This window comes from Cygnus olor, chromosome 8, assembly GCF_009769625.2.
Source record: "Cygnus olor isolate bCygOlo1 chromosome 8, bCygOlo1.pri.v2, whole genome shotgun sequence".
Classification (NCBI taxonomy): Eukaryota; Metazoa; Chordata; class Aves; order Anseriformes; family Anatidae; genus Cygnus; species Cygnus olor.
Window position 1 is genome coordinate 17,485,442 of NC_049176.1, and position 204,885 is coordinate 17,690,326.

General features: G+C 39.6%; 2 protein-coding genes across 3 annotated transcripts; both read left to right on the forward strand.

Annotated features, from left to right (window-relative positions):
• The first annotated feature begins 29,778 nt into the window (after positions 1–29,778).
• On the forward strand, positions 29,779–163,999 carry COL24A1 (collagen type XXIV alpha 1 chain). Of its 2 annotated transcripts, none has more exons than XM_040565499.1 (60): positions 29,779–29,968; positions 36,549–36,613; positions 41,112–42,397; positions 50,086–50,139; positions 53,177–53,230; positions 57,000–57,053; positions 58,081–58,134; positions 64,039–64,083; positions 66,110–66,163; positions 67,336–67,380; positions 69,504–69,557; positions 70,167–70,211; positions 73,537–73,590; positions 75,638–75,682; positions 79,768–79,821; positions 79,913–79,957; positions 80,328–80,381; positions 80,984–81,037; positions 82,580–82,633; positions 91,181–91,234; positions 95,319–95,372; positions 96,720–96,764; positions 101,843–101,896; positions 102,952–102,996; positions 111,997–112,050; positions 113,850–113,903; positions 115,653–115,706; positions 116,414–116,467; positions 122,198–122,251; positions 122,558–122,602; positions 122,719–122,763; positions 124,040–124,093; positions 127,155–127,208; positions 128,210–128,263; positions 128,473–128,526; positions 129,842–129,895; positions 130,544–130,651; positions 134,242–134,295; positions 134,824–134,931; positions 135,895–135,948; positions 136,701–136,754; positions 138,033–138,089; positions 139,503–139,556; positions 140,595–140,648; positions 140,759–140,812; positions 143,691–143,744; positions 145,362–145,469; positions 147,355–147,462; positions 148,611–148,718; positions 148,804–148,857; positions 149,155–149,217; positions 149,507–149,560; positions 151,004–151,039; positions 156,783–156,818; positions 156,922–156,948; positions 157,665–157,730; positions 158,485–158,653; positions 159,994–160,103; positions 161,239–161,454; positions 162,275–163,999. In XM_040565499.1, exons 1-60 carry the CDS (start codon positions 29,913–29,915, stop codon positions 162,419–162,421), a joined length of 5,061 nt encoding a protein of 1,686 aa, XP_040421433.1. In that variant the 5' UTR covers positions 29,779–29,912; the 3' UTR covers positions 162,422–163,999. The 2 variants fall into 2 exon arrangements, with proteins under 2 accessions (XP_040421433.1, XP_040421434.1); XM_040565500.1 differs by having other exon boundaries at positions 41,115–42,397.
• A 771-nt stretch (positions 164,000–164,770) lies between these two features.
• On the forward strand, positions 164,771–197,312 carry ZNHIT6 (zinc finger HIT-type containing 6). The gene is made up of 11 exons (XM_040565526.1): positions 164,771–164,911; positions 166,089–166,154; positions 166,235–166,341; positions 166,429–166,514; positions 167,841–167,944; positions 176,702–176,770; positions 177,559–177,639; positions 178,132–178,212; positions 192,764–192,888; positions 193,831–193,907; positions 193,993–197,312. The coding sequence occupies exons 1-11, from the start codon at positions 164,844–164,846 to the stop codon at positions 194,011–194,013; spliced, it is 885 nt and encodes a 294-aa protein (XP_040421460.1). The 5' UTR covers positions 164,771–164,843; the 3' UTR covers positions 194,014–197,312.
• The last annotated feature ends 7,573 nt before the right edge of the window (positions 197,313–204,885 follow it).

Consider the following 204,885-nt stretch of genomic DNA (forward strand, 5'->3'; position numbering starts at 1 on the left):
ACAGAAATATCTTAGAACTGCTTGGTTTTGTTCTTCTTCTTCCCCTTCCTTCCTTCTTTAAAAATAAAATTTGCGTACAGTTTCCTGGGGAAAGAAACTCACAAATTTGTGAGCTTCATTATCTCTACTTGGAAGTTGTACACAGCTTTTTTCATGCAACTTCAGGCATGCTTTTGTTCTTAGTTGAGAAGAAACAAAGGTCACTGTCCCTGGGGGTGTTTAAGGAAAGGTTGGACGTGGTGCTCAGGGGCATAGTTTAGTGGGTGATATTGGTGGTAGGGGGATGTTTGAAGCAGATGATCTTGGAGGTCTTTTGCAGCCTTTATGATTCTATGAAAGGCAAAAAAAAAAAAAGTTTTAATTCAGACAATGTGTTACATTACATTGAGCAACTCCTGCTCTTACACTTAGCATCTCCCTAATACATTATTTGCTATTCTAGATCTAATAGTACTTGTTAGAGCCAACAGCAGTGGTTTTATTAAAAATCTATGGGAATTTCTCTAGTGACAAGAACAAGGCCAGGACCTTGTCATATACTTTCCTACTCAGTGTACATGAAGTAAATGTCTATTCAGACCTATAGAGAACTGTGGACTGTTTCAACCTGGCCATAAACAAGCACGGTACTATTTTAGGTGGTGATCCTGTTCCAGATCCTTAGCTTGCCCTCTTGAAAATATCTCTATTAAGTGCTCACAGAGTCTAGCCCATAGGAGAAAAATAACTTCCACACAATTGACCACTTAAATCTGTCAAATGTGAGAAATTATTTTACACAACGTATTTTAACTTTTGAATTTGGCAATTTCAGTGACATATTGCACCACAAATCATGTTTCTTAAATATGTCCATAATGATGTAAAATTCATAGCATAACGCACCTGGTAACCATCTGACAGTGTCAAGGCATTTGATTTTAATTTTAGACCTCTTATTCCACTGTGTAAAACTTAGCATTACCATCATCTTATTTAATGTGCATATGTGCTGGCAAATGCAAAATTTATATTTTGAACTGCACACCTGTTTGTGGGTGACTATTGACCGTGACCATATTTTTGAGATTAGAAACAACAGACTTCGTGTGCATATGAACGCCTCTCAGAAGAACATATTGCTGACAGCTGCTTATTCACTAGGTACTAAAACATTAAAAGAAGCTATATTTAGATTCGTTTAGATACATATTCAGGGGTTTTGTAATTCTTAGTATAACCTTAATCTCTGCAAAACCAAATGATAACTTGGGGTTGACTCTCTGGAGCATCTCCTCAAGAAAGGATGTAGAAGAGTCTTTCAATTTTACTGATCTCATTAACTAAAACCTTCTTCTTAATTAACACCTTGATCATATAAAAGAAAGGAGATAATGATTGAGCTTGGTAAAATTAGATGAAAATTTGATTTACACTTTGAACAGTAAAACTTTACATATAGCACCAAAGGAATTCCAGACTCATGGCGAATGCCCTGGTAGAAATTACTTCTTCGTTGTTCTACCTTATTTTTCCTGAATACTCACTGTGCCTTGGACTTTGCTCATTTGCCTCAATTTGCTTTGAAAAGTTTGCTTTCTCCAGTAGCACTTACCATCTTCATCAAGAGCTATAAAGTTTATGGAACTACCTACGGAATGTGGTACCTCCTAACATTAATCTGAGTTGAATAGTTTCTGGCTTTTGTAAACTCCAGTTCAACTCGTCCTAGCATAACAAATCACTTTGAATAGACAATTTCCTTCTCTTCTTTACAGCTGAGCTCTTGTGAGTTGCTGCAGCCAACTATTTGGGCAGTTAGCAACCTGTATATGCATGTACATCTACCAGATTTTTACTTAATCTTAACATTATTATGTTTAACGAATATTCACATTCAAATTTAGTGTTGTATTTAAGACTTGCTAAGTTCAAATTGCGTGCCTCTAGCTTGATGTTTTACAGCCCAACTGGTTTTGAATTATTCCAACAAGTTTTAAGGTAAATATTTCAGGAAACAGGTGTTATATGGGAAAATATTTTTACCATTATTAACTTTATTGTTTATAGATAGATTTTGTTCAGAGTGACGCTGTCCCAATCCCATGGGAAAGCACAGCATAACACAGTTTCTACACTGGCTTACGACTGGAGCAGTAAAAGAGGGAGAGCATGATCAGATCATTTCCATTGTGTTTAATTTCCATAGTCCATATTACAGAAATTGTGGGGGGAAAAGAAGTTAAGGGACTGCCAAATCCATTGCTGACCTGTGTAAAACTTGGAGCTATCTTTAAAATGTACCATTAGTCATCCAGAATTAGAAATACAGTAGGAAAGTACAGCAGAAAGACTAGGAATGAAACTCTAAATCTTCTTCTTCCAGGTTCGTTGTTCTTGGGGAAATACTAGCATGTGCAGAGTCATTTTAGATGTGTTAATAGCATATGTTCATAGTAGGAATAATGAAAAAAAAAACAACTTTGCCATGGACATATGACAGCAAAATACCTCAGAAAGGAAATTATTTGATTCAGTTTTAGGAAAGCATTTATTATGTCTTCAGTCTGCATAATTTTCATTTTTCTGTGCAATGTAAGGGTTTACAACGTGGTGATACTGAGAATATTATATTTTGGTGGCTTATGCAGGAATATTCTTAGTAGTACTGCAGTACTGCTAGCACTGGAAATAGGAAAGGAAATTAAATGAAGCATGGTATTATTTCTGTCGTTTATCTGTATGAACTCTCAGATCAGTTTGATTCTGTTCAAATGGATAAATAGTTGCCTTCCTGTGGGTATCATGATAAAATTCACTAGGCTGCTGTATCATAGTATCCAATGAAATGAACTACGGTACCAAATTATCAGTAGTTTGTGATAATAGTGGTATAAAAAATGATCATAACTGAGTGCTCTTGTCATGAAGGTGTGTAAATGAGCTTTCTAAATACATTCTTTGTTGTGGAGAGTTTGGAAGCTGTAACGTCCACAGAAAATTCTCAGAGAAGATGGATGAAAGCTTGGTTATTTTCCATTCTGCATATAGACTGTGTATCAACACCCTTTCTAAAGTAAGTTAAAGCTGATGCAGGCTAGATGTGATTTTTGTCATCTTCATTTATAGCAAAGGTTAAAAAAAATGCTTACTTGATAACAAGAGGTTCTTGTAGACTTCCTTTACCCGTCATATGCAATTACATGTACTTACATATGTATGTCCAGAGACCATTCACATTTCCCAACACAAAACAACGAATGTATTGGTATGAAAAAAATCCTCCCAAGAAGTCCAGAAAATACAAACGTATTAAGCAGTTCCCAGAGAATTTGTAGGCTCTCCATTTATGATTATTATTGAAAGCAAGTGCTCACATGAGAGCATGTCATAGTCTTAAAAGCTTCTACATGTTTCCTGCTCCAAGCCTTGTAGGTGTTTGCAGCAGTGCTTGGTACTGACTGCTGTGCAGGGGCTGCACAGGCTTTGCCATGCCCAGCATGACTGGGAACGCAGAGAAGCAGAATTTCAGGAACCTGTGAAACTTCAGTGTCAAAAAGTGACGGACATAGACACTGTCAGCATCCGCAGGACCAGATGGCACCCAGGCAGAGGTCGTCAGGCCCGAAATCTAGTCCAAGTTTCTGAACTTTGTCTCAGCAGCTGCCTCCAGCCCCTGAGGTACTATATGGGCAGAGAGCTTGTGCAAGACTATGTCATCCAGCAAAGCCAAGGGCTATTCTGGGAGGGTGGTAAGTGCAAGAAGCAGAATTTGCTCAGCAGTTGAAATAGTGATGCCTGATAATGATATTTGTGTTCACATATGCATTTTAATACTTTATTTTTAACATAACAGCATGTACTATGTAATTCCATTTGTGGATTTTCTATTTTACAGTAATTTTAACACAACCAAGAGGGTCATCCTGATGACAGTGTGTGAGAAAAACATTGTTGTCTGCTCTTCCTCTGATAGGGTTTTGCTATAGGGAGTGATTTGGGGCATCTGTTACTGCAGGGCAAGGAAGTTAAAGGAAGCAGGAGAAGTTGCTCAGCAGTGTGCGACCAGCCTCCATGCTTTTCCAAACTGAGCCCTGAATTCAGTGTGCAGTCCCATGGATGTGTTTTCCTTTGAAAACTACAGGAGTGTGTCTCAGAAACATAAGGGTTGAATTAGCTTTCTTTTTCTCTTTCTAGTGGGTAACACCACAAGAGAAAATAAATGTGATCAAACCATATCGAATGGGAACAATTAAATACATTCAGCTTATTAATCACAAAGAGAGATTCCAACATTAGGGGCCACCTCAGCATTGCTTTTTTTTTTTCTTTTTTTTTTTCTCTGTAGAGACAAACGAAGTGAAGCAGATCCTAAGTCAGAGGGAAGAAAAAAAACCTGAAGAGGAGCCTGAAGTACTGGGAGAATTTTCTGCAAGTCCGAGTTGCATTAGAACAGGCAAATGCCTGGAATCACATTTGTTCAACTTTCAGGAAAAGTTCTCACAACATGTGACCGGGAGTTAATTAGAGGAGAAATATGGTGATTAGAGACCTAAAACATGAAATAGACCCGGAAGCAGTCTGACCGGTGGAGCAGCAGGCCCTGGGCAGTGAGGGCTGCTCACATCTGGCTGTCCTGGAGCCCTGCTGTGCACAAGCGGCCTTGTCTCCTGTCAGCTTCTGCAGAGGTGTTTGGCTGGAAATGTGGTCAGGCATGGGCTCCTGCTGCTCAGAGCCTTCATCCCCTGCCCATACAGGTAGGTCTCTGACTGGAAACCGGCCCTGGCGCCCATGCTGTGGCTGTGCTGTGGGTACAGGTCCCCGAGCACCACAGGGCCGCGGGGAGGTGATGGCGTGTAGGCTGCGACTGGCAGGCCTGCAGCCAAACCGGGCACCCGTGACCAGCCTATGGGGAAAATTGTTTCCCTCTAATCTCCACCATAAAATCATGTCTCGAGTTAAGTGGTCAAAATGGAGCTTTTACTGTTCTAGCTTTCCACCTGTGAACAATCTCTCTCTAAACTAGAGCCACATCCTTGGTCCTTCGGAACCAGTGTTGGGAACAGTTGCGTATGAGATGCACAATGTCCCCAGTGTCTTGCTTCTTATTTTGTTTTAGCACCTCATGGTAAATTGTTGATTCTTATTCCCACAGGTAGTAATGATGCTCCTACATAAGCCTAAACTTTTATGTGATTATGTACGATTACCATACTTGCAGTTTTTATTCATGGATGGGCTTTTCCAGAACTTATCACAACCAATAACTATACCTGAGTGAATCACAGATACTTAATCAAGTGGTTACAACCAATTTCTGTTAGTGTTAACTTTGAACTTCTGTCAGTCTATAAAACATAATGAAGCATTTGTGATCTCATTATGGTGGGGAAAAATTCCAGATCAAAAGAAGTTCTTTTAAGCTTCCTTCATTTTATTATCTACAGTTTTATTTCTAAAGGCTATTATGGTCCACCAGATGAAAACGCTTAATTAACAGTTAGTGAGCTACATTGATTCCAGTGAAATCATTAAAGAACTTACTTCAAAGATGCCAGATGAATTATGCTTACAGCTAAATTAGCATTCTTGATCTATTTTTGGTGAAGATCCTTTAAAAATATACAAACATTTGCAACAGGGAGCTTAAACTGAGCAACAATTGCTCCCCCCGTGCCAAGGAGTGGGAGGTGAGGACGGACCAGTGCTACTCCAATATAACCACAGCTACACTTAGGTGGGACCTCTCCCAGGTTTCAGCCCACAGGGATCCTCCCGCAGATCCCCACAGACCGAAATTCAGTACTAAAACTTTTTAAAACAAACAAAATGAAAATAAAGTCACAGAAATATGCTTTCCTCAGGGCTGTGTTGTTTCAGGTTGCATGCCCTGTAACAAGGGCAAGATTGACAGAGGTGGTAAGGCTGAGGTTACAGCAAAGCTGAAATATGAGGGAAATAAGCATAAACCTAACACCCAGGGACTATTGCCATTGTATATATTCTTTTACCACTAAACAATGAAAAGAGACCATACAAAGCACTTTGAGACCGTCTTTTTTCTTGTTTTTATCTTTTGTTTTTCACTTTTGTGTTGACCCAAGCCTACCAATGCGTTTCATTTTTTATTAGCTCACAAGCATTGCTCTCAAGAACAAGAGGAAGAAAAAAAAAATATTTCTTTTACAACAAAGCAAAGCCCTTCACTGTCTGGAAAACTGAAAACTCTGGACAATGTCAGTACAAACATCCATTTCTTTCCTGAATGAGAATGATACAGAGGAAGCATGCTCTGCATAAAGACACTGATGTATAAATAGCAATGATAAGTTCAGCAGAAATGTAAGCAGAGAACACAAACCAAACATTTTAAGTCTGGCAATTACAAATTCAGTTTCTTTGCTTGATGGATGAAAGACCACCATCAGGTACAGTGGGAAGAGCAGGCACTTTATTTGTCTTTTTGCCCTTGTGATTCTGCTGGAACAATAGGCTGTGAGCCTGTGAAGGTGGAAGAGGCAGTAATTTGTCTGTTCTTGGTGCACCTAACAGTGGGGTTTGACCTTGAACACAAGCACCATCAGGAGGGATGGACATGAACAAGCACGGGTGGATGTGAAACATCTCCAGAGTGGTTAGGGGGAAAAATGCTGGAACAAAAGATGCAGCAAAAAAGAAATCCCAGCTTTGTATTTGCCTGGACCAGGGCAGACAGAAGGGGGCACAGCTGCCTCCCTCTGCCACCTCTCTCAGAGGGTGGCACCGTCATCTGCACACATGAAACTTCTCTACCTCCAACAGGAATATTTCTGCCAGCAGAGTAAGGATTTTCCAAAATGGTCACGCCAACAGGCTAGGAAAATTACTTATAAATCTGCCCTGGGACTAACTAAATTCAGCTTTTCAAAAAATAAAAAAAAAGGCAGAAAAAATGTGAAGGACTTTCTTTTCCTCCAGGCAGCAGCAGCGTGTGCATGGCCCCCACATGCATGTAATGAAACGTGGGTGTGCTCACAGCAGAGGCACCAAAAGCTTGTAATTGCTGTCAAGTGATGGGCCTGAAGCTGCACATGACCGCTTGCCACCGAGCATCTGATCAACACTTACTGTGGAGGCAGCCTGAAGGACAACTTGGAAAAATACCAGAAATTTTCCTTGTTTATTGGGTCTGAATTGCATGTCAAATTTCCTCAATGCTGACTTTTCAAAGCTAAGTACTGGGCTATCGTTCCTTCCAGAGAACCAAAGGCTTCCCCCTTTGCTGCATGTGATTAAAAAAACCCTTCTGAATTGTTACTAAAATTTCAACTGATGTAAAACCTAGTTCAGTTCCCGTAGTTGTTTGTGCTGCATGGATACTGCTTGGTACCACAATAACCGACAGAAAGGGCTGGAGAAATAGACTCCTGCCAGTAAAGGAAAAGCCTCTCCTTTTCTGAAGCAAGAAGCATTCTGAAGTATTTGCTGTATCACAGGACTGGAATCTCATTCAGAAATGGAGCAAAAGCTGTTCCTCAAAAATCTGACATCTCAGCCATTTTAGATCTTCTCTTCCCTGTGTCTTTGTAGCTTCTGCTTGTATTTTCCACTGTTATGCTGAAATATCAACACTTGGTCCCTTCAGAGGGGATAGAAGAAACGTACAAATACTTCTGTGGTGGCTGGCAACTTTGGCCCTTTGCTTCAGACAGTTTATGACAATGTATGCTCATCAATTTACTATTGCTGTTGCGACCTCAGTATGATTAATAACAAGATTTGCTTCTTTCTGTTAAAAGATTCACCCCAGAGCATCCTGGGCTACCAAGAACTGGAAATGACCTCCGAAGGAAGTTTTCTCCAGGGATGAATACAGAAGGTCATCAGAAAACCAAATTAATGTTCCATATAACATGTGTGCTCCGTTCTGTCAGATCGGGTTTCAGTAAATCAGGCTCATCAACTGCAACTTCTGTCTACTGCCAGAGACCAGATAAAAAAAATTGAAGGAACATGTTATTACCAATTGCTATAGAAAGGAAATGAAGGGGTATGTTATGGGGGAGAGTTACTGTTGTATGGAAAGTTCCTCATGCTCCACATCTAATAGAAAATTGTTTGCTTGGAGAACTGTAAATAAGAGGACACATGGCACAAATTATAGCATAAGTGCTAAACAAATCTTAAACTGTAAACATCCTCTTGAGTTAGGCCTTTTTTTTAGCCATCTTCTTCTGTCTCTGGCATAAGCTGAGGCCTCCAGCAAACATTATTTTACTGAAAGAGTTTATTTGATTTGGAAGTTTGATGCAAGAAAAGCGATTCCATCGCTGCGAGAGGCTGCTCAGCAGTGGCGCTACCTGCACGTCCCCACATGTAGGGAGGCAGCGAGCGCAGCCTCTGTCCTGCAAGGCTTTGAGCAAAGGGCTGCTTGTGCGACAGGAAATGCCTCAGCTCCTGCTCTGCTGAAAACAGTCAGAAGGAGCTTTTCTTCAAGATGGAGCTGCGTTTGTGAGTCAAATACGACTTTCTGTGGACATACATTATATCAGAGGAAGTTTCTCAAATCTTTTAAGCTGTTGCCAATTAACTGCAAATCTTACACGTGATACATCTTGAGTTCCCAGCTGGACTCAGTCAAATGAAGGAACTCTGATAATGTTTCTGGAGCACTTTTGATTAACTAAGTGCATCTTACAGTAAGCAGGGTCGTTACCTGCTCTGTGCTTTGTATTCTAAACACATGAGACTTTCAGCAAAATCATCATTAAAATTTACTAAGCTCGGGGAAATTTTTTCCGTGGAAATTTTGGTGAACATTCAGTATTAGTAACATCTGTCTAATAAACAGCACAAAACGGCTTCTGTTGGTGCTCTTGCTGTTTTGAGTAATTTAATCTTATGTCTAAAGCACTTTTTAAAAATTTGCTATTACTTATTGTGAATAAAAATCTCATGCATGGCACAATACCTTTATGTAACGTTGTGAAAATAAAAGGCATATGTTCCCTTTACAAAAAAACTTTACTGCAGAAGGATTCCCTTCAGATTTTTCTAGTCTCTAAAGATAAAAAGAAAAATCTTTTTAATTCTGAGGTGGAAAAAAAGAGCTTTTTTAATGCTAAAAACTAACCAACCAACAAACAACTAACACCTTTAGATACTTAAAAATTTGGTCCTCCAAACAAGACATCAATAACTGGAAACATGCTATGAGTTTTCTGTGAAGTAGAAAGCTTTTTTCATTATACAGATAGTGTCTAACTTCAGAAAGAAATGTGAGAATGGGAGAAAACAACTGAATTTCACATACTTTGCACTATCCACGAATAATTACTGACAACAGAATGATGTATGAAATTATCAGAAGTGTCTTGCCTTGAATCTGTCATGTCATTTGAAAAAAGTCATCCTCAGCTAACAAAGCTGTCAGATGTCTCAAATACCTCGAACAAGATGGGAACCCAGGAACTGGTGGAGAACCCCCTAAGCTGCTGAGAGAGCAAGAAAAATACAGCTTGCAACTGCTTTTGTTAGCTATGTGTACCCGATACACAAGAATACGCTCTCCAAGGGTGAGGGCTGCCTTCGTGGGGCACCTCCCCGAGGAAAGGCAATTGCTTCTGCCATGACAGGCACCTGTCCTGCATCCTCAGGAGCAGCTGGAAGCGTCAAGGCAGCCTCTGACGCCATTTTTCTCAGCCTGACAGGAGTTTATCCCTCCTTGCGCACATCTGGTGTGTATTTATGCACTGTGAAATGTGGAAAAGTAAAAGCTAAACACACAGATTTAACCCATTTCACCTAAAGAGGTGAAAAGTGGGTGTTTAGATATTATCAGGTCTGTCGCTGGCAGTCATATACACACTGTGTAAATCTCACGGCACCGCAGCTCCCAGGTGTGGAAAGGCATCCTAGGGCAGCGGCCTGCGGAGCCCAGCACATTTACCCTAATGGTCTCTCAGTACCCAAAAGATCCAGGAAAACAGCTCAGGTGCACTTTCTCTTGCACAGCATTTGTTCCTGGTCTCACTGAACGCTATGCAGCGGCCTGGCATAGACGGGTCTCCTCAGTAAATTACGGTTTGAGTAACGATGTCACTTTGAATGGGACAAACGTGGGTCACGCACCGATTTTCGTATTTTGGGCTCCCACACAAAGCCGGGGCTGGAGGGCAGGCAGCAGGAGCTTCTTTGCCATCAGCCCTGGCAGGGCAGTTTCCATGCAGCCAGGGAGGGGCAGAGGGGGAACACCTCACAACCACAGCCACAAAGCATTGTCTGGTGGCACGGCCTGGGGGATGCATCGTCCCTGCCCCTCTGCTGACTGAGGCCAGACAGGCTCATGCCCTGCCCTTGCTATTGCTCCTGTCCCGGCCAGGTGCTTTAAAACAAAAAAAACATCAGTGCCACAACATACATGACATTGGAAGATGCTGTGAAGATGCCCAACATCCGATACAATTCTTAACCTGCTTTGAAGTGTACCATTTACAGTGACCCCCATTCATCGGGGGCACAAGGTATATTTACGCTGTGGAGTGAGCCAGAGCTGCACCTGCTTCCACCGCTGTATTTATCCCTTTTTCTAAATAGCTGCCTTATTAGCAATTGTTGATTCTACTTTAAAAGGTGCTAACAGACAGATGGCTTCACCATATAAATCAGTTTAGCATAAAGATGGATGTGCTTTATGCAGAAGTGAAATTTGGGCCTTCTTCTCTTGCTTATTCGTATTAACAGGAATGTATGCAAATTTCCTATCTCCCAGCAGCTACAATAAATTGCTCTGGGGCACTTGAACCCCTTCCAGCTTGATTTAGAGGTTCAAAGGAAATGTAAATGTATCTTTTTTTTTTTCCCCTTTTTTTTTTTTTCAAAAGCTGAGAGAGGGGCGGTTGACAGGTTTTAACCCCACGTTACCAGATTTTGAAGGTGCTGAGGTTTTGGTACGATACCACCTCCTTACATGTGGGCTACTATTCAATAAGCAGCAAAAATGTAAATAGCACCGGTATGAATAGTCCCAACACCTAGTCCGATCACTAGAGATGCTATGGCCCTCTGTGTCAGAAACAGCCCTAACAGAGTGCCTGGGTAAAACCCAGGTGAGACCTATTGTCTCTGCTTGCCATGATCAGTCCCAAAGCATCAGCCTCTTTCCCTATAACCCCCCAGGCTTAGGCTGCCCCTGTTTGGCTGGGGTGAGGTGGCTGGGGCCCTCCTCTGCAGAGCCAGCTCTTTGTGCCTGGGTGAAGGGAGGCTGTACAGCTGGTGTGGGCCTTGCTGTGAGAAGCCTCGTGTAAGTAGGGTGGTTAGTACGTGTTGTGGTTGGAGCACTGGGCTTAGTAGGGCTCATATGTTTGAACTAAGTTGACTCGTTGCAGAATGGCAGTGGTTTTTTGTCCCTTGCTTTGTAGGGGATATGAGTGTGCTTTCTCCTACAGTTTTTGATGGCTGGTTGAATGCAGTTGCTAGTGCAGGCTCTGTGTCTGAGTAGAGGCTTTGAACCATTCTTTGGTTCTTCCCTGCTGCTTCCTTTTTCTGTTACCATGCTTACATGTGAGTGTACGGAAACCCCTTCAGGACCAGCTGTAGAGTTAAGTGGATATTTAGCTATATTGCTATGCTGCTACTGTGTGAGGCTGTAGCTGTTATATGTGTGAATATCACAAAGTGGCTGTGCACATATTTGTGACTGTAGGCCTGTGCTTGAACTTCTTCACCTCAGTGTTTCTCTGGTGGCGTTGGTGTGAAATAAGGGAAGCAAAACCATTATTGGCTTCTTGTAATACTTTGAAAAGTGCATGAAAGAATGCTCTGCTTATTTTGCATATACTGTATCACTGTCTGCAGGATGCACTAATTATTCGACCTTGTTAATTTTAGGATGCTTGTGAAAGCCATTCCAGGTATATCTTCAGTTTTTGTAGCTAGTAAAAAAAAAACAACAAACAAAAACTAAGAATACGGCCTAATAAATACAACATGCTGTAGTCAGCATCATTTCTAAGTCTTTCCCATTAACAATCTTGGCACATATCAAACTTCTATCAGATGCCAGGGAAGAACTCTTGCTGCCTGTTCTGGTGGTGTGCAGCTGTGTCCCCTGAGTTTCCACCATTAACATCAGGTGTGTCACACTATACATGAGGCCTTCAATTCTGAGTGATTTAGCGTTGTGCTAATAAGTAAAGCATTTGGACTTCTGCCGGCTGAAGTAAGCCCTCATTTTTCATATCCAACATGCCTTTGCCTCAACCTGCAGCACAGTGACATTTAGTTTCAGTAATTTAAAGCTTCCTCAGCTACCGTTTTGGGGTGCTGTGTAGATTGGGGGGACCTGAAAGCATTCTGCTAAACAAAATACCTTTTTTTACTGTGCTTAAAAATTGAAATATTTTCAAGGGCATACAGTACCACAAAAACCTATTCTTGTCTTTAAAGGCAGGATGTTCTTGGTTTGTTTCAGAAAGCTGACAGGCACTTGGGGTTGAATTGGCTGTGGAGGCACTCAGGAACAGCTGTTCTATCCAGTGTAGTCCTACCCTAGTGCAACCACAAACTTCATCCTGCAGACCATGCTCTCTGTGTTCAGATCAGAGGTTTAAAGGCCACATTTTTCTGATAGCTTGATAAGAAATGTTAATGAGTTTTTAGAACTCTCAGTAGAAAGTTAGCTCACTCAAGACTAAGAAACCTGTGCTCCAAGTTTGAATAAGGTACTGGTGTCCCCATTGCGTTACCCTCCATCACATGAATATGGAGATTTTGCTCATAACTCTAAGGTAATATTTGGATTTTTAGACCAGAAGCTGCCTTGAGAGCAGCTGTGAGTGTGTGGTGTGCTGCAGAGTATTCCTGTCTTGTGGAGAGGAAAACAGACCAACACTGTGGCCTGCTGAGGCACATCTTTAGCTTTCTGTTACACCATTGCAACAGAACAAGCAATGTTTGGTGGCAGGATGATCAGATTTGTCTGTCATCTGGGGCAGACGAGCCAAGACCTTGGTACCTAGGCCTGCTACAACACTCCTGGCACTGCTCACTGAACATCATTAGCTTCCACCCCTGCTTACCATTGGCAGTGTTTGCATCCACTGGGCTGGCAAGAAATATGTCTCCTGTGCTCTTGAGAACGTAGGGGAACGGTCAGTGAGGAGCTGCAGCACAACTGATCTGCTGGATCTGAGGAAGCAGCTCTTTTACCCTCTCTACAGGGAACAAAACAAGGATGAGTTTACCTCTTTCTGCTTTGAATTCATCACTCAGCAAGAAACTCTATTGTAGGAAAGCATTCCCACTGTTTTGGCATGGCAGCTGCATTGCTTGCTTGTCCTGGGAGTTTTATTTTGGTAACATAGGAAAGGAGGCGTGTGTTTTTTGGAGAAAGAAGAGCTCAGAGGGGAAGGGAGCAGTGTCGTATTTTGGTGAAAGGAGGTTTTGTCCTGGATGACAACTGGAATCATAACGTGTTTACTTTAGGACAGTCTGTTTGGTCAGCAATACATGCTGGTGACTTCCTTCCTGCGAAGGACTCCAAGCCTGCTGTGAACTTCTCCCCCATGGTGTGATGCATGGTGTGGGACTGGCCTGGAGTTACCTGTCTGAGCAGAGGGAGAAGTGAGCCTCGCACTGGGTTTTGGCCCTGCTCGGTGCCATATGCAGCTTGTGGATAGACTCCTGAAGCAGGAGCAGAAGTCAGATTCACAACAAATGGTTAACCTGTACACAGCTCCTCTTTCATCCAAACCAGTTTCCTTCAAACATTGCAGACTTCGGGACAGCTGCATAAAACAGGCTTTTAAGTAAAAAATTGCTGAAAGCTCTCAGCTTTGATGCTTTCCACTGGCCCTGTCAGCCTGCATTCAGATACCTGTGTGAAGGAGCAAAATGGCAAATACCTACAATTTTTACTCTGAGGTACTTGCCAGTCCTGGAGGTGTCAGAAGCAGCACTGCACATATGTTTTGTTTTTTTTGTAGCCGCATACAGGGACTGTAATGCAATGGGATTTCATTAAAAAACAGTGATGCAGTGGATGCCTTTGGGCCCTGGCAGGCAGGTGGGTGCTGAGCAGGACCACTCTGCAGATCACAGCCCCACTGCTGCACACCAAGGATCTGCTTACTCCTCGAGGATCCTCTGTTCTGCACGCTCCTATCCTGCAATGGAACAAGGCAATATGAACTAGTTTGTGTCACATCAAAATGTTTGTGAGAGTCATCCCCTCTTTCTTCCTCCTTAAACCGTTGCATGAACTCAAGTCTTGTAGTTGAGCCCAGACCCTTCCTGTGATCTCCCTGCTGTCCATAGGACTGTGGGAAGCTGCTTCAGCAGCACCCCTAAGTCCCTGATAACCCTAACTCAATGCAAGAGCTACTTCTTCTCGTACCCCAACCCTTGCTAAAGGCACCTGGGTGAGGGCAGGCTCCGGGAGAGGGCTGCAGGAGCAGGGAAATGTGCTCCTTCTGTACTGGGGCCCCTTGCAGGTGCGAGGCCATGGCTTGATCTGTGGGCAGATGTGCTGTGTCCCCTCCTTCTATAAATGGCTCTTCTTGATTATCGGTCTGTCTTGCAGCTTCCGTTTCACTAGCCTAACTTAGAGCAGGGCTATATATTTGCATCCCTACAGCCAGCTCCATGTCCTTAATTATATGTCTTCATATGCCTAAGGAAAATTTCAGGTTTGAAAAAGGGTGAAGAAAAGAAAGGATTCTATATTTGTAGGACTACGTGTTTTTTACCATGTAGTATTTCCCATAAAGACTTCTGAGGCTGATTGTCGTTTTATGGTAAGGCTGATTTACTCAAACACAAAAGGGAATTTGAAGCATGACTACTGGTGTTTTCTGCTAAAGCAGTGTGGGGGGACTGGCAGAAATGGGAACCTGTCAGAGTCCAGCTGTATGAGTGTGATAGCCCTCTTCTGATAGCCCTCTGCCCTTCCTGTATAGGATGCTCAGATGGGCTTTTCGTGGAAATTGTAACAGTCAAGGATACATCTTGGTTATCCTGATTTCAAGCAGATAAAAGGGGGACTCCTGAGCCCCCAGAACAGAAACCAATGTAAACTCCTTGCTGTGAAGAGTGTTTATTCACTGTCATTACAGTGTTAGTTACAAGGTTCCTATTGTACCTGGCCATTTGAGCTGTTTGACCATGCCAAATATTTCATATTAAGGTGTGGCTTAGTCTTGTCTACTGTCAAACATCTTACCATGTTCTTCTCAAACATACCATGTTTTCTGGGCTTATAGTACCTGCACGGATACTTTTTTCCTTTTATTTTTTTCCATAAATCTGTGCAAAAGTCACCAACCACAAACGCGTTCATTTTCAGAGCACCTGTAGCATTTGCTCGTTCTAGTAACTTTCCTACAAGAAAGTCAGAGTTCACTCTAATCTAGAGTGAAGAGGAAACATGACAAAGCTAACACAGATTTCTCTTTGTTTTTAATGTATGAACCACAGTCTTTTCCATTTCCTCTTCTAAAACAAGACTGGAAAACTCATCAAGAAGATGTATTCATTCATTTAAAAAGGTTGTTGAATCAGGAAATGAAATGGAAAAGTAATTTATGCTAGATGTTTTCTGGTGTTTTTCATTTAATGTTCTGGGAGACAGTTCCTTTGCTTTGTCACCAGTTCATTTCTGTCCAACTCCTGAAACAGATACCAATATTTAATGTGCTTTATAGATGTCAACTGGTTTTGTTGGATCACTTATTGCCCTTCTATTATGGACGTAGTGTTTTGGCAAATGATAAGAAATACCTGCTCAGTAAACCACAGTGCCAGATGCAAAGAATTTTCTTTCATTTACAAATGTATTGTAAAGAATGACATTATTTCCTTTTTTTGTCTTGTTAATGTCATTTGTTGGCTGCTGAAGGTTCCTCATTAAGCATGGGCCTACAAAGATGATAATCACCAGGGAATCCAGCAGGCCTGATTCTACTCTTCTCATTAGTACAAATCTAGAATATGGTCATGGAAACCAGTGCAGTGAGTAGAAAACAAATTCAAAGTGAGGACAGAATTAATTGAATGTATGTGATAAATATAAACAGCTGTATTGAATAGCGAGTGTACTTTTTGATTAAACTTGCTCTTGATTCCGTTTACCAATTACCCTTTGGAGCTAGCCCTTTGCTCCTGGCCCCAGCACTGGTGGCTGGGGAATGTGGCTGAGGGCAGCAGGGTTTGATCCCAGACATGTTCGCTCCTCTCTAGCTGCTGTCCCCTACGGATCAGAGGAGAGAGGCTCATTCCAGCTCTCCACTGCCATGAGTTATCTGCTCCGCACAGGCTGCAGAAGCCCTGCTGAAGCCTTCTTCCAAGGGTGGCTGCTCAGGCCCAGAGCAGGCACTTGGTGTCTGGGAGAAGGGCTGCAACAAAGCCCTGTTGCAGGGGAGTCCAGGCTGTGCTGGAGCTGGTGGGCAGCTGGAGAGAGTTGCTACCACGTATGCACCTGGGATCCCCTCTCACCAGAATGAAGAGGGTGGGACAGTGACCTGAAACAATCCTGAGTCTTACTCCTAGCTCTAGAATGTCTCACTTTTCTAGGGGTAGATGCTATTTCCATTTGACAATAATACTAACTAATCCTCTAAATTTCGCTGTGCAGTGATAAGGATCCTAGTGCAACTATACCAGAGGCATGTTCACCTGTAATGCAGCTGATTGAGCTGGCCCACACAGCAAGGCATGAAATGCAGTTCCCTGTTGAACCATCCACCCTACTTCCCTCTATGTTCACATCAGCATGGCTCGCTGCTTCTGTGTCAGGAGTGCTGTTGTACTACCCACGCACTTGCTCCATTGCCATGAGGTCAGAAACCAGTAATACCAATGTGCTTCAGCATGGCTGCATTGGTCAGGCTGAGCGAACTACAAATGTTGAAGACAACGTGGCCCTTCAGGCAGGACACGTGCCTCAACTTCGACAGCTGCTGTCCTGGCAGTGGCTTTAGGCTCAGGCAGACTTGTGTAAGCCTGAGGATGGCATTGTACCATGCTTTGTCTGCAGACTGAAAAAACCACCAAACTTGTTTCATCCAAAGCAGCCCACGATTCAGTGAGGTTCAACAGGCTGGTATCTCGCATTTTTCCCTTTCCACTGTTATGTCAGTCTGATATTAGTTCTGAATCTTTAAAGACTGAGGCATTTTGGTAACTGGTAGAGTTTTCTCTGTGTTCTTTCACACGTGCAGCTTCCATGTTTGTTGAAGGGAAAGTCCTGCATCAGAGACCAGAGGTTCAGACTCCAGGTGAGTAATGGGCAAAGGTCCTAGGAGTGAAAACAACTCAGTCCAGAGATTGCTGGCAGCGGAGGCCATCTGTCTCTGGATCTTCACATAAGGAAGCTGTAAAGCAGTCCTTACTGTAAGGTCTTGAAAGTAAAATGCCTGTGCTTCATTCTCCCTGAGAAAGCAAACAGTGTCAGGTTCAGGGTGAAAACCCCTTTTTCTTCCTAACTACATCTGACACTGCTAACTTCCAAGTTAGGCGTCTATCTTCTTCCAGATTTAAAAGGGGTTGAAATTGTTTGCATAAAGCTATGGAGTCTATAAACTAACCTTTCAAAAGGTTGGGGCAAACATACTCTTACAGTTTTTCTTCAGTTGTGTGACAGGTCTGGAAAAAAAAAACAACTTAAAGGTTATTCTAGTACAGAGTAATACCTCGCAGTGGAGTTAACTCCCCTCTAAAGCAGTCTCCTAACCTTAACGTATCCATAACATTTTATTTTTTAGTTCCTGAGAAATCAAAAGGAGAATTGTCTTTTCCAGTAAACCATTTTTATATGATCCGGTTTTGTGCTGGTTCTTCCTCGTGGTTTCTTAGGATATTTTTTCCTATTCTTGTCATGGGCACAAGTACTTCAACACAATTTTGTGAATCTTCTTGCTCTTGAATGCGTTCAGTTTGGGATGGTGTTACGTGGCTGTTGATAACAGTGGCAGCTATTGTTTAAAAAAAAAAAAAGGAAACAGATAATAGTTATGTCTGCTTGGTTTTGAGGCTAAATCCAAAACACAACAGTGAAATGTTGTGACCTATTGTTACACTTACAGGAAAGTGCTCTTTATTGTAAATATTTGTACATGAAACAGCAAAAGATCTGAGAGGTCTCTGAGGAAAATGAGTTAAAATCTGCCTCTCTGAAAAGTACATGGTATATGTGAAAGCACTGGGTATCTTTTTGCAGGTCAAAATGCCAGAGAAGAGAAGATGCTTGTTCAACTTGACTAAATGTTAGGTATGGTCTTAAATATGCTCCAGGGTAGCTGTTAACAAGCAGCTGGAGCTGCGAGTAGATCTGCAGCTTGCAGTGTTGTGCCATCAGCTTTGGATGCTGCAGTAGTGGATGCAGTCCCTTGACCTGCATCTCCTGGCTGAGCAGCTGTGGGGGTCTGCGATGGGTGGCACCATTTTGTGGGCAGGTGGTGGATGTGGAAGCACTGGGCAGCTGTCCTGGCTCCTTGCTCAGGGGTGGCTGGGCAGGGAGGAGCCCCTCGTGGTGCCTCTGGCTCCCCAGCACACCCAGGCCTCTCTCTGAGGCATGAGACATGTAGGCTCTGTTCTCCACTGCCTCTCCAAATTGATTTTGTAGTAGACTTTCCTCTAGAGTGTTTAAATGAACCAACTTGAATTTGATCTATCATCACTGAAACAAGGGATTTATGAATGTCATGTTTATTCAAAAATGAAGGAGTCTGAACCTCTCTCTGAAAAGAAGCCTTCTGAAGTATGAACTGTATTTCTGAGACACGTTCCACTCTATGGCCTGGCTTGCTTATTGACAAACTAAAGCCAATACCCTAAAACTTATTTGCAAGTACTTATTTTAATTCTTTAAGCATGAAATCCTGTCATCAGTAATACATGAAATGCCAGGTGGGATATTTGTAAGTGACTTGCTGTTCCTCTGAGTGAATTCCTAGGATGCAGGACTGCACAATTGCAAACTAAAATAAAACTGAAAAATATGTCAAAGGGCAGCAGACCAGAATAAACTCCTAGTTGTGGGGTGCCGTTACCTGTTGTTGGGGAAACAGTTGAAGATTTTCACACAATTGACTGTAGCGTTTCCTGATTTATATCCTGTCAACAAACAGCATAAAAGTAATTTAACAAGTGTCAGAATATTTTTTTGAGGGGAAAAAAAAAAACACAACAGAAAACACAGAAGGATCGAGGCAGGATGAAGCTTTTATATGGTCTGTCATTAGAACCAGTGAATGAAAAGAGATTTTTGAAAGCCTTTTTTGAAGAGCAGGCAGGCACAGTGCAAAGTCTGAGTTTGATGCAGTAGAAACGAGATGCATGAGGTTCCCAGTGGCAGTCAGGAGGTGCAGTCGACTTAAACAGGAAAACTAAATGACTTTCTATTCATTGGCTGTTTTTGGCTCTGTTTTAAAGTTGAGCAGGAAGATGATCAGGGTGCAGTATATTGCTGTCTGCAATCCTTTCAGATGCACAAGCTCAAGCAGACAATAGCAGCCTATGCTGTAGAGGCTAGTGTGGTAGTAGAAATGTCAATCCAAATAACTGAGTGCTAAAAAAGTTATCATAACACAGCTGGTATTGTTTGGGAGGATAATATCTTCAGACTTTAGGACTAAAGGACGTTTAAAAAAAGCAACGCAAATCCAAGTGCCAATATCAATCAAGCTTTTTGCATTTACAGCCCTTGGAATTATACAATAGCAAATAGGGATGGAAGCAATTGTGATAAAACTCCGTGCTGCAGCACTGTTGTAACGAGAGAATAAAGGTACTTGCAAGGTTACAAAGGGCCAGGCTCTGCTACAGTACAATTGTCTGATATTATCGCTGTGGAGAGCAGCTCCCGGGGGAGATGGGGAAGACACTGAATGAAATGAAACAAGACCGTGAGTCTTGCATCCCATGGAGAACCACAACATTAGCTGATGGTGTTTCATTTAAGTCAGCAGCTCAGGGGAGAGACTAGCAGCGCAGCCAGCACCTACCTCCAGCCACCAGTTTTACCTCAAGCTCTGCATGGACTACTGTGAAAAGTGCTCCCTGGCATCCCCCTGCACTGCGTGTGCTTCTGGTGCAGCCAAGCTGTTGTGTGCCTAAAGCTAGAAAACACTGGGCTGGTGGTAGCCCTCCATACATTTAGACCCTTAGAAGAATGATGATTTGAATGATACAATGCAGCAAAAAACCTTAATAACTATATTCTCCTGGGAAATGCAAGGTTGGAGAATTGGTTAATATTCTAGACTAGAAGAAAATCAACAGACAGATGTGTGTACACAGTAAGTTCAGAGCTGCTGTTCAGTCAACTTCAGTCGCATATCTTAGCACATGTATATCTGTCTCCCAAAATGGGGATTTAATCCTTAAGGGTTCCCTTGCTACACATTATTTCTCTAAACAAGAGACAAATATAATACAGTATTACCGAAGTCGATGATTCATTCTGATATGATACTTAAAACATGCCAAGGACGTTAGCTACATCCCAGCCAAACCTCACTGTCTGAAATAAACATTGATCTGATGGACTTCTGCATTAATTTTTAAAACATAACAGCAGGGGGCAAAGAGGTCCAGGGATTTTCACTGCTAACCAGCAGCTTCTACAAAGGGGATGAGGTATGCTTTCAGTGCTCGCTGCTCTTTGTCTAAATAAAAGCAGAATTTGCGTTGGTGGGTAAATTTTGAAGAATTCTAAGGTTTTTTAAGGATCTTTCAGAATAATTCCATTTTCAGTAAATACTCTGGAAAAAATGTATCCTGCCTTGCACATTGTACCTAAGATTGCAGAAATGTATTTTTAGGGCCATGAGCTAAATTAACATCTGGCTTGATTGATATTTCAGCTGTAGTGCACACACTTGGACTGAACGTAGCCCATGGCTTATTTTGTGCTCTCACATTATGGAGTGGCATTCATCATGTGTTCATATAGCACGCAACCTAGCCCCAATGGCTGAATTAGTCTTGCATTTTCAGCCATCTGACATACTTGCAAGTTCTCCACATTTTTTATTACTTTGCTTACAACTAATTACCCGGGCTATATCAGACTATTTATATGCTTTGTAAACACTCCCCCTTCCAAATGTTCTGCGGCATCATTTTCTTCAGTCTCTTCATGGAAGAGTGTCAAATGAGTGAAGCAGCTGAACGGGAGAGGCATAAAAAAGAATGGAAAATAAATTATGTAGTGTCAACAAGGAAGTGATAGTCGTTGTTAGCAAATATTTCTCTGATAGTTATGCTGTTTAATTACACATTTGGAGTAATATATTACCTGCTGCTATGCAAAATGAAGATTGGAGTTTTTCTTTCTGTCCAGCTGCCACGTGGAGTAACTTCAGCACAAATTGCCATAGTGCAGAACAAGCAGCTCTGGTGCCATTGGGATTCTTCCCACTCCTCAGTGATGGTCTGATGGCAGTGGTCAGTCTTCAGTGCCAGCATTTCCTCAGAAGTATCATTAAGATAAAACGATCTTTTTCCTAACAGATGCATGCCTTGATCCGTATGAATTACCAGTTGTATATGCAGAACTGGGGAAGGGCATGCTTGGCTGGCTGCTGCTAGCACATGCCTCATCTTCCCAGCAGTCAGTATGAAGCATGGAAGGATGTTTCCTATCACCAAGTTTGCTAAACCAAAGGCCTTCAAAATCTCTTCCATCCTCCAAAGTGCAGGAAATGGAGTGGAGTGAAGGCATCAAGTTGTGGCTGGCTGTCAGAGGCACGTCTGAAATACTTCTCTCTTCAACCAAGTTTCTAAAATCTGGACTTCTTCCACAAAACCCATGTCTGTGTTTGACAGTTACTGGGATTTTGCTAAGGTAAACTGGACTCGATAGACATGATATTGCCAAAAATGAGGGATCTGTACATGTCACTGAAGTATCTGGATGGATCTGAAAAGAGGATTTTATTTCTTGGAAAATATAGCCCTTTTTTGCTTGCCCCAGTTTCCTCTGGAGTCCGCTCTGACAAACGCGGTGTTCTAGGACCTGGGAATGCTCCACGGGACCTACCCTTTCACAGGAAGTCTGCTTATAATCAACTCATACTGCCTCAGCTACCCTGGCGAGCTGAAGACCCTTGCCTCCCTCCCACCACCAAAAAACAAAGAAACAACCAAAAAAAACACCACCCCAAAACTCAACCTATAAACTATTAAGCTTAGGGAAATCACTTTGTAAATAACGCTGCTTCAAGAATAATGCAAATCTTCTGGAAATATCTGAGGATATTCATCCAATTTTTAATGTGTATTTAAACTATAAAATACAGGCTACAATTCTTTGTAAAGGAATAAGATATTTAACTTTTTTATTAAAACCTGTTTCATTCAAATTCTCCAGCAGGCAAATAAGTGCTGTTTTATTACATATGTAACTCTAAAATCATTGTAAGTTAGCTATTACGGGGAAAATACTTCACTTTGGAAAAGAGCGGCTAGCTTACATGTGTTGGGCAATCAATTTAAAGTAAAGCTAAACATCTGATAACCATAAATGCCATATTTTTTGGTAAGCACATTCTAATGCCTTAAATACTTAGGGACAATAAAGTGCTCCCTGAACTATGAAGTAAAAAAAGAACAAACTATAGAATTTTTATGCATTTTTCTTCTTACTGGTTTTAGGGAGGTCTACATTTCAGTCTGCAGAGGTCTGTCTCAGCTGGATCGTTTCAGAAAGCTTTGTACTGCCCCAGCAGTTTCTGAAGGGAGATGAAAACCGTATTGTTTGATGATGAAAACCTATGTTTGAAAGTGGAGACTGAGTTAAGGTTTGGCATCTCCTGCTTCAGCAAAAATAGCTGAAGTCTGACAGTAAAATGGACCATTGTGCCAGTCTGATAGTTCTTGCCTTTCCACTAAAATTCAGGCAAGTTGTGAGCTTTGGAAATGTAGCAGTTCCCTTGTGTCCACAAGAGGCTTTGCAGCTTCCACCACTGCCCACCCTGGAAGTCGCAGAGTGCAATGCTGGTTGGTCTCGAGAGGAACCCGAGCACCAGAAGAAGCCGGAGCCCTGTGAAAAATCATCCACAATCCTGCAAGAACTCCAGTGTGCACTGCCAGGCTGCAGGCAATAGTTAATGCTGGTACTTCGACTTATAGTTGAGAAGTCCAAAGCTTGTAACAAGGATCGTTTACTAAACCTTTGTGTGAGTTTGGGTCAACGCAGTGCAGTTACGTGCATCATCTGTTGTTCAACTGTTTTGATGATTTTTAAGCCAACGCCATATAATTAAACCACCATGAGGTTTTACCACTGTCTAATAAGAATAATCCAGGCACATCTGGCTTAACAAATATTTTACATCCAAGCAAAAAATTCTCATCTTTCAGATGTATTCATCTCTTCTCTACTTTTTTTAAAATCAGTGCTTATTGTTTGGTTCAGTTTTATTCCAAGAATAGTCTCTACTGTGAGATGACTGGGAACAGAGGGAAAGGAGAAGAGTTGCTCTGAAATCGTGCTGTGCCCAGGGAAAGTCCCTTGCTGTAACAGTAGTTCTTGTCCGCATATCTAATCAATTTTAAATAACTGAAGAACAGGATTAAAACCTTCATCTCTAAAAATAAGGTGATGAAAATAGGCTATTAAAAATACCACACTATATTGGTGGTACAGCTGCAAAGGATTTACAAAAATTAATTATACTACTACTACAAAAATACCAGCATTGAAGTTGGTGCCAATGTATTTTGGTCTGAGACTCCACATATTCAGCTGTCTGGTATTTTCAGAAAAAGCGATCTACTTAAAGTCCCTTTCTGTATAGAAAAATTTCCTGCTATTATACATGCCTCATCTAGAATTCTCACTTTGGAAATTAAATATCCATGACGCAAAAATACCAAATCCTACTTAAAAATACTTTTGGCTTGCTTCTTTGATCCAGAGGTTCCAAGAAAGTAAGTCCCAATTTTTCCCTTTACTGGAAGCTAAAGAGTACAGGAGAAGTCTGATGCTGACATACCTGTACCAAAAAAAGTGGGAAATAGTGCAGTTTATATTGATAATGTTAATATCTACTGAGTCTAGAAACTCCTGTTTTAATGAACAGCATCAACAAATACTGTCCAGTTTATATTACTCCATTGCTCTGCATGATTTAGATAAGCTTTGTAATAAGAGACTCAAAAACCACTTAAGAGAATTGGTGAGAAGTTGGAGGAAACTTTTGGATGTATCAGATCAATGGGAGAGAATTGTGAGGTTTTCTAAAGTGAGAACAAGTTCCCTTTTTCCAAGGCAGAGATTTAATGTGGTTTTAACTACCACTCATCACGAGTAAGTGGAGGAGTAAATCTTCTGTAACCTGTCCTTGATGTTGCCAGAAGCTAATTTTGCAGAAACAGGCCAAAAGCATATTTCAGCCCTGTTCCTCTAGTGAGGGCTGGAAGCAAAGATGGACAAGACCTTTCTAGGACTAATGAACTGAGGAACGAAGCATCATCTGCAGTTGCTGAGAAAAGAATGGGAATGTCTTTGGAAAAGGACTGGCCTAACGCAGACTTCTTTGTGGCTTGGGAGCGAAATACTTCTCAGATGACTGCGCTGTTTCTTCCAGATGTGTGAGCAATTTTTAGTGCTGCTGAGATTTTGCTAGCAGGCTGCGAGAGCACTATCAGTGTGGGCACTTTCACTCCAAATGAGTTCCATTTTTATTCTTCTACAGAGAGTGGTTTTCAGGAAATAACTGCAGATTTTATCCTACAGAAAGATGTCCTATACAATGCTAGTTCTTTTGTCCCTTTCTTCCTATGCAGAAGGGTGCCAGTGAGCACTACCAAGGATGCCAAGCATCCTCGGGTGACACAAATGAGTTTCATATAGAACTATCAGAGCTTTCCTGTTGTTTATTTATTTATTTTCAAAAATAGGCTTTTACATCCCTTTATGGATGGAGATGGGGCAGGTTTCATACAGTGACAGAGGACTGGGACCCTTTGGGAAAGGCTTCTCCACGGGAAGGCTCCTGGAGACTTGCTGAGGAAGCCCTGTGGTGCAGGGGACCCCACCGAGGTTGCTGAAATCCTGTGGTGGGAGGTCACAGCCACCACCCCAGTGGGAGCACTGGTTAAATGCACCCGCTGAGGTCTGTCTTGCTCTCTGTCTCAGCACATGCCTGTAGAGTTTGTGATTTGGTCCTGGGCATACCGACTCTCAGCCATATTTACAGATGTCACCTACAAGTAGCTTTTCAGTTCAGTGAGTATCCCAGAAATACCTCACGTCAAACACATCTTTCTGCCCGTGAGAGTGGGTGTCTCCACTTCCTGCCTGGATCGCAAAACACTCCATCGATGATGGGACAAAGGTTAACTAAAAATGAAAATCATAGGGTTTTCTTTAACTCCTCTGGTTTTTCTTTCACTAGTTGCTCTTGGGCTTCAAAGCCTTTCTTTGGGATGGAAATTTACTGTGCTTCTCTCTTCGCAGTTTGGCCTGTTTGGTAATTGGAGTCTTCTTGTCTGGTGAGCCATTCCCATGGTTCCTATGTTGCACTCGTTCTTGCTCTTGTACTTTCCATTCACTTATTACTTTCAGAATAGCTGCTTCTCAGGCTTCTCTCTTCCTTTAATATTTTCTTGTGTGTTTGGCTAGGCTTCTCCGCATTCTTGGTATGGCATACGATGTGCCATCACTGGAACAACACGTCACAGATTTTCAGCTGCTGGGTGTGGGGTTGCTCCTCCAGCACGTTTTGCTTCAGTTGCACATTTCAGCTTTCTCTAAAAGGGTCTTTAACTCTATGTTAAGGTTGCTCTCTGCTATAGCTGTGGCTTATTAAAATGGATGATACCAGGTCTCACAAACGGTCACAAGTATCTTGGCTTCAGTGACACACCTTTCCCAGCTGGAGTCACTGGAGCCTTGTGGTCTGGAGCCTGTACTATGTCTTGCGGTTCACTGGGGCTCTCTTCTCTTTCTTGCTCCTGGCTGGATATGTTCCCTTGTTTGCTTTAACTAAGCATCTTGAAGGATCTCACTGGTCTGTATGGTCATTTGTGGCTTGGCATTTTTGTCAGTCCTGACTATTGCATGCTTTTATTTTATCTTAGTTTTATTTATTTATTTTGCTTTGTGTGCCAGGATCTCTGAACTTTAGTCCTCTGAACTCATGGCATCTTTTCTTCTCTTAGCCCCTTCCCCTCACAGGTTTTTGTGTTGGTCTTGTAAGGTAGAAAAATCCTCTCCACTCTGAATTCTTCGGAATGTAAATTTAATTATTTCTCCATAGCAGAAATTTTGCTAGTAGAAAATTAAAAGTGATAGAAGTAAGAAGTCATCAAGAACCATGTTCTTCAAAGGCATTTCCAGATTTTTGGCATATTCAGAACTGAAAAACATTGTTTCTCACTAATTCTTTCTATCAGAAGGTAATAGGCATAACTAGAGATAGAAGGCAGATACTGGTCATTACAATTTCTTTCACATTCTGCAAAGACAAATGGTTTCAGACCACTTTTCCTTTTTCTTTGATTTTAGGCATTTTTTGTCAAAGACATGCTGTAATCCTTTCCATTTCTTGTATTTCTTAATCACATTTGATAGCTTGGTAACTTTCTTTAACCAGAGCAATGTGTTAAACATTTTTTGGCTGCCACAGAGAGAATTCTAAATAAATATTTTGCTGAACTATGTTCCAACAGTTTTGGTATGTAGCCTAACACCATATATTGTGGTGTGCAGGGAAAATCGGTCGCCAGTGGTAACTCAATAGCGGTGTAGATCTTCTGCCAAAAAATCCTAATTCTGGGACTGGACCAGGAAACTTGTATGGGTCCCGTTCTGCTCCTACCAAAGTCAAAGGTAAAGCTCATTGAGTGCAATGGGATAAGACTCAGAGTCCAACTCCAAGCCCTTACATTCCCATTTCACACATTTTCCTTCAAATTCTTATTCCTTTATTTATTTTTAGGCTCTGGAAATGTACTTACTGTTTGTTTCTCCTGTACTTATTTTGGAAGGAGAATCCCAGATAGGAACCTTTTTCCTTGCCTCTTACACCGCTTAAGAACATGTGCTATGTGCCTCGCAGCGGGGCTGGAACTCAGCAGCTGTAATCTGGAGTGACAGATGAGCAAGTTAGTTCATGAAAGGAGGAAAAAACTGATGGAAAATGAGAAAACAAACAGAAGAGCTTGCAATCACGTTAGAAAGGCCAGAAGTGGTGCCTTGAAAGAACTAATTTGGTCTTTCAGTAATCTTACTCGGAGAGATAAGAGAAATCAGGGACAGGCTGTAGTCAAGCAGGAGAGAGCAGACACGGAAAAATGGGATCTCGGGACATTCACCATAGGAAACGAAACTCCAGCATCACTGTGTTGGAATGAGAGCTAACACATTTGGAGCTTGAATGTGTCTTTCAGTGTCTGTAAGTATACAGATGACTAAATATAGCTCTTCAAATAAACACAAGTAATCTGATAGCTTTAAACATGGTAGGTTTTGTGTATTAGGCTGTAAAAACACTTGGAAGAAGTGTAGGATTAAGACTGATGCTGACTTTTGGTGTGAAGCTTCGAAGAGAGCTGGCACAGATCTAACACGCAAGGTGATGGGCTATGAGGTGGGGACTGCTGGACTGTTTCCAGCAGTGCCACACACTCGTGGTCTGACCTCAGGCAAGCCATTTGTTTTCCTCATGCTTTTTGATTTGATTTCTTTGTCTCCATTCGATGGTGCTCATTGCTTCTGCTAGAAGCTTCAGAGGCTCTGAATGGTGTTAATGCCAAAGGAAAACAACTGAGCTGCAGAGTAGCATTAGTCACTTTACAGAAAGAGGCTCAAGACACGGGGTGGGGGCATAAGGACCTGCCCTCACGGGGCCCCAACCCGCTGGTGCACGCTTGGCTCTGCAGCGTGTGGGCTGCATGTGGCAGGGAAACGGGATGGCACAAGTAGCCCTGGCCCATGCCTCCCATGTCCTGATGGGCCCCTGGACTCAATGGGCCAGCCAAGGACCCTGCCCAAGTAGCCCGAAGGTAGGGCCCAAACCCACAGCACAGACTTTAACAAGGACATAAAGAAAAAAGCACCAAGCAGGAGTCAAGTGTCCTACTTGTGAACTTAATTTTGTCATTCTGAATATAGGAAACTGAACAACTGGTGTTAATTTTTAAACATTACACTGCTTTAAGTCACTGTATAGTCAGGGTCAGCAAGCTTTATTTATAGCCGGTACACATGGCTGGCGAGAAGCTCAAGTTGTGCCATCCTTGGCACAAGCACTGCAGGAAGGGGCGATCTCGGCACACGATGCCCTCACACCACCTCGCCTTGCGCTGCAGGATGGCTCTTAGACCTGTCAATGTGCACTGAAACGAGGGCAGGATTCACCCAGGAAGCCACTCAAGTATGGTCTAAACCAGAAAGAAATGCTGACAAAGACTTGATTACAGCAGCGTCTAATACATCTGGGCAGGAACAAAGTTCTCCTCAGTGAACAAATACATTTTCCTGTTCTGCTGTCACTTATTTTTAATGCAAGGTACATAGACAGGAAGGTAAAATGTCATCATTTTTTTTCATTCAGCTTTCAAAATGCAAAGGAAATAGGAAATCCCAGGGTAGTCAGTGAGACGATGAACGTTCTGGGTGATTCAAGTTGTTGAAAATGAATTTGTGTGAAACTAAACACTGAAACATTCAGGTCAATTCTCTGAGAGTAATTTATCTCCTGTAACTTTGTATTCTGCTATACTCAAGAAAAGTCACCAGTCTAGGTTTGCCCTTGGTTGCCTCACCTTTTTTTCCCCATTTTTATGCCTGTTCCCAGCTTCTTGGACCACGCAGAGGAGGCTTTTTCAGCTGAGTGGAGCATCCTCAGTGACAACATACAATCCTCATCTTGAGAGACCTTTCTTTGTGCTTTAGCAATTCTTTTCTGCACATTCAGTTTTATTTCATGTCACCTTTCTCCATCATACCTACAGCTTGAAGATCTTTGCTGCAGGTCTGATGTAAAATCTTTGTGAAATTACACCCAGATAGAGCCAAATACCACAATCCTAACTCGTGTAAAATTTCTGCTTAGGTCAATGGAAGTCAGCTTAAGTGAGGCTGCAGGATTTGACCGTGGGTTTGCAGCACGGTGTGTATTGCAACGTCTTGTATCGTCTAACTTTACCTTGTGTGTTTTCAGAGACAGCTTCCATCAAGATATCTTATCGGAAAAAGTTGTGCTAGACTGTTCCTGGGACGAGGTAGGAGAACTGCAGATGACAGTTAAGAAGACCTCTGTCTCTTTAGGAAGAGACAGCGAAGGGAGTCATATTTCTTCTGGCATCCCCATGCTACCAAATTACATCTGCTCTTCAAACATTCTCCAGAGGGAGGACTGCAGGTCCCCACTCCCCTTCCACCCGAGAAGCAGAAGGCTGCAGCACGCTCAGCTTTCCCCCTCACTCCGCTTCACCGCCCCCCTCCCCAGTCCCTGCGTTTTGACCCAACCTGCGCCTTCCAGCCCCGGTCCCCACCTGAAGCCCAGCGGGCAGCGCCCAGCGGCATCACCTGCCGGGGTTGTGGGGTTGGGGTTGGGGTTGGGGTTGGGGTTGGGGTTGGGGTTGGGGTTGGGGTTGGGGTTGGGGCCGGCCCGCCCCGGGGCCGCGTTTGCTGATGTAATCTCCCGGCAGCGGGCGGTGAAACCCAACACCGCGGCGGGTGCCGGGGCGGGCGGCAGCAGCGCCGGACTCCGGCAGCCGCGGGGCTCCCCCGCGCCCCCTGCACCGCCCCCGGCCCCGCCGCGCCCCCTCCGGCTCCCGGCCCCGTCCCGGCCCCCGCGCCCCCCCCCCCACGGGCCGTGCGCGGAGCTCGGCGGAGAGCTCGGGGCCGCCGGGGTTTGATGGGCAGGACCTGAGCCTCCGGCGGCGCGGCGCTCGGCTCCGGCTTTCCCTCGGACCTCCGCTGCCCGGACAAATGCATACAAATGCATTTGGGAGCCCAGAGGACAAGGCGAGGACGCATCTCTCCCGCGGCACCAACGTAAGCGGGAGCGCGGGCAGGAGATAGGGTGGAATGGGCTGGGATGGGCTGGGATGGGGGCTCGGCTCGGCTCCGCTCCTCACCCGGGGGCTTTCCCGAGCCGCCAGCCCTAACCCGACGAGGTGCTGGTTCCCTCCTCAGGGGGCTGTGGGGGTCCCGGTGCTCTGTAGCTCTCCCCTGTCCTGTCCTGAGGGGTGCGCGGTCGAGGTGCGGTGTCCCCCATCCCCAGGTTGGAGCGGGGTGCTTGGGGGACAGCGTGTCCCTGCACCCGCAGGTGACCTGGTTGCATGTCCCCCCTTACTGCACGTCTATTCAAGGGCAACAAGCAAAACCTGCAAGGCTTAACGCTTAACAGCTGAGGCTGCTCCCTCTGTAACGTGTATCACCAGGTGAGGTGCCCTGCATTTACGTGCTTTTGCAAGAGGCTTATGCATTTCTAGAGTACATCTGTGATGTGAAGGCAGAGCTCCTCTCTCCTCTGTGGTTTGCCTAAATGCAGACTAAGCAAGATGATCGTGAACTTTTGATGGTTGAAATGATATTATAGAGGTTACCAGTGTGTGTCTTCTTTATAAAGTGCTTATTTTATTCAGGCAGTGGCTGGAATGAGGTTTACTGTGAGCTCCGGGTGGGAACAGGAAGGATTTGTTCTGTGTTGTAGTGAGGATTGTGCTGCTGGTGTGTTACCTGGGTCTGCCTGAGCGGTGATCAGCAGCTACGTGGCTGCCTGAAGGTGGTCTGAGTGGCTGCGTCTGCGGGACTTCTGAGTGCAGGTTAAAAACAGCATTATTTTTTTTGGTATATGTGAGGGGGTATTGCTGATGCAGAAAAGCTGAATTATTGTAAAGTAACACAGATGCAGTTTACCTGAGTACAAAATCTGTATCGCTGAGATAGAATTATAGTAGATACAATATATGTTTTGGAGCTATACGGACAGTTTGTCTTGTTTACCTGATTCTCTTGAGAGAAGGCAACCCGGGTGCTTGCCTGTGTTAAGAAACCAGATTTTTTTTTTGCTAAAGGATCAGGTTTACTTAGCGTTTCTCAAACCAGTCAGTTCCTTGCAACCTAAACCACGTTTTTGTGGAAATGCTAGTAGGTCAGACCTGCTACCTCTATAGGATTGTCTCTGCAGGTTAAATACATAAAACTCCTAAAGCTGCGTGATGCCTAAGTCTGACAGTTTGCTGACAGAATATTTCATTTTAAAACATGAACAACCCTGTATTCCCCTTGTCTCTTGCAAGCAGTGAGCTGTAGGATCTTTGAAGAGTGATCTACAAAATGCACAGAGACAATCCTAGAAAGACAAGCGCGTTTCTCAGGACTGGGAATCCAAGCTGCGTACTTCTGCCTTGATACAGAGGGAAACTTAGTGTCCTCTGTCCAGACAAGAGCTAATGTGAGGAATCAAGTACATGCTCATAAAAACAGGTCTAAAATCATATTTTTTCATTCATTTTTCTGCTTTTAGAAATGCTAACGTGGTTGTTCTGGATGTGCTAGGTTGTCATCATAAGCTACATGCTGTCCGGAGAGCAACGGGACCACCAGACAGGGAGTTCCCTTCCTCCACACCACAACTCTGTTGTAGGACTCCTCTTAGGCCACTGCTCCTCAGGAGGGAAGAGCAATGCATTTTTTGATCCTATTCCTCTCACCTTATCTTCTGTCCCTTCCTTCTTCCCTTCTCTAAAGTTATGAGCCTGCTGCAAGGTTTTCAGGAGCCTCACCCTCGCTGTTTACCAGGCGCATGGTGAGCAAAGGGTGTGCGACGCTCACCAGGACCAGGCTGTGGAGGCCGCCATGTCCCCACCAGCCGCACTGGCTGCAGGTGTCAGAACCTGGAGCAGCATGGGCCCTGCCACCTTGTCTCGTGATAGTGGCAAAGGAAGACATCTGTCTTCTCAGATATTGAAATAGGTCGTTGAGAGGCATGGGGTGCCTCTGTCTAGAAGGTTCTATCGCCGTTCCCCAAAAAACCCTCAGGGTTTTACCTGAGTGCCTTATTTGCCTCCTGCTTTTGAGAGGCCAGAGAGGCTGTGCATGGCAGGAGCTCTGACACTCATTGCTCCTTTTCCTTGGTGTGGAGACAAGGCTCATAGGAAACTCTGAGAAAATCTGTGTGGGAGGCACGGGATGTTCTAGGGCTGCCTGGCTGAGGAAAGCAGTGTGAAAAACAGATATAGTGCTTCTAGGGTGGGAAAAAAATGGAAGAAAGGAAGGAAATTACACTAGTGCCCATCAGTGAGGGAGCTGTGACTGCACTTGCTGTGAGGTTTGACTTATAAAGTTATCTGTATGGATACCTAGACGCTCAGGTATGTCCAAGTATGAACGGCTTTGCCAGTGCTGATCCCTGTGGAGGGTTGTGCCATCAGGAGATAGAAGAGAACTGCAACACCAGCCTAAGCACTGCTGGAGCTGACAGAGACAGGGGTTGTGCTGCTTGGAGTTGTAGACTGCCAACAGCAGGCCCATCTGGAGAGGATAATCCAAATCTCCTGATATACTACTGTGTCCTGGGTCTTCTCAATGTTTAAACACTTGCCTAAGATTTCCAAGGAGGCTCTTGGTTTGAGTGGAATGAGGGGGTGCACAGTCTGTGTTTGCCCAGGTGGTTTAGGGGAAGGGTGTTATGGGGACAGCCGCTGGGAGGGAGGCTGCCTATGCAGCATACATTAGAAGATGTACATGACACTCTTTCAACTTCTGTGATGGACACAAACTGGGCTGTTGTCTTCAGAGGAGATCTAAAGCAGCAGTGCATGTGGGGTCACTGATGAATGCGGGGTTGAATGCAGCCCTCAGGTTTAGTATGTTCTGTGTCTGTGCTGGTAACGCTGGGATCAGGTTTTCTAGCCTTCTTTAGCAGCCAGCTAGTGGTCTTCCTTCCTTCAAATCTGAGGTTTAGGAAACTATCAGGGAATGAAGACGATACTGTTATGCTACACTGCCGTGCGCTGACCAAACCCAAGCTCTGTATGCTGCTGAGTAGTCTTCAAATGTGGAATTTTGCACTGTTGTTTGCCATGACTTGCTTTGAAGCTTATCAGTTTCCTCAGCTGTCTGTCATCCTGAATGGAAAAAAACACAGTCGCTGTCCACGCATAGGAAGAGACAAACAGCCACAAGATCTTAAAGATAAACAGAAAGATAAGCTCTATTTTAAGTGGTGGAATAGCTCAACCACATTTGGTAGTTCCTTCCTGCAAGCAATTATGTAGTTGCCATCAGCTCATGCTTCCATATAAAACAGGAGAGAGGATGCAAAGGTAGGAGAAGGGGAGGAAGCTCAAAAGATAATTGGACTCTAGGACAGGTCATTGCCAAGGGGCATTACTGCTCCAATACGGAACAGCTTCAGGCTCATTGTGTGTTGTTAAAAGGGGGAATACCGGCCAACATTTGAGTCAGCCAGAGAGATTGGTCTTCCTGCCATGCACTTCTGCATTTTTCTGTTGTCATGTCCCAACAGGGCAAGTCTCCCCAGGTGCTATGGCCTCTGCTAAGGCACATGGACTGAGGCTGAGCTTCTGTGCCTTGCACACTGCTCACTTCATTCCTGCAGCTATGGCAGAAGATGGATTCAGCCGTGTATGCATTATGCAGCAGGGAACCTGGTCTCTGTGTGTGAGGATAGGGTCTCGGAACTGGGTGCTTTGCTGCTTTTAATGCCAACAGTAGTGATCTTGACCAAGAAGGAAGGTTTTTAATGAACAGGTTCTCTTCAAAAAATAGAATTTCCTTTTTTCATCTTCCATCTTTGGCCATGGAGGAGGCTGCATTGGACAACTTCAATGTAGTTTGCACATGGTTTCATTTACAAAAATTTGTCCTTGTTGTGGAAAAAGGTAGAAGGAAGAATATCTTTTCCCATGCATTAGGGACCTCCAGACCTGTGGTTGTCTCTGGTCCCTGTTTTTTCTCTTAGCTGATCGCTCATCTGTTCTTAACATTAGCTGGAGCGCACTATGTAAGCCAGACATTTGTCTTTACCTCTCACTTAATGTTTCTGTATATCCAATTACATCTGTGTAATCTACAGCCCTGGGAGCATTTCAGAATTTCTTGCCTTCCTACAACATTTGCTGGGAGGTGACAGGGGCAGATACCTGACACTCAGCTTGTCCCTGGCTGACTTTGTGGAAGAGGTTGTTGTAATGTTAAGGAGTGATCTTTGCACTTTGGGCTCTGGGGTTCTCTGAGCACCCTGACTTTGGAGTTCAGTTAATTAAAATGTTTCATGTTATTTTTAATTGGGAGTCCATTTTGTGTCCATGAAAGATAGGAAAACAGAAGAAAAATTCAAAGAAAAAAAAAGTTCTGGCTGATACAGTGCAATACTTGGACTTCCTTGATAACACAGCTGTCTACTGTCCACCTCCAAGACTTTTTTTCACCGAGCTTCTTACTAGATCAAAAGATGAAACACTGTGTGACACAGAAACTGTTTACTCGTGAAATTACACCAGAACTTGAATTCTGGTCTTCGGAGTTGAAAAAAATAAAGTGTGAGCCCAGTAACTGACCTGCTGTCAGGATAACAGGCAATATTAACTCTTTTGCAGAAGCAGCAGAACTGCTGCAGTAGAAGTTTCATGACTGTAGCAGGAGAAGGACTGAAGAGAAGAATAGCTAGGGACTGCAGTGGTTAATTTTAAAGTGTGTCCTAACAAGCACATTGGGATTTGTGAGGCATAGGCTTTCCCCCACCCCTTCCGTGATCAGAACTAGAGCAGTGATGGCTATTGCCAAATACCTGTACAACCTGCAGAACGGATGGTGATGGAAAGCATGCTTCTTCCGATTGTCTTGTGAACCAGAGCACCTGTAAGGTGGTAACTGGTTGAGCCTGTAATGCTTCCTTTCTCCTTCCGGCATCTGCTGCAGGTGTTTCTCCTTGTAGCAGGAAGGGGGAACACTCCGCTGGTGGCTGGCGAGTGCCAGCAAGGGCTGGGGGCAGTGGTTGAGAGCTGCCTGCTGCTTGGGCTGGGGTGCAGGGGGTGTGCCAAGAGAGACTGGCTCTGAAAGCCTCACGGTAAAGCTGCCCAGGTGGAACAGGGTAAGTACGCAAACCCACCCTCTGCTAGGTCAATGAGGTTTGACTCTATTTCTCTGTGGAAACAATGAAAACAGATTTTTGCTCTGTGATTTCTGGAATGTTTGAATTGCAAACGCTTGAAAGAAATATTAAGAATTTCACTAAATATTGCTTTATATAGGTACATAGATATTTGTAAATCATAGCATGATTTATTTTCATTGAAGCATTACTTCCTGGCTTATGTGTATGTTATCCTCCGTGCTGAAGGTAACCTGGCAGCAAACACTTAGGGGAAGAAACTTGTCTGCCATTACTGTTTGAACTGTACACTCCTCTACAAAGACATGAGGATTTCTTCCTGCACTTTCTTGATGTGCAAACCTGACTAACTGGCAAGACTAATTCATACAAAGTTACAGGTGTTTAGTTGCGGTTTTATTACTTTCAAATGCTTTCTGTTTACTCCAGGTGCTCAAGTACTCTGGTGTGGTCCAGCAAACCCTTTCAGTGGATCTCATTCGTTGATTTTTCTTGATATTAAACATATGTTAGTGAGCAAGAGGGTTGAGCTGAGGGTTGAGCATGAGTTGACTGCTCAGCATCACTTTGTAGAAATATTTTTTCCTACTGCTAAATTGGTATATGTCGCTATCATTGTTACGTAAAATTGTGTCTGTGCCTGGATGTCTAACATTAACAGAAAATGTTTCTCGGTTATTACAAGATTTAGTCACTGGTAAGAAGATTGCGATTAGCTGCTAATCTGGCTAATTTGTGAATTAATTAACCATTGTTAAAAAAAACAGTCTATATTTTAAAATGTATTCCCAACCCACAGATTCAGCATTAATGGTGTCTTTGTTTAATGTGAATCTCAAGTTCGTTATATGTATTGATCTTATTTGCTTTTTTACCATCAGCGAGACCAAAGTATCCATTAAAATTCTATCAGATCATGAAGTTTTAAGTCAAAATGCGATGGGATTTTCTTACTTTGAAGAGCGTATTTTGTTTGTAATATGATAAAACTTTATCGTACAGGACGAAAAGTGACACAACACTTTAATTTATGGTACACGAAGTGATATGGTGACAAGACATTGTAGGTACACTGGGACAAAAGTATCTAGTAGGCATTAACTTGTCACTTGTTTTTTTAGTTTCTTTATGGTAACTTTTTTTTTCCAGGAAGAAATTTACTACGTAGCAGTGTTCATATTTGAGGGCTGCCACTAGAAAATATAAAACAGATGCAGTTACGTTATTAATAAAAGCCATTGTGAAATGTATGTGCTATATATGAGAGCATCCGTGGTCCTTGATATCTGTGCAAAATGCCTTCTCAGCATCAGTGGAAAGTTGTATGATGTGAAGGAGAGCTTGAAGGTTTTGATCCAGGACTTGCTGAACTCAGTGGTATCCTGACATTGGCTGTGGATGTTGAATCAAGTTTCTAATTCCTTCGAGTCTGAAACTTTGCATGCTTTCCTGAAACTTTGCATATTTTCTCACATGTTCTTTTCTTTTTAGGAAGCCCCTCCTCCTTTGTATTGCAATATGTATAACTGCGGGTGTTGCGCAAGCACCAAAACAAGGTGAGAACACTTTCATATACAAAGATGCTTAGATTCTTACTAGATCAAGAGAGTAAATGTCTACTAGTGACCCTAGGTTCAGTTCCTTATAGTGACTTAAATATCAGTAGCAGTATGATGAGAGCTAAAGTTTAAAGTAATCAGTTTGGAAAAGATGACCTTTTGAAAATTACTCAGACTTTCTGTCCATGAAATTGCTTACATATTTAAGCAGACTCTTCATAAAAGAGAAGTCTTGTACAGAGAAAAGGCTTTGATTGTGTCTTCACTGCAAGTGGGTGTCCTTGGGGGTGGCAAGCTATGACTGAGTTACCTTTGCACTTCTGAGGGCAAACAAGCAAACCACTGCATATAATAAGGGCTTAGTCTAGGCTGGCATCATTAAAGCAAAAAGTGAAATTGTGTATTCATTTGGTTTTGCATTCAGATGCAGATGTTAGTGAGGAAATAGGGTTGTCTTGTTTCTTGTTTCTTTTTGATCTGCCAGCTGTTACATCTGCACCAGATGTGCAGCCTGCACTAGGGACCGTTGTGGGAATGTTAGTGTCCCAGGGTGGTGAAGGTTGACGTGCCATTTATTCTCTTATTTGAAAGGAGAGTGGCAACGTCAGTTCTCTACCATATTCCTTCACCATACAGATGAAGCAAGAAGTAGCTTGTCCTTGGCTGATGATGTGTATGGTAACTGCAAATGCTCAGCTGAATACAAACAGCCGGGTCACGTGGTGAAGTCAGGGCACATTCCTGATAAGGTTTGCTAGAGCCCTGTGGGATGTCTCTGCAGCCTCCCACCATTACTCTCACCAATGCCTTTTTCCTTCTCATTATATAATAAGAGAGCTTTTTTTGTCATGGTTACTTTTTTTTTGGGGGGTGTGGGTGGGTTCCCCTTTCCCTTTGTACTTTTATCTTCCATCAGCTACTCATTGTTTGCCTGGTATGATTGTTTGCTGTTTTTTTCACATTCAGCTAAATGGGGGACGTGTGCTTTTGTGATGGGCTTTTCCCAGATTTTCTAGTCATTGAGCCAAGTTCTGCATCAGAGGAGGGGAAAAAAAAAAGCTTGCCTGACAAGGGCAGCACCCGCAGATGTGTGTGGCCTGCCCTGCTCCAGGCCTGCGTGGATGGGAGGGGAGAGGCTGGGGCAGGGAGGCAGTTTGCATCTTCCCAGTGGAGCTGGGGAGGGATGCCAGAGACAGGTCTGCAGCCATGGTTTGGGTTGTTCTCATTTCTCCATCCCACTCTCCTCTGCAAATAAATAAGCAATTTCTTTTGCTTCTCATGTTCTGCAGCCTTAGAAATGGTTTGTTGAAAAAGCATAAGGAGAGGGCTGTGAAGGCTGCTGGGCCACCAGCCCTGGGGATGCTCCAGCACCTTCTAGCTCTGTAGGATTTGTTTTCCTGCTGGTGGGGATGAGTGCAGAGGCCCCATCTTCCCTCTGAATCCCTGTATAAAGGACATACAAAAAGCGCGGCTCCTGAAAAGTAATTGAATAAGCACACCTGCCAAAAATCTTTCTTTAGGAAGTCTTGTAGTTGAACCATAGATCTGAAAATCATCAGAGAAGGGAAAGTAAGTGAATGAAGCCATTTTCTCTAGACAGCTTGTGCATCCTTTACCTGAGAAGCTCTTCCTTATGCATTTCAGTCGGGTGTTATAAATTGTGTTCAGTGAAATATATGTAAATATACAGCCTCAGGCTTTAGGAATAGTACTTTGACTTTGGCTTAAGGACACACAGAATCCATGTGTCGGGTTGTTTTTTCTGTGCCAGTATTCAACCTTGGTGTCTGGGAGAGCATCTGCTGCAACCAGGTGTCCTAACTTACCCAACTCCAGATGCAGCATCACCTAGAAAATGGGTGATGAGTAATCACCCGATGAGTAATTATCCTCTATTCTGGTGGAGCTGACTGAAGAATGATCCTTGCTGTTCCCTTACCAGTACCAGTAAAAGGAAAGTGAGTAATGTGTGTACTGGGATTGTTGAAAGGAAGAGAGCACCCCAAATATCCTGCCTTCAGAGAAGTCTTAAGTACGAAGGAATGTGGAAAATGAACAACAGAGACTGAACAGAATAGTGATGCAGAACACTACAACCGAGTAACAGCCTGATACCACCACCACCCCACCATTCTCTTTGGTATTATTTTATGCCACAAGAGGGTCAGAAGATTTTTCGCTGAAGGTCATGATACGTTTTTCCTCCCTTTATGATCTGGTTATGTTGTGAATTTTAAAAGTAATCCAAGGAGATGGAAGGAAAGCACTTCACACCAAAAACCCCAAATAGCTTTTCACTCAAGAAGCTGAGCCGTTGTAGTGCAGGGGACTAATGCATTCAATGAACAGTAAGCAAAGACAGATGTTGTGCAGACATGGGTAAACAAAGAAAACTGACTACTGATAGGTAAAGAAAGTTGTGGTTGTCAAGCTGGGAGGAAGAGTTAAGAGGGTTGCCTGCTCCCAAAACCCTATGTACTGCCAAGAGCTTCTGAAAGCTTAAAAAAAAGTTGGACCAGAAGTGAAATGACTGGCCAAAAAAGTCTGGAACAGCCTTTTGGCTTGACGGTGGGTTAACAGGCAGCAAGTCAGCAAGGAATAATTATCCGATATTTAATCTTTTGCTGTTATTTTTCATACAGCATTTCTCAGCATTGAGCCTTCTCAAGACCTGTCATTGTTAGCAAGGATCTGTTTGCAGGATGTGGAGAATGTTTTATTTCTCATTGTGCTCTAGGATCCTTTTTCTTTTTTAAAATAACTTTTAAATGATGTGCTGTTTTCAAATTGGAACTTTCAAAATTTGTAGTTTAAGGTTTAGGAATGATCCTCTAATATCACTTTAAAATTGGTTGTTTTCTGTCATGGAAGGCTGGATGCTTTATTCTGCAGTTTATAATGTTTTGGACAGAGATCATAGGTGCATTGCTAGTTTTAAATAGGACTATTTAGTTTCAAATATTTGCAAATACCTGTCGAATATCTCGGGTTAGAACTGTGATGTTTAGGTACAGCCTTAGATTAGACTGGCTTTCATGGTGCAGTGTATTCTCCCGCACGCAATCAGCTGGCTCAGCCAGCGCACAGAAGTACTGGAGCTATCTCTCCAGCCCTCAGGGAATTATTTGCCTGTGTAAGACCTCTGCATTGCCCAGAGCTCAGGCCCATGTTTCTTCTTCGCTTTCACAAGGGTAACACATGCACAGCTTTCTCCTGTGTAGCTATGTTCAGACCATGCAGGACTGGGGTCCTGGGAAAGTGTGTTGGTTCATTAGCAGAAGTATTCTGCTTCGAAGTTCTTCTATAACCTGACCTCTGTTATCAGTATGACAGATTAAAATATAGCCTAGTAAATTAATTGCTCTGAGGCAGAACATCTTGAGAAATTGGCGTACGCGTGACTTTCTGCAAAGATATGTTATCCCTGTACCTCTGGCTGGGCTGGCTGCCTGCCAGCATAATCTTGGCACGCCTGCACATCTCTAACATGGCTAGAAACACTACAAGGTGTGTAATTAATTTTCAAGATGCACAGTGCGTTCAGGTTGATGCTTTTGGTTCCAACTTATAAACCACTCTCAAGGAAGTCTCAGGCTCTTTTCATAATTTACTACTGAAACTAAGCCAACATCTGTCTGTCCTTAAAGTTTGCCGTGAATACAGTCAGTAAACAGAGGAAGGGAAGGCTGGGAAAGGAAACCTTTTTTCCACTAAACTATTGAACATCCATTTGTTTCAGTTGCTCTTTTCTCTTAAGAGAGCAGTGCATCCTTGGCTTCTGTTGATTACTCCCAGTTTTTGTTACGGCATTTGATAGCTTTATTTACTTAATATAAGCACAAATTGTGCAGTAAAAAAAAACAAACAAAAAAACAAAAAAAAAACCACCCTCAGCTAAATACTGTGGGAAGTACCAGTCTCTTCCTAGTTAGGCTTATGACATCAGTGCAACTGTTAAATACTAGTCATTTTTAATATAGTGTCTTTATATTCATCCTGAAGGAAGAAGGTGTTTAGGCACACCAACTCCAATGTGCCTGTATCTAATTTAGGCAATAGCAAATGAATTCATTCATCCTTGGCCATTTATTTCTCCTTTTGGAGGAAAGTGGCTTTAATTTCTTACTTCAAGTCAGAATGGAGAGGACCATTCTGAATTGCCTCAGACAACCGGTGTGCCACAACTGTGGTGTGGGACAGCACTAGGGATTTTTCAGTTTCATAAATGAATTAGTCTCCAATGGGCACTACATGAGTGTTTTATTTTCTTTTAGTTAAATTTTGTTCATCAGGAAAGCTGGCTTTAATTGTATTTGTCTGATTTATATGAAAGTTTGTTGTATGTTACTTTAGGGATTTGGAGGCCTTGCTGCATGCAGTATTTATGCTTTAGGAAGCACAGATTCGTTAAGATGTTCTGTGTACATTTGTTTACATGGATCTGAATTTGAGCTTGCAAACAAAATCAACAATATGCTTTTATTTCTTTTTACAGCAGTAGATGTTCTTCATCAGCTAGGCCTCGTGAGCAATGTTCAACAGCCTTCAGAGACAACAGTGCCCTCAGCATCGCCATTACCTCAGGGGGTTCGTCTGACCATAGCAGGAGTTGTACTGACTGGTGATGCACATGTTGAGTCCCCCATCGCTCAAGTCATACCAGCAAATCTAGGGCATCGTTTCACCATATTGGTTGGGTTGTACTCTTACAGAGTAAATAATGCTTTTCTTTTCGGTATTAGGAACAAAAACAGGCTGCAGTTTGGTGTCCAGTTGCTACCGAGAAAAGTAGTGGTGTTCACTGGAGGGAAGCAGCCCGTATACTTTGAATACAGTGTTCATAATGAACAATGGCATTCGTTTGCCATTGACATTAGAGACAAGACTGTCTCAATATTTGCTGAGTGTGGAAAGAAGTACTATAGCAAGGAAATACATTCTGAAGTGGAGATGTTTGTTTTGGATGGTTTATTTACCCTGGGAAGGATGAACTCTCACTCTGTCAGCTTTGAAGGAGTTATATGCCAGCTAGATATTATTCCTTCTGCAGAAGCCTCTGCAAACTATTGTAAATATGTGAAACAGCAGTGTCGTCAGGCTGAAACGTATCGATCTCAGTTAGGAGCTCCACATGTGTCAGATGGGCTGGGTGTTTTTTTAAAGAAAAATACGGGTGAGAAAAAACAGTCAGAAGACATACCTGCTTACAGAAGGAAAGGAGCATCAAACATTCCTGTTACTAAAATTGCTTGGATTCACTCTCTACCAGAGTACTTGGAATCACGAAATGTCTCGGCAGAGGCCAAACCTGTGCTGGAAGCATGGTCAGAAACAGAACTCCAGAAGCAGGTCAGTCTGCCCCTTCATCAGCAGGAACCAAGCAAAAGAAGAGGCATTACTGAAAAACCCATGGGTTCATATCCAAATACTTCACATAATGCCATAGAAGATGCAGACAGACAAAGTGAGCCTTCTCTGATCTCCCCTGTAAAAGAGAGTAAAATTAAAAGTGATGGAATGGACAAAGAACGACAGCATGTAGGTGAACCAACCAAAAAGCAGCAAATCTTCAACACAACCCTGTACGGTTTGACTGCTGACCTGTCTCTGGATAATCAACTCAGTCTAGGGGAAGAAGGCCCATTTGATGCTAATAAGTCTTATCACGTGGAAAACAGTTATGAAATTGATGTTGATAATTATGCTTATGGCTATGAAGATCGTGACAAAATATTTGAAATGGGAAGTATCAGAGGTTCAAAGGGGGAAACTGGACCTCCTGTAAGTTACCTTTACTACACTCTTTATTGTAATGAAGCAACATACCTTTAAGAGAGGCTTTAAAATAAGTGTTGCAAAGCATGCCATGCTGTGACTGCTATTTCTCCCAACTGTACTGTACAAATGTTTGTCTGCATTAAGTGTGTCTCTCACATGTAATTTTGGCCTAAGTGTTGTCTATTTTTGACTGGCAGAATACATAGGCATTTGCTTCTGGTGAAGTGATAGGCAAGCCAGACTTTTTTAAAATTTGAAATGCAGCCAGATGTTTGTAACTGCTAACTATGGAGACTGCTCACTTAACAAAATTACAGGATAAACTCATACTGTACACAGACATAGACACTGATCCATGAAAAGAACAGCCAGGCTGTTTGGAAGAATGACATGGTTTTCTCAGTTGAGCAATGCTATCAACATTTGTAATGGTAGAAGCAGACCAGTTGCAGAATCTAGACCAGTAAAACCATTCCTAACCCACAGTTGCAGGATCATGAAAGCTGGGTGCAAAAGAACGTTTAAACTCTTACATTACCCTGCAGCCTTTCTTCAATTAGTGGGTAAGCAATCTCTGAAATGATTCAAATGCACAGTAGTGCTTTTAATAGCACTAATTTGTCCTTTCTTCTGTGTGCATGAAAGCCATGTATTTTTTTAATACATAAAAATGGGAACAATCTATATGAAGCTGCAGGCAAGAAAGAACAGCAGTTTATGTTTAGCTTGGGAGATATGGTAGTTAATGCAGAAGTCTTTAATTTTTTTTTAAACTATAGCATGGGGAAGGTAATTCCACTTGCTCTTCTCTTGTGTGTGTTTATGTGAATATTACTGGAAAGTAATTTGGTAGATGTTAAGCAGCTCTTAACATTTGAATGTGTCCATAAATTTATGGCATGTATACTTTCAGCACTGAAAAATATTTTGTGTAGTCAGCAGCTGACAACTTATTTAAAAAATCAGTTTTTACTCTAACCAGAATCCTGATGCCAAGAGAGGTTGTTACACAATTGAGAAATGCACTAACAAGTAATTCACACTAGTTGAGGGGTCGTCTTGCTTAATCTTTTCTGAATGTGATGTCAATCTATCAATGTCTCTCTTACAGACGGGATGCAGAAGTTTCTTGTCTACAAGTTAGTGACAGCAGACCTTGCATTTGGCATAGTCTGTAGCAGTGAATATTGTGTGTTTGTGCTGGAGCGTTTTGCTGGGTCAGCATTTAACGTGTGCAAGGTCTTAAAAGTGATCTGTTGCAGAGCCAGGAGCTAGATCTAGACCTTTGTGGGCACAAGCTCAGCTGAAAGGGCCGGCAGCAGCCACTGAGCAAAGCTGAAGCATTGTGTCACCAAAGGGAGAAAAGACCTCTGTATGGCTTTTCCACACAAGATTTCTGTAATGTGCTTGGTGCGACTTGTGTGGCACAGCACCTGTCACTGTCCTTGGACTCGCAGAGATGCTTTTGGTTTCCTTTCTCAGTCTAGTACACCCATGGAGAGAAAACAGTGGTAAACCAGGTTTTATCTGCGTGGCTCTAACCCTTTAATACATACGTACCCACACAGTCTTATCAGTGAAGATCCTAAAAAAGCAACAGTGCAGGGGAAGAAAAAAAAGTTCTGATGAGGCATGAAGCCCCCTTTCTTCTTCTTTCATTATGTTGTGGTTGGTTTGAACCTTCTTTCAAGATTTCATCACCGAAATAATGTTCGTTCTATTGGAGTTGACAGGCAAGAACTAGCTTTTGTGGTTCTTAAACTCCTCAGCTTCACGTTAGCTTTTAATCATCTACCAGAACTGATTCTTGCCTTGTATAATTAGGCCCCTTGTGTTCCATGATCCTACAGCTGTGGAATTCACCCATCACTACAAAGCAGGGCTCCAGAATTCAGGCTTTCATTTATGGATAGCATATGGAAAAGGGCACCTAATTCTTCAAAAGTACTATGACTGATTAAAATCCTAGCAATTGCGATGACCAAAATCCCCTAAAAAAAATACGATGCAAGTTTAAAGTGAAACAGTGTGGTCTCCTAAACCACTAGTTTGGAGGGAAAGCTGCTCCATTTATCTGCTGAGCCACTCCTTTTTGTATTGCAAATGGTATTGGCAATGTGTAAAGGTTTTTTTAAAAAAAAAAAAGATTAAAAAAAAAGTGTGTTTTTAACGGTTTAACTTTCTAACTGATACTCTTCATTGCACAGTGCTAAGGCTGTTTGCAGTAGCATGATATATAGTTCCACATGTCTAGAAGGAAGGGTTAGTAAGAGCTGAAGAGCCAAGTTCGATTACTTACTGGCAGGTAACTGCATCAGCCTGCCTAGCTGCACAGGACTTGACTTCCCCTGAGAAACGAGCTAGGAATTAGTTTTCTGTGTTGGAAAAGCTTTCTGGGTTATGAAGACACTAATCTGGCAGGAGAAGTGATAGAAGACAAAATGTGGTGTTCCTTAGGTTATCTGGTTGGTAAGGACAAGTAGTCTGGAGATACTGTCAGGAGGAACTGGAAATGCAGTCCCTGCATTAGGAAGAATTGAGTCCTGGACGAGTTCCTCTTATTCCAGCCAAGAGGCGTGAGGCTGAGAACCCTCAAAGAGGGCAGGAGTTTAAGAATCCTAAATGTGGTGCTACATAGAAAAGCAGTAAGAATAGTCATCTGAGATCTCACTCTTAGCATATTTATCAGTTGAACAAAATTGCTTGCTGCAGCTCTCCCTAGCCACAGGGGATGTACTGGGCAGTTAATTACCTTCACATATCTTAGCTCTGCAGATAACCCTCACAGTTCCCTGCCCAGGCTGGGAAATCTTTATCTCAGTATCTGCTAATTCAGTTAAAAAGTTAAGCTACTGTTTTATTTTTGTTACTAGAAAAAAAAAAAAGTTTATCCTAATTATTTAAACATTTCTTTTACTTCACTTGAAGCTGATACATTTTTCCTATCTTCTTCACAGCAATCTTGAGAAGCTTTAATCTGTAACCCAAAGCCAGGTATATTCCTCTGATGTTAATGACATTGCTTTGGTTGCTGTAGGATTCTTTACAGAGAGACTTCAACAGCTGTACAGAAAGGAGGTTAATCCTACACAAGTGACTGCCTGCTCTAGGGCATTGGGGAAGATAAGTGTTTTTCATTTATCACTTCTAATGAAATTCAAATGAAGCAAGTGGAAAAAAATAGGTGGGCATTCATGTTTGGTAGAATCCTGGTTGCTCAAAAATTAATACTTAAAAAAGGTAGAGAGAGCATGCTAGATGTAGGTAGAAGAATTTTGAGTGACAGAATCTGAATTCTAGATGGCCCAAAACTGATGGGGTGACATTTAGTGCAATATTACAGAAATCAGAAGTACAAATAGTTGTTGGGGAATGATTGGTTAGGCAGTCAGATGAGGGTATTAGGGTGTTGTTACAGTACAACTAGAGAATGCATCAAGCATTACAGTGATAACCTGTATTCATTACTAGGAGTGATGAGCTTCGGCTATTTTTCTACTGGTTTGAGTATGCTGAGGCCACAGTTGAGAGAATTGTCCTCAATTTTCATGTGCTGAGCTCTGTCTTTAAATAAATTTAAAAAACAAAAACATACCAACAACAATTTGACAGACTGGAAGAACTGTACATGCATCCATAGAAAGGCTGGATTGAATATCCTAGGAAATCTGTGCAGGCTCACTACAACACTCATTGAGGACCTTTCAAAAGGTAGTGAAAATTACTGAAAGTGTGGGATCTACTCTTGTTTTTTCAGGATGAAGTCACAACTTGAGCTTCTCCCCTCAATTATATCAATGAAGTGCTCAGAATTCATAAGGATGATAAGTTGCAGCGTCTTTTTTAAAGAAGCTGCATACGATCTGTGTTGTGCAAGCTGATCCTATTAAAGAAGTGGATTTAAAGTTTGCATCTGTAATGTTTACCAAAGTAGGAATTTTTTGTTGGTGGTTAAAATGTCAAGTACAAAAAAGTTAACACTTTTAATTGCTTCAAGTTTGTTTAATTACTACTGTTGGCAACAGTTGGAGGAGAAACTATTCAAACAAATGACTAATTCCTTGGTTTAAGAGAGGCTGACTCACTTGCAGAAGTTGTCTTCAGGAGCTTAAGTGGATGCCTGAGAGGTCTCTCTCTACCGTATTCATAAATTGCTTCCTAGCTAGTATAGAAACAGTCATGCTGTCTTGAAGTTTGCTGTTCCTTAAACAAGTTGAAGAAGTGTATGGGGCGTAATAGCTTCTCACAATTAGCTGGAAGAACATTTCCAGGAAGACTGGTGTGTGGTGTACTAAGTCTGCTCTCAGATGAGAGGTTGCATAAGTTGAGGAATCTGAGCTGTGGGTTAAGGAGTAAGAAAGATGCTGTGGTCAAGGAGAGCCCTTGTTAATGCTTTAATCAATCACCTGGGAGGGGCAATAATGTTTCCTTGAAATGTGTTGCACCTATATAGCAAGTGAATGTTTTGAGAAGTGTTTAAGTACAGTTCTATGGCTGCTGTTCCCCAGAAAGTTAAAATATCCTTTTACAGATGGAAGATGGAGGCACAAGTCAATTGGGACGCCCTTTGTAGGACTACCCTTTGTAGAATAAGGTCACTAAGACATTTCCCACTGCATATTTTCTAAGTGGTAATGTTCTGCAGATGCATTCAGCAAGCTGGTTTGTTAGTCCTTGTGCACAGGTAGAATGGCAAATGGGCTTTCTGTGGAGAAAATAGTCTTGGAGAAAAAAATTAAGATGATGTCTTAAGGATGAAGGAAGGATTGCAGGAAGACTCAAGTCTTGAGAGATTGTTCAATTAACTTTAACTGTTAATTATTGTTAACCAAAGACTTCATCTACTACAACAGCTGACTTTGTTTTAGAAAGCCTGAGGAAAGCATTATTCACCCCTGGCTATACAGTTCAAATTATTTTGCTACTTCTTCTAGGGTTTGCTGAGAGCTTGGTTGTGAGAATAGAGTGTGTTTTCCTACTGTGTAGCTAAAAGTTTCTCCTCCATTAGTTTTGCTTCATTTTTGTGTTTTTAGGTGAAGAGAGGTAATTATTAATGAATTAGTGTAATCACAAAGCATTTTTTTGCGAAGGAAGCAGACTCTTAAAAAAAAAAAAAAAACTATCAAGAAAGGAGTCGAGTAAGGAAAATATTCCTGCAGCCCTCATTCAATAAATCAGCAGCAAAGGCTAGAGATGTCAATAAATACACATTAATATTTCTGCGAAGAAAAAGGTGGGATTTGATTATTATTTTTTTACAGAAATGTAGAGAGTGTCTGAAATAAGAGTAGAGAAGAACGTCTCACCACAAAAGATAGTTTTAACTAGTGCACAATTTTACTTAATGAAAAATGTGGCATGTTTTGTTTTGTAGCCACAGGATAATTTTCTAAACAAAGTGTATATCTCAATTTACAATTTGAGAGGAAAGATCAGAAAGCATTATTCCGGGAGCTCCCTGTGCTGTCTGAGGTGCGTTTTTGGAACTCTCCTGACAAAAATGCCAGGTGAAGAGCTTGCCACGTGTCTGCCTGCTAGGTTTTTACTCTTAAACACTATGAGGGTCTTTTAACTGTAGAAAAGTGCAAGGATGCTAGTGAGTGTTTATGCAGTCAGGGTGAATAGTGAATATCCTTAGCTTAAAATATGATGTTAGAGTTCAACACTATGACCAGGACTTCCTACCTGGGACAGTAACAGATCTAAATTACACCAGGATGGAAGTACAACCAGTATGTGGTTTGTGTCTGCATAACGTTATGCAGGATGGGCATACGTACGTTCCCAGCTATGAATAGGCAGCTGCACTGCAGTTAGGACGAATATTGCATTCAACAGTATTCAAAGTCTTGCTCAGTTACAATATCTCCTCGTGCAGAGCAAGACTTGCGTTGCTGTTTAGAGGTGCAGGTGTGGGCTAGGGCTACAGCAGAAGGGCCGCCTCTCTGCACTGTCCCTGCCTACCACTGAGCTTTCTTCCAACAGCTATCACGTCTATGACAGTAACTTTGGGGAAATGCTGCCAGTACTGCTCTTAAAGTTGGGTTGTAAAAGTCATTATACATAAGTCATTATAAGTCATTATTTTCACTGTGGGTGCCAACTGAACTTTCCGGCAGACGGAGCCCAGTGACAATAGCCGGTGCTCAGCACTTCAGAGAGTCCAGGCGTCTGCTCTTACTGCCAAAGCTGATGCCCAATTTCCCTGAGACTTTCACTGGCCATAATTGCCAGCCTGGGGAGGGGGGAAAAAAAAAGCCTATAATTTGTTTACAGAAGAATCCACATTTGTTGCGGGGACTAACTCCAAAACCAGATGTTTCCCAATTCTGATGGTTTTGGGGCAGTCAGCGAGGTTCCAGGATTCAGCTAGACACTTATTAATGCAAGACTTTATTTTTCCAATTTAAAATTCTCCCCTGTTTTCTTAGACCATTTAATTAATAGGGCTATAACTATCTGGAGATATCAGTGTGGCTCTAGCAGATTTTTTGTGAGTAAATGCAGTGGGATCTTACTGAGTCCAGAACACTGAAGCTCTGTCCTCTAATGTGGAAGATTGTATCACTTGAATTTTGTCCAGTTAAAAAAAAAAAAAAAAAGTCTCTGAAGATTACTATGATTAATTGGAGAGGAAAATCTTTTTTGTTGTTGTTCTTCCTCAGAATAAGATTTTTTTTTCCAGAACTGTGCAAAGTAGTCCATATTTTGGCTAAATGAAGGTAATTGGCTTGATATTTCCTAAAGCCTGTAATCAGCACTCTCTTCTCTGCCAGTGATGTTCTTTCCAAGGTAAAAGAAATGTCACTTCCCTAAAAAATTAGGTTTATAAAAAATACAGTTTTGCCTTAATAAAGTAATTTATTTGTTGTTACTAAAACCTCAAAGGTATTATTTTATAAATATATACATATTTATTTTATGAAAAACATGCTGGCTTTTCTTTTGAAAGCCTGCAAGTTGGCCATTTCATTTCAGTCACCATACTTGCCCTTTTGATTTTCTCTGGTATGCCTGCCAGCTTTCAGCAGTGTTGCTTGGGGGTGGGCAGGATGATATTCAAAGTGTTTCGCCTAGGCTTTCAGGTGAGAGGATGCAGAATCTGCAGAACACAGAAGCATGAGGAAGCCTGGGTGATTTATATTATATATGAGCAAATTATTTATATACAAGTGAAACTAAGGATGAACATGTTGCCAGTTATCCTTATCCCAAGCTTGTAATTGGGGAACCTGAACAATCATTTGTCTGTTTGTTTCTTTTTTTATGTCTGTCTTTTCTGTGCAGTGGTATCTCATTTTTCATGATTACTTATCTGACTTTTTAAAATGTTTGGCATGCCAGTGTGTTTATTAAAAAGGCTTAATTATCCTTTGTTCTTTGTTTTGAAATACACTAAACATGTTTCTAACTCTTGAGATCAGTTCTCCTTCCTTTGTAAATTTTGCTTAAGTGTATTTGTATTAATCTAGATTGTCTCCAATTCCTCAGGCATAAAATAATTTTTAAACATAATCTGATATTGAGCAAGACTAAAAACACACGTGCTTGCAGTTTGGGAATCAGTTTTTAAGTAGAGAAGGCTTTTACTAGCAAAAAGTCATCAGCAAGAAGAACCGGTCTGATTCAGACTTGTGGTACTGTCCTTGTGCTGAATTTTAGCCTTAATTGTTTTGATTTTCTGTCACCAGGGTCCTCCAGGTCCTCCAGGCTTACCTGGTCCATCAGGAAAGAGGGGTCCTCGGGTGAGTAAAAGCGTGTTCTTGTGTGGGTCTGCACAGGTCAACAATAATTAAACTGGAGTTGGAGTTTGCATCTTTTTGTTTTATTTTCAACCTTATTCATATACCTGTTGATTATGAAAGTATGTAATTCTTAACGTTTGGTAGATAGGTTAGAATAAGGCAAATTAATCAACTTTTTCTTCTGCTGTGACCCTTCAGCATAGTTAATTCTGTGTATGGGTGTGTACACGGGGCACTGTTACATCTGCGCCTAGCTTTTGTTGCTTGCAATACTAACTTTTTGTTTTTCCATGTTGCTCCCATTTGCTGCTTTGCAGTCTAAGATCACATTCATTTGTTTTTTGGAATGAGAGGGAGTGAGCAATGCATATCACTGCCACAGAGGAGCAGGCGGTTGATACAAAATTAACCACTGCAAGACAGAAAAAATAATTCCTAATGATCTGTTTTGGACTTGTGTGTTACAATAGCTTGATAAAAGGGGTGATAGGTAATTGTTATGTAGAAGATTTAGGGTCATGGTATTTGGGGATGTAAGTGGTTATGGCTGTAGCGCTTTAGGCTAGCTGAATGGCAAGTGGGAAGTAAGGGAGCAATTTATATGAAAATCTCAGCAGGTGTGTGGGAGTAGCGTTGAGTCAGCCTTTGAGGCACATTTAAACAAGTTGTCACACATAGTGTTGAATGTCCTTTCAAAACTTGGTGTGGTTGGGTAGGAAAGTACACTGGTCAAGGGGGCAGAATGACCTGGTGCTTTAGAGCAGCTGGAGGTAAGAGAGTGGATAAGACACGTTTGAAAGTATAAAATGAAAACAATTTCTTCAAATACATACCTTTTTGACTTAATTTCTTGGGTTCTTTTCTCAAATTATCCTGCTACATAAGAGCTGACAGTACCTACATCTCAGATTTTTATATTGCCAAACAATATTGCCTCTGAGGCCATTCCTGCCTCAGAGGCAGGATCCAACGTACCCAAGTCAACCCTCACAAGTGGAAGTTGCCTTTGTTTTGGAGGTTGTCCATGTGTCTAAAGCCATGCCTGTTGGTGAGATCTCTCTCTTGCTCTGTTCGTATTGCTGCAGATCCTCTTTATAGGTGTAAAGGACTTATGAGTATAGTGCTCTACTGTGTGAGTTTTCTGGATTAATTATTGAGTAGGGCATCCTTCCTGATGTAAGGAGACATCATTTATGGTAGGGTACCTGGAGAAGTAAAGAAATGGCCAAGGTGATTATTATTTACCAGCAATTCTGCCACAGAGTTTAAAATACATATTTATATGGGCCAAGAAAGCCTAGAAAAGTATTTGAGCAATGAAATAATTTTTTTTGGAAATGTTAGTGCTCTTTACTTTGCCTAATGCTGATAAATTCAAGCAAGTACAGGTAGTGAAAAGACATGGTATGTCAGAGTAGTTTGAGCCAAAAAGCATGTAAAACCCTGTTGATGCAAAGCTCATCTCCACATGTACAAATCTGCCCTGTGACTTTGTCTTCCATCGCCTGAGCTGCCATTTGAGATCTGAAAATGTGACTTGAGGTGTCAAAGGAAAGCAGCAGAGTGCAGAGCTGCATTGCCTGGGCCTTCTGCAAGGTCTCTTGGGTGCATGCCCAAGCCTGATTTTGACAAGTTCACAAGGGTTGAACAGTTTGGGCACAGTACCAATGTCTGATTAATGGTCAGAGATTACCATTAAAAACAGATTTTGATTTTTGTGTTTCTGTGGTAGAGAAGTCCACTGAAGGGTTTGGTTTTGTGTATATTTGTTTTTTTGGCTTGTTCCAAGTTTCTCAAGCGTGAACTTTCAGTGACTTCAGAATTAATCAACAATGAGATCAACTTCCCCTAATGCCTCCCATTCCACCAGGATACCTTTGCACCTCTGTGGTGCAACACATCTTCAGTTATGCTCCAACTTGCAAGTGACTCTTGCAAGCAGCAAAAGCTAGAAGCCACTTCAGCACTGGAGCTCCATTGGCACTTTCTATTTGTTTCCCTTCTCCTAAATCCCTGAGAGCGCCTCCAATGTTGCCAGCAGTCAAACTAATCCCACATGCTGTTCGAGAGATTAGTATTTCTATGGAGTTTTGTCAACATTGTCATTAGTAAGACAGAGCGCTTAAGAGAGAGAGCTTTCAGTGTTACTGCAAGGTATAATTGCTAAATTCAGAGTCATGTGAAGAAAAAAATAGAGGCTGAATTTATCTCCTTTAAGAATACTGAGAATATGAGAGAGATGAAACAGATTCTTATTATTTTGTTATTTGGATGAATTGTTTGGCTGAATTTTGGCCTTAGTAAATTCAGTGAAAGTTTCGCTGCTGACTTACCAGAGATAGATTTTCACCAGTTTGGTCCTCCAGTTATTGGATAAATAGCTGCTGACAGCCATTGCAAAAATATTTTCCCTAATGCACAGTTTGTCATGGACTGAGGATTACTCAGTGTATTGCAGGAATGGACGCTTGTCCTGGATGGTGTTTTAACTGGATATAGATAGTCCCGGTTAGCCATTCTGTTCCTGGAATGGTTTTAGTTAAATTATTTTGGCAACAAACCCATTTTCTACATTGGTTGTGGGAGAATCAGACAGGTTTCTATCTGTGATGATTTATTTAGAGGAGATGGAATACTCCTGTTTGAGTCGTCCCTTAAATCAGTGAGAACTACTACAATTCCTTCCTTTTGCAGTTTATAACTGGGTGCCTCTGAATGTGATCTTTCTGCTTTAATCCAATGCTTCCAAGTTTTGCAGTTGCATTGCAGTTGCAGAGCAACTTTGCAGTGACTGCGTGCCAAATACCTGTTAAGATTTGGGAAGATGATTTAAAAAAAAAATAAAAATGAGAGATTTAAAAGAAGGGGGAAGTACTTAATTTTTAGGAAGATGTGCACGTTTCTTGAGAATCCTTTGAAAGTCCCGAACAGTGCTTCTAAAAGCAACAATTATACAGTAAAATGATTCATGAAACTTTTCACAGTTGTTCAGTGATGTGCTGAGTAATTCCACTCTCTTTTTTGTTTGTTTTTATAGGGTATTCCAGGACCACATGGTAATCCAGGTTTGCCAGGACTACCAGGTCCAAAGGTGAGTTAATTTATCTATGTTGTCATGTGAATACGTGAGCTTCTTAATGACTTTTTGGAAGTCATAGCACTGGTTCCTTTAATTGAAGTAATTGGCCTTCTTTGGTTTACAGATGGAGACTGTTACTGTAAACAATTTTTAATTAAATATAATCAATCAAATCAAAACAAAATGGCAGTTTATTCAGGGAATAAAAAACTATGTGCAGAATGGTGGCTTGGAAACTGTTACCCGTGCAAGTAGTCTGTGCTTCCCAAAAGAGTTCCTGTAAATTAGCTCAGCCTCTTCAATAAGCTGGAATTTATGGAGAGTAAACGTTTAATTGCTGTAATCTTTTTGTCTTGATAGAAAAGAACAAGGGGGGGGAAAAAAAGACTGAGTCATTCTCTGTAAATTCCTCTTTTTTGTCAGTACCCAATCTTTCATATTTAAATACTCTGCTATTTCAAACATTATCACTTGATTAATATAGTAATTTTCTCTAGATGTGTGAATGTGATATTTAAAACCGAAGAAAAAATACAAGACCTGGAAGCTCAAATAAAAACCCTTCAAACCTGTGTAACATAAGGCCCTTTAAACAGTCTTGACAGATCTGTGCAATTGCAGAATGCCTTCAACTCATATTTAGTTTGAATGATTTGATAGATAAGTTAGGAAAAAAGAACAGCAACCATGATTTGTTTTAGTGCGATTCCTTGTGGCAGGAATCTGACCTGTCATGACAGGTGTTAGAAACTACTTGAGGACATAAAAAGAAATTAAATAAAGCTTTCAGTGTTAAACACTGTAAAACGAAGCAACTCTATTTGTTATGTTCTTTTGTTACTGTCTAGTTTTATAGGAACAGTTAGATTCATAGTTAATTGTCACAATATTTATGCTTGCTGTATAATAGAGTATATTGTTAGGAAAATAATTATAACCAATTACTCCTAGGTTTTCTTTGATAATGGATTTTCCCACTCCACTGAGTTATAATCCTGATCAGTCATGTAGCCATCTCCATGAATTTAAAACCAGAAGCAATTGTGTGGATATGCACATATCTATACACACACACAGACACAGATATATAGGTATGTATACACACACATTTCACTAGGTGGTTAGCGCTCTTCCTAGTCTGTTGGACTATAAATTACCCTTTCAGTACAAGTACCTTCTGAAACACTTTTATTTGAAAAGAAACTAACCGGGTGCTCACCAAGAATTCAACTATGAAGATCCAGTTGACCTACACTGATTATGGAAGTTGAAATGAAACACTTCTGTTTGATCTTAACACATTACAGATGAGTTGCAATAATTTTCTGGCAGAAATTGTATTTTTCCATGCAGAATTCTATTTTACCTATGAGATGCATGCATTTTCCCTTCTATGTTGAAACATTCCTTATGCAGTTGTTTGAAGCATGGAACAACGTTAGCTAATATCCTTCTCAGTGTTTCTACTGATCCTTTCAGATGGAGAGCCAGATTCTACCCTGAACATATGCTTAGCAGTTCTTACCGATAGCTAAGTGTCCTCAGCATTTAATTTCTGATAAACAGTTGATTGAGGGCGTTAAAGTCATTTAAAAGTACTTAAGAAGCTTTACTATGTTTCTGGCTCACAGGAAAAAGGGTTAGGTCAAGAAAATCAAGTTTGTGGATTTTGGCACTGTTCTAACTACACTCTAATGTTACATAGATTAAATAATGAGCTGCTTTATTTATCCTCGCATCTTGACCTGGTCATGTGTTCATCCAAATTTGAAAATGATGCATAACAATGGCTGGTTTGCTTTTTAGATTAAAAGTAATGAGGAATTATGTCTATAGGGGAAAGGAAAGGCTGTGAGTTAAGTTGTCAGAAGGCTTGTGTTATTTTTTTGTTGTTTTTTTGGGGGGAGCTGGCATGTTTGTGTTGACTTTGTTTTTTTTTTTTTTTTGTGTATGATTTTTCTTTTTGGTGGTGGTGGGTTTTTTCTTTTCTTTTTCTTTTTTTTTTGATTTGTGTGTATGTGTCCAGCTCTTTGCTAGTTTATATTTCCACTCTTAGTTTAATAAGCTTTCCTGCACTGGAAAATAGAAGCAGAAGACTGGATTTTTTCAAGGAATATTATAATCTACCTTCCAAAATGTAAGCCAGCTGCTGGTATATACTTAAAAAACTCTTACCATGCTGAAGAATTGTGTTCTATGTGACCTGACAAATTGACAGTAAAGATTCATTTTGCCTATATTTCTAGACTTTATTTTTAGTATTGAACAAGCTTAGTTTCTCCAGTGGCTTCACACATACAAATCCTAACTGTGGTGAGATAATTCTTGATCTGCAGTAATGTAAGCAAGAGGAGTATCAGGCCCAGTAGCATTTCATGTGCATAAAATTTATATATGAAATTCAAATATGTAAATTTTTAACTATTTTACAGGTCTTAACTGGCAGACTGTCAGGAAGCCTCACACTGCTCGTTTTGTACATCCGTATGAGAGGAGTGTTGGGTAGCTAGAGATCTCCAGCCATGGGTGGCAGGTCTTGTTGTACCTTGTCCCCAGGATGGCCTAAACTGTTTCTTTCAAAGGAAACAAAAGGTCTCAGTGACTTCCCTGTAAAGCTTGACCAAGGAGCCCAAGCAGATGATACACATTCTGTGCCATTTAGAGGAGTAACTGTGAAGATACACCAGTATCTTTGGTGCAGTGTCTGTGGCGTTGGCAGAGGTGCCTGTAGCTGAGAGCTCTGCAGGGCCAGGTGCCAGGCCCTCCTGCGGGGCCTGGTGGCAGGGTCTGGCACAAAGGGTTTGGAATAGCAGAGGTCAGTGGGGCAGAGTTCTTCCCTGATCTGTGGCCTAGTTTTAGATGCAGGCAGTAATTTCTGCCCAGGAATGATGAACTGTATAATCAGCTAGGAAATAATTTGTAAATGAACAGAGGCTTTCAGGCATGGTGACAGCTCTGTCCTTCCAGGATGTCTTCACTGGGTAGGGTAGGTGGTGAGCATGAGGAAGACCCAGACACATTTAAATCAGCGCAATAATATGGAGTGGTTATCTTGCATTGTACTGGGGAATACGTGGCATCCTGAAGTGGTGGGTCCTGAGGGAAAGCATTTTAGTTGGGGTGACTACTGTAATCTTGCTTAGCAGGACTGCTTCTCATGTGCCTTTTTAAAGGGTTAGTGCAGAAGTATATTAATCTTATGGACAGGCTAATGGGAATACCTGTGAGAATAAAAGTGGTTGCTGAAAGCACGTGGTCCTTTAAAGCAGCCTTTAACTCGGAGAAGAACACTGACACAGTTAAGTAAAGATAAGCATTTGAAGTAAATGAACAGCTTTAAACAGGCCTACTCTGGATTAAAGGATTTTAAAATATAGTTTCACAGAAATTGAAATAACAGCGTGCTCTACTGGTATCCATTTACTGTTTGATAAATAAGGCTTTAGAGGCAAAACAAATAACAGGTCATATATTCAGTTATAATTGTGAATACAGACACACTGACATCTATATTGCTAGACAAGTTACAAATAAAAGCTTTTTATTAAATGTTGTTGTGACATGAAATTTCAAAAACATAAATCTCCTTTCAGTGTGAATTACCATAATTTGTCATCATTCTTTTCAGATTTTTTTCCAAAACTTTTTCAGTAATAGTAAATACAGTTTATATATACATTCCCACTTCTCTTGCTGAAACAGTGAAAACGTTTGTTTCCACATACATAATTTAAAACTCTGTTGCCTGGTGATATTAATGAGCTTAATTTCTCTGCGATAGGGCCCTAAAGGAGACCCAGGATCCTCCCCAGGACCTGCAAAACGTGGGGAGAAGGTAACACCTTCTTAATTATAAAAAAAAAAAGTTCTATCTGTCGCATTCTTTTGTGGAAGTCTTGAGTATAGGTATTTAGAATGATTCTTCATGGAAATGTTATGTTTGAAAGCTTGTGGCTTATTCATTTTTAGATTGCGAATCATCTGATTACATATGAAACTTTAAAACCAATGATAATGCTAAAAATCTAATGGCATATTTACATTTTAATGTGTTAGGCTAGTTCTTAGAGTGACCTGTATTTGTGAAAAACTTTATTAGGAGCATTTGCTGTTAGTTCAGTTGCGGAGTGTTTGTGCTAAGTATAAAACAGGTAGGAGTCCAGGACTTATACTATCTATAATGAAATAAGCATTAACAAATAACTGTTGTCTACTAGCTGCTGATGTGAATGTAAAATAATATTTCTTTGTTAATGTGTAAATTTTGTTGAATCCTAACATTCACAAATACATATTTTCAATGTTAAAGAAATGCTGAGCAAAATTCAGAGAAGTTTCTATTGATGCACTGATAAGAAACTTAACTGCTGCTTTTGTAGAAATAACAACATTATTTTAAGCTAGCGAGCTTGTACTTTTGGCAATCTAACCAGTGTTATGAGCTATATACGGCCACTTGAAACTCAAAGTTTATTCTTTGGCAGGAGCCCAACCTATCACAGAAATATTGTTGAACAGTTTAAAGCTCACCCATGTATAAGTATTAGCTACACCTAGTTGTATGTAAAATGCCTCCATAATCCAAAAATATCAGATGGATAGGCATTTTTCTAGTTCTCTTTCTTTTGGGTTCTCAACTTTTCACCCAAGTCAAATTTCATCAGCCTAAGTACCAGGTGGTAGCATCTGGGGAAGTGTAGCCTATTCAATTTTTTTCCTCTAAGCAAAAAAATCTGTGCCTAATAAAATATTTACTTCTTCACACCAAATGTCCAAGAGTGCAAAGATATGAAGTCCTACATATTGATAGCCCTAGATCATGTTCCAGTGAAACAGTGATTCTGGATATTCTTCTTGTACAGGGTGATCCAGGCCCAATAGGCTTTCAAGGCCCACCTGGGATCAAAGGCCAGAAGGTAAGTTCCTATTTCCTTTTTCACACAGGCTTCCCTGCCTCAAATGTGCAGCCATCAGAAGTATATCTTGTGGTTAAGGGAACAGAAAGTGAACGAGCTTTATGCCTGCTGTTGGTACTGTTAAATGTATGAGGTTCCAGGGCCATCAGCGCAAAACTTTCTGTAAAAACTAAACAAACAGATTATGGCAGGCATGGCATGCCCCTTCTTGAACAGAATGGGAGTGTGGGTGTTGCCTGCAAGATACAGCCATTTAAAAATTGATTGTGTTCAATTTTCAGTAAGTCTCTTAATTTTGTTTATTGTGTACTTCATAGTTTCGAAAAAGTTCTTTGGGATCTTGTGCTCTTTCATTGAGTAGTAATTCTGGTGCTCAGTGTTTCAGTGCTGCGTTATTTACTACATCTCCAAATGTGTGCCAGAACTGCTAAAAATAGAAGCCAGGTGAAATAAGTTCCAATTTTGGGTCCTATATAATGGCGATGTTTTTCAGTATGAGAAACGTCAGGTGCTACACACTGCATTTAAGAAATACATCAAAACTATGGCAGGCCCACATATACAAGAAAGCACAAGACAAACAAGGAGATCTGGGGAGGGAAATTGAAGGATGTTAATAGAGGGAATGAAACAACCTGAAGAAAATGAGCAGAGTAGAGTGAGGGAGTGGGTATAGTTTGTGGAAAGATTATCTGACATGTCCAGTAGGCTGCTCCGGATTGTCAGTATTGTTAATAAAATGGCACAGTAGAAAAAATCATCAAGAAGGTTGGAGGGAAAGTAGTGTTAAATGCTGTCTTTTAAGAAGACAATTTTGTTTTGCAATTGTAATAAAAAAGATGGAGAAGAGATACCACAGTAAAATTTTGCAGTAGTAGCACTAAAAGCAGTTGTAAAGTGTTCCTCAAAAGAATTGAATGAACTGTTAGAAATATAGGCCCTGGAATTCGTGGTCTTCCTTTGATATATGAAGAAGGAATAATGATTGAAGGCTTGCCTGTTATTGACTTAAAGAAAAAACGGTATTGCTACAAAACTCATTCAGTGTTACATTTTAAAACATCTTTGTTCTATGTTGTCTTGATCTTGGTGTAAGACAATTTTTTAAACTATATATAAATAATCGTTCATTTCTAGAATTCACCAAAACAGTAAAAATGTGACCAGAAAAGGAAACTATCATTGATTAGCATCATGAGTAGCGTGAGTGTGGAAACTTGTGTTTGCCAAACACATGTGGTCCACAGTTCTGTGAACTGGGAAAATGTATAGCTGTAACAAGAATTTGCAACGCAACCGTTCTGTTGGGAGCTAACCTACATGTCGATAGCTTTTGTTACTCACTGAACTTGGGCCACCTTGAGATTCCCCACATATTGTGCTTTCTCATTTCATCAGGTTTATGCTTTTACTTAGAAAACAAAGTAGTTTTTGTTTTAAAGGTTTTTAGATGGGAAGCAGCTGTCACTTGTTCTGGATTATAAGACTGACGTTTGGGGGCAAGGAAATGAAAATCTCATGGCCATCAGGCTTTCTTCCTGCCACAAGAATTCACTCCTTATCTGAGGCTTAGAGACTCAGTGGAGAATTGTGATCACTTGATCACTGGAAACTTTACTCTCTATTTCCATGTTGTACACATCAGACACTAATTAGAACCACTTTTAAGTTAACTTCTGCCTGACCTACATTGCAAGAACACCAGATTTTGAACACACTACACCTGTAAACATTAAAAAGCATTTCATGCTTGCTTTTTTTAATGACAAGCTCACAATTCGTTGTTTTAAATAATTGATCATTATCACTTTTCAATATATATAAATTGGTAAATGCACTGTCAGACTAGTCCTTTTGCTGTTAGCTTATTGTGATCTTGGAAATTATTTACAAAGGAATGTAAGCACAAATAGCTGTGAAATAAACCAGATACAAGAATAAACTGCAGGAAAAAAAACAAGTACTTCAATTTTTGTTTTGTAGCCCAGTACTACTGGGTAATTGCCATAGTACAGAATAAATAACATATTTCTAATATTCTTTCTCTTCCACTTAAAAAGGAAGATAAGCAAATCTTATATATGAATTAATGGTGTCACAAATACTCTTTGATATTTGGTGGATGGCTTGTGTTAACTCAACAGTTTCTAAACCATGAGATATTTGATAGCAAATAAGCCTGAAGTTCTTACAGATATTCTTTTAATAGTGTAATACAAATCTATACTAGTTTCATGGCAGTTACATTTTTTCGTTGATTTTTGTCATTGTTTTCCTGAACGACTTATAAGTCTGAAGTTTTTCTTCAGCAAATTCAACATCAATTCTGCATTAACCATAATGGTGGTTGGTGGCATTGGAGAGCTGAGGTTTGGGTACGCTGCAATGCCTGCTGCCCTCCGCTGGGCATTAGCACACCTGCTCTAGGCCATCAGTAGCTGTGGCTGAAATTGTGTTCAAGTTTTCTCATCAGAATTTCCCTGCTTCTGGACTTTCTCTTGTTACTCACTGCTTATACAAAAACGTGTTTTGGAAATTTGAGGCCAACATCCATATTTTATTTTATTTTATTTTATTTTTTTATCTGAATGACTTCTGAGAAGCCATGTGATTTTATTTTTTTCTCCTGAATGTCTGAATTTAGCAAATCATATTAGGAAAGGTTCTTGGAAAGATTCTTTTTACAAAAAAAAAAAGAGAAGAAAAAAATTCTCAGTGCAGTACAACTACTGTTTTGTATTATAACTATAAAATGATGCGTCTCTTTTTATAAAGCTGAATACACGGAGGGGTTAGTTGTTTTTTTTTTATTTTTGTAAGATAGTAAAACAAAAGTATGTTAATAATCAGGACTCTGGAAACAGATTATTTTGATGGACCTTTTTCATTACACACCATGTGTTGGAGTATGTATCCTTGTGGCTACATATAAAATATGACATTTCTTTTGACTGTAACACGCACTATAAAAAGCCAAGCTTTGCTTGGTTCATGGTAGTTTTTTTTTTTGCCCTGGATAGTGTTCCAAATTTGTTCTAGCGTAAGAATAGAAAATTGCATGTTTATGAAGTGTTTAAAGGCTGTATTTTCAGGCATCTTTTGAAACAGAGAAATGATGGCTGGAAATTAATAATTAGGTTGAGGAGAATGCTGTTTCTAGAGCAGTTGCACAAATCTTTTATCTGGAGCTATCTTTGACAGTGCCACTTTAAAATCAGCACTTACAAAACTTTCGTTACAGCAGTGCAGAGACTTCACCAGGGTAGAAGCCCCCTTGTTCTTTCCTCCTCCCAAAAAGGGCCTACTTGACCTCTACAGACAGATGAGTAGTTGCCTCTGACAGGGTACTGGGGAATAGATTTGTCAGAAAGGACAGTACTCGTGTATACAGAATTCATTCAGCCTGGGTCCTGCTGCACTGGCCATATGGTAGACAGACACTTAAACTCTCTGTGAAGGCTTCTCTGATTGCCATTAGCTAGTGGTAAGGATCATTCTGTAATGTAGACCGAAATATTCTTGCAGCTTGCGGTGTTCTAGTTATGTGCTTGAAGTCTGTGTTGCTGTAGTTCAAAGCTTCAAACCTTTCACTTCCACACTGATCTTTTAAATCAAAGTGTTGATCTGCATTAGGATTTGGGAGGTATTTCATTTTCCGAACCAATACATATGAACTTGTATTCCTTCTGTTCATTTTCATCTTAGGTCAGAGCAAACTGGGACTTGTTTTTGTGGGTATGCTTAAGAATATGAACCTCGACTAATGAACAATCCAGAATTTTTAAATACTCGCTTTAGTGTTGTTTAGCTTTGTTCCCAACCAGCATCGAGTTGAAAATAAATTCGGACTGTGTTAAGTCTGAATAAGAGAACAGACATACTGCTCTAAAATTGAAGTTCATAATAGCAGTTTTCCTGTGGCAGAAGTAAGATGGTGTTATGTAGAAACATACATGTGGCAATTAGGCCTTCTATATCTCACAGTTCCTTGTGTGCTGCCTTTTGAGATTGTCCATGCAGCTGTCACTCAGATAAACTGACCCACTTTAAATTGTGACAAACTTCTCTTTTAGTCTTTGCGTGTATAACAGCACTTGCTTTCCTTTTTCCCTTGCACAGAAATAATAAACTACTGAGAGATTTCTTCTAGCAACACCTATTTTAGTTGATCATTTAATCATAGAGAGAGTGCAAACTTCTAAAATGTGCAAAACTCGTGAAACAGAGAGGACTGGAACCATAACAAATGTAGTGGCTTTTGAAGCACAGTTTGAAATCTGAAGATATGTTACTGGGTTATGCAGGCATCTTTAATTCTGCTTTAGCAATTTAATCATTTTTTTTTCTTTAAGCATGCATTAATATAGTAAATTAGAATATTTTGCATTAACTGGTTTATCCAAGATCGGATTAATTGTTTTACCCTGTATATCTCTTACAGTTTTTTTTTTCCACCACAGCAATGCAGAGCTGTTTTCTTAGATACAAGATAACATGTATAAGTTTGTTAGACTTATGTTATGGGAGAGGATTGAAACCAGAATAGATTATAATTTTGCAAAATGGCAGTGTCCTGTGTGTGATTAGCAAAATGAAAGGACACACCTGCTGTGTTGGGTTTTGAGAAAATGAGGCCTTTGGGCTGCTTAATGAGTACATCTCTTTTGGACCAAGATTCCTCAAGCAATCCTATAATAGTAAAACTGCCTAGCAGATGTCATTATCTTCCGTTACCTAAAATTATCACCAAGTCAAGTCATTCTGTCCTTTAATTTTGTATATGATAATTAATTCCATGCGGCAGTACTCTTTTTGTCCTGCAGAAACTTATCCAAAATGGGGGGATACCTAGCTTACTGAAATTGTTTCAGGATTCCTTATTACAATGGGTCTGTCATGTTACCCCCAATCTCTATTAATAAGCAACGCCGTACCCCAAGGCAGCCAGATGTTCCACATCAGCCAAGGCACTCCCGCTCCTCAGTCAATGTGTTTGAAGCCAATTTTGTGATAGATTTCTGTATGGAATGAGGATTGTTTTGGTCTTATCCCAAAGCTGCAGCTTGAAAGAAGCTTGTGTATTCCCGGTACCTCTGCAAGGGATGTGGAGACCAGACGCTTGGCCTCTGCATCAATCGTGCAACTGTTACAGTCTCTTTTTTTGGTCAGCTTGTTTGGATATTTTTGGGACAGTGTAAAGACATCTAAGAAGGTTTCCTTTTCAAGTGTACTGAGGCTGATAGCAGGTTCCAGGTGTATTTTTAATTCTTTTTTTTTAATCTTTAATACCTAAAATATGGTTGAAATTGTTGAAGTACAGAGAGTAAAGTTGGACTGTTTCATGATTCCAGCACTAGAGGAAAGATTTCTGAGATGAGGAACAGGCTATTCTCTCCACTGATATGAACTCCATAGTATAATAAGGGCTGGAATTTGTTACAGGTTAATTTTTAAAAAGTATTGTGTCCTGAAAGGTCTGTCTTCCTTAAGGTGTCCTAGAACAGTGTGGGTTGACTCCATATAGCTGTCCACGTTTCTGGTGTATGCAGAGAGGGCATTATGACAAGGATTGGGAGCAGAGTAATAAACTGGACCAAATCCAGTTCTGCAGTTTCAGCAGTCACAGGGGAAGGCATCCTATATACTCCTTTGTTTAAAAAAGCACAAGTCTGGAACTGTCTATAAGTATGCTGATATCCTGAAATCATCTACACTGCCGTGAAGATTTTTTACTCCTTTTCTCGAGGTTGGCTTCCATGAGAGCTGCTAAATGTAAACCACACTAATGCTGCAGGCAAACAAGTTTGAATATTTTTTTTCTTCATAAAGAGAGATTGGAGTGAGAAGAGAGAGTCTCTTTTGTGTTTAATTACATTTATTACGTGTCTGTTTCTCTACCTGCAGGGTCATAAGGGTTACCTAGGACTGCAAGGGCCACGGGGTGAGCAGGTAAGTGATGAAAACACGGTAGACTCTACTCTTTGGATGAGAACTTGAGAATAGAAGAATGAATAATCCAATATAAGACTTCAGTGCAATCAATCAGAGTAAATTACTGACTGCTTAAGGAAACACTTGATAGTTCTTGACCAAGAATCAGATTACATAGAGATCAGTGTGGTGAAAAAATGGTGTAGATGAAGTAGAAAAGACTAGTTTGTTTTTCTTCAACTACCGCGCTGGCTTGGCAGAGGCTGGTGTAAAATCCTTGTTAGAGGCACAGTTCAGATTCTCTCAAAACCTGTAATGTAATGCTTCTAATGCCTTTTTTTTCTTTAGTCTTTTAACATGTGGAAAGTGAAGTGGTTATACAGTGCGTTTTTTGCACTTCCATGTCAGTTCAAGAAGCAACCTCTTGGAGATATCCAACTGATGAATGCATCATGTTAGCATTAACAAGGCACCTAACAACAGGATAGGTGGAAACATGAGTGTCCTTTTGGACAATGTTGAAAGGGAAATGGTGATGATAATAGATGATAGACAGCAGAAGGGAGATGATAACTCATGAACATCATCCATAACTTAAATTATGTTTAGCCACCTTTAGCCATCTTTGCTGAATGAGTGGCGATTTTTATTAGGCCCAAAGGTATTTTTCTGTGATGACTGAGTTAACAGTGAGATTAACAGAACTGCTGTAAATAGTTTCCTTTATTATTGTTTAGAAAGTACTGACTTCACTTTTAAGAGAGCATTTTGGAGGACAGTGTTTTAATTTGCAAGTAGTTCTTACTGCTGGTATTTTCAGACCTGTCTGGAGAAGGTGATGAGTTATACCAGTTACTAGTCATCTGTAGCACCTATCCATGTCTGTAGTTTTTAGAAGCTTATACAGCAAAGACAGACATTCCTCTGCATTTGTCAATTGTTGAATTCCTTGAACAGCTAGTAACCAAAGCAGAATTTTAAAAGATAAGTTGTAAATACAATGATTCTACTGCTTTTTGAGCTTTTTTCATGCACACTTTCTTTTTTTTGAGTTCCATTTGAGCCAAAGTAGGAGAGCGCAGATCCCATTTCCGCAGCATAACATCTGTCAGAAGATGAATCACTGGCAGTTGAAATTAAGTGACAGAATTGCCTCAGTGACAGCTCACTGAAACAAAATATACAGCAACCCCTTTTTGCCTCTGCACTTTTGAGTTCTCCTTGCTATGGCTGCTGTTTGACCATAAATCAGCTGTGAATGGCTCGGAGAGGAAGTCCTGATCTATTGCTATAGTAACGCTGACATATGACAGTGAGGGGAAGGGTCAGTCTGGGAGACAGTGCAGTTTATGGACTTGGCTTTTATAAAATAAAGTGAACTGAACAGAAGTAGGTGGAGCTTCCTATGTCTTGGTGATGGCACCATAGCATATGGCACCACTTCAGAAAAGCACAGTTTTCTGAAAACAGTAGGGTGTGCAGATTTTAAGTGGTAAAACAGCAACATGATTGACTTTTGGATTTGATTACGAGGAAGAAGGTGGAGAGAAGCTGAATGCATTCATGACTAATACAGCGCTATATTGACCTGATTCTGGAGAACACAAAGAAATTTGACTTTGGAAGGACAGAAGAATTCTAATTTAATGAAACATTTAATGTATTTGTTCAAATATAGCTAAGACCAGTGCAGTTACTTTGCTATAAGGATCTGTCTCCTGAGTCCTCCTCAACTACTTTCATAAGTTGTTTCTGTGTTTTTATTATGGAAGTAGTACGCTTTTGTATTTCACAAAGTCTTACACTACTCTTGTAGTACCTTTTTAAGCATATGCAACTGATGGAATTACTTATATATGACAAGTAAGTTTTGGGTAGCTGCTGTGTAACTTTTTCAAAAAGCAATTTTTCGGTGAGCTTAAGCTGTTTTATATGACTAAGTGTTAAAAGAAAAATGATAAAACAATTGAACTCTAAACCTGACATTAAGCTTGTTTGCTGTTTCTGTATTTTCTTTCTTTTTTTCTCTTTTCCTTCCATTTAGGGAATTCCAGGACTGGCTGGCAGTACTGGGGCAGTGGGTTACCCTGGCAGGCAGGTGCAGTAACTTACTAATGTCTTGGTAGTTTTTTTTTCCTTGTTTGTTCTTTTCAAGAGTATCATATCTAACTCTTCTGGAACTAAGAGTATAAATGTATTGATCTATATCCTATAATCTATTCTTGAAACAAATCTCTTTCACAGGTAATGCCTTTAGGTAATGTTGAATCTTGTGGCCTTTTAAACTTGGATGGCCTCAATGCATAATGCTGTACCTTTCTGGTGCGCAAAAATCACGATACTGTAGTATTGAATGTCTAAGCACTGTATATTCCTGCATAAACCTCTTGTAGATCTGTGTTTTTTAACTGAATTTCAAGTTTAGAAGCAATAGGAAAATGCTTACTGTGGTATAGTTCCTCATGATTTGCCCCAGTGTATTTGCTTCACTGCTGAAACTATTTCTTCAGCCTTTTAGAGAAACAGAAAGAGTTTTTTCCACTCAGATAATTGAGGAGAACCAACAAAACCAGAAACCAGCTTTCTATAAACACAAGCACTTATATGAAAAAATAAACCAGTATTTATATAAGCTAACAGATACCTCAGTCCAGTAACACGAATAAAACGTAAAATAGAAATATTCATTGTTTTCCCTATATAAAGGTATGTGAGCCAAATTCAACTATTGACTTTGTGTTTTTATGTCTGCTTGAAGAGTGATTTTGCCCAGTACTTTAGCATTTTATTGGGTTAGGTTTGTAATGGTTATATATTTAAAAATTCCATTACAATATTTTATATAGTAATGGATGGTAACGTGTTTGTGTTGAATCATAAAATGTTTAGAGCATTTGGACTACATATACTATTCGGGCATTAGCTTGAAAATAAATGGAACTGTGTCCAAATATAAAAGCTTATGAAAAGCTCTGTGAAATTATGTCACCGTCATACGAGATCACTGAGTCTGGAAAAAATTTCCTCTGAGGAGAAATAATTTTAATGTAAAGGAAGTTTTGGTCATTGTCTAAGATTCAGCCATGAACTAATGGGAGACCTTTCTGAGAATGGTTCTAGGGCACTGCTTGATGGCAGACACCCTCTTCAATTTTAATCACTTTGAAGAACGTATTACCAGCTTGCAGTTAACAAATACTATAAACAAATATGCTCTGTTTGAAAGAACTGGAATTTAAAATTAAGTACAACTCATGTCTTTTTTAATAGGGCTTAGCTGGACCAGAAGGTAACCCAGGTCCTAAAGGTGCAAGAGTAAGTAAAGATTTTAAGCATTTTGGCATGCATGCCTATTTTCACATATAAGGTACCTAAGAAAGGGTATGGGGAGTTTCATGTATCCCTGGCAGTTGTATGCCCAGTGAACCACTATTTCTTTACAGAACCTGAAAGTGAGATCCTAGTACATATTCAAAATAAAAAGATAACTTTTTTTTTTTGCCATGGTGAGAGGCATAGAACAGTCTCATATTGATGCCCTTCCTCTCACTTGGAATGCATATAGGCAAGAAAAGTATAGCAGTAATGAATGTGGGAGTGTGAGATCTGGGAGTGTAAAGGAGTGGACATTTCCTGCCTGAAGCATTATTTCCATAACAGAAACTGCCAAGAAGGGGAGACGTATCTGCCATTTACAATCTGCAACAGATACAGAAGTTGATAAAGGGAAACAGTCTTGTCACATAAAAAACATAGAAGTGGTTGTCTTCTAGATTTCAGAATGGTTCAGTTCTAGTCACACACATCGCAGGGACTGAAGGCTCAAACTTTAACATTCTGTTGATTCAGGGTTTGCTCCTGATTGCTTTTAGAGGTAAAATAAGTAGTTTTTTTCTGTGTTTTGCCTGTTTGTTTGTTTTTAAATAGGCACATGTGCATGTATACATGTCTGTGTGTAAAAATTTTTTGAGCGTGACTCTCACCATCAGGCAGTACACATCGGTTTCCAGAAATTTTGATATCGCAGGTTGCATATAAAGGGTTTCAAGGGTCTTTTGCTAGCTGTTTTCAGGTCCTCAGCTCCACAGGTCTCATGTTGTAGAGTTTGCTGAGCAGTTTGCTGTGTTCTCAAGCATCTATTGAAATAATCTTATTGTGTTACTAGATTTGTTCTTGCCCCATTTTTAAAATGTAATTACTAAAAGCCTTTACCTGTAATATCTTCTTAAACTAAGTCTGTTTTTTTGGCGTGGGGATGTCTTTGATATCAGTTTTCATTACAGTGATGGGAAAAATGCGTTTGTTGGGATCAAGTGTCAACACATACTGCACCCTCAGGGATTATATCTCTTCTACATTTCTTCACTTTATTTTTGCGCAAATTCTGACTGCATTTTGTCTCATTCTCCTCTCCACCAACAAGGTATTAAGTGATCCCAGTTACTTCCTGAAAAGTTAGTACTTGTCTGTTGACACAAAGCTAAAAATGGCTAATGTTTAGAGGTAGAGTAATTTTGGAGAAAAATATCTGTCAGGTCTTAAGACTAAATCCTTTATATGACTTCTACAAGCAAATTGCAATAAAAATGATGACGTAGCCTGTTGAGTTATACAACTGTGAGGTACCATGGAGGTATGTAGCTACATGTTGTACAGTATCTTTAAAGATTTAAGTTTAGAACATCCCTGCAATAAAACTATAGTCTGCTTCTCAGCTGTTTAAGAAATCATTGAAAACAATAAAGTACCTTCCTTATCGTGGAAGAAATGAGTTTCTTTTAGAGAAATAGGTTTTTTTTAGAGAAATAGAAAAGCCAGGGATTTTTTTTTTTGTAACTAACAATAACTGTTCCAATCTTTTTTAATCTGTTAATGCAGAATCCATTATAAATTTTTTTTGTGAATTGTACTGTCATTTCAACAGCATGTTTCAATGTCCATGCAATTAATTATACAAGATCTATTTTTGACTTTCTGAGAGGAAAGTGGGAGAGAAATACATGGTGACTGCACTTCAAGGAGAACATTCTGCTTATGACAAGATAAAGTCATGGGGACACTCGTACATAACAATGGTCAGACAAAGTTATTAGAGATAAGGAACATCTTTTCTGATGCATTTTGTGAATAAGGTTAATATCAGCAGCTTTTTCAGATTTCATTTATTCAAATAAAGTCTCCGCCAATCTGACTTACTGAAACACTCACCTCACAGTTCTTTGTTAATTTATTTGGTATCTGTATAATAGGGAATTGTTTTTGCTGTTAGCTGGAGAATAAATCCTCGTCACATTTAAGTCAGTTAAATTTCACTGGTAATTTAAAATGAGCCTGGATTTAATCCCTGGATCTTGAACCCACAGCTAGAAAATACTAACGGGCAAGCAGTGATGGTAGGAAGCAGCCCTGTAAGTATTGAATTGTTCTTGTGTTTCCAGGGTTTCATTGGACCTCCGGGTGTAGCAGGACAAACAGGACCTGAAGGAGAAAGGGTAGGTTAATGAAATATCAACGAAACATTAATGTTTGGGTGGTAATATATGTTAGAATGGGGAAAAATGCACGTAACCATTCATTTGAGTCTTGGTCTAAAAGCAAAACTGATGTGGAAGAAATTACATGAATAGGTCACATCAAAATTGTCTAATTGATGAAATTAAATGGTATGAAAGGATTAGAGCCACAGAGATCTATAACGAGTGTTTTTTGTTGAAGCAATTTCAATCAATAAGTAATATTTGTCAGTTGCCACGTGATGTTTGCAATAAAAATCGTCATGGAAATCTTAATCTCTGTCACTGTGCTCAAATTCTTTCTTCTCTTGAGTACAGAGGATGCCTGGCCATGTACTTTAATGGAGGCACAATGTGGCCTTTCTTCGTGGTTCTGCTGATATGGATAAAGTAAAGACAAGCGCGGTTTGTGTTTCTGCCCCCCTGTTACAGGACATTTTCTCGCTGTTTCTTCACTCAACATATTTTTTTATTTTTAATGGTGGTACTTCTCAGGCTATCTTTTCTAATCAAAGGAAGGTTTAATTACTTGACTTTAAGATGATGAAGAAAAGAAAACCTAGTTATGATGGGTTTTTTCTTTCTCAGGGCATTCCAGGCTTCCGTGGAAAAAGAGGTCTTAAAGGGAGACAGGTAAAGCTGCTAACATTTGTTACAATTTCTACTGCCAATGTAAATGTACCTGTAATTTACTCTGCAACTTTAACCAGCTGAAAAATGTTAACTTTGCTTTCTTCACATATGTCTATTGTTTCCAGTTAGTACTTTGCAGTATTGCAAACTCCTTGCAGGGTATAACTAGTAGATATTTTGAAGTGAAGAATGCTCAACATGATGAGCCTTGTGGCTTGGTACTGATATCAGCTGCAGAGGGCTAAAAAATGACAGAAACACATAAATATATTCAATAAAATTAGTGTTAGCTCAAGGTACAGATATGATGCAAGTTTTATGAGGTCTGATTTTGGTGCTGGTTTGAATGCAAATCAGCGGCTTCTAATGTATGATATTTTTGGATGATGGTAAATTAAAGCTGTCTTCTACTTAAAATATATTTCTACAGCTGAGAATAAACACAAATCTGCCAAGTATACATTATCAAGGTTTACATATTTCCTGTGGTATATCCTTAATGCCAAGTCTTTTGTTTTCTGCTGCAACCTTATTATTTTAGGTCTTTGAAACTATCCAGGAGTTTCCAATTTTAACTCTCCTGTGGTCTGTGATTGGAAACTGAGATACCATTCTGCAGTCGTGCACTCAAGTTGTGCTTCAGATGACTTTCATTTACAATGTTGAACAAGCATGCTCGGCAGTAGTAGTGCGATTACTATCGTTTGGCCCTTGATGTACAGTATGAAAATTGTGGAGGATTCTGTTAATTAAGTTTTGTTTTCTGTGTGCTCTAATACCAGCCAAAAAAGGTCACTAGGCTTCAGTAGAGTTCCTTCTAGTGTAAAGAAAGTCATGCAGAGGAAAGTGTCATTAAGTTGATAGACTGCTCTTTCTGAAGCTGCCATCAAATTGATAAGGTATAAAATCAAAGTAAGATTCTGGGTTTTAATTATTCAGCTAGCAGGACTGGGTGCTTCTGTGCTTATTGACAGTATTGTAGTTTGCTTGTAATTTGAATCAAACGCTGCTTTGTACAGCTGAGTGCTGGGCAAGAGCTGTCTGTGCTGTCAGTGCATTGTGGTAGTCAGCAGTGCGTTGTGCCAGTGAGTCACGAGTGGCATTCAAGAAGAAAGTGAAGCTGGATGGAAGGTAGAGGCTTGTGCTCAGTGTGGAAGAGGAGGTGGCAGCAGGGTTCTCCAAAAACCTGCTTTTGCATTGTAATTTTATTCACTATGACAGGCTTCACTGAGGCTTTTGATTGCCTGTGTAGTAGTTTGTTTCACTCTTTGAAAGTTGGTTCTGTGCATGCTGTAGTAAGCAGTTTTTGTTTCATTTACAAAAGCACAGCTTCTATTAGTGCCAGGCTGTGCTCTGATGATGATTTCTAGTTATATAGATCAGTTAAGTGGTTTGACACGGGACAGGCACCAAAAGCACCTCTGCACAGTCTTTGTGATTATCTTCATTCAGTACTGATTTCTCTGCTATCTTGTCTTTTACTCAGTCCTAAGGTTCATTCTACATCCTTTCTATATAATCTTGTAAACTTTATTTGATTGAAGTCCTTTAATGTAGGGAACAAACCAGGAAAACACTTACTCGGGAGCCTGTCTTGAAGTACTTTGCTGGATCACAAATGTAGAGAATGTCAGTTATTTTAACCCTAGACAATGATAGTGGTGATGACAATGTCTTTTGCCACTGTGTCCCAGAGTTGACTACTCCAGTGCTCTGGGGCAGGGCTTTGTTTTAAATGAAAAAAGCATGGGAATTGCATAACATCAGAAGTCAGACACCTGACCTTCCCTAATGCTAGTGGAAAAAAATATTCTGACTGGTATAGTTCTTTCTAGAAAAAAAAAGTCCCAAATATGATTCTTATTTTTGGAAAGTGATATAAAGTAGAAGAAAAGACGAGACTGCAATCTTTCACTGGTAAATAAATCGTTTCATGTTCATTTAACATTTTGTAAGCATTGAAGACTACAGTAAGGACATGTTAAAAGGGCATAAACAGTTGCACTTGCTCCCATTTAGTTTATCACCTCGAGGAACTGATAGGTATCATGTTTGATATCCAAGAAAGGATCGTTCCCTTAAAATTCAATATACTACCACTTAGCAGGTTTATTAAATAATTATTCATATTTGTCATATCTTTGGCACAGTTGAAATTGAACAAAATCTCCAATTACCAAAGATTATAGTGGGAGAATTTGTTTGAATTTTGGATTGTACATACAATTGTTTTAAAGAAAATACTTCATAGCCAAAGCATATGTATCCCATTTCTTGCCGTTGTATGCTTGCTATATGAAATTTGGCTGACTCTTCAATATTTTTAATGCATTGTCAGTCCTGTTAGTATGATGTATAGTGCTTTTACGTACATAGTTTGACCACATTTAGGGAGAATGTTTTTACATAGTTTTCTTCTGTATGGAATTAGTTACAACCAGCTGTCAATATGACAGAACAGATGTTGTAAATTATACCAAGAATTTACTAGTCCTGTCCGTTATAACTATGCAAAACCAGTTTGTTTTATATTAAGAATAGGAATGGTTGTCCTTCATATGCTTTTTAATAATGTTAGATGATGATATTGATGTAATAAAACATTTGTTGCATAGTAGTAGTATTATATTACTTTCAATTTTAGGCTTATCTGTTTTCCTGTTGCATATTCAGTTCTTTTTCTACTTACTAGTGTAGTTTTATCAGCATCAGTTAGAAGATAATGGGGTTACGATGACTGGGTAATCTAGTGCGCTCATAATTTGTGCTATGCTGTGTTCCTGCTGTATATAAATAATCATCTGTGGCCTGCATCTGTGATCTGATGGCTGGCAAAACTCCCATTGTATTCTTCTTTTCACTTTATTTATAATTGATACTCCTGTGTGTCGTGGTAACTCTGCTTCTTCCAATGTCTACCTGCAGTAGACTATACAACCAAAATATGTTATTAAGAAAAGAATAGTAAATTAATCTCTGTCTATATCCTGTCAGCTGGTAACTTTTAACAACATAGACACTGTCAAATACACATTTTGTGTGTGAGAAATTTTATAGTACACTTTCAGTGCCTTGCAAAAATTTGGCCACTGGTGTACAGACTGAGAATCAGTTAAATCTGCTGTGTTGACCACTAACCTATGAACCTCTACTGATTAAATGATAAGACAGTAATGCTATGTACGTCACACCTTACAGTTACGGCAGTAGATTGTTGAGATCTGCCTGGCCATAGTACACTGATAAAAATTAATTTAAAACAAACAAAGCGCTTAGACCATCCTTTGTGTCTTGGATAAAGAAAACATTCTCTGTTCTGCTTCAGGGTTTTCCAGGTGACTTTGGAAATAGAGGCCCCCCAGGCCCAGATGGGAATCCTGTAAGTATTATATTATGTTTTGATAAACATAGTAAAATATGTAACACTCAATATTAACTCCTCTCCCAAACAGAAAGGAGAATTATGCCTGAAAAGCAAAGTATTGAAGTCCACAGGAAAATTTTGCACCGTTACTTTTATGTGGAAAGTGCTAGGGTAGTCCTGTAGTAAGCAGATGTATTAGAGAAGAGAACTGCACAGTTGCTGAGAGCACAGTTTCCACTTTTGCAGGTGCTGACTACCTTGAGAATCAGGTGTCTTACTGTCCTCATTGCATTGCTGATAAATGTCTTGTCTCCAAAACTTCTTGCACTAGATATGCTTTTGTATTTCTAATTTAAACCATTATTCTAGGATCATCTTAACAAATGGGATTCTGCCTCTGTGCCAAAACCCCAGCTTTCATATACTTATGCATTTGATAGTTGATTTTGTCCTTCAAACTGTTACTGAATACAATTATGTCATTTTGAATACAAGTATGTCATTTACTGCATTATAATCAGTATGATAACAGCTTTGGCTTTGGCATTGTGCAGACTTGAAGTGCTCTCGTGGTATGGTATTCAAACTGCAGCACAGTCAAGTTGCTTTACTGGCTACTGTCAAAGGAGCTTTGCTGTCTTGCTCTATTTGTAGGGAAATCTTGGCTGAAGACTCCAAACTCAAATTTCCTTTGATGTGGGAAAACAGTGAAAAGACAAATGACCAATCAGTGCTGGGCAAAAAAGCAACTGATTTGAATCAGCTCTTCTTGCTGGATGCTCCTTTGGAAAGTGCAGTCAGTTTGTCTCTCAAGGCTGTTCTGATATGGACCGGAGTCAGCAACTGGGCAGAGATGGCCTTTCTGAAGGCTTGTCCTTTCCAGACACCCTTATGAGGAATTTATTTTAGAAAAGGTTATGCAAATTTTGCTGCTATAGCTGTTATCCTCTGCTAGTGTTTTGGAGCATAAGGAAAAAAAATATTCTTCATTTCTTGTCACTGAGGCAAAGTTCCCCTTGTGGGAATGTCAGGTGATGCCAGCATGTAGCTTTTCATCCTCAAAGCACTCTGAGGGGTTATGTGACCTGCTGCTTGGCAGATGATATCAGAAGGTGAGTTCTTTCCTCCCTCTTTGTACTCCCAAGTATCCCTCATTTCCTGAGAAAGCAGAGATGCCCTTTCCACAAGATCTGAGGAAGAACAGTACTTTAACAGAATTAAACTCAGAAAGCCTGGATCTGAAATTAGACTTACCCATTACAAAGAAGCCTGTTTTAACACAAATATTTGCAGACAAGTTCCTTCTAATCTGTCAAGACAACTTCTGATCTTGCTGCCTTCTCAAACAGGCAGCAACACTTCTCCCTCCTCCCCCAAAACTCACCCTGCAGGGCTTGTTCAAGCAAGGGGCCAGAGCTGCAGCTGCAGGGGTCTGCAATGCTGATGGAATATTTACAGAGCCTTTTCCTGAGCTGCAGCAGAGACCAGAGGCTGCCTAGGAAGCCTGCGGTGGCAGGAGCTTGAAGGGAAGACTCTTCTTCCCATCTTCCCTGTGCTGGTGACATTTGTCACCATGCCTGATTTGTTCTGTTTAACGGAGTAATGCCATGCGCATCCCCAACAACCCCTCAGTTCCCTGAGCGTCAGTCTGCTCTGGAGGATTTTGCTAGAGCAAATTTTCCATAATTTTCCATAAAGAGTGTAGCCTTTAATTTGCAAAGGTCTTTCAATGAACTGTGCTGGTATTCTATTTATCTTCTAAGGAATCTATATAAATTTTCCAGGTGTTTGTTTTTTTCTCCACACAAAAATGTTTTCTTCTTCCCACTTGAAATACGAAGGTAACAATTCTGATATTCCTTGGTAATGCAGGAATGATTTCATGATGCAAATACTGTGAGATCCAACTCTGCAATCAGAGGTTTTAATAAGCATGTTCTCCTACAGAGTGAAAATCTGTCATTCTTGAGGAACTCGCTATATAAATCCCAATGTAATTGCTTTGCAGATCACTGAGAGTGAATACATGTTTATTATAATCTAAAATTCATGGTCTTTGTAGGGAATTGTTGGTGGTGTTGGTCCTCCTGGATTTCCAGGACTAAGAGTGAGTACACACAAACTTATTTTGATATGGCTTTGAATATTTGTTAGAATATTGTCTTGTATGTTTGTGAAATAATAAAAATAAATACAAGAATCCAGAAATTCTGACAGTTGTTTAAGCAGATTGGTTTAGATAGCTGTGATTTTAGTTAAAGTCACTACACAAAGTTGCTGTAATATTGCTGGGTATGAAGCACTTCTATATTTGGTTTGGGTTTTGTATGCTTCAGATGTGTCTGGGTTTTTCATTCGAAATAACCAGCTTTTTGAGTTTCTACTCCTAAATCCAGCATGACTTTTTGAAAATGTGCAATGCTTTCAAAACCCCTTTTTAATGTTCAAAGTCCTCATTAATTCCTGTATGTGGCTACCAAATTATAAGCAAAATTAATTCCTAAGCAAAATTACTTTTTATATGCAGTATCATGTCCGATTTTTTTAATGTTTTCAGAATTACGCGCTGCCTATTATGGACTGGCAACTGCAGTTGTATAAATGCAGTTGCACCAGAGAAACTCTGTGACATGAATGAGTTGTGTAGGAGTTAGAGATGGGATTGGCTGATACTTTTGTATCGTGTAGACTTCCTTAAGTAATTCAAGTGTATGCTGGTAGAGGACTTGGGTTTGATTCTTGATGTTGGCTCAGTCAAGGCCTGTCTATACAGCAGTGTTCATAACATGGGAGAAAATAGCATGTTTTCACTTCAGTTAAGAAAGCCATAATTGTGTCCAGTGTGAGTTGGGTTTTTTTGTTTGTTGGTGGGGTTTTCTTGATAGCTTGAGATCTAAAACATCCTTGATACATTTGTTAGTTTACGTTGATGGTCATCTAACTTTTCCTTTGAAGGTATGACAGTTGATCCTCTATTGTTATCATCCTCTTACCATCTGCTGATGCTTCCTTTGACTGAAAGGAATTAGAGACTTTTATGGACCAGAGAGCTCCTTTGATTCCTACACCTGTGTTTGTAGCTGAGGTGTATGTATGTATGCTGAAAACTCTAACGTTTTTAAAGGCAGAAATGATTTTGCAAATGAGCTTCTGGTCTTAAATGAGTGTATTGCTTGGGATGACAAATGTATGAATAAAAATATGTACAGACAAGTGCTTACGAAGTACAAATGCAGCACATTAAAGGTAGGGTCATTGTGCACCTTTCTGACAGCCTAATAGATCTTACGGATATCTTAGGGTGTTTTTGAAGGTGGTTGTTGTTGTTTTGTTGTTTGTTTTTTTATGTGCCCTTGAGCAGCATTTCTAACATGTCTTGGCTCAATGAGTCTCTGTGGTTGATAAGACCTTACTGGTACAGCAAGATTTTGCAGTCGAGGAAAATGGCACAGCAATGTTTTGCTCCAGATTTCTGAACAGCCTTTGGAAGCTTCCAAGGCATTGGAAAGCCTACCTGGAATTTTGAAATAAGTTCAAAATACAGCTAAAGAGAACTTCAGTATCTAATTGTCCTAATGATTCTTGTGTAGATGCTAACACAGTGTATAAGCGTGATCAGCAACATTTATTATTATGCACCATCTGTTCGTGTCTCTGTACTGCATCATACTGGTGCTCTGGTTCCCAGCTTCCCAGTCAGTAAGATAATTGGAAAAGCTCTGCTTTGTTTCAGAGTTTTTTTACAAGGGTTCGTTGTGCTCTTTAAACTGTAGCAGTTTCACGAAGAGGAATTTCAGGTGACCCTACCACCACCAAACACAATTTCTGTTGTGTAGCCCTGTTCCTATACTAAACCAAATGGTTTTGTGCACCTCTGGCCTCTGTTTTCACATGGCCCTTGCTCAGGCAAAGGCCAGTTGCCATTTAAAACTGAGTAAAGAGCTAGAGATCTCAACATTTGTCCTAAAAAACTTAGTGAATTATACAATAATACACATTACATCATTACAAGATACAGCGTTGAACATGAGATTGAATGTAATATTATTCTGGCAGAACCCAACATGAATTCAAATAGCTTGTCCAGCCCAGCTGTATGCATCGTCAAGAGCTAATTATATTTTTGTGTTTGTTCAGGAGAAGAATGGCAAAGCAAGCAGCATTGGCAAGCTGTGTCCAAGAATTCCTTCTTTCTATGACTTTTTAAATATACAAAACTGTTGCCAAGCTCAGAGTTTTGGCTTGCTCAGCAGTCAGTCTCAAGATTTGCAAGGCCAGGAGTTTTCGTAAGACAAGGATTTTGAGAAAAATTGCAAGTACGGTTATCAGAGCTAGCCTTTTTAAATGTTTTTTTCTTTTAAAAATAATGATAATAATAAAAAATCCTAATACTAGGAAACATATGTTTTCCTTTGCTGATATCCTGTCTTTTTGACAGGTAAAAGAAACTTGGTTTTAGTTTAACTTGTTGTATGCTTTTTGTAGCTGAAGTAATTTGTTTCCTTTCTACTAGCAGATTTTAAAACTGATCAATGTGTGCTAACATAAAGCAAGGCTGATATAGATAGAGGTCAATTTCAAAAATTGACAGACTTACTTATTCATCTCTTTTCTTATCAGTGACCTCAACTCTGCATCTTCATGTTAGGGTAGAAAATGTGACACAGTTTCCTTCCTTTTTTCTATGTGAACGCCAAGTGAAAGGAAAGGCTATCAAATTTAATAGAGGCAGAAGGTTTTCAGACCTTCCTCATGCCTGAAGTTCAACACAAGTGTGAAAGTTCGGAATAAGGTTGATGTCCTTTGAGACAGTTTCATTTTTGTGTAGTTCCATCTCTTTGCTGTTAATTAGGCCAGGCAGTATCTCTGGAGACTGGCAGGACTTTCATTAACCTGAATTTTGTTCCTGTTTTGGAATTCCTTCCCATTGCTTTTGTAAGCTAAATTTCCCAGCTCTGTGCTTTTTCAGTCAATGAAAGGTCTTGTTACTATAAGTACATATTTCAATGTATGATATCTTTAATACAGCAATGTCTTGCTGAACTAATATGTACAGCTCAAGTAAGAGACAATAGTATATTTGATTTATCTTGGCACGAGATAATGTGACAATATAGTCTATAAGCAGTTATTGAATTATGAAGCAATACAGAGTGGCAATCTTCCTAGGAGTTTTACCAAGCACCACTGGGAAGACAAGACATTGTTCTTCCTTTTCCTTCAGCAATCCATGAGGTTGATAATGGCTGCAGAAAAATGTTTGTGCTAACATTACATAAAGAACCTCCAGAGAATGATGTGTGCTGAACTGGGAATCAGTAGGTCCACCTCAGCTTTTTCATGTCACTTTCAGCAAGTGACTAAAGGTTTCTGTATTCATGTTTGTTGCTAAATTCTTGCATAGTCACAGAGGTGTAACATAGCCTTTTTTTTTTTTCTTCCAGAGATAGAATATGCAGAAAGTAGATTTCCTTTTCTCTCTGTAATACAGCTTTAGTTATTGCTGGATCATTTTTTATATTTAGTTCACAATCTTTAATATTATTGCTTGCTGTGTTGATCGTTTAAAATTCTTATTTTTTTTAATTTCTGGTTCGTTTTTCATTTGTCATGAAACTGTAGATTTAAATCCCACAAAGGAGGGAGGTAAGAACAGCTTGAAGGTACATAAGAACAGAAGAAGTTAGCATGCTCATCTTAGGTTAAGATTGAGCACTTAGTATTTGGGGAGAATCCCATCTCTTTTTTAGCTTAAAGAAGTAATGGAGAGATGAGAAATCCTAGAAAAAGTCACTTTTTATTCCATGTCATAATTGGCAGTAGAATAATTCCTTTAAGCCAAATTTGATGCTTACAGCATAGTGTTGTCATGTAACCCTCAGGACAGTGAATAGCCACTGAATGTGCAGCTGTAGTACAAAGGAAAGCTTCCTTATTCTACACTGCACAATGCAGCACTATCTTCTCTTGGATACGTCATCTGCAGGAAAAGAGGGAAGTTCGATTCCTGGTGTTTCTGTTCATGTACATGGGAGCTATAAGATGAAGGGTTTATAATATGAATGCTTTTTCCATGAGAAATTAGCCTGAAAACAATTTTGGTTTATCTATGTGGTACAGGAAATGCTACAATTACCAGTCTTTCCACTTCATCAAATGTTTAATGTAGCCACCTTTCTTCCTGTCTCTTAGGGTGACATTGGGCCAGCAGGACCAAGTGGACCATCAGGAATTCCAGGGCCTATGGTATGGTGTTGAACATTACCACAGCCAAGTGCCTATGCAGCTTTCCAAATTATTGGAATACATTGGATTTTTGTTTTCTTCATTTTAATAGGGTCTCCCAGGGAGTATGGGACAGCCCGGAATGAAAGGTGATAAGGTGATTTAAATATTTCCATTATCCCAGAGATGTAGTTCTTTCAAACCCCTGTCATCACATCTTGAAAATAACCTGCTTGACAAAGCCTTCTAGTTTTCCTTTTGATTTCTCTCTTTCAACTTGTATTTCTTAAAAATACTTCAGGATCTGATACTTTGAACAAGCATTTGGACAGAGCACTGGACATAAGAGTATCTCATTGCTATGTCTGTAGGGTTTCATGGAGAAGGTGCTTCAGTGCCACATACTGCATTGTCATTCAAAGATCCATGTTAGTTTTAAATATTAAATATTGAATTCATCTTTCTCCTTTTCTGAGAACTACTCTATTCTAAACCAGAAACATGTCTGTATAAAATATGTTGTTTAGGGTGAGCACGGCCTTGCAGGAGATGCAGGAGACCAGGGGTACCCAGGAGACAAGGTAACTTATAGTTGCATTGTTCTAAAAAATTGTCCCTTTTCAGACATTTCTTTAGGTTTGAGTATTACAATACAATAACTCAGCTGCGTAAAAGAAGAACGCAGTAGTTACTGGATGCCACTGAATTAACACTTTTTAAAGAAATGCTATGCTAATTAAAACTTACTTGGGGAAAGTAATGAGCGAAGACAAGTAAAGGGCATGGGCAGAATAATGGCTGTTGTCTGAGATGCATCAAACAAGAAAATAATTATGGTGTAATATGAAACCTGATAAGAAACTATTGTAAAAAATGCTTTCCCTTGAACCTTGCTGTTCATCTGCACCTCACCTGGATCAACTGTGGTTAGCAGCTGCACATGATCTGGTGTTCTCCTTCCTATGATGAAACAGTATCTTCTTTCCAATGTGATTAGTACATCAAAAGTCTCTGAAATAGCACATCCTGTGAGAACTCTTTTGTTAAGAGTTTAATGTTAGAAGTCACTTCTGATCCTACAGTTATTTTGAAGACTGTTTCAGGTGGCAAAGTGTAGCGATCTATTGCTTCTAATGTAACAACAATATATTTTCGTTTGCATTTAATGGCTTTCTTTTTTCAGGGTGCTCCTGGTTTACCAGGACCCCCAGGGATCAGAGGAAAACCAGGACCCCCAGTAAGTTTAGACATAAAGTTTTGCTTTCAATATATCACTACATATTATTATGTTTGATACTACTTTGTATCTTATGCTCACACTGCATCATCTGGAAGCTACCTACCTCAAAAAGCATGAAGAATAAGGTCTAAGCTGCTTTTATTTCTATTTAGAATGAGTCAGATCCTAGCATGTGTGAGACAATATCACGGAGTTTAGTATGTGTGTCAGATTTTAATATGGGACTTCTTATTACATTAGTTATTCTTTGACACTCATTTTGCTGGGGGTTGGGACATGTTGGTAACGTTTGAAACAAATCCAGCCGAGAGTTCTGGGAGCTGCCAAGATGACCATTAGGGCTAGGTGGATTTGGAGAGAGTGTGGGAAATCTCATTAATACTGGTCAGTCATTTCTCACAGGGATGGGAGTAGTCATGAATTCAAGTATTTACTGATTTGTAGCAACTTTAAAAGCATCTGTGTGGTGCTAGCATTTCTGCTAGGTTTATAAATGTTGAGGCATGAAAGGCTTACCTGGCTTTTTCCTCACCTCTTTTTAGCACTACTAGCAGCCTCTTTTCTTGTGTATAATTTAAAGCAGCCAATACCTAATGTTTTTAAAAGATTAATAACTCCAGTCTTAGTTTTTATCATGGTCCTTTAGACTCGATAGGAATAGCTTTTTGTCTCAGAGAACTTATAATATAAACTCTAATACTACAAAAAGACTTATGCAAGTTTACTTAAGCTTATGTGGGAAAGCTTGGCCTATTTGCACTTAAAGATAAACATGTGCATCAGCCTTTTCCTGATCAGGTGTAGATTTTAGGCACCAACTGAATGTGATCAGCATCTTGACTTCTGTTAAATTAAGATAAGAGACTTCAGTCCTTCAAGTAACATTGTAGAATGCATTCACATTACAATCATTTTCATAAAAAACGAAAAAAAGATTTGTCAAGGTTGAATTTAGCTCAGTGAACACACAGTGATGGCAGCAGCAGGAAATGTTCAAAAATGTGAAAGAAAAGGTAGACTTTTGAGAAAAATTTTGATCAGTTTTTAGGTGTGTAAATATTTGTATATAATGGAGTCACTATAACATGCAGGTAGGGCCCAATTTTGCTATTGGGCAAATTATAGTATTAATAATATTCGTATAATTAATAATATTTGCAACATTAATTGCAAAACTGCCAATAACTGTCTTGGACATGAATGAACAGTTAAGCTAGAGAGGTAGGTTTATAAAGCAATATCTATAAGACTTATTTCCTTAACTGTCAAACAATGTGTGGTTTTTATTATGAAAACAGCTATATATTTCAAGTTTTGCTTTATACAACTGTGTGGACCATTCCAAAGCCCCCAGTTTTATTTTTCTGAGGAAAAAAAAAATAAATATATATATATATATATATTATTGTGACTTCAATGAGATATGAAGAACTAGAATTTATATCCAAATAGAAGAAGGTATAAAATGTGTTTAAAATCTTAATAACAATCAGTTGTTTAAAAAATACATATATCACAAATCTGTTTTCCTTTTTTAAGGGGAAAATTGGAGATCCTGGATCCCATGGACCATTGGGTCCACCAGGTCCTGAGGTAAGAAGTTGCTTGATAGATATAAACTGAATGTTACTTAGTTCTGAATTACGGAAATCTGTGAAGCAAACACTTTTACCTCTAAGATTGTTGTCTTAATTGAATCGGAGAGCACTTCTTAATCAGTTATTTCCAGTGCTTGTGTTCTACTCCCTAAAGTACATAAGATTCTAAAATGTTTTTAATGCAAAATATTAATATGTGCAATTCTTGAATAAAACAAGTGCCTTATTCACTTATTTGATTGGGATTAGTTCTTATCTGAAACCAGGTGTTATGGCTTACACCTTAAATGGGGCTCATGTGATGTCTTGAACACATGAATTCTACAGGATGTTTAAAAATTGGATTCTTCAAGCCTGGTTGCATATTTCTCTCTTACAAAATAACTGTATTTGGAAGGAATGCAAAGAATAAACCCTGGTTACGTAGGAAGCATTGCCAAGCACTTTAATCTGTCTCAGCAGTTGCCCAAGAACAGGGCATAATAAATAGTATTATGGAAGCGTACATAGAAACTAATTCTGTCCCTGAATCATTCCATTTGGGTGCTCTTTGGCATTTATACCATGGGCTGTTGGAAAAAATGCTGCTGGACACCCACACACATACAATATATGCGTATCCGTGCTGGAGAGATAAAAGGAAAAAAATCAGATTTTTTTTTAATCAGGTGTATTTACTTTTTTTTTTTTCTTTTAATACATTTGGACTATGTTTTAGCAATAATGGTTGTCCTGCTTTACAAGATTTAACTCTAGGAGTGTATCTCCTCTGCCTTTCATAAGGGGGAATTGAAGGGTTCTGATCTTCACAGAACAAATTATTGGGTTTTATCACCTGATTTGCTATTATAGCTCCTCTAAGTCCTAGATAACACAGATTTTCTTGTTGGATGTGACCCCTCATTGAGAGAAAACTCACTGGGAAATGCGTGGTAGTAAAACAAGACAGTCTTTTCAGGCAACGCCAACACGTTTTAGTCAATGGCGAGAGATTATTTTCATGCCCTTCAGTTACAATGAAAAATGCACAAAGCCTGTGCATGCTGCCCAGAGTTGCCTCCTTCTGTGGCTCAGGATCTCATATTTCGTGATCCTCTTTGCTGTTAGCATAAGAGGTTCCTGCATTATCCTCTTTATATAGCTGGCAGCAAGGAAGACCTGCGACAGGTTAGTATCCAGCTGTTGGTCTTGAACCTTATTCCAACCCATGCATGCTATTCCTTTAGGCCTGGGGAGAAATTCATCACTCAGGGTTAGTACCCTCACGGCAGGTTGTATGGGAAATCTTCCTGTCTGACAATCTCACCTTTTCCTTTTGCTCAGGGGTGCAGAATTGCTTCAGCCATTAGAAGGCAAATAAAGTGCTTCATGTTAAGTAATCAAAGCATGTAATTAAAGCAGGTGTTTTCCTTTGAATATTTGTCTACAAAACATAAGGTTTAAAACTACAAAGCAGTGTTTCACTTGGTTTTAGTCACACAAGGCAGATCCATATAAAGTAAAAAAAAAAAAAAAAAAAAAAAAAATTGTTTGGCCTGTATTATGCCACACACAAAAAACATGGTCACCATATGGCAAAATAAAAGAAGTATAAGGGAGGTTGGACAGCAGTATACCAGGATCTTGAACAAACTGGAAATTTCAGAAGTTCTGTAATAATTTGGGTGTATGAAATAGGAGTGATGGGCGCAGGTTTTCCTACGAGAAAATCCTGCTGGCCAACAAGGACAGGCTAGATGGGGCTTTGAGCAGCCTGGTCTAGTGGGAGATGTCCCTGCCTGTGGCAAGGGGTCAGAACTAGATGGTCTTTAAGGTCCCTCCCAGCCTAACCCATTCTATGATCACTAATCCTGTTTCTTCCAAAAAACAGGCTGGTCAAACAGGGCTCCCGCATTAGCGGGAGCAAGCCTGGCAGGCTTTGCTCATTCTCCCAGGGTCTTGGCTTTTTATATGCAGGTCAGCAGTGAATTGCTTTCTAAATCTTTCCTCTGTAGCTGTTCAGCCTGGGTACACCAAGCTGACATTGAAATAAGCCACCCACTCATAGCTCTGTTTGGGAACTGCAGTGCTGACCAGTAGGAGCAAGTGGGGAAGGGACAGAGGTCTCTGCTCGCTCTTGGGGTGGCTGTAGGAGGTGGGGCTGCCAAGTGTAAGATTGCTGCAGCGTCAGGCAAAATTCTCTTCTGGGTATATTGCCACAGAGCTCAGTTTTGTTGTATGCCTGAATGCTTGCTGCTCACAAAGCACTGGATATCTTTAGTGAACGCTTGACAGAGTGTATTCTTCATCTGTGTTTGCATGTTTTCCTGCTTTGTTATTCATTAAAAAACAAAAGAAAAAAAAATGCCAAAATGCCAACTTTTGGAGAGCTTTTTTTTTTGTTTTGTTTGGTATAGCAACTAGAAGGTGCTGGTCTGACTTTAAACCCACAATTAGGCAAGGTTTTAACAGGCTTCTGTGTGTATTCAGAATATTTTTATTTATAGGTAAATTTTGCTCTATGAATCACATTGAATGTGGTTCACCCATGAACGGTGGTGATACTTTCCTTCAGATGTGTCTTCAGATGTGCTTTGAGTATTATAAATAGGTTTCATCTGGAGTGGAGGGAGCATTAGTCATTATCTTCAACAGAACTTTCTTCATCTGTGCATTGTTTTGATCTGAAGTTGTTAGCTTATTCTTTTGGGAAGGTGCTCATATGGGATTCAGCTGCTTTGCTTCATGCTGAAGGCAGTAGCTTACAAAGGAAAAGAATGCATTCAAATCATAGTAAACAGTCAAAAAGGCACATATTTTCTAAGTGAATCACTGGTTGCTTTGAGTTGTTCATTTCAAAAGAGGGAAGTTTATTTTTAATGCTTGTTTTATCTTATCACATGATGTTTTGAGTTGTGCGGGCAATGCCATGAATGCACTAATAACATAGTCTTCTCTTTCAATATTACATCAAACAAAATAAAGTGTAAATGACTTGGCAGGAATATAGAAATAAAGACAATTTTATAGGTGAATTAATTGCATGTCCCAGCATATGTCTGAAGAGCTGTTCTTACTGTAGAACTGTTTATATTTTATGCTTGCCTTTGCACAGAATCTTTAATGTGTCCTTTCATAAATTTACTTGACATAAGTACCTCTCTGTTCTTTTTTTTTTTTTAAGGTGTATTACTTTTGCAGAAATATTCAGTTTTCCTTGCCTTTTTAATGATATTGAACAACTTTTTTCCAGATGACCCTCCCGTGTTCTGTATTTTCGGAGTGAAACAGTCTCTGCCTGTTAGGTCCTAGGCTGTTTTTACAGACTTTCATAGGTGTTTTGCATTTGTCTTCTTGGAGACTTGCCTTTTTCAGGCAGGGCTGTCTTGAGACCCCCCTAGAAAGGAGGGTACATACAAATAAATCAAACTTGGTTTGTGCTGCTTTACCAGGGCAATATATTTGCTCTTCAAGTTCTGAATCTGCCTAGTAAGGCAAGCAAATATATAAATGTTTTTATTTGATTTTTAAACACCTGTACTGCTTTGCATCTTGGGTTTTGCTGTTGATCTTAGAAGAAATAAATTTGAAATTTCTTCCTTTGGGGGTGGGGAGGGGCCTGGGTCTAGCTGTGGTCTGATCTGTGTGGGCATGCAGTTGACAGCATAGACACAACCTACAGCATGCAGCACCACTGTACCTAACATCTCTGCTGATGAGTTAATTTTGGCAGATCCCAGGATTGAATCTCCCATTAAGGATTCCAGGCCATCTATTGGAACTGTCTTGCTCAGCTCAAGTCTCTTCTCTCGCATGAGGATTATTTCACCAACCATTAGTTAGTTACTATTCCTTCTAAGCTTTAAAGTTAATCGATTTTAAAAATGCACGGATTTGTTCCTGGTGACCTTCCTCTGCACTTAGGCTTTGCATAACCATGCCATCACATCATTAGAAGCATGCCTGAATGAAGACCCATTCCTCATATCTTTAGATTTTTAACTGTTATTGGAGGACCTGTAACACAAAAATGAGCCTGGATATTTTAAAAGTAGTATGTAAACTGATATTTGTTCCTTAAGAAATTCTCACACTTGGTGTTTGTTTTCACCATCTGTCAGAAGAAAATGTAAAAGCATACATCTACCCGCTTAGCGTTGTTCTGTGTACTGGAAAGCTTCATAAAAGTAGCTGTCCAGCTCCGTCTGGAAGTCCTGTCTGACCCTCAGGGTAGGTTTGCACTGAAGTTCTTGCCAAAGCTCTTTCCTTTTTGTGCTGTAAATTTACAGAATGCATTAAGATTTCACCTTTAATATGCTGATCAGAGGCAGGTGCTGCTGTGCTGTCAGTCAGGTCACTTGCCAGCCACTTGGTTATAAAGCAGCCAACCAGGTCTGTGGAAGACATGTATTTGGAAGTGCTGCTCTAGTGTCTGCTCATGCTATGAAGCAGAATACACTAGATACGTTACACTTCGTGTCTCACAAGAAAAGCAGTCTTGCTGAGCATGACTGAATGGATCTGCTATGTGCAATTAGCAAATGCACAAGCCAGGAGCATCACTCTGCTGACATCTCAGTAACAGTGAATTGTGAATCTTGCCTGCAATATTTACTGTAATCCACGATTGCTGTTTTTTCTGTTCTCTGACAAATTGCAATCGTGTGGTTTTAATTTATACTGTTAGATTCCTTCCTTCACCCTTTACAAAATCAGGATTGAAGGTTTGTAGGAAAAAAAATAAGGTTTTGTCTCTGCCCTTTAAAAATGCTGGCATTAAGCTTTGGCTGGAATGGTACACACAAAGAAAAGCTCATTTCAAATCTTTTTTTTTTCCTTACTACTTTACTATTTGTACTTGGCACATTATTGACATTGTCACACAGTTGTACAAATGTCAGAGAGCAAAGTCCTGTAACTGTGTGAATAGTGACATTTCTAAAATCGTGTGGAGAAAAAAGCAGATTATTTGGATTGAATTGTCTCTCTGGATAGCCTGTCCTTTCAGCAGAAGAATGAGCACTTCTTATTTGCGAATACAAAATTAAAGCTCTCTCTTTCTCAATTCCAAGAGATTTTAGTTTTAAGCAGAAATCTTTCCTTGGTAATTTGATAATAAGTTGTAATGAAGCTCTAATAAAGCTTCTTGCTGAAGTTCAGTCAGTATTGCTTCTGAAAATTCATTGTAAATTCTCATTCAAATGGAACACAGCATGCAATTGAATGAAATTGCTTCTGAGAAGGAGCATTTGTCAACTGCAGGGACTTAACACAGTCCCTGGAGAGATTTTTGCTCTGTGTTGCTCTTGCACCAGAGCTCTCATCCCCGTCCCTCTGAGGGCTGCTGAGAAGCTGAGGGCGTGAGGACCAGTGACTAATAGTGATGCTGGCAAATGTCATGTGGAAACTGCTTGGAATGAGTGGGCTTCTGCAAATGCAAGAAAATTCCTAGTGGAAAGTGAGTGTAATCTCCAAACATTCCTGATATTCTGCTTCCACGTTAGCAGCCACACAGGAAAACAAACAAAAGAAAAGCAACAGCATTTGCAGATTCCTCGTCTCTGAGACACTGATTTCAGTACAAAAAGACATACCCTGACGTTGTAGCAGCCAGCTCATCTCTGCATTTTTGTTTATTAAAGATCATATAGGTAAATGAGAACAATAAATGTATTATTTATGAAATTAATTTTATGTTCAAATGGTTGAGCACAAAAAGCAACTTTCATAGCAAGGTTAAACTACCTTTGTGTTGAGATAGGTGGTTACTGTAGTTATTTTCTGACACTCTCTAGTATGATTAAACTGAGTGAACTCTAAAGTGCTTTGCTGGCAAAAGGCCACCTCTCTCTGCAGCAAGATTTTGAAAATAATCGGTAGTCTACAGGCTGTCAGGGTTCTGGCTGATAGCAAGACCAGAATCTGCCCGTCACATTTCCCTTGGAGAAGCTATAATATCAAGTGATGCTTTGTTCCGCTTAGTCTCTGCAGAAAACTAAGTTGCAGCTGGAAGCTATACATTGATCTCCCAGCCTTTCACTTACGGAAGAATAATAATTTTTAGTCTGGAGTGGCTTCCTACGGAACTGGCTGCTGAATAATTCTTAGCAAATTTAAGTATAAATAGAAATGCATACCATTTCACTGCTCAGAGTCTGAATGGCAAATGCCATTGCTGAGGTGTTTTAAGAGCTCCTTTATTCTTTTTCTCTAATTGGCTGAAGTGGCGTTTTCTATGTCATGGATTACTCTAATCATCTCCTGGACTCTCACTGATATGAGACCAGCTTGGATATAGGATATGGTGCTCTAGGACTGCTGTAACATCTGTGTTGCGTTGGTGGTACTGCTCAAGAAAACTGCTAGACTATTCTTTACAGCAAAGACAAAATGATCCAAGATTTTAAATGTTTAAATGCATCGCTAGTGTTGATGCTGTCAGGCCAGCAGAGCTCTCACCTCATAAGATTTGGCTTGAAATTTCCAAATGTCACAAGTGTGTCGAGGTTGTTTTTTTGGTTTGTTTGTTTTTAATCTCGACTCAATTTCAACGATGAAGTTGAGCTATCAGTCTGGGTGCCTTTGTCACGTGAATAATATGCCAAGTGCCACCTAGAGGCATGTTGGGGCTGTTGCATGGCTCTACCAGTTGCTTTATGGCAAAAAAGCAATGTCCAATGTGATGTTTGTGGAATGCTGTCCGTTAGGGCTGTTCCAGTTATTCTGAACATTCAGCTCAGTTCTTTTTTCATTCTTCAGTGGGTTTTCTTTAGTACTAGCTAGTATTCAAGTGCTAACACTAAGGTGTTTTTGTATTTTTTTTTTGATTGTTTGATGTTTTAAACGTTTGTGTTTGATCTATTATATAAATGCACCTAAAAATGTTTTCATCATATCTACATCTCTACTTATAACTTCCTCTCTCTCTTTCTATCCTGTTAAGAACAGGTTATATAAACCCAATGGAAGAAAACCCTACAAATAAGAACAGTAAAAAAAAAAAAAAAAAAAGTTTTTATTCTATTATGATGTGACAGCTGTACTGTTCTAGTTGAGGGTGAAGGGATATGTCTTTTTTTTTTTAAACCTCTTGCTTTACTATGACTTCTCTTTACTTTTCTGGTAAGTTGTGTGGTTTTTTGTTTGTTTTGGTTTATGCTTAACAGATTTTGAATAATCATTAGAAATGGTTATTAGCTGTATTTGAAGTTCAGTTATTCTGGAAGAATATAGTATGGGCAACTATTACCCACATAGTGAGACAATTTTTTTTATACTTTTTTCATGGTTAGAGAACCTAAAAAGTGACTCTCGAAGCTTTAATGAAGCCATGCATTAGCCTGCATTAGTATAGAAAGATATAAGACAGAATTTTATGCTAGAAGGTCTTTATGAGATATTGTTTAAGGTGTTCTGATCACTTAACGGTGCTTTCAGTTCTGTTACTGGAAAAGTATGCATTCAAAGAATGCTAGTTACAAGTTTTATTCTGCAATGATGTTCTGTGAAGAAGGAAACTAGTTTTTCTGGTAGGCAGTGGATGTGCACAGATGTAGTAGTAAATAAATCACTCAGAAGTTGTTTTCGGTGCCAGCTTGCTATTTTCAAATAGGCAAGGTTTAGTGAAATTTACATGTTTAAAAACAAAACAAAGCTATCTAGGCCAGTGATGGAGTGAGCTCTGCATTAGCTAATGAGTCAGTTACCAATGCTGTATCCTACAAATATAAAGATTTTATTTCTTCACAGGGTATTTATGAAATTTAACTCCCTGCTGTTTACATTGAGTAAGGGTTAGCTGCATCATCTTTGTTCCCTTAAAGTGTGCTCATTTCTTAAAGGAATCTAGTTGTAGTATTGGATTCTTCTCACAAAGGCGTCTTCGTGGTATCCTACTTAGGGTCTACTGGCCAGATGGTTTTAGGTGATAACTCCAGTTGATTCATTTCCTTTACGTATACAGTTTTCTTCACCAACCTGTGCCACACGCTACTTCACCAAAGCTTATTCTGGATAATGCTGCAAGCTGGTGACCTTCAGTTACTGCCAGCCAGAACTGGATTAGCACCTGCTGATTTGGAGGCAAAAGGCTTTCTACTATGTTCTTAATCTTGCAGTGATCTTGTCCTTAAAGTGAGGCCAAGGATTAAAAAGCTTTAGTTGCTCTCTAAGGTTGTGGGGTTTGTTTTTTTGTTTTGTTTTTTAAGAAGCTGAATTTACGAGTACAGGACCTGGTGCTGGCTGCTTTGTGCGTATTTTGTGTATTAAGACCAGTCCAATGGCTTAATTATAAACGTTGCTCAGTGGTTAAAAAGTCTCATGTTAAAAGAATTGAAAGCCATACTGACATCTGCTAAAATGAGTTTAATGAAAGCTGCCTAAAATCCACCACTTATCCAAGCCTTTCAAGGGTACTTAACGTATTTTGACACTTGGGGAATGGTAGAACAAATTTAGTTCTTGTTTCTGTGATTCAGGTTTGTTAAATGAATGGACAGAATCAGAACAAGTACATTGGAAACGTTCCTAGGCTATAAATCATTTGTCTGTCTGATTTATTTAGGGTTTTCCAGGAGATATTGGTGTACCTGGATTAAACGGCCCTGAAGGTCCCAAGGTAAGACTATATGAAAACTTATTCACAGTAACAGTTAATCAGCATAAGTCTGAGGAAAAACTTTGAGAGATGGACATTGGTGTTATGGTAAGATAATCTGTCAAAATACAAATACGTTGCCCCAGGTGTATGTATGAGGAAGTTAATTTAATGTTTAATGCTGTCCACACAGTTATGAGGGCAATTACTGTGTTAGGTGGAAGCTTGTAATGGCAAGTTAAGTGCAAGGAAATTTGGAAAAAGCTCTGCGTAGCTAGGAAGTAACATGTATATCACAAATATTAAAAACAGTGCTTGTCAAAGGCATGCAGACCTTTAAAATCTCAGCTAATACAAATTTTTAAACAAATTTTGATAGAAATAGCAAAGGTTACAGAAAAATGGACAAAGATCACGTGCCAGGTTAAATAATTTAGCATTATTTAGCAGACTAATGTTGTAAACCATGCTTAGCAATAATTCATACAGAGTTTTCAGTGAAGCTTTGGATAAAAACACATTAGTTTTCTCCTAAAATGGAGAAGGTAGGGATGAGTACCAAAAAATGCAGGTGGGTCAGAAATTAACCCAAAGGGGAGATGATTGCATAGTGCCTAAATGTAGACTACTTCTTGTTAAAAGTGCCAATAATGTTCCTAACTTAGTAGTTAATATAGTAGTAGGGAATATCCTTAAGTAATATTTTCATTAATAAGTAGGCACAAGAGTGCTGGAATTAAATTTGTATATGAAACAAAGTTGAGCACTTTTAGATAATCTTAAAAACTGCACTTTGCATCAGTTCACCCCACTTCTGTTACTTCAGACTGATGCATGCAGGGATTAAAACAATAAATCCTACTGTAAACTTAGAGCTTTGCAGCTGGCAATAGAAGGAAAGCCACTGCCAGATCTCCTTGAAAGGAAAGTATTATAAGGCTGTTAAAAATGAGTGAAATTCTAGAATGCAGGAGGGAAGGTGTCATGTTAATGCTACTGTACAAAGCATGAGAAGACTTTATCTAAGTAGTCCACAGAGTTCTGGGCATTTGTATTCCAGAAGGACTCAAATGGGAATAGATGCCGAAGAGGTTACTCAAATTACTGTATTCTGAGACAGTTTATTTATCCTACCAAAGCGAAGGGCCTTTCTGAGCTTTGTAAGTGAAGCAGAGGGCAGAATTTGTGAGGAGGCAGAAGAACTATGCAGAACCATGGACATGAACTATGCTTGCTCCAAGAATCAGCTGCGTCACGAGCCTTCTCCCAAAATAACCCAGACATGAATTTACTAGGAAGGCTGAAAAATCATTGTTTGATGAAGAAATGGGGAGAAGTTAAAATACATTTCCAGAGACAGGTGCAGACTTTTACTTTCATTCTGTTTTATTGCTTTACTAACTTTTTTGTATGTGAAAAGGTAATAGCCTTCTTTATATGAACGATTATCAGACCACTGCAGTAGCAGTTGGTCTTGTGTTTCTGAGAATGGTGAAATATCAAGAGACTTAAAAATTTGGTGATAGATTGTGTCCAGAATCTAAAGAAGATAGAAGAGAGTCAACAGTTCTTGAACTACAAATCAGTTATAATCCTCCAAGTTGATATATGAATGCTCTGAGACCTTGTCCCTGCTCTGCTACCCAGCTTCTTCAATAACTGAGATTGTATGTTTCCATGTTATATCCAACATGTTAAACTAGATGTTTTTGATAGAATTGGGTCAATATTTAACACATACCTTAGCAATCGATTAGTTTTTCACCCAAATTCCAACAGGAAAAAAAAAGGTAGCCAACAATGTTTATGTAAGATTATGCATTCCAATGACAAAAAAATTACATAGCAGAGTAGGATTCAGTGGTCTCTTGCACATTTGCTCTTAGAGACAAAAAGCTTAGACAGCCTGTTCTAATCAGGAAGAATTGATGGCTTACATTTGAGATGGAAGAACTGGAAAAATTCTTAAATTGCTCCTAGAACATTAGAGAAAGTCTGCACACTGGAAGTGTTTGCCTTTCAGGATTCCCAGCTGTCTTGTGTTGACTACAGGTTTTTTTAAAAAAAAAAAAAAAAAAAAAAAAAAAAAAAAAAACTCCATCTTTCTATTTTTAGAAAACTGTTTTCACTATGCTGCTCTTTTCCGCATGTTTTTGTTTATGCTTCCTCAGAAGCAATACCCATTTTTAATTTTAAAAAGAAAGTGGGGTAAACTTTATTTCTTAGCAGTTAGTGTGGGAGAAATTCAGCTTCTTGTTGGAAAGTTTAAGCTCTATAAGCGTGATCAGCCATCTCTAAATACCAGTAGAGCTTCTGAATTATTAATTTTTCCCTAAATTAGTGCAGTAATCAGCAAATCTAACCTCTCTAAAATAACATTCAAGTGATTTATTACATAATCTGGTGTACAGCACATTACTCAGTTTGGAAGCAATATTTTAGGTGTTTGATCTTAATCCAGTGCTTATTTAACAGAAAAAAAAAGTTAAGTTTGAGAAGTTCTGAAACAATTTAGTTGGTTTTGTATGTTATTATAAGTATTTATGCTCTGTAACTGAGAAAAATGGGAGGAAAAGACAGAGTATGTTGACCACAGCTGTTGTTTCCTCAGTAATGTGCATTTGTACCATGGAAGTAGCTGAGAACTTCAGTCCTGCTCGTTTATGTTTGTTTGGATAGCACGCTAAATACAAGTGGCTATTAGGAGTTCCACTGTTTTTGGAAGAGATGATCGTCTGCAAAGCTATGTATGTGAAATACAGAATACACTGTTTGCTGACTCCACAGATATTTTCCAGACACTTTGGCACATGTCTGATGACTACCTTCAATTCTGTTTGCTGTCTGAAACCTAAAAGGAGAGGTGGAACTTTTGTTTAGCCCTAATATCAATTGTACAGTCTGGGACTTTTTTGCAGATCCAGTTAAGTGCAGCGCAAGAGTAGCAGTGTTGCTAACATTTTCATGGTGCGACTACATTGTACTGAAAATCATATCTCCTAATGTGCTTTGCTATTAGAATAAAATGACCATTTCTTGATTAACTACACAGGACTATTGCTTATGTGCTACTAAAAGCCTTCCTGTCACATTTTCTGTGGTACATCGAACAACAGCTCTTCACCCTCTTCTTTCCTAGAGTGATGGCGGCCTATGGACCTTGAGGTGGCCTATTCAATTTTCTGTTCTGTTTTACTTTGCGTGCTGAGTGAACTGTTACTGGATGAATGCCTGCACCTTCAGTCTAGACTTCAGCTTCATTAGTAAGCAATTAATAAGGCTTACACTTGGAACTTTCCCACCATCGCTTTCTTCAGAGGCTAATCATCTCTACAGTGTCTTTCTTCTTGCTTTATCTGATATTGTTAATCCCAGCTTCCAAGAACGTTAATAATACGTTTACATAGATATATAGAGATATATTAAAAAAAAAAAAGTCCTATGCCTTGTCAACAAGTGCTGTACCCAATTACTACCTTTGTAATTTGGATGACTGAGAACTTTTACACACTGCTAGCTGCTAATTCATTTTAACAAAATTTTGAAAGCATTGCTGTAAACAGTCATAAAAACTCAGAGTTGGCAGAGGCCGAGGTCCTTCATCTTTGGGAAGCTTAATATAATTCTGACAGAAAAGTAAGGACTGAAAATCACAAGTAGTTTTGGACGAGGTGGTAGTTTAAATTCGCTTTCTAGTTCATTTCCATTGCAACGTTGTCATCAAATGTTATACTAAAGATTATCTAAATTAAAGCAGGACCAATGCAACTCTTATAGGCCTCTGATCTTAATATGATGGCATGCATTGTCCTCAAAAAAGAGAAATTGTTGATTTGAGAGCTCCAATATTTCCTTTTCAAAAAGTCAAAATAATAATTTCAGAAAAATTAATGTAGTTGAAGTTTGTAAGATACCCAGCTTTCCAGCAGATATTAAAATTCTGCTGCATATTCTCTTGGCTTCCTAAGGGAAATGGACAATAGTATTTAATGAGGTCTGCTTACTCAGTTTTGCATTTGTGTCCAGGTTTTTAAGAGGAGAAGAGACTATACCAATATGATTGTTGGTTGATGTAAGATCTCACTGTGTGTGTTTGGATTTTCAGGGACTTCTGGGTGACCGAGGGCTTTCAGGGCCACAGGGACCCAAAGGAGTTGAGGTAAGGTACAAAAAATTATTTGATCAACAGATTGTTTAAAATAAAACATTATGAGGAGGAGTGTTAAACAATAATGGTTAGGTATTTATGGTGATGTCATGCAAGTTGTTTGTTTGTTTTTTTTTGTATTTTGGCTGGTGTTGCAGGGAGACTTTAGTGCTGTTACAGGGCCATGCATCCATTTCATAATTTATTTAAGTGATTTCAGTGGAGTCGCAAAGGGTCCAGAGTCTGACATGCTTCTTTTTGTTAAGCAGGCAGACAGAGCAGGGGTGTGTGTAGAGATAGATAGCAAATATGAATTTAATTAGTGTCTTAGATAGATTTAAGTGATCACTGAGACCTTTATTAATTGAAGGGGAAGGAAGGCAACGTTTCATCTTACAAGTTTATTAGGTATTCTTAATTCATCGCAATAAAAATGAAAACTCATGTCTATTAGGCTAAAAATAGTTAACATTAGAAATTATTTAATCAACAAGTCTGGGAATAGACCTTTAGTCTTCATAATTAAGCAGGCTACTTAGGACTTTAATGACAGATATTGAATGATTAAAAGCTAGCAGTGGCAAAATGATCCATTCAGTTAGCAGCCAGGAAGCTGCAGACAGTGTTTCTTAATTCCTTTGCTATGTATTTTTTGGAATTGAAAAGGTTGTATACCACTTCCTCCAAAAGCTGGAGAAAATCTTACACATTGAGGATGATCAGATAACTGTTAAATAACAGCATGAGCTCCCGGTATGGCACTGATACAAATCCATGCTTTGGTGTTAATTAGCATGCATAGCTATATCAGCGCACTGTGCAGCACAGGCACAGTGTCTCATTTCTTCTACTATACAGCTGACAAGCCTGACCCTCTAGTCTTCCTCCATTCCCAAGAAAAGACAGGGATAAGCCCTGCCTAAATGTTTTGACTAACTTAGTGGCTGTACCATAGCCAAGTGGAGGAAAAGAGCAAGAACGTTCCTACTGTCCTTGTAGTTAGGAAGCGTGAAATGTTGCTACAAGTAGTCATGTTGGGCAGACAGAGGTTGACCCATCACTGTCGGGTCTCCCCTTGCTCAGAATCATGAAGATACTGCTGTGAAGGAAGATATCAATAGTTCAACGGCCTTTCTGGCCACTTCTGGTGGTGACATACGGCATGGCTTTCTGGCTAACGAATTTAACTGAAATCAGATTAGTCTCTTTTACAGTGCTTCTGTCAGACTCAAAGACCCATGCGTACACATATGAAGCAAGTGTAATGTGACATAATAAGTAAAAACAGTTGTCTACAGATTTATTTATTTTTTAAGCTAGTCTTTGCATCAAGATTATTGAAGTCCTGATTTCTTGTAGGGAGAAGTAGGACCAGATGGACCTATTGGAGGAGTCGGCCCAAGAGTAAGTAATTTTGTTATGGAAGACTTTTTTTTAGTAGAAGTACTGGTTTAAAAGATACATTTACTCTGTGAAGTGACTGTGTTGAAATGCCACCTCATGAATAAATTATTCTGTAAACCCGAATCAGCTGATAGACTGAAATACCGAAATCGGGGAAGAACCCAGCATGAGACTCACCTTGCAGGGAGCGATATAAGAGACTGATGCTTTAAGAAAGCATTCTCTAGTTGATGTGGTAGACTGCTGAGAACACTAAAGATGAAAAGTCACAATGCTGTTTGGGCTGATATGTTTTAAAAGATAATTTACCTTCACCAGTTTCGTTAATTAGGAATATTTATTAGTATCTAAGCATTCTAGGGGACTTGAAGCTTATTTTAAAAATAAAAATCAAAAGTGAGGTCTTTTCTACTGCTCCCCAGTTCTGGAGAGAATATACCTCTGTCATTTTTGGTGTTCATTAGCCAGTCAAAGCTGCGAATTTTCTTTCTGTTAGAAATAACATTAAAAAGCTTATTTGCCACATGAAATAAGTAAAAATGAATAATAAAATTAAAATAACACTTTTTTTTTTAGCTGAGGAAACAGGAAAAAAAATGAACAGAAGTTTGAAACACTTTGTGACTCAGTTCAATGTTGTTTCATCTGCCTGAGCTTCTGCCAAGAGCCTCATGGAAATTTTTATTTTGGCTGCATCATGCTTTGAATCTTCTTCTTTGGGAAGGGCTTTGTGGCTGGACAGCATCTCCCATGTTGTGCTGTGGCGACTGGGGAAGATGATGCAGCAGCGGGTGACTCATGGGCAATCAGACACCGACCATCACATTCTCTGCATCACCGTGCATGCACTGGCCACCACCAGCTGATGTCAAAGTGACCCAAGAAGAAAACTTTCTATGTAGCCCAGCAAGCAGAAATATTTTTAATCTCTTTTGGGTCAGTTTGACCTAAATTAATTTGGTTTTGATTTCTCTCAATGGGAAATGTGTACATCATTGGCGTGTCTTACAGCTCCGTGGTTTCTCTCTCACTATGAGCTGCTGAGAGAAGAATGTGTGGATCCGTGGTGGGCCCCTGGGTTGCTGTCTCCAGACATTTTTGAGTAGCTTCTTGGCTAACATTACCTCCTGAAATGAGAGGTAGGGGAAATGGGAATTTTGCTTGGTGTGGAGCCCTGCCTGTTTTCCCCTCATCCCGGGGCCCATCTGTTCTCGCCTGGATTCTACGGCTTCTGTTGGCTCAAGCTGTTTCACAGCTCCAGGCCAGCTTCTCCTCACTGCCTCCCTGAACGCTGCTTGTCCTTGCTTCTTCCCTCCCGTTTGTAACGCAGACAGCGTGCCTGTTGGAGAGAGAGTCCCAGTCATGAAGTTGTTCCATTATACATAGTTTAATGGGACTGAATCAGTTAACTCTGGAACGCATCAATCTTTCTAAGTTATGTTCGCTTGATTGCGATTGATTACATTCATTTCATTTACATAAGGTTTAATTTCCAGGTTCATTGAAGGAAGTTTAAAACATGTTTGAAAGTAAATGCAGTCAAAGCTGTGTTGTTGTGTTTGTCTTCAGTGAACTAGTCAAGTATCCAAGGGGGCAGGGGAGGTCTCCGACAGGGACCTGAAGGAACTGCTCAAGCCATGCTTGGGGTCCCAAGGCACCATCAGCTGTCAGCTCTGCCTTTCTAGGCAGATGTTTCTTACTTATTTTTTGCAGCCCCCAGGGATCGGGGATTCCTCATTCTCCCTGGCAATCTGCTTCAGTGCTCTGCTTGTTTTACTGACATTTTTCTAATGTCTGGCCTTTCTGTCTAAAAGTCTCACCTGTTTTTCTCAATACAACCTGATTTCCTGTCCTACAGACATATAGGTACAGACATCAGTAGTTTACTCCCCCTTTCAGCAGCTGTTATCCTCACTTTCTTTGGTTTTCTCTAAACTCAGTAAAGTATCCTTGTAGATTATATATTTTAAACCTTTGATTATCTTTATGAAGACTATTCCAGCTTTCTATTGAACAGTAATGGAGATGATTTCTAGTTTTTCTGGAATTTATCATCTCCTTACTGTATAGCTTTCAGGTTAAAGTGTTCAGCCCCAAGGTCAGGTTTAGGCATGCACCAAGCAGGCAGCAATACAGTTTCTCCTCATTTCCCCCTCCCAGCCATCCTCCCCACTCCTTCCTAACATTTACTTAAAAAAAAAAAAAAAAAAAAAGTACATGACACCAAAAACCTCTGGGTCCCACCTGACAGGTGCTGCCAGCAAAACAGATCATTCTCTACTGGCGCAGAAGGTGAATATGAACCTGTGCTCCAGGTCCCAGGTTTGAAAAGAATTCCCATATGTCTCAAACAGCTGGAGTCAAAACTGAGGATGCTTCCCTGCTTACTAAGGATGTCTCAGGTTCCACAGAGTTCAGCCTATTTGAATTTAGAAAGGGATTTTTGAGCTGAATTTGGTCACAGGATTTCCCACCCATTCTACTCCAGTGTCAAATACTTGCATTCTCTTAAATGTATCCTTATAAATCAAAAAATGTTGTGGTTTTTTAGCGTTTGTTTATTTGTTCTGTGAAAATACAGTAGATGCAACATTAAAGAACTGTGTTTATTAAGTTCCCTCATAATCAACTCTTTCTCAAAAGCTATCCCAATGTTAGCACTGTAGTTGTCTGTAGTCAGCTGTCAGTGAAAGCATTTTTTGTATCTTCATCATAGGAGCATTGAAGGGGGGAAATTGTTTTAAACCAAAACGTAAAAAAGAGCTGCAAGTTGATATTTCTGAGACGTGTTAAGCAGAAGCTGGCATCTTACAATCATTAGATGAGCAGTTCCTCCTGAAGGCTGGGGCAACTGCTCTCAGAAGTACCCCACTCCCCGGTGCAGTATTTCCTGAAAGCAGCTTGTGTCTTCCTGAGGGCTGAAGGCATGTGAGGAGCTTGTGGAGGAGGGCTGGGAATGGAGAGATAATGAGAGAGATTTATATTAAAATACCCAAGCCTGTACTCAACCCATTGTGAGGTGAGAAGAAGCACAGGTGGTTGCTGTTTCCTGAAAGGTTTCCTGAAAGGAACTTTCAGTTAATATTTTAGGAAATGCATTTCCTTTGGGATCACACTGCCCTGGAAGAGTAACTTTCTTAGGGGTTAGCAAGTAGAAAAGCAGCTATCCCTAGCCTAACCTTCTGTGAGTGGCTTTTCCTCCATGTGTGATTTACAATTGTATTGCATTCCTGCTGAGAGCCAGATCTGTGCATTTCAAATTGCTTTACCAGTTAAATCCACTTGTTCCATTCTCTGACCAACTTGCATCTGCCATGTGTCCTTCAAAGTTAGTACGTAACTGGGGCAGTACAGCTAAGAAAGCTTTACAAGCTGTAACTGCGATTCAGGTCAGACCCGACTGAAATAAATCATCTAGGTAGTTAATAGTGGCCACTAGTTTTCTTTCTAGGAATTCCATTTAAAACATTCCCGTGTTACAGCCTGCTCACCACAGAGACCTTCACATTCTTTGCAGTGTAGTAGTAAAAGTGCATGTAGGAACCTGCAGAAGCACATCGCTTGTTCTTTGCTAAGCCCTGTGGAAAGACATGACTTGCCTTATCGGAGTCTCTCAGAACAAGTCTTCATGGTCTCTTCTCCCTGCATTCCGGGCTGTGTCATGTGCTAATCCATTTCCAAATCAAAAGCCTGTTCCTAACGCACTTAGACTTGTTGGAACTTGGAGAACAAAATGAAGTCATTCGGGCATGAAATCACAGAGAGAGAGAATGGGAGAGAAAGAGGATTAATATGAGAAGTCACAAAACCTACTAAGATAATAACATTTTAATATTATTAAAATAATTAATAGAGAATTTCTCAGATGCCCAGAAATTTGACATTCTGCTCTGAAAAACAGGCACAAAGAAGCCAGAGCAAAAGAGCCAAATGCAAAAAATCACATCTTTTTTGAAGGAACTTATTTGGTGCCTGCTGCTTTGATCAGTTTTGTCTCAGGACACCCAGTATGGCAAGGAAAGCTCTCATTACAGAGTCTGATTGCAATTATTCAGTCTGCTGGAACGAACACATGGTCTAATGGCTGATAATTTCCTTTTAGCAGAAATCTGCATTTTCCTGATGCTGAATCATTAAAATATGGTGTTTATTTTCCTTCTCCAATTGTCACATTTCATCAGTTTCATTAACAGCTTGCTAAGAGCCAGTTCCAGCCTATTGGACCTTTACTTTTGGAGCAAGGCTTTTGCCTCAGAGCTGATGGAGAAAGTTTGTCTAGACAGGGCTACGCTGTTCATATACCAAATGTATAGGTCATGTTTTAGATTGTATAGGAAGTAAAGATTGCCTGAAATAAAAATAACCTCTTAAAAGTGAGACATAATAAGCTATAAACATCTAATTGAAAATTCAGGAGAAAAGTATTCCAATTTTTATGCCTTTGTGGTTCTGTCACAACAAAGGGAGAGATGTATTTTTGAAAATTCCTCAAGGATCTCTTCAATTCATGGCCTTCTGCTCAGATTGGTCTTGCTATATTTCTTCCAGCTAATGTTATGTCATTGACAGAGTATCATAACACCAAGATCTACTAGCAGAGAAATGATAGCGGAGGGAAATGAGGTTTAAAATAATTAATTTGGTAAGCACAGGAAAAGATATTCGAGTTGACTTTGTCTCATTGAGGAAGGACAGTTATGACACCAGTCCTTAAAGTCTAGAGATCAAATTCTGTTACTGTTACTCCCTGTTCTGCTGGAATTAGCCAGGACAGAACATGACCTTGTCTTTTCTTTGTCTCCTTAATGTGGTTTTAAAAATGAAATATGAAGTGTTTGATTCTTGGATTGTAACTTTTTCTTAGCGTTAACTGAGAGTTAATACAGATTCTGCTTTCTGCGCTAGTGTGGTCTGTGATAATTAATAGTGTTTTCAGACTTAAGTTTATAAATACACTGACTTTGAACACAGGTATTAAATTTTATTAAACTGTACACTTTTTAATATATGTATTTTGGTAAACACAGAAATGAGGATGACATGAAAATATTTTTAATATTTCTTTCTATTTATTTTAGGGAAGGCCAGGACAGAAAGGTTATGTAGGTGACCCTGGACCAGAAGGTTTAAAGGTAAATGCTGTTTTTATTTATGAAATGAACATGTGTTTGGAGTATCAGATGTGTACGCTTATACAGTCCAATGTACAGTGATGTGCCGGTGAAAGAATGAGAATTACATATGCTTCCATATAATACAAATGTATATCATACTGGTAACTCTGCTTTCTCACAAGATCTCATTTTGGAAAAGAAAATTATGCACGTCTAGGAGATGTATGAAAAAAGATAGCACCTGCTAAATAGAGGTCTAGCTGCAGAAATATTTAAGGGGTACTGGCCCGGGGAGCATCAAGGGACCAAGGGCAGTTCCTGTGCTGGCAGAACTTGGGGAGGCGGGGAAAGGAGGAGTGCTACAATTTGAAAGAGGAGCTTGTGGTAGCAAAATTTCTCAATGCTGTGTTGTAATCTGAGCAAACAGTTCCCAAATCACTGTTCATCAGGGCACTGGGATTATAGTCAAAGACCGATAATTCATGCCACATATACACCCAGCTTTCACCTGTAAAATACATAGCAAAATGCTACTTGGCTGGCAGCATTATTAAGAACAGAATTAATTCATGTAATCCTTCAAGTTTCAAGTACAGAATTTCTGGAAGGAAAAAAAAGCATTTGTTTAAAATATAATTTAAATGTTAATTTTCCTAATAGAATATTTTGTAATGTAGTAAAAGTTATGGAGTACACAGGTAACATTTTACTTCTGAAACAACTGTAAAATAATGAAGGTGATCATATTTGCAAAGAAGAAGATTTCAATATCATTCGTTTACAGTGTTTGCTGACTTAATGTATTTAGTGAGCCCTTAATGCACGGCTTTCATTTTTATGGGCAACTTATAAATACTTTAGGACAAAATTTACATCTTTTTACAAAATTAAAATTAGCCAATGACAATATTTATTTTTTTGCTGGTTGCTTAATTTTATTTTTTAAAGTTATAATTTGCTGCTGTAATTTAGAAAATAAAGAGTCTCTTAGGAAAATAAAGAACTTTAATATACACATATGAAAGAAATTACTTCTCTAATGAACTGCATTATCTGTTTTCTCCATTTAACAGGGAGAACAAGGAGACCAAGGAAACATTGGAAAAACTGGTGAAGCAGTAAGCCTGAATTCTCTTTCAGATTTTATTTTTAATTCTATGTTCATTTGAGAGTGGAGTCATTTTTTGCAGTAACTTTTTCATTGTTTTTTCTCAAAGGAAAAGTTTGTTTTTCCTTTGAAGCTACAAGATGTCAGGTATACCTTTTGTGGTCTTTCAGAATCATACTATTTAAAAAAAAAATCCCAATTTGAAATATTTGCCAGAGTTAATTCTGTTTTTTTCCTAATAGGTTGAGTGAACATTACAGGTAGTTGTAGTGATCTTCCAAAGCACGTTCAAGTAAATGAATGACCGATTCTTTTCCAGTGAAATGATTTGAGAGGCTACATTTAGCCTGAGATGTGTTTTGCAGACTGGTTATGTCTGCCCTCTGTAAAATCACAGAGCTCAAGGTGACCTTGAGTTGACATGTAGTCCATGTGCCTGGGCAGAATCAGTTATATCACATCTGACAAATGCTTGGCAAACCATTTATTAAAAGTCTCCAAGGACAAAGGCTCCATGACCTGCAGGCAGCCTAGGGTTTCTCTGTCTATTTTGAAGTTCCTCCAATTGTGTAAACTGACCCTCTTCTGCTTGAAACAACCTTTTGCAAATGATAGCTCTTACTGCGTCCCTCCTTCATTCTGTCTTTTCAGGCTACACTGTGTTAAGTCACTTAGCCTTTCATGTTTTCTAGATAATTTAGATCACCTTCTTACTCTCCTGTAACCTGTTTCTAACTCATCTCTACACCTATGACTCCAGCTTGTTGCCCAAGCTGCTTCAGACAGCTGAGTGGAAAGGAAAAATTGCTTCTTACAAGCCATATGTTTGTGTATACACCCCAGTTTTTGCAGTAGTGTGTTGTTCAGCTTGTGATCCACAGTCTCCAATCTTTTGTTTTGTTTTGTGAAGTTATCTTTCTCAGTTTTTCCATTTTAGGTGCTTTTTTAGTTAATTACCACTTACACATGCTGCTTTGCAATTCTCCCTGCTGCATTTCATCCCATGCCTTTTGTATTTTTGACTTCTGTCTGGGAATTATGAGCAGGTGTGAGTTTGTTGACCCAATGGTTGTGTTACTGAGAATTTGTGTGAACGTGACTAAATTGATTTTGTTTCTTGAGTTAATGCGTCCCAAAGTGAGATACCATACAATGGTTTGGACTCAGTACTGTCCTGTTCATGTAAACTGTTCAACTTAGACCGCAGTCAAAGCGAGCTCCCAATTGTCTGCAAAATACGAAGCAGACATACCTCCAAGCTCATGAGATGCTTGGTTACTGCTGAAATTTTCAGAATTGCTTCTAAGTCAAGTCCCGACTCCTCTGGACATTATGAATAGTCCATATCCCAAGAAAGAGGATTGAGAAACTGAACTCTCAGTCAACATTTAAAATGTCTGCTTAGACAGGTACTGATAATGTCATATAAGGTCCATTTGAAAGCCAGCATCTCTCTGAATGTGGCAAGTATACTTAGCAGCAGCTTGATCCACAGCTTTGTTCAGCAGTTCATACACATAGCAAAACATTCTCTTTTTTTAGATTGTAATTAGAGCTGTAAAACAGTGGCTTCCTTTCCTTGTGATACAATTTGGAAAATTGTTTGTTTGGTTTTTAATGTTGCTGAATGATTAGGACAAACAGATGAGTATTGGGGATTGAGGATGTTATGGTAGAGGAGAGAGAGTGGGTGGGACATCATAACACTATGTTGCTGTTATGGAGTGACTGTGTACTGAGACACAGTAATATAATCTGTCCAACATCATTTCTCTGCCAACATTACACTTGATTTTTCCAACAGTGTGCAAAATGAAGGCTTTATTACATACAAATTCGATTTTTTCAGCCTGTAACAAGTTAGGAAAAATCGGTATCATTTACTTGGTTGTTCTGTGCCATGTGCATCAAAATCCTCAAAATAAAACAAAGCTAAGATCAATCTTAATCCACTACTTAAATAACACATAAAACAGTCACAGAATTTACTTAACCTTAAGATTCTGAATTTGTCATAGGCTTTGTTTTGCTCCTCAGTGAACTTGAATTCAGTGCACACATTTTCCACAACCCAGATGTTTTGTGTGTACATAATAATCACTGCAAAGTGAGCTCCATTCTAATAGAAATGTGAAATAGAGTAGCTGAAATCTATAATCAATTATTATATGTTATGGTTATGAGTAATCAAATAAACTACCTACCTAACTGCAGTCAGGAACAAGCTGCAAGAATAAAATAAAATATGCTTTATTCCCAAAGAAGGGTTATTGCAGCCCTGTTACAGTGTTATAAAGAAAGATAATTATGGCCCATCATTAACAATTCCCATACTTGCTGTTTGGACAATTTTCATATAATAGAGAACATGATTCCTGCAAACTGACATGGTTGGCCAGCCATTGGCAACTACTCTTTATTTTTACTTGTGAATTTTAGAATGTCTTCTGTTTTATGTAGATGTATTTTACTCAAACGAGATTCATTGGCGCTCCATCCTGTTGTATTACCTTTATTAACTGGCAGCAGAGGACTAATGCCCACTTTGTGTCTGTTCTTTTGGAGGGCAATATATACTATCTCTTTGTTAAGCTTATGATAAAACACCTAAGGCAGGAGAGGCTCTCTCCTTTCAAACACGGCACAACTCAAGAAAGGCCTTTGAAAATCCCTTCACTTTTTTCCCCACTGTAATCTATAACAGTTAAGCCTTGCCTAAGTAAATGAAAAGCACTAGCAGAAAATGTTTTTCCAGATGTGATTCCTGATGCAAAATATTCACTTCTGTACGCTTTGGATGCAGTTTTTATTTCCAGTTTCTCACCGGCTTCTGTTTGTAGTAAGTAATTTTTCTTGTCCTTGATGTGCAGAGAGAATCCAAACTCCTTAAATGGAGTAAGGCATCCATCCTTATTGATACCTTATCAAGCCTGTGTTATCAGATGCTTGGTGACACCAAATACAAACAAGATTTGTACAAATAACACTAAATATTTTACTATTACTGTACAATTTATTTAACAGTAAAGACAAAGGGAAAAGGAGATTACTAGAAAGTTGGTAGTATTTTATTAGCCATTGGACTTCCTGTGTTTATGGTTTCTTCTTTTTGGGGGGGGGCTTATCTATTGATATTTATTCATGATCTTCATTAACTGAGTTCTTCAAATTACAGAAAATGATATAAACTTTAAAGCCCACAGTTGAAGTATACTACATTAGTTTTTAGTATTGGGAAATCCATCACAGCATTCCAATTCTCTAAAAGAAAACTCATGCATTTCATGAATATTCTGTCAAAAGAAACAATTTTGAAATAATAAGTCCTGTAAATGTTAAATTCATAAGAAATTATGACAAGAAGCATGTGTCTGCTACTGATACTAAATGGCTACACCAATATTTTCCTTCTGTTTCTTTCTATTCTTCTGCTTTTCCCAGTATCATCCATCTTGTATCTTTAACTAATCTGTCTTAATATTCAAGTTCTGCTTAATATCAGCTTGGAAGAATACAGATGGAAGCTGTGCACAAGCAGGGAAGTTTCAGCAGTGCGAGACTGGAGCATAATGCTTTATTGTTCAGTCTAGTAAGATGGGATATGTGCTGAAACGCACTCTCTCAATAGACTAGCTGTCATATTGTCCACCATCTGTTAGGTCACATGAAGCTGCTGACTCTTTAAAGCATACTTCTGCAGAAGTATTTCTGGATGCTTGTCCAGAGTGGAAACTGAGACTAAATTTACAAAATGTTCAGTGTGCTCATAAGCTTAAAAATGACACACATTTTAATACTAGAGCAGGAATGTTCCTAAGATCAGACTTCAGACACTATTCTTAACTGAGTTCTACAGTAAAAAAAAAAAAAAAAAAGTTTGTCTGGCTACAGCAACTGCCCTGTTTCAAGGGGAAGGTGGGCGGGTTCAGGTGGTGCTGCTTGGCTAAAGAGAGCCCAAAGCTGAGTGGGATTTCCTTTGCTGTGAGATACTCAGTTACTGTACAATCAATAGGTGCAATTGAAGAGGAATCAGTTAAGATAGTGAAAAGTAACAGCCAGAAGTTAGAGCAAATTTACAGTGCTGATGAGACAAAATCTTTTGGCAGTCATGCCAAAGGAAACAGCCACTTCAGCTACTGAGAAAATTGCCCGTACGTCGGGGGGAGGAAAAGCTCACTTTGCTGACATACCCAGTTGGATTTTGTATTCTTGTATCAGTGATGGATAGCAAGTATTTGAAACCATGTTGCTTCAAGCACCTCATACCAATGATCTGTCTGTGTTACAGAGTCGGGGTGATTTAGGAAAATGATTCATTGCGTAGTTTTTGTGGCACAAAACTGAACTCATCTGAACTTAAAGGTTGCTTGTCAGGACTGCGTTACTGTTTGATAGTGCTAGTGTTTACCCAGACCAGGGCACTCTGAATAACTAAGTGGAAGCTAGTTCCAATTTTTCCATGCCAACTCCATTACAGACGTTCAGCCCTTGCTTGGCCCATGGGCTTATAATTAGAAATCACAGGCATTTCTACTCATATGGAGGCAGGGTACAAGTGCAGAACTTAGTTTTCCTGTGATGCAGTCAGTTTGTACCCAGGTTGTGCATGACATTAAAAAAAACTTGGCCTAGAAGAAAACCCTCTTAAAACTGGACTGTAGCTAGGTGGCATTTTCAGAACTGTTTTCCCAGTTTCTTGATTGGTTATAATGTTATTCACCTTTCTTAGTAGTCTGGAGACAGGGATTTCTTTTAAAATTTCAGGTTACTCTTACCTGTAAGGAAGAGGATAATGCCTCTCTAAGGATATTAACAGCTGCTCCATTTAGTTCGTACCTGATACAGGTACAGCAGTGAGCAGATGTTGTACACAAAGGTGTTATTGCAAGTCTTTGGTTTCAAAAGCCTGTCTGTGGTTCAGCAATATGCTAGTTTTGGTCAGATCACTAACAGAGCCGCATGAAAGCACTGGTCCAATAGAAATTCACCCAGAAACCTACAACTAGCAGGTGTTAGTTTTTTTTTGTTTGTTTGTTTGTTTGTTTGTTTTAAAACCCAGAGCTGGTATCAGCTGTCCACAACACCTCCTTCCTGACAGATCAGCTACATTTTTTTTCTACTATAGATTATATGAAGCCCAAATAGCAGCCAGCACAAGCCCTTTGTCAGGCTTTCTTTCTCATTTGTGTCCAGGCCTAATCGAGGTCACATCTGTTACAAGGGTGATCCAGAATTAGTGTGTATGGTACCAGGGTCCAGATGGATCAGTTTTAAAAATACTTGTAAGTACTGTTATGTCTGGCTAGTAAAACTGAGCTTAGATTAATATTTATTTCTTAAAACTTCATTTTTATTATATTATGAGTTGTAGAGGTATTTTTCTATATATCAGCTGGGTATGAACTAGTAGAAGCTGACTGTTAGAGCATCCATTCTTCCTTCTTCTGTCCATTGTTCTTGGCTTTTATTTTAACAGAGGTAGTTGATGTGAATCTTCAAGCATTGTCAAATAGGTTTTGATCTGTTAAAATCAAACCTTAATGTTTACTCATTTGCTTTTTTTGTATGCGTCATAAAGTCCCTCATGCAGTATGAAGCTGATGGGATCTCAAGAAATGTTTAAGTGGGAAATGAAATGAGCAGGCAGAGGTGATGACCATGCTGAATATGGAGGAAAGTAGAATGTACAGGTTAAGGATAAATTTTAATGAAAATTAATTGAAAATACCCAAAAGAATTTCAAAGAATAAAGTTAATGTGGTAAGATGATATTTAAAACTTACTTCTGGGATCTCATTAAAAGAATACAGAATGAGGAGATTTGAAAATGCTGAATTCTTCATGAAATAACATTGGATTGGAAAGTCTTCACTTAACACAGAAGATTGTGTTAGCATACAACCTGATATGCAGCTGCTTCCACAGGAACTGTTGGAACCAGCTGAGTATTCATTCCTCACTACCAAGCTTTTCAATGGATTACTCCAAACTTGGGTTTTCGTTAAGTATTCTGTGTGTTTTCAATTATTCAGCTACAGTCCGGTTTCTAACATGGAGCATATGTGCTTGCAAGATATTTTGTCTGTCTTAGGCATGTGTTAATTGTGATATCTGGTCTCTGATTTTCATGAAAATGCTTCTGTCAAGAAGGTTTCTAAAATGCTGTTATTGTCATTGTAGAGTTTTACATATATCTTTGTAAATGAAAGTTTATGACTGCTTTTTAATTAGGTTTAAAACTATGATGATTTTTTAAACATTTCAAGGTTGTTTTTTTTGGTTTACTTTTCTGTTGCCTAATACTTTCAATTTGATTTTCTGAGTCCACCACTGATTCCCAAAGGATTGAAGGGATTCTGGAAGACACTGACTCAACAAATGTGCCTTGGAGTGTATTCATCCTCTTACATAAGAAGGAGAGAGAGTTGAAACCTCATCCCAGTCTTAGTGGCTGGTTTCTATGATAAACCAATCCCAAACTAAGATTTAAGGAGCCACGTGATCTTAAAGACAGTCCATGGGGAAAACACCACTTTATGGCTAATATATTAATGGAACAAGATGCTTTTCTTTCTGATTGCACTTTCTCTTCACTGTGTGCTACTAATTGTTTTGAAAACTAAAATGATATTCCCAGGAAAACTTTCTGTCTCTCTTGCCTCTGCTGGTACCTGCCCTAGCGTTATCTCAGTCTTGGACACTTGATCTCTGTTTTGGATGGAGAGGTGAAAGAAGGTTTAGTTAATCTGTCATGAATTTTCTCCTTTGTTCCTCCTGAAGTCCCTATTGCTTTTCCAGTTTCTTTAGCTTCAGTTCTTGTTCAGTATTGTTTTGCTTTCCATACATACCCACTTCCTGTCACACAGTGTTTCTTTTCCTTCTTTTTATCCCCACAAAAATCTACTTTCTTTTAGTGTTTCTACTGTGAATTTTCTTTAATTAGTTTCTTTTGAGGGATAGCATCTACAAAACTTTCTACTTCATAGCCAACTTTAGTCCTTGCTCTGGAAGACGTTGTAGGCTAAGCCTGATGTGCTGGGTAACAAAATAGCACGTTCACAGTTGCTGCTTCCTAGTCATTCCTTCTCTCTCACACCAGAGCAACTTCTTGAGAAACACAATACTTCTGGATTGAAAAGGGGACTTGATCAGGGGCTTTATAGCAAATGTTTCTCTGCACGCAGATGGGGCACGGCTACCCATCTTTCTAATTGACACCTTCAGCCCTCTAAACAGTGTGGCATTGACTGGGCACTCAGGAGTGTCTCTGTGGAGAGAGAACAGGTCTTGAGTTACATCTTGGCTCTGATTACATCTTACTCCCTTTCTGGAATAAGAAAATCAAAGTGATTAGTCTTCAGCCTTTTACAACCAGACCTCTACAGCCCTCATCTTGATGAGCAAAAGTACAGGGTAATTCTTTGTCTCACAGATCTCTACTTGGTATTGAGGCCCATTGTCAGTCATGAGTCACGGCAGCAGTGGTAGCTCTCATTCTCAGAGTTAGTCACGAAGTCCCTCGTTTCTGCCAGTGACCTCTGAGCATTGCCTTAGTGCCAGTATCACCAGGACAAATCTTTGACAGCTGCCAAGAGACGTCTTAGACTGACACATAATACAGAAGTTCAGACATACAATACGTTACTCCAGCAGCCATTGAGGTGCCTGTTTGTCTCTTTAGCCCTTCCACAAACTTATTTGTGCCAGTGTTATCAACCTCAAAGATGGCTATCTCAGTGGCTCATTGCAATAATTTTAACTATGAGATTTCCAGAGTAGCTAGTAGTTCAAAAAAAAAAATGAAGAAAATAAAAAGCAATCCTGAAGCCTTGCACCTGTCATGCTAAAGTACTTGAGGCTGAACTGTGCTGAAATTATACAGGTAAAGAGCTGAAAAATGGATTTATTTTCAAAGACAAATCTCAGACTGGAATGTTGTCTTTCTGATATGAAATGATTTCTATGGAAAAAAAAAAAAACTATTACTAGGCTTATGAAAAGAATATAACTGTCATTGGGAGCATAGGAGTCATGTTTAAAAAAAAAAAAAAAAAAAAACACGAAACAACTCACTTTAGTACCGGTCTAGTGCTAGTTAAGCCAGTACATTTCTACACATGTATAGAGAGCAATGCCAACATGTGAAATGCCATTTTGTTTGTACAGTGCCTTTCAGAGTGTTACAGACAATCCAGTTGTGTATTATGGACTGCTGGGACCTTCCACGTTTCTGTCATCTTTCGTGTGCAGTCATGCAATATACTCTGGACACCTATTTTTCTTCAAGCTCAGTGTTCCATACTTTTCTCAGCTGGGGCCTTGCGCTATAACTTATTTTCTGTTTCTTAGTTTGGTAATAGCGGAGTTATTCCAAGCACTGGGAATAAGATTGTTAAAGGTACTTCATACCTTGTTTCCCATTCCATGTGGTGGTTCTGTTCTACACAGTGGAAATTTGTGGGAGAGTCTCAGGAGAGAGTTTTACTTCATTTTTAAAAGGGCTGGAAGGCTCTGATCCCCTGACTTCAAAGGTGTTTGGGGCTACAACACTTAAAATAACGCTTAAAGGGAAATTCTGGCAACACCTCATCCAATATAGTTTTTGACTGTCTTTTACTTTGTTCTACTGAATTTATTCACCTTGAACTTTGTGGTTAGACTGAAGTGCTAGCAGAGCAATTATTACCTTTATTTTTATGTTTGCAAAGCTTCTAGCACTGCAAGATTGACTTCAGAGGCAGACCCTAGGTGGTGGCATGGTATCATTATTAAATTAATGCAATTTCTATAAGTAGCCATTTACTGTTGATGAGTCTGAATGCAGTGATCCTCTTGCCTGAACTGTAAGCCAGGTTAGCTTGTGCAATCATCACTTCTTCCCATGAGCACTTAGACAAATAGACCAGTAGTTCTCAGGGATGAAGAACATGCTCCACTGCCAGGTTTTTGGGGAGCTGCCAGCTGTGAACTTGGACGTTGCACTAATAATTCTCCTTACTTTTTATCGCAGGGATCAGCTGGCTTACCTGGAGAAACTGGGCCATCTGGAAACCTTGGTGAAAAGGTATAAAAATGTATCTGACTGTTCAGCAGCAAAAATCAGAGTTAAAAAACATTGAGGAGATAAAATATTGGTGACAGATCGTTTACTGTCCCCAGACAAAGCTAGTATTTGTGTAGCTATTTCAGAGAACAGGGATGTATTAAATGGTAAGATATCAAATCTGACAGATTGCTGATAGATTTGATACCTTGTTCATGTCACGACATTTACTTTACCATCCATTGCTATTGGTTCACAAAACTGGCATAAATGATACTTGGTGTAGTCAATAGTTGCTGATTAAGCCCTGTTACATAGTTAAGAGATGAATGTAGAAAGATAAAATTTGGCTGTATGCATTAACTGAGTAACGAAGGCAATGTTGTTAGTTTTGTCTGCTGTGCAGTAACAGTTGTGTTTATGAAAGCAAAGTTTGGCAGACAACCTGACTAGAACAGTACAAATAGCTTAAGCATATTTGACATGGTTTTATTTAGGTGAAATATTTTAAAACTGAAAAACAGGAAACTATTACAGGACTGCATGTCAGCTTCAATTATAATAAAAACATAATTGTTGGAATGATCCAGCACCATTTTTATTTCTGCCCTGCAGGGCTGAATTATTTCACCTGGACTGGTGGCTGCTATTTAAAGAGACCTCAAGTCTTTGCAATCTATTAGAGCATCCATGAAAATCTGATGATAATTTTTATTGTTGGTTTATATAATATATGAACAGAAATATATCAGTGGAAAGCACTATTTCTTTAAACTAAAAATTTAGAAAGCTGTCATATGGTTTTAATCACAATATTATCTTGGAATTCAGCATCAAAGGATTCTTGTTCTTCGTAATTACACTTCACCCAACAAAGATTACCTTGGGATACTGCTGCTAGTTTAAGTAGGAGGGGAGGGAAGAGAGAAAAAGGCTAATTATCAGCAAATGGAAGCAATCTTCTTCATGGTGCAATAATTATTTTCATTACTGTGCTGGTTCTGTAGAATTGATCTTCCTCTTTTATAGATTAAATGCTGCGGTGCAGAAGTGCTATGTGGTTTTAAATGATGAATGTACTTTGAGCACAGTTATTTTAAAGAAATGTGCCTTTAAAATATGTAACGAATACAGGTAGTACACATGACATAGTGATAATGCTGTAATAGAAGTGTGATCTTTGCAATAGAAAAAATCTGTGGACATAGAACTTGGGCTGGATGTGAAGTGAATAAAAGATGAGAAAGTTTGCAAGACAAGAATGAGACCCTTTTTACTCCACCTACTCCAATTGATTTCTGTTGCTGCTTGTAGGGCTGCCTTGCTTTTAGATCTGTTTTTCCCAATACATATTGAAGAAATGAGGTAGATGGGAATGTATTTTTTTTTTTGTTTTCCGTGGCAAGGTTTATAGGTTAAAGAATGTGGTACATGCAACAGAGACAAGGGATCTGCCAGCAGCAGTTCACAGAGACTGAAGTAGTACCGAATCTATTCTCTGGTCATCTAAGAAAAGGGAAGACACACCAACTCAATTTTATCATTTATTGAAAAGAAAAAAAAAAAAAAAAAAAAACCGCTTCTGTTCCTGAAGGGCAGTCCCTAAACCAGCGGTGGTATTATGCTCTGCAAGTAGTTGTTTCCTTTAGCAATCAAGTTGCTTATAGATTGTGGACTATAATCTAATACAAGTCTTTTTGCATCACTGTTATCACTGTTACATTGTTAGTGCAGGTTAGCCTTGTTGGCAGTATATCCTAGGAACAATGGACATGGGACAGAGCACTCACTGTTACTTTCTTTTTAATTTTTCATTAAAGGGAGAGCGAGGCAGTCCAGGACCAGTAGGTCCTCCTGGAGAGAAGGGTGTCACGGTAAGTCACAAGTAATGTAGAATCCATATTTACATTACTTAGAAAGGCACTTTACTTTCCAAAACAGAGAGAAATTCTCACCCTTCTGACTGTGCAAGCCTTATAGAAAAGAGTAGTGTTTATGAGGCATTGTTCCCAAGAAGCTTCATTAGCAGCTTTAACACCTTCTGAGTGATCTGCTGAATGAAGCAGCAAAATAACTGTTTTTGAAAATGGCTTTTGCAAACATGGATAAAAAATAAAACACACTGAATTGAAAGGAGAGAGAAATAAAGGAAGGAAAGTAAATGAACAGTTTATTACATATGCTGGGGTAACGCAAGTTATTCTAGTTGACAGGCTAGTAACCAGTGTGACCTCTTTAATTCTGCTGCACAGCAGTACCCAGACAGCCCCTGGGTACCACCCTGGTTGGAGGATTGACTTCCTGACAGCACCACTGGTCCTAAATCAGGATGCAACATTTCATGCATCATTTGGCAGTCTAGAGGCCACAGTCATATTAGGTGGGTTATCAGAACACAGAAGTATAAAGCTATACATGTGTGGCCATCGCCAAATGCGCATGGAAGTTCTTGAGGAGATGTGGTTGGGATTTGACTGTGCATTTGTTTGCAAGTATTGTGGTGGTTCCAGAATGAACAGAGAATGCTTACAGACTTAACTGTTTATAAGGAAACAGGAAGGGAGGTTATAGGCAATGTATAACGCTTAACCTTCCCCTCATGGTCCTAGTGTTCCTTTATAAGAAATTTTTGGTCTCAAAGCAATGTTACTGATGAGGCTCTGGGGTCATACCATGATTTTGTGCTCTGTCAGTCTCAGGGATTATTTTGTACTTTTCTTTTATACAGTATTAAAGTCAGTGTAGAGCTGACATGCTGGTAGTTTGACATGCTCATTATCCATTGACATAGCATGGGTACTCTGTCCTGTGATATCTGGCAGTAATGTGGTAGGCTATGGTGAAGCCTCAGTGGTTCTATGTAGAGGCTGCAGATGTGGGCCTGTGTGTGATGGACAAGAGCTTTGGACAAGAGCTGTGCTTGGTGTTTTGTCCTGGCCAGTTCTGTCCACACCAGGTTGTCTCCACTTTCTGTTCCCATTGTTGTAGCTTTGTCATGAGGATTTTGGATGGGGTTAACAAACCCTATAGGATGCATTGCCACGGTTAACTGACTCATTAGGTGTATATAACGACCACTGAACTGAGTGGTTAGTGTTATTCTGGGCCACTGACTCTAATCATATTTTTCCTCCCCCAAATCAGCAGTCCCACAAAAAGTTATTTCTAGAACCAGCTAACACTTCGGAGTTTTAGAGACTTGAAAAGTTCTATTCATCAGGAGGAGCTCACATTGATATATTGTGGTACTGGAGAGGAAATTTTGCTTATTGGGATATCTGAGAATTGCATGACTAATTTTGTGAATGTGACTCTAAAATAATTAAATCAAGTTAGAACTCAGCAGACTTTGTTTCAGGAAATCCCTGTCAGCTAGTGCCAATGTGCAGGGAAAAACATTCTTAGGCTATTTTTTTTGTGATATATCCAATATCTGGATATTTTTGTGATATATCCAAATAGATCTCTGTTTTCTAAACAAAGCTTTGAGAATTATTTTTGCAAGATTAAACATTTTATTAATTTACCTCCAATTTTGCAGGTAACTAACTGGATTTATTATTGTTGTCGTAATAACAGTTTTGATAAAACTGTGCCCTTTTCTGTATTTATTTCAATTCTAGGGCTATCCAGGACCTCCAGGAGGCCCTGGGCCTGCGGGGCCTGAAGGATTACCTGTAGGTATAAAATAGTGGTTTGGTTTGTTAAAAAATGTGCCATTGTTAACTTGCCTTTTTGCTTTGCTGGAATTAAGAACGTTTTCTAATTGGTGCTGCAGTCTGTAAAACTGTCATGAAAATTTACCCATCCAGACGCAAAGTCTGTTTACCTGCTCTTTGCCAGGATAATCCATGAGGGACAGGAAAAGTAATTATATCATTTACTCACTGATATAAAAACTACTCAGCTGATAAAAGTAGAGGCTTAAAATTTTTTAAGGGTGGTTTATTATTGCACAGCAATTTTATTCATTGATGCTTAATATAATTTACATATATCATATTTAGTTTCATTATTAATAAAAATATTTTCTGATTTACTTATGTAATTGTGTTGTAATTTGGCTGTGGGTCATCAATACACAATGGTTAGCCTTTTTGAACATAATGTTGCTGAAATAAAAGTTTGAGGAATTTTTGGACATTAGACAAAAGTAATGTATCCAACAGTCACATTGTGCTTTCTTACTCAGAATAAAATTACATAGAGACTACTATTTAGATTTTGATAGATAAATTGTACTAACATAATTAGTTGAATTTGAACCATGAATAGACGTTACTGATTTGTGTTGGCTACGTTAGCTATTACTAAGTGTGCATGAACCCCATAGTTTCTAGAAATCTGTCTGTAGAAGACAATAATAAGTTTGTTTGACATGTAGGGACCTTCTGGGACAAGAGGACCACCAGGGCCACAGGGACCTAAGGGAAGAAGAGTAAGTAATACTGATGTATGAATCTGATGTGTGACCCACATACAGCTGCTTCCACAGAATTCTGTTCTGGACTCCAACTATTTGTACTGACATCAGACGGATGATACTTGTAATCCCACGTAGGAAGCAATATGATTCTTCATTTCTTCTCCCATTCCAGTTAAATAGGGGTTTGCCATTGATTTCAGCTGAGAACAGGACCAGAACAAAAATTGCAAATGGCTTTGTTTTCTGTAGGCATAAATATGCAAATGTTGCCATTTATAACTACCATTGGACTGTTTCGGTGTTTTAGGAACTGTTTTCTTCATCAGCATGTCATTTATATCTTTGGAAATAAAATCAAAGTCCTCAGTGTCTGTGAGAGGAAAGAGCAAAGTCAGAAGAGGATGTAGTCGAGCATCTCTGACTTCCAATTAGACAGTCCATTTGCATTTCCTGCATTTTGAAAAAATGAAATGGGAAGCTCTTTTTCATTTTATGCAAAGTCCAAATAAACCAAGAGGGAGTCTGTCCTTATCAAATTGTACGAGCTTTCGATCACAGTGCGTAAAACCAGTTCAGGGAAAGTATTCCACTTTGTTACCTTGGTATTGATGGCTTCATGATTTTCATAAATGCTTTTCCTCATAAACCCCACCAGTCATTTCCTGGGCTTGGATGCTCTTACTTCTGCAGTCTGACCTCAAGATGCCTGCAGGAAGCACTGGTGGCTCATTGTATAGATGCTTTTGGTTACAGCATGAACAACCTTCTTCTGACTGGCTTTACAAAGTTTGTCAAAAATAGCAGTGAAGCTGCACCCTTCTAGCCATCAGGCTAGTGGCACGTGGAGGAGGAGTACATATATGCAGACCCATTTTCACTGTAAAATGCTGATGTTTGAGCTTCATCTGAAAAAGAAAAATCCTTCGGGCCTTATCTGTCTTTTGGAGTTTGTCTCACCAATCACCTATAGGTTGCAATGAGTTCAAAGGCCAGCTGAAAAGTAACTTAGTGTAAATAGTTGTCTCTAAGAGTGGATCTGATCTGCTTTCAGGATGTATGTTTTAATTCCAGTAGACACAGCATTCCCTTAGAAACTCACCTTTTGATCCTTCCCTCTTGGCAGTCCATCTGCCAGCATCACCAGAGCTGGAGTCAGAACCAAGCTGCTGACATAAATGTGAGTCCTGTAGCCTCTCCTCCCTCCCAGCATCATCTGCTACCTGGTGATTGTTTTTGTGGGGTGGGGGACAGACTTATTTTAATTTGGATTCTGTTTTGAAGGTAGGAGGTATTTTATTTAAGGAGTATCACATCATCTGCCAACTGAGACAGGAATTTTTGAGGGAGTCTCTATGCCTTTGGCAGCACATCATGGAGTACATTGCTTATAATTAAAGATCACTCAAAATAAATCCCAAACATCACAAGCTCTGTGGAAGTCCTGGTTCAGAGTTGTGGTTTGTGCCTTTGCCTTCATCCAGTGTGACTGGGAATGCTTCATGTAAGCATGTATTGGAGCCGATCCAGGTCTTCAGGCTCTGTGAACAAATTCCCAAGGAAACCATTGAGAACTTTTTCAGCTCTCAAGATCAAAATATCAGACCCAAAGTGGACTCTCGCATAAGGAAAATATCTGGAGGCCTCTGAAACCTGGGGTTTGTCATCACTGGATTCAGAATGACAAGTGTAAGAACCCTAAGCTCTGTGTGGCAGCCCTTGGAAAAATGCATACCGCAGTCACATACAGAAGTTAAATAGAAGCATATGGAAATTTCCCTTCACTGTGACTGAAACATCTTACCCCATCTTCATAGCCGGAATCTGCAGGAAGTCTTGGGAGTGCTGACCCTCCACTTCTGCACTGTCACAGAGTGGAATTCCTTCATCTCATAAATTCTGGACCTTTCAGCAACCAGTTCACATCCAAGATTACCCAGCAGCCTACTTCTGCCTGAGAGCATCCAGCTGCTCAGTTTCCAGTACGCTGGGGAGTTCTGGCCAGCTGAAGGGAGGCTGTCTGGGAGCCTATGGAGTACCTCAGTCAGGGGGCTTTGGGGGATGTGCCCCTGAGCACAGAGGTTCCTCAGCTCACGTTCAAGACTTCTGGAAGACAAGCTGGTAGCAATGTTGGCAGCCGTGAAGCCATTGATGCATTTTTTAGTTCTGCGTGTTAATGTAAGGAGAAGAAAACTAGAATGTGCCAGAGACTGGTGCTGCTTTTTGTCCATACGATAATCTCCGATTAACACAGCAGTTATCTTTAATTGGAGAGGAAGAGTTCATGAATCATTAGATTCACTTAATGAGTGAGACTGGAGTAAAAATCTTAAGAATTGCCAAGTTTCTGAGCAGTTAGTAATCTTCAGGCTGATGTTTGGTGTTTTAAAGCTTAAAAGCAATAGTCTTTCTGCTCTTATTTTCCTGGAATTCTGCTCATTAAGAGAGATAAGTAGCTGCATAGTGTGCTTATAATGTTATTTTCTTATATCTTTTCTTATATCTAGGAGGTAGGATGAGGAAAACAAAGAGAGTTGACGGGCATTTCTTGCCTTCTTATATGAACTTTTTCTCATTTGATTATTCTTGAGTTTTCTATGCAATATGTTCCATTTTAGAAATAAAGCTGAACTCTTGCCAAAGAAAAAAGTAGTAGCAATCATTTGGCAGCCTTACTCCTCAGCTCAGTTGCAACCTAAATTAAATAACAGCAGGCAAATTATGTGTATCTCTCATTCTGTCCTAGTTATAGTAGGAAAAGATACAGATCCAACCCATCCGTGCCAATAATGAGTCACACTGTGCTATTTATACGAATGTTACGGTGTGCTTCTGATAGAATATTAAATTGGCTTTCCCTTGGATTCCAGCACTCTACTCTATGGCAGGCTAAGGGTAGGTTAAAAACAGGCATTGCCCAGAGACAGAAGCTGAGCTTCATGTTGGTTTCTGTTACTTTGTTTTCGATTCAAAATTATTTAGAGAAAGATTGGTGTTTTGAATGATGCGCCACTTGACTTGATTAGCAACGATTAAATCAGTTGTCATTCTCTTCCTAATGACTGGGCTGCTCATGCCATCTCCACTGAAGCGGCAGTACCTGTGTGACTAGCAGAAAGGTTTTGGCGCGTTACACGCATAATACAGACAGAATCCTATGCAGTTTCCTGACAGGGCCATTTCTCAAACTATGGGCTATGACCCCCATTATGACTAAAAGGAAGTCACAAGTGTTTAAAAAAGATCTATCTGTTAATATTATTAATGATAGGAGATAAAATTTCCTAATTACACAAATTCATACAATTAAAATGTGTCCTCCTTGAGTATTTCATCTTATCAGCCCTGTTGAGAATGCAAAGACAAATGACAGGCCACGTATCTAAGAAGTCTGAGAAACACTAAAATTATTCTGCAATTGCTAACCTTAACACTCTGAATTTCTCCCTCCCTGTGTTCCCCAGGGAATTCCTTTGCAGCCTGTCCTTGAACTTCTATCTCCCCTTAACCCCAACTCATTGACTCATCCTTGTTTCATCACAAGGCTTCCCACCTTCCCTTTCCCTTCCATTATCGGAGAACTTTCTCTTGAAAGCAATGTCAGATCATGGGACTCTCAACCTGCTCAGTCCTGCTTGAGCTTTCATCACAACTCATTTGGTGTGCATTATGGGTATCAGTTACAGAAAAAGAGCAGATCAGTAACCTGACATTAATTTAATCCAGATGTTTAGCTTTCTGTTAAGTAATGCTGTATAATAATTCAGTAATTGGGTTTACACAATTACATAATCTGAACTTGAGACCCAGTCCTGTTTCCCTTATCAAGGCCTCCATCACCCTCGAAAACACTGTTAGTCTTTCGGTCCTGATCTTCGAGTGTGTTGAAGTCCCTAGGAGTTTCTCCGTAGACTTTTAGTTGTCTTTGGACTGGGACCTTTCTCAGCAAGAGCCCTGCAGCAGCCAGGAGTGTTGCTGTCTCTTATAGCTTCTCTTCTTTTCTATTCTAGCTTTAAAAAAAAAAAAAAAAAGTGCCTGTAAATACTCAGTCATGATTTGATCAAAATGGGGAAGGTGGCCAGGATAACACAAGGATTGCCTCACAAAAGCTGTGTCCAAAACTGCCAAAGGTTTCCGAAGTATTCAGACAGCTTTCCCTGCCTGTTCCTTTTCCTCATCCTGTGTTTCCTGTTTGCTCCCTCATGCTGGCCAGAAGCAGCAGTGCTGAAATGCTGGCAGATAAGCTTCTCATGGGATAATTATGGCTTGGCCAGGGGATGTAATGATATATCAACTCACAGGAAGGAGCTTTTCTTGAGACAATTCTGTTGCAAGAGCAAAGCCTAACAGATTCTGGATTCCAAGTTACCAACCAGCCACTTCTTTTACCGTAGCTCCAGAGAGGGGCAGGTGGATGTTCATCATCTGTTCTGACAGAGGTTTTGATGTTCATTGGTAAACCCAAGTTAGAGTGAACAGAGTTTTGCCGTGTTTTACCTCAGAAGCTCAAGAGGGACATGGAAGTCACAAACATTTTTTGAGGGGAAAGTAATATAAATAAAATCAGATGTATTTCCAGCACTTCCAACAAAGTCTTTTTACAAGCCCTGCATTATTACTCGATAGAACACTTTACAACTCTCTGGAATCAGATGTGATTGCATGCCCTGCACTATAAACCATGACCCAAGAAGTAAGGTTCTCTACAACTTAGTAGTGCGCTCCAAAAATGCAGATCTTTTTCCTCAAGGCAATGCCATAGCAGTGTACTAGTTCCTTTTGCTTGGTACCAGCACAGCCAAGAAGCCACCAGGAAAGCTGTCGTCTCTCATCCTCCTACAGCATACTGCTGTAAAGAGCCCAGCTCTGTTGTCTTGATATTCATCTAGCTCTTACTTTAAAGTGGTCATTGGTTTCAGATTGTTATTAACTGGTTTTAATTTTGTTTTCTATATACAAACATTCATTGTGTTTAGAGTTATGGAAATACCCTCCTGAGTCAGTGTGGATAAAATGTTCTTTTCCACTTTGCTCATTACCTATTTTAAGGATTTTTTTATTTGCTTGTAAACTAATGGGTTTGCATTACTAATCTTAAATAATCATATCTGAACATCTTGGCAATAAATATTTGCTATATTTGTAATAGCATAGCATAACATAATAGTCTTTGTTCATGTATTGATTGTAAAATATCAATTTACAGTAGACAGTTTAGTTTAATAATACAGCAGTTCACTCTGTGAGATTATAAATTGGTTTTAATCTTGCCTCAAATTGGCTTACTAATGGAAGAACTTTATCTGCCTGTTCTAAAGTTTTACAACCTAACTGGATTTTTTTTACATGTACAACCTATGCTCAAAAGCAAGTACCCCATATAACCAGTGCTCATCTAAATACTTCTAAATACATGTTGTATGCTTAAAAAGTGGATGAAAAAGAGTAGAAAATATCTGCCTGCAAGCTGGGTCTAACAGAGTCCCTAAATATCTTGTTTACATTTTTAAAAACAAACAAAAAGAAAACCTTACATTCACATTGTAGTAAGCCAGTAATGAGTTTTATTATTTGAAGCTCTATTTCACACTTAACATACAGTGAAAATTTTTCTTTGTCCTGTGGATTTTCAGAGTACATGTCAACAAAATGTGTTTCCCTCTCCTAAAGCTTATGTTTCATCTCCCTGCTGATAGCCTGAAATAACATGCAATTAATGTTCCTAATCACTTGTTCAATATTCAGGGACCTAGAGGTCTAGATGGTCCTCCAGGAGAACCAGGGACACAAGGCATTAAGGTGAGTGCTTGCATTGCTCAGTACTTTACAAAACATTTAGATAGATCATGACTGGCAATACCCCCCACCCCACCCAAAAAAAACCACAACACCTAGCGTGTTAGAAGTCATAACAAGTTTCCATTTAGTCTAGGAGAAGCCTTGCAAATTTCTGCCTTTTTCAAATATTTCCTTATTATGGTATAAACTCATCTAAGCCTGAATCCGCAATTTCTGCACTTAACCCAACATTTAAACTTGGAGCAGCTGTATGCAGCTTATCTAGCAAACGCACATAGAACTCACGTGGTTTTGGTTATTTATCAGGGAGAAAGAGGAGATCCAGGAAAGAAAGGCACTCCTGGGCTCATTGTAAGTATTAGAGACAATCTTTATATTAAGCCTTAATGCAGTTAACACAAGTTTCTGGGCTGTGTTTGGAAGTTATCTGAAGCCAGCATCATCTTTCAATATTTCTCTTTGACCAGGGCAAAGCTGGAAATCCAGGACAAAGAGGAGATCAAGGTGCACCAGTGAGTATGAAATGCTCTAGTACTTCTTCCCAAAGACCAAATACCATACTTCTTTATCGTATAAGGGAATTTGTCTACTTTGGAGCAGCTGGAAAACTAACGTAAGAGTTTGTATTTTTTCATACAAAGAATCAGAGGCAGAAGTGAGAGTAAGTGTGAACATGGTGGTCTGCTGCTAGACCAGTGTTTTCATGGACAATTGCCCACAGTGCATACCTACGGTATGTTAGCAAATTGCAGCAGAGTGGCAACTATGTGTAGCTTGGGGGTGCTAGAAGTTGTTTTGCTAGTAGTTTTACTGTAGTTTTAAGGGAGAAATTCATTGTGACATAGAAAATAATTGACGGATTTTAGACTACATGTGTGCCATCAATGTTGGGATAAATAAAGAAAAATATATAAAATAGATATTGTGTAGGAGAAAATTCCTCTTTTTTTCAATGGAAATCTAATGTGTTCTGTTTGTTTTTCTTTTACAAAGGAGGTTATTAATCAATCCTAATGGTACAGTATTTTTTAAAAAGAAGGAAGCAGAAAAGCGGAAGCAAAGCAGTAATGATAGTGATTTTGTGCTGAAATTGAGACTCAGAATGCTGGTTGCCACTGCTTTTCTCTTGCCTCTTCTGGTCAGATCTGGGAGCCTGGTGCCTCTCACCTTTGACGATGGGTTTTCATTTCCTGTTCCTTCACTAGGACTTGTGTGTGTGTCTATATATACACAAATGAATGTAGCAAAGCCTCGTTAGGCTGAAATGATGTGAATTAGTACATTTATTGCAAAGTACAAGATACTGCACTAGTACTACAGCTGCAGTTTCTAGAAGAGGGTGTGAGATGCATGCAATGAGCCAGGATGAGCAGAAAGAAAAGTGGGGTGTGAACCCTTAGTGGTCACCTCAAATACAGTTTGTAGGACAAGACACTCATAATGTTATGGTTAGGTTGAGTCTACACACACAAGCAGAACATGAGACTAAGGAGAACAGTGAGGATCTGGTAAATGGTGGGTCAGCCAAGATCTATCCCTAAGTAAAAAATAATATATTTTTTTTTTAAAAAAAAAAAAAAAAAAGGGTTTTGTTTGGGGCTTCCTCACCTGCCACAAGGGCCAGTGATATGGCAGTGCATGTCATCCAGAAGAAAAAATTTCTTAGGTATTCCTGAGCAAGTGATTGAGTGAGCAGAAATAAGAGAGGGAAGTGGCTTTTCACAGAATGTGAAACAGCTTCTTTCCTACAGATTTTTTATTTTACTTCATTTTATTTTTAACTTTGAGGGTATGCCTGGGCCTCCTGGAACCACAGGAGACAGAGGACCAATGGGAGAGCCAGTAAGTTGATCCTTATGCCTGCTTTAAAATTTTTCCACATATTGTACTGAATTCCCTAGTAACTCAAGCTCCATTTTACCAGGATTTGTTGTTGTTAGCAGCGGTTAGGTAGGAATTGTGGGGTAATTGTTCTAAAACTACAGGGCTAGAGTCTGCCTCCATTGCTTAGCCTAACTTGTAAATAAGGAGACCTGTTAATCATGTTGGGAAGCACTGAAGTAAGGCATGCGCAACATAAGAGAGCATGGCAGAATCTGGATTGCAATATTAGGTGGCTCTACTGTGTATTGAGGTAGACATCCAAGTTATAGATTATGTAAATGTATGTGCCAGTACTGAAGTTAGTGGTGTTTTTTCAGACAAATTTTAGGATTGTTATTCAGAAACTCAGGAACCACATCTATTTGGCAGGTTAAAGTTTCAATAAAAAAGAGACTGTTCTAATAAACCTCAGACATTCCTCTGCTGAATGGATTCTTGTTCTGATTATTATTATTTCAAAGCCACACTCACTTTCATGTGGCTAAAGTTGTAACAGACAAACGTGAAGGTTCTGCAGCAAGTACGTACAAACTACTGAAATATGTAGCCACGATAGGAATACTATTGCATCACCATCTCTGGGGGTAAATCAGATTATGTAAGTCCAGTGAAAGAGTGTGCTTTCCTAGAAGGAGGACTTGGGGAAAGGCTGCCATTTAATGGTGCAGAAGTCTGAGTTGTCAAAAAATGTGTGGTTTTGTTGCTTCTGAAATGATATTTTGTACATCAAACAACATACAGTTAATTTAAATCTTGAAAGTGAACTGTTGATATAAAGTATGTTATTTCTAATATTATTTCTAAAATTATTAAAAATTATTTCTAGTAATCCTTAGGCTGACAGATGCTTATAGAAAGTCATTGCACACTGGAGAAGCGTGGTCTAGAAAAATTCCAACCGCCAACATTTTAGAAATTTTAGCAAATTTTCTTTTGAATAAAATTGCCTGTTTACTTCAGTTGCCAACTTGTAGGAATGGCAAAATGTGTCAACAGAAAATGTATTTTCTAACCTCTGTTATTGGGTTCGTGTCACTTTTTCTCTTCCATATAATCTAATCTATTTCACTTAATGTTGTGACATCTGAGAGCCTTATAACGCAAGACATACATAAAATTCCTGCTATACATAAAATATATACAATATATATATAAAATATATGTGTGTATATATATATAAAAATATATGTATATACTTATACATAAAATTCCTGCTATACTATTCATGCTATATGCTATAGTATATGCTATTCAGGTCAATACTGAATTTTTATATACATTGAATGACAATCAGCCTTATCTAACTTAAATGGTCTACTCTTGAGGAACCTACGCTTCTGTTGTTCTCATCATTGTAGAATCTATACGCGCACTGTCAGCTATGAAGGAAGCTGTGAAAATGATGCAAGACATTTCAAAATGAAATGCTTGGCTCTTTTTTTAACTGCTTTTGCAAGCAAGTTGATTTCATCTTCTGACAGCTGGTCACTATACAGAAGCCAGCTGCCAAAACAGTTTCCCTTGCCCTGTCACTAGTTCTGCACAGAGCAGAAAAATGCAAATTATTGATGGAGGAGCACAGAAACTTATGCAATTAGAACTATTTGTAGTAGCAGGCTTGATCTAAATTACATGTTAACCTGACCTATTGTCAGGCAATTCAGTGAAAATCTTGTTTGCAAATTATCTGCTGTTAATGGTTAAAAGGAATCCCTATATTGCCCTGTTTGGCGTCTGGATTTCCCTGAAAGTCACAGGGGAAAGATGTGTTACCAATCCAGCAGGCTTAGCTATGCGTGAATACTACGACTTGACTCCTGAATCAAACTTAAGCTTTCTGACAATTGCATTGTGGAATGTCACGGAATTGCTGCAAACCAAAACCCAATGGACTTAGTGTAGCCCAACTGAGTTATCAACAGGAAATTAACTGCAGTTTCAGTCATTCTTCACACCTAAATGAATCTATAGGTTAAAATAGATGCATCTGCTGAAGTATTCTCCTTCACATGCAGTTTACTTTGGTACTGCAAGGGAAGAACAGACTTGTGTGATCCCTGCCAAGTCATCAGGAGGAGGAAAACCATATGCGTAGTTTGTAAGGAGGAGGTGAAATAAAAAAGAGTAAATACTTGCTCAAAAGGCTTCTATCACCAATACAAGTAGCAACATCTTTACTTTACGTGAGATTTAATAGAGCAACAAAATGTTTTGAATGTAGAATCTCCTTAAACTCAAATAAGTCCAAAAGAGGTAAATGGGTACGAACTTTCTCAGAGTTCAGATTGGATACATCGAGGGGGTTGATTTGTCTTGACATATGTTCATAGTGGATCTAGAATCAGCTGTAAGCTGTTACAAGCAAACTCTGCTCCCCAGGCATGCAAATCCCAGTCCGTATGCAGAGGTGGACAATCTAACATGCATAGAGCTTGAGCATGCTACTTTAGGAAGAGATCCTTACGTGTGTTACTGCAATCTATTATTTATAGTAGGGCTTATAAGAAAATGATCATAGCATATTTACTGATATTATCAAAAAGACTCCAGCCTTTACTCAATTACACCTCAGTGATTGTTCTCTGTAAACGTTGTTAAATCCACAGTGAAGCACACAGTAGTTGCTTTCAGTTAATTCTGTACCAGACTGTAGGCTTTTCCACAAAACAAACCAGACAGTCTAACAAACCTTAATTAAACAAAGTCTCAGTTAATCAAGAGGAGAGCTTAGTTCAGATAACAGTTTACTTTTGGTCTATAAGAAGAGACATCTGTGTTATTCTTGGAAATCTGTTATTTTGGTGTGAAATGTGTTATTTCACTGTGTCAGGACTGGCAATGAGGTCTTTGGTACTGTATGCTTTCATGGTACTTGCATACACTGTGGGATTCAGGAGGAAAGACAATGAAGTATGCTTCTTTATGCCAGTTGGTAGAGTTCTGAAGAGACAAAGTCAAGGCCGTACAACATAATTTAACATTAACTGAATGATGCAGCCAAAATTTTGTTTAATGGCAGGGTCCAAGAGGACAACCAGGGGATGTTGGCACTATTGGAGAAATGGGTTTGGAGGTGAGTTTTTAATCATCTATATACTAATTACAAACACTCGAGCAACAGAATATGCCTAGACAATGTGTTCAGAAATTATTTTTTGGATTACATGTAGCTGACTTAAATACCATGAGCTGCTGAGAGTCTCTCTTAAAGCTTTTGCAAAGCAATAATGTCTGAAACAAGTACCTCTTTCTGTTGTGAGCTGTTGTCAGGCATGCATTCACAACATCTGTAGTAAACAACTCGTGGGGGGAAGAAGAAACACTCTCCTTGCAGTTAGACAGCTTATCCAAGACGGGGGGTTTGCAACTGGAATGGTATTAATCATATGTCCTGCAAATGGTAGATGAAGAAAAGCAGCTGCAGCCTGTCTTCTTCCTGACTTTTGCTTCTATTTTTTGTTTTGTTTTTAATATCTCTTTGAAAGAAGTATGACAGAACGTATTAGCCACATTTGCAATGAAGTAGCTGAGGGATGAGCTCGCTTAGAACAAAAGGAATTTGGCTTCTTCAAAGAAATGCACTGCCTCAGTCACCCAGAACCCAGTCTTCTGACTGCCTGTTAAAAACCAAATCAGAAAAAGGTTTAAATGTAAACTCTACAAGAAGTAATCTGCTACCATTAACCCTTTGAAAGCTGAAGACCTGTATATTTGTTTTCCAATGTCTGTATTTACTTAACTCCAAGCCTAAACAGTGATGGAGTAGTCAGTAAGATTTCCAAAAGGTAGATTATTGCTTAGCTTGCTAGCAATTTATGATGAAAGGTAAATGCTTAGTGGTATTGCTGAGTCTTCACTATATTACCGCTCGATGGTACAGTTCTGAATGCCTCTATACTCTCCTGTCAGTCTCTAGTAAGACCAAGCAATAGTTTTCTCTTATTTTTATTTTTCAGACATGCAGTTCTCTAAGTGTCTCATGTCATATTTTTGCTTGTATTTTGTCTGTGTTATTTGGTAGTAGCAAAATTATTATTGATGATCATGTGTAACAATAGCTCTTGTACCATGCAGGGACCTCCTGGCCCTGAAGGAGAACCTGGACCGCAGGGAGAACCAGGCACAAAGGTAAATGTTGAAAATATTCTCTTGGGCTTTTTAAATTTTCCAGTTTCCAAAAAAAAAGGAAATCAGAGTGATCTGACTTATTAGCCAGGTAGATAGCGATACAGTATGTGAGCCATTAAGCAGTATTGTCATGATGATTGCATTATCTGTAAAGCCCATCATTGTTAGAAATATCAACTTCAAGATTTAATTTTCTTGTGATATTCCAGGGAGACACTGGACCTGCTGGGAAGGTTGGAGAACCAGGCGACCAAGGTTCAAGGGTGAGCTCTGGGTAAATCTTTTCCAGAAAGAAAAGTATGTTACAAATGTGTCAGAAATGCAAGTCAGAAAACCTTGATTTGTCAGAAGATTTTAAAAGAACGTTGTAATGCCCTGACAAGTTAAAAAGAGTATTGATTGTGAAGGTGAAATTTTTCTAAGTGTCTCATGTCACAGAGACCCATGAATAAGTGGTTTGAGCAGGAAACTAAATCCAAGGGTGTCTAGCCCAGCTGTTAAGATAACAGCACAGAATACTGCTGTGTACAGATACCCAGTCTGGGTGAAATAATGGGAACATTATAGTCCCAGCAGAGCAAGCTATCCCTCTGTACCACTGTCTCATGCAGCTGATTTGCTTCTGGTGCTGTGGATAGCTCATTCAGCAACTAGTTTTACCAAACACTTGTGCGCCTGCTTATTCTTTCTGCATGTGTTACCTCTTTCATGTGACAGTTGCCTACCTTTGAAGGATGATAAAAGCTTTTAAAATGCTAGAGACAGGTTTTATTCAGGGCACTTGTAAAAGAGCATAAACCCTATCCTTTTAGATTTGAGCCTTACCATTGAGCTACTCTCTTGTTCTGTTAGTTCCTTGCTGTTATCTTTTTCTCCTGCCCAAAATCTCTAGCAAGGTACATTCCACAATTTGCCAGCCCTGGCAGAACAGTAAAACCTGGTACTAGTACACAATAGAAGCTCTGGACTTACCATACTTCTATGCCTGAAACACCGTGTTATTAGTATAGGACAGCTTGTATTTGCTGTTTTACTATCTGAATCAAAAGTTGCAAGTTGCCACTGTCTTTGAATATCAGGCCCTGAGAAACGCAAATATTCTAAAATGTCATAGTAGATAGTACTGTTGGTAAATGATGAGTTTTTCGTGGCCCTAAACCAAGTCACTGAACATACCAATATAGTAGTTATCCACATAAACTTCCATAAAATGGAACAGAATAGATGTATTTTTGAGGTTACTGTAATTACATGTCATGTACTCTGAAACTAAGCAATCTCAGTGCCACTGTTCAAATCTTCAGTGTTACATGAGCATAGTATTGCCTCAATTTTCTAATGTAGATTGTCTTCTACATGTTCTGGTGTTCCAGGTTCACAGGGCTGTAACTGTCACTGTAAATCTGTGAAAAATGAAGCAAATTATCACAGCAACATAAAAGTAGTCCAAAGTTCAGAAAGTCCAAAAAGATAATAAGCATATGTAAGACCAGTCTGAGTTCTTCCAAGGCAATACTTTTATCTGGAGAAGTTCTGTTAGTGGCAATAACTTTGTTTTCAATTGTTCATTTCTGCAAGGGTGAACCAGGACCTCCAGGAGAAGATGGTGTTCAAGGAAAAGATGGCCCAAAGGTACATTCAGTTTTTATGGCAGATGTAAAGCAGTCATATTAATTTAAAGACCAAAATATCTTTTTGCTCCCCCCTCTCTGTTTCACAAGTTCACCAGAGCCCAGTTGAGTAAGTTTAGTTTTAATATGGGAGGCCCTATATATTATAGGTTTTCCTGTGCCTTTTAGGCACAGACATGCTCTGCAAGCTCATCAAAGTTGAATGGCTTGACAGAGAAATGCAAACTGAAGAACTGAGTACATCTTATTTCCTTTAGGACCATCATGCTGGACAGAGCGAGCCCAAATTTGCTCCATGTCCTCTGTCAGATCAATGCTATGCCAGGGACTGTGTCAGGTGCAAGGACAGGGGACGTCACATCCTCAAGGTAGATGGAGATGGATGAAGCAAAATCTGGCTGTAGAAGGAGTGAATGAATGAGATAGAAAGGGCTTTACCCTAACTTGGACCCTGATCTGAATTTGACTGGAAAAATTCCTGTCAGTTTTAGTGTGGTGGTTTTTCAGTTTTTTTGTTTGTTTGGTTGGTTGGTTTTTTTTATGGTCAAACCTGAAGATTTCGAATTCACTTTTCTCAAGAATAATTAATTTTGGAACAGTAACTTGATTAATTTTATTTATTTATTTATTTATTTTTGCTACCCTTTAGGGAGACCCTGGAGAACAGGGCCTACTTGGAGAAGCGGGTGAAAAAGGAGAGATGGGGATACCCGGAATTGTCGGACCCCCTGGTGAACCTGGCATAATGGGTGTTCCTGTAAGTGTTTTCAACTTTAAGTGGGCTTTTTGTGATTCTTTTCTTTTTAATTTAGCTTACTTTTATTTTTTATTTTCTGTTTTGCTATTGCATTAAAGATTACTGTCTTTAAACTAGTTTGTCTCCCCTTTCTATGTGGTTCTGCTTTTCAGGGTTGGTAGAGCAACAAGTGTTTTCCCCATCTTAAATCTGGGGTCTCTTAACAGACAGTATTTCCTCACACTTGTCACCTAGACACACATACCACACAGCCTGGCGACTCTCACTTCAGATCTCTCCCCACCAGACAACCTTCTGTTGTTAGTCTCTATCCTCACCTTCATTTGGAGACTGTGGGCAATTTAACAGATTTAAATCATTCTATAAATTTTTAAAAATGCCCGAAGAAATTGGTGAGATAATGTATCCTACCATAAATTGTGCTGTAAGATGTTTCATTGTTTTGTATCTTTCCCTACCTAATGGCTTTGTTTGCTGTCCCAGGGCTATTTAGTTTATAGTTTAGATTAAAAGTTTGTCAGGACAAAGAACTGCCATTTTGAGCAGTTTACGAATAATAAAGCTCTAGAACTTAAAGCATGCAAGATCTGCCTCCAGTTGAAGATTTTGTGCTGATGTTCTCACCAAATACATGCTGTCGTTCTTTTAAATACACTTTAACAACAAAAGTTAAGTCTAAAAATAACATTTCTAGAAAAAGTGATATCCATAATGTTGAGGTGTCTTTATTTAGAAAATTATTGCAGCACAGACACCAACAGCATGGCATTTCTTAGTGTTGGATTATAGGGCCTTCTCTGGTAAGAGATGCAAGACAGGTCAAAGTGGCTTAAAACCAGTGTCACGTGACAGTAGATACCACGTAGTCCAAACAACATCTGCTGGTGTTTCCTGATCAGTTGCCTTTGGAGGATGGCCTGTCTTTCCTAACAGTGGCCTTTCTACATTGCTGGCTGTTGTGGTTTAGCCCGGCTGGCAGCCAAACACCACACAGCCGTTTGCTCACCCTCCCCCCTCCCTCTCCGGGATGGGGGAGAGAAACGGGAAAGTGAAGCCTGTGAGTTGACATAAAGACAGTTTATTAAGACAGGAAATAATAATAATAATAGTATTAATAGTAATAATGTGTACGAAATAAGTGATGCACAATGCAATTGCTCACCACCCGTTAACTGATGCCCAGCCTATCCCCGAGCAGCCAGCCCCCCCCCCGCCCCGGCTAGCCACCCCTATATATTGTTCAGCATGACGTCAGATGGTATGGAATACCCCTTTGGCCAGTTTGGGTCAGCTGTCCCGGGTCTGTCCCCTCCCAGCTCCTGCTGCATCCCTAGCCTGCTCGCTAGCAGGACAGGGCGAGAAGCTGAAAAGTCCTTGGCTTGGTGTAAGCACTGCTCTACAACAATTAAAACATCAGCATGTTATCAGCGCTCTTCTCATCCTAATCCAAAACATAGCACCCTGCCAGCTAGTAGGAGGAAAATTAACTCTGTCCTAACTGAAACCAGGACACTGGCAGAGTGATGTAAAGACATCGTTACGGATGCTGTCCATCCTATGCTGGAACTGACTTCCAGAAATGAAGGTGTGTCGTGCCAGGAAGCCCTACTTCAGTTGATAATTCTGTGCCGTGGTGTAAGGTCACATCTTTGGTGGGCTTTCTCTTCTTCACTTGTCAACGGCCCTGTAATGAGGCAGATACTATAAAAAGCAAGGAGAAAGAATTTCTTGATTCCATTTTGTTCTTAAAAGACACTTTAACTAACTTCATTTTGGTGCCTCTGTGAAAGGAATTAAATGAACATTATCATTAAATGAACATATCACCAATTGCCATAGATAACTAAACCAGAGACTGCAGATGGAGAGAGAGAGCAGCACACACGCACAGGTCGAATAGCAAATGAGCATTGGGATCCACAGTCGACATTGTTAGGTCAGTTTGCTTATTTGTTCTGGCATAATGCCTAGCACCTAAACTCCATCCATATAATCTGTTTTGCTGAAGTTTTATACAACTTCTTAATGTAAACTAATCTTTTAGAGCACAGTTTCCAAAGCAAGTACGTAGTCCTAATTCAGACATCAGATTCCCTTAGCAAAAATTGTCATGTTCTCATTCACAGTCCTCTGGCTGCCTTCACTGTAGCTCTTATGTGATGATTGAGTCTGAGTAAACATTAGTTTGGAGGGCCAGCTGTTAAGGGCTGTGAGCACTATCCTCTCTGTCCTCTAAGCCTCAGTGTTACAATTTGCTTTTTTTAAGTCTTGGGTTCTTCACAGTGACCTACTCTGCTAGTAAAGGAAGAAAGTGCGCTTTCAGCTGTCAGCGTGCTGGTAGCTCACAGTGTGCTGCAGAACAATTTTAGTTTCTCATACAGTAATGTCACCCTGACTTTTTTTCTTTTATGGATTGGCAATTCTGGAAAAGCTGGAATGTTTTGTACATTAAAATTATAAAACAGCTCGGCCCTGGCATATCTGCAAAGTATGTAACTAACTTGTATAGAGTAAACAAAATCAACAGTGCTGCTGTGCCTCAGTGAGACAGGCGGGTCTGGTGATTCGATGTTTGGGAGGATGTGGTTAGCAGGGTATTTTTCATGTTTCTGTTCCATGCGTTCCAGAGGTGGCTGCAGTCCCTCCTCACTCATCTTCCCCAGCATCTGGGAGTGTTCAGATCATGATTTTGGTTTGACCTCATTCTAGGGGTGTGGACAGATCATGCCATTCTGGTTTAAACAAGGAAATGGATTACCTATCGTCAATTGTCTGGGTGTTCTATTGGGGATTAGACTAATACGACGTTTTACTTGAACAGATACATATGAAGCAACATATGTACTTCACAAATCAGTTTGAACTCTGTTTATCATGGCTTATCACCACAGTATCTCTGAAAATATTATAGAAAGATTGATAGATCTCTCCTTACCCAAAACTGAAGCTGAATTACCTCCTTGCTTTCAAGGAGCTATCGGGTAACCTGAGGCCAATGAGCTCTAGACACTTCCAGCCCTTTGGGAGAGTCATTTTTTGAAGTGACCCAGAGGGCAGCGGTGTTGCAGCTCCATGCACACCTCACCTGCAGGCAACACACCCACTTACACCATCACCAGGAGGCTGGTGGTAGGAGGCACCACCACTAACTGAGTTAGGGCTCTCTGCTGCAGCAAGTTTTGTCAGGGCCCTGCTCTTCACACTTGACAGCCCCAAAGTTTTGTTAATTTTCCCCTGACTGTGTATTGCATTTCTCTAAATCCAGTATTTATCTTGAAGCAACTTTAGTAGTAAAGTAATATTTTCTGTCTGGACAAGATTTATTGGTTGGTGTTTTTTGTTTGTTTTGTTTCTTCATTTCCAGAGCATTTTCAGTACTTTGATAAGTGATCCCTTATGTATGCCCATTTATTTCTGCTGTAACTTGAAACAGTCCTACTGACTTTCTCACAGCAACACTTAATGAGATTTTTCCTCCCACCTCTGTGTATTACAAAAGCCTGCTTAGTTATCCAATTTGGAGCACAATTTAAACATGTTTCCAGGGCTTTTCTCAATCATTTCTTTTTCTCTCCCTAATTAACACGCAGGGTCCTGAAGGAACACCAGGAAATCCAGGTCAAAGGGGACGTGTAGGAAAGAAGGTAGTATTTTTCATCTTCCCAAATTCCCTTCCTTTTGTCTGAAATTTACATTACAAAATAATTCCATTCAATCCCTTGACACTGTGAGAGCCAGTCAGCACCGTAAAAGACATCAGGCTTTATGTGTTGATAGTTTCATACTGCAATCTAACGATAAAGTGAACTAAATCTATACCTATTTTCCATCACACTTCTTTTCTTGTTAGCCATAGCAATTAGAATTGTCATTGTTCTGCATTTGATAACTTCTGAGACCTCAGGAAATTTAAATTTGGATCAAAATGTGCAACTCAGTTTCTGCTGCTATCAAAAATGTAAAGCTTTGGCTAAACCAAAAAAATTCTCTATCAGAATTATTTTTTTCCACTGCAGAGTTCTGGGATCAGACATTCTAAAAACTACAGTAAACGACATGTAAATATAATAATCCTCTTAAATAATGCTGTTACATGCTTTCAGTAGGCATTTAAACTGCATTTTAAATATAGTATCAATCTCTTATTATTTTTAATACAATAACACCAATAGGGGGAAAAAGGGCAGCTTGGCCCTCCTGGAGAAATTGGATCTGCTGGTGACTCTGGCCAACCTGGAGGAATTGGTCCCAAAGGTGCAAGAGGAACTCGGGGCCCCTCGGTTTGTACAAAATATGTTTATTTAAGAGCTCATATATTTATGATTTAGCAGTGTCGCGTCTCTCCATGGGAGGAGGCAAGTCACAGGTGTAGCATGTACAAATATCACCAGCTGGAGATGGAGATGCAGGCAGTGCTTAAACTATCTAGAAGTCCTTCTCAGCCCCTGGGTACCGATGTGTGCCCTGGCCTTTCAGAGTTAGCATGAGACCTATGCACCTTTCCAGGCAGAAATTCATGGACCTTCAGGAAGTCATCTCATGCTCTTGTCGTGTTTCTGATCTGGCAATCAGAGGAGCAGGATGGCAGGGCTTGCCATAGAGTACACATGCCCCACAATCCAGATATAACTTCACTGATGTTGCTGTTCCTTAAACCTTTCTAGTTCCAAGAAAAGAAATTGTGGGGTTTGCTGTTACATAAAGAAAGCCTTAGTCATGGCTGAAACAAAGCATTTCAGTTGAGAACTGCTTGTCCTATTGAATGGGAGTCTGGCAAAGTTAACTGATTTAAGGGTATTTTCATTAACTTCATGAACTTCTCTCGTCACAAGCTCTCTAAGCTTGCTTCACACTGTGTGATAGCAGATGCAAAAACAAATGCACCCTCCATGCAACTGAGGCAATTTGCCCACCTCACAGCTCCAAGGTCCAATACCGTAATCACTGAATGCAGCATTGTTTCCCACAACACATGAAGTTAAGAACTAAAGTAACTGTCTAATTTTCAAGAGAAGGACTTGAACTATTTTGTTAGGACTGAAATTTTGACCATCATTTCCGCAACACAAGGAAAAGTCCAGTATTCTTTAACGAATGAAGTTGGAAGTAACAAGGAAGTAATCTGTGGTTCTCAAATCTCAATATCTGAAGATTTTTCCAAGTGATTACTTTATGAAGTATGTGTTGTTGTAACATTTTAAAAGGGAACTAATTTTTCTATCGCTGATTATTGCTTTTAATAGGGACATCTAGGAGGAATGGGACCAGAAGGAGAATTAGGAATTCCAGGTTATGGGGTGAGTTTTTTTTTAATGAATTCATGTGTACACACATTCCTGTGTAACTCTGGTGCTCTAAATAATTTCAAATATTATCTGTATCTAGAATACACAAATGTATTGCGTTTCAGATACATAATTTTATGTCACACGTGATTGCCTACTTAAAAGCATTAGCCTTAAGCAGTGGTGACTTGTTTTTTTGTGAGTTCACCAGCAGTTTTTTTTCTCTCAGATTTGAAACTATTGTTTGTCCAGTGCATCCCACTCTATTTGTTAATAAAGTTCCTATAAAATTACTACAGCTATTCATTATAAAGAGGATTCAGCAAACCACCACCTCTGTTTACTGTCTGGCCAGGCAGTTTCCCTTTCAGTAACAAAACCAATGATTGAATGAGGTTACTTGAAGGGCATAAAAATGTTGTGACTTTCACTGAAAAATAATTACTGTTCTCCAATGATCACTGTAGATGGATTGAGTCCTGCTCTTACAGACCAGACTGCCATTTCTACTCCAAACAGAAATGTCCATCTGTGGCCCTAACCCTGAAGTGAGAACCAGCCCAGCTCCCCTCACTTATATCAAGCCCTTCCAGAACCTTCGGTTTCTAACTGTGCACATAGGTTTTCATGCACAGAATAATTTTTCTGCCTGTGCCCATTAATTTTGCAAACAGCAAAACATAATGACAACAAGCATCTAAAAAATGAATTCTTTCTGTAATTATTTGTGTTGGAACTAATTTTTGCTTTGTTTTCTTCTTTAGGGCCACCAAGGTCCTCCAGGGCCTTCAGGGCCCCCAGGACCCAAAGGAGAGAAGGTATGAAGTTGGATTATTCTTTTCTATCGTTTGAGTAATCATAAAGAAAAGAAATATTACTGTAAGCTCACTGTTTTCCTTAGCATGCAGCAAAGCCACCATTTGAAGTTCTTATTAGTATTGTGAGAGAACATGAAAAGAAATACGAACTGTGGAAACCGATCATTTGGATGCAAAGTTCTGAACTGCAGTTAAATGTCTAAGGCTTTAAAACACAAGGTACCCAGTGTAAAAAATGTGTAATTCTATCAGATGGCACCACTGCCCTTAGTAAACGCTACTGACAGAAATAATCAGCGTGGGAACTGCTAAGTATTCACTTAACTTTAAACCTGTGAGTACTGCCATGGATTTTGCTGAAAGTTCAACTATGATGGTCAAAGCTCTATGCTTAATATACAATGTTAGGGGCAGGATATTGCCTCAGTGTTGCTATTTCAGTGTCAAATTCACTACTGTTCTTTTAAGCTCCAAGTCCTGCAAGCAAATTTATATGCTGAGTGAAGTCTGTGTAGCCCCAGGCAGGTACAGGGATTCCCTTCAGGAAGATTAATTTAGAGTTGTGCCTGACAAAGAAACCTATTCTTACATTAGGGCCAGTTTTGCAATGAATACTGCTAATAGGCAGTTAGTGAGGATTTTCTAAATAGCTTCTGAGAAAATCTTCATAAACACTACCTGAAAACTGAATTGTTGGGAGGTAGGAGTCTAACTTGCTTAGTTGCCTCTGAAATTTCAGTTTGATGCACTTTTGAAACTGGTAATCATATTCAAAATATGTGCCTCTGCATTAAATGTATTGGCAAATATCATCTAGAACATGTAATTGTGTTGTCTATTATTTGGATTACTTGAATGATTGGCTGTTTCATATTTAAAATTAAAAACAGAATGATCCTGTTTATGCTGATCGTTGGAGTTTTCTGGACACTTGTTTACCTGTATTAAGTATATATCTCAAGACAGCAGAAGAAATTTTGTTTTTTTACTCTTGTCAAATACGCTGTTTCTCCATTCCTAATAAATGATTATGTGGACTTTGTTCTAATACTAGTATTATTTTTAATAGCTGCATTTAAAAGTAGAACAAATACTTCTTTTTTTTAGTCCTATATTTATTTCCTAAAACAAATGGTGCATGTTGAAATGGAGTTACCACTTCCACTGTATTAAAAACATAGGCATCACATTCACTAGTAGCATCTACACAGTATGCTTTGTGGTGTATTACTAATATTTAAACATATATGCACTGTTTAATCCATATGTTTATTCTAGGGTTACCCAGGCGAAGACAATACAGTGCTTGGACCACCTGGGCCCATAGGTGAACCAGTAGGTCTTTATTTCTCAGAAAAATTATATTGGTACCTCAATACAAGAGACAACGCAGGCTCTTTCTGAAACTTCTTATCACTGTCTAAGGAGTCAGTACCCCCTTGTACAAAACTGTAGAGGGATGGTCCTTTAATCAGTAATCTCTCTCTGAAAAATGCAATTATATGCTCTTTCCTGCTTTAAGAGTATGTGCCTAACGTTGAATTACACTAATGCCATCATTCTGTGCCTAGACTGGCAGGTTTTGGAACAGAATTTTTATCCTCTATGTTTATACTGAATAATACCTAATTGCTTTACTAACCAGAAATATATTTTGACTTACTTCGTTATCGCTACAAAGCTAATTTAGCTGTTTTAGCTTCATTTTGTAACCTTTTTGCTTACTTAATTTCTATGCAATTATGAGCATGTCCAAAAAACAAATGCAATCTCAAAATCTTATTAAAAGCATTTAATGTTCAGGCTTTGTGCCAGAAAGTAGTGCTTGTACAGCCTACTCCTCTTCAGATTGGCCTTAGTATTTGTACCTCACCTCCCCAAAAAGCAGGGACTATAAGACACCGATGTAACTGAAGACAGTCTGGACTAGGTTCTTAACTTAATTAGGGAAAGGCATGAGAGAAAAGACTCCAGCCAGTTCTGTTGTAGGTGAGCTGACTCTGCTATGCTGACTGTTCAAACATTGCAAGCAGGGCCTTGCCCTGTGCAGATTCCTTTTAGGAAACATGCCATGAACTTGCCAAAACCTTGGAGAGTATAGAAGCAGTTGCGTAATAGTATCTATTGGTGGATATGCAGTAGATGCAGCTGATCTATTCATTTCCGAACCATAAAGATGCGCTGCAGTTAGTATTGCCGGGCCAATTTTTCACTATGTGCTTTTACTTCAGACATAGGAAGAAAAAGACAGTCCTTATTTCATCTAATGAGCTGCTGGATGTCTTTTTGAAAGTCTTGGCCGTTCTTACTTTCTGTGGGCATGATTCCTTATTCCACCATTTTTCTTATGAAAGCCATAAGAGAGTTTTCCTCACATGCCTTGAAAATAAAGTCTGGTCATTCACAGAGTCTTAATTCTGATACCGTATATATATGGGTGTAAACCTGGAGAACTTCTACTGAGGCCAATATTCCTATTTCATTTTTCCCCATACAAGATTCATCTTTTAGCTTCTGGTCTTCAGTTGCAAAATATTTTAGAAAGTGTCTCCTGCCTGACTGTAATGCATTTTGTTTAGAAAAAAATCATGTTTATTCCTTTAGACAAGCTAACTTTAATATTAGTAATCCTCAATTTACTCTTGTTGGTCTGTCTGTTTTGAGAGAAATCCCAGCTTTCTTTTTTCACTTCTCTGCAGCAGTTTTTCAGTCCAGCTGTTACATTGTGCTCTTTGTTTTTCTCTCCAGGGGCCTAGTGGAGAACGTGGAGATAGAGGAGAATCTGGTGATGAGGGCTACAAGGTAGTACCTCTTGCTTTTTAATTCTTTGTATTTGAACATGGTGTGCTGTGCATACATGTGGTAATGTAAAGTATGCTTTAGTATATGCAAGTATGCTAAGATGCACTTGCTGGTGTCTCACTGCACTGATGAGTTCTTAGTATAGATTGGAGCACCTATCATGTGAAGAGAGTCTAGGAGAGCAGGGACTCTTTAGACTGGAGGAAGGGAGGGCTCAGGCAGGGGATCTTAATGTGTATAAATGCCTGATGGGAAGGAATGAGGATGAAGGAACCAGATACGTCTCAGTAATATACAGTGACAAGCAAAAGGCACGCATTGAGAGACATGAAATATTCCATTTGAACACCAGAAAACACTTTTTTTTTTTTTTTTAAACTGTGAGTGTACCTGAGTACTGGAACAGGTAGCCCAGAGAGAGGTTTTGGAGTGCCCATCCTTGAAGATCATTAACACCCCCATGGGCATGGTCCTGGACAGACTGATGGCCCTGCTTAAGCTTAGTTGCTCTAAATGATCTCAAAAGGTCCCTTCCAACCTAAATGATTCTGTAAGACAGAATCAATTAACATTTTTATTTGAAATGTAAGTGCTATTGCTTTGTAAATCTAATCCTAATAATCATTCATTAATTGTATTCAGTCTTTCAGCAAATACAAATGGCTGGTAACTCATTCTGTTTGTTGAAAAACAGAAGAGACTCCTTGACAGGGAGTATCCTGTTCAAGTTACACAGACAGTGCAGATAGACATAGTAATAAATCAGTGAACCAAATATAGTCTGTGCACAGAAAAGTGCAGGAATGTTTAAAACATATATTTCCCTCTTGCAGTGAGTTTGGAGTAGAGAGTTTAAAGAAGAAAAGGTCCCTAAGGTCTGGTGTCAGGAGAGCTGAGCATACTTTATCCAGGTGAAGTCAGTGAAGCTGAGGCCACTCAGCACCTCCCAAGATTGGCTTTCGAAGGAAGTCTGTAGCTCATGGAGCATGACATCCTGAGTTATTTATATTGCAATATATTATATTTTCTGCTTCCCAGGGTCACATAGGCCTTCCAGGGCTTAGAGGACCAATTGGACAGCAGGGGCCTCCAGTAAGTATTGTAAACGATGAGGTTTCTCTGCTGATTGTTGAAATTACATTTTATTCTGCATTTCTGTGATACGTTGTTAGTTATTTGTTTAATATATGTTCTTTCCAAAGGGAGAGCCAGGTGGATTTGGGGAGCAAGGACCAAAAGGAGAAAGAGGTTCAGAAGTAAGTCGAAAAAAGTAAAGAAACAGTGCACTTAATTGGAGTTTGTCTGTTTTTACTGTTCACTGACTATCCTTGGAAAAGAAGAAAGTGTAGGGTTTTGATAGATAAGACTTGTTTCAAGAGTAAAACATGATTTCTGATGGATATTCTTAAAGATGTAGTATTTGTTTTCATATTCCAGTTTTACAAGAAAATTAGGGCTCTCCATCACCTGTTCTCAAGTTGCACATCCTGTGAAATCTTCAACAACTTGAACCAGCACGTTTGAGTTGAATTCTGCTTAAATTCTTATCATTGTCTGCCACTATGATTTGAATGATGCTCTAGACAGATTTGCTACAGCCTTTTGTAAGAAATCTCTGTGCTTGCTGGGCATCGCTATACTAAAGATATTTAGGTTTCAAATCATCTCAAATATAGATGCAAGCTGTTTTGTAGATTTAGGCTGAATTTTTGCTGATTACTTAAATGAAGGTTCTTTTTGTACTATTTTACATCCCCAAGCAATACATTTGAGTCACACAGTCTGAAGTGGGAACAGAGCAGTACCCAGTGCTCACTGAAGCTCCAACAGTTTTTGTGGTTGCTTCTACAGCTGGCAGTAGCCACCTGCACGTGGATCACAGTGTTCTCTCTTGCAGGCACAGTTTAGCTCATCTAAGATGCGTGTGTAGTGTCTTGGCATTTGTATGACAGTATATATTAGTGGCATTTTGCCTTTCCCTGAAAATAATTGGTTTTCATACTCAAATTCTCTTTTGAAACTATTGGGCTAGTTTTTCCAAACATTAAGCTTGTAGGAAAGTTTTGTAAATGACTGACAGAGCAGCATGGAAATCATTTTGATTTTTTGTTTCTTTGGTTTTGTTTGGTTGGTTTTGGTTTGGTTTTTGTTTTACTGTTATATAAGGTTGAAATTCAGTGTTTGGTTTTCCTTTTCATACCTGCAGGGACAATAAAAATATAGAATGGAAAATTGTGTAATGATCTTAGTATATATGTGTAATTTGATAGATAAGTGGTTTTACTTTGGGGTAATAGAAAGCATTATGAGAGGGTTTTTTGGAAAAATTTGAGTGATATTCAATTATACCCTTAAATAGAGTTCCTTGTGACAAACTAGCTCTGAAAAACACCCAGGATTTTACTGCTCTGGTTTGTAAATGAAGCCTCCCTGTACTGCACTGCGCTGAATTTTCACTCAGACTTGGAAATAAGGGATTTGCTACAGAACAGTACAGTAAAAAGACAGAACAAGTCAAGAAAAAAGACTAAATATTTTCCTTTAGAAATAATAGTTCATCTAGGTGGTGTGTTGAAAGTTACCAAAAGTATTTTATATTCTACCATAGGGTGACTTTTATTTACCTTTGAGATTCCGGAAGATTTAGGCTAGAAGATTTCTTACAACTTGAGTTGCCTTTTGCAACTTAAATGAGAAATTTTCTCTGAAATGTTCCATAGACGATTGTTAAAGTTCCAAAATTTTCTGGGTGAATACAAGAATCTACAGTAGGTTAGGAATAGGGAGAAACAAAATGTGATGTGTAAACATTGTCAGCATGTACTGTAACCATGTGCTCAGATATATTGCCTTCAACAAACTATCACAGCACAGGATAAAATCAGTCATTCCTCTGTCTTTCCCTTGGGGAACATTTTCTTGGTCCTGCAAACGGCCCGCAGATTAAAACTGCCATTGGCAAATATGGAACCAATATGCAGCCTGGAGCAAACCAAAAGAGCTTAAAGATTTACACAAGAAATAGTGGAAACATCCATACAGTCTTAACTCCGTTGGCATGCTTGGTGCTGCTATAACAAGCCTCACAAAGCCGATCCCATAAATTGCAGTGCTGAATCATCTGGGTTTAGTTTGTGTTCAGAAATTTTAATGAAAACAATATAGAGTTCTTTAGATATACAGGTTCCTGTTCTGATTGGTGGACTTTATGTATGCCTTTATAAACAAAAAGACATTAAATTAAGGAGTAGAACACAATTTTGCTGATTTTTATCATATTCATATTAATTGTAAAAAAAAAAAAAAAAAAAAAAAAAAGTACACTTAAAATGACTGTTATTCTTTCCACTTTATTGCATGTTATGTAATATGGCAGCATAATTATCATAGTTTTTCCTTTAATAGCAGTCTTAAAAATAATTAATCCAGAAAACCTTGGAAACTCTTTTCTACTTGATCAGTGCTAACAAATGTTATTTTTATCTCTGCTGTCTGAGGGGTTATGTTGGAGAGTTAAGATAAAATTCATGCCCATGTTGTAATTTATGAATACTTCCTAAATTTTTCTGGTATGTTTGATATCTGTATTCCATGAGGAATATGCTGCAAACAGAATTCGCAGATCCTTCCAACCCATTCCAAGCTTTTCCATGTTGGTACTTGGCTTCTGTGTAACTAAACCACTTACAAGAATGCTATCTTCTGTCAGTATCACTTGGTTGACTGAGACTATAGATTCCTAGATGAGTCAAGACAAAAAAAAAGAGTGGTTTTGTGTAAATTTTATCTTTATACTACATTTTAGATAAAAAGAATGTTCCCATTTGTGATGCTGTTTTCTAGTACTTTCCTCCACATACAGTCAGTGCATCTACATTGCCAACTTTTAATGACTTCCATTTTTGAAAGGTATTGAAAGTGCTGTAAAAGCATACTTCCTTACAGTGGTGTGGTTTTCTACCAGAAAATGTATTAACTTGTTGAAAAACCTTCTGCTGTCTCCTGAAGTGGAAATGATCTAGTCCAAAGCCAGGCAATGTGAACATTTGTTCTAGAGGGGAAAACGATTCTCAGCTCTTCTTAGGGGATTGGGTTTATAACACTTGTCAGTTCACCAGTGTTTGTAACTTTTAGGGACCCACAGGGAAGAAAGGAGCAACAGGTCAGGCGGGAAAACCTGGAATTCCTGTAAGTAACAAAAGTTTAGTTTTATAATCTTCATGTGATAAATGAAACATATATATTAATTAAACCAAACTTGGGTCATGCCAGAGTCATACCAGGAAGTCTTCTGCTCACTCTAAAGAACCGCCTCATTGTCCAGGAAGCGTAAAGGAGCCCCCATGAAAGTAGAATGATTTTTGAAACTCTGACATCATCCTGATTTACACTCAGTTACTCAGCACATGGAAGTGAAGTGCAGCTATTATAGCAAGGTGCTTCCTACTTGTATAGTTACTTAATTAAGTGATTTGTTTATGTGGCTCGTAGTCAAGTTATCGCGTTACGTTGCACAGAGCTGTACTACTGTTCACTCCTGGCTCCCATCAGTTCCTTGAACAGCTGCAGCCTAGAGAAGGCTGTATTCATATGTCCATGATGCATACGGCTGACAGATCTCTTGAGGTTTTCTTCTTTCTCACTTGCCATGAGCTGAAATGTTTAATGCTCTTTCTGGAGAAGCTAACTGGGGAGAAAATAACTTGCATCCCTTTCTCCCTGAGGGAAGAGAAAGAGCAGGAAGCAGTAGGTGTTCTGTAAACATAACCAAGAACAAAATGCATCCAAGGCTATTTTGGTCCCCTAATAAATAATACCACACAAGCACATATTGTAAATATATTTTACTCCCTCACATCAAAACATTGTCAGTAACCAGAGAAATGCAGCTGCTTCGCAGAGCTTGTACCTTCTGGGCAGAGTGGAAGAATAGCCTTTTGAAGGCAAGCAAATTGTGTCTCTTGTAAATATTTGGCTCTTCCCTCTGGAGAGAGATAATCGTTCTGCAAATGGAGGAAAAGAAAAAGGCAAGAAAAATGGAGAAGTGAGGAGGAAAAGACGGTAAAGAGGAAATCTCAAAACACATCCCAAGAATGTGATTCTTCAGCAATCAGAAGTTAGAAATGAGATTAAGATGGCACACTCCTCATATTCTATAAGACAGTTGTTAAATATACTTCTTACAATGAGCTGTGTTCTAGCTAGATTGTTTTACATTTCTGAGATACATTCATACGGAGATAATTGCAGAACTCCGAGCCCCCTAAGATCATATGTGTCACTCTGAAAGGAAATTATTATAAAGAAAAAAATTACCATTCATTTGGTGAATGTGACATAAGGCTTTTCAGTGCACGTATAGCGACAGTTAGCACAAGCTTGTCTCATTAGAAGTTTGTGTGTATTTTTAATGTGTACAAATTTGAACAGAATATATTTGCAAGCATCCAATATATGCTATCTAGTAAAATGAAGGCATATGGTTAATTTTTTAGAGTTACTTAGAAGACTTCATCAGGTTTCCTTGCTTCAGTTTAAGAATCAACACACTCAGCCATCTTCCAGGCCTTGCATGCAGAGCAGTCAGCCTCATGGTTTCAGCTGAATTTGCTTAGATCCCACAATACAACACATCTAAAGTTAAGCCAATAGCTATTTAAATCAAACATGCTAACTCAGAGCCATCTGTGTCACTGGGTCTGTTTTTATTTAGGTTTTAAGAAATACTGTGACTGCAATGTAGTTCTGTAATGGTGAAGCTAAAGAGAGCCAACCATGCTATATTTGATTTGAATTTGTTTCAAGGGAAAACCGGGACCAGCAGGGCAGAAAGGAGCAGTGGGCTACCCTGGACCAGAAGGCATTCCTGGGAATCCTGGCAAGCCTGGGCTGTCAGGGAAACCTGGCCCTAAGGTAAGTTGCTTTCCACATTGCCCCTCTTCTTGTCATTCTGCTTTACAGATTTTCTGAGCCAAGGTGTTTAAATAGAAGGAACCATTCCCAGTACTGTTGCCATCTTGAAAATTCGACCAATTCTTTGTTTTCTTTCTTATAAATATAAATTTGCCTATCTGACAGAAGATTAAACAAGAGGCCCATAGGGGGCAGGTGTACCCTCTTTGAGCCTCTCAGGTTTCAGGTAATGGCCTGCTGAATCTCTTTCAAGTACTTAATTTTTGGGGAGTTGGATTTAGGAGAAACACCCTGAAGAATTCTTATATTTTGGCCTTTTCATTCAAAATGTCATCTTTCATATTAAAAGTTACTCCATTACTTCATATTAACTAGATGTAGTAGCATTATAACCTGTACTAAAGAGAGACTTCTAACTGATTTTTCCCATTATGAATAAAAGAACACAACTTTTGCTATGTAAGTTTATCATTCGGTCAGTCTATAAGCCACAGTACCATATTCAGAAGTTCTGGAAATCACATTTAATATAAAAATCATGTTTCATGTAACCCTTTTATTTCTATGAATAGTTAGCAGAGTATCATATGAAATGTAAGATAACTATGTTCTTTCTACTAAACAACATCACAGCAATGTTCATTTGGATGGTGGCAAATTTCCATGTTGAGTTCTTTAACATGACAATTGGCTTAACTCCATGCATTCAATAACTTATTTTTCATTCAAAATTCTTGCTATTGTTTAGAGTTTATCATACATTTTCATAACAACTGTTCTGATCTTCCTTGATGTGGTAAAGTTATTTTATATGTATATCTTCAGAGTGTACACAGTCGTACTAATATTATTAGTATGCCTGGTATTTATAAATAGACATGTTGAATTTTGCATGCTTCTGTGGGAAGGGAGTCTCATTTTGTTTCTTGATGCAGAGTCCCTTCTTGAAAAATGAGTGCTATGAATCTCAACAGCATTTTCAGCTCATCCATAGTAAATGAATTTAGCATCTTGTTTCTATCAGAAGGAGCTTCTTATTTTGAGCTCAGAATCCTCAGAGTTCTAGCTAAAGAGATATCACATAGCGCTCTTCCAAGAAACATTTCAAGGAGTCATCTTCTATAAGTAACAGATATTAGTGCTCTGTTCTGCAGGTTTCAAAATACCATTAGAAAAGAATGATATGTTTCAGCTGTAAAGACTATTAATTTGAATATGCAAATTTGCAGCTGTGGGTGAAGTTTTAAGTCTCATTAACTATTCTGTATGATTCCCTGTGGAAGGTGAAAGCAATCACTGGTATGTCCATAAAACTGACAACTTCCGTGGGCAGAAAGATGCTCAGGATTTGTAGGTCTTTGGTACCCAACCTGGTGTTCCAGCTGGGCAACTATTCCTATTTAGGAGTGTGCTAATAGGGGAGATGCCATGCGTCAACTCCAACAGACAATTGATTCTCTCAAAGGTTCTCAGAAGGTTCTCATCACAGATGACAGCAGGATACGTTTAGGTTAGAACAGAACAAGGTTTGAGATGAATACTGATATGAACATTTGCTTAAGCATGCTTAGCATTTGCTTTGCTTGACAGTCAGTGACTTGTTAAGTTGCATTAATTTGACTCTTCAGAATCTTCAGTCTAACCCACAGTTAAAACACATATAGCTATGTTGCTAAGTATCATGGGTTCTGATGAATTAACAGAAATTCAGATGAAATACTGCTGATCATTCTTTTCATATGTTTTGATGTACTCTAATGTGTCATGTATACAGAAAAATATTAAGCAGCTTTAGTTGATTGTATGTTACATGCCTGTTTTCGCATACAATGAAAATATATGTTTGGCCTTTCTGCTTGTAATCAATTACTTTTTATTCATTAAGGGTAATAAGGGAAGCCCAGGCTTAGCGGGTCTGGCAGGTTATCCTGGAGCTCGAGGTCCCAAGGGATTGCCAGGCATGCCAGGGCCCACGGGAGCACCCGGACTAAAGGTAGGCATGTAGGTTCTTGTTGTTTAAGAGAAGTATTACTGATATTGCCCAGTCTTCATGCTGCATGCAGTGATTGTGGAACCACCATGCTACTGTTAATTGTACAAGTAGTTGATATCAAAATGTATTTGAAGGGTGAAACTGCAGATTTTGCTGCCCTCCTCAGCTTCTACTGATAATATTAACTACTTATTTCAATGGTAAAAGAAGCAAAGAATGGAACCATTACTGATAATTTCCACCATTTGGAGTAGGATTTTTCATTTCAAATGATGATATGCACTGCTCTGTGTGGTTTTATTGGTAAGCAGTTTTTAAAACCTCAAGTTAATTGAAAACTGGAGAGGGAAATACTGTCTTTGTTCTCTTTTCATGAAGATATTTTAGTATAAACTCTATTCACTGTTTGTAGTGTTTATTGCCAGTGCTCTCAGTCTGGGTTATACGCCTTTGTCTAGGCAATGAACCGTAGGAAGGTAGCTCCTGCTCAGAAAAGATTGCAGCCTGAAAAAGGCAGGGAATAGGTGAGGTGAGGGAAAAGGGATACTAGACTGTGCAAAATAAATGTTAAGAGCAGATGTACTGAGTCAGACCAAAAGTCTTTGTTAGAGCTAAAAGGAAACACCAAAGAAATAGCATAAGTGCAAAACAGTCATGGAAGGTGAATAGTCCCTAATTACTTGCAGATTGGTGATCTCCTGAGCTAGACATGGTTTCTGTGTGTTTGATGGTCCTGAGAGGATTTCCCTAGCATGAACTTGCCTAGTTTCCATGTGAAATTACATGAACTTTTAATCTAACAACATGGAGTTCTGCAGCTATACTGTGCCGTGCTCAGGGGATTGCTTTTTTAATTTGATTCTAACCTGCCTATTCTGTATTTCATTTTGTGTACTTTAGCATTTTCATGGCAAGGTACCATACTGGAAATGGCCTGAAATGTATGGGGTTTTTTTGTTTGTTATCAAATCAAGGAACAGTCAGGTCATATTTTCATTTTAGTGAAAGAAATAATTATGGAAATGAAATGAATAGAGTATGTTTATTTCTTAAAACAGACAGAAAGCATGTTCCACATTTCTGACCAGAAACTAATATTTATAACTTTCACAGTTATAATAAAGGATGTATTATCTCCCTTTTCATAGGGCGAGAAAGGGCTTCTTGGTCATCCAGGAAAACGAGGTAAAAGAGGCCATCCAGGATCACAAGGTGACCAAGGACCAGCAGGAGATGCTGGTCTGAAAGGACAGACTGTACGTAATTACAGCATTTGATGCAAAACAACTACTCCAAGAGTTACCAATATGAAATAAGTGAGGATGCCTGCCTCTATTACAGGGAGAAGATGGAGATCAAGGTTTGATGGGTTTTCAAGGATTCCCAGGTCCAAAAGTATGTGTTCGTTCTTTTCTGTTAGATCTTAAGATTAAGATGTACAGAGTGAAAATATTAGGAAAGTGTAGATTTAATCAGCTTTAACAATAATTTGTTCAGAATGTATCTGCACTTGTTGGGACGTTTTAGGCAGAGCTATGTACTCCACTTTCAAGGATGAATGGTCTGGGTCAGTGAGCTTGGTATTTTCACTGTTACTGCTCTTAGAAATTATCTTACTTCCCTTGTTTACAAGAGATTAATACAAGTTGATAACTAATGTTCACGTTTGACTAAACTTCTTTGTATTTTCAGGGTCCTGCAGGGGACGTTGGCTTAGTTGGAATTCTGGGCCCAAAAGGTCCAACAGGGCAAATTGTAAGTGTTTCACTCCATGAAAGTGCTTGTCAGGATAGCTTGCAGGTGGCACGAATTTTTAATTTAGGGAATCCTCTTTTTCCTACTGGAAAGGCTGGAGCCCTCTAGCCAAGCCTTTCTCTCTGACTGTGCCTGCACTAGGAGCCCTTTGCCTATTCTTCCGCACTGGTCTGGTTACAGTATGCATACAGATACACAAGCAGAACTGGGCAGAAACCAGGACATGTCATACGGATTTTCTTCATTTTGAAAACATGGTGGACTAATAAATCACTTTGCTTTTTTACAGGGATATATTGGTCCTGTTGGTCAAGAAGGCATTACGGGCCCAACTGGCAGGCCTGTAAGTTTCCCTTATCTTTTGGATAGTTTGGTTATTTCACCTACCTTTATTTTTAATAATCTGTTTTACAACTAGACGTATTTTGCCATTTGTCAACTGGTAGGACTGTTGTTGTAATATTACCATGCTGCCAAGCTAATATATGTGATTTCAGCATCTGATACAAACAAGATGATGAAAAAAATCATTGTAATGGCATTCTACCAAAGTACAGTATACAGAGGACATCTCTACAGGAGCAGTAGACAAATCAAGGTGTAAACCAGCACCCTAGCTGTCACCTGGATATTCATATTCAGCCTTAAGTCTGCAATGTTTCTAGAAAAAAAAAATTATTGGCGTTTCTGATGACCCGTAGAGCTCCCTAGGTTCTCTGCAGTGGGACAGCTCTGCCCTCATCCCTGCTTCCATCCCTTGTCGCATTCCCTGTGCCAGAGGCAGAGCAGCATTCTGCAGGAGCACCTGCTGGCTCTATCTGCTACGTCCAGAGTGCCTGTCCCACCCATGTAAGATAGATATAGAAGCTTTTTTTGTACCACCCAAGTTCCTCTGCCTGATCAACAAAACTTAGAGGGAATGAGAATGTTGAAAAATTTGAAATAATAATCCTCAAAATAACAGGAATCCATAATAAAAATAATAAATATGAATATTTAAAAGTGACAAAGAAAGGGGAAGGAAAATGTTCCTCCTATAATTAGACTATTCTTTCCACCTGCCGGGAAAAAGCATTTTAAGTCTTGTTGCATTCTTTTCATTGCCATTCATGAGGAAAACTTTACAGTTATGTATACCAATATAAAGGCTTTTAATAGACTTCATATTGAATGTAATAGTTTGCCACTATCATTCAGAAAGCATTAAAAGTTGAAGATTATTTATATGTGATATGAAATGCTACCATCAAGATACAACATTCTTCCAGAGAATCGGAAGATTGCTACTGGCTTCAGAAACACAGTGTAAGTGGAAAACTAGCAAAAAAATGCCATGGAGACAGAAAACCAGTGTATACTGTGAGAGGAGAACTAATAGGCTAATAAAGCAGATATATGACTGATAGCTTTCTTCAGTGACAGAGTGCCATGTTTGGCTCTCAACTCTTCAATAGTGAAACACTTATCTCCTTTTACAGTAGATCAAATTGAAGAGAGTACAGCTGATTGACAGGGAGAACGCTGACAGTTAAAATTACTGAGGAAAAAACATATCTACAACCTGAAGGAAACAATCAACTTTCCAAATAAAGGAATTACAAGATGTTTTCAAGTGATTTATTTTTCTAATAATGCAGAAAAATTAAAGCCCCAGAGCTGTAAATATTTCCACAGATGAGTTTGGACTTTTCATGGGATCAGTATACCTCTCACACACATTAATTTGCTTATTTCAGTCCTAGAAGCCTAGAAAGCGTGCTGGCTTAACTACTTTTCTGTCTTACAGGGACCAAGAGGTGAAAAGGGCACAAGGGGTGAAATGGTAAGTTGAAACAACTTTTGTGCTTTTGTCCTCTTGGCTGTGTAAAAAGTATTCGTGTGTTACACTGAATGCGTTTCTGCGTGCTCTGAATGCCAAACCTCCTGGTTGTGCTCCTGCAGAGTGCTGGCCAAGAAGGCTGGGACCCTGAGTTCAAAGCTGGACCTTTTCTTGTACGAGTTGGTTCACACAGGCATGCCTGATAAGTGTATGCTGTCAGGCAATAGGGCCCTGATCATGTAGCAGTCACATACTCCAGATCTGTTACAGTTCAGTCCTAAAAGCAAAATCCTTTGTCACATTCATTGTCAATGCTCCAGTACCTCACAGCACAATGTGCGTACAATGCCACGTTCATGATGTCTACATCATCTCCTGTAGAGGAGAAGTTCAGGAAAAACCCGGAGTTGAAGGTGGGTGTCTATGCAACATATGCTGACTATACTAGCAGTAGGCAGTACTGACGGGTAATGAAGTTTCACTCTCTGTTTTCAGTAAGGCTAGTACATTCATTTTTGTATGTTACTAAATGTTTGATTTTACTTAAAATTTGATAGAGCTAGTAAGGCCTCCAATTAATGATGACTGTGCCAATTTATTATATTTACAGCAAATATGAATACAATGTTAGCTGATATCTATGACGTTACTTTATATGATAGATTTATAGTTACTTCCTTTTTCAGTAACTGGCCAATGCAGTCTTGTTCCTGTTGCTCTTACCCTGCCTTTTATCCCACCTCACTTTAAATCATTTGGTTTCTCATCTTACTGTATTTTGGTTTAAGCATCCACCTGTGTACAATTCCAACCTAATTGCCTTATAAAAGCTTTGAAAAATAAATCATAAAAATTCAAAATTAAAGAATTAAGGATTAGAATGAAGCCTGGTGTACATGTCTCAAGGACCTTTCCTCATTGATTTTAAGGGTCTTAAGGCAATTCCTGTCTCAGAGTAAGAGGAAAACTAGGCTCTTAATTTGTACTACTATTAAACATCTCAACTGTGTTTTTCTCATCTTTTGTTCATAAGAATTTCTATGACAGTATAGAACTAAAAGCTGAGATTAAAAAAAGAAGAGGTGATTTCCTAAATCATTAATTCATTGCTTTCAAAATAATTTTAATTTTTATTTTTTAAATTAAATGTAAAAAAAATAAATTTTAATTTCTAAATTAATTTTTAAATTAAATAATTAAATTTTTAAAGTTTAATTTTAAACTGTACACAGTGGCATTAGTTTACAATATCTAGCCAAGAAGTTTTCAATATCTAGCCAAGAAAAGGATATATTTCCAACTATTTTCACAAACAAAGATGAGAAAATGATTTCCATCCAACTGTGTATTCTGAGATTGGATTTGCATCTTAAATTGTGTTGGTATTCTTCCTAGACTCACAAAGATTTTTACTTTTCTTTAAGAGTCCAAGTTTAGTTACAGTTTTTAGTCTGTCAGGGATATCAGTTCATTACTGGAAAGGAATGTTCTCTTATCCCCTGAAAAACATGGAATGTAAAATCATGCCTCCTTGTTTAGCTCAGTGGTGAACCAAAGTTCAGCTTCTGTAGGCTATTTCTGGAGAAAAATTGATAGTCAGGTTGAGAGTTTTTTGAAAAAAAAAAATCAAAAATATTTTCGAATTCCTAATATTCATATCGCTTTGATTGAAACATTTAGAAAATCATGGAATGCTTTTTAGAGTATTGTTTCAGAATTCTGACATTTCTGAAAATGTTTTCATTTACCTGGGATTTTTTATTTCATTGCATGTCATTAATAATACATAATGGATGATAATATAGAATCATAAGATAATCCAGGTTGTTATGGATCTTGAGGTATTTCATGTCCAACCTCCTGTTTAATCAGCTTTGAGATAAAACCACATTGCTTAGCGTCTTGAAAACCTCCAGGAACGGAGATTAGATAACCTTTCTGGGCAAGTGTTACAGTGCTTGACTATCCTCAAAGTAAAATAATAATAATAATAATTATTATTATTATATGTATATATACATGCACAAGATGATAAAGCATAATCTGTAATTTTCTATTATGATCTTTTATCTTAGGTTTACAGTAATTAATAGCTGCTGCTACACTGTAATGGTATATCAGAGTATTGTACTGCAGGATGCTGCTATGATTTACCCATTCCAAGACACAGTGAAATAACATCAAAGTGACAGAAGTGATCAGGGAAAGCTTAATTATTTGGGATGACATTTTTTTCCTCTTTAAAATTATTTTTATTGATTTAAAATCATTATTTTACTTTGTTTCTTGGAAAATTTCAAAAGTTATAGAAAATATGGAATTTCCTGGGATTGCTTATGTTTTCAAAGTTAATCATGTGTATCATTGCATATAAAATCAGGGCCTTGTGGTATTAGAAAAAGATTAGAGTTTTGGCCTGTGAACTTCTGTACTAGCAATCAAATTGGGTGATTAAAGAATTAAAGAGCACACTAAAACTAGCATTTCTATTGTCTGCTTTTGTTATTATGAACTAGAATTATGCTCAGTATACTGGAGTTATACTGGAACCTTCCCACTTAAATTCTAGTATGATCAAAGGGTAAATTAAGTGGATTTGTAAAGGTAATCCTGCACATTCCAATGAAACATTCTGCAATTAGCTTAATTCATGGAAAGTGTAACTTAACCTTATTCTGTTGCTCTATAACAAACAGAGAGAACATTTATAACATCTCTACAGGATTTTCAACATTCTCAAGCAGTTTTGTTACATTTTAAAGGCTTGTAAAAGTAATTGATATAGGCCTTTGAAGTTTTAATGCATTTAAGAAATCTAATATCCCTCCAAAGAAGTTTACTACAGTTAAAAAATAGCATTCACTATTTACCTTTTCTTCCACATGGATTTTATTGGCAAGGTGACAGTAAATCAAGACAAATCACATTCGTCTTTCGCAAAATACCTTAAATTCATCGGAACAGTGCGCTTTTTGATTTTTGAAGTATTCAGTTCTGTCTCAAAAACCACTATAATTTTCAGCTGTTCCAGTCTCAAGATGTTGGAAGTCTTAAAATTGTGGCATATGCCAAGAATATAGAATATTAGATGAAGTATTCAGTCATCTGAAAAATCCACTGGAATTTCTAAATCTCAACACCCAGAGAACAAAGACAACTATTCATCAGAGCAGTGGTTACTTAGGGACGAACTGCTGAAGACTTCGTGCCTTGCTTGACTTGGTGTTTGCATAATCAAGTACTGAACCAAGATAAACAAATATGTCCTCACACTGTCAGATTCTTCTGTCAAGTTTCTTTTTCACACTTTCTCTTTCATTTTATATTAAACATACTTCCCCAAGTATGATCATAGAGTTCAGTAACGCATCCACGTGGGACTGAAGGTATGCTGCAGCAGTCTCACAGTCCCTGAGTTTGCCGATCTGGTTCATTAAATGTGGAGGTCAGCTTTCTCAACTGGTATTCAACAGTGTAGCTCTGAAACCCAGTTAATTTGTATCACCTAAGGGTCTACAACAAAACAGTGAAGTGGATGTCATCCCTGAGAACTCATCTCTCATCAGTTTTGAAATAATGAATAACAGTAATAATATTTTATGCCTATGTAGTAGTAATGGGATTTTAAAGAAAACTTCAAGCTGGACAGTAATCAAAATCAGAGTAAAAAGGGAAATCTAGGTACTTGCCACAGAATCTACCAGGTTTTCTGTATTACTGAGTATTCTAAAATGACTTATCCTCCAATTTCCATTTTTCAATACTAATCATTGATGCCTTAATTAAATATCAGTACAAATTTACCAACAAAATGATTTAGAGTCCCTTATACAGTTACAGTTGTATGAAATGCAACTGATGCATCCTGACCATATTTATTTTGAAAGTTGACTTTTACTCTACTAGTGCTTATGCCATCAATGTCATCTTAACTGTCAGAAGGCCATATCTCTAAACTCCCAGAAATAGCTTCAGTTTCAGTTCTCCCATACAGCTTGCACAAAACATGGGTCTCAGTCTCGAAGTCATTTGTGGTCCCTTATCATAGCCTTGTTGGCACAGATCTGGTGCTAGGAATTACATGATGGCCCCCACTTTTCACAGCCTTCACTCTCCAGCACCTGAGCCCCTCTGGCATGGCCAGGGCAGGTGATGTGCAGGCACACTTAACCTCGTGCAGTTGTGGAGGTCATCATAATCCCCTGTCAGATTTATTCCCAGGTGGCTACCATATGCTCTATTCTATGAGTATGTATAGGAATAGTAAAAAACGCAGTTGGTATTGTCTTAATATTGATAGATTTGGAGCCTCAGTGACTTAAATAAATTGCTCCTATGTACTTTGAAGTCTTCTTTATTTAAGTATACATAAATCAATGTAAGATTGAATCTGTTTTTGTCCATCTAGTCATTTCCAGCTGAACCAGCTGCCTCAGCTGGTGGCAGGTTGAAGCACAGCCCGAGTTCAGCAGTTGTAGCTTGCAGTGATACTCGCACAGATCTTGCTGTGAAATCTCACAGCAGGAATACTTCTTATTACTATATTAAGTGATTTACAACTTGATACCTGTTTGACTAAATTAGCTTCACAATATTCGCCAGCATTAATTACCATGTCAAATAAGATTATTTCTCTTTTTACAGAGACGTAGCACTAGCATAACTGTATTGGTATAAGACTGTTTTTGCTGGAACAGCTCATTGTGCTTAAATAATTGGTACAATAAGTACTAGCTAAAGAGTGTTATGCTTAAATAAACTCAGTTATGTTAAATGGTTTTACTAATACATAATGCAGATCTGGTCTGTGCCCTTCATTCCTTCTCCTTTTTTGTATTAAGCCACTGCCACTTATTCTTTCCCTTGTCATTGTTCTTGCTATTGTTTATGTTACAGCAGCTCCTAGAGGATTTAAGCATATAGAGACTGAAGAAGAGAATCTAACAGAGACAGAAGTATTACTGAATATTTACAGATATTCATAATCATTCTATCTCAGTGTGAATAGTTGTTCAGAGAAAGGCTAAATCAGACAGGGAGTTTATTTACATTTCATCCAACCCTGAGGCAAGACTAAAACTCAGGTATAAGACTATGTGCATTGTAGGCACTATAAACTAGGGAAAAGCAGCTGTTCCTTCTCTTCTCCTCCCCACTGGTAACATCCTGCATACTAAAAAAATGTCTCTTAAGATCAGGAGCATGGGTGTAACTTCATTAATATGAAGGAAGCCTGCAATAACATTGTTAAAACTTAAAAATGAGCCTAACATGTTCTGGCTGAAAAGTGGCACTGCTAATAAATGGAGCTAATAAATGCCTAGTAGATATCTGTGGAGTCAAACAGATCAGTCAGTTTTTTACAACAATCTATAAATTTTTTTACAATGCATTTATGATCATTCATCCACTGTAGTACTTGTATCAGCAATATGCGCATAATGCTGCCACACTGTATATTAATAGCTTGTATAACTTATATACCACAGGTAATTGAATAAATAAGTTTTGGTAAACAGCCAACCCAGAAATTCTCACAGGTACAATCTCACATTAACAGAGTGTGGTACTTTAAGAATAATAACTAATAATCTACAGTTTTATTGAGACCTATATCAGAAACATTTTCACTTTTCTGTATGTATTGTGGCATTTTGTGATTAAATATGTATATTTATTTTATATATAAATATAAAAGTAGAAATGTTCATCTATAACCACTGCATTTCATTTCAATTTATTTCAGGGACCTCAGGGACCTCAGGGCCAGCCAGGGCCACCTGTAAGTGTATTAAAAATGCCTGTATTATTGTATTGTGATTGCATCAAACATGTAAAAAATAAACATGTGAAGCACCTAATCTGTGATTTCTCCCATTTTCCAGGGACCACCTGGACCACCAGGACCAAGAGTAAGTACTGTAACTACCCGAACTACATATTGTATCCTCTGTTGAAGGTGAAAATACAGGATTGTCTTCAAATGCATTGCTTATTCTGTCACTGTAAGTGAAATGCAAATACATTTTTCTACAATTTCCATTGCTACAGTAATACAGGTTTTGGACCTGCCACGTTACACTGTTGGCTTTGTTCTACCACACTGTTGAGTCCTTAACAGGCAATGTTCATGGGCACGCTCATATTTTTAATATGGGTAAACTCCATCATACTCTAAAAGGTTTTTCTGCTGTTCTGTATTTGAACACACAGAAAGACAGCAACAGAAAAGTTTGTGTTATTTCTGGCCCTGCTGTTCTCCCTATATACAGTTAGTCTGTTAAGGGATTGTGCCAGTTAAGACAAACTCGATATTTGACGTGTTTTAAATCTGCGATGGTATATATAATCTGAGAACCAGAACCAACTGCAAGACCTAGTTGTTTGTATGGGTTTCTTAATTCTTTAAAAATAAATAAACCTGGTGTCTGCTATGTACATCGCACAAACTGTAGAGAATGAAGATACTATTTTAAAAGTAAGTTTTTACAATGAATTATTTTCTGAAAATGACAAAATTATGATCATCTGTATGCTTCTACAAGAATACTGAAAAATTTACTTACCTGTAGTTTAGAATATTTCTATTCATTTTTTATGTTCTGAAATATCTTTTTTTATTTTCCAGAAACTTGTGGATATCAATGCTGCTGTTCAAGCTTTGATTGAGTCAAATGCTGCACTGCAGATGGAGGTAATGAATTTCAGTGTATTTACATTAACATTTACATATGCAATTATAAAGAGACTATTTGAGGAAATATCAGGGCTTTTTTAGAAAAACAATTTAAAACAAATCAATGATTACAAGCAATTACTGTAGAATATAATTAAACATGTTGAGATACATAGGATACAATTTAAACAGAATTAAGGAAAAACAGCATCTCTATCTTTTTATCACAATTAGCAGTGATGGAAATGTACCAAATTATCACACATAGTGGACCGTAACTGTTCAGCTACAGATTATAGCAACATTTAGGCCCTGATCCAAAAAATACTGGCATACATACTTAATTTTATGCAAGTATGTGGTCTCATTGAAAAAAAAAAAAAAAAAACCCTCCTTTCATTTGTGAAGTCAAATATATTTGCATTTATTTTCCAGGATAAGTCTAAGAGTAGATTTCACTACTCAAAATCTAAAACTGATGCATATACTTTTATTTTTTTCTTTCTCCCATATTCATATTTCTGTCAACGTGTTGTTGTTGTATTTGCATGATCTTCCACTGCCTGTAACTTCACTGCTCTGATAATTTTAATAAAATGCACTAACGTATTTATTGGAATATGTTATTCTTACCCTGTTTTGTATGGCTGATGGCATATATTATAAATATTTTGCTTCTGTCTGGCTCTTCAATGGCCACTTGATGTTTACTGCATATACTGCTGTTGTGATACTTCTCTGTGGTAACACATTTGCTAATGGCCCCTGGCAGAGATACCAGAATACTGAAGTAACTTTACTAGATCACAGTACAGAGATATACAAAACGCTGCACTACCTTAGCAATTTACTGCACAGCATCAAGAACCCTCTTGGCACACGAGATAACCCAGCACGCATCTGCAGGGATTTGCTTAGCTGTGAACGTAAAGTGTCAGATGGTAAGTGTCCACTTTCATCAAAGCTTGAACATAACTAGGCTTTGAAATGCATTCCTGCCAAATGATATGTTCTATATCCAGATTTGGATGTGTAGATTTTTTGTTAGATTCTGTTGCAGTTTGTCGGTTATCTTTATTTTATCTTTATTTATGATACAATTTCTGGATTTTAGAGATTGAAGTATGTAGCTACCTAGTATTATATAGATATTTGATAGAGATTATATATAAAACAAACAAAAGCGTCCAGAAATTTTGAAAATGAATCTCATTTTGTGATCAAAAGTTTTCTGAATATTTAGAGCCAACTTGGAATGAGTTTTGTGTGGATCAGATTCTAGATTACTAATGAGAAAATTGTATACAATAGACTACCACTGTCAGATACACTGATAGCTGTTGATATCTTAGAAGATGTTGAATCGATAATTCAAATCAAAAATAATTATTTAATGTGTAATGTCAATTCTGTGACATAATTCTCATTCTGAGTGGTTAATAAAATAAATACCTGTAAACATCCCTATTATCAAGTGTTAGCATTAACTAAAGAGGAAATGGGAAATGAAATTAGAGATCACAGGGAAATCCCTGTTCCTTAGCATAGGTAAGGACAAATCAGTTTTTCAAGATGAGCCTAACGCTAATTAGAACTGTGAACTAAAAAGATTTCCTTTAGGGCCACAGAGGTCACTGACACAGTTCTTCACTTCACAGGATTACACACACACAAACTGGATGGCCCAGGCTCACCTATTTTCTAACCATAAATTCAGGGAAGCTAAATCCTACTCTAATTTACATGTGTCCTATTTCTTTTTGTGAACCAAATTCCATGGGTTCACAACAGTAAATTCTCCTTATTACTGTCACTAGCACATGTCATACAAAGTACCTGGTGGGAGAAAGAGAGTGGAAAAAGACAAGACCTTCAAGTTGCTGTGAGAGGAAAAGAATTTAGATTTCTGAATATATTCTGGGTATAAAGCCAAGGCCAAGGAAAAAGTTAAGTTTTCATACATAAAGAGCAGACTGCAAATGCCATTTATTCCCACTACTTAGCTGTAGAAAGAGAGGACGTTTTTGAAACCGTAACCGTATTCAGAAGTTATTGCATATGTAATCAGAACTGAATGGCTATGATAATTTTGCTCAGCATTCATTATTAATAGAATTATGGTAGTGGAAAGACTTTCATGTTCCCTTTCTATCTATTCCTCACTGAAGCTATGGTAATAATAAATCTAATGCTTGCCAAGAATTATGAATATTTTAGCAGCTCTTGTTTAGTAACAACTATAATTTGGGTTCATTTTCTATCTGGGATTATATACTAATAGGAAGGTACTGGATTGACCCAAATATTGGCTGTCCTTCTGATGCCATTGAAGTTTTCTGCAACTTCACTGCAGGTGGTCAGACATGTTTAACACCACCATCTGTGACAAAGGTATGCATTGCTTCCTGGGAGATTCTGTTTATGCTAAAACTTCAAGCAAACGATTGCTTGTTGACTACATGAGAAGATGTTAGATTTCAGGGGAGTGTGGAGTGTGGGGGCTGAACGGGTGTTATGTGCATCTTCGTGAAGGACGTGTTATATGTTCTGGTAAGGAAGTTGCAGAATACCTGGAGACGATGTATGTTACTGTAACTGTCACTTTCTTCATTTACTCATCTTCCATGCTGAAGGAATTCTTTCGTTTTGCTTTATACCTTTCTAAAAATAGCATAAAAATAAGCCTTAAATGCTTCTAAGCTACATTAGTAACTCATCACTCAGGGCAGCTACATGTGTAATGCTGACATCATTGCAATGGGAAGGAAAAAAAATTATCAGTACTTTTCAACACCTAGCTACTGTTAAATATCTTGTTAGGTAAAGACTGGTTTCCTTTATGTCATTAGTCCATGCTGCCCATTGCATGTGGTCCTTAAACCACTGGGAGTAGACGTTTTATATTTATGGAGTTTTGCGTATCTACTTCAGCCATCAAAGAGCATCAGAAATAACATAAAGCTCCATATGCATTCCTACATTTGGAAGATTCCTGAATATGACCTAGTCTTGGAGAAATTCTTGTTGAGGAATGTATAACTGTATTTTCTGTCTAAAATCAAAGTATGCTTATAATTTTCAGGCTATTAACAGGATGTAGGTATCAACAGCCAGAACCTGTGGTCTAAGAAGACTAATTAGCAGAAAGGTGCAACTGCAGTTCAAGCACTGCTGCTGCTATTATCTTGTTTTGAATGACAAAATCCTTTGTTTCAGTTTCCTTATTTTAAAATAGCGTTTCCTGCCTAGCTATGTTTCAACTGTATTGTAAGCATTAGCAAATGTTTCTTTTTGAGCTTTGAAAATGTCCAGGGAAAGTTTCTTTTTGAAGTAAGCACTCTAACAGGACCTAATAGTTCTCCTGAAAACTACAAATGATGTTCTTCGGCACTGATCCCCATGTATAAACGTGTACGTGCTCCTATGTGTAAATACTGCACAAGTATATGCACGTCACTTCGTGTTGCAGTGGCCGTTTGGCATGGCCCAGCTATAAGTCTAACAGTGTGTTTCTTTTGGAACTTAGCTGGAATTTGGCGTTGGAAAAGTGCAGATGAACTTTCTTCATTTACTGAGCTCAGAAGCAACCCACAGCATCACAGTTCACTGTCTCAACACACCGATGTGGGAATTAAATGAGGCAGGTGGCCAGAAAACATCAGTTAGCTTCAAAGGCTGGAACGGTCAAGTATTTAAAGCAAATACGCTGCTCGAACCGAAGGTGCTGGTGGATGAATGCATGGTAAATACTTTTTAGCATTAGCATCATTAAAACCATAATGGAGTCACTGTTTAGGCAGTATTAACTTTCAGCAAATAATCTTTGAGAACAATTTTTTCCTGCTGTTATGACAATCACTTAGATTTATATGCCTTGAAGCTTATTTCTTACATTGTTCTGCATATTTATGCATACACCAACCTTTTGATATTCAGTACAACATCTACTCAAGTACAAAAGCAATTCCAGTAATATGGAGCTTGTACTTGTTGTTCACATTAAATAACAAATATTTTAAGACTCTACTAAGACTCTGAAGAGAGGTGGAAACAGAAATAAGGAGGTCCTCGAGGGAATTTTAGGAATGGTTACTCTCAAAATGAAAATTCAGACTTAATGATAGTTCGCTTGAGGTTATATAACACAAAATCTCAGTTTTGAAGAAGCTGGTAATTATTTTTGGACAGCTAATTATCATTAAATTAATTGACTATGAGTCAATTATTTTTTTTCAAGGTGAATTTAGCAAGAGATCTAAGAAGCTGTATGAGCCCAGGGCTTCTTGCAAAGTGGCAGGCTCTCTCCCCTGAGCCCTGTTTCACTGCATCTTAATCTGCCCCAGCTGTATTCTGTAGCAGGCTGAGAAGTCACAGTTTCGCCATGAGTGCCTGTGATTTTCTGTGGGAGAAATGGCATTTGTTACATTACAGTTTCTTTATGAACTGCTGGGAGAAGAAATGTTTCTGTACATTTCTCCCCTCACTCCTTAAGCACAGCTTCCATTTGTGTTTTGAACCTCATCTTTGATATGAATTTAATATTCTGCTTCTGTGTGTTGCAGATTCAAGATGGCAGCTGGCATAAGACACAGTTCGTCTTTCGCACTCAGGACACTAATCAGCTTCCAGTTGTTCAAGTTAACACACTTCCTCATCTCAAACCAGGGCAGCAGCACTTCATAGAAAGTGGTTCAGTGTGCTTCCTTTAAAGGTTCTGTCCTGGTTCTTTTTGCATCAGCACGGAATTGCTGCACAGATTGAGTGCAAGAGTAATGACCTATTATAGGCAGAATTGCTATGAAACTGAAGATTCATTTTGAACAGTGTTGGTTAAAGAACTTCGGGAAGAAAAGACTTCCTCCTATGGAGAAATGGCATTTCAAAATAAAGAAAAGAAAGAAACAGAAGACTACAACAATTTTCCTAAAGTATTTAAATCTCTTTTTAATACTGGTTGGTGCTTTCTTGCATAATTTCCTGAAATTGAATATCTGAGCATGGAATTTTTAAGGACCTCTAGTGTTCTTGGCAATCTGTTTAACAGCACTGCAAAAAAACACCCCAAGGAAAGCTGGAGACATACAATACTAAGGAGCAATACTGGCTAATGCTCCTAAATGTGCAATAGCTTATATATGAAAAGTGAATTATGCCACAGTACAATACATCCTCTTTTCTTAAACATAAAGTTTTGTTATAGTCCTTTGTGGACACATTCATCTTAACAGATGGCACACTACCTCTTATGTGTTTCCTGTCTGTGTTGCCTTGGTGCTCTTCATAACACAAGGTGCTGGTGGCCTTAACAGAGATTATTTGAGTCCCTTTCTATCTTTCAGACTGTATGTGCTGGTTACATCAGGATATGTTTCTGTTGTCAAGGTACTTATTTTAAATTGTTGGTCACATACTTCACTACAATTAGAACATTATTTATGTGGATTTCTTGTTTAAAATATTTTTATGTACTGTTGCAGAAATGGTATGTAAGACAGCACGTTGTATATGATGCATATAGTCAGAACAGTTAGCTTTACAACCATTGTAAAAGTTGTTGTTAGAAGAGCTACCTGCAGTAGTTTTGAGTTTTAGATTCTGAATGCCAAAGGCATCTTAAGATGATGATATATTGTGTATATATTTTGTAACTTGTTAAACAAATTACTACAGCATGTCTTCTGAAAGACTGCTGTTAAATTATAATCAACATTTCATCAATTTAGAAATTTCATTTTTTTGCAATATTATTAGATCATTTGTTTCCTTAAATTAAGCCTAAAATGTTCAAGCATCTTTATTAAAAACAAACAAACAAAAAACAATTTTACCATTAGGAAAAGCATTCTTTTATAACGACATATCTATTTTCAATCCAAAGTCCACTGAGGAAGATGGCAGATAAGTGGAAAATGATACCAAACCATACTGCAAAGCAGGGAAGTGTTCAAACAACTGGTTTAATCGTCTTGATCCACAGGAAAGCATACTTAAGCTATAATAAAATAAGCTTCCAAACTGTCTGTTTGTCTTTTACTATTTTGTTTTGATACTGTATAGTTCATTCTCAGCAATGATGGAAATCCTCTAGAAGGGTACTTTTTAGGTGCTAGTGCTTTGTTTTCCAAGGGGAAATGCCATGGAATATTGCACAAGTATTTACTTTTTACAAGGTAAAGTACATGTACATCCTATGTTTTTGATTAAAGCATTGCTTTTGTTCCCTGTGAGAAAATCTGATCAAAGACTGTGTAAGATCACTGAATGACAATAAAGGTTATAGAAAATTCCTTCCTGTTGCTTTTGCATTTTCAAGATTGCTAGTTTTGCCAGCATCACTTGGCGTTTGCTCTTAGTTTGTCTTTGGAGCTGATGTGATAAATATATATATATATATATATTATATATAATATAATAATATATAATATAATAATATATATATATAGTAAGAATGTTAGAAAATGTTCTGCTTCATGTGTATTTTTTAATCTTATTGCCTTACTTTTGGAAATTATTTATAGCCTGTATTTGTTTTCTCTTAGTTTCTATCAGAAATCATCTATTTTAAAAACACATATCTTAAAGTATTATTAGTCTGCTCAGATGTAAATATCTTCATTTCTGTGATTGAGTCAAAAATGCAAATCCCATGCCAACGGCACGAAGACTTTGTGCACCGGGCCACTACTGGACGGTAATGTACTGTGGTGCTTGAGGTGGGAGGCTGCCAGAAACAGTTGGTTGAAAGCATCCTTTTTGACAGTGTACTATTACATTGTGCAGCATGAGTTTCGGAAAGCCACTTGCCTACAGCCACCTGAGCTCTTCAAAGCATTCCCAGGAGCTCTGGCACAACTCTGTCCCATAGTGTTGTGAAGGTACCTTCCCTCAGCTGTTAATTGTTGATGGTTGGAGGCAATCGTCTCCTTTGTTACCCTGAATTTTAGAGCAAACCCTGACCTAGACTACGGCTGTGTGTCACAACCCTGCTGTCCCTGCTGAGGCAGGGAGGATTTCCACCTGCGAGGGCCGCAGAGGCCGCCGCGAGCCGCCAGGCGGCGCCGCCGGCCGGGGGAAGGCCTCGGCCGGGCTCGCCCCGTCGGGCCCCGCGTGCGGAGGCGGCGCCGCGCAGCCATGGCGGGGCAGGGCGGCCCCGGGAGCCCCGGGCGGGCGGCCGGGGGGCGGAAGATGTCCCTGCAGAGGTAGGGGCGCGGGGACGGGGCGGCCTCGCAGCCCCCGGGCTGCGCCCTCGGTTCCCCTCGCGGCCGCGGCCCGGCCCGGGGGGCGCCTCCCGTCCCGGGGGCTCCGGGGCCGCCGCGGGGAGGCTGCGGCCCGCGTGCGACCTGCGGCGGCCTCTCCCCACCGCGAGGCCGCTGCTCCGGGCCGGGCCTGCCCAGCGGGGTCCGAGCCCTTCGGCGCCGCCCTGCGCCGGGCATCCTCGCTCCTGCCGCCGCGCCTGGGAGGGAGGAGCGGCGGTGCGGCGCCGTGCGGCCGGCCTGGCTGCCCGACAGGGTGCGGGGCGGCTGGGCAGCGGGCAGGGGCTGGGAGGCAGGGAGGCACCCCCAGGAGGCACCGGGTTTGGTCTCTGCCAGCTCGTGTTGGTTGCAGCGGAGGAGCGTTTAAGATGTGACAAAGTAGTAGGAAGCTCAGGGTAATGGCTGTTTCAGGCTCTGTTTCGCAGGGCGTGCAGCACTCGTCGTGCTCACCTTCTCCTCTTAAAAAGAGGGGAGATGTCATTTTTGTACCGGCCTAGTTAAAAAGCGGGAGGCTGTGTGTGCGGAGGAGCGCACAGCGAGGCTGTGTTTGGTAGCGGGGTTTGTAGGGCTTGCCCGTTGTGCCTGTGGTGGGTGCCCTCAATGCGGGCCGGCCCGGCTGCCAGCCGGCACTTCTGCTGGCTCTGTCAGCATGGGTTACCTGCCCTGCTGGGGAAAGGAGGTGTGCAGGTCATAGTGTGAATCCCAGACACTGATGCACCCAGTTTTAGACAGATGAAAAGTAATAATGCACATTATGAGTAATATAAATGCAGAAAGGCATTGATAGAGCAGGCTGCAAAGCATAAAGTGATGCAGCCTTGCTGTGCTTCCAGCCCTGCATTAGCTTGGTGTTCCTCAAAGCATCTCTGCGGTGCATTTTAATATCGGTAGGACCCCGCTACGTGTTTGGAGATATTCACCATAGCTCATGTTGCTGCGTCCACTAGCTTATCAAATCCAAGCTATCCGTGCTTTCCCTCTCTCCTTTCAAGGTTCAGGTAACGTTATCCAAACGTGACAGCTGATGGCACCGTGCCTGCCTGTTGGGTGGTGCCCTCCCAAGCCACTGCCAGCTGGGCACAAAGCTGCCACTTTCCTAAGAGATGTTTTCTGCTTCTTTCAGATGTGAAACATGTAGTGAAGAGGAAGCTAAGTACAGATGTCCGCGATGCATGAAATATTCGTGCAGGTATCTGTTATCTAAATTAAGCTGTTACGTTTCTTGTGCTGAGTGTGGCGTATTAATGGTTCTTTTTTGTGTCGTTTCAGTCTATCGTGTGTAAAGAAGCATAAGCTTGCACTGAGCTGTAATGGAGTCAGGGATAAGACATCATTTATCTCTGTAAATGAATTTACCGATTTGAACCTTCTGAGCGGTAAGAATATTCCATGTGCTTTTTAAAATTCACCATTTGTAGTAGGTTAGCACTACGTTTTTTTTCTATTCTGTTTTTTGCTTTCAGATTACCGTTTCCTGGAAGATGTAGGAAGGACAGCTGATGCTGCTGCTCGAGATCTTTCTGTGCATAGGCCAACAACAAATAAATTTGTAAGTTTTAAATTAGCAGCTTGGCCTGTTGGAGATAGGGTTGACTACCTTTACATTCCCACTGAGACAGTCCGAGTCCAGATTTCAGAGCTGATACCTTTACTGTGAAGGTATGGATGACCCTGGATTTTAGAGCCAGAAATCAAGAAAGGTCTCCAGGTTTATGTTGTAGTAGTACCGATGGCTACATCCAGTTGCTTAGAAGAATAAATTGCTAACAGTCTGTGCATTCTTAAAATACTTGATGCGTGGCTGTTCTCCTGGGTTGAGAATGACAGATGTGTATTAAGAGAGCCTGATTGCTCCTTTCTACCTCCACAACTTTTCTGAATTCTTACATACAATATTCCCATGTAAACAACATGGGATTTTTTGGCATTTTTTTGCCTAAAAAGTTTTACATGCTTCCCCATTTACCAAACCAAGATAACTAGAGTTCTGCAAAGAATAAATGTAAGCAACTGTGAAGTAAAAGCTAACGTGCTAAAGATGAGAGGCGATTTTTCTTGAAACTGCTGCAGTTCCAGTAGAGCATCAATGAGATCATGGAATTAGATGTCATTTCCTAAAAGCCCTATGACAGAACAGGGAAGACCAAGATCAAGAAGTATAAAAACCAAAATGCACTCCAAAATAAGTTGTCTCATTTGTGCGTCAGAAAAAGGCATAAGGGCCCTGTTTTCCAATCCTGTGAAAATACTTTTTAATATAGTATTCAACTCCTCAGTTGGAGAGAATTCATGTTGTTTTTTTACTGCCAAGTAGATTTAAAGTCTTCTCTGTCTCTTAAGCTGCTGTCATACTCTGTATTATAACCATGTCTTGAAAATGTGTGTTGAAGATGGTGAGATGCTCCAGAGGCAGCAGTTTTTAGGCGTCTTTGCAGGATGATATCCTTCACGCTACCTTCAGACAGGAATTTATTAGAGTGGCTGAGTTGTTGCTTGTGTGTCCCATCCACTAGCAGGGTTGTAGCTCAAAACCCAGCTCTGTGGATGGTTTTACACCCACAGTGGTTGTTTGTGACTTTCACAATATGTTGAAGAGCTTTAACTGGAAAAGAAAAGAGGTCATTGGCATGTTGTTCTTAACTGTGGAAAACTTCACCTGAAAATGTTTCAGGTAGTGTCCATTCTTGCTTTATTGACTTTCTCATTCACAATGTTTTGTTTTTTTTTTCCAAAAGTCAAAGTTCTACATTAAATGTGGCCTTTTCTGTAATGTCCTCATAATTCCTTTATGATTTACTCTTCATTTTTTATTTTAATGTTCCAGCTTTGTGTATATTGTTCGTATTCAAAAAAATGTATTTTTATTTTTTGCTAGATAAATTACTTGCGAAACAGAGCTCGAAGGCATAATATCAACCTGAAGACACTGCCCATTGGATTTACAAAAAGAAGAGAAAATTCAACCATCTTCAATAAGAAGTGAGTCTTCAGTCGGTTAGTCAGCAATGTTTTGCTTTTGCTGAACCCATAATGATGGGAGTCTAAATTCATACTGATATGCTTGCTTTTAAAATCTGTTATGCTTTTTTTTTTTTTTACAAAAGCTATTTAGATTTAATATTTCCTGCTGCAGTTTTTCATTTTTAGTCTCATTGAGCTCAGTTTTATAGCTTACACAATTCATGTTTTATTTTGAAAAATACCAACGTTAAGTAGGAGGAGAAGGAGGAATTAGTACTGTTGTGATTTTCGTTTGTTAAATGGGATTCTGAAGGTTTTGGGGGGTTTTGTTGTTGGAAGAAGAAAACATTCCTTTAAAGGTTTACAGTAGAATATTGATGTAGAATGGTTGCTGAAAATTCCTCTCTCTGAAAATAGCTGTCTTTAAGTCTGAAAGGGGTGCTTCCAGTCCATCTACCTGCTGCATGCCATCTTAGGGTTGACGTATGTTGTAGCATGTGCACAGCTTAGACAACTGCAGACAGACAGATATGAAGTCAGGAAGAAGGCTAAAATTAAGAAGACTTTAGACGTGCTTTCTTTTATCTACTATTGTAGGTTTTCTCTGGTATCCAGACTTTGTGTTTAAAGCATTTTTGTTTGTTTGTTTTCGTTTTTTTTTGTTTGTTTTTTACTATGAAAAAAGTACTGCAGAGTACTCTGTTACGACAGGAAACAGATCACGTTCAGCTTGAAGATCTGTGCTTCTTACAGTAATTAGATATGTTGGCTATCCCTGCTGGCTCCTCCTCTTCTGTTCTTCATATTCTTAGTTCTGGTGGCAAGTTCTGGTTTCAGTGTGCATTTTTCCCTCTGTTCTTGTAACTTACAAACCACGATCTAACGAGCGGTGGCTGGAAGGGGTGAGGTGCCTGTGGCTGGGGAGCAGCCACCAGGTGTCTCTCTCTAATAACCAACCTGAAAAGCTGCTCAGCACACTTCCCAGTATCATCTAGTATCATCTCTTCTCATCTCTGCCATTCTGAGACACGAGCTTTTTTTTTTTTTTTTTTTTTAACACAAATATCGTAATTTTTAGCAGAACGTAAGGCATAGAAAGTTGTAGAAGTGTAACCTTTAACAGTTACATAATTTGCAAGCTCTGCCAGAGCAAATCCATGACAGACCCATGGAAAGAAAGGAAATTTGGGGTGTTTTCTCCATCACTGGGGATCTCTCTAGCCACATGAGCAGAGGCTGTCTGTCTCTGTACTGCCTTCCTTTGCTTTGGCCACACATTCAGCCTTCTACAGATATCTTGTGCTGGGCTCATACTATTGAAGTATCTCAGGCTGAGCTGCGGCGTTTCCTCAGTGTTGTGGATAAAACAAAATGGGCATCCCTGGCAGTACAGGGTAAGGGAGTCGTGTTACAGAGCCAGAGCAAGGGCAGAAGGCCCAGAGATGCTGGGATCAGCAGCTTGGTATCTAAAGACAGAAGAACAGAAGAGGCACAGATGCAGGGATTTTGACCCTATTGGTAGGATCCCGGGCACAGTGCAATCCTGTGCTGACAGAAATTTGCCTTCAGGTAACATGTTCTTCAGTTCTTTTTCTCTAGAAAGTTTTTTTGGGTAGGTACTGAAATGTACCTTCTGTTGATAACGGATGAAGCTTTAAGCAGGTTACAGTTTCACGTGTTTCTGTTGTTTAACAATGGCAGATTTAAAACCTAAAAGGATGGGGCAAAGAAAGTGACATTGGCAAATAGGTATGGAAGTATCTCACAGGCCGTCTGGGATGATGCCTTATTGTTTGTCAACTGTGAGGTCCTGGGGTGTTTTTTTGTGGTTGATTTGGAATGTTATCCTTTCCGGGGCTTTCAGATCCCAGCAGAAAGAACATGGTAACGTTCTCTGTCCTAAGAGGATAGGAAGTAACCCTCTGCTTCCTGCACATGCTGCCCAAGGGAACGGGGCATGCTCTGTGATAACTACAAGAAGGACGTTTCCTCTCTGGTGCTGCTACTGTTCACCCAGCAGTGGGCTGTTTGAATTCAGTGATGTAGATTAAAAACTAATTATTTTTAATTTTATTTTTTGTAATTGGCACGTTTTGCCTGCTCCTTCTGTGGGTGCCTGAGGAATCAAACCCAAGGTTTGATCGAACCAAAAAGTATCAGCCATTTGATACCCGTCCCGTGTGATTTCATGATATGACCCCTAACTTTTGTTGAATGTTACATCCAAGTGGGGTAAAGCTGTGCAAATAGTTGCTTTCTATGAGCTTAACACCTGATTCTTGTCGGGCTCTGGTGTGTCTGCACTTCGGTAGCTCTGAACCCCTTCTCACGCTGTTTGTCTGTCGGGGTTTGTGGAGGGGTTGCTCTGGAGGGTGCAGATTGGAAGCTGTGCTGCATATGTGTGTGGAGAGCTGAGAATCTTCTCTGATGTCTTCTTCACACTCTCCGTGGGAGCCAAGCTGTTAGGCTATACAAGGCAGGAATGAAAGTAATCCAAAACTAGGAAGTACAAGATGTATTCTTGTGTCATCCCCTGCCCCTGCCAGCTCTGGAGGACAAATCAGTGGTTGTTTAGATGTGTTAACCAGACTCTTCATTTCCCAGTTTCCATTAGTTGGTTGTTTCCATTAGTATTGTGAAAGCATACGTGCCAGTGCTGGGTAACACACGGGTTAGATTAACTTGCAGTATCAAGCAATCCAGATACCGGAGGGTCAGTAGAGAATGGAGTTTGAGTCCAGTTTGTGAACTCCTGCCTGTAGGCCTTCTGACTTGCAGGTGGTTTAGGCCACCTTATTTGCAAATTCTTTTTAATGCACTGCTTCATCGTACCTTTGCTGTAGTGCCCTCATTTTCCAATAGAAGTGCTAGTTCCCCTTCTGGAAGAGGTGCTGCCATGGAATTGGGGTGCGCTGCTGTGACAGGGAGCCTTCGGGAGAGGGCTGCAGGGTGTGACCAGGCCGGGCAGCAAGAGGGGAGCTCCAGCCAGCAGGGCACACGGGAGTAGCAGGGGGAGCTTGCAGCTTGTGCCTGTTGCATCCTCAGCAGGAGCTGATTTCAGCAACGAGAAGCTGAGGTGGGGCAGTGCAGCTCCACTTCCTCGGCTCTGCAGTCTGCAGCCCTGCTCAGCCCCCCTCTGCTGCTTGTCTGCCTGGGCACCTCCACCCTGCCCCCTGCCTCATCCCGTCTGCGCACAGCACCCCTGCACAGAACCTGTGGAGACTTGAAGACAAGGAAGGAAGGAAGGAGGGATGCAGCTCCCCCCAGGTGGGAGGCGTTCCTGCAGGTTGGGAACCTCTGATCACGTCGTGTACGTGGGAGAAGAGGGGATCCTCTCCTTTGTCTCTCTTCTTTGATTTAATAGTGTGAATAAAATCTGGTGTGGAGGCTTGGGATTAGTAGTGGGTGATAGTTCGTGCTGTGGAAGTTACTTCTGAGGTGCTTATGAAAGCCCTAAAATGTCAAGTCTTTAATCCTCAACTAGGTAAAGATAATCAGCGTGAATTTTTTGAAGTGTTGCTGGTCTTGAGAATTTACCAAGAAGTTACATGAGCAGGTTTTGGGGCTCATATTACACTGCTGGAGCCCTTAAGCTTGAATTTAGTTGTTACTTAGTACTGAGGGCAGGATCTGTGTGCATTTCTGCAAATCAGTAGCTTTCCAGATATCCCCATGTCAAAATGAATAGCTACTGAGTTCTGTAGCTGACATTTTTTTACTTTTTTTTATTTTAGCAACTGAAATTTTTTATTCTCATAGTGAGTCTGATGCTCATTTTGTTTACTTGCAGAAGTTAAAGAGGACGGTAGTTTTTTGGGTTTTTTTTGAGAATTACAGTTTGGGTTACTCACTCAGCCTTAGCAGCATCCCCTTGCCTTACCCAGGACTCTCAGTTCAAGCCTATCGCGTTTGATTATTGCAACACAGGCGGTTAGTAACATCTCCTGCTGTTGTGAGGCCCCCTTGTAGAAGACCATATGTGCTACAGCGGAAGTGCGCTTCAGTTTCTTCATCGATTGTCATGCTGTTTACTGTAACTAGGAAACATTTGAACTTTCAGGAGAAATATTTCATTGTTTTATTGTTTATACATCAAATCCAGGAATAAGCTTAATGAAATTTCAACAAAATGGAGACATCCTCTTTTGTGTGCTGCTGCTAGAAGTACAGCAGCAGTCATTTTGGCACTAGGAGCACATAGTTGGTGGCGGAGGGGAGAAGGAAACCATCACGCTTCTGTATGTTCTCATTTGTTAATGGTGTTTTGACTCCACAAGGGAATCTAGTCACTTAGTTGTGCTGAATCTCTGTTGCTTAAGTTCAGAAAGGTAACGTTATCCAAAGGAGTGGATAGTGAAGGCCCTGTGTTGCAGTTAAACTTCAGTGTGTTAGGTGAGAGTACAGGGCATTGTCAAATTAAAGGTAACTGGTCCTTCATTGAGCTTATCTATTTCCTCTTCATCTCTTTTATCAATGTAAAATAACATAGATGGGAAATACTACAGTATTTGTGCTTCGATGTAATATGTCACACATACTTATTTAAAACATTTCAAGAATATTAGTTGCTAAATGGAAACAAAATTGTCAGAGATCTTTGATAGACCAACCCTTAGGTACTTCTGCAGAGCCAGAACTACAATTGGTATCTTAAGATGTGATGAATTTGGAACTTTCTGTCATTATATTTATATTTTACACATCTATATAAATACACGTGTGAAAAGTTTTATATATATATAATAGGTTTTTAATATAGGTTTTCTCTATAAAAATAAATATATATGTATAAAGCTCTTTATATATATATGTGTACTTCTGCAGTGATCTAGACAAAATTGACTGTTCAGAGGAAACTAGGTAAAAATGTTAAGCTTCATGAAACATTTATATTATATGAAACATTTGTGTATGAAATTGTAACAATCTCAGATGTTTTGAGAAATATGTAGGCTTTGGACCCCTTTTAAAAATCCTTCAAGGTACGTATGGGGGCGCTCCAAATCCCGCAATCCTTTGTAGCACCCTAGGCAGATGCTAGATCTGTCCCGTACCTCCCAGCACCCGTACTGCATACACCCACAGAGCTTGGAACATCTCCCTGGGTGCTGTGTTAAATGTAAAAGGCAGTGAAGAAAACCTTTGCAGCTGTGTCCAGAGCTACTTGAAGGTAACAGCCACATTGTGCGTGTCATTGCAGTCTTTGTAATATCAGAAATAAAAATCTTTCAGTTCTAGCTTTCAGAAATTGAAATATCACTTGCACGTGGTTCAGGAGAAAAAAAGCAGTGAGGAAAAATGAAGTTGATTACAAAAAGTAGTTTTTTGGAAGTCTTAGGTAAAATGAGAGGGAGAGGGTTATTTGTTGTAGAAGAGCAGTAATTGCAGAACAGCCTGTGCAGCTCTGAGCATAATTTGCAGCTACATCTCACGCAAGGGAAGCGGTGCTTGGCTCCTCTTACTCCTTCTGATCGGCTTGTATGGCTCTGAAGCAGGCAAAATAGGATATGAAGCCAAGCGGTGCAGGGATGGGCGATGATGCTGCTCTTACTGGCATCAAGGATGTGCTGTGCCTCATCCAGATCCATGCAGTTTGGTAGTTTTATAGTCAGTGCCTTGGTATTCAAGAAAACCATGGGCTGGCATTGCTCGGCAGCTGAGCGGCGTGGAGCACTTGGAGCAGTGAGCTGTTACTCAGCTGCAGATGACTGACTCAATTAAGCGTTTCATTTAGAAAATGAACATGGTACATGACAGTTATATTTGAAGGAAATACTGCCCCAGTGAGCCATAATGGAAAATGAAGTCAGTGAGATCTGGAGCCAGGATATCTAATTTTAATCTGAACTTTTTGTGAAGGAGCTTTGATAGCATCTACAGTTGACATCAAGTTCTCTAATTGAGCAGAAATCAGTGATGGTGAGGGATGCTTCACTTTAATAGGAGGGATCCAGCAGGTCGTTACAAATTTTTTCTACTTATGGAAACTTACCGTGTAAAGGTATTGCTGTTTTTCAAGGCTTCATTTGACAGCAAAGTGTGTGAGGCTATTCCAGTTCTAAGCTTCTTTATCCCTTGCCTTCTTCTACCTAGCTCTCAGTCTATCTTACCTCTTACTGTTTGCCATTTACGTTCAGGCAAGAATACTTCAAAGAGAGATGAAGTAAGTAACACCGGTTTAGGTTTAGTGTGCTGACAATATCGACATTTCTGTTTTTCCAGTGGAACCTTCTGACAAGGAATGATATTTTTAAATGTAGAGTTCAGACTTCTGATTCATAACTCTTTCTATGCACTAATCCGTGGACTAGGTTGTGCCTGGAAGGGGGAGGGAGGCAGGGCGAAAGTCTGAAAAGAGCCCTCTTAAGCTGATTATACAGCTGCAGCGACGGACTGAGTCTGCCTCAGTGAGCCCACAGGGAACTGGTCTTGCATGTGAAATCAGGATGTGCTGTGTGACTACAGTTTCTGCAGACACAAAGAGTATTCCTAGCAACAGGTAGCAGATAGCTGGAAGTAGTTCTGGAACATTTCTGTTTCAAGTGCCTGTGTTAGAGCCAGCCCTACAAGCCACATCCGTGCTTCTGTGACCTGTGTCACACCGTGCTGGGCCCAGCTGGGAGAGGCAGGTCTGCAGTGCTCCCACTGCTCTGGCCGTCTTGATTAAAGGTTTGGCAGAAAGAAAGTTCACATCACTACAAGGCTTGGTCACTTAGAATACACGAGCATGGCCTGTTTGAACAAGTCGGTGGTGAATTAAATGAAAAATTGCTAGAAAGCCCCGCGTTAGTGGACAGTATATAACAAACGGTCCTGTAAGTATGTGTTTTAATAAGCATACCTACCCATCATTAGTGGTCACTGCAGCTAATGATAGTGAGCCTATTCCTGTTTAAAGATTGCAAACCTTTACCGAAGCCTGCTTGGGAAGATGCTTTGCATTAATACTGTGCCACGTTAAATGCCAGATACCACTGCAGCTTGCTCTCTGCACATGCTGGTGTTGATGCTTCCTTCAGTTGTGAGGATAAAGAATTAAAAACTGTTTCACTCACCCTGCAGAAGACTTTCAAAATTCCATTAAACTCACTGATTTTGAGTTACTTCAAAACTTTTTCAGTTCAGTAGTTTAAGTCGGCATCATAGCAATATGCAAAATAGCATAAAATCCGCGAGGCAAGATGTCAGTGAGCTTGTTCCATGTTACTTTGTGGACCTTAGCCCTCCTTAGTTCATTGTATTTGACTAGTAACTCCTTGGAAGGGTGCTTCTTGCTTGCTGCTCCCCCCCATCCCTTTCTTTTTTGGTAAAAGCGAAGACCACGGTACTTACACTGCAGGAAGCATAGTTCAGCTGTAAAGCTTAGCTTTAACCCAGAAATAACTAGATAAGGCAGTGAATATTTGGTAAGCGCACTTCATAAAGAGCCTGCATTTAAAAATTGATAAGATAGTTAATTGAGCTTAGCAACTAACTTGTTGACTGTTTTGCTGCTGGATACACATACCCTGTCTCCGCAGCTGACTAGACCCCGCTGGATAATGTTCCATCTGCCCGATAAGCAAATGAGAGAGCAAGTTGGAGCAACGTGTTTGTTTTTAATTGTGGTACCAGAACCTTCGCATAACCGATGCTGATTATCTTGGATATAATGATTCATAGCTCTTAAGTAGTTTATAAAAAAAAAAAAAAAGTACCACCACCACCGCTCAAAGTTCCTGTGCTTCAGTTAGATGTCTGGCGTCTGCTTTCTAAATGGCACTAGTCCGTCCCTCCTTCCTCTCCCAAATCTGTACTGTTTGTCACGAGTGTAAAATTCGGAACCAGAGCAAAGGGCCTTGCACCTACCTTTTAGACTGCTCTTTTTTTTTTTTTTAATGAGATTTCGTTTAGAAGAAGATTGTTACATGCACTATACAGAGTGGGAGAGTTTGAAACAATGAAAGGAAGAATGGCTGGTCTTAAGTCATTATTGACTTCTGCAGATTCTCTGCAAATGAGAGACAAAGCCAGAGATTTTCTAGTCATAGAGGGGTGTCCTGTAGGCAGTACTGCCTTTCTTGACATGATACTGCGCTGGAACCATGCTCCAGGAGTTTCTGTTCTCAGGTACTAATTGCGCTAGCTTTAAAGGGAAGATGGTTTTACAGCCCACAAAGTGGAGAAGGGATTGTGGCATCAATTTCTGTGTCTACCAAGAGTTTCCTGATATTTCTGTAAAGCGTTTATTCTTTCCAACTTTTGTTAACCCTGTTATGCCAAAACGCAGCTTCCCTCCCTGCCCCAGCACCTTTTGTGGTCAGAAAGACGAGTCCTTTGTTTTGTGGGGAGCCTGGCCTCCGCTCGGACCTGTGGCTGTTGTTGCGCTGGGTTGGCAGTCTGGCCTGGGTGATATGCCAAAAAGTATTTTCCTTTTCTCAAATGAAAGGGCAGCTGTGCGCATAGAAAGTCAGCTGGAAGATGTTCCCTTTTAAAACGTGAAATGCTGCTGATCAGTTGATTGGTGGTACCGTGCCTGTATTTGCAAGGAAGAGGTTTTCACCCCAAAAGGACTTGAAATTCAGCAGGAGCTGGGATCATTGCCTCTTTCTGAGTGCCCCTCTCAGCTCCTCTGTGTGCTGCTTTACTCTTTGAAAATGCCATTCAAAATCTTTACTATATATTGTATCCTGCACTTGTGTCATAGGCTACCAAGCTTTATCATAGGAAAAAAAATGGCAGTTACCAGCTAACACTAGTAAGGCATTAACAGCATGCATTTCTTTTTCTTTTCAGGGAGCAAAAGTTCTACTGGCATTTGAAGCTTGTATTTCCTCACTGTCATGCTGAATACACTTTAAAAAGGTACAAGCTTGATAAACAGATTTGTATAAAGTTTAAATTCTTCTGCTGGAATTAAACTGGAAAACATTTTGATCAGTTCTTAAATATTTCTATTATACAAGGTAAACTTTAATATTATTTTCTGCCTTAATTACAGGGGCATTTAAATTAACGTTGTGTAGTATTTTAGTCCTTGAAAGCTAGTGGGCTTTTCAAATCATGTGAAATATTTCATTGCTAGTCCTTCCTTGATGTAAAGAGAACTGCTTGTATATTCATGGTGGTGACATGCTGTACAGCTAATCTATTCTGCTCTCCTGGAGCAGGGATTCAGCAGGATTTCACTTTCCTCTCCGCTTGTGCGCTGGAGCTGACCTTCACATACGATGAAATGGTTGCATTGTTTCCTTTGTAGGAAAGCCCATAAGCACATTTTGCAAAATCCCCAAACTAAGCTTTTATTGACAAATCCTTCTTTCTCCTTTTTTCCTAGCCTGAAGGGGTATGAGAAGTACGCCCGCATCTACTTCTGGGCTGTACGAACAGCATGTTATGCTGCAGGGTTTGAAACTAGAGATACTCATCTGTTTACTCCTTGTGGATGCCAGTGAAGTCCCAGTGTTGAAACTGAGATAGAGCTGTCAATTACCTGTGCTGTATTGATACACATTTATAATCCTCCTATAAAGCGCTCAGTTGTACCACTGTAGCATGCAAATACACAGTTTCCTTTAAATGACTCAGATAATAGATTTTTGTGTACACGATGAAGCATGTCTTATGTATTTGATTTTTATCTTTTGTGAAAGGGTGCCAGAGGATAAAATGCTCACCGATATCCTTAAGCCCTACATTGATCCAGTGGAGTCAGATCCTGTAGTTTGTCAAAGGTGCGTACTGAATAACTTTCTGTCTAATTCACTAATAAAAGAAAGGAGTCATCCTGAACAGATTGCTTAAAGTAGCTGCACTTTCAATATGAAAGGTTGAGGTCCCTGTCAGCAGGACATCCTTAATTCCTGTGGCAAAAACCATCCCAACTTTCACAATTAAGTAACCCTGGAATATAGCCACTAAGTTTAAATCAGTAGAAGATTAAGACATTGACTCATAGCATACAGATCAAATAAAGCAACTGTAATTCTAAAAAATATGACCATAATTATCTGCAGTGAACCTTTTCTTTGGAGGAATTAGAAAAACACACTAGTAATTATAGCCCTAATTTTTAGAAGATACTCAACATATGGCAAACACTTGTTTTTTATAAAGAAATAAATGCTTTTGCTTGTTGACATACAAAAGATATCCATCTCTTATGGATGATAAGAGTCTGAAGTACATCATTGTCTCTTCATCTGTTGCTTATTCTTTTTTTTCAGATTAAAAATCTATACAATGTCTCCTCAGTCAGATGTACAAATTTTAATGAAAATAGAAAACAGGAAGCAAAACTCTATCAGGTAAGATGGTTCTTTAGTTTGTGTGCTTCTTAATTAAGGATAGAAAAAAATATATAAATACGTTTCTTAGTCTTTAGTATCACAGGGACAAATCACATATCTCATGGATTAAGCTGTGAGTAATTACCAGCCATTTTAAGTGATTCCGCAAAAAACATTATTTCTTTGTCTTTTAATATATCAACATTGAAATTTCTGCACGATCGGTAAATTCAGCCAAGTCAGACTTGGACAATTTAAGAAGCCGTGGCACTCACGGCTGCATCAGTGGACTGGTGAGTGTGCCTGTGCCTGAACTGCTTCAGCAGCAGTCCGTGCAAGTGTTTGAGTGTTTGCGCTGAAGTTGGGTTTGTGTTAAATGCTAAATTAATGTATTGACCAGCTGAAGTGTAGTGTCCATTCTCTTCTATAAGCTCCTCTGTGGATATGTGAACCTCTCAAGGGAGTCAGCTGGGGAGCTGTCTTTTTCAAGCCACCATTGCAGCAGAAATTACTTCTCAGCATCCAGTCACTGAATTGGAAGTAACATATTTTTCTCAACGTTACTAGCTCATTACTCTTCATGTTAAGATATTGCTGGGTGTGGGCTTTTAAGTTTCCAGAGTTTTGACTTGTGAAAAATTGTTTTCTTTGTTTCCAGAACAGACAATAATAATCTTGGACTTCAAAATTAAACTTTAAATAAATAATTTTTGATGGTATTTATACCATTTTGAAGACTCCACCCTGTTGTCATTGTTACTGAAAAGGATATGTACCAGCTTTAATATCATAGCTTATTGTGGTTGACCAGTGATTCCTAGTTAGGGTTCTTAAAGTACATTCTTTTCTTCAAATGTAACAAATGGAAATAATATACTTCCCTGAAGCATGGTATGTTATTTCTAAGGGGAAGAAAAAAGGTATAGTAAAAGAACGCCAGTTGTAACAGAACTTCATGTTTGTGCTATGTTTCTCTTTCCCAGTAAGTATTATTCAGAAGTGAGTAACATACTTCCAGCATTCAAGCCACAAATATAAACTCCTCATGGTTTTGATTTTTTTTCCCTCTTTGCAATCACTACTTGAAATAAGGTTGTAAAATTTGCCATCAGAGTTCTCAGCTACAAACCTGTTGGTTTTGAGTGAAATGTGTGGACTGACTTCCGTTTACTTCAAGAATGGCCTAATTCTCTACATTTGGGGGGGGCAATTAAAAATGCTGGTATTGTGAGCTAACCTGAAAAGTTCCATGTGGAAGGGTGCAGGCAGGTGAAGCTTTCTCAGGTTTCTCTCTCTGCTGTATTTCCCAGTGCTCCGTGAATTCAGTTCAGGCACTTTAGCCGTGCAGGTTGTGTATGGTGTTGTACCCAAGTAAAAAAGACCTTCTAGAACTTAGTGCTAGGAAACAGCATCAGAACAATTTCCCATTTTACAATACTTTATGGCAGACTTGGGCTCAGCTGTCAATAGTGGTATTCGGGACGGGTTTCCACAGCATGAACAACTTCTGTCCCCTTTGCAGATTAACGTAGGAAAAACTGAGAGTGCATTCAGCTAGTTACTGCTGTACATCATTCTGCAGTGCATGGTTGGAAAGGCAGTATTCAGGTGATGGTACTGAATATTCATTTGTATTTTTAAAATATAGTCATTTATACACAGATTTTTTTCACTGTTATTTTAGTTTTAAGCTTGTGGCGGCTTTTTCAGTTACAGAAGTGTTAATGACTGCTTAAACTGCTACTTAAACTTTCAGATAGGTGCTTGGAAGAAAAATTTGCTTTTGCAATAGCAGGTTAAATCCACCTTTCAGTCGTTTGAAGTAGGATAGTAGTGCAGAAAGCTTGAGAAGGAAACCAATTTCATATCAAGTGGACAATTCCTTTTGCTCATTGGTTCCTTTTGTTACTTAACCATTTTCATCTTCTGAAATGGGTATAATGCTTCCTTAGCCCATGTGCTTGAGAGAAAATCATTTTTCATGAAGCTTTTTAGAAGAATCTCAGAAGTTGTGCTATCTGCAAAATAAATATAAATAGCCTGAAATTGGAGTTTCACTCCAACACTTCCAGAATCGTCTTTATTTTCCAATATCAAAGTTATAGTAATTAGTATTTAATCAGTGAATCATACATTTTAAGAAGAACTGTAGGAAGTTAACAAGAAGTCTTTTGGATGAGAAACGCAACTCCTTGTTGGTAGAGCAGGCCCTGCTGTGGCAGCGGGGGCAGGTCACGGAAGCAGCACACTGAAAGAAAATCCTGCTTCAGAAAGGAAAGGACAAAGTTGGTTTGACACGATGGGACTGCCAGCTCAGCAGAAGAGCATCTTCTGTCAACATGAGCTGGGGCTCTGCCAGCAGGCTCTCGGTGTAGTTGTGCTAGCAGAGTTGTTGTGACAAAGGCTCTCGGAGGGAATTTAAGCTTTTACTGTAGTTGCGTTATAGTTAAGAGAGAATTTATTTTGATTTTGGCTCCTTTTGGCTCCCCGCTGTTAAATTAATTAGGGTGTGCGTTGTCTCACAGTAAAAACTCAGTACCTGGGGCAGCAGTGGGAGTACTTGATACTTGCCACTGATGCAGACCAGCTTGTGTCTTAGCGGTGGGGAGCTGCTGGTTTGTGAAGTCATCACTGTCACTGTGAGCTCACTCATCCTGTGCCACCTCCCCTGCCTGGTTTTAGGCTGTGGGCTCCTGTAGGGCAGAACCCTCTTCATTCCTCTTTGTCACTCTGGGGACAGCAGCCTGGAGGAATGCGGTTGGTGTAGTCTACGAATCGTGCAAGTCTACATAAATACTCTGTTATCCAGCACTTCCTCTGGTCCACCAGAGAATTATTTCTCCACAAGTAGTAGGTTAGTAGGAAGGCTGTAAAAATGTATTTGTTTGAGTGGATGTTGGTTTTAGGCTTAGCAGAACCATTTAAGAAAAATACTTTTCATAGCTGGGATTATGTATTATTGAGTCAGTGCAGTGGTGTTTCAGAGAACATCTAAGTAGGATTATTATGGGTTATAAATGTTAGTCTGCTAGTTTTAAGTATGTTACAGAAGGATTTTAGTATTTCCTGCAAATGTTTATGAAACAGGAGTTTGTGGTTTACTTTTGTCTGTTTTCTGCACTTCACAGCAAACAATCCTTTCAGTTTTGAAAGTCCTTTGCAGAATGCTTTAAATTGGGGATGGAGGGGAAGGGGGAGGCTTTTTTTCTTTATCCAGAAGTATAAATTATCCACGCAGTGCAGATTTCTGCTTCTTCACAGGAGTTCTGCAGAACTTCAGAAATGCACTGTTGTGTGGCTCTCGCGGAGAGCTGCCAAGCAGCATGGTGCTGGCTTTCTCCCTGCTAGGTGCTTTTTGTGATCCCTGGTGACAGTTCTTAGCGAACTTTCCCATCTGTGATAAGCTCTTGTGGGTTTCTGTTTTTGTTGTTCCTCATCCTGATCTCTAGCTCTTCTCTACAACCAGTTTCTAAAATTGCTTTCGGTTTGAGCTGGTAGCACCCCACAGTTGTTCAGAGTAGCCTAAAGCGTGATCTCCCCTCGTGTCCTCTTGTCCGCATCTGTCACCTAATGCTCTATGGCACTGCACCCGTTACACCACTCGATAGTCTTGTCGTGTAATTGCACTTACTTTATAAGGAATCTTGTGAAGGAGGGTTTAAAAACATGAGTGTTACACAACTCTTCTTTCTTTAAAACTTTGGTTTGGAAAAAATCTGCATTTGAATGGGTTGTTATAATAGTTTTCCGTTTTGTGGTGCTCGCCTCTATCACCTGTTACGCAATATTTAGTTGGTGTCCATTCTGTCCTTGGCTGAAAATATTCCAAGAAAGGTTTAGCTGCTGCCTCTTGGATGATTTTTACAGTCTACATTCTTTTATAAAATAGTCTTTTCTTTCTTCAGGATAAATTAATGTCCTGACTGTCTTCAGTCCTTTATTTGGGATGCCTTCAAAGTGACTTCATATGGTAAGAGCATTGCTTTTTCCACTAAGGAAAGAAAAAATGCAACTGCCAAATTATACAGTCTGGTTTGGGAAATACACCTTCTTTTTCTTCTCTTCCTGAGAATTGCCTTATTAGGCTTTGTGTAACTAAAAAAAGCATAAACAAAAATCCGAAATCCAGCAGATCCTTGATATTTGTTACAGCTAAGTTAGTGGCCAGAGTTTTGGGGGGTTTTGTGACTGTAGATTCTAATGGGATCATTACTTACGCTTGCTTACCATAGAAGATGAACTTATTTCTACATGAGAATGAACTGCAACAGACCAGGTTTACAGTAGATGTTTTTCTCTCTCTGAGACAATTAAATAAAGATCTCCTTTACTGCGTTCATAACATCTTGCATGAAGCTAGTTGAGATAGTTGTCTGTCTTTAGACACTCTTGTTTAGTTTAATGGAATTAAAAATAATGGTTTCTTAAACATCGTTGTTAGGTCCTTTATAGGTCATTTTTCTTCTTTGACTATTAGTGTATTCAGAATGACATGTAAACATTGTTTCAGCATAAGTCATTGTAGAACACTTTGGAGGCACTGCCAGAACATTTAGATGTGTGGAAAATTGAGGCTGCTTGGCCTTCTAAAGCCTTGCAAAGCCCACTACTTTTGGGGGACCATGTCCTCCAAGGAACTCTAGCTTTCCTGTTGTAAACCAGCCACACCACGCAGGGGTGTTGATGTATAGGATCGGTTGTAGCATTGATGTTTGTATCAGTGGTACTGGTGCAGCTCATGATTCAATTACTCAGAAAGCCAAAAATATCCAAAGCATTTTTGTACCGGTTCCAGCATCAGGGGGCTTCTTGCTTTGTGTGGTGACATTGGCTGGTGCACATGAGAATACTGGCATGTTTGCTGCTTAATTCTTGTGGACCACTGGGAAGAAAATTTGCTAAACAAGTATCAGAGGTTCTCCTCTACTAAATGTCATTGCTTTATGGTGGTGAACGCTTATTTTGCTTCAACTGATCCAGTGCAGTTGCTTCCCAGAAGCCTGGATGATGTTAGTAATGTTGGAGCACTTCCCTGTCTCAAGATCAGCTGGCAGAAATGAGAGTTATTTCCTTGGATGACTGAGTTCTGTGCTCAAAGAGAATTTTCTTTTGTAGTCCATTGTTTTTCAGCATCTGCGGGTTAGATCACATTAGTAGGTCGCAGTAGTCACAGTAATAGATTTAGGAAGATGAAGTCAGTTCTTTTTGCTTCAGTGCGTGTGCGCCAACAGACTTTTAGAAAATTGCCTTGGAATTCCAAGAGTAATATAAATGCAATGGAATCGAATCTTTTTAAATGCAAAACTTACATAGATTTGATTATTTTCTTGTTGTTTTTTTTTAAAGTCTGTTATACCTGATATTTTGTCAGTGATTGTAAGAGTATCAAATACTGCTATCTTTAAACACATCAGAGCCTCAAATATCAAGTGTCAGTGTCTTCCTTGGATGGTGATAATTTTTCATACTGTCTTCCTAGGGCAATTCCTTCTGCATTATCATTTGTGAATAACTCCATGTGAAACCAGTACAGCTTATAGTTTTTGTTTTCTGCTTTTCATAGGTGATTTGGTTGCTTAAAAAAATCAGTGCAACCAGTGCGGTGCTCAGATCAATTTTTATCGTCATATTAAGAACTCATTTCAAAACTACTACTTCATTCATCTAGCAAAACAAAAGGCTGGAATGGGCCCTTCTCAGGCATTCTTTTTTTCCCTGCATTTTCTGCAAGTGTTGAAAAGTGTGGGGTGGTTTATTTAATATTCCCTAGTCTTACTTAGGAAGCAATTTCTCTTCACATTTATGTAGTGCTTGGTATACATGAGACAGGAATTACGGATACAAATCCCTGGCTGAACTGCTGGCCTTGGCATGAGTTGGAACAGACCCCAGGCTGGCTTTAGCCTATGCCAGCAGAAGATTGACAGTAGAATTCATTACTCTTCTCGAGCTCACAGCAGCTGGCACAAAAGCAGCTCTGCCTGCTTTACAAAGGCAGGGAGTTAGCTTACAATAGTTATTCTTCACTGCACAACTCTAGTCAGGCTCTGGCTACTTTGTCCTGTTCAAGGGGAAATCAAATTTGTTCAGTAGTCTGTTTCTTAAACACAGTGCTCCTGTGTATTACTTGCTGCTGTCTTTTCCCAGAGTGCTGGGTTTTGTTTTTTGTTAAAACTTTTGCTTTTCTTCCTGAATACTTTACTATGTTTTCTTATAGGTCACTTTCATCTTCCCAGGTTTGTTACTGCAGCCATTTCAGTGTCATTTTTCACTTGCTCCCTCTTTCTCTGAACATCGGTCTCCCTGCTGACAAAAGCGATGGAGAGCAACAGATTCCAGGATGTACAACTTTTACTGTAAAAAGTAGTCAGTTTTCCTTTCTTTCTACTTACGTTCTTAATCGAAATCATCTTACACAACATAAAAGGAAAGCAGAAAACTAGTCATTGCTGACTATAAAAAGTACGTATGATGTGAATCTGTAGCATGCACAGCTAAATGTTTATGATGTCTGACTATAATTACTTGACCTTTGAGAAGATTTTTGGGATGGTTCCAAAGAAAACAGAATTTGTCTATCTTACTATCTTGAGCAATCATTCATTTTTTCTTTTCCTGAAAAGAATTCCTTTATGAACCAGTATGCGCCTGTTTTTTAAAGTAACAATCCAGCGTTTTGTAACCAATGCTGAATTCTTTTGGATGAACTGTTTTATAATTAATGGTATTGCATTAGGATTTCTGGAGTGTCCCAGCTAGAGAGTCTCAGGCTGAGACATCTATTGCACAAAGATTTATTTGAAATTGCTCTCTCTGCTCCAAAATTCTGCAGTCTGTGTTGCGGCAAGTTAGATCCAGACCACTTACAGAGGAAAAATGTGTGAGTAAGTAAAGAGGTGGAGGATAAGATAACAATAAAAGTGTTAGTGTTGGCTTCACCCGAGTGGTTTGCCCTGTCTAGTCATCTGGTGGTGATCTGCAGGTACCACAGGCAGGCTTAAAGACCTTCAGAGCCTTCACGCTTTCAAAGCAAGTAGGCAGGCCCCAAATTGTGAAAGATGAGGAAAAGTGTACACCGTAGCCTCTTTTCTGCATCATAACTGGGCTTATTAGCATGGGAGCGATGTGCCCAGCATATGCACAAGCCGATTTTCTCTCCTCTCTCTGAGTAAGTGTTCGTCTAGGAATGGGTTTCCAGAACCGTCTCTTCTGGGGGGAAGAGAGGAACTTGTGCATACGGCTGTAACGTGTAATGTACATATGGTGTGGAAAAAGCCTTCACTGAAGTCCGTGCACAGTGCACCATGCGTACCTAGGGCATACCTCAAGGCAAGAAGACAGGCCATGAAGCCCGAGAGACAACTGCAGACTGGAAAAAACCCTGTTGAATAAACTGCCGCCCCTCGGCTAGGGGAGGGACTTGCTGAAGGTGGGTTGTAGATTGGAGGAAACATTCAAACCATTTGTCCTGATCCAGCCTAGCTTAAGTGTCGTGCTGTGAGACGTACTGAGGGTTTAATTCAGCTGTATCTACCTCGATTGCTCTTCAGTGTCTTCGAGAAGGGGAGAGAGGCTATGCCTCAGAGTATGTTCAGCTGTGCCTTGGAAGGAAGAGGCACGGTGAGGCTCTGACTTGAAGCTAGCCGAGTTTCTCAGGTTTGGGGACCAGGCAGCACAGGGAGGCCGGAGTAAAACGCTTCTAGAAGCAAAGATACAAACTCGTTTGTGTTTGAGAGCAGTCAAAGCGATAGACTGAACTTGGAAGCTGCAGCGCTGTGAAAAATGGCAGCTCAGCCATTGGTGTTTTCACAGAGGCAGAGGAAAGGGGAACCTCTTTGTGCTCCAGTGGGAAAGGCGAGATCCTGTTATTTCCTTGTGATGCTGCCAAAGGGGAATCCCTCTGTTTTTTCGCTTTCCTGACGGAAATGAGCAAGGACTGATTGTTTCGACCCCGCCAAAGAGGGAATTGACCTTCCTGCTTGTTTGCCAAGAAAATAATTTGTTTTCTTTATTTCATAGCTTTTCCTTTTCATTGTAAAGCGTTAGTAACCCCTTAATGGAAGGTTTATTGAGCTGTGGTTTCCATGCAAAGAAGTGTAAATTTGTGGATACGTTTCCAAAACTTAGTGCAGAGGGTTAGAAGTGTTCAGGCTATCTTCATGGGAGGCAAATTGGAAAACTTGGAATTTGCTATCAAGGGATCCTAAATCACAGAAGTATCAATTCGGTTTTCTGAAGTAGCGGTTCATTAGACTAGCTCAAGTGTAATAAGAAAATTATTGCCAGCATACAAAGGGTAATTTCTCATCAGCTTTATATTTCTGTTAATTTTGTCAGTGCACTGCTGACTTGCATTAAGTTGTCAATGAGATTTGACCTATTAGTTTTCTGAACTCGGTATATCAGAGTTTTTCATGTCCTTTGTTACTCCTTTGTAACCCCCCCCCCCACACCTCTAAGACTCCTTGCAGTAATGTTTCATGGGGCACTGTAACAGAAGGACTGTAAAGCAGATCTGTGACATTTACTTTTCCTCCATGAACATGCCAGTATTTTGTTAATGGCAAAGTTACAGAACTTGACTTCCCTGGATTTTTGGGGAACCACCCACAGCTTTTGCTTGCACTAGAGATGCCACTAGTATCTTTGCAGGTTTTGAAACTTCAGGAATTCGTCTTCAGTATTAAACCCGCTCTCTTTCTAATAACTTTTCCCTTGTGCAATTTCATTTTCCCTTTAGGCCTTCTGGCTATCATTAACTTATTAGGCTGGTTAGCTTCTTTATCTCAAGCATGTAGCAGCAGCATACGATTGCAGAGTACCCTTTCACAGTATATCTGCACTGTACAATGTAGATTCGTAAACCTTAAGCTCCTGAGCAGTTTGTGAAGCTTCATGGCAAATTTCTGTATGTATAAAGGACTGTTGGCTGTCATGCACTTGAGCCATAGTATCTTTACTTGCTGGATTTTATTATTTCTTTTCATTATGTCTTAGGAGATGGGGAAAATATTTGCTTTCTTGAAATTCAGTATCACTGTTTCTGTATTCTTTGAACCAAATTCTTCTGAATCCAAGAAAATGACATTAGTTAGCTTCATATTTTCCTCCTGCTTGTTTTGTTGTACTTTCTCCAATAACTAAAAGATTCAGAATGGTTCGTACTTGAGTTAATCTTTAGATTGTTGTTTTGCATCCTGAGTCCACTTACCACATCTCGCCTAATGCTCTGTCCACTCAGTTGTTGCAACAGATGCCTTATCTGTGTTATGTTGTTTGCCATCAACTGATATTTTTTTTCCGTGGTTGTCATTAAAGAACTTTTGCTGTTTTTTTTTTTTTTTCCCTTCATGCAATTGCCTCATTCTCAAGAGGTTTAGACAAGGACAGCCTTTGTGCTTCTGCAGTGACATACTTGTACTCTTACATTGCTTATCTCTTCTTTCCCCAAACTGCTTTGTATATTTGCTAGGGTGAAAGTGAACAAACCAATGAATCTTTCTGGACAGCTACTATTGTGCCTGATAATTTAGGTGACAGTTAGTGTCCCTGTTATAGCTTGTCTTAATAGGGTCTTTGTGTGAAGATGGTCTGTGGTAGAGATACGGCAAGGAAAAGGAACAGTGTCATGGTTTCCTCGTTACTCTGAAGTGGCTTTATGCATTTGAAGCGTGTAGGTATAGTGAGGAGGTGGCGATGAAGTCTGAGATGCCTTCCTGGTGCGCTGACAACGTGTCTTCCTCTGCATTGTTAATTGTATCCCAATGGGACTGGTGGGCCAAATGCTGAAAATAAGAAGTTGCTTGTCCTAATTTTCCTTTTTCTTTTCTGGAAAAAAAAGGGAAAAATGACTGTACAGTGATGGAACTTGTTGCTGAAAATGGCCATCTGATTCAGAAAGAGATTGGTCAGGCATCTGTTCTGGATCGGTGTAGGTTAAGCTATGCAGGTTTTGACAGCAGGGAGGAGAGGTTAGTGTTTGTCAAGGCAGACTGTGGACGTCCTGCACTGGGAGAGAAACCATAAAGCAAAAGTGGAAGGAGGAGCCTAGGAAGTTTTAAAATAGTTGTGTAAACTGTATTATATTTTTTGTATTAGAATATTAACTTAAACTTGGTCGGACCCTCCTCTCTCTTTCCTTAAGAGTGGTCAAGCAAAGCAGAGACTTCCGTGTTTTTCAGCTGCTGTTATTAATTATGTTACAAAGGAAGCATTACGGCAAGTAATTTCCTTTATTGTTTTCTTTTTTTTTAAGGACTCTGCCTTTTTGTTTATTGTATTTCTGTAATTCTTTTTCACGCATAAGGACTAACAAAATTCACTGTGTTCCAGATTTTTAGAATGTCAAAATTCTGGTGAGAAAGTTAAATATTAAAAGTCTGCGTTGTTTTGGTACATTGTGTTTACTTTCTGCCATATAAGCCTCCTTTCATATCTATTCAAGAGTGCATTTCACTACTTCCATGTTCACCAAATCATAACCACACGACGAGGTTATTCACCACTTAGGAATGAAAGTCCATCTGTTAGTTATTATCTTTGCTATGCTGCAGCTCTTCACAAGGAGTGCTTGGGAGAGCCTTTAAATGCTGTACCCAGTCTTTGCTCTCTTCTGGGGAAACGCAGATAGCTGGAAAATGCTGCCTGCCTTACTTGGGGGATGTGGGGGAGAAATCCTCCTGCCCATAATTTAACAGAAGTTTGAGTGTGGATTTTAAGATTAGGCCCGAAATAGATACCATGATTTATTGTATCTGAATTATGCCAACTGGATACCTAGATGTTTCCACTGAGTTCTAGGAAGAAAAAATGTCTTTGTTTAAAATATGAGTAAAAGCTTTAATTTATATCTCTCACAGGAAAACTATGAACATCATTACACAAGCATGCATCTTACTAATATTTGCAGTTTTAGATTGGGAAAACTTTTTTGCTCTTTTCTTCCAGTAGCTAGAAGACTAAATGAGAGAAGTAACATGGTTACAACTTATCTTTAATTCCAGATTGCAGATTTTTCTTTATTATTAAAATCAAAGTTCCTGTCGATGACATTCAGGAAAACCTGATCAGCAGGGAATTTCCTGCTGTCTGAATTTGTGGAGACAAGTTACACCACTGCGACGACAGCCGTAGGCTCCATCTGAGGGAGGTTGTTGTGATGCAGTGACCTAATGGAGCATTCCTGCGGGGGGAGACAGATTAGGAGGCCGAATTTTTGAATTCCTGGAAGGTAGCAGAATAACTATAGATAGTGAAACTGGCCTTTGCAGATACAGATGCTATCAGAAGTGCAGAGCCATGTGAATTTCAGCATTTGTGAAAGGTAACAAAGCAATTCATAGGGTAAATGTAAAAGATTATATGGGAACTGATGTGGGATTGCTGAATCTTGTTAAATTTTCTCAATTGTCTCAATTTTTGTAGGCTTTTAAACTGCCTGCTGGCAGGCAAATTCTGTTTAATTTTTGTCCTTTAAAAAGCAGTTATTGTTATTTCATCCCAGCTAAAACCAAAGCTGTTATGTGCCAAGAGTGTCTCTTTGTGGTCCTTATAAATGGAATCTTCTTATTAAGAAGAAATCCAGGCCCATTTCTTGCTTCATGACATGGGCGTAAAGCCTTGCCTGGGGCAAGATAACAATCTGGAAAATGTATTAGGCGGCGGGTGTAGGATGAGGAGACTGAGAGAATGTATGGAAGGGGCAGTAAATGGAAGTAAATACCATAGAGGAAGGAAGATTCAGAGGGAAAAGCACAGTGAGAAGTCCTGCCGAGTGTAAGAACTGGGAAGCTGAATGAGGCAAGGAGGGACAGCAACGTGTGTTCACTACCAGAACAGGACAGCTTCTCTGCATCAGGATGCTTAGCCACAACTTAAAAAAGAAAACCTCCGTGTCTTATTTGTGTCTTTCCAAATGTGCAGTTTGGGGTTGTGGTGCATCACATCAAGGTTTGAACTTGAACAGCACGCTGAAGGAAGGGCGTGAAAAAAGGTGCAGCCAGCCATAGGTTCTTGCTGAGCAGGCCAGGCAATGCTAGTGATACAGGAGAAGTAGGTAACGTGATGGTAAAGGGGTATCTGCTCCGAGCTCTCACCACACCATCCCCAGGCGTGGTGACACCGCTTCCCTGCAGCTCCTCATGCTGCTGAGCAGTCACAAGACTTGTAAGAAGCCATTCCATTTTTTAGGATTCATGCTTTTTGGTTTTTCTTCAAATAGGTCTACCCTTTTCATAAGTAAAAACTGAGACTGGGGTGAATTTGGGTTTCTAGAAATGCTGTACAGGGCGGTTGTCTTTTGGCCACAGGCCTGTGCTGCTCTCCCCACTGGTGTGCAGCTGTGTTCTGCTTCTGGGGTACAAGTGGGAAGGTTTTTCTCATGACAAAGTCCTTCAGAGAGAACCTGAAGTCAGCCTTGCTCTGCGAGCCATCCTGTATTTGACTGAAATTGAATGACAAGTATTAGTTTTCTTTTCAGATCTTTAAACATGCACAGTCGAGGAAAAGATTGACAGGTGGATTAGCAGAAAACCTCAACTTGTGCTTGTATATTGAGTAAGGAGTGTGGTAGACTGAGGTCTTTTGGATAGAATGGGCACTAACAGCACTAAAGTTAGAAAAAGAGAGACTTTAAGCTCCTTTGTTATATTCTCCCTGAAGTTTACAGACTAGATCATGAACTAAACTTTGGGGTTTTTCTCTGTCATTGTCAAACAGTACCATTTACTAAACAGAAAAAAAGATAAAGCTCTGACTGTAGTGATCTAACACTTCAGTAATTTACTATCATAAAATAGTTTTAAGTACAAATGTTTTATCTTATGCCAAGCTGGACGCTGGAGATGTTTTGTCTAAAACATGAGATAATGGAAAGTGTATTGTGGCATGTGAATTAGTTTAGCCTCTTGGTGGTAAACGTTTGCTTAACCAGAAAAGAATGTGTTGAGGTCCTTGCCAAAGGAAAGGTATCGCCATGCTTTGCATTTAGAGTACTGTAAATAAAGCAGTAAATATGTTTCTGTTCGTGTGTGTTAATCCCCGAGTTATGAATGCATTCATTCAATGAGAAATGTAATATACTGTTATCCCTTCTAAAGGGTTTCAGGAAGAACAGGTCATAATTACTTTGGGTTAAGAGAAACTTGAAACCAAATATTTTCATGATGATTGAAGTCGAATATGAGAGAGAAATAGTTTTTGCTCAAACTAAGTTTCCCTTAAATCCCAAGAACTCAAATCCTGCTTTGCCTTCAATATTCTTCTTGTCTGCTGACTCCTCTGATGTACTGTTCCTAATCGTACATTGCTGAAAATCATAAAGTGTACATTTCCTTCACCCCTCCAGGGTTGTTTTGTGGTGTTTTTTTTTTTGGCAAAAGAAAGTCCAAGTGCATAATATGTAAATGCTCAGAGAAGGTGGAGCAGCTGTGCGAAATACTCCCCTTATTGCCCACGGTGTATTTTGGTTTTGAATTTCCTTTGGCTTTAGCTGATACAGTAGCTTAGTGGTGATTTTATAATCCTGATTACAGAAAGAATTGCATAACTCAGATTGCAGTGTAATACTATCAGAGCGTTTGTTGGATGCTGCGGTTGTATCGAGTGAAAGCAGCAGGGTTTCTCTCGTAGAGGGCTTTGAAACACCCTTCCGTTCCCCAAAATCCCACGTGCAGGTTTCTGATGGGAGAGGACATTACAGTTCTAGGATATCATTGTAGATTCGGAGAAGATGCTCAGTTTACCTTTTACTTGTATGACATTATATGGCTGCGTAACCGGCCTCAGCCTGCGGGGTGAAGGGGAGGGAGCCCTTCTGTGGGAAGGGGCTGCGCGTCGAGCCACGTGCCTCGTAGCACACACGCATGTAACCTTTGCTATACAGGGTTTCCTGGAGATGGTGCTGTAAGCAGGGCTTCTCTTGGCCGTAAACAGGGATCTTGTACCACCTTCTAGAAATGATTGCTTATGGTTGTCTGTTCTGGGTATCCGAGCCCTACAAAAACGGAGCTCTAAGCACTTCCAAGGTGCCTTTGCTTTTATAGTTGGTCAGCCATGCTTTTTATGTCATCTTTCCAATACTTAAGTGACAATTCTTAAGAAAACATGATAAGGTGCACTACTAGGCATGTAAATTAAATCTGTAATATTAGAGGCCATAAGCGTGAAAAATAACAAATGTATACATTTACTATGCATATACTAAGAATGATTGGAAAAAACAAGTAGGACATTGTCTTATTTTCAGTATAGAATCTGACTTTGGTAAATATATCCATATGTCCATTTCCGATTTTGGTAAAAATATTCATTAACAGCTCCGAAAACATTTTGGCCTGTAATGAAACTTTAATTCCATTCTCCTCTTGTTCTTAAGCTTAGATGTTAGGAGGGTTTAAAAAGATGTAGTTGGATAATAAGGCCAGATATGTAATTTGAATCATAAGAGAGTTCTTCTAAACATGATATCATCTGAAAATCCTGTGAACTGCAAGAAAGCTTTTTTTAGAAAGTGTACATTATGTCCTTGGTAGTATTAAAACCCAAAATAAACTTTCCTGTTATTTTTAAGGTACAATGAACTGGATGCCAGTAGAAGCCTCCTAGAAAATTTGAAAAACAAAGTAATAATTGAGTACCCAACGTTATTTGTTGTCTTAAAAAAATTGAAGAATGACATGGTGGTTCTTGGCCAAGGTAAGCATATATTTATTTCCTGTTATTCTGTACTTAGATATTTTAGTTGAATAAACAATAATCAAGGATACACCCATTATTGGTGCCAGGAATGCACAGTATGTTTTATATTTCCCTCAGACTCTAGAAGATTGATATCAAACTGTTGTGAATGCTGTCTTAAATCTTATGGTTGATGTCTCACTTCAGTGTTACTGTATGTATTTGTCCTAACATTGTTTACTGGTGCTTCATCTGTTTTTGTATGGTTTTAGCCACTAAGGTAAAACAATCCTTCAGACTTGTGCTAAATTTTGTACATGGCAGTTGGACAGAGTTGTTTATTTTTAAAAAATCAAGCTGTCAGAGGAAGATTAATTGTAAGTAAGCCCCCTATAGAAAAGGGAAGCTTTGTCCATGATTTCACAGCATAACTCCTAAAATTGGTCAAATAATTATGAATTATATGATGGTTATTAGAAATTGTAATGGCAAAGTAGCTTTCTGGTTAGGTTAAAAGCACGGTTGTCTTTTTGGAAAGTACCATCTTTCTCGATAATACAAAGGCTTCGCTTTCTGTATTTCTGCTTTTCCATATAAAAGCTTTGCTTTCTGCAGCTGCTGATAGAGGGAGCCAGTTCCTTGTCCCTTAGTCCCCAGCTAGTAACTTCAGTTGTCAGAGAACATACTTTTCAGTGATGGGCCCATCTGTTATTTTTACAGATTTCTGAGGAAAAGCTTTGAAATAAGTTTGCTGTGGCTATTTCCTTGCAGCAACTGAGTCATGGCTCTGTATGTATATAATTAAACTGAGTAAATATGAGACTAAGAGTATCATACCAGTGATAGCACACCTCCCTGGGTCACTGATGTTCTGGCTAGATTTCACTAAGTGATCCACTGGAGCAATCCGCTGTCAAGGAACCGTATGCGGACATTTCTTGTGCTATCTGTATATTGCAGGAGAGGGGGACACCACGCCAGGGGATAAGATCGGAGTCTTGTCCGAGCAACTGGATCTCCTGATGTTCACCCTGGGAGTACGTGCAGATGTGCTGCAGGACAAAGACATGAGATACCTTTAGTTCGTCCATTGTTTCTCAGTCAGGGTCCCTTGCCTTTCAGTTGTCAGCCCTGCCCGTATGATTTAGATGTCAGGAGGGAATTACGACTGGTTGACTCAAAGTCCATCTGAATAGCGTGGTCGTCGTTACCGCCTCCTGAGCTGGTAGGGAGGCTGTCCTTCTAAGGGTGTAGTTTCAAATAAGTAGATTGAACGACCGTATTTCGAGGACAGGCAGGCTCTGCAGGACCGCAGGGCGGAGGGGTGAGGGGAAGGGAGCTGATAGCAGCTGGAAGTGCCGATAGCTGGTGCAGGGCAGTGCAAGCGTGTGTCCTCACGACAGTGACCTTCCTCTGCTGCAGGCATCATTCAGTTAGCTGTCGTCCCTGAGGCTGGTATTCGGGGAACACTGGCAGCTATTGCAGCTTTGGGGAACCATTGATTTTCTTAATCTTTGGTAACTGTTTCTAGAGATTCCATAAAAATGAGGTGCATAATTCGTTGTTGAGGTGTCTTGTTTGTGACAGCAAAATTTTTTAGCTAACGGCAAAAATAACAGGATATAACAGAGGGGAAGGAAAGAGAAATGCTATACAGCATTTCTTTGCACTTAAAGGGAGGTGGGAGGTAAGAGGGGTGAAGCCAGTTTATAATCAGGTGATCTTCTTAAGATTCATATGCAGCTGTCTCCAACAAATTGTCTGGAAGCACACTGAAGACACGGTAACTGAAATAAAACATGTTATAGCTATATGTAACATGTTATACATACATAATAGCTGCACAGTCTTCATACTGTGCTTGTGTAAATATTCCCTGTACATTAAAATGCAGAGTAGGGATATTTGTATAATGCAGGGGATTAATGTCTCTTCATTTGGATACATGTGAGTTTCGATTTGGCCATAGCTCCTCATGTCCAAAATACTCTTCAGTGCCAGTTCACATTACTTGCATAAGAGTAGGAGCATTCACTTACATTCTTGTGAAAGGGGTGAAGTACGTTGTTCACATTGAAGTATCATAGTCCTTTCCTCCCTTACTTAATACTTGCTGTAAGATAATTTTGGAAAGTAAATAAAAAGCCAACTATTTCAATAGGTTTATATACTGAAAAGAAAAAAAAAAAAAAAGCCTTTTCAGTCTTCCCAATCTTTTTTTTCTTTCCTTTTATTACATTTTTTGTCTTTTTTTCTCCATAAAGCTTTAGGGTTTGAATTGTGAAGGATATTACTTTACTAACAGGCCAACAAAAATGACATCTGAAAGCTGACTTCACGAAACCAATTATATTTCTGGTACTTTTAGTCAAGTAGTAATAGATACTTCTAAATTAATAGGAAAAGAATGAATCGTGACCTGCAAAACATTGCAAATTGTATACTTCTATAAAGTCTTTATTGTAGGAACATTAAAGATGTTGAGTGTGTATTTGTAAGCATTCCCACTTCCCTTTTGTGTTTCTTAGGACCTTATGTATGGAGGCCAAGCATTGAACATTTTCATTGCTCTCTCTTGACTGCGTATTTAGGCATTTAGCATAGACTGGGCTTTGCAAACAAGCATATTATTTTCTGGTGTTGAATTCGCCAAGTTTCCAGTCCTCCAGATTGTTTCAGGAAAAGCATGCTCAGAACTTAAAAATAGGAGGGCCTTTTGGTGCTGTTACTCCACGTGAAGACAAAAAAATCGCTTTTGTAGAAGTGTGACACAATCATCAAACTCTTCGTTTGTGTACTGTAAAGAGCCTTACAGAAAAAAGGAGAAACAAACACTACTTAGCTTGCTTTACCAGTTACGTTCACAGATAACTGCTAAGAGTGGGAGTCGTGGGTTCACCTCCAGCATGGCCAGGGAGAAGTACCCTGTAACGAGAGAGGAGTGTTAGGCCACTTGTCTCCCCAGAAGTCACCTTACTGCTGCAGCATTTGGCATGTTCCTTGCAGTCCAGCTTCTTCACCGAGTACGTCACTGTCACCCCCACAACGCAAGTTATTACCCTGAGACTGGGGAAGAGCTAGAGCTGGACACCTGCTGAGAGGTTGCTAGAAGTTAGTGAGGACAAAGCCTGTTTGTCCTGTCCTCGTTCTCAGAAATGGCTGAAGTATTTTGGCTGAAACTTCCAAAAATGTTCTAATGAAGGAAGGTAACCAGCACTGAACAATTCAGACCAGGAGTTTAATTTTTACATTATCAGTAAACTGTGGACAGCTTTATGGTGAGAGGGACTGGACAATCTTAATTTGTAGGCAATGCCATTATGACCATAAAAATATGTTCTTTTTGAGTGAAGACAATCTCTAATACCTGTAAAACAAAACTTTAAACTAGAGCTAACATTTGTCTGCTGACCTTCATGGCAAACCAGGAGATGGCCACATTCTTTTATGGGATGTTTTGATGCTTGACTTGCTTACAGCAAAAAATACAGGTGCTCTGATTTCAGCAGGCAGGGTCAGTCATGGCTGAAGATAGTAGGGGATTATAGAAGTTTTCACAGGACTTAGAGGCAAAAACAATCCTTACTTTGTGCATTACTCGGTACATATCTGGCATATAAATGTTAATTGATTATACACTAGATTTAATATAGACAAAACGTGACCTCTGGTGTTTCTGGGTGAAATCCTTCTATTTTCTTGAACAAATTCCATTGAAACAGTACAGGTGCACACTGTGTCCTGTGTATTACCAGATGTAGAACTGAGCTTGACAAGACAGTAGCTATGCTTCATCAGCTCCCTTCTGGTAGTGTTTCTTTAATGAAGCATCTGACACTAAATGCTCAAAATCTTCTTTAAATTCATGGTCGGATCAAACACTGAAAATATCAATGAGAGCAGTGTGTGAATCATGTGCCTGCTTCGCTGTAGTTTATTTTTGTGCAGCTCGAGTGCCACCGACCAGCGGCATTTGGTGACCTCACCACGAGGTGACAGGGGTCGGTGCTTGTTAAGGAGGGAGTCTCAGGATGTATGGCTGAAGACCAGTTTGGGAAATGAGTGCTTCATGATGTGATCGCAACAGAATGCAGCAGCCTGTCCTAAAGCACACATTACTGTGAAGCTTTAGCCTCCCCAGCCTTAGCTCATGGATTCATGCAGCTTGACACCATCTTTGGGATGTGGGAATATGTGGAAGGAGCACATGTGCCGCATCTTAATTTTCTGTTCAAAATTTCTCAATAGCTCGCCATCTTAACTGAAATGCTAACAGCACACTGCTAATGACCTGTAATTCACTGCAGTTGTAATACATGTATGTAGCAACCCAGAAAACAGCATTTAAAACAAACCAAGAGAACAATTTGAAATTCTCAGTGGATGAAGAGGAAGAGCTTTGTGTGGAATAAATGTTCTGCTTACCTACCTGACCGAGAGACCAAGATTTAAAAGCTAAAAGAAATCCTAAACATTGTCTTGCTTTGTCCTTCGACAACAAAGTACTACGCGGGGCTCTATCCTACATTATGAGACTTGTTACTTGCTAGGAAATAACTGTCCTCAAGGAAACTCTGATGAAAAGGAAAAGAAGATTCAAAACACTGCTTCTGTTTGAGCAAGCTGGAAAAGGGGGAAACGACATTGCTGAGACTAACTGCTTGTTGTTTTGTTTGTTTGTGTCCTTCACCCTCAGATGCCAGCGAATCTGCAGAGGATTCGGACAGTGAAAGTTCGTCCCTTTCATCTGAGGAAGAAGGGGAAATTCGGGAGAGCTCATGACAGTTCTTTGTGAGAAGAGGGTGGGATGAGCCTTTTATATATATTTTTTTTAAGTTTAATTTAATCTTTTTTACACAACAGATTTCTCCGAGGTTCGGTTTGGCTTGCTTCACTAAAGGCAGCACTTCCAAGCTCCCTCCCTAACTTTGGATTTAGTAATGCATGTTTAGGTATGTAAATAAAGAGATGGGGAATTAATGGTTCAAGAAAAATCTGATATTATTGCACAGCACCCTTTTATCCATTATCTTTACTAAACAGAGTAACCCAGATTTAAAGTTTCTAAGTTCATTTCAACAATATATTTTTCCTTTTATCCTAACATCTCAATGTCTGATTTGTCTGAGCATAAATATCACACATTTGCATTTATCAATGGATATGAGCCATCATGCTTCAACTTACTGAAAAAAATCTGGTGTTTCATTAGATCAGTTTTCTTTTAGGGTATTTCTTTGTCATGTTGAGCTGCTGCATGTGATCTTTACTTTTGGTTTTAATAAGTTTTCTGACTTTAATTTTTGGTGGCATTTTGGATGTCTAGCGCAGTATCTTTTTCTTGTTTGGTTGTATCTTGCTTAATATATCAAGCAAGGACCAAGTTGAGCCATGTTTTATGCGTGGCATGTTTAATCTTCTACCCTGATCTTCTAAATTAGCATCGGTTTAAAAAATGAATAGAAGTAGATACGTGGAGTGTCACTAATGCTAACGTATTGATCTCCTAAACAGTGCTGATGTTGTGCATCTAGTAATCCTGTGTTGTTGCTTTACCTACTGAAGCCAGATACTGAAAATGTTTACTGGAATATCAACTGAACTTAACTACCTAAAAGCAAATAAAGACGAAACAGAAAAATTCTGTACTGTATCATCTACTGACGACAGCAATCTGTCACTAACCGCCGATAGAGGATTCCACGATCCCCGAGCACTTGTCGCGGTGTGTGGTTCAAGCCCCTCGTGCCCGTGGGGCTGGCTGGAGGAGGCAGGTGGGTGGGTGAGCCCCTCGGCGCCCTCGCAGCGCAAGTCTCGGGAGTCAGCCCAGGCATCTGGGATTAGTTTGCGGCGGGGGTTGTGGTTCACCTAAGGTCTACCTGCAAGTCAGTGTTTGTAAAATCCTAAGCACGTGGTTACCCAGCTCAGTAAACAGCTCTGCCAGCTCCTTGTTGCCCTGCTCTGTCCGCTGCTGGAGATTATCACCCTTGTGACCAAGGCTGGCGGCACAGGATGCGCGCTGGTCAGCCACTCGAGTGCAGAGCTTGATGTTTTGACCACAAACTCCCATGAAGATGGTTTGTTGGTCACAAGTGTTCTTCCTGCCAGGGCTGACATGATAGACAGAAAGATAACACAAAGCAGTGAAGTTGCCTGTTGAGGTCACACGAGGCTGTGACAGCAGTGAAGGGCTCAGGCTTTCAGGCGCTCGATTCAGACTTCAGGGCGCCAGCTTGTCCGTTCCTGGCCAGCCATACTGCTTGGAGAGGATTTCTGAGATGTTCAAGGTTGTAGAAGTTATTTTTTCATGCTTTTGCAAACAAATTGTCATTAATAAATTGTTTGCTGCAACATCCAGCTAATGAAGTTTGGAAAGAGCATCAGACCTTGGTAGTCACGTGCTGCTTCTCCTCACGGTGATTCTGTGTGCCTTCTCCTTCATCTGTTTTGCAATCTGTAATAAAACAGGAAATTTTTTGTTCTTGCCTGTCAGTAGCCACCTGTGCTCTATTTTCTTTTTTAATCATTGTTGGTCCTCTGCCCACCTCTCGTTTCGATGTTTGTTTTCTTAACCCTCTTTAAAGGACCGCGGTTCCTAGCTATAGGTGTTGCTTTCATATTTTTTCAGTTCAGTGACAGTGAATAAGCTTTTCCTAATCAGTGATTACTGCATGCTCACTTGGTAGTCGCAAATTACTTTAAACCAGCGTTGAACCCATTCATATTAACACCTATAGAAGAGCAGAGCAGCAAAACTGCCACAGTTCATTTGCCAAGAAGTGTTTCATCTGCGGTAAAAGCGTGGTAGTTCTGCCCCGAGTCAGAGCGTGCAGTGGAAGTGAGGGTGCCGCAGATATTAACGCTGCTCTGCATGTGTGTGTGGTTAGGCTTCGGCTGAGGAACACGCATTTGTAATCAATGGGATTTGCATTACTTTCCTGCGCTCTTGGAGGCTTTCATTAATTGACTGTTTCCCTGCATTGTGTTTTCTTGTAGAAATCTAATTTAAGCTCTCTTGGGAGTCAAAACACAACCCTAATTTGTTTTTAAATGAAGATGCTGTTAAATCTACCCTTCAGATGTAAATCTTTTCCTACCTTAAAGAGGGTTCTAAAAAATTTGAAAGGTTATTCCTGTAGTGGTTACCAGAAAGGAGATTTACCAAACAAAGCTGTGAGCATAGTCCAGATTTCAGACAAATGGAGAGTAAAAGGCCGTGTTAGTAGGTGTGTTTGCCATTCATTCCCAGGTTGCTGTCTGGTGGGTTTTATTCAATGTTGGTAACGGTCACACTGGTTTGAGCAGTGGCAAATCATCGAATGCGAGCCAAGGTGGAATTCAAATATTTAGCTTAGCAAAACTTGTTGAATATTTTGTATGTAAAAATGAATTAAAGTGAATTAAAGTGATGGTCTTGGGCTAACAGCACAGTCTTACTGATGACAGCTGGCTAGTGCAGGTCCTGCAACAGGCATAATTGGTAACAGCGCTGAGGTTACGGATCTAATCACAGCTGATGCACTCTTTGGCTGTTAGTAGTTTAACAGGCAGTTAGGAGAAGTTCTTAATTCCTATGAGTGACTTAACCCAGAATGAACATCTCGTATCGTAAAAACTGAAGAAAGAAAATACATCTTAAAAAGCCATATTTTTAAATTTCTGGTCAAGCACAGAGGATGCCTGGAAGACTTCAGTCCAGTCCATTCTGAAAACATCCTCTCATAATCGCATTGTATTGGCATCCCAATATAGGCTGCTGACTTGATTCAGCGCAGATGATGACTGTGAATGAGAAACCCGTGCTGTTGTTTTAATCTTCATCATTCAGCACCAGCTTGCGTTGAGTGCTTGATTTTATGCCTACTATGCTTACTCATTTGTTTTCCTCTATAAACTAGTTGTCACAGAAGGAACAAGCTCTGTTTGTAGCGTTGTTACAGCACTTCTTTTAATGTTTAGACTGTTCAGGTTTCAAACCCTGAACTCTCACAGCATGCTTGAACTGAAGGACCAGCAGCTTACAAAGCAAAGAGTAAAGGCTCTTGTACTGAATGAACGTGCTATTAAAAAAAAAAAAAAAAAAGTAATGAAGTCATCCTTTTCACAAACTAAGGGACAAAAATAGAGCCTAGCTAAGAGCATAGCAATAGCTGAGAGCTGGGCTTGAGTCAGTCCTAGGAGAGAACTTGGTTCTTTTCCTTTTTTGTACAGCTTCCTGGGGTGGATGAGGCATAAGCTAGGGAACTGTCATGGGTAAACAACTCCCTGTCAGTATGACAGCGAGGTTTTGAATGAACACATCTGAATGCTAGGCTTTACCGTATTTACTCCACTTTAGGGATTGTTGATTTGTAGAGGAAAAGGGGATCATGCCGCAAAAAGAGTTGCTGCCCTAGCTCTTAGAGGCAGTCTGGACTAGCGAGCTAACCAAGAGCTGCTACTCCAGTAAAGCAGGGCAGATTTACTTCGCGTTAGGAGTAAACCTGCTCACAGTGCAGAAAACCCTCTCTAGATTAAAAAAGTGCAGAAATGTCCAGGCTTAGTGCCGATAGGAAGCCCAACCTCTGCACTGAGCGTGGGGACAGCTGTGGTTCGGGCCCTGCCCTGCCAGCTAGGGCTGTTCTCTGTTGACATCTGTAGGAGCTGGGAATGCATCACACCTTGTCAGAGCAGGCTCTCAAGGAGTAAATATACAGCTGTGATGATGTAACGTCAGGCCCTGTTTGGTCACAAACATCTCATTCTGCTTTCTCAAGTCCCACACACTTTTCCTGAAAACATTTATTCTTCCTCCCTCCAAAGAAAAAATATCTTGAATTTGTGTTTGTGTTGTTGCTATGACATTCAGTTAAACTGTATGCAGATGCAGGTTCTCTTAATGAGAGGGAGAAAAAAAACACAACTGTGTACTTCAGCGAACAAAGATTACCCTGTGTTTGTATTAGGATGTTGCTATGGCAGTGCATATGGTTTTATTTGGTGGAAATTTGTGGTGAGATGGAAGGAAGTCATATGTATGCGGGACAAACAAGAAATGGCAGGAAAACCAACTCCAAATAAATACTGAAACTGAAAGGGGAGTTGCAGATGACACGTAAAACCAGGAAAAGACAGGGATAGTTGTTTTGCTGCCCATCTCTGTGAACTGACAACAGAACCGTGCTCGTGCCCTGTCCTGCCAGTCTCACCGACCCCTCGGACAGCAGCGTAGCTGTAATGATGCTTTTACTGCCTGAGCTTCTTGCCCTCCTTGGCTCTGCACGCTGTGACATATTTTGTTGTTGTTGTTTGGGAAGCAGAATTCCACTGCCTTGGCCTGATTTCCCCACCACTAACTTTTCCAGCCTATCCTAATGTAGTGGGCTTTTTGGCAGGAAAATTAACACTGATAAAACGTAGAAATCCACTAGTGCCTTGCCTACCTTTGGGGCAAAGGAAAGTCTTTCTGGACTTGCTGCCTCCTGCTTGTGATAGAAACAGGAGATTTTTCTTTAACTGGCACAGAAGTCCTCATATTTGTCTCGTCCTTTTGCATTAGGCTGCTTTTTGCATCGGTTGCATCAGTACAGCTGTTGGTGGGGTTGCATGACAAATCAGAGCAAGTTAAAAATAACCTGCCCAAGAAACAGGGATAGAAGTGAGGGAGGAGAGTGAGTCCTGGTTTAGAGAACAAATTGCCACACTGTGCTGGGAGCTGGCTGGTTCCGGCGTGATCCCAGCTTGTGGAGAAAGCAAAAGTGTTTTGAAAATCACATTGCCACTTTCTTCCTGGCATGCCATTTCAGCCACAAGGAAGAGGAAGAAATGACTGTGAAAGCTGCCTGTTGCTTCTGCTTTCAGCTGTGCTTGGGCATCCATGTTGGTTTTAATGGGATTGTTTCACTGCAGTACAAGTAAAACCTACTCTCTTATTTTACGTCCTCATAAACAACTTGCAGATTTTATAGCTGTGCTATCTTAATGTCTGATTATGTCAGATTTTATGAGCCAATTTAGATCTAACCCGTTTGGTTTGAGATGCTCAAGAAGCTCGGTAGCTTTGGAGAATCAGCTGCTTTGAGTCTGCAGATCCACAGGTATCTTTTTGGCCTGCTGTCGGACAGTGCTCTCAGAACATGACTGGACTGGCCTGCCGACTTCAAGTGGTGCGTATAGCGGAGTCTTGTCACTCCTCTTACTAAAACTCCGGCTGCATTCAGCATGAGGTTGTCAGTGCCTATATCCGAGCCAGATTTCCATCTGCACAAACCTATGCACCCTACCTTTACAAGTCTTCCTTCTGGCCAGTAAATGAAAAGCTCGTGTAACATTTCGTCCTGGATGGTTGCTGCATTCCATCTGGTAAGTGGCTGTACTTCAGGACAGATAAAGTTGCTTATGTGAGTGGTGCCTTGGGGTCTTCCAGGATGTTCTCCAATATAAATTGTGTATGTGGACATTTTTTGGAGGGGGTGTGGGGAGGTCATAGCGTACTGGATGCCATCTGTTCAGTTTCTCGGTGTTTGGTCTCTACAGGATAATACAGATAGGTGCTCGTTGTATCGCTTTGTTGCCTGGATCTGTATTTTCTGGATACCAAGTCTCACTGCAGTTCTGTGTAGTTCAGTTGTTTGTGACCTGAAGTGCATTTATAGGTACCTCCAAAGCGAGCTGTATTTGCTGCTTTCTCCGTGGCCCCTCTACGTTTCTATGTGCTGGTTTGTACGTGGGCATGTTACATGGAGAATACAAATGTGAAGGTCAAAATAAGGACGTGCCTACATGAAAAACGGGCTTGAGGCAGAGCAGCAGGTAAAACCACAGACCCAGCGTTCCCTTGCTGGGTGCTGGGCGCTGCACGTGCAGAGATCCACCAGTTACACAGGACACAAGTTGTGCGCGGCTTCCCAGCCGGAGCAGGGGGCTGGGCCTGCTGGCCAGAAGGTGCCCACCGGCGGTCCCGCAGCCCGGCGGGCCCTGCTTTGCTGGGGCTCCCCAGTAGCTTTTGTTTTGTTTCTTGTGATGCAGCACTTGAGGAAACATAAACTTTGTCTTCACGGCGTTGCCTACATTGGTAGGGAAGATTTTATGTGCGCCCCTGATACCGCAGTGGCTACCTCCACCAGGCACTTGTAAATAACTGTGCTGAGTACAACAAGAGGCATTTCTTCAGGCCTGCAGCTGTAGTTTGACGAGTGCTCCTTTTGGCGGCAGCAGCAGCTGCAGCAAACTGTCCCGTGCCACGCTTCCCATCCCCAGGTAACCCCACTGCTGGCAGCCCTCCGCTGTTTGTTGCAGGGGTGCGCGGCAGACGGAGCACCTCACAAATGCACTGCCACAGACACGGGCGGGCAGCAGCAGCCCCTCTGCTGTGCGAGGACTCTTGAAGAAGAATGTTGGTATTTTAGTTTTCCACCCAGATATAGAATAACAGTTATGATCATTTATCTTACCTGTGGGCCCTCCTGGTTGCACTTAAAGGAAGCCGTGTTTTTACCATTGATATTTTCATGCCTAGTATCTGGGGTTCTTTTTCTGCTGGAACAACAGGGACATAAAGATTTCAAAGCAAGCACGAAGGCAATACGCAAGACGTGATGCTGACTCCTTTTACAGTATTGTGGGGTTTAGTAGTTTTGCCATGCAATTGTGAAATGTAGCAAGTGAGAAGAGAACAGCGTGGTTGATGCTCGGTTGGTGTGAAGTCCCAGCTCTGGAAGATTAGCAGTTCATTCTCGTGGGGTTCGTTTCCCCCCTTTACGACAGGGTAATTTTATTTAGTATATTTTGCTCTCATGTTTGCATGTTCTGCTCCTGCAGCCCTTATGCTCCCACCAGTACGTTTTTCTAGTGAGCAAAGATTACAGACCCACCCCTCTACTTGATGAGACATGGAAAGCCCAAAGTGCAGGCTGTAAAAACTAGGACCTGTGTGGAACCACGTTTCGGACAGAAGTTGGAAGGGCCATTTTTGCTTGGGTGCCGTGTGCGCGTTCAGACTTACTCTGTGGATATAGTGTTGTTATGCCTACGTGT

Coding starts and splice junctions, on each gene's coding strand:
- COL24A1 (XM_040565499.1), top strand. CDS start 29,913: ATGCATTTGGGAGCCCAGAGGACAAGGCGAGGACGCATCTCTCCCGCG. Junction 112,051..113,849: donor CTGGAAACCTTGGTGAAAAG/GTATAAAAATGT, acceptor TTTTCATTAAAG/GGAGAGCGAGGCAGTCCAGG. Junction 160,104..161,238: donor CACCACCATCTGTGACAAAG/GTATGCATTGCT, acceptor TTTGGAACTTAG/CTGGAATTTGGCGTTGGAAA.
- ZNHIT6 (XM_040565526.1), top strand. CDS start 164,844: ATGGCGGGGCAGGGCGGCCCCGGGAGCCCCGGGCGGGCGGCCGGGGGG. Junction 178,213..192,763: donor AGGAAGCAAAACTCTATCAG/GTAAGATGGTTC, acceptor GTTATTTTTAAG/GTACAATGAACTGGATGCCA. Junction 193,908..193,992: donor TCCTGATGTTCACCCTGGGA/GTACGTGCAGAT, acceptor CTTGCCTTTCAG/TTGTCAGCCCTGCCCGTATG.